Source organism: Notechis scutatus, chromosome 10 (genome assembly GCF_049901735.1).
Source record: "Notechis scutatus isolate UNSWTSFEM ecotype Mainland chromosome 10, rNotScu1.2, whole genome shotgun sequence".
In the NCBI taxonomy this organism is placed as follows: Eukaryota; Metazoa; Chordata; class Lepidosauria; order Squamata; family Elapidae; genus Notechis; species Notechis scutatus.
Window position 1 is genome coordinate 18,801,456 of NC_142018.1, and position 285,669 is coordinate 19,087,124.

General features: G+C 44.0%; 8 protein-coding genes across 15 annotated transcripts in view; 5 read left to right on the forward strand and 3 right to left on the reverse strand.

Annotated features, from left to right (window-relative positions):
- NRK (Nik related kinase) overlaps positions 1-8,683 on the forward strand; it is a 93,048-nt gene extending 84,365 nt beyond the window's left edge. For all 3 annotated transcript variants that reach the window (XM_087972202.1, XM_087972203.1, XM_087972204.1), the window contains 2 exons: positions 4,197-4,336; positions 5,183-8,683. In XM_087972202.1, the coding sequence (XP_087828328.1) occupies positions 4,197-4,336; positions 5,183-5,266 (224 nt within the window). In that variant the 3' untranslated portion in view covers positions 5,267-8,683. The remainder of the gene's footprint in view (positions 1-4,196; positions 4,337-5,182) is intronic.
- An 8,085-nt stretch (positions 8,684-16,768) lies between these two features.
- Positions 16,769-36,763, forward strand: RADX (RPA1 related single stranded DNA binding protein, X-linked). The gene is made up of 15 exons (XM_026674807.2): positions 16,769-17,687; positions 18,943-19,085; positions 20,384-20,570; positions 22,410-22,518; positions 23,410-23,501; positions 23,577-23,699; positions 25,135-25,242; positions 26,436-26,603; positions 27,292-27,452; positions 27,889-28,031; positions 29,343-29,411; positions 30,217-30,296; positions 32,743-33,039; positions 33,831-33,983; positions 34,969-36,763. Exons 1-15 carry the CDS (start codon positions 17,192-17,194, stop codon positions 35,106-35,108), a joined length of 2,469 nt encoding a protein of 822 aa, XP_026530592.2. The 5' UTR covers positions 16,769-17,191; the 3' UTR covers positions 35,109-36,763.
- A 221-nt stretch (positions 36,764-36,984) lies between these two features.
- On the forward strand, positions 36,985-83,829 carry RNF128 (ring finger protein 128). 2 transcript variants are annotated; one of them, XM_087972224.1, is made up of 7 exons: positions 36,985-37,959; positions 71,734-71,981; positions 73,872-73,943; positions 76,402-76,484; positions 77,626-77,722; positions 78,583-78,754; positions 82,350-83,829. In XM_087972224.1, exons 1-7 carry the CDS (start codon positions 37,557-37,559, stop codon positions 82,463-82,465), a joined length of 1,191 nt encoding a protein of 396 aa, XP_087828350.1. In that variant the 5' UTR covers positions 36,985-37,556; the 3' UTR covers positions 82,466-83,829. The 2 variants fall into 2 exon arrangements, with proteins under 2 accessions (XP_087828350.1, XP_026530594.1); XM_026674809.2 differs by lacking the exon at positions 36,985-37,959 and adding an exon at positions 49,291-50,060.
- A 1,546-nt stretch (positions 83,830-85,375) lies between these two features.
- TBC1D8B (TBC1 domain family member 8B) lies at positions 85,376-121,750 on the forward strand. Its single transcript, XM_087972205.1, is given in 22 exon segments — positions 85,376-85,543; positions 94,956-95,066; positions 96,563-96,681; positions 97,474-97,699; positions 98,858-99,098; positions 100,228-100,435; positions 101,338-101,505; positions 103,353-103,502; positions 104,287-104,437; positions 104,999-105,075; positions 105,078-105,215; positions 106,397-106,514; positions 107,085-107,370; positions 108,895-109,024; positions 110,958-111,056; positions 111,710-111,778; positions 112,838-113,078; positions 114,596-114,661; positions 116,097-116,180; positions 116,992-117,048; positions 118,057-118,154; positions 119,324-121,750. Coding segments are annotated over 22 exon segments (3,363 nt in total). The 5' UTR covers positions 85,376-85,407; the 3' UTR covers positions 119,714-121,750.
- A 3,988-nt stretch (positions 121,751-125,738) lies between these two features.
- PASD1 (PAS domain containing repressor 1) lies at positions 125,739-185,336 on the reverse strand. 4 transcript variants are annotated; one of them, XM_026674810.2, is made up of 22 exons: positions 184,784-185,336; positions 163,023-163,112; positions 160,209-160,265; positions 159,719-159,873; positions 158,705-158,796; positions 154,346-154,435; positions 154,121-154,241; positions 153,045-153,158; positions 152,081-152,199; positions 150,178-150,260; positions 145,055-145,161; positions 143,626-143,773; positions 142,604-142,685; positions 137,974-138,100; positions 136,946-137,055; positions 134,836-134,913; positions 134,554-134,712; positions 131,762-131,977; positions 130,152-130,357; positions 128,843-128,935; positions 127,313-127,520; positions 125,739-126,047 (listed from the first exon to the last, which is right to left on the reverse strand). In XM_026674810.2, the coding sequence occupies exons 3-22, from the start codon at positions 160,238-160,240 to the stop codon at positions 125,880-125,882; spliced, it is 2,508 nt and encodes an 835-aa protein (XP_026530595.1). In that variant the 5' UTR covers positions 160,241-160,265; positions 163,023-163,112; positions 184,784-185,336; the 3' UTR covers positions 125,739-125,879. The 4 variants fall into 4 exon arrangements, with proteins under 4 accessions (XP_026530595.1, XP_087828332.1, XP_087828333.1 ...); XM_087972206.1 differs by having other exon boundaries at positions 184,776-184,860; XM_087972207.1 differs by lacking the exons at positions 160,209-160,265; positions 184,784-185,336 and having other exon boundaries at positions 163,023-163,115.
- A 33,999-nt stretch (positions 185,337-219,335) lies between these two features.
- VMA21 (vacuolar ATPase assembly factor VMA21) lies at positions 219,336-222,427 on the reverse strand. The gene is made up of 3 exons (XM_026674813.2): positions 222,330-222,427; positions 221,864-221,973; positions 219,336-221,456 (listed from the first exon to the last, which is right to left on the reverse strand). The coding sequence occupies exons 1-3, from the start codon at positions 222,380-222,382 to the stop codon at positions 221,314-221,316; spliced, it is 306 nt and encodes a 101-aa protein (XP_026530598.1). The 5' UTR covers positions 222,383-222,427; the 3' UTR covers positions 219,336-221,313.
- Positions 222,428-238,946: 16,519 nt separating this feature from the next.
- Positions 238,947-251,404, reverse strand: HMGB3 (high mobility group box 3). Of its 2 annotated transcripts, none has more exons than XM_026674814.2 (5): positions 251,239-251,404; positions 247,523-247,686; positions 245,750-245,889; positions 244,776-244,950; positions 238,947-240,662 (listed from the first exon to the last, which is right to left on the reverse strand). In XM_026674814.2, the coding sequence occupies exons 2-5, from the start codon at positions 247,670-247,672 to the stop codon at positions 240,510-240,512; spliced, it is 618 nt and encodes a 205-aa protein (XP_026530599.1). In that variant the 5' UTR covers positions 247,673-247,686; positions 251,239-251,404; the 3' UTR covers positions 238,947-240,509. The 2 variants fall into 2 exon arrangements, with proteins under 2 accessions (XP_026530599.1, XP_087828327.1); XM_087972201.1 differs by lacking the exon at positions 251,239-251,404 and adding an exon at positions 249,202-250,795.
- A 19,337-nt stretch (positions 251,405-270,741) lies between these two features.
- Positions 270,742-285,669, forward strand: part of CD99L2 (CD99 molecule like 2) — a 31,294-nt gene continuing 16,366 nt past the window's right edge. The window contains exons 1-5 of the mRNA XM_087972225.1: positions 270,742-270,984; positions 281,983-282,048; positions 283,138-283,176; positions 283,874-283,966; positions 285,338-285,418. Coding sequence (XP_087828351.1) covers positions 270,915-270,984; positions 281,983-282,048; positions 283,138-283,176; positions 283,874-283,966; positions 285,338-285,418 — 349 coding nt within the window. The 5' untranslated portion in view covers positions 270,742-270,914. The remainder of the gene's footprint in view (positions 270,985-281,982; positions 282,049-283,137; positions 283,177-283,873; positions 283,967-285,337; positions 285,419-285,669) is intronic.

Below are 285,669 nucleotides of genomic sequence, written 5' to 3' on the forward strand. Positions count from 1 at the left end.
GATAAGCAGGGATTGACACCAGATAAACCATCAAGCAGAAAACAAATACCTTGGTCTAGATTTAGCTTACCCATGAAATTAGAAACACGGCTACACCCATTTTTCTAATGAAAGATAATCTCTGTAGCTCGGATTGTAAATTGTGGAGGCCTTGGTGGTCTCTGAGCTTGGTACTTTTCTTGAAGACATTTCATTGCCTGACTAGATAACCTCATCAGGGCTAATGAGGGTGGCGTTGTTTAAGACCAGAACACAGGCTATCCAGCAACCAACACCCGGATAAGCAGGGATTAACGCCAGAGAAATAATCAAGCAGAAAACAATACCCTGATCGAGGAACTACCAAGGAAGACATTTCATTACTTAGGTAACCTCATCAGTGCTAGTGAGCAGTGATGGGATTCAAAAAATTTTTACTACCGGTTCTGTGGGTGTGACTTGGTGGGCATAGCATGGGAAGGATACTGTAAAATCTCCAGTCAGAGGCAGTATTTGCCGGTTCTCCGGACTACTCAAAATTTCTGCTACCGGTTCTCCAGAACTGTTCAGAACCTGCTGAATGCCACTGTCTACTAGTGAGGGTGGGGTTTGCTCACTGTTTAAGACCAGAGAACATCCATTCCAGTAGCCAGCACCTAGATAAGCAGGGATTAACGCCAGAGAAACAATCAAGCAGAAAACAACACCCTGTTCAAGGAAGACATTTCATTACCTGATTAGATAACCTCATCAGTGCTAGAAGGAAGTGGGGTTTGCTCCTTGTTTAAACCAGAACACATCCACTCCAGCAGCCAAAACCCAGATAAGCAGGGATTGACAGCAGACAAAAAATCAAGCAGAAAACAACAACCCATGCTAGGATGTGATTTTTTTCAAGGGGGGACGCCTGTCAGTGTGGGAGCATATGATCTCAATATGGTTTCCAGAGCTGACACCCCGATCTAGGAACTACTAAAGGGGGAAAAAAACAGCTGGATTAGGGAAGCACATTCGTTTTCTTCCAGCTCTGCCAGCTACATCACGGAGATTAGAAGGTCCAAGCAGCAGATGCCATCATCTATTTATAGGAAGCTGCAGCTCTGGGATTGCAGCCTGGTGATCGAACGATAGATGTGGGGCAAGCTCGGGCTTGCCTCGGCGGGAACAAACAGTCCGTATTTTTTTGGAGGCCCGTCAACATCTGGAAATGTTATCTAACCAGTTATTTATGAAAGCATTTCTCTCCTTATGTCAGCTGGAAAGCCTTCCCTGTGCGGTTTGCTGATTCATATAAACCACACCATCCTTGGACCTGAGTTTCAGATTGAAAAGGTTCCGATAATAAGGAGAGGAGGGCTGTGGGGAAGGAGGGATGTGCAAAGAAGAAAAACAAACTCCTAAGGATCTTGGTGTCTTCTCCTGACTCAGGGTAGCTTCCTCTTAGGAAGGGAGGTGGGATTTCCAAGAAAGAAAATCGTGTTTAATGTTGGCATCAGCCAACGGACTTACAGTATCTCGCAGACGGAGGGAAATTCACTGGTTCTCTCAAATTTTAGGGAGAGATCGTGTGATACTGAGACAACTTTCAAAGGAAGGTTTAGCTTTCTTTTTCTCTCTCTCTAGGTTTTGGAGGGCAGGTCAAAGATAATGCAAATGTGGGCAATGCAGCAGGTGGCGGCAGGAAGAAAGCCCCAGTGTAAACAATGAACACAACTAGAATGTAATCAAAATATAAATTATTTTCCCCTCCCGGTCACAATTTAGCTACATGTTGCAGATGAGCTGGGGGGTGGGGGGAGATGCCTACAGTTTTAGAGGTCCTGACGTTGAGCCCCCCCTTGTTGATGGTGGTGACATTCTGTGGTCTGTAAAATGTTCCCTTAGTGTCCCAAAAGGTGTTTTCCAGGGGTGAGCTTCAAAATTTTTAGCAACGGGTTTTCTGCCCGGTTGCTGGGTTGGTGTGGCCATGGTGGGCGTGGCCTAGTCAGCCTCCTGCACATGGTGGGGGGGGTTGTTTTTGCCCTCCCCAGGCTCCTGAGGCTTTCCTCGAGATTCCCAGGCTCCGGAGGCTCTCTGGAAGCCAGAAACAGGCCCATTTCCGGCCTTCTTGAACTTCTGGGGGGGGGCAGTTTTTTGCCCTCCCCAAACCTCCGTGCAGGCCCCGCTGTCAGCTTTGGAATCCTTATTAAAAGCTGCCACACAGCTGTGGAGGGTGGAAGGGGTCTGCCGTTGTTTGAGTAGCTTTCAGTAGACAAAATAGATAGATAAACCCTTCAAGGTCATTCTCTATGGCGCAGCAAGAATTGGAGCTGAAGGGTGATTGGTTCACGTGATTTATGATGTGAAAGAAAAGGGGTGGGTGTAGGTTGAGTCTTGTGGGAAGTTTGGGAGGAACCTTTAGTTTCGGAATTCCACAGACGTGCCAAGTTTCTGTTTTAATCAAGCACTTTGAGATTATGGTTGTCTCAGAGTTACTGATTGGAATGGATAATTTCTGGAACCCTGACACTTGCACTTACCTGCACCCAAAACAGGCCACGTGGAGACTCCTGGGAGGGGAGGGGTGGGTGGGGCCAGCCAGGAGTGGGATTTGGGGCTTCTCTGAACTGCGCAGAATCTTAGCTTGGGGCTCTCCCGAACCCCTGCGAACCCTCAGCAGCCCACCCCTGATTGAGACCCTCTTGTTGATGGTATGACTTTGTGTTGTCTATTAAATGTTCCCTTAGTGTCCCAAAGGTGTGGGGTTTTTTTCCCAAAAGGCAACTGGATTTTCTTGGTGTTTCCTTTGTAAACCTTTCACTTCTCCTCCAAGAAACAGTTAGAACTGAAGAAGCCTCTTAGAGGAGAAGCGAAAGGTTTTCAAAGGAAACACTAAGGAAGTCCAGTTGCCTTTTGGAAAGAAAAATAAAGACACACCTTTGGGGACAACCATGACCTGAATGATTGAGATGCTCCACTGACATTCCCTTAATGTGTCTTACTTCTGTCTGTCTTAAAAGATGTAAAAAGGCCTCTTAGGTTCAGTTTTAAACATGGAAGAGGGGAGAGAAAGGTTGACTGGCTCAGAGGAAAAGCCTTGTAGGAAACACACCAGGAATATTTTTAAACAATTAAGGGCAGTGGAGGTTCATCTTTGTAGTTGATTCAACAAATCCTGGAAATGGTCCTTTGGTAAGAACTTATGGCTTCTCTGCCACTAGAGACAATGTTTGGTTGTTTGGTTATTTGGTTGGTTGGTTTGGTTGGTTGGTTGGTTGGGTTGGGTTTGTTGGTTGGTTGGTCAGTCGGTTTGGTTGGTCGGTTGGTTTGGTTTGGTTTGGTTGGTTGGTTGGTTTGGTTGACTGGTTGGTTGGTTAGTTTGGTTCATTGGTTGGTTGGTTGGTTGGTTGGTTGGTTGGTTGGGTTGGTTGGTTGGTTTGGTTGGTTGGTTTGGTTAGTTGGTTGGTCGGTCAGTCAGTTTGGTTGGTCGGTTGGTTTGGTTGGTTGGTTGGTTGGTTTGGTTTGGTTGGTTGGGTTGTTGGTTGGGTTGGTTGGTTGATTGGTTGGTTGGTTGAGTTGGTTGGTTGGGTTGGTTGGTTGGTTGGTTAGTTTGGTTGGTTGGTTGGTTTGGTTGGTTGGTTGGTTGGTTGGCTGGTTGGGTTGGTTGGTTGGGTTGGTTGGCTGGTTGGTTGGTTGTTCAATTTCAGTAGCCACTCGTCCCAGTAAAAGACTCTGGCTGGCTCACAACCCAGAATATCTACAATTAAGAACTCTACAATTTAAACTTTAAAAAAAAGTCTACCCCTTAAAAAAATAAAAATTTAGAAACATTTTAAAACAATAAACAATACTTAAAACAGTAGAAAGCGTTTAAAAAGTTGAATTCGAGGTACACACGAGAGCCAAGATGTTCGGCCCATTAACAATATAGCCAGGAAACTCACACACACACACACACACACCCTCCCTTCTGGCTCCAAGCATATATAAAACAGTCCTGTCCGGGCTAAAGCCAAAGTCGCACAAGATTGTAATGCTTCTTGTTATCAGATGGAGCCTTCACTGCAAATACCAGAAATAAGGGGGTGGGAATTACTATTGCCAACAGCTTCCCATGAAGAGAGCCATTTATTCAGCCCTTTCTCTGCCACTTGTCTTTGTTTTTGTGGGTTTTCTTTTTTTCCTTTTTAAGAAAAAGCTCCACTAACTCTTTCTTTCTTTCTTTCTTTTTCTAAAAGCTTATCTTCAGTCCAACCAAGTGATGGGCTGGGGTGAGAAAGCAATTGAACTGCGTGCTGTGGAAACGGGATGTCTGGAAGGCGTGTTTATGCACAAGAAAGCTCAGAAGCTGAAATTTCTCTGCGAAAGGAATGATAAGGTATACGGTACAGAAGTTGGGAGGTGGTGATGGGAGGGAATTCATCCATCCCTTCCTCTAGAAGAGGTGTCTGCTGTTTTTAGTTGTGTTCCTAGAAGAGAGACAAGACATCTGGTCGAAGAACCTTCTGAGAACTTGCCAAGAACCTTGATAGAAGACTAGATTGTCCCCACATTGTAGTTTATGCAGACGTTGGGAGGGGTAAGAGGGTATCCATCCACCCCTTGCTCCAAAAGAGGAGTCTGGTGTTTTGAGTTGTGTTCCTAGAAGAAAGGCAGAAGGCCTTCTGCTTGAAGAACCTTGTGAGAATCTTGATAGAAGAACAGATTTTCCCCACAATGCAGTTTATGCAGAAATTGGGAGGGTGGAAAGGAATTCATCCACTCCTTGCTCCAGAAAAGGTCTGGTGTTTTTAGTTGTGCTCCTAGAAGAGAGGCAGAAGGTCCTCCGGTTGAAGAACTTAGTGAGAATCTTGTTCAAAGACTGGGTTTCCCCCCATATTGTCTATGGAGCTTCTTGTGCAACCTTCTAACCAGGAAAGTCAACAGGGGAGCCAGACTCGCTTAATGACTGTGTTACTAACATAACAACCGCAGTGGTTCACTTAACAACTGGGGCCAGAATGGTCATAAGACTCACTTCACAAATGGCTCACTTAAACAATGTAAATTCTGGGCTCAGTTTTGGTTGTAAGCCAAGAACTGCCTGCATTTATGGATGAAAGCAGGCTGACGTATTTATGCAATTTGAAGTGTATGAAATATTATCCAGTGATGCTCCATATTTTTATTTTTATTTTTTTTAAAAAAGGTAGAATGACACTTTTCTTATCTCTCTCCCCTCAAGGTATTCTTTGCGTCGGTTCAGTCTGGGGGCAGCAGCCAAATTTACTTTATGACACTGGGCCAAAACATCCTGTTCAACTGGTGAATCGCTTTGGAATGAAGTTCCTATTTGACCTTTCCCAGTTTCTACGAGCCATCCAAAGCTGAAGTTGTCCATTTCAGAAGTTGTCCCTTTGTTCCTGCAACGAAAAGGAAAAGAAAACCCCCACGATCCTCGCAGAATGTCCTTCAATGGTGGACGGTATATAACTCTTGCAAGTGCATCGTTTAAAATTAGCCATCCCGGAGCAACCATTTTTATAAAAAAAGAAAAACAAAGCTTTTTTTTTTTTTTTTGCAAAGCACAATTGTGCCATAGAAGCCAAGCTCCCCTTCTTACAAAGTATGCACAAAGCTGTTGGAGAGTGTGTGTGTGTTATTTTTTTTAAAATTTTTGCACAAAGATTGTGATGCTGTTTTGTTCGATGTTCAGAGGGAGTGCGTGATGTGAAACCGAGCACCCAGCAAGGCATATTCTGTGTGAGGTGGGCGGGGAAAAAAACAACCCGGTTGGATGGCTAAATTAGTTTGGTTAAGGTTCCCCTGTTTTTCAAAAGCTTGCTTTCTCAGGTGGAGCTGCCTCCTTTCCTGAATGCCGAAGTCACATTCTTTGTTTGCCTAGAGATTTCATAGCCCTGGTGAAACATTCATTCATTGCAGAATGAATTTCTCTACGGGGAGGAATTCCCAGAGGAAGTCTATGTTCTCAGCAATTGGAGGCTTAGAAGTGTCCTCAGGGACACCAACACCCCTGGTTTCTAACAGATTTTGCCATTGTTTATTCCTAACAACAGTCTCTTCTTGGGTGTGCTACTCCATTGGATTTTTAAAGGTCTTCTTAAACCATGAGGGGGGAAAAGGTCCTCAAGAGAGTAAGACCACACCTAGAATCCTGCACCAGTTTTGGTCACCATCAGTGGTGGGATTCAAATAATTTAACAAGTGGTTCTCTGCCCTTCCAACAACCAGTTCACCCAAACTGCTCAGAAAAGTTAACAACCGTTTTTCCCAAACTGGTGTGAACTGGCTGAATCCCATCATTGGTCACCACACTATAAAACAGATGTTGAGGCTCTAGAAAGAGTGCAGAGAAAAGCAACAAAGAGGATTGGGGGACTGGAAGCTAAAATATACGAAGAATGGTTGCATGGCTAATCTAGTGAAGAGAAGGACCAGGGGAGACAGGAGAGCAGTCTTCCAATATCTGAGGGGCTGCCACAGAGGAGGAGGGGGGTCAAGCTATTTTCCAAAGCACCCAAAGGCCAGACAAGGAATAATGGATGGAAACTGAACAAGGAGAGATTCAACCTGGAAATAAGGAGAAATTTTCTGACAGTGAGAACCATCAACCGATGAAACTGAAGTTGTCTTCTGAAGTGGTGGGAGGCTTTCAAGAAGAGATTAAATTACCATCAGTCAGAAATGGTTTAGGGTCTCCTGCTTGGGAGAGGGAGGGGGGCTCGACTAGATGATCTTCAAGGTCCCTTCCAACTCTGTTAGTCTGACTAAGTCCTCACTCATCTTTACTTGCTTGAACGGTCCTTAATATTTGAAAGAGGATCCCCACCCATCTGGGATTCAGCCTTTTCCAATGTTTTATTCTTAGATCTCAATGGAGAACTTCCATTTAAGCATGATGCTTCTATTATAGTGACAGATACAATTGTCCCTCTCAAAATGAGTCTAAAGGCCACTGTGGGCTTCTAACTAGAATGACCACAATGGCTATTAACCTCCCTGGGACTTACCTGAAGTGAGATCCTTTCTTGAAGTTTTTTCTTAAAAAAAAAAAAAAGTATTTTATATCAGTAATGTCTCATGGATAGGAGCCATCTCCAAATGACACAATGTGTTTTTCCACCATAATCTTATATTCTCAGGGTTTACAATTCGGGTTGCACTATTTCTCAGGTTTGCAAGGCTTCGCTAAAGTTTGTACAGCCCATTGGGAAAATGCAAGGCACAATTTTTTTAAAGGAGATGAACACTTTTTACCAAATTATTTTTATCCAAGGGAGAAGCATATACTGGAGGACTGTGGGAGAAAGGTGAGGCCTGTGAAGGATTTAAACAGACCCTGGATTAAATTCCAGCATAAAATTGCCATCAGTATTATTATTATTTTTCCTGGGGAAAGCTTGTGTGTTGTACTTCCAAGAAGTTGTGAGGTTCAGTTCCCTAGATTTCCAATTAAATGCATATTCAAGAACTGGGCTGGAAATCTTGTCTCTCTTCAAGTCTCTGGAAAAACAATCATTGTTCAATGGAATAAAGGCTGTTAGAAGAGGAGCAAAATTGTTATAAAGACATAGTATTTTGGGGGGGAAATTGGGAATGCAACACTGCTACAACTGTGTTGTGTTCCCAGTGTTTAGCCAACTGGGGAGTTTATCCCAACACCAAAGACTGGGAGGAGTGGAAAGGGGAGACTTTTGTCATGCGAACAATTTCCTGAAAGACTTTTCTTAACTTTGCTTAGCTTTCATTAAGGCAGCCAAGAGCTCCCCACAATCTTTTAAGGGTGAAAATAACTTTTTTTTTAAATGGCGGGTTCATCTTAAAGTGATAAGCTTTGGTTCATTTCAACACCCACCATCCATTCTGCAGGCTGGTGTTGTGCAATTCATTTTTCTTTCTTCTGTGTGCTCACTCGTGTCCCGATTCGAGGATTTTTATTAGTTTATCAGAATATAAAGTACAGAAATGCAAAGGAACGATGAAAATAACAGGAAAAGAAGGAAGGAAAGGGGGGAAAGGAAAAAGCGTAGGGGAAAGGAGAGAAGAAAAAAGAAAGCATTTGACTTCTTTCGGCGCAGTAGAATAAGGTAATAACACGCAGTCTCGACTTTTCAGATTTTATAATCACATGTATTAGCCATTTCTATAACAACAAACCCATCTACCTCCTTGACTGTCAGGATTTGAAATTGGTGAAAGATGAGGACACTTGCATTGTGTCCTAATGAAGTAACTGGTGTGCTCCATGGAAGGAAGACTGAGTTCATATGATCTATAAATGCCTTTTGTGTCATACACTTGTGATAGTTAGGAAGTGGATGTGTTGTTAGCTGGGGTAAAATAGATTCTTCTGATTCTGGCCCTCGATATAGTCCAGCTGGGAGGGATACCATTGGTTTCTGGAGCTGATTGTTCTCACAACTATTGTTGCATTTCGGTTTAAAAATTGAAATCAGACCCGAATAATAATACTTTATTTTTTTTTAAAAAAGCAAAAACACTGGCGAAAAAGAGGGGAGAAAACAAGGAATTCTTTACTGTATTCCATCATGCTTTTCCCCCAAACTCGAAAGCACATTTCTATGTCAGAGATAATAAGATTGAAACAGAATAGGTGGAAACAGCTGCAATCTATCGCTTCAAAATTATTTGGCGTCTCTGTTTCCACGCTTAACATTCTCCTAACGTTTTTGTTTTTTTTTACTCGATTAAAAAAAAGAAACTATTTTAGAGTTGCTTGTTTTTCCAGTGCTCAAATATTGGGAGGGCATGGAATTGAAAAAGTTGCGGTATTTATTTCCTCTGGAGACTTTGTCAGAGTAATTGGGTGGAGAAAAAATTTTCAGTCACTGTTTTTTTTATATATATAACTTTGGAGGTAATATCAGAACTTAATGTTTCTCCAATGATCAAATGAAGAAAGACTCTAATAAAAACAAAAAACAAAAAAATAGTATAATATAGATTTAACTGAATGGTTGCAATAGCAGCTGGGCTGTTACCCCTATGTGGACAGCATAGAAATCAGTTTGCTCTGGCTGGGGAATTCTGGGAGTTTGAAGTCCAGATACCTTAAAGGGCTGCCTGGGGAATTCTGGGAGTTTGAAGTCCAGATATCTTAAAGGGCTGCCTGGGGAATTCTGGGAGTTTGAAGTCCAGATATCTTAAAGGGCTGCCTGGGGAATTCTGGGAGTTGAAGTCCAGATATCTTAAAGGGCTGCCTGGGGAATTCTGGGAGTTGAAGTCCAGATACCTTAAAGGGCTGCCTGGGGAATTCTGGGAGTTTGAAGTCCAGATATCTTAAAGGGCTGCCTGGGGAATTCTGGGAGTTTGAAGTCCAGATATCTTAAAGGGCTGCCTGGGGAATTCTGGGAGTTGAAGTCCAGATACCTTAAAGGGCTGCCTGGGAATTCTGGGAGTTTGAAGTCCAGATATCTTAAAGGGCTGCCTGGGGAATTCTGGGAGTTTGAAGTCCAGATATCTTAAAGGGCTGCCTGGGGAATTCTGGGAGTTTGAAGTCCAGATATCTTAAAGGGCTGCCTGGGGAATTCTGGGAGTTGAAGTCCACCCATCTCAAACTGCTCAAGGTTGACAAACCCTGTCATAGACCAATGACGAACATTTCAATGCTCAGCCCACCTAACCCACCTAACCTAGCCCACCTTTTATTTAAACAAAATAAATAAGTAAGTAAATAAATAACCAACCCTCAGGAATGCAATTTCTTATTTTCAAATTGGCTTATTTATTAAGCTGGCAGAATTCCTGCTCCATTTAGCACAACTTATGTATTTCCCATTGTGCTCATGCTCGGGTGCACACTTCTCCAATTCGATGCCATCCTGCTAGCTACCCAGGATGGACAGGCTGGGGGAGACTCAATCTGTTTGCCCCCCCTCAAAAAAAGGCAGAATAAATCCCAGGAAATGTCTATGCCCAGAAGCCCAGTGACGAGTCCTGCGTGCAAATCAACCATAAACCCATTTTGTATCTTTACAGTGACATGAGACTAAACTGCGAATTACAACTCTGAAACTGAACATGCTCCAAATGTGGTTTTTTTTTTTCCCCCTGACCTTTGGTACTTTGCTTATATCACTCCTTGAGGCTCGTTTTCAGGGAGCCATTTGCTCTAATGAAGTGAATTTGTATTTCTTACTCCTAGTAAATAATTAGAATGACAGTTCAGACGGGGCTTTTGATTTTCCCGACAAGTAGAAAAGAAGGGAAGAAAGGTGTCGATTTTTCTGGATCCATTGAATACAGAGCAGAGAAGGAATTTGGGTGCGCACCTGCCGAGGAGACAGGTGGTTTTCTTCGACAGATGCTGTCGGTGTTTCTGGCTGCATGCCTCAACCTCCTTAACTTGGAACAAGCAGGAGGACCGGTTTCTGAGCAAATACACCTAAGGGCTGCAATGTGCAACTTGTTATTTTCCCACCATTTGAAACGAAATCCAGCAGGTGGAATTTAAGCCAGTACGTTTTCCCCGAAAAGAGTGCCGCCAGATAATTTAATCTTTAAAACTCATTTTCTGATAGTACATGAATGAAGAGAGGTGAGGATTTTTTTTGAAATTGAATTTTATGTTTTGATGGGAAAAGAGGAAATAATTTTAAATGCAGGGTCATCCTCTCCCTCTCTCTTTCTCTTTTTTTCTTTCTCTTTCTCTCTCTTTTTCTGTGTTTCTCTCTCTCTTTTTTCTCTTTCTTTCTCTTTCACTCTCTTTCTTCCCTCTCTCTTTCTCTCCTCTCTCTCTCTTCTCTCTCTGTTTCTCTCTTTTCTCTCCTTGCTTCTCTCTTTCCCTTTCTCACCCCCCCTCTCTCTCATTCTTTTCTCTCTGTGTGTTTCTTTCCTTTTCTCCTCTGTCACTCTCTCTCTCTCTCTCTCTCTCTCTGTGTGTGTGTGTGTGTGTGATGAAAATGGTGTATTTTGCTTCTAAGCTTGTCGAATCCAAGTCTTACATTAACAAGAAGTTCTGGTTTTGGTTCAGTCTAATTACAAAATGCAGCACTGTGAAAAACAATCAAGATCAATAGTAGATAGTGCCAAAAAAAAAAAAAAAACCAACAACAACAAGTGTTCCAAGAAATAATCAAGGAGATGAAACTCCACTGAGAGTATATAAGAAGGTTAGTAGATAAAAGAAAGAGAACGTTAGCAGAAAGACAAATGAAGGAAAAGAGGAATATTGCAATTCTAAGATAGGCATTTAAAGGACATGGGGTTGAGAAGGCTGGTATTTAAGGGCTTGTAGCAATGTTTTAGATTATATTCATTATCATGTGGGGATTGCCTGAACAGAGAAAAGATTTCAAAGCGATTGGTAACACTTAAATAAACATTTAGCCTTTTGAGGCTTCAGTGTATTCATTCCTAGCATTTTGTTTTTTCTTTTTTAAGGGTATTGCACTAAGCAGTGATGCTATTTCGTAGAAGGCTCTCAAGAGAGCAAAAAAAATCAGTAATATGTTGTAACATTGATGGCCGAATTCCCAATGATTCCTGAAATTTCTTTAATGTGTCCAAAAGTACAGTCCTTGACTTACAACAGTTCATTTAGTGACCATTCCAAATCATAACGGCACTGAAAAAGAAGCGGATTATGACCATTTTTCACACTTACGACAATTGTAGAGATTCACTTAACAACGGGGCGAGAAAGGTCGTAAAACGGGGCAAAACTCACTTAATAACTGTCTTGCTTAGCAACCAAATAAATTGGGGCTCCATTGGGGTCGTAAGTCCGAGGGCTACCTGTAATAAGGCATTAAAACTATGGTTGCTTTTAGTTCGGGAGGGGCGTTTAGCCCAAACTTGTGAGTCTAAAGCATTAGAACGTTTTTATGCTCTATGCAGTATATATAAAAAATGAGAATTGTTCTTTTTTTTTTTTTTTTTTTGTACTATAACTTCATAATGTCAAAATTGTATATTTGAAAATAGAAAAAAAATAATAAAGCAATATTCAGGGGGGGAAATGGAAGCGTATTTTTTTCAAACATGGTTATAATGGGATATAGTGTGTGTGTGTGTGTGTGTATGTATGTGTTATATATATATATATATATATATATATATATATATATATATATATATATATATATATATATATATATATATATATATATATATATATATATATATACAAATACATACATATACATGTACATATCTATATCTATCTATCTATCTATCTATCTATCTATCTATCTATCTATCTATCTATCTATCTATATGGTATTCAGCTTTGTTCGGGTATTTTCCCACGTCATTATAGTTGTGCTTTATATATATATATATATATATATGGAATTTGGCACGTAGATTCCTCTTGGCTTCTAGGGGCTCACTAAGAAAGGGTTTTTCAAAATGACCATCAGAGCATGAGTATTTCCTATATTATTAACACGCTCTGATGCTAAGGAATTCTACTCCCCCTCCCCACCTGAAAAGAAATCTGTTCCAAATGCAAAACACAAGCAGAGGAGTTTCAGTTTCAGTGTTAGTTTCACAGCTCCAAGCAGCTTTAGTACAGAATAGTTGAGCTAAGCCACGCCCAGGCTCCCAGGATATACTGTTTCAGTTGCTAAACAGCCCTCAACTCTCTCACACACTGATAGGATGCTAGCCAGATGAATACCGATGGATGCTGGTAAGCAGAAGCAGAATTCCCCCCTCCCTTATTTTCCCCCCAAAAAACTAAGCCCTCCCCCCCTGGGTGTGTCATCAATCAGATTCTCCAATTGAGCACCTTCACGGGCTGGGTGTCATCAATCACGTTCTCCAAATAAATATATTCACAGGCAAAAACTCTGGTAGTTTAGTTACAGTCTTTTAAAGATGAGAGTTGGAATGTACTTTCGCTTTGCTGCACTGTTCTTCCAGATTTCCTCCCCCCCCTTTTTTTAATGGCAACTACTAAAACAGGCATGAGTTGACACAATGATTTGCTTAACAACTGGGAGAAGACAGGTTGTAAATTGAGGCTAAAAAATTCCTTAGCAAAATGTCTCACTTAACAGCAGAAATGTTGGGCTCAATTGTGGTCATAGTTCAAGGACTACCTGTGCTGACCCAGGGTGGGATACAAAATAAACACAGTCACAAAATCAGGTGAAGCCCTTTTTTATTCCTTCACTTTGCTTCAAAGCTCCAAATATCCTTGATTGGAGACAAAAAAACTCCCCCAAAAGCAGTTACGAAAAGGAGGAAATGCCGTTTAAACTAAAAATGCCTATAAATTATAAAGAGTAAAAGCAACACAAACCACACTGAAGCAATTAAGGGAACCAGGCAAGATAAAGGCTTGAAGACGTCCACAGATATCGGAACACACACTGGGAAGGACGCCAAACTCAGAGAGGAACGACAGACTAGAGATATTTCCACGCTTTGTTTCCAGCACTGGCCCATACGCATGTCCATCCTCTTATCCAGTTGTCACAGCTGCAGCCCATGAAGAGGATCAAGGCCCTTTCCTCCCCCGTAGACCACACCATTCACGTCTCTCCCTTATCCTCTCCTCCCTGTGTGCCCTAGGATGGAGAGGGGATGGGCCTGGGTCTTTCTCGGACTGCCCAGCCGGCCTCTGCCCTTCCCCAGCCTCCTCCACAACCTCCGGAGCCACATTTCCATCCCCTGTCAGCTGTTCCTCCTCTCCCTCGGAGTCAGTCTCCAACAGGGGCATGACACTACCTGTACACAGTTTGAAAACGAGGAACATATTAAAACCAGGTACGATTACAGCTTACATTTCTTTTAAAAACATTAAATTATCCTGTCGCCAGCCCCACTGTCTGCCATGTTAAATAAGAACAGCTTATGTGGTTTTCTGTAACCTGCGTGGTTTTAACAAAGACACCAAGTACAGTTGTTAGAAGTATTCCTTTATCTTGTGTGGCTCTAAGATGAAACTTGGCATTTTAATTTGATATCCCTGTTTGTTGGGATGACACCAGATCCGCTTTTTCAATGAGAAAAATTGCTGGGCACTGAAATTGCTTCTCCAAGAAATATCGCACAATTCAGTTTACAAAAGCTCACATGCTTTCTTGCAAAACTGTATTTAAGTTAAATGAAACATGAGCAAGCCTACCATCTATATAAAAAAGGCTGTGGAATATCTGAGCTCAGCCATAAATCAAAGCTCATCCTGACCCAGGTGATATATATATTCTTGGATGTCTTATCTTGTTAAAATGCTAACTGTATACAGTACTGCTTATCAAAACCACTAAGGTGTGCTTTCTAAGTGAATACCACAAAATGATATTTTAGCAGTTGTTTATAGAGTTTCTTGTTATTTTTGCAATCGTGTTTTTAAAAAGCCACAACAGGAAAAGACATTGGTATATGGCAAACTGTATTACGATTGAAAACAGAAGCCATTTTTCTTCGTTAGCTCAAAGTTATTCTGTCTTATATAGAATATAAAATGGCGTGCTTACATTGGATGCTCAGATATCAACAGAAAATTTATGAGGTGAGAATATCTTAGTTTATTCTACATTTGAATACTCAATATTGTGAAAATGAATAGGATTTTATTTGAGCACAGGAAGAGAACAGATAGCTTGTTTCACTGGGCTTGGAACTGCAGTGGGGGCTTTATATTATTAAACAGGACAGAAAGAAAAACAGTAGAAAAAGGAAAGAATAACAAAAAATAGTGAGAGATTCTTCTTAGTGCATTTTTAATGAATATGAGCATTTTTCATTATAGAGGCATTTTCTAGTGGTTAAAGCAACAGTCTAGAAACTGGGAGATGGTGAATTCTAGTTCTGCTTTAGACATGAAAGCTGGGTAGGTGACTTTGAACCAATCACCAGGAGATGGTGAATTCTAGTCCTGCCTTAGACACAAAAGCCAACTGGATGTCTTTGAGCCAATCACCAAAAGATACGGAGTTCTAGTGCCACCTTAGGCATGAAAGCCAGCTGGGTGACTTTGGACCAATCACCAGGAGACGGTGAGTTCTAGTCTCACCTTAGGCAGAAAAGCCAGCTGGGTGTCTTTGGGGCAGACCCCTTCTCTTTGTCATCCCAACCCACCTCGCAAGGTTGTTGTTGGGAAAATAAAGAGGAGGAAGGAGTGTTATATGTGTCCGCTGCCTTGAGTTATTTATAAAGCAGGATAAAAATAAATATCAATCCATAACTGTAAGCAAGTAAATTGCAATTGAAAATCTTCTGAGTAATGGGGCTCATTAGTTATCCACCCAATGGAAATAATTTTTCAGTAATAAGGGCGCAGTGGAGCCATTTCCATTGTCCATCCATCCATTTTTATGTAATAGGGATATAATTCAAAAGAATTTGACATCTGAAAAGATTAAACTTGATCTCAGAGTCAATATCTCTAATGATGCCTTCTTCCTGGAACAATTTTGGAATGGAGGCTTTAATAAATGCCTGAAATTATCCCCTCAAAATGAGAGACTTAAATTGTGAGATGAAACGGGGCTCAGAAATCTCTTCCACTGTTTAAAAGTTGGTCTGGGTTGTGAGACTGGACAGTCAATTTGTCTGCAATGGTATAGGGCAGGGGTGTCCAACCTTGGCAACTTTAAGACTTGTGGACTTCAACTCCCAGAATTCCTCAGCCAGCTTTGCTGGCTGAGGAATTCTGGGAGTTGAAGTCCATAAGTCTTAAAGTTGCCAAGGTTGGACACCCCTGGTATAGGGCCTCCTATTCAAGACCTCCAAGATTCCTTCCAGCTCTATTCTGAACTGAATTGAATATTTCAGAATAATTATGTTGTTAATTAATTAATCATTTGATTAGAAATAAGAAAAACACATTCTAGCCATGGGCAAGTTACTTTTTTCTTAAAACTTTTCCCATAGTTTCCCATCCAGGCGACTAAAGAAGTTTGCATACTCAATGAAGGAAGTAAATCCATGAATTTGGAAGGGTTTGGCATTCCTGGATTTAAAAAAGAACACTGTTGTATAGGGTACTTGCAATTTCTATACAGTATATATATTTCATCTTATACTGGCTTTTAAAGGAACTATAGGGATTGCATATACATCAGAAAATCAGAATCTGAAATCTTTTCCAATTCATTGCTTTTATGAACAGGCATTTTTGTGTGTGTGTGTGTGTGTGTGTGTGTGTGAGAGAGAGAGAGAGAGAGAGAGAGATGCAGAAAATGAGTGAGTTGGACAAGATCCCACTCGATTCCTGCCAACTTTTTTGGCCAATGCCAACCAACTCCTAAAACCCAGATAATGCATCGTAATAACAGCATTTTTTTAAAGCCCGTTCCAAAAGCTGGCTCTTGAACAAATGTTTCTCTCCCTTTTGAAGTAAAAATAGATAAGAGTTCAAATCTTGCCAATTCTTCAAAACACTTTTTTTTTCTCCTATACTTTTTTTGGGGGAGGGTGGGGGAATTTGGGTCCCCTTCAAAGTGATTTATCATTCAACCTAATCCAGAACTTAATGGCCCTTTTTAAGTCGATAATCTTGGAGTTTTTTTCCGTAAAAAAAAAAAAAACCCACTGGAAAGCTATGAGGCTTCCTCTAACACTAGGGCAAACTTGCAAAGAATTAGAAAACTTTTTCCTTCTTTTGTCCCCGCCCTCCTTCGCGCTCATTGGTCCCTAGCTCAGAGCGCCGCCCCCCGCCCCTTTCCCTCCCCGCCCTCCCGGCAACGTTCGACCCAACAATCCCGCCTCCCGCGCGTTGATTGGCCGCCCCGTCCCGCCGACACCCCCCTTTTTTTTTTGGAGAAGCCCTGCCCTTCTGCCCACCTTCTCGCGCCCCTATTGGCCCGTTCAAAGCGAGCGGTTGTTGCGCCCTGCCTTCGCCCCGCCCTTTTAGCAATGGCGGCGGCGCTCGGCGAAATCGAGCGCGGCCTTCTTTAAAGGAAGGCCGAGGCTTCTTTCCCGCCTCAGCGGGGCGGGCGGAGACTGAGGGGAAAGGCCGGGGAGGCAGGCTTTAAAGGCTCGCCGCGGTGACGGGGAGGAGAAGGGCCGCGTCTGGAAGGGAAATGGAGAAGGGCGCTGCCAGGCAGAAGGCAGGCCTGAAGGGGAAAGACTCCGAGGGGAGCTCCTCTAGGGAAGTCCCCAGGAGCCAATTGACCGAAAAGGGCCCCGGGTCAGGCGCCGTGGGCCCCATATCAGGGGCAATGGGCACAGTGTCAGGGGGCCTGGGCCCTGAGGTGGCCCCAGACCCGCCAAGTGGTGACCCCCAACCCCCAGTGCAGACCCTTGGCTCCAGAGGATGCTGGTCCTAGTCCTCAAAGCCTCTGGCATGAGGGTCTCTCTGCCAGAGGCAGCCCCTGTGACGGTGCTGCTCCTGCAGAGGTATATGGCCGAGGGGCCTCCAACCCAGCCCAATGCCTCCTGCCCGGCCTACTACTATGACGTGACCATCACGGATGGCACCTACCAGGAGAAGTGCTTCCTGGCCCCCCAGCTGAACGCCCTGGTCCAGCGAAACGGGCTGGGCGCTGGCCGGCGGTTGAAGATCACCCAGTGTTCCTACATGTACAACGAAAGGAGCCTCAGCCCGGGCTTTGTGTGCATTGAAGAGCTGGAAATCCTAGAGGGGGCTTCGGCCTTCCCCGGCCCTGCCTCCCAGCTTGGAATCTGCCACACGAAGACCATCCTGCCCCTGAAAGGGGGAAGGAAGCATTACCTCCCTCTCTGGAACAATGACGATCCCTTTGGGGAGATGTGGGTGGAGAGGAAGCCCTTGAGGGAGGACGGTCTGGAGGGTAAGTGGAGGAGGGGCAGGGCCCAGAGAAAGGCTATGAGGGAAAGGGCAGGGATGGCACTGGAAGCCTGGGGTGACCTTGACATGGGAGCTGGCATTGGAAGCGTGGAGTGTGCTTGAGATTATTCGGAAGCGTGGAGTGGCCTTGAGATGACTTCGGAAGTGTGGGGTGACATTAGAAGAGTGGGGATGACATTGGAAGAGGGGTGTCCTTGGATGCTTCTTAACTGTTCTTAGACTCAGAAAATGATTGGGTTATCTAGTTTAGAGGTTTGGGCAGGATGCCAAGCCATGGTTTTCCATCCAGGAAGAAGCCTTGGTTAAACCATGGTTTGAGATACGGAGTAGCACAACAGCTCCTGGCCAAAATCAGAGCAAGGAATCATGTATGGCCATATATGGCAACTTGCCTGGACATCTCCCTAAGACAGGGGCCTTCAAACTTGACAGCTTTAAGGCTTGTAGACTTCAATTCCCAGAATTCCTCCTCCAGTCGTGTTAGCTCAGGAATTCTGGGAGTTGAAGTCCACAAGTCTTAAACTTGCCAAGTTTGAAGACCCTTGTCCTAAGAGCTTCAAGGGGACCTTGAAGTCAAGATGAGCAAACATTCTTGGAAGGGTTTTGTCCTTGCTGCCTTCTTTTTAGAGCTGAGAGAGGGGCCAATCCAAAGACACCCAGCTGGTTTTGTGCCTAGTCAGGATTAGAATTCAGGGTCTTCCAACCTGGTGCTTTTTAACCATTACATCAACCAAGCTCTCACTTAAATAATCATAGTCTATTTATTAGAATTACATCCTGTCTGCCTTTAGCTTTCCCTCCAGTTCCCTCCCACAACAGAGATTCTGTTGGCTTGAGAGATACTCAAGTTTTCACGGCTTAGGCTGAAACGGTTTAGGCTTCTTGCTCTCTTGTGGGCTAAGTACATAAATCTGAAGTAGCTTTCTGCTTTTTCATGCAACACTAAGCTATGGTTTGGTGTTGGATTTGAACTGCTGCATTTTCAATATTTGTCGACTAGCTTTGTCTTTAATAATGCTCTAATGCTTTTCGATGTGGGACTTTGAATCTGAATCGAACAGCTGACTTTGCATGCTTTTGAGTCAGTATCAGAGGAGTTATGTTGTAGCAATAGCTAACTTAACCCACGTGGGGTTTTGAAGTTAACTGTTTCTAGTAGTATCATATAAAAGCAATGAATTCATTGCACCGTTACCAGTTCTGAGTTCATATTTACTCTGCTCTTTTTTCCTCCATAGCATTCAAACCAATATCCATCTCTATTCTGGCCATGACATGGCAAAGCAAATGCAGTTTTCCACCGTTGCGTGTCAGAATCATCCATAAGTCTCGATTACGTTATTTTGGAAAACCAAACACAAAGCTAGATGTTCCATATCAGGTAGGAATAGTTCCAATACAGAGGGTTGGTTTTTTTAAAAAAAAACAAACAAACCTAGTATCTAAAATGTATTCTTAATGTCAATAATATTCGAATCCCAGATGGATAAACCTCAGTTGTCCATCAAATCATTTTTATGCTGACTTAATGTTTTAGCAAACATAGGTGAGAGCTTGTAAAATACAACCAAGTGTGCTTGTGTATGTATTTAGATGCACAAACCCAAACACTTCACCACATCAGCAGTGGCTTTTGCAAAGTACAGTGACGCCAAAATGATGATACATTTGTCATCGTCCAAATGCCCCCTTTATGTACTACTTGTCTGACGCCAGTACTTAAATCGTGGCGTTTGTGCAGTGATATCATCCCCACATGCCTCTGTAGTACAATAACATGCAATTAAATAATTACCCATTTCATTTGTTTAGAAGTGTTTATTTTGCTTAGCCAATGTTGAAGGAGGGGAGGCAGGTATGATTCTGCATCCACTGTAACCGTTATATAGAAATAACATGCCTTCTGCAGGCATGAGTAGTTTAGGGTCCGGAAAATTTCCCTTAAGTACGTTGTTACTTTTGGTACTGTTTGTTTTCAGATGCTGTACTGTGTTCTGTTTTGACACTTTGTCTGCTAAACAAGCTTCATCTTGTATAGGCTCATTCCCATGGTATCCACCGTGATGATTCCTATCTTAAGAAGAAAAAGCTCATCCCTTTCGTTCACTTTCCATTTATTAATCTGACCACAATATGTACTAAAGCATAAACTAAAGCCTTTGAGGGGGTCCTTGGTGCTCTCTGAGCTTGCTTGTTTTCTTGCAAAGGTTTCATTGCCCAAACTAGGTAACATCATCAGTGCTAGTCAAGCAAGTTCAGAGAGCAACAAGGATCCCTCATTTCAACCCTGAGCTACAAATGCTCTCATTTGTTGGTACTAAGCCTTTTGTTCCTACCTTTTTCAGTCCCTCTTGTTCCTTCCCAGTTTCAGCTTCTGTGAAAAAATTTTCCTTTTAAGATTGGAATTTCACAGATGAATATTGTATACTCTTGATTAAAGTAAATCCTGCTGAACTTATATAGGGAAATGTAGAAAAGAATGTTGCCTTTAATGTAAAAGCTTTCTGAATAAGGGCAGTGGCGCTTCTGTTTTTGTGAAGCATGTTGCATATATTTTCGATGATAAATTTAGGAGCAAAGGGCATAGAATGAAAAGCATGCTTCAACCTCAGGCATTTAAAATAACATTTCAGTAATGTGGGCTTTAACTTTTAAGAGTAAATGTTCTTATATTTGCAGGCTTATTTTGATGTGGCTGATCAATCTGGCATGGTGTTAATGGTGCTATGGGGCTCTTTATGCCCTGAATGGTACAACAGTATGAAAATCGGAGCAGTCCTGCTGCTCGAAAAATATGCTGTTAAAAAAAGTTCTATAATACAGTCAAGTCCTGAAGATTTGCATATGAAGAGATTCAGTTCAATAGGTTAAGTATCCCACATATGAATTTTTTTTTTGGGGGGGGGTAGTAGCTTTTAGAGAAAATCCATTAGTTTTCAGTTGGTCAACAAAGGTCTAACTGACCATTCATTTTGCCTGTATACAATGATTATCTGAGACAAAGAATATATGTTTGTTTGCTACTTCAGGCAGTGAAGGAACCGACTGTCATAACCAATCACTCTCCTGCAGTAATCATTCTCAAATAGCAGGAAGCCATTTCCCTACTTGGCTACACAACGTGGGATCTGTATCTAATCCATCTCTTCTCAGGAGGGCTCCGCCTGCCACAATTAGTTTCTAATTATTTTGATTTGCTTGCATCTTATATTTTTCTAAAGTTCTAATTTTCTTTTGGACACAGAAATTGGCTGGGTGACTTTGATCTGGTCAGTTATTCTCAGTCCTATCTAAACCTGGAAGTCAAAAAGCCTCATTCTACCAAAATGCACCGAAACAGCGTGGTAGATTTCAGCCCATAACCTTCCCAGAAGAAGCCTGCATCCTGCAGTGGATTGGTTTAGGCAGATGATAATTACATACGCATATAAAAGAAAATCTAGTCAAGAAAGTGAAACGTTTTGTTGGTCAGAAGGAGCAATAAAGGAAAAACTGTTGATGAATTTAAGCAGTTTGACAGTGATTCTAATGGTCTTGGAGAAGTATTAGATTCAAGTTCATCAGTCTGAGACTTTTCAAATCTATTTCTCAATAGGTCAATGGAAGTAGACTTTTTTTGTTTTGTATCCTGGAAGTGCTGATAGGGTTCGGTTAGTAATACAGAGTTAAAAATAATGTTGGAGGAAGGGAGGTCCAAGTGAAGGATAGGTGCACATTAAACAGAATATTAAAATGAAAAGTAAGGCCTCCTGTGGCATAAATAGGATGCTCAAGTAGTCTCTAAATAGCTAATGATCTGTCATATATTTAGCAGGCTCTTTTTTGGTTGCTGTTAGAATATTGAATAAATAATTTGAAGTACACGGTAAAAGCATAGCATGGCCAATTCTAATAGATTGCTTAAATTGCACTAATTAGCTCATTACACTATGAACGATTTATTATTTTTAAATGTCTTGATGCATTAATTGAAGAATATGGAAGGGGGAGTTTATACAAATATAAATGCTGGCTTTCCTAGACACCCATCATCGTTCCTTTGAGATTAACCAAATTTTCCTGTTGCTTATGAATATTGATAACCATTGTTCAGTGTAGAACAGTTTGCTAAATCGTGCTTTCTTTCCCCAGCTGGTAGAAAAAAGAAAGAAAGGAAACTTGTGGGGAGCTGTGGTTTTCTTGAAAAGAATTCCCATCTAGCGGTTTTATGTGTTTCTTGTATATATCTAAGTGCTCAGGCTGATTTCTACTGCTCCAATATCAGCATTCTTTCCTGTAGCACATCTCTTGTAATTTATCCGTGATTTAAGTGACCTTGGAGAGGCCAGTTTTATAAAAGGCGAGATGAACAGCATACAAGTCTAATAAATAAAAAAAAAGGAAGTTACAGATGGAAGAAAAGAACAAGGGTAGGGAGGTAGTAGAGCTGTTTTCTTAGATTTAATTCCCAAGAAGTACAAATGCAATTTATGTCTGCAACAGTTTAAAATAGCTGCTACTTTGGGGGGATTTCTTTCCCTTTGAAGCCCTGTTTCAAGTTTCTCTAACATCATGTTTATGCAACTTGCCACACGCCCTCCCTAAGGTGTTTAAAATTGGATAAAACAAACTTTTATAAAAATATGTTTAAATGACTAGAACAAAACTAATGTAGCTGGTAATCCAGTCAAACATAATTGTCATCATCTGGTTAATTCTTTTTTAGAAATTGCTTTGAACGTTCGAGACCCTCCAGCTAAAATTAACATCATTCCAGAACATAAAATTAAACCAGAATGGAAGTTGCCTGAAGTTGAATATCATTTTGTAACAAGGTTATTACTATTATTATTATTATTATTATTATTATTATTATGTCTCTTTTTCACAAATTATTTTTCCACTGGAATATTAGTGTTAAAAAATTGACAAGGAGATGTGAAATTCTGACGTTTACAAATGCTATATGGTAATAGATATTAATTCTGCATGTACTATCAACAGTGTTAAGATGGTTCAGCAAAAACAGATTATTATTACTTGCCTTTGTGAATGTTACTGCCACAAGCCTGCTGCCCATGTGTGACATGATGGCTTTCTCAGTTTAGAAAAAGCGAGGGTAAAATTCTGAAAAGAAGCAATGGATTCTCTGCTCGTTTATTTCCAATGAATAGAGCTACTGCACGATGAATAAATTTTTACTTTAATTTTATTTGTATGCCATCTATTTCCCACAAGCACTGAGCAGTTAAATATAAGAAAAAAATCCAAAATGCCTCTCAAAAATAGTAAACCCGCCCATAAAATAAATCTAATGGAGTATCAAAATTAAACCCCTCCTTGCCTGGACCACTTCATTTTGCATCAACTGTAGCCTCTGAAAGCTTTCTAAGACAGAGTCATTACAGTAATCCAAATAGGGTTGGACTAAGGAAGAGTCCTCCCAATCCTAAAAAGGAGACAATTGGTGTGTGAGATGTAACTGTACCAAAACTCACCTGGCTACAGTTGCCATTTTTTTACCATAAAGTTTTCAAATATCTCACAAGCATTTGTGGTTAGATAGTTTGGGAGAACCGAATTCTCAGGTGAAGTCATAGCTCAGCTTGTTGTATTGTTTGAACACTTCCATTTTAGTGACTTTCTTGGACAAATCAATTTCTGGAATCTAGTGGATGGCTTTTATCTGTTTGATATCCTAAATTCTGTTGTGCTTTGAATCCCAGATCTGAATTGGATAAATTAGCACAAAATCAGTTTTGTGACATCATTGGACTTGTACAATATGTTGGACGGGTCGAGCGCAAGAAGAAAAAAGGTATTTTCAAAGATTATATGTTTGGCTGTAAAAATACACGTAGAATATCGATTAACATTTATTTTGTCTATATAGGTTGTATGGATGACTTTTGGACCTATCGCTGGGTACATGTGGTTGATGGAACTTCAGAGCAGCCGTTTATAATAGAATTGTTTTCCACATCTCAGCCGGATATATTTGAGCAAATTTACCCAAGTATGTATTCTATAAATCTCTATTTAATGTAATTGCTTTCTGTCAAATTTGTTTGGAATTTGAGGAGTCGGGAGTATTGGGTAATTACTCATATTTTTTTCGTCACAGTAGAAAGGATGAACTGTAAAGAATTCTTGGATTTCCATTGATTCTAAACTCCATATACTTAGCCAGGAGAAGAGAATATTTGTAGCCTGGGGTTGAACTGAGGGTCCCTGGTGCTCCCCAACCTTGATGGTTTTCTTGCAGACGTTTCATTACCAAACTAAGTAACATCAGTGGAACACTGTAAGAATTGGTGTGGCAACAGTTGACGGCATATTCCTCCTGTTTCCTTTTTCCTTCCATATTCCATCTGATTGAAAATAAGGTAGTGTGAAGTAGCTATCAATGCTTATCAACTTTCATTGTAGTCCATAGCTTTATCTCACAAGAGAAGGTAAAGATTGCATTGCAGTTTAGTGACAACTGTCAGGACTTCAGAGCATTGTTATTGATCATACATTAAAAGATGTGTAAATATGAACCTAAAAAGTAAGAACCATCATACTGGACACACCAAAGGTCTCATTAAATCCACCATCTAATAATCTGCTGCATGCTTTTGGTAATTTTACAGTTTGGGCATGAATGTGATGATCAACATGTGTCCCCCCCATCTCTTCCACATTGCTTCTCCAGGAAGTGTTCTCCATTTGGTGATAAGCAGTTTCTCATAAGGAGTTGATGCAATATTATAAGTTTCAGATTTCAGGTGATAATAGAAGCATTCTCCAAAAAATGCTTCGTCTAGTATCTAGGCAATCAGTTGTCTCTACATTTCATCTGGCAACGTTTTAGTTTCCTGTACACACAGGATGTTTTTCAGTGTCACGTGGCATCTCTGCAGATGAGATTGTGTCCTGTAGTTTACACTGATAGAGGCCAGATACTGCTCTTTTCTCTTAATCTGCACTGTATGAGCACCGGGCCAAAGGCAGAAAGCGTTCTGAAAAAAAATAATTCAAATGCTGCAGAAAAACAATAGAAAGTGAGTTAGGTTGACAAATCATAATTAGTTCACTTTTGATCGCTTCTGTTTCAAAACTTACCATTTAAAAACTTACATGTATCATCATCAACCAATTTCAGTGATGGATAGGCTCCAGTCATCTTTGTAAAAATTGATTTGGTCAATTTGATATAGTTATTGTATGTAATGTAATATTTAGTTTTGTTTTAATTGGGATTTACAGAAATGGTTTTAAGGTTTGATATTTAACTTTTTACGTTTTAACTTGGATGTAACTGTAAACTACCCAGAATTACCCTATGGTAAGATGGCCAATACATTTTATAAACAAATAACTAAAAATGGGGGATTGTATGCTATTTTGAATCTGCTTTGATTGGAGTAAATAAATGAAGAGGTAATTTGATGCTTCTCCTTCTCTAGTGAAGTACTTGGTGTGTACCCAGATGAGAGTGGAACAAAGTATTTCTGAGAATGGCTCCAGTGCAGCCTATTTAACAACATCTGTGAAAACTCAAATGTTTTTTACAGGTAAAAAAACCCACGCATTTTATAAATACATCTAACTTTATCTCTAATCTTAATCTATCAAATCACGTCAGTTGTCTTTCTCTGTTTCTCTTTTATGAGTTTCTGTTGCCCATGCTACACTTTTGCATATTGTAATTGTGAGGACTGAAAGTGCTGCCCCCTTTTATTCCTTACATGAGAATCTTGCCAGTTGAGACAGCCCCAAGTTGCTTATTACTTCCCCTAATTTGGCATCCCACTGATGTTTTCTCAGGAGTGACGGCCTCGTGCGTTCTTATTTCATTTCATTTTAATATATGCCAATTAGTGTGTATTTCAAGTGACAAAGTTTAGATTGGATTCTATATTCTGTTGAATTCTATATTGTATGTTCTAGTCTATTCTCTATTCCTATTCTGTTCTGTTCCACTCTGTTCTATATTCTCTATTCCAGCGGTCGCCAACTGGTGGGCCATGAGAAAATTTTGGTGGGCCACAGAAAAAAATCTCACCGCCAGAGCACTCCCCCAAAGCAATTAATCCAGGCTGCGCAGAAACACAAGGCTGCGCCGCCCACATGGCCCGCAGGAACCCTCCCCGCCCACTCACTCCTTACCCAGCAAACTTGCCTGCTAAGTTGCTATTTTTCCTTTTTCCGACCATCATCTGTTCTGCTGTGCTGGGAGATTTAGATTAGCTAGGAAGCAGGAAATGGTTGGATTTTTTGCTTTCTAGCTAAGCACAGCCGAACCTCCCTTAGGACTGAAGGTTTGCTTGCAAGCAAATTCAGTGCAGACTCACGGCAAGAAAATTTGAGAGATTGAGCTAGCCGATGGCAGATAGATAGATCACTGAATGATTCTGTGAGCAACTCAATCTGCCTGCTTTGCCTGATTTTGGGTAAAAGTTGCTCTTTTTTTACTAAAAAATTCAATATTTATATAAATATTTATAATATTTACATACAAGCCATGCCCAGCCATTCACATGACCACCAAGCCACACCCACAAATTAGACCACACCCACAGAACCAGTTAGTGGTCCCTGGAATCTAAAATTATGAGTTTGGTGGTCCCTGAGGTCCAAAAGATTGGCCTATTCTATTTGAGTCAATTTGATTTTATTCTATATTCGAGTCTAGTCTATCGTCTAGTCTATATTCTATTCTAACTGCCATGCCTTTTTTTTTTTTGCTTTGTTTTCTCTAACATAGGATGGCATAAGGGCCAGCCATATATAAAAGATCCAAAAGTGCAAAGTTTTATCCAGTGGATGAGAACCCAAGAGGAAGCTTCTTACGTGGACAAAGTTGTCATTGGGGGATACTATCGTTTCCCGCCACTCCCACGTACATTTGCAGAATATTGTAAAAATATGAATGGTATGCCAATTTCCTTCCGCAGGCCAGTTTTGAGTCGCCTTATTTATAGGTGCTGAGAGTTTGTCATTAGTTAAGGCTGTAGCAAAACGTAACAATTCTTCTTCATTCGTTATCCCCTTTTAAACTTTCTAAGACTAATAGTGTAACTGGAGTTGTATTTTAGCTCCACGTAAAAAAAAAAAAAAAACCCAGCTGGACGGTGGTTGAATTTTAAAGTGACCTATATGGTGTCATCTAAAAAAAGCTCATCATGCAAATAGAGAATGTCTCTGGTTTGTAGTTCATAATGTCATGATAGCTTGACAGTTGTCAAAAGGCTTGTTTCTTTCTCTCCTCATCCACACGGCAGGTCATTTGAGATGGTTGGGGGATTACTCCACGATACACAAAGTGTCCTAAATGGGATGAGAACGAGGGGAACACTGGACCCATCCCATAATAGTGGGCACATCCCATAACAACCTCATTTTATAAGGCGGTCTGTCGCTTTTGTGCCCTTAAAGGGAGGCTGACGGGTTGTACTCGAGACAGACCATCAGCGGGGTTTTCTCAGTTGTTTGCAAAATGGACTTATTCAGATGGGTGCTTGTGCCAGTTTAAAAACAATAAATATGTTACATTATTTGCCATCTGAATTTTACCTCCCCGAACTTATTTGTTGCTCTCTTCCTTAAAAATTGCATTTCAGAAAAATTAGTTTTGATATCCCTCAGTGAAATTGAGAAGGAGATTGACAGTTTGCACTACAGGGAACAGAAGCACATTGCTTTTCAAGGGATAATTAGTGCTGTAAGATGTGTCAGCTGTAGCAGTACCTCCCAGGATGCCTCAGGAGAATCCCCAATGCAGGTATGGTACTTCAGCATTAATAGCCTAGCACTTACGACAGTATGAGTATGATTGAAACAGATATTCTGTATTTGAATTTAAGGAGCCTGTAGTGATGACTTCTTATTTTTTCCCCTCTTATTTTGAACATGTGTAAAATTAGAAATTATGTTTTAAGCTATCATGATAACCGTGTCCTTTTTAAAAACTATCTTGATATATGTCATAGTTTTCTACATTGTTTGACTAAAGCAGTGGAAATAAATTGGAAGGGTGTTTGAGACAGAACATTATATCTTAGTTAAAATCCTGTGTGTGTATGTTGTTGTTTTTTTCCCTGCTGAATTGATCCTGCTGTTTGCGGTAACGAGACTGAATCTAGCCTTAAAAAAAAAAGAGAGAGGAAAGCACTAAGTGGTGGACAGTGTGTAAATCTGATTTAACATTATTTTTGCAGATCGAGAAAAGCTCATCAGTAGGTACTTCTTTGTCGGAACACCCGCAAGTGAGAGAATCAACTTCTAAGCAGAAGTCGCCATCTCTGGAGCAACAAACCGTAGTAACTAGGAGTTGTGCAAAGAGACGTATTTCAACTGTAGAGTAAGGAAGTGTTTGCTTTTGAAGTGGAACAGAACCTCTAGTTTCTCTGGCAGTTGTGTATTTTAGGTTACAGTCCAGTCATGGCAAACCTTTCGGCCTTGGGGTGTCAAAAATTTGGAAAACACCTTCCTTGACTCTTGAGATGTCACATACACATCTGACTCCCTGACAAAAGAGAATCTTCTACTTTCCTTTCCACCCCCATCTAGTAAGCCACCCTGAACAGCAGCACCAAGGCCAGGCCCGAAAAATATTCACCACATTGAAAAGAATAGGATGGAACTTAACAGGGGTGTATGTGAAGATTTGCATCCATGTAGGAAAAAGGAGAGGGACAGATAAAAGATGGGGAAGACTTGCCTTATCAGTAGTATAGATAAAAACCATCTGGATGTCCTTGCCCGCCGCAAATTAGACAAGGAGCTAGGAGTGTGATGCAGCTGCTAAAAAATGCGAATGCTTTTTTATTCTGCCTTGGTCAGATCCCACTTGAATTATTGTGTGTGTGTTTCTCAATATCGTTGTTCAAAAAAAATGACAACGATGGAGCCAGTTCAGTTCTCAAGATGACAAGGGCTCTGGGAACCAATCGGTTATTAAAAAAGAAAAAGAAACATGGGTATGTTTAGCCCACAGAAGAGAATGCTAAGGGGAGATGGGATTTGAGTCTCTGTTCCCCTAGAGGGCAGGACCAGAACCATAGATTCAAATTACAGGAGGAACTTGCTTGGCCCTCAGCACGAAGTGGTCAGTTCTCCTTTACTGCAGGTCTTGGATGAAAGCCAGATTGTCATCTTGTCAGAGATGCTCTAGTGCAGGGGTGTCGAACTCGTGGCATCACGTGAGTATCGGGTGGGCGTGGCCGGCCATGTGAAGCATCCAGCCCGTGGGCCGTGAGTTTGGCACCCCTACTCTGGTGGTTCCTTCACTCAGCAGGCAGCTGGACTGGACCCCCTCTAATTCAGTGCTGTTTTAATGGTTCCTGTTGAGGGGTCCTGGGATGGAGGGTGGGCCAAATTCCAAGCCATATCAGGTGTCCTCTTATGGAAAGTTAGCACTTCATCTTCACACCCTGTCACTTACTCGCCTCATCGTACAGTGCATTTAAACATTTGTGTTTTAATCTCACCCAGCCTCACAGACTAGTAAAAAAAAAACACAAAACGGAACTAATTGGTAATAGATGGAAGCGTTTTGATTCTCTTTGGAAACATAATTATGTGATCTGAGCTCATGGTAAAAGAAGCTGTTTTATTGTAAAATAATTGACGCCTCCAAAGAAGCTTGACGCTTGTTAACTATATTTTTAAGGACCACGGATCACCCTCCTGGTTCTTCTCAGCATTCATATGTGACAAGGTCAAAAAGCAAAAGAAAAACGTAAGTGGCCAATTCTTTGTAATTTCATTGCGGTTTTTTTTTAAAGTGGTGACATTTCATTCTGCTGTCTAGCAATTTTGATATATTTTTTTAGTTACAGGTTTTTTTTGCAAAACTGCTGTGTAGTTTTATACCGCTCATAATTTGGGAAAGGAACTGAACCCATGTCCCATTGTAACCTCATCTACACCGCCTAGATGGCTGGGAGAAAAGGAATATATTCTTTCCGTTGAGGCAAATAGCGCTGGAATGTGAAAGTCTTTTCTATCCATGCTGTTTTACTCTGTTGGCTTCCTTTAAGATGAGGATGTTTTTAAATTGTAAGGAGTAAGAGTGCTTTCAGTCTACATATTTTGCTCAGTCACTGAGCTTCTGTCTTCAAGGGGAGCATAAATGCTGTAAATTAACACTAACTTGGGTCAGACGTCAGGTTGCACATATGTAAAGGTTGGAGTTCTGTGATGTTGTCATGTTTCTTATCATTTTTGTCCTGTTCTAATTGGCAGTAGATGCCGGTGCTTCCCTCTGCTTTCCTCAATAGCTATTAGTGACTCACCTGAGATCTGGTTTTCCCCAGCTGGACTTCTAACAATAGCTTTGGAGCATGGGGACGAACAGGAAAATTATATGGGAAGGGTGGGGAATCCTCTTCCCTCGGTGCTTATCCCATACACACACATACCAGCTGTATCATACTTTCTTTTTGATCCATAACATGAGATTAGTCACCTGGAGGTTCTACAAATTAAAAATCGTAATTATGGATTTTGCTGCTCTCAGTGACCATCTGCTTGGATTTTTGAAGGTTGCCCGATTTTTCGCAAGATAATTCCGATGCTGATAAAGACAATGCAGAAGTGATGGAAACAGCACAGACGCACCAAAGTATGTACTTTGCCTCTGAAGGTTATACGAGTAACGGCTTTTTATCTTCCAGTAAGCTAGGGTGGGGAGCAAGTAGTAATAATAATATGCTGCCTCCGTCTCTGATGTTATTGTTCATAGTTAATATATGTGGTTTTTACGTGGTTGCCTAGGTAAAGTTTTATTCTTCCTGCATTGCTTAGCTCCTTGGTGCTTATTGGAGTAGAAGCAGTAAAGACATTGCCTAGAATAGGTCAGCCTTGCTTTTTTAAAAAATTTCAGATTGATTCCTTTTTATGAGGTGCAACGGTTGCACTTCCTTATGAATGTAGCAATGTGATTTAGGACAGGAGCCCCCAATCCCTGGTCCATGGAACAGCGCCATGGACCGCAGCATGACAGGAACCAGTCAGGAGCGAAGCCCCATCTGCGGGTAACCGGTCAAACAAGCGAAGCCCCCTCTGTGGGATGCGGGCAGCCCATGAAACCACGCCCCTTCCCTTTTCACGGAACTAGTCCCTGGTGCTTGAAAGGTTAGGGGGCCCTCATTTAGGATGTATTGTGTAGATCAGGGGTGTCAAATTTGCGGCGTCATCACTAAACCGGGCGTGGCCAGCGTGGGACACATCCAGCCGCGAGCCGGGAGTTTGACACCCCTGTTGTAGATCCTGACTGGTTATTTTGCCATATTTTATTCTGGTATGCAGATCTAGTATACAAAACAGCTAAATTAAGCTGTAGAGTTATTTTTTTAAAAAAGTCAATGGTTTCTGGGGAGCAGGAGGAGAACTCCAACGCCCTGACAGTTGGTACTACCCAACAATTGGAGTTTGCTGCACTGATGCTAATGTTCATCTTGGATGGATGCATTGCTTCCAAATTGCATTGAAAGAGATGCGTAATCCAGTTGTTTTAGACTTTCATTGAAATCATTAATGCAGCTTTTTGCATTATTCACTTTCGTTCATTTCATGAATGCAGCATTTTGGATCACATAATCTTATGGCCTTTGCCGTTTGGAATTAATTCTATTATAACAAAGATGAATGAGAGTCTGAATAAAAATAATCTAAAGTAGAATAGACAACATATTAATCATTCAATTAACCATCAAATGTGTTTTCCTAGTCATAAAAAACATCTATTAATACAATTGTAATATGTATTTTAGTCTTTAATTATGACCTGTCCTATTAGCAGCTAGATTTCTGTCAGGAGCTATTAAGCAACTTGTTTATGGAAGGATTATATCATAACATAAAAGTTAATTTGTGTTGCATTTATCTATTACATTAGTACTTCTTGTGGTTATAATTATCATTTGTGCTTATCTCTTTTTAGTCTTTGGACTAACACTATTCTATATGTCAGTGGCCATAGAGTATGAAAATATTGAATTTATTACAAAGCTAGAAAGGTTACTCACTCAAGCAGTATCGGAATTGGATTGGCAAATATTCTTAGATTGGGGTGAGCAACTTTTTCCAAGCGGAGGGCTCCAGTTAAATTTTAGAACACCTGTGACTGCATTTTAAAAAAAGGTGGTGCAAGAACAAAAACTAAATTTGAATTCATCTAGTGAAAAATTAAATATAGTTAATAACGGCTTCCAATGACTTCCCTGTGGTAAGAAGCAAAAAACAAACAATAATTAGGTAACAGATCTTAGAGGTTGTATTGCTATAATTTAAAATAGCTTATATATCATGCCCGTTATAGAAAAATGGTCGGTCATCAATCAAATCAAAGAATAAATAATCCTGCATGCCGTGGAAGAATTTAAGGGCTTTAAAAAAAGTCACAATTAGTTATAAAAAAAGTCGGTATAAAAATGCTATTTCTAGTGGTGCAACTGAGGGATGAGCTCAAGGTGATAATCCCAGGGAACATTGATTGGGTTTTTATTTTTGGTTTTTTGGCCTTCCGCTGCTTATGTGAAACTTGATCAAAGCTGACGATGCAAGATCCAGTCTGGGTCGGTCAACGGGACCATAGGTGCCTGGGAAAAGGGCCCCTTGTCAGTCAACAGGAGTGCTAATTTACCTCCAGCTTCATAAGTATCGAAACAACGGCCAGTCGCCGGCCATCAACCAACAGGAAGGTGCCATATAAATACGAAACATAGAACAGCCCAATTCTGGTAGAGATTCTGGTGGAGAGAAGTCCCCCAAGGGTGGGCTCCAGGACGAGTCCGAAAGTTCGGAAGACTAAACCTCTGGTCCCGGCGACTGACCCAAGATTGGATCACGCGACATTATCCCGAGACACATATAGAAGCTGACGGTTTTTAGTTCACAGCTCTGGAGAGACGATGGATGGTTAGCTTTTCTATCGGCCAGGAGCCTTGTCTCAGCTCTAGAATAGACTGTTTTGAATGCCCTTCCTGGTCAAGCAGCCCTTTGGAGCTGAGGTGCTCAAAGATGTTTGAAATCTTCTGCATTACAGATTACTTTCTTCATATTGGCAGGTAACGAAGAAATAGCCGACACGCCTGAAAAAGTCCACCCACAAAGGATGTGCCCCAATTCCTGGGAAAGTGTTCTCTGGACCTTCGCAAAAAACAACTTAGCACAGCACTTGGACTTCAGCAAGGTTTTCCCAGAAAGCTTCCCTTGTAAATTTAATTACGCTCACAGAGAAGTCCTGTTGAAACAATACAATCTTCAAGCAGCCAAATTCCAGCCAGAAAAATGCCTGGCGAGTGAAGAAACGAGTCACTTTGAAAATGCCTGTCCTCTAGAATACTATCAAGTGGCTATTCTTGGTAAGTAACTACTAACTTCAACACACTTAGAAAATTGAACATTTGTGGAGCTTTGCCTTTACAAAAAAAAAAAGTGCTACAAGGCGCACGATTCATGTTTGCGGCTCTGAAGGAATGGGACTTTTTTTTTTTTTTTTTTTAGAGCAACCGGAAAGAAAATTGGTAGATCCCAAAGAACCTTTTTCTATATGACCAAAGAAGTTGTAAAATACATTATTCTTGAAACTAGGGAATTTCAGGAGTAAGCCAGAACTTGCATGATGCTAAAAAAGAAATCAAACACATGCCTGGATTTGTGGCACTATACGGGATCTGCCCCGTGCTGTAGGTGGAGAACGGGGAATATTACTGGTTTAGCATTGGTATTGTTCGCTTTAGAAGTACGACAATGGAAGCAGCTCAAAATGTAGTAGTCTGAAAGGAAGGCAGATAATGGAGGGAAACCCCATCGGTGAATTGTCTGTGTTTAATAGAGTGATGCTCCTATTTTGAAACATAACTCAGACTGGCTATCTGTTTAAAGTAGGTCAGGTTGTCATTGATTTCCTTTTGAATTAAACATTGGAAAAATGAACCCCAAAACAAACCCATTGAGGAATGCAGGCGTTTTTCCTAAATTCTTTCAAGGAAAGATTGGACAGGCAGTTGTCTGCAGCTTTGAGAAATGAAGCATGAGACTTTGACCCTTGGACTTAAAGCTTTGTTTGATGACCAAGATTCTTGAAGATGGTTTTTATAGTTCATTAACCCAGCCTTTTGGCATTAATGAAAGTACCTTATGTCTCGAACAGGTGTAAATCATGATATAGCTATAGAGGTTGCCCTCCTGAAGGACTCTTACTTATTTCAAGTCAAAGAGGCGTCGCAAAAGGCAGCACCTTCTCACCTCAAGGATACTACACCTTGCCAGGAGACCCTTAAGCAAGGAGGACTTTCACTTCCAGGTAGGATCTTCCAGCTCACAAATGATTTGCATATGGCTGTTGTCCCTAGTCTAAAAGTAAGCCATTGCAAATGGCCTTAAGAATCCGATAGCTCAGTTTATAACAATCTCCATTGTAGGGCTGTCTTCCAACCAGTTTTATTTAGAGCCAGACTGAGGGTTTGGCTGACAAACCCTAGCCTTAAAATCATTTAAATCTAGATGGACCAATCTGTTTTCTTCTGAAGAGGGAGTAGCACCATTGAAACGCTCCCCTCCTCATTTTTTTTTAATCCTGTTTTTAAAAATACTTATCTTGGCAGCTGTAAAGAATTTAAAGAAGACAACCACATGTTTAAACAAATATATTTTCATTGCAGGTGGTTTGCCTTCAGTGGCTTTGAATATATAACTCAGGAGTGTGGGTTGCTTGCAAATTATCCTGTTCAAATTACCCATGCCAACTTTCTCTCTGCTAAATTAAGAATTTCTATCTTCCAGATAATGGAAGATCAAAAAAGAGATCTTTATGGGGACAGTCACTTTGTTTCTATAGATGTTTATATTGGGAAACGGGGCTATAAAAAAACCTGCCGAGAGTAACTCATCCAAATTCTGGAAAAGGGAAGACCTTGCCATGCTCTTTTAAAATAAAAACAGTGGATTTGACTATTGAGGTGGGTCCTTTCATGACTCACTATTTAACTTCAGGAATTGTAAATCATGGCATTACCCTCTTTTTAATTCTTGCCATCTATGGGTTTTGTTTAAAATCAAAATGGCTGCCGCTCTTGCTGTCAAAGGGTTTGAAAAGTACCCTGGAGCTACAATTGCTTTGGCTGGGTTTTTCCCTATGTTGTAATTGGCTTGCCACATTATTGGGGATGGAATTATTTTCCTTTCTTGTTCTTGTTCACAACCATTCTGGAATTAATATTAGGTAACTGATGAATGGGTAACTGCTTTTCCCGAATGTGTAACATGTCCATTATCTGTTTGCATACTAGATGATTTAAAGGCCGCTGCCCTGGAGAATCAACGGGTCATCTGTATTCTGGATGTTTGTCCTCTGGATAACAACAAAACTGAAGTCTTTCTTAGGAAAATATATAAGATAACAGAAGTTGATGTAGTCAACCAAACATAGTTCATGGTTTGACGTAAATGTATTGTAAACTGAGCATTAAACTTGCAAGAGAATGTTTTTCTCCTGCTATTCTATCCTTAATTTGGATATTTAGCAGTGGTTAAGGAAAGTTTCTGTTTCTTTCGTACTTGAATTTTATAGAAGTGTTTTGACAGGTACTTGCCTCTCAAATCAGGGTTTTTTTGGCAACAAGTACTGCACAGCATATTGCTGTCTTAACCTTTGTTTAAGTTTAAAGTAGCAAAAGATAAGCCACCAATGCACGTGATAGTCAGATCTTGTCCTGTGATACTGAAAAGGAAGACTGGCTCTTTTGCTGCTTATCTCTGCTTTCTAGGTGACTGAATTTGATCTGATTATGAAAAGTTTGTCACGGGCAGCAAACATCTTTAGTTAGGATAGGTCAGGAGCAGAACTGCCTCCCTCAAAAGTTGCCTCATTCAATCGACAGTCTGCAGAAGGCTTGGATGTAGGACGAAGGAAAGCAACCAGGACAGGTTTCGTATGTTGAGCTTGTTTGTGGAGCCTGCACAAATGCTGCACTGGGGAGGGTGTCATTGCCGTAATCGAGCCCCTTAGATTTGCTGTGTCAACTTTGGATCATGATTACCTTGCCAGCTGATCATTATATGGTTGCGGCCTCTTCCGTAGATGATGAGCCTGTGGGAGGGAGGCAAAACACTCCAATCAGAAGTTGTAATTTTGGGTTTTGTTACAGAATGGAAATGAAGTAGAACTGCATTGGGTGCACAAGTACCAGTCTAGTGCAGATGGGTAAAATCTGATCATGTGGTTTGAGAGCAGGCATAGTACAGCTGCAGCCCAGTCACCCAGAAAAAGGGAAGTCGAATATGTGTGTGTTTGTATTCAGTCTTGGAAAAAGTGAGTGTGCCTTTTAGTGTGACTTGGAAGAAACGAGTGGTCCTTTTTTTGTACATTGTGTTGCACTATTGCTTTGATGTTATATTTTATTGGCAGGGCTGCAGAGGAACTGCTGGGTTTGCCCTGAAAATCCGTCTCTCTTGCTGCTGTCTTTCCTTCCCCAGACCATGCCAGTAATTCCAGCCCCCCCTTTTCCATCAAGAAATGTGAGGTTTGACAAATACCCTACTTGGTCCTTTTGGTGCCAAAATCCTTTCCTTTTTTTCAGGATTTGAATGTTTTTTTATAACAATTACAATGTTCTGCAGTTTGCTTCTGTTTGAATATATTGATTTTAAGATGATGTCTGAAAAAAATTTATACTGGAAAAAAAGAATAAAAATGTATCAAGTGTGTAATTGTATATAGTACCAGAAGTGTTCATGCAGTGCTTCCAGTTGGAATAAATTCATTTATATAACCATCTTGGTTCAAATAGTTCTTCTGACTCCCACTACTATTTCACAATAATGATGAGTAGTGGGGGAAGAGGATTTGCCAAAGATGTTGATGGTTACGACCAGTATTGGAAAATTAAGTTGCAAAAAATTGATAGAGCCAGCATGTTATTTCAGTGTTCAAACCCGGGTTCAAAAAAAAATAATGTAGCAAACCTAGACCGCCTAAAATCAGTGAGGTATGTTCAAACTGTATGTATTTTTATAACATTCATTTGAAGTGAGGTTTCACTTAAAAAGTGCTTTAAAATAAAAGTGATGTTATACATTAACAAAGTTTTGAATTTTTTTTTTTTTAAAAAAAGGCTTATTTAACACAGATGAATCTGTTGGCTTCTTAAAATGTCTCCAAAGCATTTGCACAAGACTATAACATTGGAGGTGTAGTCACATCAGGCTAGGAACCGGAGACGGGGAATTGTACTCCTGCACACATGCTGGGTGAGCTTGGGCCAAGTCACACCTTCTCGGCTCTAGAAAGGAGGCAAGGACAAACCACTTCCAAAATCTTGCCAACAAGACTGCAAGGATCAGTCCAGGCAGTCACTAGAAGTCAACAATGACTCGAAGGTAAATAAACTTAGATGAATTCTACCGGAAGAATTATGATTGGCTATTTCCCCTCAAATTCCCTCGCGTTTATTTAGATGGGAACATGTCCCCTTGCAGAGAGTAAGCACCTTACTCTTTTTCCTAAAGGCAGCCAGTCTCACCTGTACCTGCCTGTGTAGGGAAAGGCGCTCAAAACGTCCGCGGAGCCCTTTCAGCCGGCATGTCTGTTTAAAAGCAGTTGTGTGGAAACAACAGAAGGGGGGTTGAAAATTAGCTGCCTGAGTTCCTGCCTTGGGGCTCCGGCATCAGGTCGTTTTATTCCTCTGAGATAAGCAAAGTGAGAACTGAGCTGACGCAACAACGTGCGAGATCTAATGACCAGGGAGGAGCAGTGTTGCTTACCTGCCGAAGGATTGTAATTTCAGATTAAACGCAGAAGGGAAGCAGGAGGCTCTTGGCGATCGAATGCTTTTCAACGCGTTTTGGGAATCTTAATTTTTGAAGTCCCCCCCGAGCGATGAAGGGCGGGCGGAAACCCAGCCCTGCACGCTTTCTGATTCTTGCCAGCCTCTTCAGCGCCGTCCAGGCTCTTCCCAACAAAGCCAACGTGACTTTGGTCTACTTTAACACCCTCAACCAGTCCTCGACAAACCACAGGTGCGAATGCGGCATGTTCGGCGTGCATTCTCCCGTGGCGGAGGCTCGAGGGCTGGTGGTGCTGTCCAATTCTTCCGAACTCCAAGCCTGCATGTGGGACACGCATTTCGCCCCCGCGGTGTCGCCCTGGATTGCCCTGATCGCGAGAGGCAACTGCACCTTCACGGAGAAGATTAAGCGAGCAGCTAAACTGGGCGCATCGGCCGTGGTCATCTATAACTACGCAAAGTACGGCAACAATTCAATCCACATGGCCCACCCCGGTAAGTGTTAACCGTTGGGCCTGGGTGCTTTTTAATAGTCGTCAGATATGAAAACCATGTGAGGGTATTTGTCTTTTGAGAGTGGATTTTGACCTTTGAATCTCCACTTTGAGGCAGAATTCTGCCAGAAGCTTCTGGGGGGTTCTCTCTCTCTCTCTCTCTCTCTCTGTGTGTGTGTGTGTGTGTCTAGGGAGAGGGGCAGGCTGTATAACCTTATCCTCTTCTGCTTTGGAGATAATTTTTAGTCTTATCAGACTAGAATAGAATTACAGGCATCCTGTGTTTATTCATCAGTTGGTTTTATTATGCCAGCCTGAACGCTAATTGGGGAAAGATTGTTTACACTCAGTGGGACTTGCCCCCCAAAAATAAACAGGCGATTAAAAAAACCACAGATGATGATACCTGAGAGAATCTTTTAGGTGAGACGGGCAGTTAGAAATTTAATTAAAAAAAAAAAAAAGATAGGGCTTGGGTTGAAAAAAATCAGTGATGAAACTCAATGGGCTTATTTATTAGTAGAGTTGCGGCATTCTGAAATAACGGCTTAGCGTGTGTCTGCCCGTTTTCCCTTGCTACCTTTCAAAAGTCTGGTTGAAGGTGATGCCCAAGGAGGAGCATGCAAAGATGAATTAAAAAAAAACCCTCAGATAAGGCGCATAAATGTGCATTCACAGAAGGAACTAACAAGGACTGAATAAGCAGTTTGCCATCTGGTTTCTCCTGCAATTCCTGTGTCACAAAAGAGATAGCATGCTTTTGAATTTTCTTTATCAACACCATTAGTGCAAAGTATGCGCTTTCTTTATCCAATGTGTAGAGAACTGCACCCAATGCTAACAGCAGCCATCTTTGTTTTCTGGTGACTTAACTCCTCTAAGTACATTGTAAGTTTCCCCTGCCCTCCCTCCCTCCCTCTCTTATTTCTTCATAAGCCAAGCCAAAGGAAAATCTGCACCACTGATGTATCTCTGGCTGATATGCATCGCGTCGATAGAGGGTTTTGACTGGGCGGCTGTTTAGCAGAAGCCTAATTTAATCATTTCCACTGCTGAAGCAGAGTAAAAGTTGGAAGGAGGAATGAAATGAGTAATGGGCTTTGAGATGAATAGACCAAGACCCTTGTTCTAATGATGAGCAGCCTTCTATTTTGAACGTACACTCGGAAGGATGCAGTGTTTTGTTGTTTTTAAATGTCTGGTCCACAGATCTGAGACACACAAAGAACTGGCTTAACTAAGGGCCCATTGCACGCACATAGACGTTCTGTAATAGGGAATCTACCCTGAAAACTTATCCCAAAATTAAAATGGCCAGTTCTCTCCCAAGAGAAGCAAGTATCCCTGGAGTTTTGGTATCCCAGTGAATTTCCTTGGTTGTCTTTCTGGAAGGAGGTGGGGGGTGTACAAATATTTCTGCTAAATTCTGCGATCAAATGCACAAGACCAAAATGGCAGACAGGAATGCTTTGGGGCCATTTTCCTTTTGGTGGTAGTGGCAGATAACTTGCCTGGCCTTCTATCTCAGTTTCTGCCTGATTTAGTGACCTGAAGTTAATTATTGACACGTGAACAGCTTTCAGTTCCCCTTGTGGTTTTGCTGAATGCAGAACTTTAAAGTAAGAATCCAGGGGTTCTGGTGTCAAGAGACGCTTTTATTTTGAATGAACCCAATAAGTCTTGGAAGACATTTGGAAGATAGAAGATAGAATCCTTTATTGGCCAAGTGTGATCGAACACACAAGGAATTTGTCTTGGAGCAGATACTCTCAATGTACATAAAAGAAAAGAGACATTCGTCAAGAGTCAAGAATCACAAGGTACAACACTTAATAATAGTCATAGGGCACAATAAGCAATCAAATCATCTAGGAAATATAATCCAATGCCTGAACTTTGGTCTGTGTTTTTGGTTCCTATGTGATATTTCCCCACCTTATATTATAGGGAGTGGCACGTGGCAGTCTGTGAGAGTCTAAAATCTTGAGTCTGGCAGCCCTTTTTAGTAATGTGTGGAAAAACCCATTGGGTTTGTCGAATCCTTCTGAGATGGCTTGTAATCTTTTACCTTCGGCAACCTCTTGCTCAGTTGGGCTAGTCAAATTTCACTATCCCAAACAGCTCAAACAGGTAGTCCTCGACCTACAACCACAGGGGTGCCCAGAATGGATGTTGCTATGTGAGACATTGGTTAAGTGAGTTTTGCCCTGTCTTACGACTTTTCTCGCCACATTTCTTAACTTAGTCACGCAGTCGTTAAGTCAATCTGATTTTGCTCGTCAGAAGTTTGCAAAAGGGCATCACGTGACACCCCCCCCCCCCAGGACACTATCATCGTCATAAAGATGCGCCCGTTGCCAAGCATCCGAATGTAAATCACCCGACTCTGGGGATGCTGCCAACAGTCATCGGTGTGGAAAACGGCCCTAAGTCATTTTTTTCAGTCCTGATGTCAACTTCAGATGGTCACTAAACGAAGTGTATTTTGTCATCTCTAGAAGGTCAAACACTGGTGTTCTTTTTTGTCCTTGTTTCGAGTCCTGATGTCAGACCTCGATCCATTGATTGCTTTGCACACATCAGTTCCACGTGGAATTCAGAGAGCCACGGCTGACAGATTGTGATATGAATCTCATTGGAGGCCGAAATATGAAAAAATAATAATAATCTAGTTTTCAGAGGTCTGTGGTGATGCTGTTGGTAAAAGTGAGAGTTAAACAGACCCGCTTGTTTAGGAAACCCAAGGTTGATTCCCATGTTAGCAGCATCGTTCTTCTGGGGTTGCTAAGGAGAACCTCATTTCAGGTTGAGTTCTGTAGGCAAATTCAGTCCTGCCACCCAGGGCCTAGGAAAGTGCAGCTTCCATACCTGGCATGGTTCGCAGCTTATTAATAACACCTTTGAGTGGCTCGAGCTGTAAGATGTAGATAGCAGCCAAGAGCGTCCCGTTGTTCTGTTGTTGTTTTTTTAATAGGTTCTCCCTAGGAATCAATTTGCTTCTATTGATCAGTCTATTGATCTTGTTGGGCGGGTGGTTCAGTCTCCTGACTGCCTGGATTAATTCCATCAGTTGAGCATCTCTTTGGCAAATAGGTCAGAGCAAATGCATAGAGTAAAACCTATGGAAAATTGATTTGGTGGGATGCATTCTGGGTAGAATCTGGAAGCACGTGCATATATAGTATCCATGGTGTTCTGTAGGTTTTCTGTCAAACATTGCTGTTTCTGTGTCGGTGATCGTTTTCACCGTGACGCCAAGGAGGTGGATTTTATCTGTAAATAGGGGCGTGCACACATGACTTCACGGGATGCCAGTATCTTCAGGGCTGGCCTAAACAATGCTTTCTCAATTCTTAAATCCTGAAGTATCCTTCCTTTAATCGAGATTCCTTGATGACCCTCTCATCAATGACATCCATGGGAAAAGAATCATCCGATCCCATCAAGACCTCAATCGCTTCCATCCAGCATCAACCTTAGCTTTCTTATCCCCTAGCACAAGTCAATTCCCTCAATGTCATGATAACACTGCACAATGGACACATAAACACCACATTATGGAATAAACGGACCTTTATTTTTAAGCTCAGTCTCAAAACAGTCAGGACAGAGAAATTTTGGCATGCTAATCTTCCCAAGGCACTCCTATCACGGATTTTAAAGAAGCTGTTTTGGAACGACAAAATAATCTGGTTTTTATAGATCACAATGTGAACCCTGTATCAATTCAGTCATTGCGAGCATCTGATGATGAAGCAAGCCTGCAACTCATAAAAACCAAATGCCTTTTACTAAAACTGGTTGGTTAGAAAAGGGGGCTACTAAACCTTCTCCTGATTTTCCTCTGCTTATGTGTCCAGGTTTGTGCTGGTCTCTGGTCGTAATAAAGATGCGATCTGATATATATCCAGGTTAGCAACAGGCAATCATCACACAGTACATTTATGAATATTGTATCAACTGCCTTACTGCTTGTGACCGGAATGCTGTGGAAAATCAGATATGTCAAGCATAAAGAAAGCTAGTTTTTGATCAGGAGGGATTCTGTAACCAATTCATTCCGAGAATCTGCCCTGTGTCTTCGGAAATGATAGAGACATGAAAGGAGAGAAGAGAAGCCTGTTCTAAATTCACTGGGTTTATAGTAGAAACCAACTTAATGGAAGGGTAGAAATCCAATGTTCTTTATCTATCCTGGAACAATAGTGCCCCCAGCTGGCCAACTTTTAATTGTGCACACCAAGCCAAATCCCCCCACATTCCAAAATTCTCCTGCCTGTAATCACACAAATTAGCTCCCTACTAGAAACTACATTGTTCTTTTTCAGTCTCATGTGTTATTCAGCAAAGGACAAGAGAACCGAGGAAGCAAGTCGCTTCCCTAGTTTTGCTTCCCTTCTTTGCACTTTCAGTTCTCCCCGTGTTTTTTTTTCTGGTTCTCTTTTTCAGTTCCCAGCTAGTCTATTAACGTTCTTAACCATCTGCTTGCAGTCTCTGGCTTGCTATTATGCCTGAATAGGAATATTTCTTAGGGTGCAAGCCGTTGTAAAATGTAATGGTCATACAAATCGCACACTGGAGCAACAGCGGAATAAAGAACCTTTATTTTAGCTGATTCAAGGAACTGGATGCTGGAGTAATCAAATAGCTGAGTGGTACCAAAACACCCACAACTGGTACAAAAGGACTTGAGAACCATCTTTTCATCCCAAGTTGCCAGGTGCAAAAAGTTTGAAGTGTCATCCCTGGAATACAACAAGAAAATTGTGAGTGTGGTGTTTAGCTGTTGTTTTTATGTTCCCCATTAGAGCAAATTCACAATATGGGTAGTCCTCAACTTACGATCACAATTGAGCCCCCAAACGGATGTTGCTAAGTGAGAAATTAGTGAAGCGAGTTTGGCCAAATTTTACAACTTTCCTCACCGTGTTCCGTTAAGCGAATCAGGGCAGCTGTTAAATTAGGAACATGGTTGTTAAGTGAATCTGGTTTCCTCATTGATTTTGCTTGTCAGGAGGTCACCCCAAAAAAGGGGAGGCTCACATAATCCTAGGAAACTGCGACCGTCATAAATGTGAGTCAGTTGCCAGGCGTCCAAATGTAAATCGTGTGTCCATCGGGATGCTAAAACCGTCCTAAGTCCCCTTTTCCCCCCAGTGCCGTTGTAACTTTGAACGGTCACTAAATGAACCATTGTAAGTCGAGGACTGTCTGTAGAACAACTATGGCAAGAAAGGTCGTAAAACGGAGCAAAACTTAACTTCACAACCATCTCGCTCAGCAGCAGAAATTTCCTCCTCAATTGTGCTCGTGAGCCAAGGATTTGCCTGTATTCGTTCTATTAATAGTGTTCTAGGTTTTCAAATAGAAATTAATGTTTAATATTTCCTGAATAATGCACTCTGGCCTGGTGCTTGTGGACCATCGTCATGGATCACCTGACATTGCACACTGCTAACTCCCCATGTTCTGGGTTCCAAAGTGCAGCTTGATTCCAGATAAACAAAACATTTTTAGCCATGTCAAGTCAGAATTCACCCTGGCTTCCTATCAGTCATGCAACACCATCAAATATGTCTGAAAATACACCATATAAAAACAGTTATCCAATACCTAACTGACCAAATCTTAAAACAGGTTGAGACCTGGTTAAGTATTTAGCTGAGAAACCATCAGAAACTTCCAGAACGGCGCACACCAAACGGGAAGTTACAGATACATATCAGAAGGTGGCAATGATGCACAGTTTTTGTATTGCCAAGAAAACTAGGTGGATAATCTTCGTGTGTGTGTGTGTGTGTGTGTGTGTGTGTAGTCAGTATCTCAGCTCAGCTCGCTCTTCACCTTCCAGCCTTCCAGTACAGCCTTAGCTCTAAGCAAGGTGACTCATTAGCCACTGGAATTAAGGCCATCAATATTAAGAATTTCATACTTTGATCTAATGAACAGCCTTGCTGTTTCCCATTTTCATTTAAAGAGCTCTTATTGGGTGGATCTCGTGTTGTGCCATGTCTATATTCATTGTTTGTACTATAACCCAACTTTGACCTGTCTAGACACATTTTCCCTGTTGGCGGTTTTATCAGTAGCTTGACGCTTCTGAACTATGTTTTTGGATCACATTGTTGGAAGAAAAATCCTCCTGGGTTCAGTGCCAAGGGGGGAAAAAGACACTGGAAACAAAGGAGGCTGTTTGGAAGGTTTAATGGTGGACAGGACCACATGGCCTGGAGCTCCAAAGAAGGATGATCACGTGCTCCAAGGTGAAGGAAAAGAGAAGGAAGAAGAAGACTGAGGTGCTGAGAGTGCCTGGGTTTTATAACCTTTGTTGGGATTTGAACTGGAGCTTGTTTCTAACTGGTTGTCGGACTCCCATGGGGCTATGCAGGGGGCAATTCTGTAGGCTGTCCTGAGTTCCAGGCTTGGTTGAGCCTTGCTGGATGACGATGCACTGAAAAGGGCTTTTGGCAATTGCTGTAGCTTTACCTGGAGATCTTTGGTATGTAAAGTATTCTGGCCCAGGCCTTAATGGCCCACCCATTAACAAAGGTGGGGGGTGAATTTCTGCTTCTGAGGTGAGTTTCTGCTCTTGAGTTTCTACTCTTTTGAGGGGAAATATTCTGCCTTTTTAATATTTCCTGGAATATTTCGATTTTCTAGGAGAGGTGTGGGTGCCAACTTCCTACAACATGGAAAAACCCCAGATCTCTAATCTTGTGTAATCAGCCCCTTTAAAGAAGGAAGGGAAATTCCTTTTTCTGATTCCTTCCCAGCAAATAGAAAGTCAGACAAACTCTAGGAAAGACCCTGCCGAATGATATAACAATATTTCTGCCTGAACATGCCTGGGCGCTTTCCTTTCCGTTGTTTTCTTCTGGTCTACAAAGAATCTGATGATAATCGTTGCCTATTTGCGTGCAGTGCTACTGCGGTTTAACTTGCACCCTGGGTAGAATTGATTCTTTGTTCCTTCCCTAAGAGATTGACAGTGCAAAGTTTGGGAAAGGAACAGAAGAAAGGGAGAAAAAAAAACCAGGATAAAACAAAGGTTGCAGGAAGGTAAGGATGCCAAGTTCATCTCATGAATAGCTTCCCATATTACACTAAAGCTGCAGTTTTGTTGAATCGGGTCTGGAGCATGTCAGAGACATACGGTTGACATAAGATCAAACCAAGCCATTTGTCCTTTTGACATGATACTTGAACTCCCATGTGTGATTTCCCAAGTCCTCAGCTCAATCCTAAATAGATTGAGGTGGTATATTTTGAAATTATCCAGTCTATTTGGCGCTGGGGAGAAAGAGGTTTAAATCTGGGACTTTCACCATGAAATGTTTAATGTATTGCTTCATACCGATCGCTCTCAGCTGATAATTAGTGAGTAAATGACAAGGTTTAAATCCAGCTTGGAAACCCCCCACGAACCCAACAACCCTGCCTGAAACAGATGAAAAATTTTGTCATCTGTTATCCTGTCTTCTCGTTCACTTTCTCTGTAGCTCACGAAATGCTGTCTTGTCTGCAGAGGGGAAAAGACTGGAACCATTAATATGCACCTAATACTAATTTTTCCTCCCAGCTAATTCATTATTTGAAAAGCACATTTTTATTACCTAGCTAATAGGGCCCGACATTGTTCGACTCTACCCTGCCCAAGGAAAATTACACAGATCAAAATCTTTATTTAACTTCTTGAAAAGTCAAACAACTCCAGAGCAAACTCTCCCAGGTGAGGGTTCTTGAGATGTGAAATCTCTGGGAGTTGTTTTTAGGACACTGAGACCTTGTGTTTATTGTGGGGGGGGGTTATGTTTTTAATGTATTTGATGTGGTTTTTCATTCCTTCTTGAGAGGAATTTACGCATTTTACAGAGGTGACATTTTGGTTTTCAGCATTTTAGGACCTGGAAAATTAAGTCTTCATTTTTTTTCCCCCTGTCCCATTATTGTTACTATTACATTGTTATGGTAGCTATGATTGCACCAAATTTACAGGTTACTGACTTGCATTGTAAAAGGCAAAGCCTTTGCTGTGTGATGCAGAATTTCTTGTATCGGATAAATTAATGAATGGAAACTAGAAATAAACTGCCAGGATCTTCCTTGTTACCATTTCTTAGAAAAGGAATGGATTTGTTAAAAGAATGAATCATACTTTCCAAAGCCCGGCATCTTCCAGATGTCCTAAATCTACAACTCCATCAGTTATAATCTTCTGAGTAGATAACCTGACCACATCTGGAGCAGGCCAGCTTGAGAGATGTTGATCTAGACCAGTGTCAGCTGTGGCAACTTTTAAGAGATGTGAACTTCAACTCCCAGAATCCATACTGGCCTGGATAGCTATGTACATATAGCACAATAGGTACTTTATTAGTAGCAACACAGTGTACGTTATGGAACGAGGCGATTGTTTATGTCTAAAATGGCAGCAGATGAGTTCCAGCAAGCTGCCTTCCATCCGGTTCTTGTCCAGGTTTGCTCATTTCAGCAAGGGGGAGCTTGTTTTCCCAAGTTCTTATCTTCTCCAACCCTAATTGAGAACCTTTGGTGACAGAATGTCGACATCCTGGCCCAATTATTCGTAATTTGGAGTGCCGAGCAAAGCCCCAATATTCTCGCTTAATCAAACAGCGCCATCTCTCTGACCTATTTAACTGAGGCTCCCGTGTTTTCTTTGAAAGCTTGAAGCACCAGGAGATAGGCCATGCCTCCATGACACATCTCAACATAGCCCGTGTCCTTACCTCCTTCTCAGAAGGAGAAGGAGAGGGAAAAGAAGAAGAAAGATGAAGGAGGAGGAGGAGGAGGAGGAGGAGGAGGAGGAGGAGGAAAAGAAGAAGAAAGGAGGAGGAGAAAGGAGAGGAGGAGGAGGAGGAGAAAAAGGGAGGAGAAGGAGAAGAAGAAGAATTCGATGAATTATTCTTTAATGGAAGCTTTAATGACCTGTATGTTAAGGAGGAGAGCCCACTCCAGACTGCAGGCCGGGGGCACTGCTAAATTAGCAAAGGCAGCTTTATGGACAGAGCTTAGAATGGCCTAGATTAGTTCTCTGCAAATACAATTCACAACTGAACTGAATGTTATCAAATGGAATTTCCCTGCCCCATTTTTTCCAACACCACGAATGATTTTTGTTTCCAAAGCGAAGGTCCCACCCTTGTCCTCTTACCTCCTTTGAAGATAGCTAAACTCTCTCTTTCAGATGTATTCGTAATGGCATGCGCATTACTCACAATTCCCATCTTCCACGTATTGGGAGCCTTTTCTTTATTTCATTTTTTTCCCCAGTAAGTTTCCAGAACCTCTCGGTTTTGTACTCCGATAAAAACACTGCACGTGTAGTCCTGGATTTATGACATTTGTTTAACAACCGTTTGAAGTTATGACCGGATTAGAAAAAGCAAGTTATGACTGGCTCTCTCACACTCACATCTATCACAACAGTTCCATGGTTACACAATCAAAATTTGGGAGCTTTGGCAACCTGCACGCATTTATGATGGTTGCAGCACCCTGGAGGGGAGGGGGGTTTCCACGTGATTTACAACAAAAAAAGAGTCATACAATTAGGTGCAACTCAATAACTGCATCACTTAATGACTGAAGTTTCAGTCCCAATGGCGGCTGTAAGTTGAGGATGATCGTCCTTTTGAGATCGACAAGATGGATTTTGTTTTTTAATTGTAAATTTCTATCATTCCTTTCCAGAGGCCTTGGCCATTGTCCAAATTTTATAGAAAGGCATTTCGATAGAGAATATCCATCAGTCAGGTTTGGACTGTGGAGTCCTCAGGTTTTTCCGTGCTCGGTTGTTTGCTGGCAGATTTTTCATTCCCTGATTAGGTAACACCATCAATGCAAATGAGTGGTTTGCTCCCTGTTTATATTATACAGCAGCTCGCCCTGCGAGAGTTGGTGTGGTTTTCTCCTTAGTACCGCAGTTCCTTAATTAGGGCATGGTTTTCTTGCTTCTTTATTTGTCTGGTGTCAATCCCAGCTTATCCGGCTGTTGGTTGCCGGAGATTGTGTATCACCAATAAAGGAGAATATTTTGTAGCTCAGAGTTGAAATGAGGGGTCACTTGAGCTCTCTGAGCTTGTTTCCTTGCATGACCCATCTAGGTAACACCATCCGTGTTGGAAGAAAGTGGGGTGCATGGAGAGGAGGAGGAGGAAGAGGAAGAAGACTGTGGGATCCTTGGTGTTCTCTGAGCTTGCTTGTTTCCTTTGTAGACCAGGGGTGGTATTCTACCGGTTCGGCCCAATTCTGCTGAGCTGCTAGCGGTGATGAACAACGGAGACCAGTTCTTTCTGCCGCTCTGCTGTTGGGCCTACCTGCCCGCCCGGGCTTCCATACTCACCTTGATCCTCTGCTTTTGAAGCACAGCTGCTTTGCACGGCATAGGAGAGTGCCACGCCACAGCTGCTGAAGCGACTGGCAGACTGCAGGCTTGCAGGAGACGAGTTGGAACACCTCTGCGCTTGTGCAAAGTGTGCCTTTGGCACATGCACACACGCAAAGTGCGCCCACCAAGCCACGCCCACCGAACCAGTGGTAAAACTTTTTGAATCCCACCACTGTTGTAGACGTTTCCTGACCCAAACTAGGCAACATCACCAGTGAGAGAGAGAGTCCGTGTCCCGGTCTTCAACAAAACCTTCACCAACCTTCACCAGCCCTGACAAGGTTTACCTAGGCAAGTAACGAAACCACTTCCAGCAAACCCAGATACTCGGAAAGCCACCAGCTAGAGGGAGTTCTCCACTTGCGGCCACAAGTCGAACCCCACATTTCTGTTGTCGAGTGAGACCATCTTATTGAGTTTTGCTCCATTTTACAAACCTTTCTTGCCTCAGTTGTTAAGTGAATCGCTGCAGTTGATAAGTAAGTGAATTTGGCTTGTGCAACCGTCACAAAGACGAGTCGATTGCCAAGAGGCTGAATTTTGATGACGTCACCACGGGGGATGCTACAACGGTCGTAACTGTAAAAAAACAGTCCTAAGTCATAGAGTATCATACAGTAGAATAACAAGAGTTGGAAGGGACCTTGGAGGTCATCTAGTCCCACCCCCAGTTCAAGCAGGAGAGTCGACTCCAAATATTAGCCTCTATCTAGGATCGAACTCACAGCCTCCTGATTGTGAGGCAAGAGCTCCACCTCTAGACTACCGGGCCGTTAAGACGTTGAAAACAGTCACTAAACAAACCCGTTAGCAAACCAGGGGACTACCTGTTCTTCTGGCCAAAGAAGGGGACTACGACTCCCAGCATCTTAGCACAAGCGCCCAGGTGAAGCGCACCTCAGCCACGGGAGGGAGGGAGGCAGTGGGCGTGTCCTCCAAGCACCGCCCATTCCACGCAGGAACCGCCCCCCCCTTCTGCTCGGCCGCCTGAAGAGACGGTCGGGGAGAGAAGGGTGGGCGTGTCCTCCGAGCGCCGCCCCTTTGCGCAGGCGCCGCCTCCCTTCTGCCCGCGCTCGGGGGTTGCCTGTGGCGACGGCCTGGGGAGGGAGAGGGGAGGGAGTGGGCGTGTCCTGCAAGCGCCGCCCCCTCCTTCCCGCCCGCGTGCGCGCCCGCTCCGCGGCGGCAGAGGCTGCCTGAGGCGACGGTCGGTGGGAAGCGGGCGATGCGGCGATCCGGGTCGGCTCGGGCGTCGTCGTCGTCGTCGTTGGGGGCCCCGCTGCTGGGCGCGCTGCTGGGGCTTCTGACGCTGGGGCCCGCCGGCCTCGGCCCGCGTCCGGCGGGCGCCCAGTCGGTGTGGACGGCTTGGCTGAACGTGTCGTGGCGGCTGCCGGGCAGCAACGCGTCGGCGTGGAACGCGGACGAGGGCGGCCTCTTCGGGCTGGACTCGCCGGTGCGTCCGGCCGCCGGGCTGGTGGTGGCCCCGGACGCCCGCGAGGGGCTGAACGCCTGCAGCCCGCGGAGCAACTTCTCCGGGGCGCCCGCGCACCAGCCCTGGGTGGCCCTGGTGCAGCGCGGCGGGGGCTGCATGTTCAGCGTCAAGATCAACGCCGCCGCCCGGCTCCGAGCCCAGGCCGTGGCCGTCTTCAACTACGACGGCGCCGCCGGGCCCGAGGTGCAGACCATGACCCACCCGGGTGAGTGGCGCTCCCCTGGGCCCCGCTGGGGAGGATGGGCCGGGGGGATTGGGGGAGTTGAAGAAGAGCCCAGATCCACCTTGTCTCTCCTTTCCTGCTGGGGAGGATGGGGCTTTGGGGAGGGGGAGACGGTGGGGGCTCTCCCCTGGGCCCCGCTGGGGAGGATGGGGCTTGGGACTCTAGGGATAATTGGGGGGTCAGGTAGGTCTCAGATCCACCTCTTACCTTCCTCGTCCTTATCTCTCCTTTCCTGCCGGGGAGGATGGGGCTTTGGGGAGGGGGAGCCGGTGGGGGCTCTCCCCTGGGCCCTGCTGGGGAGGATGGGGCTTGGGACTCCGGGGGTATTTGGGGGGGAGTTGAAGAAGAGCCATGATCCACCTTGTCTCTCCTTTCCTGCTGGGGAGGATGGGGCTTGGGACTCTGCCCCCTGGGGGATGGGGATTGGGACCTAGGGGTTGGGGGTCAGGTAGGTCTCAGATCCACCTTTTGCCTTCCTCGTCCTTATCTCTCCTTTCCTGCCGGGGAGGATGGGGCTTTGGGGAGGGGAGCCGGTGGGGGGCTCTCCCTGGGCCCCGCTGGGGAGGATGGGGCTTGGGACTCCGGGGGTATTTGTGGGGGGAGTTGAAGAAGAGCCATGATCCACCTTGTCTCTCCTTTCCTGCTGGGGAGGAGGGGGCTTTGGGGAGGGGAGACGGTGGGGGGCTCTCCCCTTGGCCCCGCTGGGGAGGATGGGGCGGGGGACTCCAAGGGGTAATGGGACGGGGGGGTCGGGAAGGTCTAAGATCCATCTTTGCCTTGCTCATCCCAGACTGAGGCTTTCCCTGCTGGGGATGATGGGGCTTTGGGGTGGGGTGGTCTTTCTCTTTCTCCCGAAGGCCCTTGGCATCGCCTTGGCCCCGCTGGGGAGGATGGGGCTTGGGACTCCACAGGTACCGAGAGGGTAATGGGAGGGAGCCAGGAAGGTCATGGCTCCACCGTTTTTCCTTGCTCGTCCTTATCTGTTTTTTTCCTGTTGGGGATGATGGGGCTTGAGGTTTTGGGGGGACAGTCGTTGGGGTCTCTCTGTCCCCAACCCTGAAGGGGCTTCTTCCCAGAGCTCCTCAGCTTCACCTTGGCCCCATTCATCCTTATCTGTCCTGCTGGGGATGATGGGTTTGCGGGAGCTGGGGGGGAATGTCTCTCTCCGAAGCCCCACCTTGGCCTCGCTGGGGATAATGGGTCTCCAGAGGCACCGACGGGAGGAGGGGTTAGGAGGGGAACCAGTAAAGTCTCAGCTCCACCTTTGACTTGCTCATCTGTGCTTTCCTGCTGGGGATGATGGGGCTTGGAGCACAGCTGATGGGTTGCCTTCTTCCCTGGCGCTGAGGGTTTTTCCTCTCTTTGAAGCCTCTCAGGTCCACCTTTGTCCTGCTCACCCCTGACTGGGAGGCCTTTTGCTGGGAATGATGGGGTTTGGGACTCCGGGACGACCATGGGGCTCTTGGGGGGCATCTAGGAGGCTTTAGAAAGCCAGGGCGGAAGACTTGGACACATCAGGAACGCAGCAGGCATGGTGTGACTTGAGTTCCTTGCGCTCTTTTTGTTTCAATGTACATTTATTAAAAGTTCCTTCCTCCTCCCATAAGATAAAAGACACAAACGAAAGAAATGGCAAGAAATAAAAAGAAACTAAAGGTTATATAAGTGACATCCAATTTTCTTCCCAAAGATCTCACTGTCTTTCCTTCCTCTTAGATTTTTATACAAGTAATACAATCCCCCTCTCATCCATTTCTGTTTTAATCTTCAGATCTATAAATCATCATATTCTTTCTTTGTTCTTTCAGCAAAAAAGTCCACAATGTTTCCAGTCTTTCGGGAAAAATATATATATATATATTTTGGGTGTTTGATTTCTGACTATACAGATCAGTTTTGTCATTTGCAAATTCTTTCAATTTTCACTATGGGTTCCCCCCACTGTGAGGACTTCTCTTTCCATATACCCTCCTTCTCCTTCCTTCCTTCCTCCTCTTCTTTCTTCTTCCCTTCTTTCCCTTCTTCTCCTTCCCTAGCTTCTACCTTCTTCCCTTCCTCTAATACCTTTATTTTTTTTCCCCTAACCAAACAACCAAAAAAGGAAACTGTTTTTTTTTTAAAAAAGGCTACAAACTCAGAAGGACAAGAATCAGTAGCCCCGATTTAACCACGAATTCGCTCCTATCCTCAGCAAGGTTGTTAAAAATATCCCAGAATCTCTGCTCCTTGTGGCTTTTTGTATATTTCCACCCAAGTTCTTCAGGGTGAGGTGTGGTAGGGCGCTTAGGGGCCTGTCTGTTCTGGATCTCCCCATTGGATGACATCATAATTCACATTCTAGGCTTTCTCTTCCATGGTGGGCAAAGGTGTGGTTAGATCACAGAGAGCCTTCTTTGCTGATCCATGGGCATTTGGACTTAAGAGGAATCCAGCACGTTTAAAAGACATCTTCAATTCCTACCAAAGCAGAAGCTACTACAAATAGCCTGGAGGCCTGCCTGATGATTGATTCTGATGACAAGTTTTCAAAACAATCACTGTCTCTCTTCACAATGCCAACCTGCACCTTCTGAGCAATACAGCCTCCTCTAATCTCTCTCATCTATCCCCGTGACTCTTGTCCTGAGCATTTAGCCCAGAGGGTCTTCAAACTTGGGCAAGTTTAAAACTTGTGGACTTCCAACTCCCAGAATCCCTCCTCCTCCTCCAGTCATGTTAGCTCAGGAATTCTGCGAGTTGGAAGTCCACAAGTCTTAAACTTGCCAAGTTGGAAGACTCTTGATTTAGACAAATGGCCCTGCCATAATGTGTAGGCTGAAAGACTGTGAAGTTACCTTCAACAGGTCACCTGGGATTGCCAAAATTGTCCTTCCAGGCAGTTTATGAGAGAAGCTAGTAGCATGGATTGTAAAAACGGGGATTGCTTTCTCTTCACTTCTTTGATTAGTTAACTTGACAGGTAGTCTAGTTTTTTGTTTTTAAAGGGTCTTGCTTTATGTTCTGTACAGATGAATGACCTTGGAAGCCAGTGAAGCAACGACTTGGGAAAGTTTTAATTTTTCTGCTTTCGTGAATCTTCGAGACTGTTAAGGTCTTCAGAATCTGGAGAATTTTAAAAGCCTCCTTGACTTGCAGTAACAACACAAAGGGCTATTGTGCTGTTTAAGCAGGTCTAGGCTTAACGAGTTTGGGGAGCAGTCAAAAATCTGCAAGACCCTTAATGCAGATAATTTTCTGGAATGCACTTCAATGGCAGGGGCTTTTTTATGAGGCTGATGGCGTCACCGAGAATTTTCTGGCTACCTAAAACATAGTTTGCGGGTCTCTTCGTTGAAGGACATGATTAAATAGGGGTATTTATGAGGTATTTATGGGGTATTTATGATAAAACACCATTGCATGATGTTTTATTGCATTGCATGATCTCAAGGGTTTTTTTTAATTGCCTGTTTTAAACTGCATTCGGGCACTGCTGCTTGCTTTGATACTGTGGGTGTGAATGAAAGCAATGCATGAATAATTTCCAAGCTGAGAATTTTAAGAACAGGAGGAGTAATTAAGTAATGCTTATCTTTGGGTAATAGGAGTTTCCCTTTGGGAGAAAGAATGCTTGCTCTTCCTTTTCCTCCGTGCACATCTCTTGGCTATGAACAAAAGTACTCTTCCTTTCGTAGATGCTTTCCTCCTTCGGGAATTCACAAACGCAAAACATTTGGTTTGGTTTGCAAGTTAAGGATTGAGGACCTTAAGGTGAAGATTAAATGCACAGAGCTGATGGATGCAGCATGTTGATCATATAATGCAGGACCCAGCTTGCAATAAAATCTTTCAAATAATATATCGTTGCATGGACCATAGTACAATGTATGATTTCAAATATTTCATACCACTCTTCCGTACAAAGGATGTTTTGCAGTAAGGGCAGCCCATTAAAAAACCCAAGTTTATGGGAGGCTAATAATTAACGTTTTCTCTCCATTGTACCACAGTAACTCCTTCAATAAGAAAGATGTTGCCAATGAGGACGCCAGGTTGCTCTGGGCAATGCAGCAAGCATACCCTATATAGTACAAGGAAAGTTAATTTTATGCTTTAGTAACCCCTGCATGGCTTTCAGCCACGACTGTATTGCTATGACAGGGAAATGCAACTGACAGGCAGTAAATTAGGTCTAAAAAGTCACCTTAACCCTGCACGGCTGTGTGCAGGTCTGAAGGACTGAACGCAGTTGGGGATATTTGGAGGAAACCTGTACAAAATGGACCCATAACTATTTACATAATTATCAGATTTTAATTGGAAGCAGGCCAATAATGACAGCAGGGTGGATAAAAATCGATTCCGTAAAAAAAATTAATTTTAAAACATGGTTTTTTTATTTAAATTGGGTTTTTTAATTTTTCTTTTAATCAAATTTATTTTAATAAAATGCTTTTGGAGTAAAAGTCTATCTAAAGATAGTTCTGTGTTTAAGATACATTAATGATTTAGTTTATTCAGCATGAAACGGAGCTTAGTTATACTGTAGCATGAGGCTGTATATTTTGCAATGTGTACAATTTTTGGTATTCAATGAATCCAAGCTCTGCACGCTGAGATAACATGCCCTGCGTTGAGACATTCACACAATTTCACAGCAGAGATGACAGTTGCTCTTTAAAGATTTAAGATTGAAACCGAGTTGATTTAAATCAAGCCTTTTTACTAGTGATTTAAATCATGATTGAAATCGATGTGATTTAAATCAAATCCACCCTGAATGACAGAGAAGCTGGAGAGGGCTTGGCGTTCTCTGAGCTTGGCTGTTTTCTTGCAGACATTTCATGAACCAAACTAGGTAGCATCATCAGTGTTAGTAAGGAATGGGGCTTTTCTCTTACTGCCCTCACTAACACGGACAGGGCAAACCCCTAGAATATAAACTGAGAGCAAACTCCACTCCTTATTAGCACTGATGACATTACCTAGTTGGGTCATGAAACGTCTGCAAGATAACAAGCCAAGCTCGGAGAGCCCCAAGCATCCCTCATTTCAACCCCGAGCTACAAATATTCTCCTTTATTGCCAAGAGAAGCTTCTTTTTCCACAAACCAACTTGCCAACTGCGACGCGCTGGGTGTTTTCTGTGTGCATCCCAGATTGACGCAGGGCAGCGATGAGCACAAACAGGCCTAGTTAGTCTGGCCTTGTCGGAGTCAGTGATGCAACCTTGCATTTCTGTTCTGTTCTCAGCCTGCTGAATTCCCTGGGATCCAGTTAGAGGGCCACTTCACTTGAAATGACAGGGGGGAAAAAATGGCTGGTGTGAACACAGAGGACTTGACTCATATTACATGTTCGGTCCGTGTTATATATACCAATCCCTGATTCTGACTAGTTCGCTCTTGTTTTGCAAGTTAGGGTTCTAACAATTTTGTTTCGTTTCCTGCATTTCTTGCTCTTTGTCCCAAGATCCGTGGCAGGCACACCCTTCAATTTCTTTCGTCAATGTCTGTGCTGTGTGTTGTCAATTTTTATGATGCTTACTTAGAACTTTCAGTGGTATGTGATAAAAAGAGTCTTAAAATAGTTTAATAAGTCCATGAGCGATATGTCAAGGAAGAGCTGATTGCTGTAAAAATGAAGGAGTTATTAGAAAAGGAATGCGAAATAAAACTGCCCATATTATAACCCTCTTATGCATATCACTGGTGTGCTTGCATTTATTATTTTGGGTGTGCTTCTGGCATCTGCAACACTGCCAAACTGTTTACTAAGACTGCATTACTATTCTTCTTCTCATCCTTCCTCTTACCGATCTCCTCCCACTTATGACTATAACCTTGTTGCTTGTATCTTTACGATTTATATTGTTTTATTTTCCTAGTATGATTTTGACTGCTTATTTAGTATCCTGTGACTATCACTAAGTGTTGTATGTTATGATTCTTGATGAATGTATTTTTATGCGCACTGAGAGCTTATGCACCAAAAACAAATTCCTTTTGTGTCCAAAGAATTCTATTCTATTCCATTCTGTTCCTATTCCTTATTCCATTCCATTCCTGTTTCTTTATTCTATTCTATTCTATTCTATTCTATTCTATTCTGTTCTGTTCTGTTCCTATTCCTATTCCTGTTCCTATTCCTATTCCTATTCCTTATTCAATTCTATTCCCTTCCTATTTCTTATTCTATTCTATTCCTTATTCTATTCTACTCTACTCTATTTGAAAAATATGGTAATATAGCTGAAAAAAATGAGAGTATTGATGAGTTCCCCATCTTTGTGCTAGAACTTTCGGGAACCTTCACCTTGCATCGATACAGGTGGTCCTCAACTTGGAACCACAATTGGGATCAGTCACTAAGAGAATTCTGTCCAATTCTATGATTTTTTTTTGAGGGGGGGAGGCTGCAGTTTTGAGCAAATCTAGGCTTTCTCCATCGCCTTTTCTTAAAAGCCCCAGGTCGTAAATCACAATACGTTGCATCTCTGGGACAGTGCCAAGTACCCAGATTTTGATCACATGACCTCAGCGGTCATAAGTACGAGGACTGGCATAAGTTGGGGTTTTTTTTTTCCAACAATCATGACATTGTGCACAGTTTTTAAGTAAAGGGCTGCCTGTATGAGAAAGAAATCCCTGAAAACAGACCTGAATTCAAACTATTTAAGACATGCCATTATAGCTGTGACTTTGAAACATGCTGAAACTCAGCCTTTATTAGCAAAGGAAGAGATAACCTTTTCACAGATCTTCTCTGTCGATAAACCCGGAGCTTTTGACATAGATTTATTACATTGAAAATAAGAAATGCTCCCCGCTTAAATTTTAGCAAGCTTGGGAATAATTTTTCAGTTCTTGGCATTTTTGTATTTTCAACGTTTTGCTTGCTTGCTAGGTCAAGTTTTAAAACAGAACTTCAAAAAGGGAAGAACACATCTCGTCTGAAACTCAATTGAAAAGCTTCGGATGAAATTAATAGTGCCTAGTCCTTCCCTTCTCCATGTGTTTGTAGGAATGGGGATAGAATGTGCCAAGGGATGCCAAGGACAGAAGAGCCAAAATTCGAATAATTCGAACAACAGAGTTAGAAAGGACCTCGGGGGTCTTCTAGTCTATTCTGAAATTAGTGGACTTCAGGCCAAAATTAGGTATATTTTATCAGGAAAGGTGACTAAAGATACTGGTCCAGGCAGCCAAATTGGTGAATTCAGAACTTTGCAGGTGAATTTTGCTGTGTGTTTCCTATTGAACATACTACATATTAAAAAAACTGGGCTTGGTTAAAATTAGTGGTACAATTTAGTCAAAACTTCCTCAACTTCACTGATTTCAGTAGGAAGCAATGAACTTAAATTTCGATTGCTTACCCAGCCTAAAATCATTGAGGTGTGTTTGCATTGATATTCCTTTGTTGTGTCAAGCAGAAAGAATAATTAAAGGGCATTTTAATGTGCATTTGGCAAAATTACTGCCAGAATAAATTAAATTGTGACGGTGTGGCACAGGGTGGGACATGTAAGAAGAATCAGCTGTTTAAATGGCAGCTCTGAAAAAAACCAGCCGGATTTATCCATAAATGTAGATTCAGCTGGGTTATTTAATTGGGGAAAAAAAATAGAAGGTTTTACCTGGCAACCCTATCACTTTCTTCTGTATTGTTTTAATTGCTTTATTATTTTATGTTTTTTGATGTACGCCGCCCAGTCACTGGTTGAAGGTAGGCAGCAACAGAAATTAATTAAAGGAAGTAAATACAATCCCCACCTTTAGATATTGAGAGTGGTTGTTGCAGGATCTTATCATAGCTTGCCTTCGCCTTCAGAAGTTGTGGGTGTTTCATCACTGGAGGCTTTCAAGAATAGGTAGTCTTTGACTTAAACGACGTATAGTTGAGTCCAGGATTTCTGCTGCAAAGTGAGACCACTTTGTTTGTTGAGTGCGTTTTGTCCCGTTTGGCGACTTTTCTTGCCACATTTAAATGAATCCCTGCAGTTGTTAAATTAGTACTTTTAAGAAGAGACTGGACAGCCATCTGTCTGGAAAGCTATAAGGTCGTGATGGTGAACCTATGGCACACATACCACAGGTGGCACGCAGAGCCATTTGTGCCGGCATGCAAGCCCCAGCCAAACTTACCTGCAGTGCGCATGTGAGCACCTCACAGCTGATTTTCGGCCCGTTTGAGGCCGTTTTTGCCCTCACGGAGGCTCGAGAGAAGCCTCTGCAGCCTCGGGAGGCTGAAAAACAGGCTTGTTTCATCACTTCCTGTATTTCCGGAAATACCGGAAGTGACAAAACGGCCCCATTTTTCGGCCTACAAAGGCTGCAGAGGCAGCCCTCACCTCCAGGAAGGCGAAAAGGGCCTCAAACGGGCCAAAAATCAGCTTGGGGGTGCGCACATGCGCAGCATAGATTAGGGGGCAGCATGGGAGGGATTGCGCACGCATGCGCAGGGGGCAAGGGGGGGACCCGCAAGCATTGCCTTTTGGGTGCTGGCACGCAAGCGTGCGCACACAAGCATGCGTGCAATTTTTGGCACAGGAGCCCAAAAAGGTTAGCCACCATTGCTATAGGACCTCCTTCTTGAGCAGGGGGTTGGACTAGATGATCTCCAAGGTCCCTTCCAACTCTCATTATTCTGTAATTAATAAGTTAAAGTGTAGGTTAAGAGACCTTGAATACTGCCCCCCTCTGCAATTTATCCTTGAGAGGAAGGAAAAATAAGAATAAATCAGGGTGGATTTGATTTAAATCAAGTCAATTGGCTGGATTGAGATCAACTTGATTTAAATCATAATTTTTAAAGAGCCACTGTCGTCTCTGCCCCGCAGCGGCTGCGCCTCTGACCGGCTGTTGACTCACCGACAGTCCCAGTGTTGCAAAACATACAGCCTCAATGCTACATAACTAATGCTCCATTTCATGCTCAATAAATGTACCTTCAGATAGATTGTTTTTTTTTTAACTCCAAAAGCATTTTGTTAAAATAAATTTGATTTAAAAAAAAATCCAATTTAAATATTTAAAAATCTGACTTTTTAAAAACTTTTTAAAATCATCCGTTTTTATCCCCCCTGGAATAAATGTAGCATAAAGCTTTCATATCAAAAATGTTAATCTGGGCCAGTTTTACTCCAGCCTGGGCTGATATAAATCAAATGCCTAATTAATTATGAGAAGTCTCAGTGCTCCCATAAGTAATCAGAATGAAGATGATCCTTGCTGGATTTCGCCTACCAAAAGCTTTCTTGCTGGTTGAGCTGGAGTTGCAAGGACAAGCCATCATAAAAACCAGCCTCAGGATGTTCTCATGAAGGTTGAAACTTGTTTCTCTGCTAAATGAAGTTATTTTGCTGGGTCAACAGAAACCTGACAGGTCGTGTTCAAATAAAGTGACAACTTTAATTATACAGCTTCACAGCTTTGCTTCTCTTTCAATTGTATTGCAAAATCAGACTTGATCAACCACGCAATAGGATCCTGTGGCCAAATAGGAACAAAGCTAATATTCTCATACATTGTGAATAACTGGGTACTTCCTTTTTTTTTTTTTTTTAGAAACTCCAAACCCAGAATAACCCCGCAGTGTTAGAAAATCGGTACTTAACTAAAGAGAAATACATTGAAGTATTTACAGCACCAAATTCTGATATAACCTGAGGTTTCTACTGATTTTTTACTCTGAAATGCATTGGAATATACTGTTTCCCTGAAAATACAACCTACCCCGAAAGTAAGACCTAGCTTGATTATTTACATGTGTGCCCAAAATAAGCCCTAATTAAATAATAATTAAATGAAATAAACCCCAAAATAAGCCCTAATTAAGATCCCACTCACTCCAGAGTGGACGGGTAAAAATTAAGCTAGGATGGGGTCGGGGTGGAGCTGCCCTACTACTTATTTTTGGACAGTTGTAGCCAGGCCTCGCACACCCCGACAGCTTCCTTGCGGGCCCATTTCTTCTACAGCCGGCAAGGTTGGCCAGACTTTCCTGAAGGCCTCTGGAGTTGAGAACAAAGCTCTGGATCGATCCTGAAGGTTGCAGAGGCCTTCAGGAAAGCCTTGCTGGCTGCAGAAGAAGAAGAAGTTCCTGAAGGCCTCTGACCATGAAAAGGAGGCCGGGGGTGATGCGGCCAAGTGAGGTTAGTAAGTGGATGACATCCCCCGAAAATAAGACCCGGTGCCTTTTTTTTTGTGGCAAATATATGTATATATAAGACAGGGTCTTATTTTTGGGGAAACACGTTAAGTTTCTACTGTCTTTATTTCTACTCTCTTCGGTTAGGGAGGTGATTGTCCACAATTGAGCCCAGAATGTATGTTGCTAAGCGGGACAGTTGTTAAGTGGCTCATGCCCCATTTTACGACCTTTCTTGCCACATACGTTAAGTGATTCATTGCAGTTATTAAGTTAATAACCCAGCTGTTAAGTGAATCTGGATTTCACTTGTCAGAAGGTCTCAAAAATAAGTGTGTGTGTGTGTGTGTGTGTGTGTGACACAACCCCGGTTGCCAAGCGGGCGAATTGAAGTGTGAAAAACAGCCATGAGTCCGTTTTTTTTTCCAGTGCCGTTGTAACTGTTCAGTGACTAAACCTACAGGTTATAATTCAAGGACTTACCTATATGGGGGACCCTTGTAATTCTGAACGGCCATTAAACTGATTGGGTTTCAGTAGCAATAAAGAAATAATGCCTGCTTGAAGCCAGATAACTCTATTCTTTTACGTAATAAGAGTCCTCATTTTAGGACAACCTTAGAGCTTTTTTTTTTCCCCCTGAACAATGACATTAAGGCATCCGGAAGTAGCATAGCTAAAATATTCCATTCAGTTTGGGACTTAAACCATTTAGGAGTCAAGTGTATATGAGATTAAAGGCACTATGATCATCACACCTTTAATGGGTAGAACGCCCAGGATATAACAACAACAGGTGCAGAATAAATATTTTATCTTGTGGAACATGCACGTTCAGGGATCTTATCAGCTTTGGTACTATGAGTCCGCGGTCCCTTTCCTCGGGCAGGTTGCAAGGTGCAGAGCGGTGGCATTGCCCAACCTCTATTGACCTTGAGAAACAGGTGTTTAAGTTTCTGAAGAAACCGAAGCAGCAGAGCAGAATGAAGTTCATACCCAGGCTTGGGTTTGTTTGAATAAACGGGGGCTGTAATTGTGGGGTTTTCCTATTAAATTGACTTCTATACAGGTCGTCTTCGACTTAACCACAGTTGGTTTAAAAGTCTGTAGAGATTCTTAGTCATCCAGGTTGCCCCAAAGGTGCTTTTTTTCAGGAGTCAACTGGACTTTCCTTTCTTTTTCTTTTTTCTTTGCCTTTTGAAGATGTTTCACTTCTCCTCCAAGAAGTTTCTTCGTCTCTGACAAGATAGTGGGGAATGGAAGGAGCGATCCTCCTTGCAGACAGCTGGTCATTTGCATCCTTTTTAGAGAGCCGTTGAGGCCACTTGGAGATCTGTGTCCTCAGGGTCACCAGCATGGTGTAAATGGGTTACCATAAGTCTGCAATTTTGTCCATCCCAAATTGTATAACTAAAAGTCTGTAGAGATTCTCCGTCCTCCAGGTGCGGGTTGTCCCAAAGTTGCTTCTTTTTTTTTTTTTTTTTTCAGGAGGCAACTGGACTTCCCTTGTTGTTCTCCTCCTCCAAGAAGCTTCTTCAGCTCTGACTGAATGGTGGGGAATGGAAGGGTTGCAGGCAGCTTGGTCATTTGCATCCTTTTAAGAGTCGTTAAGGCCACCCCAGACCCATTTGCACTACTTGGGTGACACAGATAAACATCCAAGTGGCCTCAACGGCCCTCTAAAAGGAGGCAAATGACCGGCTGTCTGCAAGGAGTATCGATCCTTCCATTGCCCGCCATCCAGTCAGAACTGAAGAAGCTCCTTGGATGGGAAGTGAAAAGCCTTCAAAGAAAAAAACAAGAAAAGTCCAGCTGCCTCCTGGAAAAAAAAAAAAAAAAGCACCTTTGGGACAACAGTTCGTCGTTAGTGACTGTTTGAAGTTACAACGGCACTGAAAAAAAATGACCTGTGAGCGGTTTTTCACGCTTACGGCCGTTGCAACCTCCCCCTGGTCACGCGATTTACATTCAGCCGCTTGGCAACTGACTCGTATTTATGACGGTTGCAGAGTCCTGGGGTCATGGGATCCCCTTTAGCGACCCTCTGAGAAGCAAAGCCAATACGGAAGGCAGATCCACTTAACAACCGGGCTACTAACAGAATAGCAGAGTTGGGAGGGACCCTGGAGGTCATCTAGTCCAGCCCCCTGCTCAAGCAGGAGACCCTATTCCATTCCAGACAGGTGGCTGTCCAGTCTCTTCTTGAAAGCCTCCAGTGATGGAGCACTTGTACTAATTTAACAACTGCAGTGATTCACTTAACAACTGTGGCAAGAAAGGTCGTAAAACCGGGCAAAACATACTTCTGTCTCACTTAGCAACAGAAATTCTGTAAGTCGTAAATTGAGGACTACTTGCACTTGTGAGGTCTCAAAATACTTTTTTTCCCCCTTCTGTATGGTAGTAGGCTCGGAGATAGAGGGAGGGAGGATGAGAGAGATGATGAGAGAGAGGGAGGGAGGGAAATGATAGAAAGATTAGATAGATAGATAGATAGATGATAGATAGATTAGATAGATTAGATAGATAGATAGATAGATAGATAGATAGATAGATAGATAGATAGATAGATAGATAGATAGATAGATAGATAGATGATAGATAGATAGGCAGAGCAGGCAGGAGAGAGGGAAATGATAGATGATGGAGAAAAGAGAGGGGGGGATGTGAGAGATGAGATAGAGGAAGGGAGGGAGAGGGAGGGAGGATGAGCGATAGATGAGAGAAAGGGAGGGATAGATAGATAGATAGATAGATAGATAGATAGATAGATAGATAGATAGATGATAGATAGATGATAGATAGATAGAAGAAAGAAAGAAGAAAGAAAGAAAAAGAAAGAAAGAAAGAAAGAGAAGGAAAGAAAGAAAAGAGGAAGGGAAATGATAGATGATGAGAGAGAGGGATATGATAGGTTAGATGGATGGATGGATGGATAGATAGACAGATAGAGGGGGGAGGGAGGAGAGAGAAGAGGAGGGAAATGATAGATGATGGAGAAAGAGAGGGAGGGATGAGGGAGAGGGAGAGAGATGATAGAAATATGATTTAGATAGAGAGCTAGAGAGAAATGTTACTGATAATGTTTAAGCTTATTGACCCATCTGTTGTATGAACTCACATGTTCCAACTTGCTTAACAGTGGAGAAATAGGCAGCAGTATCCATGTAATATATAAATGAAATGACTCTCTGAATGTGTTGTGTACGGCATATGATTTAAAGGCCATCCACTTGAGTAATCTGGACAGCGTTCTGACAATGCAGTTTTCGCCATCATGAGTTGTACGACCACACTGTTACTTCCAGCTTCCTCTTAGTCAACGGCCCTAGCCTAGATAGCTTTTTACATCTTTGACCTCGATTTTAAGTGTGTCAAGGAAGGGCTACGAAACTCCTGTTTTATATAAAACACACTCTGTATATCTAAGGTTTAAAATAAAACGTTTCTTGGCAATTGGGGAGTAGCTTCCAAAGTTATTTCGTCTTAAAGTTTGCTCTAGCGGTTAAGGCAGCAAGACTAGAAACCAGGACCCTGGGAGTTCTAGTCCTGCCTTCGGCATGAAAGCCAAGATGGGTGACTTTGAGTCAGTCCCTCTCTTCCAGCCCATAGAATTGGTGGTGTGGGGAAAATAGGAAAAGGGAGGAGTACTAGTTATGTTCCCTGTGCCTTAAGTTATTTCTAAAAAGAATGAAAGTGGAATTCTATCCAAAGCTTCAAATTTGTTGTGGTCTGCTAGCAGCCTGCGGAGACGGCGGCAGAGTCGGATAGTGGGGAGGAACATGGGCCAGTCCGGGGAGGACTCGGACGAGGGTCCAGCTCCCAACACAGAGATGGGGCCAGGAACATCTGGGAGTTACGTGCCAACTCCGGAGTCTTCAGAATCTGACAGCAGTGAGGCAGAGGAACAAGGGGAGCCTGTTCCCAGTGCACACATGCACAGAGCTGCCAGAAGGCAAGAACAATTAAGACAAAAGGAGTGACTCGGGAGTAAGGCTTGGGGGTGATTGGCCCTCCCATAAGACATAAAGGAGGAGCAAAGGGACAGGAGCCTTTGCAGGAAGCAACTTTGTTCATACTGTTCGGTTTAAAACCTGAAGCCCTGTGTTTAATTTGTGCTCCTGTTGGCCTCGTATAACTAACTGGACATTTAGTCGTTGGCAGCATTTCAAGGAAGATAAAGGTGGGTGCTTATCAGACTTATCCTGAAGGACTTTGGCAGACTTCCGTGGGACTATTTACAAATGGCTTGAGACGCATTACGGGCTGTGAATGACTAAAATTCACAGCCGTTGGGACTAACGTGTGTTAGGGTCTCCATCAGCCTTGGTCAGAACAAGAATTTCTGAAGGCAAGACAAGAAGCAATGGATGGAAACTAATTAAGGAGAGAACCTCCCCTAGAAATAAAAGAGCAATTTCCTGACAGTGAGAACAGTGAATCAGTGGAACAGCTTGTCTCCTGAAGCTCTGGGTGCTCCATCACTGGAGGCTTTTAAGAAGAGGTTGGACAGCCGCTTGTCTGAAACGGTATAGGCCAGGGTCTCTAGAGCAGGGGGGTTGGACTAGAAGACCTCCAAGGTCCCTCCCAACTCTGTTATTCTGTATTCTGTAAAAGTTCAGAAGAGACCAACTAGGAGTGACATGATAGCAGAGTCTTCCAATATCTCAGGGGCTGCCCCAAAGAAGAGGGAGTCAAGCTATTCTCCAAAGCAAATGAGAGCAGGACAAGAAACAATGGATGGAGGCTAATCAAGGAGAGAAGCAACCTAGAACTAAGGAGGAATTTCCTGACAGTGAGAACAATTAATCAGTGGAACAACTTGCCACCAGAAGTGGTGGATGCTCCTAACACTGGAGGTTTTCAAGACGAGACAGGACAACCATTTGTCTGAAATGATAAAGGGTCCTGATTGATCAGGAGGCTGGACTAGAAGACCTCTATGGGCCCTTCCAACTCCTATACCTGCGATGGCACCCGAGCTCCAGGCAGACTTACCTCACTGCACATGTGCACGCCTCACAGCTGATTTTCGGCAGGTTTGAGGCCTTTTTCAGCCTCCCAGAGGCTTGAGGAAGGCTTCTGCAGGCTTTGCAGGCCGAAAACTCGCCCCGTTTCGTCACTTCCTGTTTTTTCCAAAAATACCGGAAGTGACGAAACAGGGCTAGTTTTCGGCCAGCAGAGCCTGCAGAAGCCTTCCTCAAGCCTCTGGGAGGCCAAAAAAGGCCTCAAACCCACCGAAAATCAGCTGTGCAGGTAAGGGGGTGGGGTGGAGCCCAAAAAGGTAAGCCACCCCTGTCCTATACTAAACGTAGTAAAATATTAAACCAAATACACATATAACACACACCATATAATCATACTGAAGGGAAACTGGCTTCAGCATGGCTGTGAAGACTCTTACGAACCATGCAGGCCTCTTATCTTTTACGATCAAAGAAAGAAGTCTATAAGTACTACTAATTTTCTTAAAAAATTATTCTTCGCGCTTTTGCTTGAGCTCATAACAGAAACATGACCGGCTTCAACCCCCTATGAGCTTCGGCGTCACGGTCCAGTGCTTTTTGTGTGTGTACTTGTGTGTACTTGCACACTTCCTAGGGTGTGGTACCAGGTACTTAACTGGACTTCAGATCTATTGCACTGCAGTTGCACAAGCGATTAAGTCAGAAAGGGAGCAAAGGTGCAAAAAAAGATGAGTCTGGAATCGCGTGACTGTCATATCTCCTCTATCTGGGCCTTGAAGGATATAATCACGAGTCTCCAAACTTCTTAGCGAAGATGGTTCAATAAAGACTAAAGATTTGTTAAATAGGGAAGGTGCCACCATAGAGATGTGATTGGGCCGTTGTAGGTGAATTTGGCTGTTTCCTAAGCAGGCTGGAGAGGCCAAGTTTCTCCAAATTGGACAACTTTTAAGACTTGTGGACTTCAACTCCCAGAATTCCTCAGCCAGCAGGGGAATTGAAGTTCAAAAGTCTTTTTAAAGTTGGAGAATCCTGTTCTAGGCTACCTCTGACTGATCTCTCTTTCTCTGAAACTTTCCCAGCTTCCTGCCATAAATTTGGGAAGAAGTTGTCACTACTTTTGAAAGAAGTCTTCCTTTCAAATGTTGGCAAAATATAAACTCCATGGAGATGCATTGAAACTTAACACAGGAAAACCTGTGTGTTAAATCCAGTACATTTTGGGGGTCAGCAGGTTGAAACTATCTTTTTTTTTATGATGATGCTTATGTTTGAACTAGACTCTGTATTTATCTGTATTTATTTATTCTGTTATATTATGTAGGGTATATTGGACGCTCACCTTTGAGAGCTGTAGGCAGCGAAATTTCACTTTAATGTATGCCGATTAGTGTGCATTCAAAGCGACAATAAAGTAATCCTATTCTATTCTATTCTATTCTATTCTTCTATATTATATATTCTATTATATATTCTGTTCTATTCTACACTAGCTCAATACCCGTGCTTCGCTACAAAACTATGTGGTCAGGCTTATTTTGGGGGGGAGGAAAATAAGGGGGAGAAAATTGCCTCTGCCTAACAGCATCCATCTGTATTCATCTGGCTAGCATCCAGTCAGTGTGTGAGAGAGTTGAGGGCTGTTTGGAAAGTGAAACAGTATTTGCTGTGTGAGCCAGAAGGAGACAGCAAGGAGCCTGGGCTTGGCTTAGCTCAACTGTTCTGTACTAAAGCTGGTTGCTTCTGTGAAACTGAAACTCCTCTGCTTATGTTTTGCATTTGGAACAGATTTCTTTTCAGGTGGGGAGGGGGAGTAGAACTCTTTAGCATCAGAGCATGTTAATAATATAGGAAATACTAATGCTCTGATGGTCATTTCAAAAAATCCTTTCTTAGTGAGCATCTAGAAGCCAAGAGGAACCCATGTACCCAATTTCAAGTTTGTAGGCTTTACGGTTCTGGAGATTTTGTGATGATGTGTGAGTGGTTTTTCGCTTTTATATAGATAGATTCTATACTCTATTCGACTCTATTCTGTATTCTGTTCCATTCTATATTCTATTCTATATTCTGTTCTATTTATTCTATATTGGCAATATCCTGTCATTTTAATTAGTCATGAAGAAACGTGGTGTGTATAATGGGAACAATAATGAATGCACAATCCTTCTTTTGAACCAGGCAACCATCGAATTACCCCGGCAATACAATGCTTCGGTTTCAGTTTGGAACAGCCGCATCCTTTGCCAGGGTCACATGCTGTTGTGAGGAGGCTTCTGCTCCCGTTGTATAATTTTGGAAAAACAATCCAGTTCCTTTAATGAGACAGAGATAGCTGCTGTCTGTCCCGAAGACGAATAAGTTGGTATTAGTTGGGAACAGAGTTTTAGAATCCTGTCGAAAGAATCCGTTCCCACTGAAATACACCAGGGCTGCTTATTTATAATTTTGATGAGTAGCTGAAGGGAGACAACTGATAGCCCTGCTGATGTTACCTAGTTTGGTAATGAAACATCTGCAAGAAAATAGCCAAGCTCAGATAGCGCCAAGGACCCCACAGTCGTCTCCTCCTCTTCATCCCATTCTCCTCCTCTTCCATTCAACAAACTCCACTCCCTTTCTAGCACTGATGATGTTACCTAGCTTGGTAATGAAACGTCTGCAAGAAACTAGCCAAGCTCAGACGGCACCAAGGGTCCCACAGTCGTCGTCGTCCTCCTCCTCCTCCTCCTCCTCCTCGTCCTCCCATTCCCCTTCTCTTCCATTCAACAAACCCTACTCCCTTCTAGCACTGATGATGTTACCTAGTTTGGTGATGAAATGTCTGCAAGAAACTAGCCAAGCTCAGATAGCGCCAAGAATCCCACAGTCGTCTCCTCCTCTTCATCCTCTTCATCCCATTGTCCTCCTCTTCCATTCAACAAACTCCACTCCCTTTCTAGCACTGATGATGTTACCTAGCTTGGTGATGAAATGTCTGCAAGAAAATAGCCAAGCTCAGACAGCACCAAGGGTCCCACAGTCTCCTCCTCCTCCTCCTCCTCCTCCTCCCATTCTCCTCCTCTTTTATTCAACAAACCCCACTCCCTTCTAGCACTGATGACGTTACCTAGTTTGGGTAATGAAACGTCTGCCAGAAAGCAGCCACGTTCATATAAGAAATGGCGTGTTCATATTATTCTGAAAAAAGCAAAAAAGTTGTGATTTGACGTGAATGCCTTATTTTACTGTAACAGAGTCGGAAGTCAATGCATCTCTTCCTTTTCTTTTCTTTTTTTCTTTTCTTACCTTTCCTCACCTCTCTTTCCCCTTTTCCTCCCCACTGCTTTCCTATTTACTTTTGTATTTTGTATTTTACGTTACTTTATAACTCAATTTTTAAAAAAAACGTTGTTGGAGGGAGGGGGAAAAGAAAGCAGCCAAGGTCAGAGAGCACTAAGGAGCCCCTCATATTTCTAAAAACGTCGTTCTACGGAATCATTGGGGTTCCCCCAATCTGATATGGAATATAAAGGAGAAGCCAGAACCGGCTGGATAATCCCTGCCCATTCGTGGTAAAACACTTTCAGATAGCGCCAAATTAATTTGCCCGTCTCTTAGCTAGATAAGGCGAGTTGGAAACTTTCTTTTAAGCCTGGCACCAGCGGGTGTTAATCTGTGCCACAGCACAACTGGCACGCTTTTGTGATTAAATGTTGCCAGGAAGATATTGCATGAATTTAAGCGTAGCTGAGATTGCAACATCGGTAGCCGGTACACAAATTACATTCTAGGCAAAACCTCACCGATCAAATCGTTCATGCCTTCCCTGCTCCTATTATTCGGATCGTTCTGCCCCAGTTATAAAGTGAGGCCAAGTTCCTTAGAGGCGTAAAATTTAAAAAACCAGCACTTTCAGGTTATCCTCGACTTAATGACCGCAATCGAAGCCCAAAACTTCCGCCGCTAAGTGAGACATTCGTGGGTCTTGCCCCATTTTGCGATCTTTCTCGCCACGGTCCTTAAGTGAACCACTGCAGTTTGTGAGGTTAGTTAGCACGGTGGTTCAGTGAGTCTGGGTTTTCCCGTCGTCTTTGTCAGAAGGTCTCAAAAGGGGAATCACGTAACCCAAGGACACGGCAACCGTCGTAAATATGAGTCGTTGCCAAGCGTCTGAAGTTTGACCGAGGGAATCGTAAGTCGTAAGTGTGAAAAAGGTGTAACAAGCGACTTTTTTCAGTGCATGGTTGCAAGTCAAAGACTAACTGCACTCTTGTTGTTATTGTCTTAACCGACAAAGGTTACCTTGGAAAATCCAAGTCTACCTGGAATATGGAGATTTACAGTCCTTCATTTAAACCGCTGAATATTTTTTATACCGTGGGTCAGTAATCCAACCCACAAATCCTCCTGTTGTAATTAGAAATTCTAATTTCTGACCCCCCCCATCAAAAGCGAAACAATAAGGAAAATATTAGACTGTGCAGAGATGGACAGACTAACTCTAGAAATTAAGGATAAGGGTGAGACCAGGGTACTATGGAGTCTGGAGCAAAATGTATCAATGGTTGGAGTCGAGGAAAAGAAGGAAGTGTTGACGCTTTTATAGGGATGAAGGTTAAAGTTTTGTAAGTTAAAGAAAAAGAAATGTAATGGACAAATATGATATGAATATAAAAGACTATAAGGGAAAAAAGAGATGGAAAAGAAGCTAGGTTGTAAATATGTATATAAATGTAAATAGAAACAAATATGTAACCAGCACTAAATTAACTTAGTCAAGAAAAAATCAACTGTTATATCTATTTTTATGTTATAAATGATTGCCAAGAAAGTCGCACTGTGTTCAATTGTTTTTAATGTTAATAAAAACATTAATAACAAATTATTTTTTTAAAAAGAAAAGAAATTCTAATTCTGGCAAACGTGTAAAACGTTTTGTGGACTCCCAACCTTCCTGTCCACAGACTGGGAACAAGAAAACAGAGAGTGCAAGTTGTGTCTTGTGCTGAAATGCAGCACCGGCAAGATGGACTGACAGGGAAGGGTTGCACCTCACATGCACACACACACACACACCCTGTTGTTTCTCTTAAAATGTCCTTGTTGGCCAGCCAGATACAAAGGACACCTGGGTTGGACAGGAAGCAAGAAACATTGACCTTGGTTGGTGGTGGTGTTTCTTTTACCTCCAATTAGCTTACATTTTCCGCCTTTGAGTCTGTAGAGTTCTTGGCAAGCAAATTACACACAAGAGTAACAAACGCAACGAGAAAAAGAACCAAACCAGAATAACAAAACCAGAATAATTGCTAAACTTTTGAAGTGCCAATATAAGCAGCGTTCCCATGATGAAAGCACCACCTCCCAACTCTCCCACCCTGGGAGAGTTTTAATTGGCCAACATGAATGTTCACATCGGAGTGTTGTTGTGCCAGGGAGGCCACACCTAGAAGATGGACTTCCTCATCTTAGTGGTGGCAGTTAAGCAAGAATCCAAAACGTCACTTTTGGGACCACTCCTTGGGTCCCTCCTGCAAGCAGACTTCATAAATGGCTGTTGATTGGGTCTGTTGAGTGGGTAAAGTCAATGTTTGGGAGATAAAATAGTTATACATAAATCCAATAAATAAATGAATAAATAGCACGTGGTCTATAGAAAAGAATATTTGTAGCTGAGGGTTGAACTGTGGAGTCCTTGATGCTAGCTGAGCTAGGTGGTTCTCTTGCAGGCATTTTGTTACCCAACTAGGTAACATCATCAGTGCTAGAAGGGAGTGGGGGTTTGTGGAGTAGAGGAGAAGGGAGGAACAGGAGGAGAGGAGCTGGTGATCTCTGAGCTTAGTGGTTTTCTTGCAGACATTTCATTGCCCCACTAGCTAACATCATCGTGATAGAAGAGACGGGGGTTCTAGCACTGATGATGTTACCTAGTTGGGCTGTGAAATGCGTGCAAGAAAACCACCAAGCTCAGAGAGCACCGAGGAGGGAGGGAGGAGGAAGGAAGGAAGGAAGGATCACTGATCATGTTACCTAGTTGGGTTGTGAAACGTCTGCCAGAAAACCACCAAGCTCAGAGAGCACCGAGGGAGGGAGGGAGAAGGAAGGAAGGAAGGAAGGAAGGAAGGAAGGATCACTGATCATGTTACCTAGTTGGGTTGTGAAACGTCTGCCAGAAAACCACCAAGCTCAGAGAGCACCGAGGAAGGGAGGGAGGGAGGGAGGGAGGAAGGAAGGATGGATCACTGATCATGTTACCTAGTTGGGTTGTGAAACGTCTGCCAGAAAACCACCAAGCTCAGAGAGCACTGAGGAAGGGAGGGAGGGAGGGAGGGAGGGAGGAAGGATGGATCACTGATCATGTTACCTAGTTGGGTTGTGAAACGTCTGCCAGAAAACCACCAAGCTCAGAGAGCACCAGGGGGAGGGAGGGAAGGAAGGATCACTAATGATGTTAGCTAGTTGGGTCGTGAAACATCTGCCAGAAAAACCACCCAGCTTAGAGGAGCCCACCACAAAGACATGCCCCATTGGCAGGGACAGCCTGCCGCAACGCCTCCAACCTTTCTCTCGTGCAGGTACGGGAAACATCGTGGCCATCATGATTAGCTACGCCAAAGGCAGAGAAATCCTCCAGAAGATTGAAAGGGGCTACCAGGTGACCATGGCTATCGAAGTAGGGAAAAAACACGGCTCGTGGATGAATAATTACTCCATTTTCTTCGTCTCGGTCTCCTTCTTCATTGTCACCGCCGCCACGGTGGGGTACTTCATATTTTACTCCACTAGAAGGCTCCGGGTTGCCAGGGCCCAGAACAGGAGACAGGTGAGTTTTTCTCTCTCTCTCTCTCTCTCTCTCCACCCTTTCAGCCCCGTCAGGATCGAACTTCAGGCTGTGGGCAAAGTTTTGAACAGTGATGTTTTATAAAGACCTGTCCACAATGATCAGTCCTTAAGCCGCCCCTCTGATAAATCCATCCATGCGAAGTAGAGACCACCAAGGTATTCGCATACATCTGAGGACACAACTTCATAATATAATCATTTCTTGATTTGGGAGGAATTTGTGGGATTTTCTTGTTGCGTTTGAATTTTTTTTTTAATGGGCCAGCCTGGATTCTAGTTGGAAAGACTCTTTCCTCAGACAGTAAATTTCTAAAAAAAAAGATATACTTTTCTAGATAATTTCAGCTTTTAGTGAACAGCTGTTTTTCCAAGGTTGGTAAATAAATTCTTGGAATACTTGTATGGATTCTTTAAATAGCTCAAGCAGTATCTTTTTAAGAGCCTGCCAAGACTTATCACCTCCAGCCTCCTGAAGCAAAAGTGGTGTGTTCCCCTGATAGATTTTCCGTGCGTAGCTGGCTTAGGGTTTAGCACCTTAGAGCCTCCCTTTGTTACAGACACTTCAAGTTCTTCCAGTGTATAATTACAACCTTTCGCTTGCTTCTCCTATCCAAACTAAAATTAATTTGCCAGGGCTTAATGAGTTGCCTCGGCGTGAAATGAATGCGTGCTAGCTCATCTGTATTTACAGCCTCATAAAAGGATGTGAATCTTTCAAGATCATTAAATATCTATGACGGTTTAATCTCATGTATGCCACTGGGTGACTATTCGGTGAAAAGCTTCCGATACCACTGCAGTTGGCTGTTAAAAGCAATCAAAGAAAGAGGATATTTTTCAAACCGTATCCACAATAGTTGGCATTCATCAGTAAGATTAAAAACAGAGAATATAGCTTTCCTACCATCTCAGTCGTGCCTGTGAGAAAAAAATGAACTACTTCAAGTCAGATTAGGTTAAATATATATATATGCATTCTTTTCATTCTATTGGGGAAGGGGGGGAAATTGGCCGAGGCCAGTTCAAAGCGGTGTATGATTTGGCTGAAACGGAGCAGAAATTTGAAGAATAGCACCTGAATTGAGCTGCTTCCATTTTTCCATCCCTGTTCTGGGCAGCTCATATTCTCACCTAGTTTGTTGAAAAGAAGGACTAGGGGTGACAGGATGGGAGTGTTCCAATATCTCAGGGGCTGCCCCAAAGAAGAGGGAGTCAAGCTATTCTCCAAAGCACCTCAGGTCGGACAAGAAGCAACAGATGGAAACTAATCAAGGAGAGAAGCAACCTAGAACTAAGGAGGAATTTCCTGACAGTTAGAAGAATTAATCAGCGGAACAACTTGCATCCAGAAGTTGTAAATGCTCCAACACTGGAAGTTTTTAAGAAGAGATTGGACAACGATTTGTCTGAAGTGGTGTAGGGTTTCCTGCCTAAGCAGGGCGTTGCACTAGAAGACCTCCAAGGTCCCTTCCAACTCTGTTATTCTATATAAAGGAGCTTTAGAGAGCGTGAAGCAAGTTCAGGTGAACCATTTTTTTTTCCCACCGGAGAACCTTGTTTTAACCTTAATCAGTCACCTGAAAACAATTTGGTTGACATTTGGGAATGTCTCCTGGAATGTTTCCCGTTTGGCCTACAAAACCCCTTTGAATAAACTAAGTAATATTTCTGCACATGCCAAGTACAACTCTTCAAAAACCACATACCTGCAAGACTCTTGGCTTATAATTAGGTCCTGGGTAATACTCCTAGGCAGGTTTGCTCCATCTCTCCTTAAAGGAACACCCTCGCCCATTGTTAATTGTGTAGCCGATCTAAACATTGGACGGGAGAACCAGTTCTGCACTGACACATTCTGTCTTTTTTACAGAGACGGCTGAAAGAGGACGCCAGGAAAGCAATTGGGCAGCTACAACTGCGTACATTAAAACAGGGAGACAAGGTACCAGTACGACCCCCCCAAAAAAAAAAAAAGAACAAGGAGGCGGATTCATCCTCTTTACGTGCAGGTTGCACCATCCTTCAAAAAAGACACCTGCCCAGCCTGTTCTTGTTCCTGTTCCAGAAAATAACCATATCCCTAGTTTGCTCGTTTGTTTATTTTTTAAATGTCCTATAACCTTGTGAGGAAGCCTGTTATGCTGGGCCAGTTTGAATCTTCCACCTTAGTTCCTTGCAGCAAGTATAGAGGTGTTTGAACACAAGTTGTGATGACCCGGGGTGTGGCACAAAGGCAACACAGATAAGCAATAAGAGTCCCTTTATTATTTCCAACTTTGCCCCCAATGTCCAGGTTACCTTCGGGCTGGAGAAAAACTCCCAGGAACAGCCTTTAACTGTAGAAAATTCAGTCCAAAACAAGGTACACACAAACTGTAATTTAAAGTCCAAACAAGCCAAACTGAGGTAATTAGTTTGGCAGGGGAGGAGCGGGAATTTCAAACTTGAAAGCATGGCAAAGCTCACACAGTTGGGAAGACGCCAGGAGCACAGAAAAGGCACGATGATACAAGATAAATTCATGTTTGCTCCCAACAACTTACTGCACACAGCTTCCTTTATTATACACTGTGTTCCCAGCCACAGCTAATGAAGGGAATCAGGGCCCTTTCTTCCCCCCCGTAAGCCACGCAACTCACGTTGCTCCCTTCTCCATTCCTCCCTGCATGCCCTAGGATGAAGAGGGGGTGGGCCTGCGTCTTCCTCTGAACTCCCTCTCCCTTGTTCTACCTCTCCCCTGCTCTGCCCAGCCAGACTTTGCCCTTCCCCAGTCTCCTCCACAGACAACGGAGCCACACTCCCGCTCCCTGCTGCTTGGCTTCCCCCTCTGAGGCAGATTCCAACAGGGGCAAGACACAAGTCTTAAGTGTTTGAACACTAGTCAGTGTGAAAAGAGAGAGAGAGAGATCTTAATTCGGCGGGTTGATTTTAACAAGGATTTCGTCAAAGTTTGTTCAGGAGGTGTATGACTCGTTCAACAAATTGTGCCCGGTTAATTTCGGGGAGCCCTCCCCTCCCCCTCCCCCTGCAAAAAAAACTTATATTGTGGCTACAGGTTTATCTTCTTGATTTCAAAATGGAGGGAAATTCCAGAGGCATACCCAAATATAAACGATAAGGTTGGTTTATTGATTTGACTTGCATGCGACCCATCTCTCCCAGAGTAGAAGGTGTTGTAGAAGGTGTTCCTCTGTTCAGTTGTTGCCTGGATGTTTCTGTAGATCCTATTCAGGGGCGGGCTGCTCCCCAGTTTGGGCAAACCCGTAGCTAACCGGTAGCTAATGTTATGGCTGGTTCGGTGAACCGGCAAATCCCATCCCAGGCTGGCCCTGCCCCAACCTGCCCCTCCCCTCCCAGGAGTTTCCAAATGACCCATTTTGGATCCCAGGAAAGTGCAAGGAGGCTCAAGGTGGGCGAAAAACGGGCCCATTTCCAGCCTCCGGCGTCTGGGGAGGCCGTTTTCGCCCTCCCGGAGGCTCAAAGAAAGCCTCCGGAGCCCGGGAAGGGCGAAAAGCTCCCTCACCTCCCATTGTGGTGCAGGAGGCCGACTAGGCCACACCCACCATGGCCACGCCCACCCCACAACCAGAGAATGGTTGCTAAAATTTTTGAAGCCCACCCCGATTCTATTACTCTAAAAATTTGCCTCTAGATCATGGGTCCCCAACCCCACAAGGCGCGGACCGGGCCGTGGCATGCCAGAAACCGGGCCACGCAAACAAGCGAAATGTCAAACTCATAAAATATTTCTCTGATCTTTTAGAGTTGCCAAAAGAAAGAGAGGGTGTAGCAGCTTGCAAAAACGAAACTGTATTGCATAAATGTTTTCATAGGTAGTTTCCAGACAACCAAAGTTCCTGCCACACAAAATTCTAACTAGAGAGCATGATTGATGACTTTTGGCTATGGACGTGTCCCATTGGAGAATATGAATTGAGATACACCCAGGGGGGGAGGGAAAGCAGGGCCAAGAGTGACAATGAATGATGTGCCTCAGAGTCAGCTACACCCAGGCAGTGCCGGCATGTTTACTCCAAATAAATCTTCAAGTTCTGGAAGTTGACTAGAGACTCATGATTTAAATGGGGGGGTCACTACCGGAGCCCTGACATGAAGCCCCATCCATGCGCCATGCAAAACCACGCCCGCTCTGGTCCATGGAAAAACCTTTCTCCGTGGAACCGGTTCCTGGTGCCCAAAAGATTGGAGCCCATGGCTCTAAGACGATTCTCCAGAACTCCCATTTTTATTGTGTTGAAAAACATCATTTTTGGAGTCTACATTTTGGAGTCCTTTCGAGGGGCAGTTAGCCAAAATCCCAATGCCTCCGATCGTGGTTACGTCCGCCGGTTAGTGGAAGACGAGAAGAAAATGTTTTCTCTCTCTTCTTTTCTTCAAAGGAAACGGGCCCTGATGCAGACAGCTGTGCGGTGTGCATTGAAGCGTACAAACCAAATGATGTCGTCCGAATTTTAACCTGCAAGTAAGTTAATCCTTTTTTTTCCCCCCCATCTCCAGTAGTTATTCTTCTCATGCTCGTTCTCCTTCTCTCTTCCTCTGTACTCCTGGGGAGCTGGTTTCACTGAGTCGGCTTTTGTTTCTCATGATAATTGGCTCAAATGACACTTAAATCAGTTGAGTTCAGGTGTAATTGAACACCTGAACAGGGGTGTCCAACCTTGGCAGCTTTAAGACCAGTGGACTTTAACCCCCAGAATTCCCACTGACAGCATGGGGAATTCTGGGATTTGAGGTTCACCAGTCTTAAAAGTTGGCAAGGTTGGAAATCTCTAGTCTAGAATGTAATAAGTGCATTTAGCTTTGAATTACAATTTTCTTTTCAAAAATTTTTTATTGAATAAACATTACAAACAACTGAACACAGTGCGACTTTCATGGCCATCATTTTGGCCATACAAGCTATGGTATAGAAATACACATAACAGTTCATTCCCTTTTTCCCTTATGTTATTAGTATAGTGCTAGCTGCATATTATTTTATTTACATTTATCTACATTTATTTACAATTATATACATATTTACAACCGTCTTTGATACTCATGCATGGAGAATTCTGGGATTTGAAGTTCTCCAGTCTTAAAAGTTGCCAAAGTTGGAAATCTCTGGTCAAGAATGCAATAATTGTATTTAGCTTTGAATTACCATTTAAACATGACTTTTATTAAAAAAAGAAAAGTCTATATAACTATATTTTAAATAACTGCAGACTTAAATTTGAGGTCTTCACATTTTGTTAGGTTCCTAAAATAGCAAAAACAATTGCATAACGATATTCCTACAAGCAGACCTACATGACTATATTATATATGCATGCCAAGACTCTCCATTTAACTGTTGAATGATGATAAAGTTCTGTGCCCTTTTAAACAGTCATTGGATTTAAAAGACAACAAGACAAAATCAGAGTACACCAGTATTCTGTTTGGTATATTCCTGTATGAAACGTGAGCAAACCTAGTGGTGATTGATTAGCAGACCATGACTAAGCAAAGCATAACATAATGTGTGAACCAAATCGATTGTACATTTTTAAAAATTAGCAAAAAATGTTGCTCTTACCTGTTGACTCATAGTATAAATTCTTGTTATTTTTATTTTCCAGCCATCTGTTTCACAAGAGCTGTATTGATCCCTGGCTGCTGGAGCATAGGACCTGCCCCATGTGTAAATGTGACATACTGAAGGCTTTGGGAATTGAGGTAAATCTATGAGCTGTGGTTAAGTTACTCATTACCTGCTCTTTTGCTATTACCGGGTTTGCTCTAGAAAACAGTTGCAGTGCCCTTATCCTTTTGGAAAGACATTTTTGTCCATTTACAAGGAGGAAACTTAACAACAGTTTCCATGTAAGTCCTCCGTATGTGTTTCTAAGGTTGTTTTCCATGCAAAACAAGCTTTGTGCTTAAGTTCATTAACCTTCTTTGAAAGCTAATTAAAATACCTTCAGGGAAGAGTGTACTGAACGTACCATGTTTCCCTGAAAATAAGACCCTGCCTTTTTCCCCCCCATCAAAAAAAGGCACTAGGTCTTATTTTTGGGAGGGAGGGATGTTGTCCACTGACTCGCCACACTTGCATGCGTTGCCCCTGGCCTCCTTTTCGCTGTCAGAGGCCTTCAGGAATTTCTGCGGCCGGCAAGATTTTCCTGAAGGCCTACTGCAGCCAATGACAGAGCTCTGGGTCGATCTGGATCTCTGTTATTGGCTACAGAGGCCTTCGGGAAAGCCTTGCCGGCCGCAGAAGAAATGGGCCGGCAAGGCAGGTATCAAGGTGTGCGAGGCCTCGCTACAACTATCCAAAGGTAAGTAGTAGGGCAGCTCCACCCTCACCCATCCCCACCCTAGTTTAATTTTTACCCGTCTACTCTGGAGTGGGTGGGGGTCTTAATTAGGGCTCATTTTGGGGATATGGATTATATCAGGCACACATGTAAAAATCAAGCCAGGGCTTACTTTCAGGGTAGGTCGTATTTTCGTGGAAACACTAAAGGGTGAGAAGGGAGCTTTTAGCTGTGTGGAAATAACTTTAGTTTCTTCCTGTGAAATTCTGCTCGACGTAGGTGGACATAGAAGAGCGAGGGGAAGCGACGCAAGCCCCCACGGCATCCAGTGAAGCTTCTAACGTCCCTTCGGTTAACGAAGAAGATAACCACAGCGAGACCGCCTCATCCGGGTACGCTTCCGTGCAGGGAGCTGAGGAACCGGCTCCGGAGGAGCGTGTTACTCCAGAGAGTAAGTTTCCAGCGGCTCTCGCAAATTAACAATGACCCAATTCTTTCTCCGGAGCTAGCATCCCTTTGGTTTTCCTTTGGCACAAAAAAAATTGGACGGTATCGCCTGCCCCCTGCTGGGGATTCAGTGGCACACCACGAGGAGAGGGGATTTACACTCCTTCAAGGGCTCGGTTCCTTTTTGCAGAGAAGCAGGGATGGCACTGATGTGCTGATCCTGGGGTGTGAGAGTGATTTCCTCATAGTTGAGCTACGACAGATAGATTCGAGGAGAAACACTGTAGTAATAGGAAATGCCCCAAAGAAACACAGTATATAAGGAGCTTGGCATTTGTTTAATCTGCTTATTTACTTGCATCCCACTTTATTATTCTTGCAAATAACTCCATATGCAGCACAATTTCCTCCTCCTGTTTTCCCCAAACAACAACCCTGTGAGGTAGGTTGGGCTAAGAGAGAGGGACTGGCCCAGCTGGCTTTCATGCCAAAGGTGGGACTAGAACTCACCGTCTCCTGGTGATTGGACCAAAGTCACCCAGTTGGCTTCCATGCCTACGGTGGGACTAGAACTCACTGTCTCCTGGTGATTGGCCCAAAGTTATCCAGCTGACTTTCGTGCCTAAGGCGGGACTAGAACTCACTGTCTCCTGGTGATTGGCCCAAAGTTATCCAGCTGACTTTCGTGCCTAAGGCGGGACTAGAACTCACCATCTCCTGGTGATTGGCCCAAAGTCACCCAACCAGCTTTCATGCTTAAGACAGGACTAGAACTCACCATCTCCTGGTGATTGGCCCAAAGCCACCCATCTGTCATTCATGGCTAAGGCAGGACTAGAACTCACAATCTCCTTGTGATGGGCCCAAAGTTATCCAGCTGACTTTTGTACCTAAGGTGGGACTAGAATTCACCATCTCCCACTTTTCTAGCCTGGTGCCCCTAACCACTAGACTAAACTGTCTCTCTGCTCTTACGCTGTGATTTGAGGAGTTGAGATGAAAGCAAGACAGAGAATTGTTGGGGTTCTTTTTTTCTTTTTTCTTTTAAGTTCCTTTGCTGAATAATAGGATGGATTTCCTGACCTTTCAGCTTTGTAGTTCCAGAAAACTGTTTCTGCATCCAGGAACCCAAGAGAGTTTTCTTGAAGCACCTGGATGCTGTTTTTAAGGGCAGCCTTAAAATAAGACATATTAACATGCAAAGTTTATTAATCCAGCCATCCAATAAATGCAGGTGATTGGCTGATCCAAAAATCAGATTATTTCTGCTGTTGGAAATACAGCAACGATTTTTATGTGCCTGTAAACTTTTTTAAGATGCATATAGCATTTCTTTTTTTCAGACATATCAAGACACCGTCTCCAGGAATTCCATATTTCTGATTTATCCTTCCAAAGATGAAAAAGCCTTTGGTAGCTCCTGATTTAATTAATGAGCTCTTTAAAAAGACCAGCCTTTTTTAAGAAGAGCAACTCCTTATAATAGCAGTTGAACAAAATAATGAGAAGCTGAACGAAAACACCTTACTTTGCATGATCCATTCTAGGATTTGGCGGTTACGATCTGGCTCATAACCACCAAATCCTAGAATGGGTCGTTCAAAGGAGGCTTCTGAATGGAAATCCTCCTTAATAAAATTAGGAACTGTAGAAGGCTAATCAGGATTATTGGCCTCGTGGGCAAAAACATCCCCAGCAGATAATCCTTTCCGACTTAAAAAAATTCACTTTCTGTTTTTGAACCGGCGGAACTCTCCAAACCGATCTATGAACTTAATGGCATTTAAGCCTATTAACTTCTAATCCTTTATTTTAAAATTGCAATTAACATCCTGGTAAGCCTTCAAACCGCTTGGTGTTTAAGGTCAGTGGCTTTGCCCGAAGCCCACCAGTTGTGACTACCAGCCACTGTCTTCTCATTCGTAGAAGAGTTTTTTTCTCTTCTTCCCATGTCCTGCTAGCAGATAAAGCTCCGAATTGAAAATTCAGAAATCAAAATTGAAAACTACATATGTAGACTGGGTTGAATCCAGGCTCAATAGCAGGAACTGGGAGAGGGATCTTGTAGTCTTAGTGGACAGCCAGCTAAATACGAGCCAGCCGTGTGCAGCAGCCACCAAAAAAGCTAATGCAATCCTAAGTTGCCTTAACAGAGGGATACAATTGAGATCAAGGTAGGTACTAATACCACTCTATCAAGCCTTAGTAAGACCACACCTAGAGTACCGCATCCAGTTTTGGTCACTACACTATAAAAAGGATGTGGAGACTCTAGAACAGGAGTCTTCAAACTTGACAGCTTTTAGACTTGTGGACTTCAACTCCCAGAATTTCTCCCTCAGTCATGTTAGCTCAGGAATTCTGGGAGTTGAAGTCCACAAATCTTAAACTTGCCAAGTTTGAAGACTTCAACTCCCAGAATTCCTGAGCTAACATGATTGGAGGAGGAATTGTAGGAGTTGAAGTCCACAAGCCTTAAACGTGCCAAGTTTGAAGACCCTTGCTCTAGAAAGAGTGCAGAGAAGAGCAACCAGGATGATTAGGGGACTGGAGGCTAAAACATACAATGAACTGTTACAGGAATTGGGCATGGCTAGTCTAGTGAAGGGAAGGACCAGGGGAGACAGGAGAGCCATATTCCAATATTTGAGGGGCTGCCACAGAGAGGAGGAGGGGGTCAAGCTATTCTCCAAAGCTCCCGAAGGCCAGACAAGGAATAATGGGTGGAAACTGAACAAGGAGAGATTCAACCTGGAAATAAGGAGACATTTTCTGACAGTGAGAACCATCAACCCATGGAACAGAAGTTGCCTTCAGAAGTGGTGGGAGCTTCATCACTAGAAGCTTTCAAGAAACTAGACTGCCATCAGAAATGGTGTAGGGTCTCCTGCTTGGACAAGGGGTTGGACTAGATGACCTACATGGTCCCTTCCAACTCTGTTATTCTCTTAAAGTGCCGTTGCTATTGCTACCTATATTTCTATTTCAATCTGTAGAGACTTACCGCAAAAAAAGGCAATATCACGCTGACTTCAGTTTTGCATTTATGCACTAAATTTAGTGAAGAGAAGAGATTGGACTCCCACCTGTCAGAAAGGGTGTGGGGTCTCCATGGCATGCTCCATGACGTTCCTATCTCAAGGTCTCCCTGTAGCTCGGGGGTGACAAACGCGACTTCCTTGCGGCCGCATCAGGGTTGTGTTGGACCTTGGGGGGTGAGGGGGCGTGGCCAGGGTGGGCGTGGCCAGCATGACATCCCTTGTGTCAGGGGCGCCTGTGACAGCCCAAGTGCTCTGCCAGCTAAAACAGGCTCCCAAGCTCTGTTTCTTGCCAGGACCGCGTCCTGCAACCCTCCACCAGCAAAAACGGAGCTCGGGTGGGCCCCGTCGAGCTGTTTCCGCTGGCAGAGGCATCGCGGGCCGGTCCATTCCTATTTCCAGGGCGGCCCCGCCGGCCAGATCTAAGCACCCCGCGGGCCAAATCCAGGCCCCCAGGCCTTGAGTTTGACACCCCTGCTGTAGCTCATACAAGGAACGTGACGGGCCGTGAGCAGATAGCCAACCATCTCCTCCTCTTCCTCCTCCCTCCTTTCTCCCAAGGTGACCACCTCCATCTTGTCAACGCTTCGCAGATGCCCGAGGTGGACACGCTGCCCCATCTTGACAATCCCGGCTTCGAAGGGGACGAAACCCAAGAGCAGCCGGTGAAATCCTAGGTGCTGTTTGGCGCAAGACTGCAGATCTCTCGAGGCAAACCAGCATCCCAGACCGATGTAGCAGCAACGTTCCCCTTTGACCACCCTCCCGTGCCCCCCACCCCGAGATAAAATACACAATTTTAAGATTGCAAGTGTCTGGAGTGGCCTTGCTCATTCACTTTCTTTCTTTCCTGAATTAGTCTTCCTTTTTAGTATTACTGATTCTTTTGCTTCTGGCTCCATCCAGGAAAAAGCATCAAGCATCCTGCGAACAAGACACCCGAGCATTCTCACGTTTTCCTGCAGTAGAAACTTCGGCCGTTCATCCTACAGAAGCATTAACCCATCGGAAAAATACACACACAGACACACACCAATCTTCAAATTAAGTTTAAATTAATCGAGTTAGCTTTGTTAAAAATTCTTTTAAAGCTTTCGGGTGTCGAAACCACTGGGGGGTGGGCGTGCCTGTATGCTGCTTTTCAGCCCTGGTTTTGAGTCCACTTGGCTTTTAATGTAATTTATGGAGAGTTTTCCTTTTTCTTGGTCTGTTGCAAATTCCCTCTTGCCGGGGTCGTTAGAATTGCCAAGCAATTCAGCTTTCAATCTGGACTGGTAAAAAGACACTGGGGATATATTTCTTTCTCACCCTCTTCGCTGATTTATAGAGCAAATTTTAACACTCTGGGCATTGTAAAAATGTTCAAGGGAACAGAATGCAACTTATTTTGTACTGGGGTGGTGATGGTGGAAAGCTGCACAAAATTCGCCCTGTGATTTTTGTTTGTTGTTGTTGTTGCAATCTTAACAAGCTGTCACACGGGCCCAATGAATGGTCCAATTTTTAGTTAGTGCTGCTCTTAACTTTGTCAAGAGGCTTAACTAGGCCTTGCTCGAAGGGATTATTTTGTGGTTGTTGCTGCTGCTACTCCAAAGAAAACAGCTAAGTAAAGATACCCAAAGAGTACTGTAAATATTCAGAATAGGCAATGTATGGACATGGCTAAACTGGAAATCGATGAATGGGTGAACTTTTAAAATTATTTTTTCTAATATGTAAGAAGGGAATAAGGTGAACACAAGGGTGCCTTTGCCTAGAGCTCAAAAACCTCACCCACCAAAGTGAATTACTATATATTTAATAATGCACTTTATCTCACGTTCTGTGTTTCCGTTCTCTGATTGCAAGTCTAGACCAAGTGGACTTGAGGAGCAGCGATAATCGGTTCTGAAACTTTTTTCCACCCTTGATTCCAATAGGAAAAATCAGCATGCCTTTTTCTCCCCTTTTTGCATAGTGTTCAATGAAGTTGTAAATACTTGATTTCTACTGAATTACTTTGAATACAAAATGTAAATAAAGCTCTACTACTGCCTGTTTAGGATGTTCTTTTTTTTAATAATGATGATAACAACAATAATAATAATTTCACAAACTGACTACCTAGAACGCCATAACTGAGTTGCTAAAATCATTCACTGGAAACTGCCAAAAAGTTTGGATTTGAGTATAGTAACAACTACTGGGAACATCAGGTTGAGAAGGTTCTGGAGAATGAAAAAGTCAAGTTCTTGTGGGACTTCAGAATTCAGACTGACAGGCATTTGGCCCACAACACGCCTGACATAACAATAGTTGAAAAGAAAAAGGTTTGGTTCATTGACGTTGCAATACCTGGTGATGCACGAATTGAAGACGCGCAGCAAGAAATTGAAACACCCCCACCCCCCCAATCTCTTCTAAAGAGGCATGGTAGTTGACTTTTGGGAGCTGGTTGGGGAATTGTGGGAATTGAAGACCCCCTCCCACCTTTAAAGATGCATGCATGCTGGGACATTCTGGGAACTAAAGCCCCTCTCCCCTTTAAAACCCATGCATGCATGAAGACCCCTCCCACCTTTATTTTTTTTTTATAAAAATTTTATTGATTTTTAAAAACAAACAAACAAAACATAAAACATCTTTTTTGAAAGCAGCTTAATCCCGGGTTACCTCTCTTTGTACAGACACAAAATCAAATTCATATTGAAGACCCCCTCCCACCTTTAAAGCCCCATGCATGCGGGCTGATTTTTGGGAACCGAAGCCCACCTGTTTTAAAAGTGGAGCATGCATGCTGGGGAATTCTGGGATTTGGAGTGGGGGGGGGCCTCCTCTAAAGAGGTATGCTGGCTAAATTTTGAGAGTTGAAGCCCCCCCCCTTTCAAAGGGCATGCATGCTGGGGAATTTTGGGAGATGAAGTTCCCTCCTCCCCCTCCTTTAAAAACCCCATGCATGCTGGGAATTCTGGGAATTGAAACCCCCCTCCTCTTCTAAAGAGGCATGATGGCTGACTTTGGGGAGCTGAAACCCACCCTCTTTCAAAGGGCATGCTGGCTAGGGAATTCTGGGAATTGAAGCCCCCTCCCCCTTTAAAGGAGCATGCATGCTGGGGAATTCTGGGAGCTAAAGCCCCCTCCCTTTAAAGAGGCATATGCTGGCTAAACTTTGGGAGCCGAAGCCCCCTACCCCTTTCAAAGGGCATGAATGCTGGGGATTCTGGGAGATGAAGTCCCCCACCTTTAAAAGTGTATGCATGCTAGCTGACTTTTGGGAATTGAAGCCCACCCCCTCTCTCCTTTAAAACCCCATGCATGCTGGGGGATTCTGGGAGATGAAGCTTTTCTCCCCACCAACGCCCCCTCCCCAAAGCCCCCGAGCAGCTGAGACTCCCAGGCGCCTCCTCCTCCTCCCGCCTGTCCATCTTCTCCCTGGCCCCGCCCCTCCCGACCACCCGCGCGGGGCACGCCGGGACTCGTAGTGCGTCCCTCCGCTCGGGAGGCGCCGGAAGCAGCGGCGGCGGGACTCCCTTTCCCGGCGGGCGCCGCGGGCCCGCGGGAGGGGCGGTCCGAGGAAGCGCCGGGCCCGGGCCCCGCCCCGTCCAGCTGAGCCCGGGCCCGGGTGGCAGCGGCGGCGGCGATGTGGCTGAAGCCCGAGGAGGTGCTGCTGAAGAGCGCGCTGCGGCTCTGGGTGCAGGAGCGATGCAACCGCTTCTTCGTGCTGCAGCGGCGGCGCGGATACGGCCAGGAGGGCGGCGGAGGGGGCGGGCTGGCCGGTAAGCGCGCGCCCGCTGGCTCGGGGGGGAGGGAGTCCCTCCCCCACTGCCCTCCCCTCCTTCCCCCCCACCCCCAGAATCCTCCTGCCGGCCCTGCCAGGTGGGCAGGAGGACAAGGGTCCGGCTTTGCATTGTCCTTCCTCCTCCCTCCCCCCCCCCCTCCCCGCAGTGGCGTCCCGCTGGCCCTGCCAGGTGGGCCAAAAGAGGGCGAGGGGGGTCCTCAGCTCTGGGAGTCTAGCTTTGCATTGTCCTTCCCTCTCCCCCCCAATGGTATCTTCCTGCCAAGAGGACGAGGGTCCGGCTTTGCATTGTCCTTCCTCCCTCCTCTCCCTCCCATGTCATCCTTCTGCCTGCCCTGCCAGGTGGGCCGGGAGGGTGAGGGGGCGTCCTCAGTTCCTGGAGTCTAGCTTTGATTTGTCTTTCCCTCTCCCCCCATCAATGGTATCTTCCTGCCAAGAGGCCGAGGGTCCGGCTTTGCATTGTCCTTCCCTCCCTCCTCCCCCCACATCCTCCTGCTGGCTCTGCCAAGTAGGCCAGGCGGACGAGGGTCCTCAGGTCCGGGGGTCCAGCTTTGCATTGCGGCTGGAGGGCTGCCTCCCCTCCACCTCCCGACAGCCCTGCCAGGTAGACCAAGAGGGAGCAGCTGAGCTTAACAGGGAGTGGGATTGGCGGGGGGCTGGCATCTGTTCTCAAGCCCCCAATCCACCCTCCCCTCCTTGCAAGAGAGTCCCTTTCCTGGACCCCCTAAAAGAAATCAGTCTAAAAAGTGTGGCTGCCTACCAAGGCCAGGTAGGTAGGTTGGATGGGTGGGTGGGTAGATGGGCAGGTGGCTCAGCCAGAGGGAGGCAGCTTAAGGCTTGGAGACCCCTCCCCACCCGACCCCAGGAGGGCAAAAAAGTTGGGGAAAGTCCCCCCAACCCTCCATTCAAGGTGCTGGACAGAGGGTCAAACTGATGGTGAATCTGCTGGGATTTTAGGTCAAAATTGTCCAGAAAATTCTCTTCTCTCCTTGCCCCAAAAGAGTCCATAAAATAATTTGAATTTTTATTAAACTTTTTCACATTTAAAAAAACAACACATATAAAAACAACACGTATACGATCTTCGCAGTGATGGGACATCCACTTTTCCATTTAAATCAACGTATACGTATTGACATTATTTTATTCCCACAGTCTAACCCAGGGGCCGGCAACCTTAAACACTCAAAGAGCCACAAAGGTCCTAACCGGAAGCCCCCCCCCCCCCATTCATTTCTGGACCCGACCGGAAGTCCGGTTCCCCCACCATAGAGTCTCCTCCTAGCACAGCGTCCTTTTTCCTCTACCTGCCCTCTCACTTGTGGAGCCGACCTGCAACAGGGAGCCATAGAGGAGGGATAATAAAAGAGCCACATGCGGCTCCAGAGCTGTAGGTTGCTGACCCTTTGGTCTAAACCGATTGTCCCATTTTCCCCACACCATATAGTATTCCATGTCTTCTCTATCTTGCAATTCTAGTGTGAGTTGGACGCTTTCTGCACAGTCCCATTACTTTCTTTATTATCATACTATCTGCGGGGATGCTAGCTAGTTTCCAACTTGGTGTGTCGGTTATTCTTGCCGCTGTTTAGTACGTGTATTTTGATATATTTAATTTCTGGTTTTAAAAGCTTTTATTTCCAAGCTTGCAGCACCGATCGTTCTCCTTCTCCCCATCGCCCCATCGAGCATGCGTCCCTCTTGTTGACCACAGCCACCATGGGGGAGGGAACCTCGGACAGCCGCCTCGCCCCAACCTCCTGGCCTCTCTGGCTGCTGATAGACTTGCCCTGAATAGGGAGGCTTGGATTAGACCCATGGAACAGCAAGGGGGAACTTGGGACAGGTGGTCCAAACCTTTGGAAGATAATAATTCACTTGGGGAAGGGGCAGTCTACCTGGAAAGTGGCCACAGGGTTTTAAGCGGGGGGGGACGACTGAATTTTGGGAAGAAAACATCCCAGCTGGAGGCTCTGGAGATGCCTGCAAATTAGGGGTAAAAAGGGATGGATGAATAGATGGAGGGAAGGATGGAAGGAATGGAGGGAAGAAGGAGGGGAAGGAAGGAAAAGGAGGAGGAAGGAAGGAAGGAGGGGAAGGAAGGAAGGAAGGGAAGGAAGGAAGGAAGGAAGGAAGGAAGGAAGGAAGGAAGGAAGGAAGGAAGGAAGGAAGGAAGGAAGGAAGGAGGGGAGGAAATGGGCGGAGGAAATGGACAGGGAGGGAAGGAGGGAGGGAATGAGGAAGGAGGAGGAGAGGGATGGAGGAGGAAGGAAGGAAGGAAATGGAGGAAGGAGGATGGACGGAGGGAGGGGGAGGGAGGGGGAGGAAGGAAATGGTTGGAGGGAGGGAGGGAGGAGGAGGAGGGGATGGGGAGGAAGGAAGGAAATGGACGGAGGGAGGGGAGGGAGGGAGGGAGGAAGGAAATGGATGGAGGGAGGGAGGGAGAAGGGGAGGGAGGGAAGGAAATGGATGGAGAAAGGAAGGAGGGAAGGAAATGGACAGGGAGAGGGAAGGAGGGAGGAAGGAAATTGAGGGAGGGAGGAGAGGGATGGATGGAAGGAAGGAAAGGGGGAGGAAGGAAGGAAGGTGTTGTGCCCTGCTTGGCAGGTGATGTAGAACGATGAACCGGATTGCATACAAGCATAGTAGAACGCATCAAGAAGAGGTACACAGTTTTCCAAGCTTGCTCTTCCTTTAAAAATAATAATAATAAAGACTTCCACAAATTCAGTTCAGCTCCTGGTAATTTCATCGTTTGTAGTTTTCAAGGTGGCCGCACATAAATAGTTTCCTCTCAGCTTCTTCTGAGGGTTCTTCCATTTCCCAGTTGAACTTCTAGCCTACAGCCTGTAGATGTATTTCCCATTCACGGAATCCAATCCAAGTTCAGCCAAGGTTGCCAGATGTTGCCCAGTGGTTACAGGACTCCAAAATTGCTGCAGTTTTGAACAGGACAGAAATGGAAGTCTCTATCTACAGAGTCCTTCAGTGAAGAACAGGTTAAGTTTGCTGAAAGGTCAATGACATCCACATTTCCCCTCCGTTTCTCGTTCTGCGGTATTTTGGAAGCCACCCTTCCCAGATGTTCTATGAAAGGATGCTTCCTTGGTTGATGCCGCAGGTAACATGTCAACATCAGAAGAGGGGAAACTAAGGAATCTCCCATCCTCTTCCGACGGACAGGTCCTTCCCAACCACATGCCACCATCTGTCTGATCTCAAAAAGTTAAGCAGGCTTGGTTGAACTCAAGATCACCAGGGGAAAAAAATTCACAGGAGTCAGAGAAATGGACCAAGTCCTGGAGGAACAAGAAAACCAATGGAGAAGCTCTCGAGTTGGCTGGTGGGGAAAGCTACTTGGGTGGCTCACCACGAAGCAGGTGGAGATCCAACAATCTCCTTTCATCTTTGAAGTATTGACCATCTCTCTCTCTCTCTCTCTGCAAGATGCAGAATTTACCAATTGCTTCTCATAAGTCAGATAAAGTCCCAAAGGTGCTTTTCTTTCCAGGTGGCAACTGGACTTTCTGGTTTTTTTTCTTTTGAAGACGTTTCGCTTCTCCTCCAAGAAGCTTCTTTAGCTCTAACCAGATGGTTGGGGAATGGAAGGATTTATATTCCTTGCAGACAGACCTGGTCATTTGCATCCTTTTAGAGGGTCGTTGAGGCCACTTGGAGGTTTGTCTGTGTCCTCTGAGTGGTGCGAATGGTTCATCTAGTCTCCGACTTGTTCTCAAAATCCATCCCTACTCCCACACCGTTCCAAGGCTGTCCATCCCAAACTGCAAAGCTGAAAGTCTGTAGAGATTCCCCGTCATCCAGGTTGTCCCAAAGGTGCTTTTTTTTTTTTTTTTCAGGAGGCCACTGGATTTCCTTGTTTTTTTTTTCTTTTGAAGAGGTTTCGCTTCTCCTCCAAGAAAGTTTCTTCAGCTCTGACAGGATGGTGGAGAGAACAGTCAGAGCTGAAGAAGCTTCTTGGAAGAGAAGCGAAACCTCTTCAAAAGAAAAAACAACAACAAGGAAGTTCAGTTGCCTCCTGAAAAAAAAAAAAAAACATGACCTAAATGACTGAGAATCTCTACATAAAGTCAGATAAAGATGACAGATTTGGCTTGATGGAATAGAAGCTTTCTAATGCCTCATATACATTCTTGGTTTTTCTTTTTCCTGCCACTGTTTCGGAGGTTTTGCAAGCTAACACACCTTCCCCGACCTTTGAAATAGGAATGGCCTTGGCTCTTCCAAAGCCAGGTTCCTAACTGTTTGCTGTTCGTTCCAGAGGACAGTTCGCCAAAGGAGGAGGGAAGGGGGAAAAAAAAAAAACCAATTTAGCTAAGGTTGCTGCTTTTGAGTCACAGGTTTTTCTTTATGACTAATACTGCAGATTTAACAAACCTCTCTCCAGCCAGTGATAAGTCAGCGGCGATCATATTTCCCTGCAGGCTCTCTTCTTCCATAATTCATGTCCTGCAAGATGCAAAGGTATTCATATCGGCTTTTTTTTTTAATGACGTATATTTCATCTCGTCCTTCCTATGTTCCGTTTTCCTTTGAAAAGTATCTGGGAGAGGAGACAAGAAAACAATTCTGTTAATCTGGGACAAAATAAGAATCTTTAGACTCAGTTTTTATCCGTTTTACTTTTCGGTAACTTGGGTTTTCCAAGCTGAAGTATCATTTTTAATATTGCAGGAGGAGACAGTGATAAACCCCTATGACTAAATTGATATTTACAGTCGAAACGTGACGTTAGATATTTATTCTCCGAGGAATTTCATATCCTTTCCTCCCCCGGATCATAATTTATTTACCATTAGACATATAGCCGGATTTTATTTGTATAAACTCCAGGCTATGTATATATAATGCTTCCGTTTATTTCCCTACCCAACAGCCACCCTGTAAATTTAACAGATGACTGAGTTGGAAGGGACCTTGGAGGTCATCTAGGCCAGTGATCGCCAACCGGTGGGCCGTGAGAAAATTTTGGTGGGCCGCAGAGAAATCTCACGCCCAGAGCTTCCCCCCAAAGCAATTAATCCAGGCTGCGCAGAAACACAAGGCTGCGCCGCCCACATGGCCTGCAGGAACCCTCCCCGCCCACTCACTCCTTACCTGGCAAACATATCTGTTAAGTTGCTATTTTTCCTTTTTCTGACCATCATCTGTTCTGCTGTGCCGGGAGATTTAGATTAGCTAGGAAGCAGGACATGGTTGGATTTCTTGCTTTCTAGCTAGTCTTTAGATCTTCGGCTCTGCTTTTAAGCACAGCCGAACCTCCCTTAGGACTGAAGGTTCTATTATTCGGTGCAGACTCAAGGCAAGCAAATTTTATGTGACAGACTCAGGTAGCTGATGGCAGATAGATAGATCACTGAATGATTCTGTGAGCAACTCAATCTGCCTGCCTGCTTTGTCTGATCTTGGGTAAAAGTTGCTGTTTTTTTTTAAATAAAAAAATCAATATTTATATACGTGGTGTGTTGTGAGTTAATTTTGTGAGTTTGCTTGCAAGCAAATTTTATGTGACAGACTGAGGTAGCCAATGGCAGATAGATAGATCTCTGAATGAATCTGTGATCCTGTGAGCAACTCAATCTGCCTGCCTGCTTTGCCTGATTTTGGGTAACAGTTGATCTTTTTTAACAAAAAAAAGTCAATATTGATATAAATATTTATAATATTTACATACAAGCCACGCCCAGCCAGTCACATGACCACCAAGCCACACCCACCAATTAGGCCACGCCCACAGAACCAGTTAGTGGTTCCCGGGATTTAAAATTATGAGTTTGGTGGTTCCTGGGGTCCAAAAGGTTGGCAACCCCTGATCTAGTCCAAACCCCCCCCCCTCCCCGCCCAAGCAGGAGACCCTAGACCAGTGATGGCTAATCTTTTTCGTCTCCCGTGCTGAAAATTGTGCGCATGCTTGCATGCGCTCACTTGTGCGGCAGCACCCAGAAGGCAATGCGTGCGCCCTCCTCCACGCCCCCTGGGCATACATGCAAGACCCTCCCCGGTGCATGTGTGCCAGATACCCGACAATTAGCTGTTGGGCCGGTGGCTCTGCATGCCACTTTGGGGATGCGTGCCGTAGCTTCGCCATCAAGGCCCTAGACCAGGGGTGTCCAACCTTGGCAACTTTAAGACTTGTGGACTTCAACTCCCAGAATTCCTCAGCCAGCAAAGCAGGGGTCTCCAACCGTGGCCATTTTAAGACTTGTGGACTTCAACTCCCAGAATTCCTCAGCCAGCAAAGCAGGGGTCTCCAACCGTGGCCATTTTAAGACTTGTGGACTTCAACTCCCAGAATTCCTCAGCCAGCAAAGCAGGGGTCTCCAACCGTGGCCATTTTAAGACTTGTGGACTTCAACTCCCAGAATTCCTCAGCCAGCAAAGCAGGGGTCTCCAACCGTGGCCATTTTAAGACTTGTGGACTTCAACTCCCAGAATTCCTTTGCTTTGCTGGCTGAGGAATTCTGGGAGTTGAAGTCCACAAGTCTTAAAGTTGCCAAGGTTGGACAGCCCTGCCCTAGACCCTGAATCAAACCTGACATACTTATAGAAGGTGACAGCAATTCAACCCGCCTTATAGCGAATTAAATAGAGACAGTCCCTGACTTTGGCATTTCTGTTCCTAAACAAGACAGTGGTTAAGTTGCCTCGTTTTACGAACTGGCTGGCCTCAGTCGTTAAGTGAATCGCTGCAGGAGCCCAGATGTTAAGTGAATCTGGCTTTGCCCCTTGACTTGGCTTGTCAGAAGGTCACAAAAGGGGATCGGGTGTCGCTGCAACCGTCGGAAATGCGAGTCAGCTGCACAGCGTCTTGAGTTTCGATCACGTGATCGTGGGAATGGTGCAGCGGTCATAAGTGTGAAAAACAATTGTAGGTCACTTTTCCCCCATACTTGTGGTCCCCCGGCAGCCTGCAGAGACGGCAGCAGAGTCAGACAATAGGGAGGAACATGGGCCAGTCCGTGAGTCTGGGGAGGACTCAGACGAGGGTCCTGCGTCTGACACAGAGATGGGCCCAGGGCCATCTAGGGCCATGTGCTGACTCTGGAGCCTCCGGGATCTGACAGCAGCGAGGCAGAGGAACAAGGGGAGCCTGTTCCCAGTGTGCGCATGCACAGAGCTGCCCGAAGGCAAGAACAGTTAAGACAAAAGGGGCAACTCAGGAGTAAGGCTTGGAGGTGATTGGCCCTCCCATAAGACATGAAGAAGCAGCAAAGGGACAGGAGCCTTTGCAGGAAGCAACTTTGTTCACTCTGTTTGGATTAAACCTTGAAGCTCTGTGTGGACTTTGTACTTTGGTTGTTTTTTTCCAGTTAATTTAGCACTTTAGTTGTTGGCAGCAATTCAAAGGAGAGAAAGGTGGGTGCTTATCTCGAGGGACTGTTTGGGACTCATTAGGGGCTGGGAATGCACATAATTCCCAGCGTTGAAATAAAAAGAGTTGTTTGGACTAAGTGCATGCTTAATTACGGTCTCAGGAAGTATTGTAATTTCAATACTACTGTATTATATGGTCACTAAGCGAGTTGTTAAATTGAGGACCACCTGTATAGTTTAATTTGGTTTTGCCACAGATCTATTCTCCCTGCTAATTTTAGGCACGTGCCAGAGAAACGATATTCATTTCTTTATTAGGTTTTTAGCGTGATGTGCATCGGTTCTTTGAACTAAGCCAGTGTCTGCCAGGCTCCAAATTTTCCGAAGACTTTTCTTTTAAATTGCTCTTTGCTTTTCTTAACTGCTGATTCTCTCCCTCCTCCTGGGTGTGTTATTTGCAAAGCCTTTTTACAAGACCGGTTCTGTCATCTTCCATTTGACTTTGCAAACGCCCAATGAACCGTTAAGCTTAAGTCAACAAATCGATTTGTAATGCAGAAATAAATGAGGGAAGGGATGGGACGTGGATGTTAATAGTTAGAAACTCACCAAATCTTATCTGTTTCTTATCTTTTTTTAAAAAAAAACTTATTTTTTTTTTTCTTAGCAATCCCTTTCTGACCAGCCAAATCCCATGGGGAAAGCCACATTCTCTTAACAAGCCTTGACAAACAAGGTGGCAAGAAAAGTCGTAAAACAAGGCGAAACACACTGAACAGATAACAGATCATCAGAGTTGGAAGGGACCTTGTAGGTCATCTAGTCCAACCCCCCGCCCAAGCGGGAGACCCTACATCATTTTTGACAGATGGCAGTCCAGTCTCTTCTTGAAAGCCTCCATGATGAAGCTCCCACAACTTCCGAAGGCAACTTCTATTCCATGGGTTGATTGTTCTCACTGTCAGAAAGTTTCTCCTTATCTCCAGGTTGAATCTCCTCTTGTTCAGCTTCCATCCATTGTTCCTTATCTGGCCTTTGGATGCTTTAGAAAATAGCTTGACCCTCTCCTCCTCTCTGGGGCAGCCCCTCAAGTATTGGAAGCCTGCTATCCTGTCTCCCCTGGTCCTTCTCTTCCCTGGACTAGCCAGGCCCAGTTCCTGCAACTGTTCTTCGTATGTTTGAGCCTCCAGTCCACTCATCATCCTGGTTGCTCTTCTCTGCACTCTTTCTAGAGTCTCAGGATCTTTTTTATAGTGTGGTGACCAAAACTGGATGCAGTTCTCTAGGTGTGGTCTTACTAAGGCTTTATAGAGTGTATTACCACCTCCCTTGATCTTGATTGTATCCCTCTGTTGATGCAACTTAGGATTGCATTGGCTTTTTTGGTGGCTGCTGCACACAGCTGGCTCCTGTTTAGCTGGTGGTCCACTAAGACTCCAAGATCCCTCTCACAGTTCCTGCTAGTAAGCAATAAACTTCACCAATGTCTCGCTTAACCATGGACGTTTTGCGGCCTCCGTTGTCGTAAGTTTGAGGGACCAGCTGTAAGTTTCAAGATGGGACAAGATTGCAAGGGGAACAAAAATCCAAATTTTTCCAGCTTCCCCCTCCTTTTCAGTGGGGGGGGGGGGGGGGTCCCCTGTGTTCGTCTCCAGCACTTCAGTCACCTAGTTACTATCTTTGAAAAACTATTTATGGAATGCACTTTCGGTTTCCAAGCTGCCGCACTGCTCTTTCAAAACCCCTTCCTCCCTCCCACTTTCTGTTGGCAACTCTAAAAAGACCATGGAAATATTTTATGAGTTGACAGGCTATTTGTGAAGCCAGGCAGGCTGGGAATGAACGCAATTCACAGCCATGGGAATAAAAAGAAGTTTTGCCGGAACGAAGATTGCGTTTTATGCTTTCTAAGGAAGCCTAAGGAAGCCCAGAACCCCATCCCTGACTCCTTCTCCGCTTGTCCTTCTGGGTCATGGAGTCCCTCGTGTCTCTTCCCATGGGGGGGTGCGGGACACTGTCCTTGAGAAGGGGTCCCTGAACTTTGTCCTTAAATCTGGCAGGTCTCCTGGTTGGGACGTTGGACGCCGTCCTGGATTCCACATCGAAAGTGGCCCCTTTCCGTATCTTGCACCAGACTCCGGATTCCCAAATTTACTGGTCTATTGCGTGCGGTAAGTACAAGAAATTATTTCTTTTTCTTTTTTCTTTTTTTTAACAAAAATACTTTCATTAGGTGTATAATGCCAGAAAGTTACGATAAAGGGGACTCTATACTTAAATGTAACACGTATTGAGAGCAGCGGGAATTGCATTCGCGCAATATTGGAAAAAATGAGAACGCCCCATCGGATGAAAACATAATTTGGAAAATATTGGACTTGGGCAGAGATGGATAGATTGACACTGAAACTAAAAGATAAAGGAGATAGAATACTATTCAACGTGGACTAGGTTTTTATTGACGGTTAGAGATAAGAGGTAGAAATTAGGTGAAGAAAGAGCATTGTTATGTATAAGTAAAATATGAATGTTTACAATTATCAGTACGCTAGTATGATTAATATGATTATAAATAAACTAATATAAATATCGTTATAATTATTATGTGTAGTATTAGCTCGATACCTCTGCTTCGTTACAAAACTATGTGGTCGGGCTTAGTTTTTGGAGAGGAAAATAAAGGGGGAGGGGGAATCTGCCTCTGCCTACCAGCATCCAACGGCATTTGTCTGGCTAGCTTCCTGTCAGTGTGTGAGAGAGTTGAGGGCTGTTTGGAAACTGAAACAGTTATTTGCTGTGTGAGCAAGAAGGAGACAGCAAGGAGCCTGGGCGTGGCTTAGTTCAACTGTTCTGTACTAAAGCTGCTTCCTGCTCTGAAGGTAAAACTGAAACTCCTCTGCTTGTTTTGCATTTGGAACAGATTTCTTTTCAGGTGGGGAGGGGGAGTAGAACTCCTTAGCATCAGAGCGTTTTAATAATAATAATATAGGAAATATTAATGCTCTGATGGCCATTTCAAAAATCCTTTCTTAGTGAGCACCTAGAAGCCAAGAGGAACATAAGCGCCAAATGTCAAGTTTGTAGGCTTTGTGGTTCTGGAGATTTTTTGATGATGTGTGAGTGGTATTTCACACACACACACATACACACACACACACACACACACATTACTATCAGTATATCTCTCACTTTCTTCTTTGGTAAAATGAAATGCCTGGACAATACACTGTCTTCAAAGTATTCATATATAAATAAATGAAAAACTTGATTTAAAAAAAAAAGAAATTCTTATTTTTTGTTTTCTCATTTATTTACATGCAGTCCTCAACGTACAACATTTCGTTTAGTGACAACCCCCCTCCCAAAAAAGGGACTTGTGACCATTTCTCACACTTGTGATTTAACACTTGCAGTGGTTCACTTAACAGGCGTGGCAAGAAATGAGGCAAAACTGCCTTAGCAAAAGGTCTCACTTAGCAACATGAATTTGGGGCCCGATTGTGGTCGTATGTCAAGAGCTACCTGTGTTGACATCTCCATTTTATCGTTTTTTGCAAATAACTCAAAGGTGGCAAACTTATTCCGCCCTCCTTCCTGTTTCCCCACCACGACAACAGAAATGAGGGTCAAATATCTTTAATTGAAGTACAGTTTTTTCGTCACTCAGGAACCAGCCGAGAAGAGATAACAGAGCACTGGGAATGGTTGGAGCGTAATGTGATGGATACTCTCTCCGTCTTCGACTCCAATGAGGACATCGTAAGCTTTGTGCACGGGAAAATTCAAGTACGTACAAGCACATCATGGGGCACTTCAGGATGAGGTTTTAACAGATTAACAGAGCCGGAAGGGACCTTACAGGTCATCTAGTCCAACCCCCTGCCCAAGCAGGAGACCCTACACCTTTGATGGTGAACCAGGCACGCAGAGCCATTTGTGCCGGCATATATTGGGTGGGTGGGTTCGTACAATATGTGCTTAACAAACAGTGTACTAGCTGGGTCAATTCATTTACATCTCAATCTCCTAATTTCTACCTCTTTTGCCCAACCATTGATAAAACAAGTCTCAAGTTCGAAAATAATCTTATGTCTTTTTCTTTTATCTTCAGTGTTAATCTGTCTATTTCTGCACAGTCCCATATTTTCCTAATTATATCTTCTTCCATGGGTGTTTTCTCGCTTTTCCATTGTTGCACAAATACAATTCTTGCCGTCGTTAAAACTGGCCATATCAAATATATATTCTCTTTGTCATATTTTTTTTCTGTGGTATTATGCCTAACAAAAATAGTTCTGGCTTAAAATATATATGTTACCTTAATTTTTTTTTTTTTAACCACATATGCATTTTCACCCAAAACCTTTTTGCTTTTGGGCATGTCCACCACAGGTGGTAGTATGTGCCTGGTTATTTTTATCACATTTCCAACATTCCTACTTCCATGTAGCTTCATAATGGAGACCATGATGGCGATTGAATTTTGGCAAATGGACTTTAATTCCCACACCAGTTAGATTAGTTTTGGAAACTATGGGCTCATGTTTATTAGCCTCTTGTCTCCTTTTTGTTTTTCAGGGCTTAATTGCTGAGGAGAGTAAAGGGTCTTTAATAAGAGAAGAAGATCCAGAGAAGTTCCGGGAAGCCCATCTGAAGTTTGAGAAGTGTTTTGGGTTGGCCGAACAGGAGAAACTCGTGACTTACTACTCATGTAGCTATTGGAGGGGCCGGGTGCCCTGCCAAGGCTGGCTGTATCTGAGCACCAACTTCCTCAGCTTTTACTCGTTCCTGCTGGGAGCCGAGAGTAAGTAAGATCCTTCCCTGAGGCATGGTTTTATTTATTTATTTTATTCAAGCAATCTCTTCACAGGACGGTGAGCAGCAGTTAAAAATACAACCAAGCAAGAATAAAAATACATAATTGGAAGAAAATTAAACCATAGATCAGGGATGTCCAACTTTGCCATTTTAAGTCTTGGCTTAAAGTCTGTTAAAGTCTTAATGGCTGGTTGGGGAATTCTGGGAGTTGAAGTCCACAAGTCTTAAAAGTTGCCAAGAATTTCTCACCCTTCCTATAACTCTACATCAATGGTGTTTGAAGCCACTAGTATACAAGAGTCAAAGCAAACCCTGATGATGTTACCTAGTTTGGTAATGAAACGTCTGCAAGAAAACCGCAAAGCTCAGAATCCACCCAGAACCCCACAGCATCTCCTCCTGATTGCTTCAGGTAAAGTCTATATGGTCTCTGGGTAGTGAACCCTGAAAAGCGCAACCCAGATAAACAGTGGTGTGTAGGTCACAGTTAGAAATATTCATCAGTGGAATGAGTTGCTTGCAGAAGTTGTGTGTGCTCCATCACTGGAGGTGTTCAAGAAGAGGTTGGACTAACTTTTGCTGGAAGGTCCAGGGTCTCCCCAAGGTCAGAGGTGGTATATTCAGCAGGTTCTGACCAGTTCTGGAGAACTGGTAGCAGAAATTTTGAGTAGTTGGGAGAACTAGCAAATGCCACCTCTGACTGGAGATTTTATAGTATTCTTTCCCTGCCACGCCCACCAAGCCACGCCCACAGAACCAGTAGTAAAAAAAATTGAATCCCACCACTGCCCAAGGTGTTTTGTTTTTTTTCCCAAGAGGCAAGTGGACTTTCTGGTTTTTCTTTGAAAATGTTTTGCTTCTCACCCAAGAAGCTTCTTCAGCTCTGAGAGAAGCTGAAGCAGCTTCTGAGAGAACCTGAGGAAGCTTCTGGGATGAGAAGCGAAACCTCTTCAAAGAAAAACCAAAAAGTCCAGTGGCCTCTTGAAAAAAAAAAAAAAAAGCACCTTTGGGACAACCATGACCCGGATGAACTGAGGATCTCTACAGAGAGATACAAAGTCTCCTGCTTGAGCAAGGGTTGGGTTGGAAGACCTCTAAGGTCCCTCCCAACAACTCCGTTGTTCTCTTATTCTCCCTTCTGCAGTCAAACTCATAATAGCCTGGGATGAGATCTCCAAGCTTGAAAAGACGTCCACCGTGATCCTGACCGAAAGCATCCACGTTTGTGCCCACGGAGAGGACCATTACTTCTCCATGTTTTTGCACCTGGGTGAGACCTTCCTCCTCATGGAACAGCTGGCTCTCTACGCCGTCCGGAGACTCTTCGACAAGGAGGGGTTTGAAGCTGACCCGGTCCTCTGCGACCCCTTGCAAATCACTAAGAGGTCAGTTGTCAGGATTCCGGCAGTCGCCCTCATTAAATCATGAGCCTCTCGAGCCAAGCTTCAAAAACTTCAAAGGATTTATTAGGAGCGAACATGGATTTATTGGGAATGAACATGCCGGCAGTACCTGGGTGTAGCTGACTCTGAGGCACATCATTCATTGTCACCTTTGACCCTGGTTTCCCCCCACCCCCTGGGTGTATCATAATTCATATTCTCCAATGGGACACATCCATAGCTAAGAGTCATCAATCATGTTCTCCAGTTCGAATTTTGCAGTCACCTAGTTACTATCTTTGAAAAACCGAATGCACTTTCGGTTTCCAAGCTGCCGCACTGCGCTTTCAGACCCTCCCCCCTCTTTCTGTTAGCAACTCAAAAAAGACGATAGAAATATTTTATGAGTTGACAACGCGATCCCCTTTTGGGACCTTTTGACAAGCAAAGTCGATGGGGAAGCCAGTTTCGTTTAGCAACCATGTTCTTAACTCAGGTGTCAGCAACCCATGGTTCTGGAGCTGCATGTGGCTCTTTGGGCCCTCTGCTGTGGCTTCCTGGTGGGTGATCCCACCACTGGCTGGCCCCGCCCCCTTGCCCTCCCTTCCCAGTCATCCTCGCCTGGCCTGAGAAGATAAAACACAAAAACAGAAATGAGAGAGAGAGAGAGAGAGAGAGAGAGAGAAAGTGCAGTTTCCCACAGAAAACACCAGGAGCCACAAACATGGGTCGGCATAGCCGGTGGCCATTGAGTTGGCCACGCCCACCCAGGTTTTGTGGCTCCCGGTGTTTTCTTTTCTGTGGGAAACGGGTCCAAGTGGCACTTGGGGTATTTAAGGTTGCCAACTCCTGTCCTAACTTGTCAGCTGCAGTGATTCACTTAACAGCAGTGGCAAGAAAGGTCGTAAAGCGGGGCAGAACTCGCTGAACAACGGTCTCGCTTAGCAACAGAAACGTTGGGCTCAAAACGTGTACGTCGAGGGCCACCTGTGCTTAATTTTGCAAATGGGAATGCCAATTTTCCAAACTGGGGGTGAAAGAACTACGAAGGCGTTTCGGTCATCGGAAATGACGGTGACGCCGTCAAGGGGAGACGTTGTTCAGAGGCCTTCTTCTCTTTTGGGGCCCGTAGAGGACTGGAGAACCGGGCCCATAGCGAGCAGTTCAACGCCTTCTTCAGGCTGCCCAGCGAGGAGACATTGCGGGAGGTCCACGAGTGTTTCCTGTGGGTGCCCTTCAGCCACTACCACGCCCTGGGGAAGATGTGCCTCTCGGAGAACTACGTCTGTTTCGCCAGTCAAGATGGCTGCCTGTGCTGTGTCATCCTCCCCACGAGAGAGGTGAGCGGAGAAGAAGCTCCCTGCAAACCATCTGAGCCAAACTTTGGATGGCTTTTCTTGGCAAGAGATGGTGAAGGAGAAAGGAAAGGAAGGTGGAGGAGAGGGAAGGGGAGGGAGGGAGGGAGGAAAGGGGAAGAGGGAAAGAGGAAGGGAGGAAGGAAAAGGGAGAGAAGAAAGGGAGGAAGGAAAGAGGGAGGGAGGAAAAGGGAGGGAGGAAGAGGAAGGAAGGGAGGAAAAGGGAGAGAAGAAAGGAAGGAAGGAAAGAGGGAGGGAGGGAGGAAGAGGAAGGGAGGGAGGAAAAGGGAGAGAAGAAAGGAAGGAAGGAAAGAGGAAGGGAGGGAGGAAAAGGGAGAGAGGGAGGAAGAGGGAGGAAGGGAGGAAAGGGATAAAAGGAAGGAAGGAAAGAGGGAGGGAAGGAGGAAAGGGGAGGGAGGAAGAGGAAGGGAGGGAGGAAAAGGAAGAAAGGAAGGGAGGAAAGAGGGAGGGAGGGAGGAAAAGGGAGGGAGGAAAGAAGGAAGAGGGAAGCAGGGAGGAAGGAAAAGGGGAGGGAAGAGGAAAGGAAGAAAGGATGGAGGGGGAGGAACAGTGGGAGGAAAAGGGAGGGAGGAAGGAAGAGGGGGAGGCAGGGAGGTAGGAAAGGAAGGAAGTGGATGAAGGGAGGGAGGAAAAGGGGAGGGAGGGAAGAAATGGAAGGAAGGAAGGAAGGAAGGAAGGAAGGAAGGAAGGAAGGAAGGAAGGAAAGGCCAGTTTTCAAAGTTTAGACATGGCTACCTAGCCAGCAGAGCTTGAAAGGATGGGGGCATTCAAGATGCATCCATTTGTCCTCTTAAGAGTTTGTAGGTTCTCGGTCTAGTGGCCACCTGAGAGGGTGACTGTAGTCTCTTCCTTCCCAACGCCCGCAGATCACTTCAGTTGAGGTCGCTGACCGCGCCTGCAAAGCCATCACTGTCGCTACCAAAGGATCGCGGGCTTTCCGTTTCTCGGAAGTGAGGGATTTTGAAGCTCTGGTGGAAAAGCTCAGGACCAGGTGCAGTGCGGCACCAAGCCCCCAACACAGCGCGAGTGCGGAGGTAAGGGGGTTCGCAACCCTAAGTTCTATACCTGCAACAAATTTGGGTTTTTGTGTGTGTGTGTGTTGTATAGGTAACCTTCAAGAAGTGAGGGGAGCTGAATGTCAACTAAAAAATACTCCTTTGGTCTTTTTAGTTGCCAGCAGAAAGGGAGTAGGGAAAGCAGTGCATTCTTAAATGCCACAGATAATCACCTTGGCAGCCGAAGCTGTTGGCGCGCAAGATTATTACTGGAGAGCATGATTGATGACTCTTGGCTATGGATGTGTCCCATTGGAGAATATACATCCGGGGGTGGGGGGAAGACCAGGGTCAAGGGGGAAATGAATGATGTGTCAGAGTCGGCTGCAACCAGGAAATGCCAATATTGCCAACTCCTAATAAATCAATCTTTTTTTACTCTGAGAGATGCGGCTAGAGACTTGTGATTTGAATGGGGGTGCATGTTGCAGCCCTGACAGCTCCCCCTTGTTTGCAGTGCCTGGAAAAGGCGCCCAATGGAGCAGAGATCTCTTTTCTTTGCCTGGAGGCCTGTGGAACTCTCTGCCACCAGATGTGAGGGCAGCCACCCGCAAAGAGAGCTTCTCAAGAGCCCATTCGGGGGTGGGGGGTGGGATCTAAATAAGGACAGCAATACTGTGCTTACCAAAATTTGGGCTGTGTTTGCTCAGGGCAGTTAACCACGTTGGGGTTAGAGGAACCTCTGCGTCAATATTCACACAACAGATTCATCTTTGTTAGGTTACGTTTCTGATGGTTTCTTCCTTTGCTTTTCCTGGTCTCTTTCTTTGTTGGGTTCAGAGTGTTGTGTGAATCCATTAAATCAGGTCAGTTGGATAACCAAATAGCAATAGCAATAGCTCTTAAGACTTATATACCGCTTCACAGTGCTTTGCAGCCCTCTCTCAGTGGTTTACAGAGTCAGCCTCTTGTTCCCCAATAATCTGGCTCCTCGTTTTACTGACCTCGGAAGGACGGAAGGCTGAGTCAACCTGGAACGGGTCAGGATCAAACTCCTGGCAGTGGGCAGAGTTAGTGTGCAATACTGCATTCTAGCAACTGGGAAGGGAAGGAAAGGAAAGGAGAAAGGAAGGAAGGAAGGAAGGAAGGAAGGAAGGAAGGAAGGAAGGAAGGAAGGAAGGAAGGAAGGAATAGCATTTACATTTATATACTGCTTCACAATGCTTTTACAGACCTCTCTAAGCGGTTTATAGAGTCAGCCTCTTGTTCCCCAACAATCTGGGTTCTCATTTTACTCATTTTGGAAGAATGGAAGGCTGAGTCAACTTGAGCTGGTCAGGATCAAACTCCTTGCAGTGGGCAGAGTTAGTGTACAGTAATGCATTCTAACTGGGAAGGAAGGAAGGAAGGAAGGAAGGAAGGAAGGAAGGAAGGAAGGAAGGAAGGAAGGAATAGTATTTACATTTATATACTACTTCACAGTGCTTTACAACCCTCTCTCTAAGCGGTTTATAGAGTCAGCCTCTTGCCCCCAACAATCTGGCTCCTCACCCACCTTGGAAGGACGGACGGCTGAGTCAACCTTGAGCCTGGTGAGAATTGAACTGCCAAATTGCAGTCAGCCGGCAGACAGTGGAAGGACTGCCCTCTAACCACTGCACCCCCATGGCTCATATAATGACTTCTCTTAGAGGTTGACCACAGTTTTTTGAAGAAATGAGGGGAGGGGGAAGCACTGTAAAATGCAAAAAGGGAGCCCACCCTCCCTTGTGCGCCCAGGCCTGCCCTTCTGCAGGATTTTAATCCTTAGTTGTTTGGATTTACGCCCCGCATTTCTTCTCTCTAACAAAGTTCTACACCTTCGCTTCTTCCAATGCCTCTCACAGGCCAGGGTTAGCTCAGAGACCACCGCCGTCTGGGAGGACTTCGAGGGGCAGCCGATGGCCAGCCACAAAGGCAGCAGCACCACGGTTAGCACGGAAGCCCTGATGACCGTCTTTCACCCTCAGGATGCGGAGAACCTGGATTCAAAGATGGTAAGAAGGGATCCTGGTTACTCATCAACAGCAAGATCTCTTGTCCCGAATGTGCTTTTTCTTTTTCCAAGAGGCCACTGGACTTTCTGGTTTTTCTTTGAAGAGGTTTCGCTTCTCATCCGAGAAGCTTCTTCCGCTTTTCTCAGAAGCGTCGTCAGCTTCTCTCAGAGCAGAGGAAGCTTCTCAGATGAGAAGCGAAACCTCTTCAAAGAAAAACCAGAAAGTCCAGTGGCCTCTTGAAAAAAAAAGCACCTTTGGGGCAACCATGACCTGATGATGATGGAGAATCTCTCTAGACATCAAGACCTGTTGTGATATCTCACTTTCTTTGTGCTTTGCTGAGTTTTTCCTTTTGATACGGAGCGGCAAAACTCAAGATTCGGCAAAACTCACAGTAGAGTAGAGCAGAATAGAACAACAACAGAACAGAACAGAATAGAATAAATTTTTTTGTCACTTGAACATACATTAATCTGCATACATTAAAATGAAATTTTTTTCCATACACTTCTCACTTAACAAATGTCTTGCTTAGCATCGGGCTTAATTACGGTCGTAAGCCTGTGTTTAATCTTGCCAGTAACATTTTGTCTGCAGCCATCTTATTTTTTTTTAATTCCGGGATAGAGCCTCTTAATTTTGCATTCTTCTGCCTCTCTCTTTCTCTGTTTAAAATAAAAAAAAAATTCTCATTGAATTTTAACCTTAATATAACCCCGTTGATGGCATTCCCGGTGTTTTGTGATCGTTCTCAAGCGGCCTCTTGATCACCTTGTTCCATTAGTTAAAAGAAAAAATGAAAGAGCAATCCTGGAACATCCTTTTCATAGAGTGCGGACGGGGCGTGAGTATGTTTCAGACGAGGAAAACCCGGGACTTGGTTCTCCGAGGAATCCCTGAAGTCTTAAGAGGAGAACTTTGGCTTCTGTTCTCAGGTAGGGTCCATATTTGGAATAATGAGGCAGATCACTCCCTTTATATACTGCCTTCCTTGGTGGAGTGGGGCAGTGGCTTAGAGGTAGAGCTCTCGCCTCACAGTCAGGAGGCTGTGAGTTCAATTCTAGTTAGAGGCAGATATTTTCCTCTCTGAGCACAATATAACTGCTGGACAAAACTCTGTACTGGCGACAGGAAGGCATCCGGCCAGTAAACACACTGCTAGCTCCATTCAGTTACCCAAACTCCACCCCACAAGGGATTATGGAGGTCGTTAAAAGAAGATGATGATATACATAAATAGTCCCCAAGTAGACTTGAAGGAACATCTCCAGATGATCCTTCCCATCAGGTCGCATACAGTCAACATTGAGTGGGTGGGGGAGGGGAGCCCATTCTCCTTCGGGTCCAGCTCAATTCACAGCTGGCTGTGGAATTCTGGGAGTTGAAGTCCACAAGTCTTAAAGTTGCCAAGTTTGGAGACCTCCCTCTCCGTCCAATCTATGCAAAGCTGGGGCATTTGAGATGCAATGACCACAGCCACACACACCCCTGTCCAGGCGCCGTCAATGACATGGCAAGCCATTCTGGCTACTACTCGGAGCTGGTAGAAAAATCTTTTGGGACCTGCACCCTGGAGGGACGGACGAAATCGAGCGGGATCTGCGGCGCTCGCTGCCCGAGCATCCCGCCTTCCAGAGCGACACGGGCATCTCGGCCCTCCGGAGAGTCCTCACCGCCTACGCCTACCGGAACCCCAAGATCGGCTACTGCCAGGTAGGCTGCACCTCCGGTTTCCAACTCCCGTTGTCCAAGCCAGTGGTTGCCAATCAGTGGGCTGGGGACCACTGGTAGTCCACGAGAAAATGTTGGTGGTCCGCAGAGAAATGTCCTCCCCCCCAAAGCAATTAATCCAGGCTGCGCGGGAACACAAGGCTGTTCCACCCACATGACCTGCGGGAACACAAGGCTTGCGTCGTTTGCATTGCAAACAACATGAGGTAGTGAGCGGAGGGGGGAAAGGGTGGAGGGGGGAACTTGCCCCACGCATCCCACACGCCTGGCCTGGCCACCGGGCTGCTTCTTTCCGCTTCTTTCTTCTGCTGCTTTTGGTTGCACACAAGGAAAGCAGCAAAAGTCTTTCTTTCTCTCCCCCAAACTCCGCCAGAAAGGAGTCTTTGGGACCCTGCAAGGCCTCCTGCTCCAAGAGGCTGCACCAGCAAAGGCTCATTTCTGGTGGAGTTTAGGGGAGAGAAAGAAAGACTTCTGCTGCTTCTGCTGTTTTCCTTGCATGCAGCCAAAAGTCTCTCTCTCTCTCTCTCCCCTCTCTCTTTCTCTTCTCTTCTCTCTTTTTCTCCTCTCTTTCTTCTTTCTCTTTTCTCTTTCTCCTCTCTCTATTTCTCTTTTCTCTTTTTCTCCTCTCTTTCTTCTCTCTCTTTTCTCTTTCTCCTCTCTCTCTTTCTCCTCTATTTCTTCTCTCTCTCTGCTCTCTCCTTTCTCTCTTTCTCCTCTTTCACTTTCTCCTTTTTTTCTTCTCTCTCTTTCTCTTTCTGTCTCTTTTTCCTTTCTTCTCTCGCTTTTTCTCTGCTCTCTCTGCTCTCTTTCTTTTTCTCCTCTTTCTCTCTCTCTCTCTGTCTCTCCCCTCTCTCTCTCATAAACACCCACCCTTGGTTACATGATGGCATTTCAAGGGCTCAGCAACAAACTCACATTTATGGCTGTTTGCATAACCACAGTTTACATGTCTGCCCCCCAAAAAAAATAAAAATATTGCTCAGCGTAACAAATGGGGATTTGTTAAATATGCTCTTGCCCAGGTGTCTTCATAAACACTGCAGCCGCCCTGCGGTGGCCATAATCATTGATGCACGAATATCATGTCAGCGAGGGGACGCTGAAAAGGACAGAAGGCCAAACGAAGAATAATAATAATAATTAACATCCATGTTGGTTTAAAGGCCATGAATATACTGACGTCGGTGCTGCTCCTTTACGCCAAAGAAGAGGAAGCCTTTTGGCTGCTGGTGGCCGTCTGCGAGCGGATGCTGCCCGACTATTTCAACCGCCGAATCATCGGTACCGTTTCCTTTGGGTTTCACCGTGACGGTCGCTTTCATGAGGGGTGGTAGCAGAGACAGAATAGAACAGAGCAGGAAGGGATCTCAGTCGCCGAAGAAACGGTCGTTGAGTGAGGACCACCTGTGGAGTGTTATTTTGCCTACCACATATATTTCTGTATACAACTGTTGTATATAAACCACGGTTAAATTGTCTCTGTGCCTTGTGTTTTGGTCCTGGGTTGTCTGAATAGTAGACACGCTGCAAACTCTCTGACAGATTTGTTCCTTCAGTGGCTAGATAAAAGCGGTAGAAAATAGAGGAAAAAAGATTACTGAGATGTACAAGTAAATGATGAAAGATTATTATTATTATTATAAACAAAGGTTACTATTACAATGATTAATACTGTTAGAATTATGATTACTATGATAGCATTTTACTATGTTGTGTAAGCAAATTGACTCGGACAATACACTGTATATTAAGCACTTAATGTATATTCAAATAAAAATAAAACAAAATTTATATCTATGTATAAGTTCGCCTTTGCTCCTACTACTAGGTTAAGCCATCCGTCTCTTTCAGGCGCCTTGGTCGACCAGGCCGTGTTTGAGGACCTGATCCGCGAATATTTACCTCAGCTGACGGAGCACACGACCGACATGACTTTCTTCTCCTCCGTCTCCCTCTCCTGGTTCCTCACCCTCTTTGTCAGCGTGCTGCCCATCGAGAGCGCCGTCAACGCGGTCGATTGCTTTTTCTACGATGGGATCAAGGCCATCTTGCAGCTGGGCCTGGCCGTGCTGGACTACAACCTGGAGAAGTTGCTGGCTTGTAAGGATGACGCGGAGGCAGTCACCGTGCTCAGCAGGTGCTGGCGAGGGCTGGTTGTGGGTTGGTTGTGGTTGTGTTTTGGGTTGAGGGGCTGAGGGGTTGGGCTACCTGTTGTGCAGTGGCATGGGTGTGTTTGTTTGTCTGTTTTCCACTTTTATTATTTTTAGAAGGCAGTGAGACTATCTTAACACAGGGGTCTCCAACCTTGGCAACTTTAAGACTTGTGGACTTCAACTCCCAGAATTCCTCAGCCAGCAAAGCTGGCTGAGGAACTCTGGGAGTTGAAGTCCACAAGTCTTAAAGTTGCCAAGGTTGGAGACCCCTGATCTAACACATCTTCCTGCTCCTCTTTTCCTCACAACCACAACCCTGTGAGGTGGGAAAGAGAGGCCCAAAGCCACCTTGCCGGCTTTCATGCAGAAAGCGGGACTAGAAGTCACAGTCGCCTGGTGATTGGCCCAAAGTCACCCAGCCAGGTTTATGCCTGAGGAGGGACTAGAACTCCCAGTCTCCTGGTGATTGATCCAAAGTCATCCAACTGGCTTTCGTGTCTGAGGCGGGACTAGAACTCTTGTCTCCTGCTGATTGGTTCAAAGTAACTTAGTGGGTTTAGATGGCTAAAGCGGGACTAGAACTCCCAGTCTCCTGGTGATTGGCTCCAACTCATCCAGCTGGCTTTGATTCATGAGGCGGGACTAGAATTCCCAGACTCCTGATGATTGGCTCACAAGTCACCCAGCTGGCTTTCGTTCATGAGGCAGGACTAGAATTCCCAGGCTCCTGGTGATTGGCTCAAAGTCATTCAGTGGGTTTTCATGCCTGAGGCAGGACTAGAACTCTTGTCTCCTGGTGATTGGTTCAAAATCACTCAGTGGGTTTTCATGCCTAAGGTGGGACTAGAACTCCCAGTCTCTTGGTGATTGGTTCAAAGTCATCCAACTGGCTTTCATGCCTAAGGTGGGACTAGAACTCCCAGTCTCTTGGTGATTGGCTCAAAGTCACCCAGCTGGCTTTCATTCATGAGGCAGGACTAGAACTCTCAGTCTCCTGGTGATTGGTTCAAAGTCATCCAACTGGTTTTCATGCATGAGGCAGGACTAGAACTCCCAGCCTCCTGGTGATTGGCTCAAAGTCACCCAGCTGGCTTTCATTCATGAGGCAGGACTAGAACTCCCAGTCTCCTGGTGATTGGCTCAAAGTCATCCAACTGGCTTTCATTCATGAGGCAGGACTAGAACTCCCAGTCTCCTGGTGATTGGTTCATTCAACTGGCTTTCATTCATGAGGCAGGACTAGAACTCCCCATCTGGTGATTGGCTCAAAGTCACCCAGCTGGCTTTCATGCTTAAGGTAGAACTAGGACTTCCAGTCTCCTGGTGATCGGCCCAAAGTCATCCAACTAGCTTTCACGTCCAAGATAGAACTACAATTCACCCTCTCCCATTTTCTTAGCCTAGTGCCCTAACCCCTTGTCCAAACTGGCTCGTAAATATGTATGTGCCCAGAGGGAGTTAATGTGTGCAAGGGAACGCATTCACACCACCCTTTTCCTCGAATCAAGGTTTTTTGAGAGCGTGACCAACAAGGACAGTCCGTTGCCTCCAGCGGTTCAACAGGCCTCTGGGGTGAACGAAAACAGAAGCCCCCACCCCAAAGTGGACATCACAGACCTAATTCGAGAGTCCAACGAGGTTTGTTTAACCCTTTCATCTCCCGCCTTTGCCTTAGAAGAAGAGAATCGATGCTTGGCTGTAATCACAGCCTTGAGCATCCTCTTGAAGGCCTTCGTTCAAAAAAAAGGGGGGGAAAGGGAATACGAAGGAATATATTTCCCTGAGTTCATCAGGATGGTCATTGTGACCATCTGCATTTTGCTTCAAAGGGTTGTGGAAGTCAGGAGCTGCAGCCTTGAAGCCACTGGGTCAGTCTCAGATGTTTAGTTTAGTTTATTGTCATTGCACCTCGTACAAATAAAACACCGTCTTCAGTGCACATCATGACCATGAAAATAAACGCAAACACACATCCTTCACATTCTATACAATTAAATTGAAAACCCCTGATATTGCATTCATATTGCACTGTGCAGTAGAATTCAATAGAGTTACTGCCCTGGGATATAAGCTGTTTTTCAGCCTATTTGTTCTTGTTTTTATTACTGCCCTGTACCATCTGCTAGATCAGGGGTGTCCAACCTTGGCAACTTTAAGACTTGTGGACTTCAACTCCCAGAATTCCTCAGCCAGCAAAGCTGAGGAATTCTGGGAGTTGAAGTCCACAAGTCTTAAAGTTGCCAAGGTTGGACACCCCTGTGCTAGATGGTAATAGTTCAAAAAAAATGTCCAGGATGAGATGGGTCTTTGAGAATGTTTTGAACTTTCTTAAGGCAGCAGGAGCTTTAAAGCTCTTCCAAAGAGGGGAGAGGGCAACCCATGATCCTCTGGGCAATGACCTTAACCCTCTGGAGTGCTTTCCTATCTGCCCCTGTGCAATTGGCAAACCATACAGAGGTGCAGTAAGTTAAAATGCTCTCTGTGGTGCAGCGGTAGAAGGTCACCAGCAGTTTCTCATTCAGTTGTTGTTTTCTGAGAAGCCTCAGGTCGTATAATCTCTGCTGGGCCCTTTTGACCAGGGCTGCAATGTGAGCACCCCAAGTCAGGTCCTCTTTTAGGGTAACCCCCAGAAACTTAAAACTGGCCACTTGCTCCACTCAGTCTCCATTGATAAACAAGGGCTGGATATCTGATCTCTTCCTTCTGTAATCCACTATAAGCTCCTTGGTCTTATTGGTGTTGAGGACCAAGTTATTGTCTCCACACCAAGAAAGCAACCGGTCCACTTCATCTCGGTAGGCAGACTCATTCCCCCTGGTGATGAGTCCCACCACTGTTGTATCATCTGCAAATTTAGCAATAGTATTGCTAGCGTGAATGGGAATGCAGTCATGCACATAAAGAGTATACAGGAAGGGACTCAACACGCAACCCTGTGATGTACCAGTGTTAAGGGCTGTTGAATGGTTGTACATGGGTGTCTTTGAATTCTTCAAATGTGGACCTCGCATCTGGGTGTTGTGGTATGTCCCAAAGGTGCTTTTTCAACTGGACTTTCTTGGTTTCTCTTTGAAGACTTCTCATCCAAGAAGCCTCTTCAGCTCTCTTGAGACAGTTGGCCTCAACGACTTAAGTTTTGAAAAAGGATGCAAATGACCAGCTGTCTGCAAGGAGTACCAATCCTTCCATTCCCCACAATCCAGTCAGAGCTGAAGAAGCTTCTTGGGTGGGAAGTGAAAAGCCTTCAAAGAAAAACCAAGAAAGTCCAGTTGCCTCTTGGAAAAAAAAACACCTTTGGGACAACTGGGACCTGGATGGCTTGAGAATCTCTATAGTTGTGTTGTGGTATACAATCTTAGAAGGGGTGGCCTTCTGTTGTGAATGTCTGGAACTTCAAATAAGAAGGTTCATAAGATATGGAGTGGTGATGATGATGATGAAGATTATGGAGAAGAGGAGGAGGATAGGAATAATAGTTTTGAAAAAGATTCAACACTGAAGAAGTTGACCGCTTTGTGGTGTAGGCACAAAGTCCTGATAAGCAGTAAAATAGCATCTTCATCTTCTCTAGAAATATGGTGATATCCGATTTGAAGAAGTAGAAAGCATGCGACGTCGCAACAGACTGTATGTCATCCAAACCTTGGAAATCACAACTAAGCAGAATGTGGTGAGTAGATGCTATGTTTTGGGTATATAGGGTTCTGGTCATTGGTTTTCTCCTGGTGTTGAGCATAATTTAGCATTAAGCATTGATTGCTTCCTGTTGTTAATTGTCTGTCTATATCTATATGTTTATATCTATCTATCTGTCTGTCTGTCTGTCTGTCTGTCTATCTAAATACATGTATAATTTCATACCTAGCTAAAAGGCTTTAGTTAACTAGAAGACTTATTAATTATTTTGACTCCTCAGCTGAAATGTACAGTTAAGTCAATCCCTCAAACACCCAATGTTATCTATCTGTCTATATCTATCATCTCCCTATCATATCTATCTGTCTATATCTATCTTATCTATTTCTTATTATCTCTGTCTATCTCTATCATCTGTCTATAGCATTATCTAGTATCTATCATCTATCATCTATCTATCTCTATCTCTATCATCTATCTATTTCTATCTATCTATCTATCTATCTATCTATCTATCTATCTATCTATCTATCTATCTAAATACACGTATAGTTTCATACCTAGCTAAAAGGCTTTAGTTAACTAGAAGACATTAATTATTTTGACTCATCATCTGAAATATACAGGTAAGTCAATCCCTCAAACATCCAATATTAACTTGACTGCTTTCATGTTATCCGTTCTCAGCTCCGGGTTGTCTCCCAAGATGTGAATATCAGCCATAAAAACCTGGAAGAACTGTATGAATTATTCAAGGTAACATCTTCGTTGGCCTCCACAAAAGATTTTTTTCCATCTCTATTTGACAGTCATGATCAAGCCAGTTAATCGTGGAAGAAAGTTCTTCCATTGAATTGTTGAGCAGTTAGGGCATGAAAGCCGAGGGCCTTCACACTACGATGAGGAGGCCGTCTTCGAAATCCACCATCAGCTGTGGACATTCAGTGGATGAGTTGGGCAATCACTCTGTTTCATCCCCAAATCTATCATAAGAGCTGCTATGATGAAGACGAAAGAGATCTTTACATTAGTGTCCTTGAGCTCCTGGATAGATAACTTATTCAAGTACCGTTTCCCCGAAAATACAACCTACCCAAAAGTAAGTCCTAGCTTGATTTTTTTTTGCACGTATACCCAATATAAGGCCTACCCCAAAATAAGCCCTAATTAAGATCCCACCCACTCTAGAGTAGACAGGTAAAAATTAAGCTAGGGTGGGGATTGGGGGGTGTGTAGAGCTGCCCTACTACTTACCTTTGGACAGTTGTAGCCAGGCCTGGCACACCCCGACACCTGCCTTGCCGGCCCTTTCCTTCTGCAGCCGGCAAGGCTGGCAAGGCTTTCCTGAAGGCCTCTCTAACTGATAAGAAAGCTCAGGATCGATCCAGAGCTCTTATTATCAGCTGCAACAAAGGCTTGCTGGCCGCAGAAGAAGAAGTTCCTGAAGGCCTCTGACCGCGAAAAGGAGGCCGGGGGCGACGCGCATAAGTGAGGTTAGTCGGTGGATGACATCCCCCGAAAATAAGACCTGGTGCCTTTTTTGGTGGCAAAAAAATATAAGACAGAGACTTCTTTTCGGGGAAACACGGTAAACTTCTGGTGATCTTTGCCAAAGGTGCCACCTCTAGACTTTCACAGATGGCATAATGGTTGTAGATATAGAGGTTAAGGAGATGAGCTTTAATAGCCAATGGTGTTCAACTTTAGCACTGGATAATTCTATGGAAAAACTTAATATTTCCCCAAATGATTTCCATGTGATTTGATGACATTTTGGCTATCACTTATTTGGGCTATCACTTGTTTTTTGGGCAGAAAGAACATTTTCTCTCCTGTTACTGGAAACCGAACAGTCCAGCCCTCAAGCACCACGATGCCAGCCTGCCCTACCTGGACCAATATCGCATCGACTGCCAGCAATTCCGAACCTTGTACCATCTCTTGAGTCCCTGGGCGCACTGTGCCAACCGAGATTCCTTGGCCCTGTGGACCTTCCGGCTGCTGGATGAGAATGTAGATGGCCTGATCAGCTTCAAGGAATTTGCATCCATTTGGGGTAGGGTCATAAATACGTCCCAGGCTAAGCGATCCGAAGAGTTGGCATTGGATCAGGTTCCCTCCCTGGGTGATATCTGGCTGGTTTAGAACAACGCAGTGACTGTGAAGCCAATTTTCAATTATTCCTTGAGAATGGAATCGGCAGGATATAAGAAAGATGTTGAGATTCTGGAAAGAGGGCAGAGAAGAGCGAGGAAGATGATTAGGGGACTGGAGGCTAAAACGTAGGAAGAACGGGTTGCAGGAATTGGGTATGTCCAGTTTAATGAAAAGAAGGACTAGGGCAGGAGTCTTCAAACTTGAGAGCTTTAAGACTTGTGGACTTCAACTCCCAGAATTCCTCCTCCTCCAGTCATGTTAGCTCAGGAATTCTGGGAGTTGAAGGCCACAAGTCTTAAACTTGCCAAGTTTGAAGACCCTTGAGATAGATGGATGATAGATAGAAGATATAGATGAGATAGATAGATAGATAGATAGATAGATAGATAGATAGATAGATAGATAGATAGATGATAGATAGATAGATAGATAGATAGATAGATAGATAGATAGATAGATAGATAGAAGATATAGATGAGATAGATGAGAGGTCTTCCAACTTGACAGCTTTAAGACTTGTGGACTTCAACTCCCAGAATTCCTCCTCCTCCAGCCATGTTAGCTCAGGAATTCTGGGAGTTGAAGGCCACAAGTCTTAAACTTGCCAAGTTGGAAGACCCTTGGACTAGGGGATGGAATGATAGCAGTCTTCCAATATCTCAGGGGCTTCCACAAAGAAGAGGGAGTCAAGCTATTCTCCAAAGCACCTGGAGGCAGGACAAGAAGCCATGGATGGAAAGTGCCTATGGAGATTCTCAGCCATCCAGATCATGGTTGTCCCAAAGGTGCTTTTTTTTTTTCCCAAGAGGCAACTGGACTTGCTGTTTTTTTTCTTTGAAGACGTTTTGCTTCTCACCCAAGAAGCTTCTTCAGCTCTGACTGGAGGGTGGGGAATGATTTATACTCCTTGCAGACAGCTGGTCATTTGCATCCTTTTAGAAAGTCGTTGAGGCCACTTGGAGGTTTGAGGACACAGATGAATCTCCAAGTGGCCTCAATGACTCCTTTTAGAGAGTGACCAGCTGTCTCCAAGGAGTAGAAACCCTTCCATTCTCCACCATCCAGTCGGAGCTGAAGAAGCTTCGAAACGTCTTCCAAGAAAAAGCTCAGTTGAAAAATCACCTTTGGGACAATGGGTGGAAACTAACCAAGGTGAGAAGCAGCCTAGAACGAAGAAGACACTTCCTAACAGTGAGCACAATCAACCAGTGGAAGGACTTGCCTTAAGAAGTTGTTTTAAGAAGAGACTGGACAACTATTTGAAATGCTCCTGCTGGAGCAGGGGTTGGACTAACTTCCAAGGTTCCTTCCCAACTCGTTCTGTTCTGGACATTTGATCATCTCCATTGGGTATGATGAACTTTCTTGAATGACCTCTTGGTTTTTAATGGTCTTCCATTTTTCCCTTTTTATTAGATGTCCTGTATCATGGAAGCTTCACCCATAAGCTGACGCTGCTTTTCAAACTGCACATTCCTCCAGGTGAGTGATGTGGAGACGCCATGTTTAGGCCTTGCTTCCCTGTCTGTGGAGATCCTCAGTCCTCCAGGTCAATGGTTGTCCCCAAAGTGCTTGTTCAAGGGGCAACTAGACTTTCTGGATTTTCTTTGAAGACGAAACTTTGAAGACGAAACTTTGAATCCGAGAAGCTTCTTCAGCTCTGACTGGATGGTGGAGAATGGAAGGATTGATACTCCGTGCAGACAGCTGGTCATTTGCATCCTTTTAGAGGGTCATTGAGGCCACTTGGAGGTTTGTCTGTGTCCTCAGGGTCACCTGAGTGGTACAAATAGCTGTGGAACCTCCTTGGAACGTCTTTCCAAAATGATGCAAATGACCAGCTGTCTGCAAGGAGTATAAATCCTTCCATTCCCCACTATCCAATCAGAGCTTCCAGTCTTCTTGGGTGAGAAGTGAAAATGTCTTCAAAGAAAAACAAGAAAGTCCAGTTGCCTCCTGGAAAAAAAAAACATCCTTGGGAACCCTTTAGATTTTGGAATGTGAAGAAGTGGACAAATCCACCTTAGAGTTAAAAGATAAAGGAGACTCAGCGTATTATGCAGTATGGGAGAATTGGCATAAATGGATAGACAATAGGAATAAGAATTGTAGAGATAAGAAGGTGGTTTAGAAATGTATATAAATAATTACAAATGTATGGAAATGTGTATTTGTAATAGAGATGCCTCAGTACTTTTAAAGATGATTGAGATGTGTAACGAGAAAAAGTGTAATTATATATATATATATATATATATATATATATATATATATATATATATATATATATATATATATATATATATATATATATCGTAGATTTTCACGGGTACAGGTATGTAGGTCTAGGTGTGTTTGGGTCTTTTCCCATGTAAGATTAAGAGTATCTTGTCGATGTTTTGGCAGAGACGTTGCCAAGATACTGTTAATCTTACACGGAAAAATAGACCTATATATATATATATATATATATATATATATATATATATATATATATATATATATATATATATAGAGAGAGAGAGAGAGAGAGAGAGAGAGAGAGAGAGAGAGAGAGAGAGAGGTAGAGGTAGAGGTAGAGGTAGAGGTAGAGGTAGAGGTAGAGGTAGAGGTAGAGGTAGAGGGGGGGGTAGAGAGAGAGAGAGAGAGAGAAAGGAAAGAAAGAAGAAAAAGAAAGAAAGAAAGAAAGAAGAAAGAAAGAAAGAAAGAAAGAAAGAAAGAAAGAAAGAAAGAAAGAAAGAAAGAAAGAAAGAAAGAAAGAAAGAAAGAAAGAAAGAAAGAAAGAAAGAAAGAAAAAGAAAGAAAGAAAGAAAGAAAGAAAGTCATACAGTGATTATATCTTCCATGCTGTGTGATGTATTGTTGTATCATGTGTTGTGATTTTTAACTTGTTCCTGGTTCTTTTTTCTTTTGGCAGCTTTTACCGAGGTGGAATCTCTCATGCCTTTGAAAGGGGCCCAACTCTCTAAAGAAGAATTGATCCATTTCAGTCAACTAAGCGGTAAGCGTCCATGAATCTAAATTCTTCCAGTGAAAGCCAAAGAAAGTGTTCTGGGAATTGAGAGAGAGGTGACCCCTTTGCAAGAAGCTCAGAATTAGTTCTCTCAAGTAAAAGAATGCTAACTGCAAGCACTTGATGAAGCCTTGGTGAACGCATTGGCAGTGTTGGCGTCAACTTGTAGATCAGGTTGACCAACTCAAGGCTGGAGAGTCTCGAGTTCAATTCCTGGGAGTTCAATGCTGAGATCCTCTAATGGAAGGATCCCAAATGGGGAAAGATCAACTTCCTTGCCATAGAACAGGGTCTCTCAGCCTTGTCAACTTTAAGAAAGTGGACTTCAACTCCCAGAATTCTTGATCTTCACCCAACTTAAAGTGGGCAAGGCTGAGAAATGCTCCTATAGACCATCAAAGTACAGTTAGTCCTTGACTTACAACAATTCATTTAGCGGCCCCCAAAAAGGTGACTTAGGACTGTTCCAGCATCCCGACAGTCACGTGATCAAAATTCAGATGCTTGGAAAGTGGTTCGTATTTATGACGGTTGCAGGGGTCATGCCTTTTGTGACCTTCTGACAAGCAAAGTCAACGGGGAAGCCAGATTTAATGACGGTTGTGACTAACTTAACAACTGCCGTCATTCACAGGGTCAAGAAAAGTCATAAAGTGGTGCAAAACTCACCTAACAAATGTTTCTCTAAGCCACCGAATTTTGGGGCTCAGTTGTGGTCGTAAGTCAAGGACCACTTGAAAACAGCCCTCATTTAATAAACGGATAATGTATTTAGTATCAATACTCTTCTTTATCTTAGTCTCTTCTCCTGAAGACAAAGACAATGCGGATGTCTTGAAGGCAAGTCCTGAAAAAGGTAGGTGACCTGGATTTAGCCAGAGATTTAAGATGGTACCGTTGAAGTCTGTCCATTATGAAAGTATGAGGTGGTGTGAATGTTGTGACCTGCTGGACACAGGCCCTTCCAGCAGCCAAATCAGAAGAGGAGGAGGAGGATTGGGAGTCAGGGTCAGCATCAGAGCAACCTGGGGGCTCCAAGGGGGAAGAGGGAATGGAACTGTCAGAGAGAGAGAGAGAGAGAGAGACAGAGGCGGAGCCTGGGCTGTCCATCAGTCCTCAGATGAAGAGTCAACAGCCCCCAGGTCTGGAGGTGGCTGATAAGGAAGAGGCGGAACAGCTGGGTCCAGTGCCTGACGCGCGGATGCACAGAAGGCAAAGGAGAGGAGAGCAGTGGAAATCTATGGGCCGGCCCTTCAAATGGAAGATCTGACACTGATAGCCAAGCCCCACCCTAGGTCTGGGGATAAAAGGGAGGGGATGGAGATGTGGCAGACGACTATTAATCTCCCTGCCGGACAGACTTGTTAGCCTGCGAGAGAAAGTTTTTTTGCCAAGGCTGCTGGTTCTCTTAATAAAGGATGAGGATTTCCCAGCAGGCCAAGTTTTTAATAGACTTCACCTTTTGGGGGGATCAGGGTTGAGGTTGATCGTGGCTTAGCTTGCATCTGTCAAGTTTCCCCTTCTTATGTGCTACCATCGGCAGTCTTTTGGAAACCGTACTGGAGGAAGGGAAGAGAGAGGGTGAGGCCAAGCTTGTAGGGGTTAACAATGAATCATGCCTTGAGGTCACAGCTTAGTACTAAGAGCGTAAAGTATGAGAGTTGCAGGGCAAGATGGCAGAAACATTAAAGCATTATTTAGTGATTTTTTTGCCACTATCTAGAAGCCCGGCCTGGCTGAAAGTTTTTGATGGAGAGGCGATGAAGCTTCAGCTAGAAACTGCACAGGCTCCAAAGTGACCTAAGCAGAAGCTGTTGAGAAAACGGGACAATTCTTCTGAATTTGACTTCTTCTTCCAACGCAGGGAAAGGAAAAGTGGACATCCAGGCTTACTTGAAGCAGTGGCAAGACGAGATCCTTAAAAAGGAAGAAAGCATTAAGGATTTGCCCCGGATGAACCAGGTGGGAACTTTTCTGGAAGCAAGTATTTTGTTCTAGTGAAGTATTCCCCCCCCCCTTTAATGCAAGTCGGGTAGAGGTATAGCAAATATTGATAGAAGAGAATATGTGTAGCTCAGGATTGAACCGTGAGGTCCTTGGTGCTCTCTGGGCTTTGTGGTTTTCTTGCAGATGTCCCCCTTACCCTACTAGGTAACATCATCAGTGTTAGAAGGGGGGAGGAGGAGGTGGAGGCGAGCTGTGGGGTCCTTGGTGCTCTTTGGGCTTGGTGGTCTTCTTCCAGATGTCTCATTACCCTACTAGATAATATCATCAGTGCTAGAAGGGAGGAAGAGGCGAAGGATGATGGTGGGATCCTTAGTGTTCTCTGAGCTTGGTGGCTTTCTTGCAGACGTTTCATAATCCAACTAGGTGACATCATCAAGGTTATGATGATGAATAATGATGATGGTGCAACCTAGTTGGGTCATGGAACATCTGCAACAACCAAAGTCAAGAACCAAGAATCCCATTTAGCAAATGCTGCTAAAGTTCAGGACATCAAAATATAGTCTTCTTTGACCTGGAGATCTTCAGGCATGGTGGCCTACAACTCATAACCCCTGCCAGATGAGCCATGAAGTTGGGAGGGGATGGAGGTCGTTATTCAATGCATCTTTAGGCCCCTTGATGGAGAAATTTAGCCAAGACACCATTTTAATAAAAGCTGCGTGGTGTCAGGATTCCAGCAATCACTCTAATTAAATCATGATTCTCGAGCCAAACTTCAATAAACTTCCAAGGATTCATTAGAGGCGACATACTGGCACTGCCCTGTATGCAGCCAATTCTGGCATAGGTCATTTACCAGTGCCCTGTGACCCTGTTTTCCCACACACACACACACCTGGGTGTCTCATAAATCAGATTCTCCAATTGAGCACATTTCACAGGCTGGGTGTCATCAATCACATTCTCCAATTAAATATATTCCCGAACAAAATCTCTGGTATTTTAAGTTACAATCTTTTAAAGATAAGAGTTGGAATGTACTTTCGCTTCCCCCCCCCCTTTTTTATGGCAACTGCTAAAACAGGCATAAGAGTGTTTGATGAGTTGACACCTGGCTTGTTCTGTTGATCCACATACCCCCCCGCTTGATCTGAGAACAACCCTTCTTTCTCCCTTCCCAGTCCCAGTTCATCCAGTTCTCCAAGACCTTGTATAACTTATTCCACGGTGATCCGGAAGAAGAGCTCCTGTTCCGTGCCATCGCTACCGTGACCGGCCTCTTGCTGAGGATGGAGGAGGTGGGACGGAAGCTCCAGAGTCCCACCTCCCCAACCCATAGAGGAACATCTCCCACGGTTGGTCCTACCACCTCAGAAGCCTCCCAGACTGGGGACCCAGCAGCCCCCACCTCCAGTTCCTCCAGTGAAGGCTGGTCGTTCGCTTTTGAGCAGATCCTGGCCTCCTTGCTCAACGAACCTGCCTTGGTGAGGTTTTTCGAGAAGTCCGTCGATGTCAGAGCCAAATTGGAAAAAGCGAAAGCCACTCAGCTGAAAGCACGAGCCGGCGTATAATAACCCCTCTTTCCTCTGTGTAAAACAATCCCCAAAAAAGGAGGTAAACCATTCGAGTTTGACATTCACACTGAAGATTTAGCCCAGTTCCCTTAATGGCAGGGCGCTGTACGTGGCTTTAATTGTAATTTTTGTGGGGGGCGGGGGTTCAAGTTGTTTGAAGCACAACTGCACCCAATCTTTGCATTTTAATACACCAGATTTTTATAAAGCCAACACAGAGCAGCTTGTGGGAGGGGAAATAAAACCCTAAATTGTCTCCTTAAGAGTACAAGATTTCCAAGCACTCCCTTTTCAGGCCCCCGTTTTGCTGGGTCGTCTTAACGTCGGCAATTTTTTTTTTTTTTTGCAAAGACTTTCTTAAAACTTGGAATGTAGGTCTGTTTCATGCACCATGGGCAGGATCTCTGACCAGTTTAGGATACCGATTTAGGAAAGCCGTTCATATCAATTGAAGGGAGAAGGCAAGAATTTTTTAAAAATATACATTACTTTAAAGGCAGCGCTTGCCTCCCACTGAAGCGGATAGCGTTCAGTTTTTGCAACTGTGCAAAACCTCTGGACAACTCGCCACGGCCAAGAGTTACACTAATACCCAAGAAAGGGTGGAACAGAATCATTGAAGGATGCAAAAAGGAGGGGACAGAACAGAACAAAAATTTAAATATATTTTTAAATTTTATTTTGAATTCATTAAATTGATTCCTTAAATTGTCCTGCGGCGAGTTAGCCTCAGTGAGTTAGTTGGCTGTGGCAAATCGTCCCATTCTTCTTCTGGACATTTCTTCTACTCAACATCCAGAAACAAGGGTAATTTATCCCAATTTTACAAGCAGGGAAGTTGCGTCATACTGCAATCTTCCTCAAAGTTAAGTAAAATTCTGAGGTTTCCCCTTTGAAAAACCATCTAGTCAAGTCAAATGAAAAGCTAGGAACAGAAATTCCAAATATTTCAGCTGCTTTAATTCTACATACACAACGCTGAAAATGACTTGAGGGGGAAAACAGCTATTTAACTCTGCGGTAATTCCTTTATTTATGTATTTTTCCTCTTTTTTGGGTGGAAACCATTGTTTTCACGGGGTCCAAGATCACCAAGATGTTTAGTTAAAAAAAAAAAAAGGGTACTAGTAAGAAAGTTGGATGCTATTGCACACACACAAAAAACTCATCTTCATGTTGCCCAGATGGGTTTTCTGCTTAATGCTGAGCCAGGATCTAGTACTTAAATCCTAGAGATCGAGTTACGTGTCAGGAGGAAGGGACTTGAAGTTGTAGGCATGAGAATCAAGGATGAAATCCTGCCAGCCTCAGGTTTAAAAAAACAACCCATGGATTATGAGCCAAAGCTAACTCATCGCTATTGGAAAATAGAACAGTGAAGCTTTATTCGTTACGAGCAAAAAATAATTAGAATTCATTCTTCAAAGACTTTCCAAGAGTCTTATTCCTCACAGACTTTTCAAGTCTTTCAAGGATGAGAATTTATTCTTAAAAAAAAAAAAACCCAACCTCTATTGCCTTTAAAACACTTTTCAATTTACCTTAATCCAAACAGTGCTTTAGTAAAAAAAACAAAAACAAAAAAACCACTGATATTTGCAAACTTCAAATTTAAAAGTGCTGCTATTTTTTTAATTCCACCACAGTTGAGGATGGTGGCAACCTTAGACAGGTATATATTTTTTCAAAATCCAGTTGTTTTCTGATATGCCAAAAAATAAAATAAAACCCACCCCAGTTTTCTCCAATTTAATGTGCTCCTAATTCTAATGTAATGGAGAAATAGGAGTACCAGGGATATAAAATCCCAGTTTTAAAGAAAGCTTCTAGATTTGGGCTGTGTAACGCAAGAATCCTTCAGTTTGAAAGTATTTTTTATAAAATCTGGAGTTAGCACCACCGACAGAAATTCAAAGATTGATTTAGGCCAACTTTCTTTTTCTTCTTTCTTTCTTTGCTACTCATGGCTGCTAAATGACCAATAAAACTAAAAGATAAAAAGCATTTATAAAGGGAAATATATATATATATATCTCGATAGAAATCGTGTCTTTTTCAACAAAAGTATATAAAATGCAATTGTGGATGGCCATATGAATGGCATTTTTTATAGTATGTTTTCCAAGAGACCACTACAAATACTTGCGATAAACAAGTATAAGTATATATATGAATATGTATGTATGTGTGTGTGTGTGTGTATATATATATGTACATATATATATGTGTGTGTGTGTGTGTATATATATATATATATATATATATATATATATATATATATATATATATATATATATATATGGTATTACATGTATGGTGTGGCTTGGTTCGGGTATTTTCCCACGTCATTATAGTTGTGCTTTTAAAGTTGTAGCAACGTTTCAGAAGAATCTCTTCTGCCATCATCAGGCTTCTGTATTGTGTTCGTCTGTGAGTCAGACTTTCACAGCCGTTTCAGTTTTAAATTTGGGGCTAGCCTACTGCTGTGCCACACAGCAAACTCCAAGACCAATAAACAGACCAAGACTCCCAACCGATCAGGATGAAGAAAAAACCATTCTGGCACAGCAGTAGGCTAGCACCAAATTTAAAACAGAAACGGCTGTGAAAGCCTGACTCACAGATGAACACAATACACAAACCTGATGATGGCAGATGAGATTCTGCCGAAACGTTGCTACAACTTTAAAAGCACAACTATAATGACTTGGGAAAATACCCGAACAAAGCTGAATACCATACACACACACACACACACACATATTAAAGCTTAGGATTGAATTGTCTTATAAAACATATTACACATGTATATATTATTATCCTTGAGGGGGAAAAATCATAATATTATGGTACAGAACTAGTTTACTTTCTTGTCTCCTGTATGATGAATGTTTATGAAGGAGCAAAAAAATGTATTCAGTTGAGTCACTTTTAAGCTACTTTTAAGAATCAGAACTTTTAATTTCTGCTTCAGAGTAAAATAAGACCCACAAAATACCTCCTTCCTTTCCTATGCTGAACATAATCCAGGAACCATCAGGCACCACACAACGTGTCTTAAAAGTAGAGCTTTATTTTTCTTCCAAAATAATACGTACAAATGTGCTGGAGGATCTAAGGACACGGTTTAACAAGGATTTGAGAGGGTTCCAGTCGATCCTGGTTTATTCCCCCCTGGCCCCTGCACCAAACCTCAATAAGACACTTTCCTCACGCTTTATTTTTTTTTTCCCCATTTTACAAAATACTTTATGAATAGGAACATTTCTTTTTTTAAAAAAAGTTATCTATATTTGACACCGTACAAAATAAATTCAATATTCAATTTTAAACCTTCGCTTTTTTCTTTTTCCCCTTTTGTTCTTTTCTTTCTTTCTTTCTCTCTGTTCTTTCCTCCCTCCTCCCTTCCTTCCTTCCTTCCTCTTTCTTTTCTTTCTTTCCTTCCTTCCTTCCTTCCTTCCTTCCTTCCTTCCTTCCTTCCTTCCTTCCTTCCTTCCTTCCTTCCAGCTAATATATAAAGTTTAGATTCTGCCTCTTGTCAACCCACCAGCCTTTCCATTTGTAAATATGTACAGAAAGTGCTAGGCTGGGGGAGGGAAAAATAATTTTTGTGCTTCCACGACGAACTAAAGATTCGTCTCACTTTGGATCCTGCTAGGACTTCTAACTTCTACAACATATCTAGAGGTAGTCCTTGACTTACGACAGTTCATTTAAGTGTCCGTTCAAAGTTACAACAGCAGAGTTATGACCGTTTCCCACACTTATGGCCATGGCCGCATCCCTAGGGTCATGTGATTTACCTTGGGACGCTTGGCCACTGGTTCATATGATCCACTTAACAAGAAAAGTCGTAAAATGGGGCAAAACCCACTTAACAAATTTCTCACTTAGCAACATACATTCTGGGAACAATTGGGGTCATACTTCGAGGACTAGTTGTATTAGGCATTAAGGTTAAAAAAGACAAACTCATGGGCTCAGCAAACATTCTTGGCCTGCTCTCTACCCTTCCAAATTCTAAAGATGTGGGAGATGATTTATCATTTCAAGCGGTCTTCCTCAACCCACCGAGCAGAATTAAAACAAGACTATTCTGTTTAATGACTTCATCGCTGTTGTATTAGATCAGGGTTTCCCAAAGGTTTCCCCTTCCAAAAGTGCTTTTCAGAAACTCTTTTATCAACTTGGAGAGCTGGTTATGAGTTCCCTTCCTCCAGCCACCGTCGTAACTTCAAACAGTCGCTGAACAAACAAACGGAATTTGAGGTCTACCAGGATTTTAAAAGCGAGATTCCCAGACTGATCTTAAATATCATTTCAACAAAATTACCCTTGGGGATTGGATCAAATTTTCATCTTAATAGAAATACTTTAGATGTTCAAACATAGTTTAGAACACAAGGCAGACTTTTAATTCCATTTAAATGTCCCTTTTGAGATGGGTAGTGGGTTCGTGGATCGTTCACCCAATGTTAAACCACGTTTAACCCAGGTTTGTAAAGCATTGCATTAGATGTCAGACTTGCTGGTTGGGGAATTCTGGGAATTGAAGTTCACACATCTTCAAGTGGCCAAGGTTGAGGAATACTGCTCTATAAATACTGGATTTCGGAAAAAATCCATTGTTACCCCTTTGTTTAAATATCCAGGGAAACTGACAGGTACATGCCTGTTCATGCAAAGCATGTTTAGCTGTTAAGAAACTACAATCCTAGGAAAATGCAGATTTTGATAAAACAGTGATTCATCTGCCTGAGAGTTTTATATATACACACACATACAACTATACCTGAATAAACGTAGTTTGCTTTTTTTTTTCAAATGTATGACCCTGAACTATTATTAAACAAACTGCCTCCTAACACTGCACTTGTGAAAACAACATTGCACTAACAGCAGCAGGTGAAAGTTTCACATCCCAAAAAGAGGAACAAGCTGGAAAGACTAAAGAATAAAATGTGTAAGCCAAAGTAAGTTGCAAGTCTTTTTTTTTTAAAATGCCCCTTGCAAATTACAATTCATTTCTTTTGCAAAAAAGAGTCAATAAAGGATGCTTTGGTGTTTTCTCACCACGGAGGAATTTAAAAAAACGTTCTTTTTTTAAAAAAAAGTTCATAAATATATAAACACAGGTGTTTTTTTTAAAAAAAATCTACCATTTACAAAAATACGTTTTATTGTTAACCCTACTGACTCTTCGATCAAGATTCCACTTTGCCAAACTCTTTAACAGCAAAACCATAAAGTTTGCCTTTTTTCTCTCTCTCTGGGTGACAAGATATTTCTCCAAAACAAAATGCAAGTCAACCAGACGAAGAAAAAATAAAGATTTTGCACCCTATTTGGTTCATCGGGGAGTTGAGCTAGATAAAGATTTTTTTTCTTTTAAAAAAAAAATCTCCATTTTGTAATAAAATAAAAACCCAATGGACTCTTTTTACAGGCAACTCAAAAGATCAAAAGGAGCTGGTGTACAAGGAAAGAATTCAGGCCAAAAGTGGTTGGTTTTCATAAAACAGTAGCAGCATCGCTCGATTATCCAAAAGATAAGTCCAGATGGGGGGAGGGGGAAATTGAGCCGCAAGGAAATTGCAAACCTAAAATATATCAATTGCACACTTGAACAAGCAATCAGGCCAGGACTGGCTGTGATCTCTCTGGCAGCAAAACGCTTTTCAAAAACCACCTCTTGGGGTCCAAATTTATCAGCATCAAAAATTTGATCCTAGTAGCAACTCAAAGGACTTGCAAGCTAAAATCCACCTAGTTGCAATTATTAGGATTGTGATTTCTTGCAAGTCCTTGAGTTCCACCATTCTGGTCATGCTGGTGTCTTGTCCATGCCAGCTCCTAATTCTAGTCTGCTTGTCAAACTTAACATTGACGGACAGTTCCTGAAGCAAACTTTAACTCCCTTAACCTTTCCTCCCTGCGCTTGTGGAGCTGTGGAGGTTGAACAGCCAAGGCTATCTGCCTTTTGTGCTGCGGAGTCGGTTTCCTAAGCAGAAAGGATGCCAGCTTGTAGCTCTCCGCTCCTTCTCCATCCTTCTCATGGTCGGCCTTGCCGCCTTCTGAGGAGGAACCAAGCTCTCTTACTCGGTGCTCGGGATTCGCCACCCTCCATGAGGGAAACGTGATGACCACCTCTCCTTGGAGAACCTCAAGGCAGCTGCATTTCAGGCAAGTCTTGTAGGCTGCACGGCTGCCCTTGCAGGTGATGACTGGGGGGCTGCGGGTGGTGGAAGTAACCCAGGGTGGCAGTCTGTTGAGGTAAGGGAGGTTGCTGGAATAAGTGCTGGTTCTGCCCCGGTTCAGCTGCGCTTGGCATCTGTAAGGAAGAGAAGATTGTACATGAAGCAGCTTCAAAGGACACGTCTATGGAGCTTCTCAGTCCTTCAGGTCGTGGTTGTCCCAAAGGTGCTTTTGGTTTTTTTCAAGGGACAACTGGACTTTCTGTTTTTTCTCTGAAGAGGTTTCACTTCTCATCCCAAAAGCTTCCTCAGCTTCTCTCAAAAGCTCCTTCAGCTTCTCTCAGAGCTGAAGAAGCTTCTCGGGTGAGAAGCGAAACCTCTTCAAAGAAAAACCAGAACGTCCAGCTGCCTCTTGAAATTAAAAAAAAAAGCACCTTTGGGTTTCTCTGCCAGGTTAGTGTTCAACTCTTGAATGGAAGGTTTTGTTGTATGTTGGCAAGGGGTAGTTGTGGGTCTTGTGATCTTTGAGACGACCAAGCCGAAGATTGTTGACCTGTCCTTTCTCTATCAAAACGTCACATGGAGGGCATCTCCTTGAAATGGTATAGCCCTATGCCATGCCCCTGTTGGATTCTGACTCCGAGGGAGAGGACAAACAGCTAACAGGGAGTGGAAGTGTGGCTCTGGAGGTTGTGGAGGAAACTGAGAAAGGGCACAGGCCGGCTGGGCAGTCAGAGGAAGACCCAGGCCCATCCCCTCTCCATCCTAGGGCACACAGGGAGGAGAGATAAGGGAGAAATGTGAATGGCATGGTCTACAGGGGAGGAAGGGGCCCTGATCCCCTTCATGGGCTGCAGCTGGGAGGACTGTTTAAAAGGACATGGCCCAGTGCTGGAAGCAAAGCATGCATTATTCTTGTCGGAACTTATCTGTGTTTTGGCTTCCTCCCAACGATGTGGCTGCATAATCTGGAAGAAGTCTGCAATTAATCATCCTTGTCTACTATAGTAATTCCTTCAGTGTGGTTTGTGTCAAGATTTTTTTATTTTGAATTAACTTTACTTTGGGTGTGGACTGCATTTACTCCCTCTGTAAACTGTTTTCTTTTAAGAGTTTGATTTCCAGCCCAGGATAATTGGACATTGGGGCCAAGTTGGAGGCATTAAAGGAACTTTATTCTATTTTTGGTATTTGGTTATTTTTGTGTCATGCCCCAGGTCATCACACCCTATCACCACCTTCCAGAAAGCCGTTCCAAAAAAATAAACAAAAATAGCACTAGATTAGAAAAACCAAGAAGTGGAAAAAGTTATGGCAACTTGAAAACAGGCCCAGGAATGTTTTACGAGTTGACACGATGATGATTTCTTTTATCGACTGTCGCCTCTTGCAAAACAGTTACCTGGAGGTAAAGATGATGTTGTTGAACAGGCTGCGGCGTCCACTGGTGGAGGGTGCCAGCTGGATGGCTCTGTGGGACAGTCACGCTGGGTTGGGGCATCATCAGAGAAGGGGTGAAGCCAGGAGACGGGATAGGGGCTCGGATGTCCGTGCACGTGACGGGTTGCATCTGGATGGCGGAAGGCAGACTCTGTGGCTCTTGAGTAAACCTTCCGAGGGGAAAAAAAATGAAAAGCTTGATGAAGAAACAGAAACGAAAAGCTTCACATCCCACATCAAAACGAGTTAGCTGGATTTCATGGAGAGGCTCAGAGACATGCCTTTAAATAGAGCACGTGTCCCCAAACTTGGTGGTTTTAAGACTCGTGGACTCCAACTCCCAGAATGCCCCAGCCAACTTCTGGGAGTTGGAAGGCCAGGTTTGGAGACATCATAAATAGAAGAAGATCCGAGATTGGTGCGGTGGCCTAGAGGTGGAGCTCTCGCCTCGTAATCAGAAGGCTGTGAATTTGATCCTAGGCAGAGGCAAATATTTCTCTCTCTGGGCACACTGAGAATATATCTGCTGAACAAAACCCTGCTCTGGCGACAGGAAGGGCATCCGGCCAGTCAACACTCATCTCCATTCAGTTGCCCAAGACACCACTCCGCAAGGGATTACGGCAACTTTAAAAGATAACAATAAATAAAAGAAGATCCAACAGGTAATAAAACAGGACAACTCCTTAGATCTATGACAGTCTTTCTTACATGGTACGCAAGAAAGCAAGTTGGGATGAACCCATATAGGGATTTTTCAATCAATCCCGAAAGATTTTTGCTCATTTAAGGGATTTTTTAGAAGAGCTTTCAATTTATGGACCTTCAAAGTAACGAGGAAGGTGAAGGAAGAACAGTTTAAGAATGGTTGCATTGTTACATCAGACTTTTTTTTTTTCCTGGATCTCCAAGGAGTTGGTGAATCCATAAATAATCACCTTCTTTGGTGCAGTTGTGGGTTCCTGAAGTAAGCAGAAAGTTTGATGAAGTAAAGGTCTAAAGCAGTGGTGGGATTCAGCCAGTTTGCACCAGTTTGGGAGAACCGGTTGTTAACTTTCTGAGCAGTTTGGTGAACTGGTTGTTGGAAGAAATCATTAGGGCAGAAAACCGGTTGTTAAATTATTTTAATCCCGTCACTAAAGTGCCTTTTGACTCTGACTTTCTAGGATTAAGTTAGGCCTCATCAAAACATTAGCAGGGCAGAAGTATGTTCCCACAAAGCAGCAAGTCAAAATTTACAACCTTTGCATCTGGAGAACCGTCCAATGTTCAAGTCTGGCTTCACAATACACCAGTCTTTTGTTACGTTCTAGAAAATTCTACAGAATGTACATTTATTCAGTAGAGCAAGATTTCTCAATCTTGGCCGTTTTCAGGTACGTGGACTTCGACTCCCAGAATTCTTAAGCCATTGCTTAGAAATTCTGGGAGTTGAAGTCCGCTCATCTTCACTTGGTCAAGGTAGAGTCATCGTGATACGACAGTGGCTTACTTGGTCTGCTGTCTACTAGTGTTGCTTTGGGAGGTCTGACTGTTCCCACTCGTGCTGGACATCAATGACTGCACAGGTTGATCTAACAACATCCTGGGGAAGGAAAACAAGCACACACAACACACAACTGGGAGGAAAAATAGAACGATCTTCATGCAAGTTGTACCCATTTTGGACCGTAGGACTCAACGGAAGTCCAACAGATCAGACAGAGCATCCCTTGGGACATTAGTCTGTGGAGATTCTCCATCATCTAGGTCATGGTTGTCCCAAAGGTGCTTTTTTCAAGAGGCGACTGGACTTTCTTGTTTTTTTTCTTGGAAGACATTTCGCTCCTCCTCCAGGAAGCTTCTTCAGCTCTGACTGGATGGTGGGGAATGGAAGGATTTATATTCCTTGTAGACAGCTGGTCATTTGCATCCTTTTGGAGAGTTGTTGAGGACGCTTGGAGGTTTCTCGGTGGCCTTAAGGTCACCTGAGTGGTGCAAATGGGTATGGAGACTTCTTGGAACTGGTGAAAGGAGCTGTGTTGTCGACTGGAGATGGACGATGTCCTATTTCCCTCCCCCCCTGTTGAGTGAGGGCCGTTCAATTTGGACCTAAATGTCCTATTCATCCCCTCTTTCAAACCAGCCTGTCCAAAATGTGGACCTTGCTGTCTTCAAAAAGAGCGGCCTGTGCCTTTTCAATGCAGAATCTAGTCCCGATGGGTTGGTCCTCCTATATCGTGCTGTGCATTTATTCCATTCCCCACCATCCAGTCAGAGCTGAAGAAGCTTCTTGGATGAGAAGTGAAATGCCTTCAAAGAAAAACCCAGAAAGTCCAGAGATTGGACAAACTTTTGCTGGAATGGTATAGGCTCTCCCCAAGGTGCCTTTTTTTTTTTTTTCAGGAGAGGACTTTCTGGTTTTGTTTTTGAAGGTGTTTTATTTCTCACCCAAGAAGCTTCTTCAGTTCTGAGAGAAGCTGAAGAACAAGGGTCTTCAAACTTGGCAAGTTTAAGACTGGTGGACTTCAAACTCCCAGAATTCCTGAGCTAACATGACTGGAGGAGGAGGAATTCTGGGAGCTGAAGTCCACAAGTCTTAAAGCTGTCAAGTTTGAAGACTCCCTGCTGAAGAAGCTGAGGAAGCTTCTGGGATGAGAAGCGAAACCTCTTCAAAGAAAAACCCGGAAAGTCCAGTTGCCTCTTGCAAAAAATCACCTTTGGGACATGGAACACTAGGTTCTTCATTTCCAGACGGTTGAACCGAGGGATGTTTTGCCACCAAAAACTCCTCCTTTCTCAAGGCCTCTCTTCATCCATACCTTAAGTTTCCTTCTTGGTTGTAATCAGGTGGTTGTGGCCTCTCACCCAGTTCGGGTGGCATTGGAGAAGGCACGGGGAGAGGGTGGGTTTGAGTAAAGACCACAGGGTTGTTGTAGACGGGTAGGGAAATGCTCATCTGAATGGGCATGCACACCGGTTTGATCTGGCTTCCTCTCACAACGTGTTTCCGTTGTTGTGGTTGCCCCTGAAATCGAAACACAAAGGCCTTGGACAAGATATCATGCAGGATGCGGGGGGGGGGGGGGGGGCGGAATTGATTCAGACGCCACAGAGATTCCTCTGACTTACGGCCAGCATCTCTGTCGCTAAGAAGGGTAGTTGTTCAAGTGAACCACCAACTAATTTTTCCTTCCCTTTTCTAATTCGTATGCTAGGGGTTCTCCTCTGAGCAAGTTCTCTCTCATCGGTGGAAAGTGATTGGAAGGCTATCTTGTCTGGGCTTTGAGAAATTTCTGGCCTTTGATTGGAATCACGATTTGATTGGACTGTCCCCGTGGGTTGATCTAGGGCAGGGGTGTCCAACCTTGGCAACTTTAAGACTTGTGGACTTCAACTCCCAGAATTCCTCAGCCAGCTTTGCCAAGGTTGGACACCCCTGATCTAGGAGAAATCAAACCCCTGATTGGCTTGACTGGGGTTGGGTAGGGAAACCACAGAGGACTAAATGGATCGATCGAAGAGAACGTAGCTCAGGGTTAAACTGTGGGGTCCTTGGTGCTCTCTGAGCTTGAATGTTTTCTTGGAGACATTTCATTATCCAACTAGGTAAAATAATCAGTGCTAGAAGGGAGGAGGAGGAGGAGGAGGAGGAGGAGGAGGAGGAGGAGGAGGAGGAGGAGGAGGAGGAGGAGGAGGAGGAGGAAGAGGAGGAGGAGGAGGAGGAAGAGGAAGAGGAGCATGATGACAACTGTGGGGTCCTTGGGACTCTCTGAGCTTGGTGCTTTTTTTTTTTAGACGTTTCATTATCCAACTAGGTAAAATAATCAGTGCTAGAAGGGAGGAGGAGGAGGAGGAGGAGGAGGAGGAGGAGGAGGAGGAAGAGGAAGAGGAGGATGAAGAGGAGGAGGAGCATGATGACAACTGTGGGGTCCTTGAGGCTCTCTGAGCTTGGTGCTTTTTTTTTTTAGACGTTTCATTACCCAACTGGGTAACCTCATCAGTGCTAGAAAGGGAGTACAATTTGCTCTCTGCTTATACTCCCACCAACACTCCCACCAACGCTAACAGGGCAAGCCAACTAGTATATAAAACCAGAGCAAACTCCACTCCCTTCTAGCCACTGATGACGTTATCTAGTTGGGTAGTGAAATGTCTGCCAAGAGACCACTAAGCTCCACAATCATGGGCGGGGGGGGGGCGGGGCGGCGGTTGGACTAGATGACCTACAAGGTCCCTCCTAACTCTGTAAATTTGTAAATCCTCCTCCTCCTCCTCCCCTCCACAAACCCCCCTCCCCCCGTGCACGGATGATGTTACCTAGTTGGGTCATGAAATGTCTGCCAGAAAACCACCAAGCTCAGAGGGCCCCGAGGCCCCCCTCCCACACCAATCATGATAATGTAAAACAAAAACGAAAACGGGGAATTACCTGGCTTGATGTGACACAAGGTTCCCTGAGGAAGGATGGCTGGGAGGCCAAGGGAGCACCGCCAAACTGCTTTGATCCCATGATGCTCTGCTGCTGTTGGGACTTCTTGGGTGCAGCTGGCTTGATCCCTAAGGTTGCTCCCGTTGGTTGCCGCCTTGGGCTCAGTTGGGACTGCACGGTGCTGAAGACCACAGGCATGGACTGTTGCATGAACATCTGTTGGACAAGAGAGGACCGTCAAAGGGGAGATGTGGACACCAGGAAGCCTCAAAAGTAGAGGGGGACATTTTTATGAGAACCTCACAATGCCAACTGGAGCTCAGTTAACCTATCAACTGTCATTGTCATGCCCCCATTGGAGTCTGAATCTGAGGAGGAAGATGAACAGCCAACAGGGAGTGGGAGTGTGGCTCCATTGGCTGTGGAGGAAACTGGGGAAGGGCAAAGTCCGCTGGGCAGAGCAGGGAAGAGGTAGAACAAGGGAGAGGGAGTTCAGAGGAAGACCCAGGCCCACCCCCTCTTCATCCTAGGGAGGGATGGAACAGAGAAGAGAGCAACATGTGTGGTTTGTCTTATGGGTGAGGAAAGGGCCCTGATTCCCTTCATTAGGCACATCTGGGAAGAGAGTTTAATGGAGAGGCAAGTGAGAGCAGCATTCGTTGGGAAAAAACATTGAGTTTATCTCACGTTGGCTGCTGTTATCTGAGTTCCTGGCATCCTCCCAATTGGTTTGATGTATTGCCTTGTTACTTCCTTTCTGGACCTCCGTATCTTGCCCTGCTGGATTTAATAACCTTATTTTGCCTCCTTGATTTTATAGTTTAAAGTTTTCAGTTTACAACATTTGGACTGGAATATCTGCAGCCAAAGGCTGTTGCAGGTTCATGGGAGAGTTTTTTTTTCCAGACCGGAAGGTAACCGGATCATTGGGGACAAAGTTGGAGCTAATAAAGGGTCCTCTACTTATTCTCTGGCTGTGGTTGCCACACCCCGGATCATCACAGTCATGCTTTCCAGCCTTCTACAAAAGGTGAACGGTGAGGAAAAGTGAAGGCAAACACACCTTGTGCTACACAAAACCAACTTGCAGAGAGTGTCCCTAGGAAGAAAGGAATGGAAGAAGACACAGATTGGGAGAGACGGGCACAAGAAATATCGGTTTTGGTGTTGCTAGATTTTTGGGTAGATTTATGTGTGTGAGAGAGAGATCAAGTTCCAGTTGGAACATCAAGACAAAGGACATTTTTGTTCATCAACTTTCTGGTCTTGGAGACGCCTTAAAACGTTGCCTTTAAGAGAAAGGAGGTTGCTTGAGAATTGAAAGGAGGACATAAACACAAAAGGTTTCGGTACGTTTGAGGCAAGGAAATAATTGAAAAGTCAGGCAATTCAGAATTTCCATCACTGCATGGAACTATGGCAAGAATATCCACTAGAGGTCAGCCAGCCCTTTGCCAATTATAAATTATAAACACTCCAAAATTAAAACCGAATCTTTACAGAACAGGTGTTAGATTATTTGCTGGAAAACCTGTGCACTGTTTTTTTTTTTTTTAAATGGCCAGAAATTTTATGTAGAAAACAGCCTCGTCATTTTATAAGAATTGTTTTTGCTAAGCGAGGTACAGGAATAATCTGACATTATGACATTATGACATGGGGGAAGTTGGCCAAGATTTTTGTCAGAAACTGTCACAATGGGCGATGCATTTCTGGGGTTTCCTATGGAGAGTTTACTCAGGCCTCTCTGAAGATGCTGAACTTTCTGGGTGGGAAGATAATTACCACTCTGTTGAAATAAAACTGCCCAAGAAATGCTCTCTCTTCAACAGTAAAATGATAAGTTGGGCACCTGGAGAAGCTGGTATCTTTCAGGGTACTGCTAACTGCTTGGAGAAGGAGAAGGAGGAGTACTACTAGCTGCTTAGAGGGAGGAACAGGAGGAGAAGGAGATAGTGATAGAGAAGGAGAAGTAGCTTGGGCTTCTGGGGTCAATCAAAATCTACCAGGGAGGAGAAGGAGAAAGGAGGAGGAGAAAAAAAGGAGAAGTTGTGAAGAAGTAGGAATGGAGGAGAAAAAAGAGGAGGAGAAGGAGGAGAGGAGAAGGTGTGAATGAGAAGGAAAGGAGGAAGAGGAGAAAGGAAGAGAACAAGAAGGAGGAGAGAAGTGTGGTGGTGAAGGAGAAGGAGAGGAGGAGGAGTGGTGGACAAGAAGAAAGAAGGAAAGGAAGGAGAAGAAGTTGACCTTCAGAGGTCCATCTAGAAGATCCACTGGGACGGACAGTCAGTCTCCTGCCTGAGCTTCTGGGGTCAATCAAAATCCACCAGGGCGAAGGAGGGGAAGGAGAAAGGGGGAGAAGAAAGAGAAGGAGGAGACGAGAAGGTGTGAAGGAGAAGGAATGGAGAAGGAAAAAGAGGAGAAGGAGGAGAGGAGAAGGTGTGAAGGAGAAGGAAAGGAGGAGGAGGAAAAAGAAGGAGAAGGAAAGAAGGAGAAGGAAAGGAGGAAGAGGAGGAAGAGGACGAGGAGGAATGGTGGAAAAGGAGGAGTGGTGGACAAGAAGAAAGAGGAGGAGAGGAAGGAGAAGAAGTTGACCTTCGGAGGTCCATCTAGATCAGGGGTGTCCAACCTTGGCAACTTTAAGACTTGTGGACTTCAACTCCCAGAATTCCTCAGCCAGCTTTGCTGAGGAGTTGAAGTCCACAAGTCTTAAAGTTGCCAAGGTTGGACACCCCTGATCTAGAAGATTCACCAAGGACAATCAGCCTCCTGCTAAAGCAACCTGACCAAGATACCTGCAAATTGGAGTCTTGCACAAGCTGCAGCTGCTCCTTGATTACGTGCAGTTCCTCTTCCTGCATCTTGATGTCAGCTTGCAGGATGCGCGTCCGCTCCTCCAGCTGTTCCTTGAGCTGGTGCATCATTCCCATTTGCGTTGAGAAATGGTAGCCTGGCTGTAAAAAGACGAGACCAAGTTGAGCCCCGTTTTGAGGGGGGGAAAAACCTACCGCCATCATCTCTGCATTCCTTGGCTACAAAGCATATCTGACGTTGGTTTTGCACCGTGGACAACATACCATCAATGTTTGTGATGCAGGGACCGCCGGCTGCGTCACGTGGTGCGGTACAAGATGGTCCGAGGGAGTTATGATGCCCTACGAAGATGAAAACAGGGAGGGGGGAAAAAAGACATCACAATCCATCCCACTGCAGGAACGAATTGGCCCGCTGCCTTCCGCAGCCTCAGTTTAATTCATGTTTCATACATATCTTCATCGTTCAAGACCATCTCCAAGTACGGACAATACTTGGGTCTTTGCTACTCAAGGCAATTAAAAAATAAATAAATAAAGTGGTGAAGTTGTTGTCAACTCAACAACTTACTCTGGTCTTTTAGAGTTGCCAGCAGAAAGGGAGTGGGGGAAGTTGTACATTCCTTAAATGCTTCACAGATAATTGCTTCCAGAGCGCAAGATTATTACTGGAGAGCATGATTGATGACTCTTGGCTATGGATGTGTCCCATTGGAGAATACACATCCAGGGGGTGAGGGAAGACCAGGGTCAAGGGGGAAATGAACGATGTGTCTTAGAATCGGCTGCACCCAGGTAGCGCCAGCATGTTCACTCCTAATAAATCTTTTTTTTAAAAAAACATTCTGAGAGATACGGCTAGAGACTTGTGATTTGAATGGGGTGGACGCCAGAGCCCTGACAGTTGTGCTGTTTCAGAATGTAAGCAGACCATGCCTTTATATAGCTATAAATCCATCTCTTTATTAAATCTGAGACCTAGGAAGAGGCATGCTAGAAGAGAAAGCTTAACCCCAACCAGCAATCTCTCCGGGATATTAAATTTTGCATAGGTCGACAATTTTCAGCTTGGTCATCTCAAAGATCACAAGACCCACAACTATCCCTTGCCAACATACAACAAAACCCTCCATTCAAGAGTTGAACACTAACCTGGCAGAGAAACCCAAAGGTGCTTTTTTTTCAAGAGGCAGCTGGACTGTCTGGGTTTTCTTTGAAGACATTTCGCTTCTCATCCAAGAAGCTTCTTCAGCTCTGAGAGAAGCAGAAGAAGCTTCTGAGAGAAGCTGAGGAAGCTTCTTGGATGAGGTGAAATGTCTTCAAAGAAAAAAACCAGAAAGACCAGTTGCCTCTAGAAAAAGCATGGGACAACCATGAACTGGATGATTGACCATCTCCATAGATGTGTTCTTCGTGTAGAATCTTCTCTTCCTTACAGATGCCGAGCGCAGAAAAACATTTTCCTGGCCTGCCAGTAGCTATTAACAGATTAACAGAGTTGGAGGGGGCCTTGTAGGTCATCTAGTCCAACCCCCCGCCCAAGCGGGAGACCCTACACCATTTCTGACAAACGGCAATGCAATCTCTTCTTGAAAGTTTCCAGTGAAGAAGCTCCCGCAGCATCTGAAGGTAACTTCTGTGCTACTGGTTGATGGTTTCTCTTTGTCATGACATTCCTTCTGATTTTCAGGTTCAATCTCTCCTTGTTCAGTTTCCATTCATTATTTCTTGTCTGGTCTTGGAAAATAGTTTGACTCCCTCCTCTTTGTGGCAGCCTCTCAAATATTGGAAGACTGCTCTCCTGTCTCCCCTGGTCCTTCTCGTCCCTAGACTAGCCAGGCCCGGTTCCTGCAACCGTTCATTGTATGTTTAAGCCTCCAGTCCCCTAATTATCCTGGTTGCTCTTCTCTGTAGTTTTTCTAGAGTCTCAACATCTTTTTTATAGTGTGGAGACCAAAACTGGATGCAGTATTATTCTAGCTATGGTCTTACTAAGGCTTTATAGAGTGGGATTAGTACCTCCCTTGATCTTGATTAATGCAGTTTAGGATCACATTGGCTTTTTTGGCTGCCGCTGCATACTACTGACTCATATTTAATTGGTTGTCCACCAAGATACTAAGATCCCTCTCACAGTTCCTGCTATATACCATAGATATTTGCTCTTTCCAAAGAGAAGACAGGTCACTTTCACCGGTCATCCGACAATGAGTTATCATTTGTTCTGCAGATAATGACCTTCTGGGAAGATAACCCAGTAATTGTTTCACTAAGAGTTCAAAGCATTCTGACCTTCTGGCTCATCTGAAGATGTTCTATCCCCTGCTGGGATGAATCACCAGAGCAATTTCTCAGGAAGGATGCCGAGCCTTACCTGGGTGTTGCCACCTGTCGCAAGCCGTAAGGAGACCTTGTCTGATGGCCCCAATGATAAGGATTGCCATGTCGGAGTGCTGGCATCGGTGTGTCGTATGGATGATGTAGCTGTAGAAAACAAATTTGGGAAGAGGTGAAGGAAGAGAAAAGGAAAATTTTGCTGGGGATTGACCAAGTAAATATTATGGATTGATGCAGTAAAGTTACAGAATAACAGAGTTGGAAGGGACCTTGGAGGTCTTCTAGTCCAACCCCCTGCCTAGGCAGGAAACCCTACACCACTTCAGACAAATGGTTGTCCAATCTCTTCTTAGAAGCTTCCAGTGTTGGAGCACCCACAACTTCTGGAGGCCAGCTGTTCCACTGACTAATTGTTCTTACTTTCAGGAAATTTCTCCTTAGTTCTAAGTTGCTTCTCTCCTTGGTTAGTTTCCATCCGTTGCTTCTTGTCCTGCCCTCAGGTGCTTTGGAGAATAGCTTGACTCCCTCTTCTTTGGGGCAGCCCCTGAGATACTGGGAGACTGCTGTCATGTCTCCCCTAGTCCTTCTTTTCATCAGACTAGACAAACCCAATTCCTGCAAACATTCTTCATGAGTTTTTTTTTTAGCCTCCAGCCCCCTAATCATCCTTGTTGCTCTTCTTTGCACTTTTTCCAGAATCTCAACATCTTTTTTATATTGTGACAATCAAAACTAGATGCAGGATTCCATGTGTGGCCTTACCAAGGCATTATAAAATGGGATTAACCCAGTTCCAGCAACCGTTCTTCATATGTTTTAGCCTCCAGTCCCCTAATCATCTTGGTTGCTCTTCTCTGCACTCTTTCCAGAATCTCAACGTCCTTTTTACATTGTGGCAACCAAAGTTTTGGTCACCACACTATAAAAAAAGATGTTGAGACTCTAGAAAGAGTACAGAGAAGAGCAACCAAGGTGATTAGGGGACTGGAAGCTAAATCATACGAAGAACAGAGCATTAAATTAAATTAAACAGGGGTTGTGGTGTGTCCGATGTGACCTCCTTACATGCAGAGTCGGAGAGCGCTGTGTGCGAAGACCGGCGGGAGCTGTGAGAAGACATGGATACCCCTTCATGACTGACTTCTTGGTTAGCGGGCACGCAGTGTCGGGTGTTGATATAATCCCTTTGACTCTGGAAAGGAAGAAAGTGGACGGTCATATCCTTAGGAAAAGAAAACCAACCGGAAGATTAAAAAGAAAAATAAACACATCCACTGTAGAAAAGTATTTTACTTCCAGATGTCAACCCTGAAGTTGGCCTGGCCAAAGCCATCTTGGAGCTTCAATGTTGCCTCACTGGAGCTGAGGGATCGGGAGGGAGGAGTAGAGATACCTGGGTGGGGGGGGGGTGTAGTCAAAATAAAATACTTTCTCACACCTGGTCGGAGGAAGGTGGAGAGATGTCAATAGACCAGAGGTGGGATTCAAACATCCCAGCAACCGATTCGCTGCCCAGTTGCTAGGTGGGCGTGGCCTACCGGAACTTCTGGGATGGCCGTTTTTCACCTTCCCAAGAGTCCGGAGGCTTTCCTCAGGCCTCTGGGGGGGCGAAAACTGCCTCCCCCGGCCTCCGGAGGGCCTCTAGAGGCCTGAAACAGGCCCATTTCTGGACTTCCAGAACTTACCCTCCCAGAGCCTCCACACGGACCCTGCACTTACCTGCATCCAAAACGGGTCGTGTGGAGACTCCTGGGATGGAAGGGGAAGGGTGGGCGGTTCAACTACCAGTTTGGCAAACCAGGTGTAAATTTAACATCGGGTTTGCCCAAACCGGTCCAAACCGGTAGAATCCCACCCCTGCACCACACCATTAGACAGTGGCTAGATTGGACCATGTGACTGATGGGTTGGAGGTTGAGAGCAAAACTTTTAATTAGGTGAAAACCGCAGGAATCTTCAGAGTCGGTTTTTACCAGATCTGTGCCAATAAAGATGTTCTTTGAGGAATCTACTGGCCTTGGAGTTTTGCTTGATATGGATCTATTACTAGGACACCCTGACACCAGAAAGTGACTTCCAAGATTCTGAGAATCCTATAGGAAGGTTTTTTTCCATTTTAAGTCGTCTTGTGGACTTTCTGTTAATCAAATTTGACACTTTTTAAAAAAATAAATATTCTTTTACACTTTAAAAAAAACAAAATTGATCATGACATTAACAGCACTGTAACATTAATATACATATCCATCTCTTGTAAATATTAACCTTAATATACAATACTATGCTACATTTATCTATAGTTTTCTTATCTTAACTTTATTTCCTATTTTCCAGCCAATTATACACATATATCCCAAATTTAATGATATTCCGACTCTTCTTTATCTTTTAATTTTAGAGTCAATCTATCCATTTCAGTACAGTCCAAGATTTTTTGAATTACCAATCCCTCAGAGTGAATATGTTATTGCATATGTTATTCTTGCCACAGTTAATAAGTGTAATAAAATATATTTCATCTTTTTCTTATATTTCTTTTTAAATATTCCTAACATGAATAGGTCAGGTTCAAATTCTATTTGTTCTTTTACCATTTCTTGTAACCAATGCCTAATTTTAGTCCAGTAATTTGGGCTGTGGGGCAGGACCACCACATGTGGTAGAAAGTGTCTTGAGCCTTTTTACACTTCTTAATGAGTTATTTTCAGAAGAGAACATCCTGTTCAGTACATATGGAGAAGACTTTAGATGGAGAAGGATGCAAAAGGTGACTGGACTTTCTTTGTTTTTATTTGAAGACGTTTCATTTCTCATCCAAGAAGCTTCTTCAGAATTTGAGAAGCTTCTTGGATGAGAAGCAAAATGTTTTCAAGGAAAAACCAAGAAACTCCAGTTGACTTTTGAAAAAGCACCTTTGGAACAACCATGACCTGGATGACTGACAGTCTCCATAGACAACTAGAAGAGGACCATTCATTCTTCTAGAGCCCTTCTGTGTGATTCTTTATGATGATGGCCAACTGGAGTGAAGCTTGCAGTAGCATTCAGACAGTGTCTCTTTATTGAACTGTTGACCAAGTCAACATGCCATGGGCATTACTGAAAACCTTCTCACAATTCCAGTCTACGTTTGTTCAGTTCTGGCACTGAAAAAACTTCACTCACCAAAGCTCTGTTGGCAGCGATCTAAAACTGACACCAGTATCCAGAATCGTAACCAACTTGGGTTGAGTGCCCTTCAAGCCTCACAAATATTTAAATAACCTAAACAAACAAACTTTCTGGAACTCAAAGGCCAGGAATAATTCAACTGGCAAATCGAATTGCCAATAGATAGATGATAGATAGATAGGCTTATCTGGGCATCTCCTTTCATTTTCTCCGCATAACAACAACTACTCCAGTGAGATAGTCCAACAATTTAACCACTTCAGCACATTGGCTCTTAGAGGCAGGAAACAGCCCTTCGGGGGCCCTTAGCTTTCCTCCATCACATGATTTTTTTTAAAAAGAGCTTTGTGGATAGGTAGCTAACAGTCAGTCAGACAGACAGACAGAAGATAGAAAATAGATACAGAAGATAGAAAATAGACAAGATAGAAGCTAGAAAATAGGCAAGAAAAAGATGGAAAGATAGAAGATAGAAAATAGACAAGATAGAAGATGGAAAAATGGAAAATTGAAGATAGACAAGATAGACAGAAGTTAGAAAATGGACAAGATAGAAGATAGAGATGGAGGGAGGGAGGGAGGGAGAGAGAGAGAGAGAGAGAGAGAGAGAGGGAGAGAGAGAGAGGGAGAGAGACGCCTGTGCTCCAGAAAGATCTTCACTCATGTGATGGCTTCCTTTAAATTTTCTTCACCCGGGCAGGGAAAATAGGCCACTTGGATTTCATGCCCAAGGTTTAGAGATCAATTAAAGAAAACTCCTTCGGAGTGACGTTGGCCTCTTGTTATTGAAACCCTGGCATTGACTAAGTTGACCCAATTAAATTCAGCCAGCACAATGAGGCCAAATTGATTATTTTAAAAGGCAATGAAAAATGCGATTAGGGAGATGATCTGCCAAAGCTCAGGAGCCTAACCCTGTTTTCAGAGAGGGAGGGGGGAAAAAAACCAGCCAACAGATCCATCATGTGGTCCTTCATTTTCCATCTTTGCATTGTGGGCAGTTGGTGAATCAGCACAAAGGCTGTGCACACAGGCTATGCTAGGCGTGACTCAGCAATAGGAAAATTGCTTAATAGATATAAGAGTTCAACAGCTCAGCACATCTGGAAAGATGACAAGCTGTAGGAATCTGAAGGTCTTGGCTTGACTCCTAGAAGTCCAATAAAGGAGAATTGTTTGTAGCTCAGGGGTCCTTGGTTGTTTTCTTGCTGGCATTTCACTACCCAACTAGGTTGCATGATCAGTGCTAGAAGAGAGTGGGATTTGTGGAGGGGAGGAGGAAGAAGAGGAGGAGGAGGAGAAGGAGGAGGAGGAGGAGGACAATGACTATGGGGTCCTTGGTGCTCTCCGAGCTTGGTTGGTTTTTTTGCAGATGTTTCACTACCCAACTAGGTTACATGATCAGTGCTAGAAGAGAATGGGATTTGTGGAGAGGAGGAGGAGGAGGAGGAGAACTATGGGATTAACCCTTGATGCTCTCTGAGCTTGGTTGTTTTCTTGCAGACATTTCATTAAACAAGGTAACTGATGCTGTACCATTGATGATGTTACCTAGTTTCGGTAATGAAGCGTCTTCAACACAACAACCAAGGGAGCACCAAGGATCCCTCCTAGAACTTCACATCCAAAAGATGCTAAAAATCATATTAAATAATAATGATGATGATGATGATGATAACAATAATAATAACAAAAATAACAATAAAAATAACAATAACTAACAATAACAATGACTAACAAAAACAACAAACAACAACAACAACAACAACAACAACAACAACAACAACAACAATAATAATAATAATAATAATAATAATAATAATAATAATAATAATAATAATAATAATAATAATAATCCTAAATGCTTGGGAAGTATTCGACAAGCGATTTGTGATACAAAACCCAGCATAGTTTTCTTGTTTGCTGTGTACACTGTCATTTTTTGTGTGGAATAATAATAATAATAATAATAATAATAATAATAATAATAATAATAATAATAATAATAATAATAATGGTCACCATACATCTGGAACAGCATTTGTCAATGATGGCACCTTTAAGATAGCTGGACTTCAACTCCCAGAATCCCTCGCTGTGTTGGCTGAAGAATTCTACCTATCTTAAAAACGCCAATCCAGAGGCCTATTATAAATGTGGGGCAGACCTTTACTCATCCAGTATAAAGCCAGTTTTTTTTTCCAGCCGGTCGCTTGCAATTCCCATTGATCATGTTTTTGACTGGGGATGATCGGTATTGTAATATCCGAAAGGTGAGGCAACTAGATCTGGCAGGATCAGTCCAGAACATCTACCCATTTGGCGTCCTCAGAAAAGAAGTTGGCAGGACCAAAAAAATGTGCATTTCCGCAACGTTGATATATTTGAAGGTTGAAACCAACGCAAAGAAACCCGAAAGAAAATGTCACATTCCCTTCTTCTTCCGAAACATCCATTTCCTATTCCCGCAAATCCTTTGAACAGCCAAAAGTCTCTTACTGGATTTTCTTGGAATATACAATACCTTTAAGGATGAAGAGGCCAGTTCAATGGAAGATTCCTCAAGGCCAACGTCCCTTCTCCTTTCCGCTCGAACCTCAGCATAGCTTTTTTAAAAAGGGGGTAAGGATGAAAGAGTTACCCAAGCAGAATAAATGCATCAAGCGACCAATAAGTCAAATATTTATTATGGTCCTAGACCAGCATAAGGAGGATTGGGGACAGTCATTAAAAGCATGAAGGATACATCAGAGTAGAAATGAAAAATTATGAAAAGCTATAGAAGATATAAGATATAGATCCTCTCTTTCTTTCTTTCTTTCTTTCTTTCTTTCTTTCTTTCTTTCTTTCTTTCTTTTCTTTCTTTCTTTCTTTCTTTCTTTCTTTCTTTCTTTCTTTCTTTCTTTCTTTCTTTCTTTTTCTTTCTTTCTTTCTTTCTCTCTCTCCTCTTTTTTATTTATTTCTCTTTTCTCTCTCCTGTTCTTTCATTCTTTTTCTTTCTTTCTCTTTTCTCTCCCTTTCTTTTTCTTTTTCTCTCCCTATCTTTCTCTCTCTCTTTCTCTCTTTCTTTCTCTCTTTTTCTCTCTCCCTTTATCTTTCACTTTCTTATTTTCTTTATTTTTCTTTCTTTCTTTCTTCTTCCTTTCTTTTCCTTCTCTTTCTTTCTCCCTCTTTCTTTTCTCCTCTGGTTAGTAGAAATAAACTTTATAACATCTGGTCTCTGTCTGACTTGACTGTATGCACCATATTTTAGATCAGTGTTTCTCAATCTTGGCTACTAAGGCATGTGGCCTCCAGCTTCCATTATTCCCCAGCCAGCATGTTTCACTCAACAACCAGATGTCTTAATGTGGATTTCTCCAATCTCTATTGTCATCGGTAAACCGAGGACTATCTGAATACTGCTTTCAGATGTCTGTTATCTCCAACAGAAAAAAATATAAAGCTGTTTTCCCTCCTGCATAGCCCAATTTACACTCCAGCAAACTATGACACACGTTGGAAGCATGGGCTTGGTAGGGGCAGACACACAGTTTGGGTGCTTACCTAACAACCATGTGAGTGCACACAATGAACTCGGGTTTGGAGTTCCACTGGTGGTAGGTGATGTAATAATGGGTCTGTAACCATATCCACTGCTGGCCTTTGGTCAAGAATCTGTAGTAGCAGGACTTGCCTTTGCCAAATTGCATCACTGTGTATTAACAACAACAACAACAAAAAGCCTCTATTAAACCCTGCTTGGCACACACTGGTTTGCATTCTTCTTCCTGGCATTGTCGTGTTCTCTGGATGTCCATCCAAGGGTTATTAGAGACATGCCACTGGGAACTCCAAGAAGAGATAATTAAGGGAGCAGTCAAATCATTGTGTAATTGGAGAGGAAGATGGGATAAAGAGAATTAAAAGAGAATTTATACATACATACATACATACATACATACATACATACATACATACATACATACAAATAAATAAATAAATAAATAAATACTGGCAGAGAGTTAGATACCTGTTAATCTGGTTAATGGGACTATCTGGCACGCTTTGTGCTAACAGAATAACACACTAACAGAATTGGAAGGGACCTTGGAGGTCATCTAGTCCAACCCCCCTGTTCAAGCAGGAGAACCTATAGCATTTCAGACAAATAGCAATAGTACTTAGACTTATATACCGCTTCACAGTGCTTTTACAGCCCTCTCTAAGCAGTTTACAGAGTCAGCCTCTTGCCCCCAACAATTTGGATCCTCATTTTTACCCACCTCGGAAGGATAGAAGGCTGAGTCAACCTTGAGCCTGGTGGGATTTGAACTGCTAAATTGTAGGCAGCTGGCTACAGAAGTAGCTTTCAGTAGGCCCCTGTTGTCCAATCTCTTCTGAATGAAGCACCCACAACTTCCGAAGGCAAGGCCTTCCACTGGTTAATTCTTCTCACTATCAAGGAATTTCTCCTCCGTTCTAGATTGCTTCTCTCCTGGACTAGTTTCCATCCATTGCTTCTAGTCCTGCCTTCAGGTGCTTTGATATATAGCCTGACCCCCTTTCTTCTTGGGGATAGCCCCTCAAATATTGGAGCACTGCTATCATGTCAATCATGTAGATTATACAAACCAGATACTGTCCAGAGTGAGGTTTAGTTCACAGCAAAGAGCTGCAATTTCTGTTTCATCTACCTTAGAGGAGAAGTTTTCTCCATTAGCATGTAGATTGATGGTTACATCTAGGCTGTGACTTCATGAGCAAGGAAGTCCAAGTCAATCCTGGCTTATTCTAGGCTTCTTTCATCCTTCCCACTTGTTCAGGGTGGACAATGGCAATTAAAAAAAAACAAATCAGCTATTGGCTAGGCAAATTATTATCTACTCACCTGTGAGAAGACTCTAGTTTGTGCCACAAAATCATGGTTAAGGTAAACCCTCCCTTGCTGTTATGGCCCAGGTGAGTCTTGGGAACAAGGAACGAAGAGACTTACAGTGTTCATGGCACCTAGCAATAAGTTCCAAATCATCCGCGTGATAGTAGTCATAACCAGATGTCCCAAGAACCTCAAAGGGCAAGTAGCCAATTATTGGTGGAGCTCTGGGAGAATAGAAAAGGGAGAGAAAAAGCTATGATTATTAAAGGTTAGGGCTTTGGGGTCTAGAGAATGCATTCTTTAACAGGTAAGCAAAACTATCCCCCAATGAATGTGTTATCATCCATTTTCACAAAGAACGTTGGAGGAAGTTGAGATGCTTGGTCTGAAGAAATCAATAATGGGAGGACCTATCAGTCTTCAGGTATATAAAAAAAGGTGCCCTGGAGATCCCAAAGGTGTTTTTCTAGAAGTCAATTGGACTTCCTAGGTTTTTTTCCTTTCACTTCTCATCCAATAAGAAGTTGTTCTTCTTCTTCTTCCTCTTCTTCTTTTCTCCTCCTCTTCCTCCTCTTCTTCTTCTTCTTTTCTCCTCTTCTTTCCTCTTCTTCTTCTTCTTCTTCTTCTTCTTCTTCTTCTTCTTCTTCTTCTTCTTCTTCTTCTTCTTCTTCTTCTTCTTCTTCTTCTTCTTCTTCTTCTTCTTTTCTCCTCTTCTTTCCTCTAATTCTTCTTCTCCTCTTCCTCTTCTCCTTCCTCTCCTCCTCCTTCTTTCTCCTCTTCTTCCTCTTGTTCTTCTTTTCTCCATCTTCTTTTCTCCTCCTCCTCCTCCTCCACCTCCACCTCCACCTCCACCTCCAACTCCACCTCCACCTCCTTCTGCTCTTGAATGAGAAGAGAAACATTTTCAAGGGGGAAAAAAACCCAAGAAACTCCAGTTGCCATTTGGAAAAGCATCTTTTGAGACAGCCATGACTTGACTGGTTGAGAATGGCCATCAAGAGAATGGCCTGGAGAAGATAACCAAAGGGAACCGAAGAGCCATTCCCCGATACAACTTCAAGGTTCTTCAAAGCTGCCCTCAGAAGGCCAATTCTTCAATGATTATTGCTGAAATTAGACCATTTGCTTTTGAGGTGATCATGTACACAGCCTATGTAGAAAGCTAAGGAGGATGACTGCATAAGAGAACGATTATTGTTGTTGTTGTTATTAAATAATTCTGCCTGAAGGCACGAGATCCAATCAGAATATGCAACACAGCTGCAACATAACACTGACTTCATCTAAGGAAGTGTGCTTAAACAGTTTATTCGGTCATTGCATTGAGCTAATAATAATGGGGGAAGTGAGTCATTTGGCACCCGAGCCTGAGGGTTTTAGAGCTGGACAGGCATGTTGGATGCCCACCTCTGACATTAAGTGAAGAAGCGTGTGCAATTCTAGATAGTTTTCAACTTATGGCCACGTTTGAGCTCAGGGGTGGGATTCAAATTTCTTAACAACCAGTTCTGTGGGTGTGGCCTAATTTGTGGGTGTGGCTTGGTCATGTGACTGGCTGGGCATGGCTGGGTGTGGCTTGCATGTAAATATTGTAAATATTTATGTAAATATTGATTATTTTTTTAATTTAAAAAAAGAGCAACTTTTACCCAAAATCAGGCAAAGCAGGCAGGCAGATTGAGCTGCTCACGGAATCACAGATTCATTCAGAGATCTATTCTTCTGCAATCGGCTACCTGAGTCTGTCACATAAAATTTGCTAGCAAGCAAACTCACAAAATTAACTCACAACACACTATGTATGTAAATATTGGATTTTTTATTTAAAAAAGAGCAACTTTTACCCAAAATCAGGCAAAGCAGGCAGGCAGATTGAGTTGCTCCCAGAATCACAGATGTCTGTCTTTCTGCAATCTGCTACCTGAGTCTGCCCTGAAACATAGAAGTCCTAAGGAATAGTTGTCTGCTTTTAGATTAGCTAGAAAGCAAGAAATCCAAGATTCCCTGCTTTCTAGCTAATCTAAATCTCCCAGCACAGCCGATAGTCGGAACAGCTGATGGTTGGGGGGGGAAAAAGGAAAAATAGCAACTTACCAAAAATTAGGCAAAGGCACAACGCAGGCAAGTTGGATGCCGCGCATGCCAGGGAAGGAGTGAGTGGGCGGGGCGGGGCGAGGCCAGCCAGTCGCGCTATTTGCCGGTTCTCCAAACTGTGCGGAATTGTAACAATCGGTTCTATAGAACCGGTCCAACCAGGCAGAATCCCACCCCTGATTGAGCTCCGCAGCTCGGTCATTAAGCAAGGCAGCTGTTAGCAAGCGAGCCATGTTGTATTTTACATACTTTTGCCTCGGCAGTGAAGCCAACCATAGACATAGAATTAACAGGGTTGGAAGGGACCCTGGAGGCCATCTAGTCCAACCCCCCTGCTTGAACAGGAGAGTCTACTCCAAACTATTAGCCTCTACCTAGGATGGAACTCACCGCCTCCCGATTTGTGAGGCGCAGAGTTCCACCTCTAGAAACTACCGCAGTTCTTAAGCGAATCGTACCATCATGAAGCGAATCCGGGCTCATCAGAAGCCAGCTGGGAAAGTAGCCAAGGGGGGAAAATCACATGACAAACCTCCCCTTCCCTTGGGGCTTTGCAACTCTTGCAAGTAATGCCAGTTGCCAAGCGCCTGAATTTTGATTCATGGGACCGGTGGAGATGCCGCAGCCACCGTAAGTGTGAGAACCAGGCCCGAGTCACTTTTTTCCATCACCGCTGTAACTTTGAAGGAGTCATTAAATGAATCATTGCAAGTTGAGGGCTAACTGTTAATGCAATACAGTGGCAAACACTGGGGACAAACAACCACAATAAACATTGCATTATTGCCCTCATTACACCTAAGAAAAGGCCAGAATACATACATACATACATACATACATACATACATACATACATACATTCAAGAAATTAACGCAGGCCCCAGAGGCAGAACTAAATAAGAGAGAGAGAGGGGGGGGGAGGGAGAGGGAGGGAGTGAGTGAGATTGGCAACGGTTTGTTCTCAAAGTTTGTTTCAGTTTAGTTTCTGAACGTTTTGTTACCAGACTAGGTAATATCATCAGCAGAAGATTAGATAGATAGATAGATAGATAGATAGATAGATAGATAGATAGATAGATAGATAGATAGATAGATAGATAGAAAAGAAAGAAAGATGGATAGAAAGATGGATAGATGGATAGATAGGTAGATAGATAAATAGATAGATAGATAGATAGATAGATAGATAGATAGATAGATAGATATAGACATTTTGTAGATATAGATAGATAGATAGATAAATAGATAGATAGATAGATAGATAGATAGATAGATAGATAGATGATAGATGATAGATAGATAGATAGATAGATAGATAGATAGATAGATAGATAGATAGATAGATGATAGATAGATAGATAGATGATTAGATAGATATAGACATAGATATAGACAGATGATAGATAGATCATCTGTCTCTATAACAGGAAAAAGCCAAGAGGTTTTCTCCTGTTAAGGGGGCAAAGTGGGGGGAGCCATCCTGAGCATGCAGGATTCAAGCAGGATTAAATGCCTTAAGAAGTTTTCTTCTAAATACAGGCAGTCCTTGACTTACAACCATTCATTGAGTGACCATTTGAAGTTGCAGCAGCACTAAAAGCAAATGTGACTTCCAGCCTTTTTTCACAGTTCCGGCCCTTTTTCAACGGCCGTTGCAGCCATCCCCTTTGGTCTCATGATCCAAATTCAGATGCTTGGCAACCGGTTCATATTTATGACGGTCACCGCATCCCCAGGGGTCACGTGATTCCCCTTCTGGCGACCTTCCGTGGGGTGGGGGGAGCCAGCTTCACTTAACAACCGTGTTGCTAACTGAGTAACTGCAGCGATTCCCTTTAACAACGGGGGCAAGGGAGGACATAATATAGGGGAAACCTTTGGGCAAATGTTTGCAAAATATGAGACGGAAGTTGACACAGGAACGGTTTCAGAACTGGCTGCACTGTTTAAAAGAGGAGTTTAAAAAGCTTTAAGTAGCAAGAAGAAAGAAAGAAAGAAAAACACCAAAGAATTATTCTGTTTGAATAATGAGAAGGCAGGCAAGCTGGCTGTATAACCTGAAAAGTAGTTATCCCTCCACCCCTTTCATCTTATTCATCACTCAGGATGTTTGTAACTTCCTGTCCTGCTTGGAATTTAAAATATATATATATATATATAATTCTTGGTAGGGTTTTCAAATAGGAAAGCAATGACTCAGCTCTGCCTGAACTACATCCACTAAAGTGAAGGAATAATTAGGCTGTATTCTTCTGTATTCCTGGAAATGGGGAAGGGGGGGCACAGAGAGAGAAAGGACAAAGGGGAAATAAAAATACACGCAGGGGATCGTGCTATCTGATCCGGCTGCAAAGGACCAGGATTCGTGGCTAGAATCATGGCAAGGGGGAGGAATCCTGGCTTGGCAAAGAAGCCACGGAGCCAGGATCGCATTCCTGTGGAAACAAAATGGGTGAATTGGGCTGAATTTGAGTTATGCTCCAGGGGGCTCAGAAGGACCACGGCTCTGTTGAGGTGGCATCGAGAAGGCAATTGCAGACATCCAATTGAAGCAGGGAGAGAGACAGAGAGAAGAGAAAGAGAGAGAGAAGAGAGAAGAGAGAAGAAAGAGAGAGAAAGAGAGAGAGAGAGAGAGAGAGAGAGAGAAGAGAGAGAGAGAGAGAGAGAAAGGAGAGAGAGAGAGAGAGAGAGAGAGAGAGGAGAGAGAGAGAAAGACAGAAGAGAGAGAGAGAAGAGAGAGAGAGAAGACGAGAGAAGAAGAGAGAGAGAGAGAGAGAGAAAAGAGAAAGAGACACAGAGAGAAAGACACACACAGAGAGAGAGAAAGAGACAGAGAGAGGGAGTGAGTGAGAGGGAGAGGGAGACGGAGAGAGAGCAGATGGATGGACCAATGGAGAGGCAGCTGGACAGACAGAAGTGCAGGCAGACAAATGGACAGATGGCCAGATGGATACACAGTTGACCAGTAGACGGGATGGGTGGGTAGACAGGCGCGCAGGCAGATGGAGAGATGAACAGACGGACAGACAGAGGGAGGGAGAGGATGGAACAGACTCTTGACGTCTCTTTGACACTCCGTATTTCTCTTATCCCCCCCACAAGCAATTTTCTACCCTTTTCGGAAATCCTAAACAGAACCAACTTACCTGTGATCCAAAAACAAGAACTTCCATTCCAGGCTGTGCCGTGAGATAAATTCTTCACAGGATTCTTCCACATTACAAAGTTCCTGCCCAAAGGGATGGCAGAAGACACGGTTAGGCGGATGGTCTTCATTCTCTCTTCCCCTCCTTCCCTCCCTGTCTCTCTCTCTCCCTCTCTCTCCCTCTCTCTCTCTCTCCTCTCTCTCTCTCTCCCTCCTTCCCTCCCTTCCTCTCTCTCTCTCCTCTCCCCTCTCTCTCCCTCTCTCTCTCCTCTCTCCCTCTCTCCCCCTCTCTCTCCCCCTCTCTCTCAGTCTCCTCCTCTCTCTCTCTCTCTCTCCCCTCTCTTCTTCGATGAAACTCCCCAGAAACAAATGATCCATCTGACAAACACAAAACTGTGTAATTTATTTTTTTCCTAACCACATTCCTATACCATAAACCTTATTCTCCATTCGGGTGCTGTTCTAATTTTCAATTTTAGTTTGCTTTATTTCCTATGGGCAAAGAACGCTTCGCCATGAAGATAGCGGAATTTATCCGTTCCCCATCTGAACGATTCCACCATTTCACCCTTCTTCCATAAAACTTTAAACCTGCAGGACAATCCTTTCTCTGTCAAAAAGTCACATGGGGCCATCTCCTTGAGATGGTATAGTCCTATCACCACGTTTCGGAAAGCCATGCCATAAAAGAAGCAAAATTAGAAAAAAATTATTTAAAAAAATAATAAACACTAGATTAGAAAAACCAAGAGGTGAAAAAAAAAATCCAGGCACTTGCTTAGAACATACTCGTATTTCCCCTTGAAGGAAACTTATTACCATTTTGACATTTTATAAATGTCTTTACTCCCAAAAAAATGCCATCTCTAATGAGCATCCCAAAGGTGCTTTTACAAGAGGCAACTGGACTTTCTGGTTTTTCTTTGAAGACATTTTGCTTCTCATCCAAGAAGCTTCTTCGGCTCTGGCTGGACGGTGGGGAATGGAAGGATTGATACTCCTTGCAGACAGCTGGTCATTTGCATCCTTTTAAAGAGTCATTGAGGCCACTTGGAGGTTTATTTGTGTCCTCGGGGTCACCTGGGTGTGCAAATAGCTGTGATGCTGTCTTGGAACTGCTGAAAGGACTGTGTTGTAAATTAGAGATAGATGGTGTCCTATTCCCCCCCCCACCTTTGTTGAGATAGGGCTGTTCCATTTGGACATAGATGGCTCAACGACCCTCTAAAAGGATGCAAATGACCAGCTGTCTGCAAAGAGTATAAATCCTTCCATTCCCCATTATCCTGTCAGAGCGGAAGAAGCTTCTTGGACGAGTAGCAAAATGTCTTCAAAAGAAAAAACAAGAAAGTCCAGTTGCCTCTTGAAAAAGCACTTTTGGAACAACCATGACCTGGATGACTGAGAATCTCTACAGACTTTTAGCTATACAAGTTGGGATGAAGACGGTTGGGATGGTCTGGGAGGAGGAATGGATTTCCAGAGGGGAAAATTGCAGACTACAGGAATCCTTTGCACCACTCAGGTGACCCTGAAGACACAGAGAAGCCTCCAAGAGGCCTCAATGACTCTTTAACAGGATGCAAATGACCAGCTGTCTGCAAGGAATATCATTCCTTCCATTCCCTCCTATCCTGTCAGAGCGGAAGAAGCTTCTCAGATGAGAAGTGAAATGTCTTCAAAGAAAAACCAGTAAGTCCTGTTTCCCCTTGAAAAAGGGCCTTTGGGACAACCAGGACGTGGAGGACTGAGAACCTCCCTAGATGTGTCCCTCATGAAGTTGGCTCTGAATGCAGAACTCGTGCAGAGCTTTTCTCGCAGCTCGTTCCGCGGGCTCCTCTCCAAGGCCCCTGGATTGTTATCTGGTTATGGGTACCCTCTGCTTAGAGAAGAGACAAGCGCACCTTCAAGAACTGTGGAGTAATGAGATGGACCGTTGCGACTAGACAGACCTGGGTGTCACTGACTGATCGGAACGCACGTGCCACGGGGGACTCGAAGCCGTTGAAGGACGACACAGGCACTAAAGCAAAGACAGAAACCCCCCCCCCAAAAAAAAACCATTGGCAATTAATCGGAATGGAGGCTGGAAGGGACCTCGGAGGTTTTCTAGTCTAGCACTCGCCGACCAGTGGGCCAGGGACCACTGGTAGTCCGTGAAAAACTTTTGGTGGTCCACAGAGAAATGTGCAATTAATCCAGGCTGCGTGGGAACACAAGGCTGCGCTTGCGTCGCTTGCATTGCGCACAACATGAGTTATTGAGGGGAGGGAGGAAAGAGCAGAGGGGGGGACTTGCCTCACTTGCCTCACACGCCTGGCCTGGTTCCTTCCACTTCTTTCTTCTTCTGTTTTTGGCTGCATGCAAGGAAAGCAGCAAAAGTCTTTCTTTCTCTCCCCCAAACTCCGCCAGAAATGGGTCTTTGGGACCCTGCAAGGCCTCCTGCCCCAAGAGGCTGCAGCATGACAGCAAAGACTCATTTCTGGCGGAGTTTGGGGAGAGAAAGAAAGACTCTGCTGCTTGTGCTGCTTTCCTTGCATGAAGCCAAAGAGTCTCTCTCTCTCTCTCTCTCTCTCTCTCTCTCTCTCTCTCTCTCTCTCTCTCTCTCTCTCTCTCCTTGAGAATGGAGCTGGAGATGGCATCCTGTGATCCCAAATAAAGAATGATTGATCGGTAGGAAAACCAGGTGGGGAATTTTCCTGTAGACTTTTGGGGGGATTTTCCCAGGGTCTCTGGTCCGCAAGGTTTAAAATTATGAGTTTGGTGGTCCCTGAGGTCCAAAAGGCAGGAGACCCTACACCATTTGAGACAAGTGGCGGTTCCCGTATCTTCTTTTAAAAACCTCCAGGGAGGGAGGCATCTGCTTACCATGGGAAAACTTTTTGAAATCCACCACAAATTTGACATATTCGTAGGTAACGGGCTCGTTCGGATCCAAGTTTCCTCGGGCTAAGTGGCAGCAAAACTCGATCTGTTTTTCAGCTGAAAGAAACCGATGAAAGATGAGTTTTTTTTGCAGAATAAGACAAATCAAGGAATCGTCAAGTCAGAGGATACACCCACAAGGTCATCTAGTCCAACCCTATGTTTGGAACTCATTCCGTATCTCAATCAGGAATTGAGACTAGACAGAACACAGAATGGTTGCTGGCAAAGATGGCTTGAAAAAAAGATTCAGAATTAGGGTTAGGTTAAAATCTAGGGGCTCACAACACAAAGTTTTTCTTATTTCTTTTTTAAAAATTTTATTTATACATTTTTCTTTGGTATACAAGGGCTTAATACACAGTGTATTCTCTGGGTCAATTTACTTATAAATAATAATAATTATTATTATTATCTGACACAAAAAATGACAGTGTACACAGCAAACGAGATAACTATGCTGGGTTTCATATCACAAATTACTAGTCAAATTATTATTATTATTATTATTATTATTATTATTATTATTATTATTATTATCATTATTATCATTATTATCATTATTATCATTATTATCATTATTATTATTACATAGTGATAATCTATCATCCTTTACTTGTAACTAGTAGTGATCTTTCATCTTCTAATTTCTACTTCTATTGTCTAACCATTGACAAAACAAATCCCATGTTATACAGTATTCTGTATCTTCCTTATCTTTTATCTTCAGTGTCAACCTATCCGTTTCTGCGCATTGTCATACTTTTTAAATTATATTTTCATCTGTAGGAGTTTCCTCATTTTTTCCAATACTGTGCAAATACAATTCTCGCTGCTGTCAAGACATGCAATATTAAATATATATTCCCTTTATTGTATGCCTAGCAAGAATATTTCTGGCTTTAAATCTATATTTAAATCTTATTTCTTAAGGCCTTCGGTGCTATTAAACTGTTTCTAGAGCATGCTTTAGGAAAATTAAAATTTCTTTGTTGGAAATAGCGAAATGCCTCACTTACCGTTTAGAAAATCAGAGGTCACTGAGTTGGTCACAAGCATTTGGGCCGAAAGTTCCTTGTACACATTGTTCTGTTCACACTCAGGTAGGAAATTTAATATATTTTGGTCCACCAAATCTGACTGAGACAAAAGAATTTTGTTGTGTTCAACAAGAGAGTTAAAGTGACGGTGCAAAAGCGTAGTAAAACCAAGAAATGCTTAGATATTGCGCGGTTAGAACTCACCGGTAAATGACCAAGGAGCGAAGAGACGCTATCCGATACATAAATAATAATCCCATCAGTGGTTAGTGCAATGAGAAACCCATCTAATGCCTAGAGGTAGGACGGGAAAAAAAAGGCATAATATAAGAACAAACAGCATGTATCCCAGCCTCTCAGCTATTTACTTCAAACTTAAATTTTTCAATGGAATTGATGAAACTTTGTTCAAGTTAAAAGGGTGACAGGAGAGCTCGGCATTAAGTATTAAAATCAGCCTCTGACTAGTAAACGCGAGAAGAAGAAGCAGATTTGAGGGATCTAGAAAAGGCAGCAAAAATTATTTGTTGGTGTTATATTTTTAGCCACAGAGCACGAGAGAAGGGAGTGTGTTATTTGTGTTGTTTTTCTGGGCCACGAGACAAAAGAACTGGCTGACTTGATTTGAGGAAGGTACAGTAAGTTAACCCCATTTGTCTCAAGCAGAGAGAGAGAGAGGGAGGGAGGGAGAGGGGGGTAGATGATAAATGATAGGGAGATAGGGATGGATAGGATAGATATAGATGATAGATAGATAGATAGATAGATAGATAGATAGATAGATAGATAGATAGATAGATAGATAGATAGATAGATAGATAGATGAATGGATGGATGAATAGATAGAGAGATTATAGACAGATGATAGACAGAAAGATAGATAAATGTAGATAGATAGATAGGTAGGTAGGTAGATAGATTGATAGATAGATGGATAGATAGATAGATAGATAGATAGATAGATAGATAGATAGATAGATAGATAGATAGATAGATAGATAGACAGACAGATAGACAGATAGCGATGGATGGATGGATGGATAGAAATAGATAGATGAGAGAGAGAGAGACAGTCAGTCAGTCAGACAGACAGACAGACAGATGATGGATGGGTGGGAGAGAGAGAGAGAGAGAGAGATGATAGATACATAGATGACACCAGTTTTTCTTGAGAGTATTTGTACCCAACATATATTGTTGATCACTTTGACAAATATTTTGGAAACATATGGATAACAACATGTTATAATTTATGCCCCGTCATGTTTCCTTGTTCTGTTGGTTGAAGGACTCTTAATTTAATTGTAAGTAAAGCTCCCCTTTTGCCTTGCAGTGCCAATCTCATCCCTACGAATCCCTTCCAAGCTGAGCACAGCTCAGTAGATTTAGGGCAACATGCAGCCTCTGAGAATTCTCCTGTGTCAAACGCTTCTCTGAAACCCAAGCCAGAAGTTGTACAGTTGGGGGTGGGGGGAAATCGGTCCTTCTCAATGACCTCAATTATTTGGATAAATGGATGACTTCTTGAACTAAGAACAAATTACCAAACATCTCCTTTGAAAATTTCTGGCTCTTTATGGAAAAAAAAATAAGTCTTTGCTTAACCACTTGGAATTTCAAAGAGGATTTTGGGAAATTGATTTACAAAATTTACAAAATAACAGAGTTATCCTGTAATCTGCAACTCTTGCACTGCAAAAACATATGGACTACACAACTCGATCAGGGCAAAGCAATAGACACAATCTACATAGACTTCTGTAAAGCCTTTGATTCAGTGGTACATGACAAACTACTCCTAAAACTAAAATCTTATGGTATCTCTGGACAACTGCATAACTGGATAGAAGCATTCCTGTCAAACAGGCAACAAATGGTCAAAATTGGGAGCGTCCTATCAAATTCTGTACCTGTCAACAGTGGTGTCCCCCAAGGCAGTGTTTTAGGACCAACTCTCTTCATACTCTACATAAATGACCTCTGTGATCATATGAAGAGCAACTGCGCTCTCTTCACTGATGATGTAAAGCTATTCAACACCACAGACAATACTGCTACCCTCCAAAAAGACCTTGACTATGTATCAGAATGGTCAATCAAATGGCAACTTCAAATCTCAACAAATAAATGCTCTGTCTTACATATTGGCAGAAAAAATCAGAAAATAAAATACAAGCTAAATAGTCAAGACCTTGTTGAGGATCCAAACTTTGTCAAGGACCTTGGAGTACTCATCTCAAATGATCTAAGTGCTAGAGCCCACTGTAACTACATAGCCAAAAAGGCATTAAGAGTTGTTAATCTAATTCTACATAGCCTCTTCTCTGGTAATATCACACTACTAACTAGAGCATACAAAACATTTGCTAGACCTATACTTGTATACAGCTCATCAATCTGGAACCCACATTACGTATCTGATACTAACACAGTTGAGAAAGTCCAGAAATGTTTCACAAGAAGAGTTCTCCACTCCTCTACTCATTGCAGAATACCTTATGCCACCAGACTTCAAATTCTAGACCTAGAAAACCTTGAATTACGCTGTCATCAGTGTGATCTAAGTATAGTATATAAAATCATACATTGCAATGTCCTACCTGTCAATGAATACTTCAGCTTCAATCATAACAATACAAGTGCACACAATAGATACAAACTCATGGTTAACCACACCAAACTTGATTGCAGGAAATACGACTTCAGCAACAGAGTGGTCAATGTCTGGAATACACTACCTGACTCTGTGGTTTCTTCCCCAAACCCCCAAAACTTTAACCTTAGACTTTCTGCTATTGACCTCACCCCTTTCCTAAGATATTTGTAGGGGGCGTGCATAAGCGCACCAATCGTGCCTACCGTCCCTGTCCTATTGTTTTTTATTTTTCTTATAAGTATCTATCTCATGTATTCAAAATTACGTTTATTCTTATACCTGCATCTTGTAAGTGATTGACAAATCAAATAAATACTAAATACTAAATAATTGGAAGGGACCTTGTAGGTCATCTAGTTTAACCCCAAGCTCAAGATGTTGTTATCCAAGGTTTTGGTTTCCTTATTCTGAGTTAATGCTTTTTGTTTTTCTTTTCTTAATCCATATCTGTATCACACAGCCTACTGCAATGAGATTTGAGAATAAAATTTACATCTCCCAGGCAGCAGGAAGCCAAGAAGCTTCATTTCCCTTTTCTAATTTCCTTTTCTTTCTGCTTCCTGGTATATTTCTCGCCCCTAAATCAGAGAGGGCAACTGTTGATTCTTGAAAGGACAAGAAAAATAAATTGCCAGCAGGATTGCAAAGCCATCTGCAAGGGAAATCTATAAAGATTTTTTTTTTTTTGCAGCTTGTTTGAATTAAATTGCAAGTCCATGACGAGACATTTGCAGATGCTGAGCTTGTCAATCATCTTTCTTCCATAGTTTGAAGCCGCTTAAATAGAGACCTCCCTTTATCTTTTATCCCTACAATAAGAAGAACCCTCTTGGGAGGGTTAGGCTGACGGAGACCAACTGGTCCAGAGTAATCCATGGAGCTTCTCTGGCTGAAAATAAATCTCACCTGTCATCGTTCAACATTTTAACTAGGCATCGCTCTGGTTCTCAAGAAGCATTTGGAGGTGCCCCAGTTTTTTTTCTTTTTCTTTTTAACCAACGGCAAGAAATCTTTCTGAGCAAAGTCTAGCCAATGTCTCCTGTTACCAGGGGTGGGCTGCTACCGATTCGCCCCAGTTCAGGTGAACCGATCCCGAACTGGTAGCTAATTTTATGGCTGGTTCGGTGAATCAGCAAATCCCAGCCCTGACTGCAGGAAAAGCAGAAGCAGCAGAGACCCTGGGAAAATCCCCCAAAAAGTCTGCAGGAAAATCCCCCACCCCGTTTTCCTACCGATCGATCGTTCTTTATTTGGGATCACAGGATACCGTCTCCAGCTCCGTTCTCAGGGGGAGAGAGAGACTTTTGGCTTCATGCAAGGAAAGCAGCAGAAGCAGCAGAAGTCTTTCTTTCTCTCCCCCCAAACTCTGACAGAAAGGAGTCTTTGCCGGTGCAGCCTCTTGGAGCAGGAGGCCTTGCAGGGTCCCAAAGACTCCTTTCTGGCGGAGTTTGGGGGAGAGAAAGAAAGACTTTTGCTGCTTTCCTTGTGTGCAACCAAAAACAGAAGCAGAAAGAAGTGGAAAGAAGGAGCCTGGTGGCCAGGCCAGGCGTGTGGGGGCACATGGGGCAAGTTCCCCCCCCTCCGCCCTTTCCCCCCTCCTCTCACTACCTCATGTTGTTTGCAATGCAAGTGACACAAGCCTTGTGTTCCCGCGGGCCATGTGGGCGGCGCAGCCTTGTGTTCCCGCGCAGCCTGGATTAATTGCTTTGGGGGGGAGGACATTTCTCTGCGGACCACCAAAATTTTCTCATGGACCACTGGTTGGTAACCACTGGGCTAGGCCACGCCCACTATGGCCACGCCCACCCAGCAACCGGGCAGAGAACCGGCTGCTAAAATTTTTGAAACCCACCCCTGCCTGTTACCAACCACTTCCCTGTCTTTGCATTTGTGTAACGGCGTCTTACCTCCAACATCAACTGAGTGAACTCTTCGTTGCTAAGGAATGAGGGTTTCCAGTCCTGTCTAATCTCATAGGCTTCGGTCTGGGCTGAGATTTCTAAAAGAGAAAAGCAGCTGGATGAAGAAAAAAAATGCGGAATTCCGATGCGGAATTAAGGATGGAATATGGGGGGGGGGGGTGATTTTTTTTTCTCCCCTCAGGAAATGATCTTCCTCTAAGAAACCACCCTGATTTTATCTTACTACTGTAACTGAGAAAACAGAAAACAAAAACTCGAATGCGACTAAGTTTAGTCAGAAGAGGCATCAACAGAGTTATAAAGTTATGTGTAGTATAAAAGAAGAAATAAACTTAGAGTTTTCCCTCTTCACTCATAGAAAAAGCTACAAAAATACCTAGAACTAAGGAGAAATTTCCGGACAGTGAGAACAATTATTCAGTGGAACAACTTTCCTCCAGAAGTTGTAAATGTTCCAACACTGGAAATTTTAAAAAAGATGTTGGACAACCATTTGTCTGAAGTGGTATAGGGTTTCCTGACTAAGCAGGGGGTTAGACTAGAAGACCTCCAAGGTCCCTTCCAACTCTCTTAACTCTATTCTAAGGAGAGAAGCAACCCAGAACTAAGGAGAAATTCCTTGACAGAACAATTAACCAGTGGGACGACTTGCCACCAAAAGTTGTGAATGCTCCAACACTGGAGGTTTTAAAGAAGAGATTGGGACAACCATTTGTCAGAAGCAGTAGAGTGTTTCCAGCCTGAGCAGAGGGTTAGACTAGAAGACCTCCAAGGTCCCCTCCAACTCTGTTATTCTTCTTGGAAAACATGCACAATGTCAACCCCCAGAGTTAGAAGGTGCTTGCTTTTGTTTACTTGGGAAAAGCAAAGAGAGAAGGGACATCCCTCACCTTTCCAAGCTCAGGATCCGCTCTTTAAAAAAATATTTTTTAAAAAAAAATGAAACAGACTGTGCCACAGTAATAAGAGGAGCGGAGGTCAACCTTGTGGTCCACGTACCTTTTTGCTTCTGTAAAAAATCGATAGTCCTCTGTAAGATGGTGGACTTGTCCATCTTGAGAGGGTGTCCATGTCCTTGGAGCATAGTGCACAATTCCTTAATGAGGACATTGAACTGATCTCTTCTTTTCTTCTCTGATTTGTTGCGTGACGCCCTGGTCAAAGGAAGCACAAAGTTGCCTTTGAAAACTTAATTCCTCTTGCGTGGGCAAATCTACAAGAGCAAGGATGTCCTTCACGAGGTACGTTTAAAAATGCTGGGATGGGGCAGGACAAACAGGGGGTGGGTTTCAAAAAAATTTCCCACAGGCTCGGAGAACGTGCTTCGCCAGAAGTGGTATTTGCCAGTTCTCAGAACCAGTCAAAATGTCTGCTACCAGCACGCCAGAACCAGTCCAAACTGGCTGAATACCATCTCTGATGACAAATGCAACCAAGGTTCCACCTGGTTTTATGTACACCACAGATCGAAAGAAGTAAAATATTGTACCTCTTTGCCCTGTCCTTCTCATCTTCATCCATCAGCTCGTTTACACGATACAGAGTTCTGCAATGAAAGTACACAACAGTCAACTTTTCTGTTGGCATAACAAACACTACTTGGTGCTACAACATGGAGGAGGAGAAGGAGAAGGAGAAGGAGGAGGAGAAGGAGAAGGAGAAGGAGAAGGAGAAGGAGGAGGAGGAGGAGGAGGAGGAGGAGGAGGAGGAGGAGAGGAGAAGGAGAAGGAGAAGGAGAAGGAGGAGGAGAAGGAGGAGGAGAAGGAGGAGGAGGAGGAGGAGGAGGAGGAGGAGGAGGAGGAGGAGGAGGAGAAGGAGGAGGAGGAGGAGAAGAGAAGGAGGAAGGGGGAGGAGAAGGAGGAGGAGGAAGGAGGAGGAGGAGGAGGAGGAGAAGGAGAAGGAGGAGGAGAAGGAGAAGGAGAAGGAGAAGAAGGAGAAGGAGAAGGAGAAGGAGAAGGAAACTGACTGTGGGGTCCCTGATGCTTTCTGAGCTTGGTTGTTTTCTTGCAGACATTTCATTACCCAAACTAGGTAACATCATCAGAGCTAGTAAGAAGGTGCTTGAAGAACAGAAACAAGAAAGACAACCAAGCTCAAAGAGCACCAAGGATCCTTCATTGGAACAGCATTTCCAATCTTGGGCATCTCCAGGTGGTTGGACTTCAACTTCCAGCCCTACGATTCTATGTTGTATTATAGCCACTCAATAAAAAAATGCTTCCTCTAGAATGGTTTCCTTGGCCTAGCCTACTTGGAGATGACCATGATGAAGCATACAGCCTCAGTTTCGAAAGGGATGGAATTAACTAGAATGTAAACTCATAAAACATTCCTATGCCTGTTTTACTAGTTGCCATAAAAAAGGTGGAAGGGGGAGGAAGGAAATCTGGAAGAGCAGTGCAGCAGCTGAAAGCAAAAGTACATTTCAACTCTTCTCTTTAAAAGATTGTAACTAAAATACCAGAGCTTTTGCCTGCAAATATATTTAATTGGAGAACATGAATGATGACACGCAGCCTGTGAATATGCTCAATTGGAGAATCTGATTTATGACACACCCAGGGTGGGAGGGTTTTTGAAGTTTGGCTCGAGAATCGTGATTTAATTAGAGTGATTGCTAGAATCCTGAACATAGAGATCTAAAGAAGTAATCCAAAGATCTGAAGAAGATCTTTAGCCCTAAAGATCTAAAGAAGAAATTATTTCACAAGTGTTTGATTGGCATGAGACTTACCAATCCAGGTGAAAGACATGGCAACACACCGCAGATCTAACCAACAAACCACCACAGATGATCCAAGCAAAATCTAGGTCTACATTCTTGGAAAGAAAGTAGACTAGGATTCCTACGTCAACTACAAAGAAGGCTGCCTTTGGGGAATAAGGAGAAAACTCCACCAGACCAAGGCACAAAATGTGTCTTGGAACTTCATCCTCCAGCAATCACTGGATAGCATTTTTGCCAATGAATCCAGGACCACACCCGGTGCCCTAAGGGCATTTTTACATGGGTACATGGGTGCAGCCAAATATTTTTAGATGTGCAGCAACCACCACCTCCAATACGTAAGAGAAATCTCCTGCGTGGTGTGTTACACCCACGTTGCCTTCTTTAATCACCTTCGTGTACAACCTGCAAGCCAGATGTCTTCCCAGAAGGGAACTTTCAAATAAGAAAAACCAGCCAAATGGCAGCCCAACGTTGCTTGCAGATAAACCTGGTTAGACTCCCAGCCAGCCAATGATTTCAACAGGGCTTCCATGTTTTTCCTCCTAAATTTGCTCGTTTTCATCCAACGAGCAACCAATATTTTTGAACCCACCGAACAGGCTCCGTCCTTACTGCATACATCCACAACATCTATTAAAGCAGATCGGTCCATACAGATCCAAAATTAGAGGTGATATTCAGCCGGTTCTGACCAGTTCTGGAGAACCGGTAGCAGAAATTTTGAGTAGTTCGGAGAACCAGCAAATCCCACTTCTGACTGGCCCTGACAACTCCATCTATTCTCCGCCTCCCACTGAGTCCCAGCTGATCGGCTGGGTCTCCTTTGGTTGCCCTGCACAGGAGAACAGAGCTGGAAAGCAGGTTAGTGGGGTGGGGAGGGAATGGGATTTTGCAGTATCCTTCCCCTGCCACGCCCACCAAGCCACACCCACTGAACCGGTAGTAAAAAAAGTTGAATCCCACCATTGGGCTGAAATCCTTGACTTACAACCACAAGGGAGCCCGAAATTTATGTTGCTAAACGGGGCAGTTTTTTAAAGGGAGCTTTGCCCTGTTTTACGACCTTTCTTTGCCATTGTTGGTTAAGTGAATCGCCACAGCTGATCCATTAATAATGCTGTTGGGAAGTGCTTCTGGTTTTCCCATTGACTTTGCTTAACAAAAGGATCCTGGGACAATCGTCATAACTACGGATCGTTTGCCAAACATTCAAATTTTGATTGTGTGACTGCCGGGACGCAGCAACAGTTGTTAAGTATGAAAAATGGGCATAATTCACTTTTTTTTCCCAGTAATGTCCTAACTTCAAACAGTCACTAAATGAACTGCTGTAAGGGGAGAACTACCTTTAATTTTAAATGGCTTAAAGTATTGTGCGAATTTAGGGTCCACATGCTTGTAGTACATTGCTACAGATTGACTGACTGACTCATTCGTTCATTATATACTATAAAATCAGGATCAACTCTTCGCATCCAGATCGATAGATTTTCACCAAGATCGTCTGTACCTAACTGAGTTATTCAGAATCACCAAAAGAGAGCAAAAAAAATATCAGATGATGGAAATTACCTGTTTTATCCTGCAGATTCATTAGTCCAGGTTGGCAGGGGGCGGTAAGGATATTTTATTGCCACCATGAAAATAAAGCAAGAAATGATCCTGAAAAACAAGAAGTTTGAGAAAAGGTTTCAAACTTTTTAGTCTTTGTGTGTGTGTGTGTGTGTGTGTGTGTGTGTGTGTGTGTGTGTGTACATATTCAGCTCAATCACCAAATACCCATCGACTGCCATGTTTATACACTTTGGCAATTTTAAAATGGGTGGACTTCAACTCCCATAATTCCCCAGCCAAGGGAATTCTGGGAATCGAAGTCCGCTGATCTTGAAGTTGCCGACGTTGAGAAATACACCAATTTATAGGAATAAAAGAAACATATTAAATACAAACGTCTAAATATATTTCACAAACGGATTATCGACCTGCTTATCATCCTTATAATTGCAAGTTATATTGACGGTCGTTACAAAGGCATTATTAGTGGTTGCTGGGAAATTCTGGGAGTTGGAGCGCATGCACACACTTTTAAGGCGCCGAGGTTGAGCAAAAATGATGCATCTTTTATTTGTTTACTTTGGTTTGTTTATTTAATCCCAGCTTTATTGTTTTTGTAAATAACTCCGGGTGGTGAACAAATCCAACACACTTTCCTCCTGCTATTTTCCACAGAACAACCACCCTGTGAGGTGGGTTGGGCTGAGAGAGAGAGAGAGAGAGATCTAAAATCACCCAGCTGGCTTTCAGGGCTAAGGCAGGACTAGAACTCCCAGTCTCCTGGTGATTGGCTCAAAGTCACCCGGTTGGCTTTCATGCCTAAAGCAGAACTAGAACTCACCGTCTCCTGGTGATAGACCCAAAATCCCCCCAGCTGGCTTTCATACCTAGGGTGGGACTAGAACTCACCATCTCCTAGTGATTGGCCGAAAGTCACCCAGTTGGCTTTCATGCGTAGGGTGGGACTAGAACTCATCATCTCCTGGTGGTTGGCCTAAAGTCCCCAGCTGGTTTTCATGCCTAGGGTGGAACTAGAACTCACTGGTTCCAGGTCATTGGCCCAAAGTCAGCCAGCCAGCTTTCATGCCTAAGGCAGAACTAGAATTCACAGTCTCCCACTTCCTAGACTGGTACCTTAATCATCAGACCAAGCTGGCTCTTATAGAATGTTAGGAAGAAAAAAAAATGAGGTTTAATGTTATTAACATGATGTGGGCTTTTATACAAAACTTGGAATTTCTCCTTGGAGTACAGCCTGAAAATCATTCCATGGTAGCGTGTAAAATCCCGGACTGAAAATATGCCTTGCCTGTCTGCCTTTGAAATGGTTCATTAGCAACGTAATGACAGGACTAAAAACTATTATTCCACAACAATTATTGTGTAGAACTATTATTCTACCCAAATGAAGGCAAATTGCATTATTCTAAGTGGTTACGATTTAATTTGTTGTTGAAAAACCAAGAGGCAATTATGCACTCGTGTTAAAACACAACAATAATGGGAGTGTAATTCGTCTCCGTGCAAAGTCATTGGCCAAGTATGGGAGGAACAAGGCCATCTATACTGTCACACCCTCCAGGCATGCCACTCCAGCCACTTGTGGGTTCGAGACAGGAAGGAGGAGAAAATAGGCCCTTTGTGTTAAGAAGAACTTGCTGGGCAGCCACACCTCAGCTCTGGCTAGCGTCTTTTTTTTCTTCTTATTTTTCTAACATTTTAGATTAATAGGGAGAAGTTAACAATTGCCCTGGTGATTGGCCCAAAGCTACCCATCCAGGTGGGACTAGAACTCACCGTCTCCTGGTGATAGGCCCAGAGTCATCCAGCCAGCTTACCTGTCTAAGGTAGGACTAGAACTCTCATCCATCCATCCATCTATTCTCTACAAACCGCCTTCCATTCTGGTAATGCCCTGGCAATCCATTAAAGAAAAAAAAATAATGCCAGGCTAATTGAGGAAGGCAGGTATCAAAATATGAGCTGCCCTGCCTCTGGGTGTGGCCCAAGATTTATTTTTCCAACCTCAAGTTGTTGCTGACACAAAACCAGGCAGAGTTCAGAAAGGGAGAAATAGGGAGTTTTTTCTCGCCAGCCGAGTGATCTATGGCTGGGAGTGACAGTAATAATAACTTCCAGAACTAGCCTGATAGATGGGAATTGGGCAAAACTCAGAACCCAACTTAATCCTGGAGGTTTAAGTTTGAAATAGAGGGAGGTGATTGTCCCAGCATGTCCTCTGTGCTAATTGAACATACTTAGCGGTATTCCAACAAAAAGTATTATTATTATTATTTATAAAAGTATGTGATTTATACTTTTTGTATGTATAGTCTTGCTAGAAACCAGGAGACGGTGAGTTCTAGTCCCACCTTAGGCATGAATGCCAGTTGGGTGACTTTGGGTCAATCACCAGGCAACTGTGAGTTCTAGTCCCACCTTAGGCATGAATGCCAGTTGGGTGACTTTAGGTCAATCACCAGGCAACTGTGAGTTCTAGTCCCACCTTAGGCATGAATGCCAGTTGGGTGACTTTGGGCCAATCACCAGGCAACTGTGAGTTCTAGTCCCACTTTAGGCATGAATGCCAGTTGGGTGACTTTGGGTCAATCACCAGGCAACTGTGAGTTCTAGTCCCACTTTAGGCATGAATGCCAGTTGGGTGACTTTGGGCCAATCACCAGGCAACTGTGAGTTCTAGTCCCACCTTAGGCATGAATGCCAATTGGGTGACTTTGGGTCAATCACCAGGAGGCAGAGAATTCTAGTCCTACCTGAGGCACGAAAGTCATTTGAGTATGCACATGATTACCCGTTCCCTACGGCACAAATGCCAAATTCTTCTACTATACTTGCATTTCGCGCGTCAGAGATTCCAAATTCCCGGATGGCAGGTAAAGTAATCTGATCAACATCACACTTGCGTGAAAGCCAGTTGCAAGTCAAAACAGGTAACCAAACCAGGTGGCTAATGATCCTTCTGAAGTTGTAGGGTAGCTGATCGGTGCCCAAGTGCCCACCGCAGAGCTGGAGAAACCTTGGTAAGACACCTGTATCAATCAGGATTTCAGCTTCCAATGTTAGGAATCAAAATATAAATTATACCTGCCACCACACCTGTATGGAAGCTCTCTGGCATTCGCTTGGCTTCCAAGACTGCAAGCCAGCAAGCTGCTTCCCAGATCAGAGTCACGTGACCTGGGCTGGCCTGGGTTGACCTGTTGAAGCTCTCAGCAAGGTTGGACGAGGCCGTAAATTGGCTAGTAAGGCAGAAGCAAAGCTCGGGGCTCTAAGTTAAAAGGCTGGAAAGTCAAGAAAGGAGAGGAGAGGAGAGGAGAGGAGAGGAGAGGAGAGGTTGGTCACAGCAAACGCCGGGTTGAGTTCTTGCCCCGGGGAATGCAAGAGTCTGTTAGGAACTGAGGTCAACCTTTACTCACTGTCAACCTCGCCACTGCAACGGTTGGGAGGAAAATTGGACAGGGAGGCGAGAGGGACTTTCTTTCTTCTCTCTCTGTCTCCTCTCTCTCTCTCTCTCTCTCTTTCTCTCTCTCCTTCTCTCTCTCCTCTCTCTCTCTCTCTCTTCTCTCTCTTCTCTCTCTCTCCCTCCCTCTCTCTCACTTTCTCTCCCGTTCTCTTTCTCTCTCTCTTTCTCTCTCTCTTTCTTTCTTTCTCTCTCTCTTTCGCTCCCTCCCCCCCTTTCTCTTTCTTTCTCTCTCTCTTCTCTCTCTCTCCCTCCCTCTCTCTTTCTCTCCCTCTCTTTTCTTCTCTTTCTCTTTCTTTCTCTCTCTCTCTTTCGCTCCCTCCCCCCCTTTCTCTTTCCCTCCCTCTCTCTCCCTCCCTCCCTCTTTCTCTCTCTCTCTTAAAACCAAGTTCCCAAACTGATTTGGCTCCATCTTTTCTTTTAACCTTAAAGTCATCATAACAACAACCCATTGTTATGTTGTTGTTCTACTCACAGGAGAAGCTTTTTCGTTCTGAACGTGTGGTTAGCTTGGAGGATACATCTTGGGAAATATGTATATATCATCTCAGTACCCTTTAGAATCATGCCTGAACATTAATCCCAATTAGATTCAGCCTGGAAATAAGTAGGGATTTTCTGACAGGGAGAACCATCCACCAATGGAACAGAAGTTGCCTTCAGAAGTTGTGGGAGCTTCATCACTGGAAGCTTTCAAGAAGAGACATGGACTGTCATTTTAATAGAATATATTAATATTGTCAGACAGTTAGTGGGACTATCTGGCACGTTTTGTGGTAACAGAATAATAGAGTAACAGAATTGGAAGGAGGAGGAGGACTGTGAGGTCCTTGGTGCTCTCTGAGATTGGTGATTTCTTGGAGATGTTTCATGACCCAACTAGGTAACATCATCAATGCTAGGGGGGCATATGGAAGGAGGAGGAGGAGGAGGTAGAGGTGGTAGGAGAGGAGGAGGAGGAGGAGGAGGAGGAGGAGGAGGAGGAGGAGGAGGAGGAGGAGGAGGAGGAGGAGGAGGAGGAGGAAGAAGAGGAGGAAGGCTTCTGGGGTCCTTGGTGCTCTCTGAGCTTGGTGGTTTTCTTGCAGACGTTTCATCACCCAACTAGGTAACATCATCAGTGCTAGAAAAGAGTGGGGTTTATACACTAACGGCCAGGGCAAGCATCACCATCCAAAATCCGAACTCAGGATCTGTCCTTTCCTCCAATTGGGAACACAACAAGCACATTTCGTTCATTCTGCTTAGTGCTATTTTTATTCCACCCTGACTAATCTGATCAAGTGCGTACCTAGCTTATGATTAAAATCTCATTGTGCTCCCCCCCTCCAACCCAGATATTTCAGGCTGCTTGTTTTGAGGTGTAATTGACAAGCGCCAGTGGCTTGTATTATTATGATAGAGCTTATCAGCTGGAATTGTTTCGTTCAAAATCTATATCTCTTCAAGTGGTCTGTCAATATTCCATCCGGAAAACGAAAACAAGGAAAGGGGGGAAAAAAAAGGATGATGTTCCAACTAGTTAAATGTAGCACACAAGAAATGACCACATCAAGGATGAGGGTAGCAAATATATTATATAGGCATGCTTTGTAACAAAATGTCTGCAGCCTCAACTGATTTTCTTGAATGTGACAGAGAAAATAAAATAAAAGTATTTAGTCAATCTGGAAGGGATGAATGTTGTTGAATTCCTTGCTAATTGTAATTTCCTCTACAGAAAGGGGCCAGACTAAAACCTTAGACATATTGCCAGTTCTTACTGGGAAAAACATCCTTTCGCAGAAATTAACATTTCTTAGAGAAAAAGTTTGCAATATGATATGTTAGATATAGCTATAGGGCTAAAGAACTGGTGTATCCTAATATAAATACATCATCAATGCACAGAAGACAGTATATTTTATACGTGGGGAAATCTAGCTAAAAACTACAAAGGGAAAAATAAGAAAATCTCTATGTTAAAGTGCTTCAGGGGGAAAAGGGACAAGGGGCTTTAAAAGAAGGAAGGGACAAAGGGAGGGAGGGTGGGGGGGAAGGAAGGAAGGAAAAGGAAGGAATGGAGGAACAATGAAGGGAGGGAGGAACGAAGGAGGGAGAGAGGGAAGGGAGGGAGGAAGTTAAAGGGAGGGAGGGAAGCACCTAAACTAGGAATATATTATCTCCAGTGCTTAATTTAAAAGAAAATAAGGAGAGAGAAAAAAACAGGTATGGAAATTATATAAATTCCTTCCATGCCATCCTGATGGATCAAATTTTTTTTTTCCAACAGCGAATACATGAGAGATGCTTGCTGGCGTATCATCTCATCCAGGACAGATTATTCTGCCTGGATGCCTTTCCAAAATAAACCCAGATTAGAAGAAACGGTGTCAAAAAAAAAAAACCCCACCCAGAAGAGGAAACTATGATCCGCACTCTTTCTGATTCAGACGTTGTCTGCGGGATGCTCTTTTTCTCATTGACCAAAAACGAGGGCATGTGGGAAACACAGCAAGCAAAAAGAACAGGGACGAATCGTTTTCATCTCTGCTTATGGGGCTTACATAACACGGTTGTCTTCAAAAATATAAAAATAAAAAAGCTAGCAGAAGCACACTTAGCCTAGGGCTAAACCTCCTGCTGCATCTCCCTTCAGTGGGAGTTGAAACAAGGGTAGGAAGACACAATCGGGGATGATATCTAAAGCAAGAACCAGCCAGTCTTTAACTAGCGACCTTTCTCCATTGTTTTCTTCTTTTCTTCCTTTTTTTAGGGGGCTGGTCGAAAATTTTTAGCCATGTTTGAGAAGTAAAATAATCGAAGTAAAATGAAGTGTGCATGAATCAAGATCACGTCAAGTGTTAATCCCGCTTTATAATGCTTTGGTAAGGCCACACTTGGAATTCTGCATTCAGTTTTGATCGTCACAGTATTAAAAAAGATATTGAGGATTTGGAAAAAGTGCAAAGAAGAACAACAAAGATGATTAGGGGCCTGGAGGCTAAGAAAAACCCATGAAGAATGTTTGCAGGGATTGAGTTTGTCTAGTTTAATGAATAGAAGGTGACATGATAGCAGCCTTCCAATATCTCAGGGGCTGCCCCAAAGAAGAGGGAGTCAAGCTATTCTCCAAAGCACTAGAAGGCAGGACAAGAAGCAATGGGTGGAAACTCATCAAGGAGAGAACCAACCTAGAACTAAGGAGAAATTTCCTAACAGTGAGGACAATTAACCAGTGGAACAACTTGCCACCAGAAGTTGTAGGTGCTTCATCACTGGAGGTTTTTAAAAAGGGACTGGATAACCCCTTTGTCTCAAATAGTGTAGGGTTACCTGCTTGAGCAGGGGGGTGGACTAGAAGACCTCCAACCTCCAAGTTCCCTTTCAACTTTGTGACTCTTGTCCTAATTTTGGTCTTAAATCAAGGATTATTGTACCTGTACATAGTACTCCAAATAAGGTACCATATTCTATTCTATGCATTTAGGTCTAAATTGCTACCGTCTGTTTGGCAATAGACTTTTTTTTTTTTCAAAATAGCAAAATCTCCAAATAATAAAAGCTCACAAGTATCAAATCAAAGGAAGATCTTTATTTTAAAATACAGAGCAACCCCTTAAAACCTCTGCTAAATTGACCTGAATGAACCTTTTAGAACTTAAGGATGTTCCTGACCACACATTCTACAGCTTATGATTGTAGTAAATGCCACATAACAAATACCTTAGGCTTCCATATGTTTAATTTAAAGTATATACACCCTAATTGCTACAGTTCCTTTGTTTGGCTGGGCAATAAGACAAGTCGGCTAGGAAAAGAATATGACTCAGCACAGAGAGAACTCAACAGGATCTGTCATTCTCTGTTTGTTTCTTTAATTCCCTTCTGCCACTTTTCATCACAGTGTACAAGTTGCCAGACTACAAAACTACAACAAGAGGAAAGAACTTGTTTTCCAAAGAGAGCTAGAAAAAGTGCAGCTGTCCAGTAAAACTTAAGCAGATCTCCAGATTATCAGTCTGGAAATAGGTTCAACCGCACCAGGTATTTTAAATTAGTTCTTTCCTCAAATCCAGAGATGCAGGAATTCATCTGGAGCAATCAATTGTCCAAAAATACATCCTGTGATGACCCAAAGGGGCGTGGCACAAAGGCAACACAGTCAGATAATCAGTAGGAGTCCCTTTTATTAGCGCCAACTTTGCCCCCAATGTCCTGGTTACCTTCTGGGCTGGAGAAAAACTCTCCCAGGAACAGTCTTTGGCTGCAGAGAATGAAGTCCAAAACATGGTCAACAAAAACTGTAACTATAAGTCCAATCAAGGCAAAATGAGGTTATTAGTCCAGCAGGGCAAGAGAAGAAATTCCAGATGTGAAGGCACGGCAATAACTCAACACAGTTGGGAGGATGCCAGGAACTCAGATAACCAAAGTCAAAACAAAATAAACTCACATTTGCTCCCAGCAGACACCACACTCAACATGCATCTCTTTTAAACTCTTTTCCCAGGTGTGGCTAATAAAGGGAAACAGGGCCCTTTCCTCCCCACACAGCCCACGATGCTCTCTTCTCTGTTCCTCCCTGCATAGCCTGGGTCTTCCTCTGAACTCCCTCTCCCTTATTCTACCTCTCCCCTGCTCTGCCCAGCCGGACGTTGCCCTTCCCCAGTTTCCTCCACAGCTAACGGAGCCACACTCCCATTCCCTGTCGGCTGTTCATCTTCCTCCTCAGATTCAGACTCTGACAGGGGCATGACACATCCCATCCACCCTAAGTTATTCTGCCTTGACTACAGTAAATTCCTCCATTCACATGCACTCAGAAAGAGTTAATTTATTCAGCCGTATCGCACTGTCAAAACCAATGAGTTAGTGGTCAACGAAGGCACACCGCACAATCCCAGAAGCAGAAGTTAAAAATGCATGTGACCTTTCACTAAAGGATGGCATGGTTAGAGAAGAAGACCTAACGTAGCATCTACTCAATATGTCAGTGAAGACGGGGTTAACCTATTTTTCAAAGCACCCGAAGGCCAGACAAGGAACAATGGATGGAAACTGATCAAGGAGAGATTCAACATAGAAATAAGGAGAAATTTCCTGATGGTGTGAACCATCAACCCATGGAGCAGAAGTTGCCTTCAGAAGTGGTGGGAGCTTCATGGTTGGAAGCTTTCAAGAAGAGAGGGGAGTGCCATCAGTCAGAAATGGTGTAGGATCTCCTGCTTGGACTAGATGACCTACAAGGTCCCTTCCAACCCAAAGAATAGAATAGAATAGAATAGAATAGAATAGAATAGAATAGAATAGAATAGAATAGAATAGAATAGAATAGAATAGAAAATAGAATAGAATAGAATAGAATAGAATAGAATAGAATAGAATAGAATAGAATAGAATAGAATAGAGAATAGAGTAGAGAGATAGAATAGAGTAGAATAGAATAGAGTAGAATAGAAATAGAACAGAACAGAATAGAATAGAACAGAGTAGATACAGAATACAGAATAAGAATAGAATAGAATAGAATAGAATAGAATAGAATAGAATAGAATAGAATAGAATAGAATAGAATAGAATAGAATAGAATGGAGCAGAAAGGAATAGAAGAGAAGGGAGAATAGAATAGAATAGAAGGAGAGAATAGAATAGAATAGAATGAATAGAATAGAATAGAATAGAATAGAATAGAATAGAATAGAATAGAATAGAATAGAATATTGACCAAGTGTGATTGGACACACAAGGAATTTGTCTTGGTGTAAATACTCTCATCCAAAGGATCCCATCCATGTTGGATCTGGAAGAACGGAAGGATTCAACTGGAGGTAAGGGGTCCCAGAAGGTACAAAAATAAGACCTAATCACCTCCAGTTAAGGATGAAACCTTGTGTTGTCCAACATCTAATGATGCTTTCAAGTCAAGAAAAGCAGCCTAGACTTACCTTAGCACAATATGTAAACACAATTATGGTCTTGATGGAAGTTGATAACAACTTCCTGAATGTAGAAGGGCCATTAACAACAGTGGCCAAGCTGCTCTCCTCCCACCTGTTCCACAGATGGGCGTTGTGTAGAACGTTCTACTGTTTTTTTAAAAATTATAATCACAGGTTGTCATGTTACCCAATCTGATAAACTCTGATTAATGTGGTTGGTTTATAACATTGATGTGGCTTCCTTAAACTGCTCAGTTGACATTAGGCACAGTAGAAAAAGATGGGAAGTTATTATTTTTTTTACTAAACTTATAATAAAATCTTTTAAGAGGAGGAAAGCAGGGTACACCACCTACATAGGCACACAAAGTTGGGTGCTTGGATAGACAACGTAGCTGACTTCAAAGCGTGAAGATATGTCACCTTGGACATCAAAGGGGAGAGCAATTCTCTATCTTCACCTTGTTTCTTCCTTGTAGAGTCATAAATTAAATTCAACCAATTCTCTTTTGTGGTGGAATATCACTCCCGGTGTTTTAACAGGCAAGCTATTTACATATTAACTTCTTCCCTGTGTGATAATATCAGCATCTGGCATTAACATTTAAATAATGTAACAGGATAGCTACTTCATCTGAATGTCATCTGTGTGTTCTAAAGACAGGTTGTGCAAATACACTAAACAGCTTCAGCACCGAAGATGGACGCTAACTACATCGGAGGGAGACAGCCAGGGGCACTCCAGGTGCTTTGGAACTACAACTCCCACAATCCCTTGTTCTTTGCTTACACTGACTGGGATCTAAAACCCCAGGTATTATTTTTGAAAAACCACTACGTTGTCTTCACCTGAGTTAAATTAGAGTCAACTTCTCATTTACTTCTGCTTCTCAAAACACCCGGGGTCCCAGAAGAAACATTTTCAGCAGCTGCTTCAAAAACTCTTCTCACACCAATCTAGTTATTCAACTGTCTCGATTGGGGAGACAATTGGGGAGGGGGCCATCCTCAAGATGGATGGGTGGATGCCATTCCCTTTACTTTCTCAGCAGTCCTGGAGTCTGTATAATTGCATCCAGCGCTCAGCTGCTACCGGTTTGCACCGGTTGGCGCGAACCAGATGTTAAATTTGACATCTGGTTCACCGAACTGGTAGTTGCAATGACTGGCTGGCCCCGCCTACCCCTCCCCACCCCTCCCAGGACTCTTCACGTGGCTTATTTTGGATCCCGGGTAAGGGCAGGGCCTGTGTGGAGGCTTGGGGAGGGAGAAAAACGGGCCTCCTGGAGGCTCCGGAAGACCAGAAACAGGCCCGTTTATGGTCTCCAGAGAGCCTTCGGAGTCCAGGGGGGCCATTTTTGAACTCCTGGAGGCTCCAGAAAAGCCTCCGGAGTCTGGGGAGGGTGAAAATGCCCCCCCCCACACCATGGTGCAGGAGGCTGACTAGGCCACGCCCACCTTGGCCACGCCCACCCAGCAACTGGGCAGAAAACCCGTTGCTTTTTTCAATTTTTTGAAGCCCACCCCTGATTGGATCGTGTCCAGCCTGAGGAACGATGGACCCATGTCATCTACCAGAGCATGCTTCAGGCACGTTGAGGTCACCGCAGTAGTTGTTCAGCTCCAGTTCGCTCCTGACAGACAGTTCGATATCTTCACTTTCAATATTATTGCCCTGGCATGCAATACTTCCCCACACAAACACGTTCCAAATGGCACACCAAAATTTAAAAAACAACAACAGCCACCCAATGATGGGAACAAGAATGCCAATCCTTGTATATCGTTGCAATAAACAGTTCCTTCTTCCCTTCCAAGTTGGCAGCGGTAGAACAGGTAACACCTGCGCTACCTGTTGAGTTTGAATCATTTGGAGTTTGGTGACGCATGGAACAATTCAAAAAGTAGCGCTGTTGTAATGACGAGGCAGTCGAGGTGTTTGATCATGATCAACTGAATCATGATGAACTTTATTGGAGTCTAGTCTTGCATTTATACACATTTTTAGTACTCCTCCAACATTGGTTAACTTTGGTTATTGCTTAACTTTCGTTACTGTTTAGCATAATAGTAATTAACACAATTAATTATCTCTAGTTAAAGTCTAACATATGTTGACTTCCTCTCTCTAATCCTCCTTTAGATTAGTGACTTTGTTTGCCTGAGTTGTATTTGCTTGGAAACATTCTTTATCTGAGGTTTGCCATCCGAGAGAGGAACATTCCTGCAATTACAACTCTACATAGCGCTTAAAAGGAACTTCATAAAGCTTCAAGCATGAGCTTCAGGAAGCTCAAGTTTCTAATCTAGGAGTGGACCTCTTTTTCCTGATGGATCTCAGCTACTGAAACCCCCATTTCAACAGATGGAGAACTAATGTTGTGCCAGTGTCAATAGAAATGGGAGAGAGCTGGAAGGGACTTTGGAGATCTTCTAGTCCAGTCCCCTGCTCAAGCAGGCCTATGAAATTTGAGACAAGTGGCTGTCCAGTCTCTTCTTAAAAACCTCCAGTGATGAAGCAACCCACAAGGCAACTTCTGTTCCACTCGTTGATTGTTCGCATTGTTCGTCGGGAAATTCCTCCTTAGTTCCAAGTTGCTTCTCTCCTTGATGAGTTTCCATCCGTTGTTTCTTGTCCTACCTTCGGGGGGCTTTGGAGATATCAGTTGGAAACTCATCAAGGAGAGAAGCAATCTAGAACGAAGGAGAAATTTCCTAACAGTGAGAACAATCAACCAGTGGAACAGAAGTTGCCTTCAGAAGTTGTAGGTGCTCCGAGGACTTCCAGTTTGAAGGGCTTCGGCGACAGACAGAAATCCGCCATCATGTGCGGTTTCTGTCTGGGCTCGCCGCTGGAGTGCCCCGAGCCGGCTGGTTTCGGGGCTAAGCCACCCCGTAGAGGTGGTGAGGAGGGAGGAGACCACCAGCAGGGTTGAGGAGAGCCGCATCTCTCCTCCTCAGCTGGCCATTACTCCCTTTCCCGAAGGTGGTTGCAGCGGTGGTCAGAAATGGGCACCACAAAGAAGATCTCGGCCGGAAAAGAATGTGCAGGAGGAAGATAAGAAGTGAAAGTTTTGGCTGACCGGGTTAAATTGTAAAAGCAACAACCAAGGTACCCTGGAATTTAAACTTACAAAAAATAACATTGCTCCAAAGAAGAGTCGAAAGCAGTGAAGGAAAGTGAAAAGGGAAAGGTTTGGCTTTTTTTTTCCTTCTCTCTCCTTCCCTATACTGGCAACTAAGAGATTTAAATAAGAAATCGGAAAAATCCGCTTTGACATCAATAGGCAATTAAGCTGAAAATAAAACAAAATGCCAAAGGGATAATAAAGATTTCTGGACATTAAAAACTTTCTTTTTCATAAGCAGGAAGGGAGAGAAAAAGAATAAGGGCAGGATCTGTCTGATTCCGCTGCCATCTGCACAGGCTGCTGGCAAACCACAACAACAACTTCCTTGTTCGGCAATGGTGATTCTGATCTCAATTTTGATCCTAAGCCAAAGATTACCTGTAGCTGTTTATCGGTTGCTAAAGAAACATCTGCAGGAGTTTATCTAGTAACTTACATCCAGCCACGGATTCTCAAGTTCCGATGTGCTGGCTCCAACTAGGTGGGAGAACAATGTCCTAGTTCTCACTGAGGCAGGAAACGGTGCATGCCTTTTCTGCCACACGGAAAAGCAAGTCTGGGCACACTTCATTCCTTCAAGCCTAATAGGATTAAAGAGAGTGGAGTCATCCCTGCACAGAACTACATGCAAAAGAGATTCCACACATCACCCATCCCGTGAAAAAATAAATGCAATTGACTAGGTGCACCCTATACAAAAGAGAACCAGCGGGATTCAATGCTATGGTTTGTATTTCCCACGCCGGCTGGGAAATTCTTGAAGTCTATACATCTTCAAATGGTTACAGTTGAGAAAACGCTGATCTGGCCTGAGATGCTGCCATTTCAGAAGAATTTGAGACTCACTTCTGAGTCTACAAAGCAGGGAGAAAATTCTCCTTTCATACAGAAAATGGTTAGCTTTCAGGGTCTCCGATGACTGGAAGGGAATGTTGCTATCTCCTACAAACACGGGATCTTCTATTTCAGATTGAATCCAATCTTAAAATGTAGAATAACAGAGTTGGAAGGTCTTCTAAACCTATGATGGCGAACCTATGGCACGTGTGTGCCATAGGTGGCACGCAGAGCCATTTGTGCCGGCACACGAGCCGCAGGCAAACTGACCTTACTGTGCATGTGTGCACCTCACAGCTGATTTTCAGCCTGTTTGAGGCCTTTTTTGGCCTCCCAGGGGCTTGAGGAAAGCCTTTGCAGGCCAAAAAAAATAGGCCCGTTTCGTCATTTCCTGTACTGGAAGTGACAAAACGGGCCCATTTTTCGGCCTGCAAAGGCTACAGAAATGTTCCTCAAGCCTCCGGGAGGCCGAAAAAGGCCTCAAATAGGCCAAAAATCAGCTAGGAGGCACAATGCAGGTAAGGGGATGGTGGGGGGGCGGCGGGAGGGATTGCCTTCTGGGTGCTAGCATGCAAGCGCATGCACAATTTTTGGCACAGGAACCCAAAAAGGTTAGCCACCACGGTTCTAGACCTTTCTTGCTTGAAAGCCTTCAATGATGGAGCACCCTCAACTTCTGAAGGCAAGTCATTTCCCTTGGTTGATTGCTTTCATTGTTCGTAAGTCTCTCCTTAATTCTAGGTTGCTTCTCTCCTTAAGTGGTTTCCATCCATTGTTTCTTGTCTTTAAGTTGACCAACTTTTTTACATTGAGAAGGAGGACACAAATCAATTGAAGGAAAAAAACAAAGCCACCTGCGCGCGGCGCACTCTCTCAAAACCATTCTCCTGTGTGGAGCGCAGGCGTCTCATAATCGCGTCTTGCCGCACTGCACCGAGCCTTGACGAATCGTCATGTCAAATACAAATACGTCACATCACACACAACGGATCAGATCGACATCAATCAAATACGGAGATTTACAGATTAGTCTTCAAATATCAAAAAGGAGGACGTGTAGGAGGACACTTTTCGAGGGAGGACAGAACTTACAAAAGGAGGACCGTCCTCCCTAAAGGAGGACGGTTGGTCGCCTTATTGTCTTGCCTTCTGGTGCTTTGGAGAATAGTTTGACCCTCTCATCTTTGTAGAAGCCCCTCAAATATTGGAAGACTGCTCTCATGTTTCCCTTGGTCCTTCTTTTCACTAGAGTAGATATACCCAGTTCCTGTCACCGTTATTCATAAGTTTTAGCCTCATCATCCTTGTTGATCTTCTGTGCCACTTTTTCCAGAGTCTCAACATCTTTTTTATATTGGGGTGACTGGAGAATCTTGTTTTATTGGGCTGAAAATAGACTTCCAAATTTTCAACGTGCACACAAAAAAAGGACACCGATCACTGTTCTGTAACACTGTCCTATAAAACCTTTGCTTGTTGACAATCATGCCTCTCTAATGAGAAGCTGACTTTTACAACTGCTATTCTTCATTGCTTCATCACACATCCTGTAAAGCACATTAAATAATTATGAGCTTAAAAGAGGAAAAGATCTAATCCTAAAGTAAGCCAACTTCAGTACAGAATTGGAGGTGCCTCCAAAGAAAATCTTGAAAATGGGTTAGGAAAAGGTAACAGATCCTCACGTAGTGCTAAAACTCCCTCACTTGTCCTAAATAGTGAAATTCAAAAACGTCAATTCATTTTACTTTGGATGCAAATAATATGTTATAATAGATTGATATCAATAAAGGAGAATATTTGTGGCTCAGGGTTGACACAACGGGGTCCTTGGTGCTCTCTGAGCTTGGTTGTTTTCTTGCAGATGTTTCATGGCCCAACTAGGTAACATCATCAGTGCTAGGAGTGAGGTTTGCAAGGGGGGGGAGGAGGAGGAGGAGGAGGAGGAGGAGGGAGGAGGAGGAGGAGGAGGAGGACTATGGAGAGGACTGAGTTGGCTCTTGTTAATATTTTTATGAAGTCAAACTGAGAATCATTAAACTGCTGGCCGGACTAGGAATGCATGAAAAAAGATTTCAAAATTCAAGCATGTTGACTCTTACCAAGAAAGCTGTTGAAACACTTCTGTTAAAGTTCTTCATTGAGTATCTTCTTTATCCAAATGAAAAGAGGACTTTTTAAATGCCCTAACCAAACTTTCATTAGGTTTGCTTTCATCACATTTATCAGCTTTTACTGAAATTTTCCAACCTGGTTAGAATTCAGCTCTGCCTATCATCTCATCTCTTGGTCAAATATTCTACCTGGCACAGTGCCATATACTGTACACAGAGGATGCAAATAGTGACTTATCGATGAGGAATAAGTATTAATGATAACGCTACAGATGAGCTTGAAACAAAACAAGAATTGAATGAACGAGGGTTAGAGATACAATGGTACTCGTATGCACATATACAATCAAGGCATGAAAAAGATATTATAGATGAAAGTATTAATAAAGAGTTGACAGAATTGGAGAAAACATTAACAGGAACAGAAGATAAGCAGATTAAAAGATTATACTGTTATTTATTAGGTGTTACGTTGGAAGAGGAACAAGTTAAAGAAACTATGATAGCAATATTGACAGCATATAAAGAAAACTTGTACAAAATGTTTTATAGGTGGCACTTAGCACCAGTAAAACTAGCAAAAATGGAATGGATTCAGTGTGTGTGTGTGTGTGTGTGTGTGTGTGTGTGTATTTATAACACTACACATTTTCAAAATCCAATCCGTCTACAGAGATCATCAAAACGGTTTCACAACCTTTCAGTGGGGGAAACAAGGAGAGACTGGTTCCTTGTATAATGTACTTTTTTTAAAAAAAAAAATCAATGCGGAAACTGGTTTACACTGATTTTATTATTGGAGTTTAGATTGCAAAAGCTGGAATCTGAATCAGTTTTTCTACCACAGGCAGGTCTACCTGCTTAGAGTAAGTCCAACTGAGTTTGGTGCAATTCACTCTGAATAGTCTGGATGTCGGCAACCCATGGCTCCAGAGCTGCATGCGGCTCGCCCTCCCCTCCCTTGCCTGGCCTGAGAAGGTAAAGGCGACAGCAGGAGATGGAGAAGCGGCCAGGCTGATTATTCGGCGCTTCACTCTTGCCGGAGCTTCTTCCGGCCCTTGTTGGTGGAAGTGAGTGACATCGAGTTGGCCACGCCCACCCAGGTTTTGTGGCTCCTGGTGGGTTTTTTGTTTTTTTTCTGTGGGAAATGGATCCAAACGGCTCTTTGAATGTTTTTACAGTTGCAGATCCCTGGAATAGACTCTACCATGCTTCTTACCTCCAAGTAAACATGTATAAGATTATACTAAGTTGATTCAGTGGCAGGTTAAACAGCTTTTTAATAATAATAAAAATACCAGCTAGGCTAACAGAGAGAAGAGAATCGTGACTTTAAACTAAAATGCTAGGGGGGAAATGTATGTAAAAAAACATCCTAGTTTTTTATATTACGATTTGATATTTCTCCCAGTTTGAAGAGGCCCTGGCATTTTATTTTCTGTTGCAAACAACTTGTGTGTGTGTGTGTGTTTTGCAGGAAGGAAGTTGTGTTTGGCAACAGAACTGATTTTTCCATATGCAAATTCATCCAGATATAGCTGGTTTTTAAATTCACCAAAGCAATTAACGCTCCGACAATCAGGGTAAACCCTATCATAAAACCCAAGACTCGGTTAAGACCAGCTACTCCAGGTATACAAGGACAATCTCTTTTTAGGTTTCACACCACACACACACACACACACACACACACGTGTGAATTTCTGATATTTCAACGTCTGAACAAATGGACCACCTTGTCTCATTCATTAGATCAAAGCTGTTCTCCCTTCGCAGGCCAAAATAAATCCCTTGTAATTAATATTATGCTCCCTTCTTAGCAGAGGCACCATTCCCAGGGCAGTCTAAAGCAGTGGTCGCCAGCCAGTGAGCCGGGGACCACTGGTGGTCCATGAGAAAATTTTGGTGGTCTGCAAAGAAATGTCACCCCCAAAGCAATTAATCCAGGCTGTGCGGAAACACAAGGCTGTGCCGCCCACATGGCCCGCAGCAACACAAGGCTTGTGTCGCTTGCATTGCGCACAACATGAGGTAGTGAGGGGAGGGGGGAACGGGTGGAGAGGGGGAACTTGCCCCACTCATCCCATGCACCTGGCCTGGCCACCAGGCTGCTTCTTTCCACTTCTTTCTTCTTCTGCTTTTGGCTACACGCAAGGAAAGTGATGGCGAACCTTTTTGTTGTGGTGTGCCTAAAGTGTATGCGTGCCGGCACCCACAATGCAATGCACGCCCCCTGTGCATGCTCACAGAACAGCCCTGCCCCACCTCCTTACCTGCACTGCACATGTGCGTGCCTCCTAGCTGATTTGAGGCCCATTTGAGGCCATTTTCGCCCTCCTGGAGGCTCGAGGGAAGCTTCTGCAGCCTCAGGAAGCCGAAAAATGGGCCCGCTTCGTCACTTACGGTATTTCCAGAACACCCATTTTTTGGCCTCCCGAGGCTGCAGAGGCTTCCCTCGAGCCTCCGGGAGAGCGAAAGCAGCCTCAAACAGGCCAAAACTCAGCCGCGAGGCGCGCGCATGCGCAACGCAGGTAAGTTTGGCTAGGGCTTGTATGCCTGCACAAATGGCACTGCGTGCCACCTGTGGATGTTCGCCATCACAAATATAGATGAGAAGCCAGAAATATTATTGTTAGGCAGAATACCGGAAAAGTATGATAAAGGGAGTCTATATTTAATATTATATATTTTGACAGAAGCACAAAGTGTATATATGCACAGTATTGGGGGGGGGGAAATGAGGAAAACACCTACAGAAGAAGATGCAATTAAAAAAAAATTCAGATTGCGATGAAATGGATAAACTGACACTAAAATTAAAAGAAAAATAAGACACAGAGTTTTTTCGAATACATGGGACTTGTTGTACAAGTTTTGGATAGTAGAGGTAGAAACCAGGAGAGGGGGAAAGTATTGCTATAGAATAGATAAATAAAATGACCCAGACCCTACGCTGTTCACAAAGCACCAATGTATGTAATGTGAACCATATATAAATAAACTGTAGAGGAGATTATGAAAATATTGGACTGTGCAGAAATGAGTCGATTAACATTCACAATTAAAGAACAAGAAGAAGCGGAATATTATACGATATGGGATTTATTTTATAAATGGTTGGAAAATAAAGGAAGAAGTTCAGTGAATAGTGTTACAATGATGAGATTATATAAGGTCGAGTAGTTTTTAATCTGAATGTAATCAGAGGAAGAAATGTACACAAAATATAAATATAAATGTTTATATAAATATATATACAAAATATAAATATTTGCACAAGTCATATGTACCCAGTCGACATGCTGTATAACTGAAAGATGGATTTGTTGTTAAATAAAATAAAAAACATTTATATATATATATATATATATATATATATATATATATATATATATATATATATATATATATAAATAAATAAATACAGAAGCCTGATGATGGCAGATGAGATTCTGCTGAAACGTTGCTACAACTTTAAAAGAACAACTACAATGACGTGGGAAAATACCAACCAAGCAACACCATACATGTAAGTACCCGAAAACTTAAGAAAATATATATATATATATATATATATATATATATATATATATATATATATATATATATATATGTATATATATATATGTATATGTATATGTATGTATATATATATATATAAAACCATATAAAAACCAATTTTTTTTTGCAACTCTGACATTCTGAGTGCCATATAAATTAGGGTGGGTGCCCTGGGCAAGAGGTTGGTTAGGATGACACTCCGTGAGTCACCTGGGCACAGCCGCATCACACGCTCTGAACAACACCCAGGTAAAAAAGACAAATCGATCGCCAATTTTGGTCAGCTGGTAATCAGCGGGAGGATCAATCAATGCGTCCAACCAGTTCCTAAGCCAGCTAGAAGGAGTACACCTATTTACAACTTCCAGAGGTTTGGTGTTTACAAACAGGGTATATAAAATGAGGTCAGGAACATCAGCTTTACTTCTTTTTTTTAAAATCCTAGTGTCTGTCTTTAGAGGGACAGGTCTCTCCAACTGTCATGTCAGAACATTAACAGATTAACAGAGTTGGAAGGGACCTTGTAGGTCATCTAGTCCAACCCCGCTCAAGCAGGAGACCCTACACTCTGCTAAACAAATAATTCCCTCCACACTGTCCAACTACTTACTAAGTCTGCACTGCTATTACTATTAATCTCATCACTCCTTATCACCCATCCCCTCCCACTTGTGACTGTATGACTGTAACTTTGTTGTTGTATCCTTACGGTTTATATTGACTGTTTCCCAGTATGATTTGATTGCTTATTGTACCTTATGACTATCATTAAATGTTGTACCTTATGATTCTTAACTCTTGATGAATGTATCATTTCTTTTATGTACACTGAGAGCATTTGTACCTAATCACACTTGGCCAATAAAGAATTCTATTCTATTCTATTCTATTCTATTCTATTCTATTCTATTCTATTCTATTCTATTCTACACCATTTCTAACCCATGGCAGTCCAATCTCTTCTTGAAAGCTTCCAGTGATGAAGCTCCCACAACTTCTGAAGGAAACTTCTGTTCCATAGGTTGATGGTTCTTACGGTTGGAAAATTCTTCCTTATTTCCAGATTGAATCTCTCCTTGTTCAATTTCCATCCATTACTCCTTGTCTGGCCTTTGGGTGCCTTGGAAAATAGCTTGACCCCTTCCTCTTCTCTGTGGCAGCCCCTCAGATATTGGAAGGCTGCTATCCTGTCTACCCTGGTCCTTCTCTCCACTAGACTGGCCATCCGAATGAATTTCTATCCGTACATCTCAGCCTAAAAGCCAAACACTTTTGCAGCAACGGAGGCAGAGTAGAAAGTCCAAAGCCATTTTTAAAGATCTTTTATGGTCTCCAACATTTTCTAAAATTCAGAATTACTTTCTTCACTCAGGCAAAACTCTACAGAAGCTCAGCACAGGGCATTGTTTCTAGGTTCAGATCAGACCCAGAATAGGAATCTACCTGGGAAAACACCTCCAACCCTTTCCCTCCCTCCCTCCTCTGTTATCCCTCCCAGCTGACCTAAAAATATCTCTACGCTGTTCTTGACTTCTGATTTGGCCGGTCGGATGGATTCAGGGATGATTTATTTGTGGATTCCTTATAGAAATCCTGGAGGGGTTTTTTTTTGTTTTTTGTTTGGGTGGGAAATACCTGAAGGCTTTAATGTAGAGTCACTCAATTACTCACGTAATGTTTGCATCTTGGACAATAAGTTATTCTGGAGGAGTTCTCAAAGAGGGAAAAAAGCCACTACGGAGCATTGAGGGTGCCGAGAGTCACAATCAGAATCAACCAGAATAGAGCCGGGAGGGACCTTGAGGTCTTCTAGTCCAGCCCCCTGCTCTAAGACCTTAACCCTAACCATAATCCAGCACCACCTGCTCAAGCCTGCTTATGTTGGTCATTGTCTATGAGTAGTCTATGGAGATTCTCAATTATCCAGGTAAAGGTTGTCCCAAAGGTGTCTCCCCCCCACAAATCATAGAATGACAGAGTTGGAAGGGACCTCGGAGGTCATCCAGTCCGACCCCCTGCTGAAGCAGGAGACCCTTACAGAATGACAGAGTTGGACAGGACCTTGATCCTTCAAAAGGCAACTGGACTTTCTTGGGGTTTTATTTATTTTTTCTTCTTTGAAAATGTTTAGCTTCTCATCCAATGAGTGGAATAGAACAGAATAGAATAGAATAGAATAGAATAGAATAGAATAGAATAGAATAGAATAGAATAGAGAAGAGAAGAGAAGAAGAGAAGAGAGAAGAGAGCAGAACGGAATATGGAATAGAAGAGGAGAGAAGAGGAGAAGAAAAAAGAAGACAGAAGTGAAAAGAAGAAAAGAGGAGAGGAGAGAAGAGAAGAGAAGACAGAATGGAATAGAATAAAATAAGAATAAGAATAAGAATAGAATAGAATAGAATAGAATAGAATAGAATAGAATAGAATAGAATAGAATAGAATAGAATAGAATAGTTGGACGGGACCTTGGAGATCTTATAGTCCAACCCCTTGCTTAGGCAGGAAACCCTATATACCGTTTCAGACAAATGGCTGTCCAATCTCTTCTTAAAAGTTCTGAAGTTAGAACTGAAGAAGCTTCTTGGATGAGAAGCGAAAGGTTTTCAAAGGACAAAAAAAGAAACCAAAGGAAGTCCAAGGTTGTTGTTTTTTTATTTCTTTTGGGACACCTTTCGGCGTGGGGCTGGGTTTCCTTTCCCAAAGCCACCTGCTCGCAGCCAAGGACCCACCTGCCTACCTGGCATCTCCAAGATTCGCTCCCCGCGCCGGCAGCAGAGCGGTTGCACGAAGCTCCGGGCCACGATTTCGCGCTTGACTTTCGGAGCCGAGGAGGAGGAGGAGAAGCGGCTGAAATCTCGCTTCGGCCAAAAGGAAAAAGCGGCCCTTTTAAAACCCCCAGCCGGACGGAACCTTTCTGATTTCTTTCTTTCTTTCCTCTCCTCCTAGGGAGACGACGGGTCGTCCAGGACGGCAGCTTCCAACGCCGAACCCAACTCCGGGAAACCCCAACGGGCTATCATCGCGTTTCCCTCCGGCTTCCCCAGTGTAAACCCAAGGCAAAAAAAAAACCAGGCAACTCCGAAGGACCCTCCAAAAAAAAACGCGAGCAGAAGCCGACAAGGACGATTCCAAAGGGAGCCCCAAGAAAAACTTTCGGAAAGGAAAACGGGAAAGAGTCCGGGAAGGTGCCGATGCCCCAAGATCAGCGCAGCCCTTGGTAAAAAGCGCAGAGAGCCCGACTTCAGGAAAACTCGCAGCGGCCGCGCGCGCCCTGCCTCGGCGGGTTGTGTAACTCCGGCGAACCGCGGCTGGAGTTTAGCCCTCCCTCCTTCTTTTCCTCCCCCCTCCCTCTTTCCTTCCCTCCCTCCCTCCCTCCCTCCCGAGGCAGGCGGAGGTGCGCGGGCACGCGGGCGGAGAGCGCGCCCAGGCGGGGGAGCGCGCCATCCTGAGCGGTGGCTGCGCGGAGAGAAAGAGGAGGTCGGAGAGACCTTGGTGCGCGATCCGGGCCGGGTCTGGAGAGCCCGGCGTGGGGGTGGGGGGGGGTGGGGGGACAGGGGAGGCTGGGAGGGATGGAGGGGGGCGCGCGCGCGTTCCCGTCGGCGCTGGGGAGCCTGGCACGGAAAGTAGGTCAGCTCCTCGCGAGCGGAGCCGGTCGAGCTAGAGGGAGCCAGGAGGCGCGCAGCGGATGGTTGGTGCATCTTGCCGGAGGAGGATGGCGGGGTGGGGTGGGTGGGGGGCTTCCATTCGGGGGACCCCCGCGCTGCAAGGAAAGGGGAAAGGTGCAGGTGGGCTCGAATTGCAGGGGTTCCCCGGGCTAAATCAACCGCCCTTTGTCAGAAATGGTGTAAGGCTCTCCTGCTTGGGCGGGAGGGTGGGGGTTGGACTAGATGACCTACAAGGTCCCTTCCAACTCTGTCATTCGGTTTATTCAGTGGCGTGGCTTGACCTTCGGAAGTTGTGGGAGCTTCATCCCTGGAGACTTTCAAGAAGAGACTGGACTGCCATCGGTCAGAAATGGTGCAAAGTCTCCTGCTTGGGCAGGGGGGTTGGACTAGATGACCTACAAGATCCCTTCCAGCTCTGTTAAATCTGTCAAATGTGCCCTGCGAGTCGCTCCTGGATCCCAGAGGGATGCCAGTGGGAGCACGCTTCTCCTCTGGGCTGCTTCCAGCCCTCCAAAACATCCCCACTTCTTCTTCTTCTTTTGGCTAGAGTTTTGAAAAGTGGTTTGCCATTGCATGCTTTTGGGGATTAAGCCAGAGTGGCTGGCCTAAAAGCGACCTGGCTGAGACTAGAAGCCGCATTTCTTGCCTTGCTCCAAACCGAGGGGCACAAAAGAGCGAGATCGGGGCGAAGGGGAGGGAAAGGGGGCCTTCCAGGTCGCCTGGGACTCGGTACTGGGTTTTCCTATCAGCTGCTTCGGCTGGACGTTTCTAAGAGTTGTTGGGTCTGTTTGGATAGTTTACAGATTAACAGAGTTGGAAGGGACCTTTTAGGTCATCTAGTCCAACCCCGCCTCCCAAGCAGGAGACTCTACACCATTTCTGTTTCTTTAGACCTCTTCCCTTTTTTAAACAAACAAACGAAGGAAGGAAGGAAGGATGGAAGGAAGGAAGGAAGGAAGGAAGAAGGAAGGAAGGAAGGAAGGAAGGAAGGAAGGAAGGAAGGATGGAAAGGATGGATGGAAGGAAGGAAGGAAGGAAGGAAGGAAGGAAGGAAGGAAGGAAGGAAGGAAGGAAGGAAGGAGAAGGAAGAAAGTTTGGATGGAAGGAAGGTTGGAAGTAAGGAAGGAAGGAAAGAATGAAAGAAAAGGGGAGGGAGGGAAGGAAGGAAGAAGGGAGAGGGGGAAGGAAGGAAGGAGGAAGGAAGGTTGGAAGAAAAGAAGGAAGGAAGGAGGGAAGGTAGGTTGGATGGAAGGAAGGAAGGAAGGAAGGAAGGAAGGAAGGAAGGAAGGAAGGAAGGAAGGAAGGAAGGAAAGGTTCTTAAAAACCTCCGGTGGTGAAGCACCCACAACTTCTGGTGGCAAGCTGTTCCACAGGTTGATTGTCCTCACAGTTAGGAAGTTTCTCCTTAATTCCAGGTTGCTTCTCTTTCCAACCATTGTTTCTTCTCCTGCCTTCTGGTGCTTTGGAGAATAAGCTGACCCCCCTCTTTTTGGGGGCAGCCCCTCAAATGTTGGAAGGTTGCTATCATGTCTCCCCTGGTCCTTCTCTTCACTAGACTAGCCAAACCCAAATCCTGCAACCGTTCTTCATATATTTTTGTCTCCAGGCCTTTAATCATCTTAGTTGCTCTTCTCTGAACTTTTCCCCAAGTCTCGATATCTTTTTGGTAACGTCTTTTTTGTAGCACAGTGCAGGCTTTTGATGGTGCCTATCTCCCAGGTTTAGTTGTGGGAGGGAAAACTTTCAAAGCAAACCCAAACTGCTTCTAGCTCCTTCAAAAACAACACATTTTTGTTTGTTTTTTTATTTTTTTTATTTTTTAACAACAAACATAAACAAACACAAAACAACAAATAAAACCATCTTCCCATTGTACAGTGTGTCAGTTGGTGCATATCTTTTGTGCACAATATCAGCAGTCTTTTCCCTTCTAGATTTAAATTATAATTCACATTATATATATCGACTATGCCTATTATATTATTATTAACACCTTATCAGACTTTAATTATAAATTCACATCATTCTTTTTGAGCAAATCTCAACTATTACATGACCTAATACGTAATATCATTTATTTCATCATGATCAACATTTTTGCTTTTGATTTGATTTTCCTATCCATATGAATGTACCCCCTTTATATCCTCTTCAACTGGAATCTCTGTTTACAAGGAATCAAATTTTGGACATCTTAACATGTTTTAAACTGGGAGTCCTCCAAAGCAGTCTAAATCCATATATATATATTTTTTTAGACTTGGGAAGGTGAAGGTGTGTGGAATTCAACTTCCAGAATTCTGGGAGTTGAATTACACACGTCTTCAAAGTTCCCAAGTTTGAAAAAACCCTGGACTATTGCAGAGTCTAAAAACTACGTACATTTCCTATAGGGTTTTTTTTTCTTCATCAAGGAGACCCAAAGAAAAAGAACCATGGTCTATTTGCAATTGTTTGGAACAGTAAAAAGCCAATTTCGTACGCTGCGATCCATAAAAGCACTTTCAAGCGAGATCAATCTCTTCTTCCTTTTGAAAAAAAAGAATCATGTTTGCTGAATGTGCCTTTAATGGCTGTGCGGAAGAGACAATTTTACACGTCTACCTGGCTTCCAGAAACCCTTATCCTCATTGGCACCTGGCCTCGCTCTTTAAAATAGACTCACTGAAGAAAAATATTCTGAGCAAGGCTCCATCAGCCTGTTTGGTAAACTCCAATTTTTAAAAAACTTTTTTTTAAAAAAAAAAAAGATTAAAATATCAACATGGCACATTGAAAAATAAAAAGTCCAGGCAGAAGAGGCAAAGTTATTAAGCAGGCCGAGAAACATTCAGCTAAAAGCCGGCATTATTTTGGAGCTCGCTTGGAAAGTGATATTTGCATTGAACGTGTAAAATGAGGACAGCTTGTTTCCAGAATGAAGGCCTGACAGGGAGGTGAGGTAAGGCCAGGATAAAAGCTACGTTTTCTTTCCTTGAATATAGACTGGGTGAAACCAGGCTCAATAGCAGGAACTGGGAGAGGGATCTTGGACTCTTAGTGGACAACCAACTAAATAGGAGCCAGCAAGTGTGCAGCAGCCGCCAAAAAAGCTAATGCAATCCTAGGTTGTATTAACAGAGGGATACAATCAAGATCAAGGGAAGTACTAATACCACTCTATAAAGCCTTAGTAAGGCCACACCTAGAGTCCTGCATCCAGTTTTGGTCACCACACTATAAAAAAGATGCTGAGACTCTAGAAAGAGTGCAGAGAAGAGCAACCAGGATGATGAGGGGACTGGAGGCTCAAACATACGATGAACGGTTGCAGGAACCGGCCCTGGCTAGTCTAGGGAAGAGAAGAACCAGGGGAGACAGGAGAGCAGCCTTCCATATTTGAGTGGCTGCCACAGAGCAGCGGGGGTCTCAAGCTATTCTCCAAAGCCCCCGAAGGCCAGACAAGGAAGAATGGATGGAAACTGACCAAGGAGAGATTCAATCTGGAAATAAGGAGGAATTTTCTGACAGTGAGAAACTATCAACCCATGGAACTTTGGAAGTTGTGGGAGCTTCATCACTGGAGGCTTTCAAGTAGAGACTGGACTGCCATTGGTCAGAAATGGTATAGGGTCTCCTGCTTGGGGGGGTTGGACTAGATGACCTAGAAGATCCCTTCCAAGGTCCCATTATCTGTTATCTGTTGTCTGAATTTTGCATTAAGAAAAATATACAGGCAGTCTTCAACTTAACAACCACAATCGAGCCTCAAATTTCTGGGGATAAGTGAGACATTTGGTTAAGTGAGCCTTTGTCCACATTCTTGCCTCCATTGTTAAATGGATCGCGGCAGTTCTTAAGCCGGTAAGACAGTCTGTTATCTTATGTTTGTTATGTTGTGTTGCGTTATTTTATGTTATGTCATATTGTTGTTATTGTTGTGTTGTGTTATGTTGTTATATTCTTATGTTGTGTTGTTATGTTATATTGTTATGTTAGTTGTGTTATGTTATGTTTTTTTTATATATAAAAAATTTTATTAAGTAAACATTAAAAACAATTGAACACATGCAACTTTCTTGGCCATCATTTTGGCCATACATACCATAGCATAAAAGTAGGTATAACCGTTGATTTTTCCTTTTTTCCTACATTGTTAATTTAATGCTGGTTACATATTTGTTTCTGTTTGCATTTATATACATATTTACAACCTAGCTTCTTTTCCATCTCCTTTTTCCCCTTAAAGTCTTTATATTCAAATCATATTTGTCCATTACATTTCATTTTCTTTAACATACAAAACTTTAACCTTCATCCCTATAAAAGCGTCTGTGCAGAAATGGACAGACTAACTCTAGAAATTAAGGATAAGGGTGAGACCAGAGTACTGTGGAGTCTGGAGCAAAATGTATCAATGGTTTGGAGTCAAGGAAAAGAAGAACGTGTTGTTGTGTTATGTTGTTACAATGTTGTTATGTTCTTAGTTGTGTGTTGCTGTGTTGTGTTGTGTTTTGTTGTTGTATTTTGTTATGTTGTTATATTGTTGTTATATTGTATTGTGGTATGTTAATGTTATGTTATGTTGTTATATTCCACTTCCTTGGTACAGGGAACAAACTCATAGACTTTCCAAAATTTCTTTGTCAATGCAGTTATTCTACAATAAAAAGGACGAGGGGATGACATCCATCAATCAAGGGCTTGTCCCCAGAAGATGTGGGTGCTCCATCACTGGAGGTTTTTAAGAAGAGACTGGGCGGCCACTTGTCTGGAGTGGTACAGGGTCTCCTTCTTGAGCAAAAGGTTGGACTAGAAGACCTCCAAGGTTCCTTCCAGCTCTGTTATTCTCTGGGAAATGCATATTTTTTCCCGTTTATGAGACTACTCTCTGCTTGTCTTCCCTCCACTTAACTTACAAGAGGCCTGTGGAGCAAATTGCTAGTTTCTTCCCGTGAGTCAGCTTCAGTTCACAGTGCCACTTCAACTCGTGGCATGCTTTGCAAACCAAGTTTCATACCTAATGATGGATCCATCTGGTGATATGGCGGGCAATTCCTTCTCCCCCGTGGCCTCCTTTTAAGAGAGCCCTGTTCCCAGGCGATGCTGTCAAACCACTGATGGGGATAATGTCACTTTTGGTGAGAGAGACAAATATAAACTGTGGGTCAAAAACCACATTTACGGAAGGTCCAAAATGACAGACTGGGGAAATGTAATGGATTGCGTTTTGGCTAATGGATTGCGGGTTTTTTTTTTATTGTGTGGACGACATGTTGTGATGCTTTTTTTCTCTTGAACTCCAGGCCTGGTAGAAATTTGCAAACGGGGCTTTATGGCTGCAGGGAATTGAGATTGGGATTTCATAGATATGATCCATCCAAGAGAATACATTAGAAAATAGAAGAGATTTTTTTTTTAAAAGAAATTCTGCTTCCAATCAAAAACAGACCAAGAGATATGAGGGAGGCCTTGTCTCTTAGTAATTTTGGCAGGTCACAGAGATTGAAGAATGCCAGGGATAGCAAAGAAAACAAACTGATGAAATACTGAACATATAGGTTAACATGTGTGCAGATATATAGGTCTGTTTTTGTAATCCAATAGGTTTTGATTCTCAATACCTTATTATCAATAGTTGTTTTTTTCATATATAAAATGAAAAAGAACATTGTACGGACAATTTATGAGACTCTAGAAAGAGTGCGGAGAAGAGCAACCAAGATGATTAGGGGACTGGAGGCTAAAACATATGAAGAACGGTTGCTCGAATTGGCTATGTCTAGTTTGAGAAAAAGGACTAGGGGTGACATGATAGCAGCCTTCCAATATCTCAGGGGCTGCCACAAAAAAAGGGAGTCAAGCTATTCTCCAAAGCACCTGAAGGTAGAAGAAGAAGCAATGAATGGAGAGAAGCAACCTATCACTAAGGAGAAATTTCCTGAAAGTCAGAACAATTAATCAGTGGAACAACTTGCCTCCAGAAATTGTGGCTGCTCCATCACTGGAGGTCTTCAAGAAGGGAATAGGACAATTATTTGTCTGAAATGGTATAGAACTTCCTGCCTGAGCAAGGGGTTGGACTAGAAGACCTCTGTGGACCCTTCCAACTCTGCTATTATGTTATATTCTACTTCCTCAGTTCAGTGAAGAATAAGCTCGTGGCGTTTCAAAAACTATTCTGCCAACACATTTATCCTACAGTAAAAGGAATAACTAGACAAAATATTCTTTATTTACCCTGATAAAATTGACCTTGAACTTAAAACAATCTCCTCTTAGAGGAGATGAGCAGGAAAAAAAAACATTGCAGATATTCTTTCTTGTACTCTCGAGGAAGTAATGTAAAAGTAAATAATGGTCATAAAGGACCTTCAAACTCCACCACAAATGGATGGATTTAAAAGTAAATTATCTAGAGGCGAAGAGAGTTGGGAGGAGGGGAGAAGCTCCTTTTCATAATAAGCTCATTAAGTATTTTCCAAGAAAAACCTCATCCTGGCTTTGTTTTTCAGTGGAGAAATTATCTGGCACTGGTTTTTTTTTAAAGATTATCTCCCTCTGCTAACGTCACAACCGTATCTTCCCAAGTGCAAAAAAACCCACAAAAAAACGGAATAAGCATCCAGTAAGCCTGACTGCATTTAGAGAAACTATTAGTGCAAAGGTTGTGAGTTGCAAAAGATGTTGAGACTCTAGTGTTGTTCCCAATTCGGGTCTGAGCCTGGTGCCAAAGCCAACGATAGATGCCAGACACGAGGTGCAGGCTTTCTGATTGCTTTTTATTGGACTACTCCAAGGAAAAGGGGCGCCTGGTCAAAATGCCAACAGCCAAGAACAAAGGATTGAGTAAGTTTTATACATTTTCACTGAAGGAGAAGGTGGGACAAAGGGAGATAATAAGAATAAGAATAATCTAATAAACATTTTAGTAATAATTCTACGATTTGTTCTATTGATCTCTAGCTGTCCCTATTCCCAAGTCTTGGCTAATGAATCCCCTAGGAATTATCTAATTACACATTTGATTAGCTGCAGACCTAACTGCTAGCTGAGTTGGCTAACCAAGTTGGCTAACTCATGCTACTTTTATCAGCTTTCCAGTTAGCCAGGATTATTACAAGATTTACACACTGTGGATATTTGTTGTTCTTGCCTGATTTACTTTGAAGTGTGTGCCATGACCTGGCTTTATTTTAGCAGATGGCCCATCCATAGAAAGAGAGCAGAGAAGAGCAACCAAGATGATAAGGGGACTGGAGGCTAAAAACATATAAAGAATGGTTGCTGGAACTGGATATGTCTAAAGAAAAGAAGAACTAGCGGGGACATGATAGCAGTCTTCCAATTTTTGAGGAGCTGACACAAAAGAGAGGGAAGTCAACTTATTTTTCAAAGCAATGGGTGGTAACTCACCAAGGAGAGAATCAACGTAGAACTAAGGAGGAATTTCGTGACAGTGAGGACAATTAACCAGTGGAACTCCTTGCCTCCAGAAGTTGTGAATGCTCCAACACTGGAAAATTTTAAGAAGAGATTGGACAACCTTTTGCCTGAAATGTTTAGAATAGAATAGGAGCTGGAAGGGACCTTGGAGGTCTTCTAGTCCAGCTCACGCAGGAGAACCTATACAATCCCAGACAAGGGACTGTCCAATCTTTTCTTAAAAACCTCCCCTAATTCTTCTTTTCTTTAGACTAGCCAAAGCCAGAACCTGCAGCCCTTCTTCATATGTTTTAGTCTCCAGATCTTCGATCATCTTAGTTGCTCTTCTCTGAACTTTCTCCAAAATCTCAACATCTTTTTTGTAGTGTGGTGACCAATACTGGATGCAGTTTTCCAGGTGGGGTCTTACTAGGGTTTTATAAAGCCGCACTGATGCTTCACGCGATCTTGATTCTGTGCCTCTGTTTATACAACCCAGGATTGTATTCTCTTTTTTGGCAGCTGCTGCTGCTGCTGCTGCTGTTGCACACTTTAATGTAATGCATTGCAAAACTCAAAGAGTATAGGGTTTCTTGCCTGGGAAGGGGGTTGGACTAGACGACTTTTGAGGTCCCTTTCACCTCTCATTATTCTGCATTTATTTATTTTTGTTTAGGAAAAGAATAAGCAGGTTGTAATTGGAATCCATTAGCTATTCTACTGAAAGCTGCCTCTTTTATTTAAATATTGAATTGGGGGGGGGGCTTGGAGGGGGGGGAACATTAAGAGGCTGTTTTAAAGAGTACGTCGTTCCCAAGTGATGGGATTTGAAGGTCACCGATGAATTAAGCCAAATTCTCTTCCGTCACCGAGCTGCCGAGCTGCGTTTCCCTACAAACCACAACAAAGCCCCTGTTTTCATAGCTCATTCACGTCAATTCCTTCCCCTCCCCTTCCTACACACACTCCATTTGCACCCTTTTCTGCGGTGCCAAAGTCCCAGTATGTTTTTATACACACACACACACACACACACACACACACACACACACACACACATGTATATATATATATAAATCTTCTTTTGTTCTCCGAGAAAGTTTTACAGGCATCTCTCCGCCTAAACAGGAATTTCAAGATCGACTTTATTGGCCTGAAGCTCATTTAAAGCAGAGAGGGCCTGGCTTGGAATGGGATCAAATTTAATTTTCACAGTTATAATTATGAGTGGCTCTGACCTCTGGTTACTCATAAAACCCACCCTGTTTTTATAAAGAGGGCTTCGCTTTCTCCACTTGGGAGGAAAAAATGGGTACATTGGGCAGGTAGTTTTCAAATGACAACCGTTTGTTTAATGACCAGAGAAGTACAATGGCACTGAAAAAAAGGTGATTTATGACCATTTCTCACACTTACGACCGTTGTACCATCCCCATGTGACAATTGATTCATGCTTATGATGGCCGCAGTGTCCAGGGATCATGTGATTCCTCTGTTTGCGACCTTCTAACGAGCTGAACCAATGGGGAAACCAGGTTCACTGAACCGCCATGTTACGAACTGAACAATGGCAATGTTTCACTTACCAACAGGGGCAGGAAAGGTCGTAAAATGGGGGGAAAGCTCACTTAACAAATGTCTCGCTTAGCAACATAAATGTCAGGCTCCATTGAGGTGGTTTCGCGTTTCGTTTTATTTTATGCAATGGGTTGCTATTTGTCAACTTAAAAAAAAAAAAATACTCTGTTGGTCTTTTTAGTTACCAGAAGAAAGGGAGTGGGGGAAAGCAGTGCATTCCTTAAATGCCTCAGATAATCACTTTGGCAGCCCGAAGCTGTTGGCGCGCAAGATTATTACTGGAGAGCACGATTGATGACTCTTGGCTATGGATGTGTCCCATTGGAGAATATACATCCCGGGGGTGGAGGCAGGGGTGGGATTCAACCGGTGTTACTACTGGTTCGGTGACTATGTTTTGCTGCGCGCGCATGTTAAAAAAAACACCTCAGCCGTGCCGCCTGGACAGCTGAAAAGCACTGTGCACTGGTGCGCAGCATTTGAAAAGCTTCTTTTCCCCTGCTTTTTCAACCTCACCTGTGCTGCGCAAAGCAGCTGAGGTTGAAAAAGCAGGAAATAAAGGACAGGTAAGAGCCCGGGCGGGCGGGTGGGCCAAACAGCAGCAAACACAGAACCGGTTTGGTGGCTGCTGCTCTTCAGAGCTACCGGTTCTATAGAACCGGGCAGAACTGGTAGCACCCCACCCCTGGGTGGGGGGAAGACCAGGGTCAAGGAGGAAATGAATGATGTATTTTAGTGTCAGCTGCACCCAGCTGACGCCAACATGAGCACTTCTAATAAATCATTTATTTATTTTTTACTCTGAGATATGTGGCTAGAGACTTATGATTTGAATGGGGGTGGATTTGTTAGAGTCCTGACACTATTGGAAAAATCCTTTCCACTCTGCGTTTGGCCTCAAAAAGCTCCAAAAACAAAGCAGGATTTTTTTTTTGGATGGGGGGTGGAATCCTCAACTTACAACCGTTGGTTTACCATTTACCGACCGTTTGAACTGATGCTTGAGTGAGTTATCCCCACTCTTGCATTTCCCACAATCACCCCATTTCTATGTGGGTTTCATTTTTTATTTTATTTTTTGCTTTGGATTTCTTTCCTGTAAGCTTGTAACTTTTTTTTTTTTTAATTCCAACTTTTTCGTTCCTCAGCAAGAAACTGCAGGTGCATTCCTGCTTTTTCCTAACTCCAGATCCAGGCGGGTTCTAGATGTCTTTTTTTCCCAAATTGCTGCTTTACCTACGGATTGCATTTTCAACACCGTGGTGAGCTATCCCCATTAGCTGCTCTGAGTTCTTTTTAAGGAGAGATTATTGTGAATTAATAAATTAGCATCTTCTTTATTGAATACAGGCAAACTGGAAAAAAAAATATGTCAAGGGGAGGTAGATTGTTTTTTTTAAAAAAAAGATTTTGCCCCCTCTTTATACTGTAGAATGGACACCTATTATAAGGGAGTAACCTTAGATAAAAACAAGAAGGAATTCGTGTTCGTTTATTAAAAAACATTTAGTTATCTGCTTATTAAAAAAAACACACACACAATGATCTGTCCATTTGCTTTTCAAAAGCTAGGCAAATGGAAGAAGAAAAAAGATATTTAAAAGCATTCTTTAAAACAAATGTCAGAAAGACAACGGAGAACCTGCAACTGAAAAAAAGGAACGGCCAGGATTAGAAAAATAATTCATCCAATCAGCCAGCCCCAAATCCTGGTAGAACAAGGCCTTCTGTAACAAACTGTCATCAGGGAGGAGTGCCAAATCCATCTCCCTTGGCAGGGAGTCCCACCGACCAGGTGTGGCTTCAGGGAAGAAGAATTAATGCCAAAGGTCTGTATTCTTGGATGGGTAGCCAGCCCGCCTGTATAATGGGGCAAATAAATAAAGCCCATGTTTGATGCTCTCTGGTGAACCTTAAGTGGTCATCATCAAAAGTCCTCAATCCCGTAGTCAAAAGACCTTTGATCTTCTCCAATCAAAGAGGCTTGGTTGGGTGTTGAAATCCTCGGCAGAAGGAGGAGGAGAAGAAGAAGAAATAGAAACTAGCCAAACTTGTCTGATCAGAAACTCCAACAAGCCCGAAGAAGAAAAGAGAAATGACAGCTAGACTGGTGGTGCCCTGGAGATGGGCTAAGTCGCAGATCAATCATCGCGGTACGTTTGGGTAAATTTGGCAAGCACCTTAACCTACATTTGGAGCATGAGGGAGGCGGTGGGTGGGTGGAACACTTTTTTGCCCGTTCTTCATTGAGATGATACTTAAATCACGGCACGCATTGGAGCTCGTCCAACATCTTTAGGTAGACATTAAAAGGCGGTGCCACCAAGAGAAACGGCCAATAAATGCTCTGATATGAAGTTATGGGCTTTCCTTGTAGTTCTGTATGGGGAAGTGAGAAGTCAAGAGAGAGAGAAAAGAAATATGGTGTTGTCAGAACGGTGATTAAAAAAAGATGTTATGATTCTAGAAAGAACGCAGAGAAGAGCAACAAGAATGATGAGAGGGCTGGAAGCTAAAACATATATAGCAATAGCACTTAGACTTATATACCGCTTTATAGTGCTTTACAGACAGATAGAATTCTTTATTGGCCAAGTGTGATTGGACACACAAGGCATTACAGCCCTCTCTAAGCAGTTTACAGAGTCAGCATATTGCCATGTGAAGAATGGATGCAGGAATTACCAGTAGGTATGTCTTGTTTAATGAAAAGAAGAACTAGGGTTGACGTGATAGAAGCACTGCAATATTTAAGAGGTTAAATTTAAGAATTTAAGGTCCCTTCCAACTCTGGTATTCTGGTACACATAGGTTGGATTTTAATAAGGAGAGCTGGCTTCCAGCAGGAAGCTTTTATCTCTTATCCATCTGCCAATGATCTTCTACAAATTTATATTTTCAAGCATTGTCGTTAAATTATAATCAGCCAACAGAGGGGTAGATAACTAGCCATACTTCCGTCATGAATCTCTTCCATTCTCATGAAACTCTTCAATTGTATTTTTGTCACTTTTTTTGCAGATGTTTTTGATGCTTCAAAGTTTCCTCAGCTGCCATGGCCATTGACTGTGATGAAATGTGAAGGCATCTTTTTTTAAAAAAACCCATGATCTGGGAATTAGATAAGTGCCTGAATAACATTTGATTTTGACCCCTAAATCAAAAGACATCCATTTTCTTGGTCCTTTTCCAAATGAAAGACAGATGTTTGGGGGCAGCCCTTCTCAACTGTGATCTCAGTACAAGTCCATTTTAATCTGTTATCTTGGACCAGGTGTTGATATGGACAAAAAGCTCATCTCTCATCTCAACACCATTCCAGAGTTACCTGGTCCTTGAGCTCATCATGAAAAGGGGAGCCCTTTTGGTTTTGACTCTTCATGTGAAAAATGTACCAATCAATGTTCAAGTTCTATGCAACACCTCACCGTGAAAACTATACCGTTTATTCAGATTAAAATAATTGGAGTTGATGAACTTCTTATGATCACAAAACAGGTCCTTCTCCACGTGGTAAATCACATGGCATTCTTGGTTATGCCTAGCCTAGAGGTGAACCACACAACCTCTAAACTAATTGTGTTTCTTTTGGCCTCAAATCTGCGTTCCTCATTTAGCAAGTAATAACTCTGCACAATGTGCACGTTTGCGTCCTCAGGAACTACATGCAAATCCTCCAGGCACCAATTACACAGCTCCTTCTACTTGTGTTCTGCCTTGCAGTCACATTAGCACAGCCACCAGATTTCCAGAGACCAGCACCTCTGGAATTTCAAGACCGAAAGTGAAATGATGGGCATCGCCTGCCTCGTCCTTCACTGCGGCACAGCTAATTGGCCGTGGGCGGATCCTCCTACATGTCGGCACACATCTCCGAGGGTTGGGCTAACCCTAAAGGCAAGGAAGGGGGGTGTTTGTCTGCCTAACCCAGCCAAGAAGAGTCATCTAAGAAGCCAAGGTTGCCATAGATCACACAGTTTCCTTGCGCAGAGAATGGTTGTCCCCAAAGGTGCCTTTTTCCCCCCCCCCCCAAGAGGCAACTTGGACTTTCCGTTTTTTCTTTGAAGAGGTTTTGCTTCCCATCTGAGAAGCTTCCTTGGCTTCTCTCAGAAGCTGTGATGACCCAGGGTGGGATACAAAAGCAACAAAGTCACAAAAACAGGTGAAGTCCCTTTAATTCCTTCAACTTGGCTTCAAAAGTTCAATTATCATTGACTGGAGATAAAACTCCCCCACAAACAGTTGCGAAAAGGAAGAACTTCCATTCAAACTCAGAATACCTATAAATTATAAATCGAAAAAAAAAAGCAACACAAACCACACTGAAGCAATTAAGGAGACCAGGCAGGAGAAGGGCTTGAAAATGTCCACAGATACCGTATCGAAATACACACACTGGGAAGGACGCCAGAATTCAGATAAGAACTGAAAGACTAGAATTATTTCACACTTTGTTTCCAGCACTGGACCATACGCAGTTTGTCCTTTTAAACAGTCCTCACAGTTGCAGCCCATGAAGGGGATCAGGGCCCTATCCTCCCCCATAGACCATGCCATTCACGTTTCTCCATTATCCGCTCCTCCCTCCATGCCCTAGGATGAAGAGGGGATGGGCCTGGGTCTTCCTCTGAATACCCAGCCGGCCTATGCCCTTCCCCAGTTTCCTCCACAACCTCCGGAGCCACACTCCCACTCCCTGTCGGCTGTTCCACCTCTCCCTCAGAGTCAGATTCTAACGGGGGCATGACAGAAGCTTCTGCTCTCAGAGCTGAAGAAGCTTCTGGGATGAGAAGCGAAACGTCTTCAAAGAAAAAAACCCAAAAAGGCCTGTTGCCTCTTGGGAACAAAAAAGTACCTTTGGGGACAACCATGATTTGGGATGACGGAGAATCTCCCCAGACGTTCTGTGGAGGAGGACGATGAAGAGTCTTTGAACTTTTGGAGAAGATTCCTCAGAATGCAGGTAGCCCCTGACTTACGACATCAGCCGAGCCCAGAGTTTATGTTGGCTGAGCGAGACATTTGCTGAGGGACCCTTGCCCCATTTTACGACTTTTCTTGCCACCGTTGTTAAGCGGATCCCTCCGGTGGTTAAGTTAGGAAACAACCCTAAGTGAACCATCAACTTTGCTTGTCAGAAGGTCGTAAAAGGGGATCGCCTAACCCCGGGGGTCACCGTGCCCGTCATAAATAGGAGTCAGTTGCTGAGCAGTCTGAAGTTTGATCACGTGGCCACAGGGATGCTGCGATGGTCGTAAGTGTGAAAAACGGTCATGTCATTTTTTTCAGTCCCGCTGTAACTTTGGACAGTCACTAAATGAATTGTTGTATATTGAAGACTAGCTGGATACCCGTGCTTCGCTTTGAAACTATGTGGTCGGGCTTAGTTTTTGGGGAGGAAAATAAGGGCAGGGGGGAATTGTGCCTCTGCCTACCAGCATCCATCGGTATTCATCTGGCTAGCATCCTGTCAATGTGTGAGAGAGTTGAGGGCTGTTTGGAAACTGAAAGAATATTTGCTGTGTGAGCAAGAAGGAGACAGCAAGGAACCTGGGCGTGGCTTAGCTCAACTGTTCTGGACGAAAGCTGCTTGGTGCTGTGAAACTGAAACTGAAAATCCTCTGCTTGTGTTTTGCATTTGGAATAGATTTCTTTTCAGGTGGGGAGGGGGAGTAGAACTCCTTAGCATCAGAGCGTGTTAATAATAATAATACAGGATATACTCATGCTCTGATGGTCAATTCGAAAAATTGAAGACTTTGTTTTGTTTTCTTAATTTAGTTATGAAATATATTGTTAGGGTTGGCCTAATGGTTAAGGCATCAGGCTAGAAACCAGGTGACGGTGAGTTCTAGTCCCATCTTAGGCATGAAAGCCAGCTGGGTGACTTTGGGCCAATCACCAGGAGACGGTGAATTCTAGTCCTTTCCTAGACACAAAAATTGGGTGGTTGATTCTGGGCCAGTCCACCTCTTTCAACCCAACCCACTGGGTTGCTGGCAGGGAAACAGGAGGAAGAAGCAGCAGGCGTGTTCTTGAGTTACTTATAAAGAAGTCAAGGCAGGATAAAAATCTAATAAATAAATTTATACCCTGCTTTAATTGCTACAGCTCAAGGTGATCTCCATTTCCCCCTACATCCCTCTGAGATTCTTACCCCTTCCCCGAAATGGCTTCCAATTTGAATTAAGCCCTGCATCCGACGTACTCCTCAAATACAAATGTGTTCCAGATGTCAAGGCTTCTTCCAAGCCGGGTATTTTGCCATTTGCTAGAAATGAAGCGAGGCTTCCAGTGCAAACCGATTGTCTTGGGAGACGAGTCAAACGAATTTCTCAAATTCTTCTTAAAAAAACTCAACTTCCAAACAGCTGGATGCATTTCCTGGATCTGGAGTCATATCATGCCTCAACGTCATCTGGACCTCTTCCCCTAGCTGCGGCTTGACCCGAGAAGAACCCACAGCGATTTCCTATTTCCCATCCTTTCCAGGCTTTTTAAAGGGAGCATTGTGGAGAATCCCATTTTTATGGGCGTGGCCTCAACTTCGTGCGTGCCGACATTACTGAATAAATCCATGGCTTCATTTCCCAAATATTTTTATTTTCTTCACGCCTCCAGCTGTCAGAAAGCAGCCGATGTCATTTGCCCGGATTATTTTCTTTCCCCACCGGGGAGACGTCTTCGTAAGGTCTTATTTTTGAACGCAAGACCTCCCAATGGTATTATGTTACGTGGATTGTGGCAAAGGAAAGGGACGTGATGTTTAAACGCTGTGTCCAGTTGCTAACAAGGAACGATTCAAAGGGCAGAAACCTTGCCTGGTTACAGGTAGTATACATACATACATACATACATACATACATACATACATACATACATACATACATACATTTGTTTTCTTAAGTTTTCTTGGGTACTTACATGTATGGTATTCAGCTTTGTTCGGGTATTTTCCCACGTCATTATAGTTGTGCTTTTAAAGTTGTAGCAATGTTTCGGCAGAATCTCATCTGCCATCATCAGGCTTCTGTATTGTGTTCGTCTGTGAGTCAGACTTTCACAGCCGTTTCAGTTTTAAATTTGGGGCTAGCCTACTGCTGTGCCACACAGCAAACTCCAAGACCAATAAACACAGACCAAGACTCCCAACCAATCAGGATGAAGAAAAAACCATTCTGGCACAGCAGTAGGCTAGCACCAAATTTAAAACAGAAACGGCTGTGAAAGCCTGACTCACAGATGAACACAATACACAAACCTGATGATGGCAGATGAGATTCTGCCGAAACGTTGCTACAACTTTAAAAGCACAACTATAATGACGTGGGAAAATACCCGAACAAAGCTGAATACCATACATACATACATACATACATACATACATACATACAATCATGCATCATCGCAAAATCTCCAGAATCGTAAAGCCTACAAACTTAAAATTTGGCACGTATGTTTCTCTTGGCTTCTAGCGGCTCATTAAGAAATTTAATAACTCAATTAATAAAACAAAGCAAAGCAGAAGCAAGTAAAAAAAAAAATCCTAGCCCTGTTTCCTTCCTTTTCATTGCTGCTCTCCAGATTGGAACACCCCTTTGTCTGAAATGGGTCAGGGTTTCCTGCCTGAGCAACGGATTGGACTAGAAGAGCTTTCGAGGTCCCTTTCAACTCGGCTAGTCTGTTAAGACCATCAACTCCCAAACTACCCCAAGCCACAATCCCTCCCTCCACCCGAGCTAAATTACAACAGGGTGGAAGCAGATGAGAAAAAACAACAGGGAAAGTTTTCACCTCCACCTGCCAGCTAGAAAAACTTGAACCGGTTTAAGCAAACCCGCTGAAAATAAGGTTTGTTTGGATGGTTCTCAGCTTTAGTGGCTTTTAAACCATTTCCTCCTTTAAAATAATAATAATAATAATAATAATAATAATAATAATAATAATAATAATAATAATAATAATAATAATAATAATAATAATAATAATAATAATAATAATAATAATAATAATAATAATAATAATAATAATAGTACTCTGTTTTCCCAAAAATAAGACCTAACCAGAAAATAAATCCTAGCATGATTTTTCAGGAGGCTCGTCATAGAAGCCCTACCCCCCAAAATAAGCCCCAGTTAAGATTGTCAGCCAGATGGACCCATTTAGTACCGTATTTCCCTGAAAATATGACCTAACAGGAAAATAAGCCATAATGCGTCTTTTGGAGCAAAAATTAATCTAAGACCCGGTCTTATTTTGGGGGAAACACGGTAATAACCAGCACGAAATAGGAAATGCCTTTTTCACTTCTCCAGCACTGATTGAGAGCAAACTCTGGTTTCCATCGGATGGCACTTCTTTTGGCACAACGGTGGTGCCTTCTTCTTCTGTCTTTTTCCACAAAGAGAGGGTGGGTGGGAAGGAGGCCTATTTCAACACTCCCCCCCCCCTCCATACCCCACCCTAACCCGTACAAACACGATCAGGGGTGGAAGGCGTTTGCTAAACCACCAGAAGAACTTGTTCCTGACCCAGTGACCTACTTATATTTTTTTTTGCAGCTCCGCCTAACTGCACAACCTCTTCCAACTTCACCCCGAGTAACTTCTGCACACGGGGGCGGGCGGCTGTGACCACAGACAGACAGGTTGGCAGGCAGACAGCACGAAACAGGAACCCAGGGAGGATTTTTGGGCCCTGAAGTCACCGCTCAGCCATCTGGCTTGCAGGAGAGCAAGCGAAGGCTGGTTTTGTTTTGGGGTTTTTTTGTTTTGCAAAGGGTAGGAAATCCCCCTTTCCCCCCCTCCTTGTTCCCAGAGGTTGTCTGTATCTTTTTTTTTTAGAAAGACGTCAACATTCCTACTGCCAAGGGGCTAAAATGGTTGGGGAGAATGGAGGTTTTGGGGGGGGAAGGGGGTTTAAACCCAAAAGGGGGTCCCCTGAGTTGTCTTGCAGAAAGAAGGAAGAGACGGTTTGGACGGGGATGGAAACAATGGTACGAAAAAGAAAAGAGTTGTGGTTTTTCAAAAAAAAAATGTTGCTTGCTCAAAATAAGTGCAAGTGAACTCGAGTCTGCTTCTGAATGGATAAGGTTTTAAATGACTCATTCAAGAAAATGTGGTTCTTTTTCTTTCTCCTTTCCTCCTTCCGAGGTCGGTAAAAATGAGGGCCAAGGTTGTTGGGGGGCAAGAAGCTGACTCTGTAAACCGCCTAGAAAGAGCTGTGAAGTACTGCGAAGCGGTATATAAGTCTTAAGGGCTATTGTCATTGCTAACTCTGCCCACTGCCAGCAGTTCAATCATGATTGGCTCAAGGTTGATGCAGCCTTCCCTCCTTCCGAGGTAGGTACAATGAGGAGCCAGATTGTTGGGGGGCAAGAGGCTGACTCTAAAGTAAACTGCTTAGAGAGGGCTGGAAAGCACTGTGAAATGGCGTCTAAGTGCTATTGCAGGCTAGCTTTGCCCACTGCTAGGAGTTCGATCCTGACCAGCTTAAGGTTAACTTAGCTTTCCATCCTTCCAGATTGTCAGCGGCAGTAGGCTGACTCTGTAAACCACTTAAGGCTGTAAAGCACTGTAAAGCGGCATATAAGTCTAAGGGCTATTGCTTGCTTGCTTGCTTGCTTGCTTCCTTCCTTCCTTCCTTCCTTCCTTCCTTCCTTCCTTCCCAGTTGTTAGAATGAAGTATTGCACACTAATTCTGCCCACTGCCAGGAGTTCGATGCTGACTGGCTCAAGGTTGACTCAGCCTTCCATCCTTCCGAGGTGGGTAAAACGAGGAGCCAGATTGTTGGGGGGCAAGAAGCTAACTCGGTAAAACTGCTCAGAGAGGCCTGTGAAGTGCTGTGAAGCGGTATATAAGTCTTAAGTGCTGTCGCTAATTCTGCCCACTGTCAGGAGTTTGATCCTGACCGGCTCAAGGTTGACTCAGCCTTCCGTCTTTCTGAGGTGGGTAAAATGAGGATCCAGATTGTTGGAGGCAAGAGGCTGACTCTGTAAAACCACTTAGAGAGGGCTGTAAGGCACTATAAAGTGGTACATAAGTCTAAATGCCATGGCTATAGTCAATACATCTATATTACCGACCCAGCTAGCCGACTCTCATTCGACCGAGCCAAGTCTTTATTGCTCCCTAGACGGACGACACATGTCGTATAACGAAACCACCATCAAGGAGCGAAGAGTCAACCAGAGAACCCCATCTGGGTCTCCGCTGACTCAGCCCTGCTTTCCGGTTTAAAGGAAGACGCTGCGCTGAACCATAAGAGTGGGAGGAAGACAGCCCCCCCCGCCTCTCAACTGCCAATGGCTGGTCCCTGTCTTGCTCACCCCAAAGTTTCCCAGGGATGCTTCAAAAGGTTTTGCAAATAGATTTAGTGGTTTTTTTTAAAAAATAATAATGGGAGGGCTTTTCTTCGCAAGGGGTGGGAAGGAAGGGTTGCAGTGATGAATATTCACCAGTATTCGACGAGAGGGGATAATACATGGATAACGTCCTCTTTTTTTGTGCACTCTTTTAATGCTTTGATTGTTTTGGGGTGGTTTTTTTTCCTCTTTTGGATTATTTTTTTTCTTCGAGTTCTCTTATTTTGTGTTTTGTTTTGAATAAAATAAAAATGGGTAACCCCTCCCCAAAAATGTTGTGTGTCGTCTTCACTCACAATCCTTCTTATTCTGTTCTTTCATCACAGCCAACATCCTTCTCTGTTTTTCTTCTCTCCCCCTCTCCCTCCTTCCCTCTTCTTTCTCTCCCTCCCTTTCTCCTTCCCACCCTCCATTTCTCCCTCTCTCCTTCCTTCCCTCTCTTCTTTCTCTCCCTCCCTTTCGCCCTCCCACCATCCCTTTCTCCCTCTCCTTCCCTCTTTATCTTCTCTCTCCCTTTCTTCCTCCCTCCCTTTCTTCCTCCCTCCCCTCTTCCTCCCTCTTTCTATCCCTCCCTCTCTCTCCTATCCCTCCCTTTCTCCCTCTCCTTCCCTCCTTCCTTCCCTCTCTTCTTTCTCTCCCTCCCTTTCTCCCTCCCACCATCCCTTTCTCCCTCTCCTTCCCTCTTTATCTTCTCTCTCCCTTTCTTCCTCCCTCCCTTTCTTCCTCCCTCCCCTCTTCCTCCCTCTTTCTATCCTTCTTTCTCTCCTATCCCTCCCTTTCTCCCTCTCCTTCCCTCCTTCCTTCCCTCTCTTCTTTCTCTCCCTCCCTTTCTCCCTCCCACCATCCCTTTCTCCCTCTCCTTCCCTCTTTATCTTCTCTCTCCCTTTCTTCCTCCCTCCCTTTCTTCCTCCCTCCCCCTCTTCCTCCCTCTTTCTATCCTTCTCTCTCTCCATCCCTCCCTTTCTCCCTCTCCTTCCCTCCTTCCTTCCCTCTCTTCTTTCTCTCCCTCCCTTTGCCCTCCCACCATCCCTTTCTCCTTCTCCTTCCCTCTTTATCTTCTCTCTCCCTTTCTTCCTCCCTCCCTTTCTTCCTCCCTCCCCTCTTCCTCCCTCTTTCTATCCTTCTCTCTCCTATCCCTCCCTTTCTCCCTCTCTCTCCCTCCTTCCTTCCCTCTCTTCTTTCTCTCCCTCCCTTTCTCCCTCCCACCATCCCTTTCTCCCTCTCCTTCCCTCTTTATCTTCTCTCTCCCTTTCTTCCTCCCTCCCTTTCTTCCTCCCTCCCCCTCTTCCTCCCTCTTTCTATCCCTCTCTCTCTCTCTTCTATCCCTCCCTTTCTTCCTCTCCTTCCCTCCTTCCTTCCCTCTCTTCTTTCTCTCCCTCCCTTTCTCCCTCCCACCATCCCTTTCTCCCTCTCCTTCCCTCTTTATCTTCTCTCTCCCTTTCTTCCTCCCTCCCTTTCTTCCTCCCTCCCCCTCTTCCTCCCTCTTTCTATCCCCTCTCTCTCTCTTCTATCCCTCCCTTTCTTCCTCTCCTTCCTCCTTCCTTCCCTCTCTTCTTTCTCTCCCTCCCTTTCTCCCTCCCACCATCCCTTTCTCCCTCTCCTTCCCTCTTTATCTTCTCTCTCCTTTCTTCCTCCCTCCCCTCTTCCTCCCTCTTTCTATCCTCTCTCTCTCCTATCCCTCCCTTTCTCCCTCTCCTTCCCTCCTTCCTTCCCTCTCTTCTTTCTCTCCCTCCCTTTCTCCCTCCCACCATCCCTTTCTCCCTCTCCTTCCCTCTTTATCTTCTCCTTCTTCCTCCCTCCCTTTCTTCCTCCCTCCCCCTCTTCCTCCCTCTTTCTATCCTTTCTCTCTCCCATCCCTCCCTTTCTTCCTCTCCTTCCCTCCTTCCTTCCCTCTCTTCTTTCTCTCCCTCCCTTTCTCCCTCCCACCATCCCTTTCTCCTTCTCCTTCCCTCTTTATCTTCTCTCTCCCTTTCTTCCTCCCTCCCTTTCTTCCTCCCTCCCCCTCTTCCTCCCTCTTTCTATCCTTCTCTCTCCTATCCCTCCCTTTCTTCCTCTCCTTCCCTCCTTCCTTCCCTCTCTTCTTTCTCTCCCTCCCTTTCTCCCTCCCATCCCTTTCTCCTTCTCCTTCCCTCTTTATCTTCTCTCTCCCTTTCTTCCTCCCTCCCCCTCTTCCTCCCTCTTTCTATCCTTCTTTCTCTCCTATCCCTCCCTTTCTCCCTCTCCTTCCTTCCCTCTTCTTCTTTCTCTCCTTCCTTCCCTCTTCCTCTCTCTCTCTCCCTCCCCCCCCTCTCTTTCAACTCCTAGCATTCCCCAGACCTGTGGACTTCAACTCTCAGTATTCCCCAGGCAGCATGGAATTCAGTTGCCAAGGTTGGACACCCCTGATTTAAAACTTTTGGCCCTAACATTTCCACCAAATTTGCCATCCGAATCTGGTCCAGATTGATCGGGGGGGGCAAAGTTTACAACAGGAACAATTTGCTCTGGGACACAATCTCTTGCAACGGCTTCAGCCAGCTGCTTCTGTTTGGCTGGCCTCATGGGAGCTCGACCTCATGAATTGGGACAGTTTCGAAGGTAGGAGCCCTGCCAAGAACACTCCTCAAAAGGGCAGCGACCGTTGTAAAAGGTGGGAAAGCACATTGTACATTCAGGAAAACTTAGCGGCAATAATAGAAATTAGTTTGCAAGGAGAGATGCGGGAAACGAGAGTTTATTTCAACTGAAATGCAAAGCGAAAAAGAACAAAAAGCTGGTCTTTTTTCTTCTTCTCCCTCTCTCTTACATGTGGTTCTCGTTTAAGCCGTTTCCCTGTGTTGCTTTAACGAACATTAGTTTCTTCCTTATAAGTGATTTCACTGCAAGCCAGCTCAATTACTGTCAACCGTAAAATTACAAGGGTTTTTTCTCGTTTTAGGAGTTTTCTTTTAAAACAGGGCCATAAATCACAGCTTTCTCCATCTATCTTTAGGTGGCCTTGTATTTCATGCTCCTTGGGACGTCAGAAGTGTGATTTTGGGGGAAAAAATTAAAAGTAAAAGATGCTTATGTACCTGGAAGGAAGTTCCCCATAGATCTCTACTGACATTAGATGAACACTGGGTTTTTCTGTAGCTGATTACCTATTCTTTTAAACTGAGATGCAAAATGAAAATAAAGATAATGCTGTCAGTAAGATGACAACTCCTTGTGTATGTATCTAAGTGTTATCTATTTATCCATGTGTGCACTCTATCTATCTATCTATCTATCTATCTATCTATCTATCTATCTATCTATCTATCTATCTATCTATCTATCTATCTATCTATCTATCTATCTTTCTTTCTTTCTTTCTTTCTTTTTCTTCTTTCTTTCTTTCTTTTTTCTTTCTATTTCCATCCATCACCCATCACCCATCCTCTATTATCTCTATCTTCTCCGTTATCTATTTTCCATCTTCTATCTTGTCTATTTTCTTTCTACTACCTATTTTTCCACCTTCTATTTTGTCTATTTTCCATCTTCTATTTTCTATCTTCTACCTATCTATCTATTTTCCATCTTCTGTCTTGTCTATTTTCTATCTTCTATGTATCTATTTTCCATCTTCTATCTTGTCTATCTTCTATTGTCTGTCTGTCTGGTACCTATCCACAAAAGTTTTTTTTATTAAAGTCAGGTGGTGTAAAGAAGTTAAGGGGTCCTAAGGGCTATTTCCTGTCTTCTAAGAGCCAGGGTGCTGAAGGGGTTAAGTTTTTGGACTACCTCGCAGGGGTAGTTGTTATGGGGAGAAAATGAAAGGAGCATTTCCCAAAGGCCAAACAAACAAAAATAAATCTCACCAGCCCAAATTTAGAAGCCGGAGAAGATGGCAAGTTGACAGCTCGCAGCCAGAGGCCAAAACACAAAGAGTTCTTCCCAAAATGTAGGGCCTTTACCCAAATGTAGGGTTGAGTGAAGGGCTCTCCACCCGTCTCTGAGTCACTTGGGAGCAAAATTGGCTGCGCTCCACAGAGGATGCCTTTTGTCTTGGGTATTCCATCCTTGTGAGACATACTTTTTCTTTCTATTCTTTTTTTTTGCCAGCTAGGCACAACGAAACCTAGCAAATTTCTGGATTTTGGGGTGTGTTTTTTTGGGAAGCTCACCTTGCTGGAATGAAGGAATATTAAAGAGCAATAGCACATAAACTTATATACCGCTTCGCAGTGCTTTTACAGCCCCTCTCTAAGCGGTTTACAGGGTCAGCCTCTTGCCCCCAACAATTTGGGTCCTCATTTTACCCATGTCGGAAGGATGGAAGGCTGAGTCAACCTTGAGCTGGTTAGGATCAAACTCCTGGCAGTGGCTAGAGTTAGCCTGCAATACTGCATTGTAACCACTGGGAAGGAAGGAAGGAAGGAAGGAAGGAAGGAAGGAAGGAAGGAAGGAAGGAAGGAAGGAAGGAAGGAAGGAAGGAAGGAAGGAAGGAAGGAAGGAAGGAAGGAAGGAAGGAAGATACACACCAAATTTCAAGTTTGTAGGCTTTACAGTTCTGGAGATTTTGTGATGATGCTTGAAGGGTATTTCACTTTTATACACTGTATATATAGATAAAATAAAAATCTTGTTAATAATAAAAGAAGCGGACAATGTCGCAGTTTTGAAACCAGATCTAGGATTGTTCTGACAAGAGTTAACACAAACCTTGCCCCTCCTGCCTTTGCGGATCCTCCTGGACCGAACGGTGGTAGTATTATGTATGTTCAAACAATGTGAAAAAAATATAAGATTATAATTTGATATAAATGTGTATTACTACTAGAAATATATAAGCTGGATGAATGTGGGAACCATGATTAATATTATTTTATCTCTACTGAAATGTATGGCACCCAGGTGTCACACTATTCATGCATTGATATGCATATGTAAGACTAGCTCGATCCCCATGTGCTTCGCTACGAAACTAAGTGGTTGGGCTTAGTTTTTGGGGAGGAAAATAAGGGGGGGAAATTCTGCCTCTACCTACCAGGATCCATCGGTATTCATCTGGCTAGCGTCCTGTCAGTGAGAGAGAGAGAGAGTTGAGGGCTGTTTGGAAACTGAAGCAGTATTTGCTGTGTCAGCAAGGAGACAGCAAGGAGCCTGGGCGTGGCTTAGCTCAACTGTTCCATACTAAAACTGCTTGATGCTGTGAAACTGAAACTGAAACTCCTCCTCCTCTGATTGTGTTTTGCATTTGGAAGAGATTTCTTCTCAGGTGGGGAGCGGGAGTAAAACTCCTTAGCATCAGAGCGTGTTAATAATGATCATATAGGAAATACTAATAGCTCTGATGGCCATTTTGAACAATCCTTTCTTAGTGAGCCCCTAGAAGCCAAGAGGAACATAGGTGCCAAATGTCAAGTTTGTAGGCTTTACGGTTCTGGAGATTTTCTGATGATGCGTGAGGGGCATTTTGCTTTTATATATATAGATGAAGTAAAAAATCTTGACAATAATAAAAGAACGGGGCAAATGTCGTGGTTTTGAAACCAGATCTAAGATTGTTCCCGACAGAGTTAACGCAAACCTTGCCCCTCCTGCCTTTGTGGTTCCTCCTGGAGTTTTACTACTGCCCGTTTCTCTGGCCAGCAAGCCCCAAAAACTTTGTGGGGTTCCCCACCCACTTTGCATCCAGGGTGAAACTGCAAGGCCCGGGGAGGGGCAGGCAGCCTGTCTGAACACAACAGGACATAATGGGAAGAAGGGAGGCTGCAAGGCGACATAATAGCGATTCTTTTCAGGAAAGCGTGCTGAGCCATCCAAGGAGGCGCCTTCCACTAGTTTCGTTGCCTGTTGCTGGCGACGCTTTATATTCTTTCCTTCCACAAAAAGAAACTTGGCCTAGATTTTCGCTGCTCGGGAGCGAAAGTGGTTTGCTTTTAATTGCTGAAATTGCCCCTTTATGTGTGACCTTTATTTTCCTCTCTCTTTCGAGGAGGAGGGGGAGGAGGAAGAGGAGGAGGAAGCTAAGGCTGGTCAAAATAGGGTTAACTGCAATGGGAAAGCAGCCCAGAGGTGGCAGGCTTACCCAAGTGTCTTCTGCGAGCATCCTTATAGAAGACACCAGCTAGCCTCAAAGGCCAAGCCAGCAAGGGGCTCTTTTCACACACACTAAAGCCAAAACTGTTATGACATACATGATTGGCACGTTATCGGCAAATAAATCAAGATTACGACTTGAAGGGAAGTCTCGATTAGTCTCACATGCTAAACCACCAATTATCTAGGCCAATGTATCTCAAGCGTCAAGACTTCCAACTCCTAGAGTTCCCCAGCTGGCATGCTTTTTAAGATGGGGTGGACTTCCAACTCCCAGAATCCCCTACGTGACATGCTTTTAAGATGGGGGTAGATTTTCAACTCCCAGAGTTCCTCACTCAGCAGGTTTTTAAATGGTTGGATTTCAACTCCCAGAATTCTCCAGCCGGCATGTTTTAAGATGCTGTGGATCTCGACTCCCAGAATTCCCTAGCTGGCATGCTTTAAGGTGGCTGGACTTCAACTCCCAGAATTCCTCATTCAGCATGTCTTATAATGGATAGATTTCAACTACCAGAAATCCCCAGCTGGCATACTTTAAGATAGAATTAGGGGGAGCTGATTTATTCTTTCAATATTGATTGATTGATTGATTCTATTTGTTTTAAATTTCTTCTTAAGCCACCCTGGGAAGGTTTTATTGTTAAAAAAAAGAGAGGAAAAACTAGTAGACGTTAAATATTATTCAGTATAATTGGAGGTACACGCCCAGTCCCTTAACGATGCCTCTTCATTTGAGAAGTTCTTGAAGGACATTAGTGCGGACAAATAAATTGTTACTCCAGAGGGCTGTGATGTGTTGTGACCCTTTGCCGACTTCAAAGGAGGGAAAACAACAGGTGGAGGAAGGATTTCATTTGGGCAATGCTGTTTTCTGCTTATGTGCATGGAAGTTTTGTTTTTTTTCTCTTCTTCTCTGATCTGAGTTCTTTCCCGTAACAAATGGCAAAACTCTTGTTGATTTCAGGGGGAAACAAGGCAACACCTCCCGTTTACACAGGGATGTGTGTGGCATGGGGGGAAAGCCAAGATCATTGCAGTAAATATGGTGTCAGATTTGCTGATCAGAGTTAAATTGCTGCTTACCAAGACATGCTTCACAGGCAGGCAGACATATACATCCCAAAGGCCTGGCACGGAAATAAACCGTTAAATCAAACCTGTCTCATCAGCCCTGTGATTCAGAGGTTTTAAGGACCACACACTCTTTGGGGAAAATTCCATTTTTGTGTTAAATCGTATGCTCATGTTGCCTCTCTAAAATGCACCCTGACAAAGCTATTGTGGGATTCAGTTCGACGTTTTCACCTACTGGGCTTCCATTCCTTGTACAGCTGGAGAAAACAAATCTTATTGAATGTACAGCATGGGATCACAGTGGAATAGAATAACAGAGTTGGAAGGGACCTTGTAGGTCATCTAGTCCAACCCCTCGCCCAAGTGGGAGACCCTACACCATTTCTGACAGATGGCAGTCCAATCTCTTCTTGAAAGTCTCAAGTGATGGTGCTCCCATAACTTCCGAGGGCAACTTCTGTTCCATGGGTTGATTGTTCTGTCAAAAAGTTTCTCCTTATTTCCAGGTTGAATCTCTCCTTGTTCAGTTTCCATCTATTATTCCTTGTCTGGCCTTTGGGTGCTTTGGAGAATAGCTTGACCCTTTCCTCCTCCCTGTGGCAGCCACTCAGATACTGGAAGACTGCTCTCCTGTCTCCCCTGGTCCTTCTCTTCCCTAGACCAGCCAGGCCCAGTTCTTGCAACCGTTCATCGTATGTTTGAGCCTCCATCATCCTGGTTGCTCTTCTCTTCACCCTTTCTAAGAGTCTCAACATCTTTTTTTATAGTGTGGTGAACAAAACCGGATGCAATACTCTAAGTGTGGTCTTACTAAGGTTTTATAGAGTGGTATTAGTACCTCACTTGATCTTGATTGTATCCCTCTGTTAATGCAACTTAGGATTGCATTGGCCTTTTTGGTTGCTGCTGCATTACTGCTGGCTCATATTTAACTGGTTGTCCACCAAGATCCCTCTCACAGTTACTGCTATTAAGCCTATCTGTTATGTATACTTTTGGTTTTTCTTGCCTAACAGCCTCACATTCACAATTGTGCCCATAGCTTTAGGAAACACAAGATTATTTGCAGAAGGGCAATTTTATTTCCTCTGTCGGTTTATCAAAGAAACTATCACTGCAGAGCTCTCCAAAGCTCTCCAAACTGGCATTGTCAAAATTTAAGATTAAACGGGCTTCCTTATTCTGAGAGGTGACTGCCAGCCATTCCCTGGTGACAGCTAAATAAAAGCAGAGGGACACGAACCGGTCAACCAGCAGATAGTCTACAAATGAGAAACCACAAAACTTTTAGCAAGCATTTCAGGTTACTAAAGCATGCGATGGTAACAATGAGTTACTATGGGTGAGCACAAATCTGATTGAGATGGAAGAAACCAGGAAATTGGTATCTTCCAGAGAATGAGAAATGGGGCCCCATCCCAAAAAAGCCCATGCAATCCTAAATTGCATCAACAGAGGAACACAATCAAGGTACACGGGAAGAAATTGAAAGGAAATTACTATAAAACTGAGATACATTTTTCTGCTCAGGTTAAAGATGTGCTGCAAATTGGTTTTTTTGCCAGAGAGAAATCTGGATTTTGGGTGCCAAAAAATCCAATAGGATGGGACAGACTCCACACCGTGATTCTGTATAATGTAAAAACCAAATCCAAATGTCAAATTTGAAGGACGTTATGTAACTTTAAAAGCTTTGCTGTATAAGGTTTGCAAAATAGGCTTTCAACATATATTATCTTTTGTACAACAGCAATGTAAAATTCTGCAGTATTGCCTTTTTATTATTATCAATATAGTGATGCAGCTAAAGCACAAATAAATTGTTCTGGGCTCGTTTTTCTCAATTAAATTATTTCATTTCCAAACAAAACTCAGCTAATCTCAGTAAGAGCTTTCCTTTCTTTTTTTCCCATTTTTCCAAAATTTCTGGTGGTTTTTCTTCTCCTCCTCCTCCTCCTCCTCCTCATTCAAGAAACTAAACCTTGAGATTGCCTTTGGCTTTTTATTCTGTGTTACCATTCAGAACCTGAATTGCTTTTGATTCAAGCCAACTGCCTGGGCTGCATTTACAGGGAGAGAAAAAAGACCAATTTAGACCTTTTAAGCATAGTAGAAAAACAGGACAAATTTCCTTTTTCTGATCACCACTATGCCCGAGTCGCCAACAAGACATTCTCGGAACATTCTGTCCTTGAAAATAATCAAAAAAATGGATTTATTTTGGGCAAGGAGAGTAGTTATTGTTATTGGGTTTTTTTTGGTATGGTATACGGTGACCTTACTTTCTTTAAAATAGCCCTGCAACTCTTCAAGCAACAGAAGCTAACAAAGACCCCCAATTTATCATCCTGTTTATTCTGTATGAATTCTGTATGAAGTTCCAGGCAGAAGAACAACATCATGGCTTCCGAGGAGGAGGAGGAGGAGGAGGAGGAGGAGGAGGAGGAGGAGGAGGAGGAGGAGGAGGGGAGGAGGAGGAGGAGGAGGAGGAGGAGGAGGAGGAGGAGGAGGAGGAGGAGGAGGAGGAGGAGGAGGAGGAGGAGGAGAAGGAGAAGGAGGAGGAGAGGAGAAGGAGAAGAAGAAGAAGAAGAAGAAGAAGAAGAAGAAGAAGAAGAAGAAGAAGAAGAAGAAGAAGAAGAAGAAGAAGAAGAAGAAGAAGAAGAAGAAGAAGAAGAAGAAGAAGAAGAAGAAGAAGAAAAGAAGAAGAAGGTGTCCCAAACTCTAACTATGCCTTTCCCTTTGCTTTTGTTTTATCCCCTGAATCCAATATTTGAGGGGCTGCCACAGAGAGGAGGAGTGGGGTCAAGCTATTTTCCAAAGCATCTTAAGGCAGGACAAGGAATAGTGGATGGAAACTGATCAAGGAGAGATTCAACCTGGAAATAAGGAGAAATTTTCTGACAGTGAAAACAATCCACTGATGGAACAGAAGTCGTCTTCAGCAGTTGTGGGAGCTTCATCCCTGGAGGCTTTCAAGAAGAGACTGGATTGCCATCTGTCAGAAATGGTGTAGGGTCTCCTGCTTGGGCGGCGGGGGGGTTGGACTAGATGACCTACAAGGTCCCTTCCAACTCTGCTAATCTATAAAGCCAAGCCATCACCTGCTAAAAACCCATAAGAGTTCAGTCAGCACTTAATGGCTGCTTTCTGCAAAGAGGAGCTAACAGACCTTGGTTTTAAACAAGGTTGGTTTTGCAACCCGATTCGAATCTTAACTGCGTTTTATTTTTAATTTTTTTTTAGCCTATTTGCATTCTGCTTCTTCATTTGTTTTTACAACCAGAGCCTCTTGAATGACCGGCTTGAATTAAGGAGAAGAAAAAAAAAAGCAGCCTGGACAGTATATTCCTCTGCAGGAGATTAGAGTGGCTTTCTTCACTTGTAGCCAGAAGCTAAGAACAATTCAAGTCTCTTTTCCTGAATGCTCTAAAATAGAAAAAAAAATAGATAAATGCTGGCAGAGACAAGATGAAGGCCTGCTGAGGCCACAAAGCCTTTCTAAATCTTTTTATCGAGGTTATGTTCCCTTAAATAACGTTGAGTCACGTCAATTTCTTCCAAAGTGGAGGTTTTTTTTTTCCTCTCTCTTCCCCGTGGCCCATTGTAACCAAAATTAGGCAGCTTTTTAATCCTTCATCCTCTCACTAGCTCTTGAGGAAAACAAAAGCACTTTCCCTCTATGGTTTAGTTAGCTTGTTTGTCTTTTCATCTGCAAGCAAACAGGCACAAACCCGGAGATGGCGATACACACGCGATAATTATTCTATTGCAGCGACTCCGTTCCCAGCATCTTCCAACCTGTTTACGGAAATTATTGTTTTATACAATATTTTGTGCTGGGAAATGACTGCTCTTTTTCTGTCGCTTCTGTCCCCCCTCTCCCCACCCCCATTCTCCCCAGCATCTTCGAGCCAACAAACATACAATTACTGGATTTCCCCCCCAAAGCACTGCTGAGAGACCAGCAATGTGGCATCACTGGGCAGAAGGAAATCCCAACTGTTTCCCAGTTTGACTACCACTAGTAAAGTTAGATTCTCTTTTCTATGTAAAGGAAAAGTAAGTAGCATTTTAAGATGAGGGAGGGAGGGGCAGGATTGCACTATGATCCTAAAACAAAATAAAAAGTTCTTTGAATTAAGCTCCACTCTTTAAAAGCTTTTTATGGACACATCCAGGTGAAACTGGGGCTTGTTGGCTTTGGCACGGATTCAGAACACAACATGGGCAATTTTTTTTTGAATTTATTATTTATGAGAAAATTTATATTGCCGCCCACTCGCACATGGCAACTCAAGGCGGCTTACAGGGGTATAGGATCCTCGACTTACGACTGTAACCGAGCCCAGAATAATGGTCGTTCAGTTGTGGTGGTGAAGTAGGTCACCATGTCAGTAGTCGCCAAGCAGTGGGCTGGGAACCACTGGTGGTCCGCGAGAAAATTTTGGTGGCCCACAGAGAAATGTCACCCCCAAAGCAATTAATCCAGGCTGTGCGGGAACACAAGGGTGCGCTGCCCACATGGCCCGTGGGAACACAAAGTTTGTGTCGCTTGCATTGGAACAACACGAGGTAGTGAGGGGAGGGGGGGAAATGCGGAGGTGGGGGACTTGCCCCACTTGCCCCACGTGCCTGGCCTGGCCACCGGGCTGCTTCTTTCCACTTCTTTCTTCTTCTGTTTTTGGCTGCACACAAGGAAAGCAGCAAAAGTCTTTCTTTCTCTCCCCAAACTCCGCCAGAAATGAGTCTTTGGGACTCTGCAAGGCCTCCTGCCCCAAGAGGCTGCACCAGCAAAGACTCATTTCTGGCAGTTTGGAGGAGAGAAAGAAAGACTTCTGCTCCTTCTGCTGCTTTCTTTGCATGAAGCCAAAAGTCTCTCTCTCTCTCTCTCTCCCCCTGAGAATGGAGCTGGAGATGGTATCCTGTGATCCCAAATAAAGAACGATCGATCGGTAGGAAAACGGGGTGGGGGATTTTCCTGCAGACTTTTTGGGGGGATTTTCCCAGGGTCTCTGGTCCGCGGGATTTAAAATTCTGAGTTTGATGGTCCCTGAGGTCCAAAAAGTTGGCCACCCCTGCACCATGTGACTGTGCCCAATTTTACCAATGTTTTTGAGGTGGACATTAAGTGAAGGCTACAGTTGTTAAATGAATGTTGCAGTCATGAAGCAAACCCATTATAGCCAATTGGGGTGTGTGTTGGGGGGGGGGTATTCCCTGATTTATGGCAAAACAGGTAATAAATCAGTCATGTGGCCATAGGACACTGCAAATAGGGTATAACCATACTGCCCCAGAATTCCCTGTATTTTTCCCTTTCAAAAATTAACTTAGTTAAGACACTGTTTGGCTTTTGAGCACATAGAGGGACAAGAATGAGAATGAGACTGAAAAATTAAGCTGCGTAGGCCCATGGCAACGAGGTAAAGCTAAAGGTGTTGACTTTTGGTTTTTAAATTGCAAGGACAGACGTCTTATTCTTAAGGAAGAGCTGACCAAAACAGCACTTTTATTCACCTTAATTATCCCACCATGCCGAAGCTCAAGAGTGACCCCTAGGGGCTAGAAGCATTTTTATCGAGGGGTCCTTGGTGCTCTCTGACTCTGGTTTGTTTTCTTACAGGCGTTTCGTGACTCAAACTAGGTGACACCATCACTCATCACTAGACTGAGTCATGAAACGTTTGCAAGAAAGCAACCAACCTCAAAGAGCACCAAGAAACCCCAGTTGTTCTCCTTCTCTCTACACACCCCTCTCTCCTGATGATGTTGCCTTGTTGGGTCATGAAACGTCTGCAAAAGAGCAACTAAGCTCAGAGAGCACCGAGGACCCCACAGTCCTCCTCCTCTTTCTCCCCCGCTCTGCACAACCCTCTCCCCTCTAGCACTGATGACCTTGCCTAGTATATAAAAAGAGGGCCAACCTCTCTCTCTTCTAGCACTGATGACGTTACCTAGTTGGGTCATGAAACATCTGCAAGAAAACAACCAAGCTCAGAGGGCATCAAGGACATCTCACTGGTAACAGGCTCCGACTGTTTTTCTGCCCCACTGATCTCCAACTCTGAAGGCAGCTGATGACTGTCAGGCAGCCCTGGCCCCATCTCTGCCTCTGAGGCAGAGCCCTCATCCGAGCCCTCCTCAGCCTCCAGGACTGGCCCAGGTTCCTCCCCAACCTCACTACTGTCCGACTCTGCTGCCAACTCTGCACACAACCCTTTCCTTCCAACCCACCCAATGACAAATGCTTGTTGTACATCACTCTGTCCTTCCAAGCACATTATCCTTAATAGAGCTGGAAAGGATCATAATCTATTAAATTGTGATCGGAAGGTGATGTTGATTTATTCTTGATTGCTTCTGAACAGCCAGCGGTGGGGCTCCATCACTGGAAGTTTTGAACCAAAGGTTGATCAATGAATTCTTTGGGGCGGTTTGAGAATTCATACCCTGAGCAGAGGAGGTGAACCAAAAGACTTCAGGACTCATGATTCTATGAATCAGATACCCATTGTCTGCAGGAAATAACTCACATGCCACCAAGAAGCAGGAAGTACCAATAAAGGAAAATATTTGTAGCTCAAGATTGAAATGAGGGGTCGTTGGTGGTCTCTGAGTTTGCCTGTTTTCTTGCAGACGTTTCATGACCCAACTAGGTAACATCATCAGTGCTAGTAAGGAGTGCTGTTTACTGTCACTCCTTACTAGCATTGATGATGTTACCTAGTTATGGTAATGAAACGTCTGCAAGAAAAGAAGCAAGCTCAGAGAGCACCAAGAAAACAGGAACTAAACAAGAGTCAAAATGAAAGCGTATCTATGCTGGAAATCTTTCAAGAATTGATTCCAGATGTTGTCAGGGTTGCAATTTCCTCCAGTTCCCAGCTACCACGCCCATAGTTCCAAACACTAACATCTAGAGCGGGGGGAGGAGATCCAAATCTGGCAACTTTAAGAACTGTGGAATTCTCAGAATTCCCCAGCCGGCCATGCTAAGCTGGGGAATTCTGGAAGTTGAAATCTACAAAAGTCTTAAAAGTGCAAAATTTTGGAGATCTACAGGGTAACAGGTTGAAGACAGTTGTATATTCCATGGCTCTGTTGAGAATTAGTTCTCCCATCTGAAGAAAATGCAGGCTTGGATCACATCACACATGATTTACTCAATTTATTGTATAAATTATAGACAACTGGGTTTGCACAAAACCTGAAATCAGAAATCACAGTTTCTATACCTTAATGATTGGGTCTCACACAACGTGCTAGGTCAAAAACCAATCGTTTAGTGCAACATGTAAAGCCCAATCATAGCCTTGGTTAGAGTTCAGTGCAAGCATATACCACAGATACATCCCGTAATATACACCCAGACCAGCCAATTGATAAGGAAGCGATCAACATCGGAGAAGTGCTGATGGTACAATATTTACAACTCGTTGGCTATCAAGGGATCATTCAGAAACTACTACATAGCCATTTCAATTCTTTGGGCTCAGCAGTGAATCTGTAGGCCTGCATTTTGACTGTAAATGCAGCATTTGCAATAGGTAACATAAATTTAATCTATCAGAGAGGAGAAAATAAGATCAGCAGTGTAGTAGAAAAAGGTGGAATTTAAAAGGGCCATGAGATCATTGTAGTGCAACACAAGCACCAGCTACACAACTTGGAAGCTTTTGCTGACAAAATGCAAACCTTTTTTGCAGCATCCTTAACTTGAAAATCATCACTGCATTCAGACCTGAAATATTCCCAGTGTTTGATCTGAATGGAAAAGAGGATTTTCTCTCTCTCTTTCTCTCTCTCTCTCTCTGGGAAACTCTCACTGAGCCATTTTAAGTCCCAAAAATCATTGGTAATCTTTGTAACAGGAAGAAAACTAGAAATCCAAAAGAATCAAGATTTAAGGGGAACAATTCAATTTTGAAGCAAGCACGGCTCCTGATCAACATTTGTGAAAAGTTCATTCCGCCAATTTGTGGGAACCACACATTACTTGTGAAGAAAATCCTGTACCTAAAAAAAATCCCATTCCTGCCAGAGGCAGCTTTGCAGCAGCACTGGTTGGATATCCAACCATCTCACCAATGAAAAGGGGTAAGGAAGAAAATTTTCATTATTTCAGCAACAAATAATGTACAACATATTACAAGAGAATTCCCTCCCCCACCACCAAATTTGGCAAACTGGAAGTTCAGGCCAAACTCCAATTTCAAAGTCATTCCAACGCACGACGTCCATGATTTTCAGCAGCAATAAAAGAGGAATAATGTTACTGCAGTGGGGTCTTTTCTTTGCAAGACATTAAGGCAGCAAATTAACAGGCTGCCAAGAGAAAGATGATGAAAGTAGCAATTGATCAACCCAAAGAACACGTGGCAAAACAAATTTTAAATTTCAACACGGAGACCATTTGGATGGCCAAATAACATTTGTAGGACTCTGAAATTGGGTCATAAATTGATTTATATCTTGGTCTATTAAACAAAGTCTCCCACTTAAGGGAATTCACTCCTTGGTAGTGAATAACAGAAAAACTGCATTCAAAATCATGGCATTTGACAAAACTTGGTATCTAATTTTCGGGGTGGGAGCGGGAATCTTACATGTAAAGCTACCACATATAGTCTGGCTCAACTTGGCATTATTGTTCTGCCATCAAACAAAATAAACACCAGTCCCAAAAACTCCTGTGTTTCTCAGCTGTTCAGACAAACCATTCCAATGTCAGATTGAATCCAAAAATTGATCTCCCCCCAGGGGACATAAGAATCGAATCTGTTTCACTGATACTGGAAGCTCCAAAATTACCTTGACATTGCCAAGTCTACTGAAAGCATTATCTAGAGGTGGGATTCCAAAGTCATTATTACTTACAGTGCAGAAATGCCACGTTTTTGTCTAGAAAATTTATCAACATTTTCTAAACGGTTCTCAGTTGCTCCTCTTGCTGGTTTTTCCCAGCTCTGCTAAATTTTGGGACTCCTGAAATCATGGATTCATACAAACAAAACAAAACGTTTCCGTCCCACCAATCTCATCCAATTCAAACAGGGACTTCTGAAAGTCTTTGAGGCTTGCACCACATCCTACAAATCTTCCTTTGTCTGTCAGGCAGCCATTCATCCCTCTTAGTCCTGCTTGCCCTCCCGCCACTGCCGGGAGCCTTCATTCCATGCTACATACACAAAAAGAGCAAGGACAATGTGTACAGCAACGACGGCAACAATTGCAGCATAAAAGTAGCTGTCTCTGTTGGACATTCCAAAGGTACCTGGAAAACAACAACAAAAAGACAAAAACAATGAAAACTTACATAATGTGTACAAACAGATATATTCTTCCATGTTTTGTTAATCGGAGATTGTGACATAACCAGCAGTGAAACATATCTAATGTTCCCTGAAATTATTTCAAACCTTTATCATTCAAAAATAAAAAAGCAGCTGCTTAATACCATGTAATAAGGTATACATTATTTACGTTTTAATAAGAGACCACAATGCAATGTTTCTCAGCTTTGCCAACTTTAAAGGTATGTGGATTTCAACTCCCAGAATTCCCCAGCCAGCATGAAGTTCACACTTCTTCAAGTTGCCAAGGTTGACAAGCACTGCTGGAATATACTGACCTAGAGAGACGTAGTTTTAAAAAAAAAAAGTATAAAAGAAAGACAATTACCTTCAAATATATACGCCTTTGTTGAGAAATACAATCCAATTGGTAACATAATCATTAAAGCTGTGAAGAACAGCATTGTCCTTAGAGTTGAGGCTAATGAAACTTCGCTTCTACAAAAAAGTCACAACAAAGAAAAATAATTATGTACCAAACAGAGCAGAGCAATTGCTTTAGAAAGGAATATTTTATTTTTTTAAAAGCATTACCAAGAAATTGGGTTGAATTATTGCCCTAGTTATCATCTACCATAGATTAAAAAGTTTTAAGGCAACTTTTCCATCCAAGCAACCGAACCCTCCTTCCTCTATGAGGAGGAAGAAGCCCCAGATATGGCGGGGGGGCGTTTGGGGGAGACCCTCCATTTTGAAACAGGGACTCAAATTAATTCCTTCTTCCTCCCCCCTCCGGGATGGAGGCTCTCCCAGCCCCGAGAGCGGCTCCCCCCCGGCCGGCTTCCCGTCCTCACCGGGCCTCGGGGGGCGAAAGCGCGTTGAGCGCCGCCTTCTCGTAGCGCTCCATGGCCGAACGGCGGCTCCTCCTCCTTCTTCTCCTTTTCCAGCCCTCGAGAAGGACGCGAAGGAAACCCTTTCCGGTCAGCTGACCGCGCCTCTGCCGGCCTCTCCTCTCGTCGCTCGTCACGTGACCAGCAGGTGGCGCATGAAGAAAAGAAAAAGGAAAGCGTCTATCCCAGCATGGAAATTCCTAGAGAGGCTCCTATGTGTACATACATACATACATACATACATACATACATACATACATACATACATACATACAGAGAGAGAGAGTCTCCAAGGCGAAGGGTCTCCATGGTGAAGGGTGGGATTCCAGCTTCCAGAGATCCCAGCCAGGCTGGGAATGATGGGGCTTGGAGTCTGAAGGTGTGATTGGAAGCCACAGGCTCCTGGATATTCATGTTCATATGCTGAATAGGAACACAATAATCATTTCAGTGTTGTAATAAATGAAGTTTATATGCCACCCAATTTCCCAGGGACTGACATATAAATGCCATATATAAATTTGTCATCCCAGCAGATGAATGCAGAATTGCATCTTAAGTCTTGCATGGAGTTCCTTAGGATGGGCTCCGCCGTGCAGTTGGGATGACCTTTTAGGTGCCCCGGATAGGATTTAAGTTGCTACGATTTCTGTTGCTAAGCGAGGAAATGGTGAAAGAGAGTGCTGCCAATTTTAGGACCTTTTTTGTTTGTTTGTTGCCCCAGCAAAGTAAATCACTGTGCTTGTTAAATGAATCATGTGGTCATTAAGTGAATCCGGCCCCCTCACATGTCCCTTTGGTTGTCAGAATCAACTCGGAAGGTCACAAATGGTGATCCCGTGATCCCAGGGTGTTGCATTGTAAATACTGGCCCAAACATGGTCTTGTGATCATGGAGATTCTGGGGTAGTTGTGTGAGGACAGATTTAAATTGCAACTTTGAACAGTCATAGAGTAGAGTAGAGTAGAGTAGAGTAGAGTAGAGTAGAGTAGAGTAGAGTAGAATAGAATAGAATAGAATAGAATAGAATAGAATAGAATAGAATAGAATAGAATAGAATAGAATAGAATAGAATAGAATAGCTATTGGAATGTAGAGTAGAGTAGAGTAGAGTAGGAGTAGAAGTAGAATAAGGAACAGGAAAGTAGAATAGAATAGAAATAGAAATAGAAATAGAAATAGAAATAGAAATAGAATGAAATAGAATAGAATAGAATAGAATAGAATAATAGAATAAAGAATGGAATGGAATGGAATAGAATAGAATAGAATTCTTTTTTGCTCAAGTGTGATTGGACACACAAGGATTTTGTCTTTAGTGCATGTGTTCTCAGTGCAAAGAAAAAAGAAAAAAATACATTGATCAAGAATCTTAAGATACAACACTTAGTGATAGTCATAGGTTACTAAATAAGCAATCAAATCATACTAGAAAATAAAATAATATAAACCGTAAAGATGCAAGCAACAGGGTTATAGTCATAAGTGGGAGGAGATAATTGTAAGTCAACCATTACTGTATTTATTTTGAAGGAGAGGGTAGAGAAAGGGTATCAGCAAAAGCACAGACTGACCATGATGTCCCCAAGTTACATTTTAATAAATGTGGATCTCTAACAACAGTAGAAAGAATTGTCAACCAGATCGTGCTTCCTCTTTAGATCTCCATGGCAAGAGTCCATCCATCAATATGTCCCCCTTTAGTCCTGTCCATGGTGCTGATCTCTGTTTACCAACAAACATGGCATGGTAGCCAGAAAGCTCGTTGGAATTAGAAGTATGTACTCAAAAGCCAATATGTGACTTGGGGTTCCTCTTGGACTCATGGTTCCTGCTTAAGGAATAGGTAGCAGCCTAAATCTATGTTGTGTAGTAGTTGAGTTCATTTTCCTGCGCGTGACTATTCACATCTTAGTCACCTCCCTTAGTTGGACTCCTCTAATGCACTCTGCTGGGTCCTTCCCTTGAAGACCAACTGGAAGCTGCAATGGGTCCAGAATGCAACAACATGGGAAGTAAAAGGCACATCTTGATAACTGTATAGAATACCACCATGCCATGGAATACACTAGCTGATACGTTTCTGGGTGCAATTCCTAGTGCTGGTTATCATTACTTAGCACAAAGCTAACTTATTCGTGGTCTATCTCACTAATTTTCACAGGTTGGGTATGCTCCAGATCCCCTCTTTAAAACCACATCAAGTCCAGCTTTGAAATTGACGCTTTTTTAAAGTCTATGTCATCTAATGGAGCATTTCCAACCTTGGTAAAGATGTCTGGACTTCAATTCCCAGAATTCCCCAGCCACGTTATAGATGGTTAGCCTGTTAAATAGGGGTTAATTTCTACCATCCACCTGTTTTGCTTTTTAATTGAGGACGTTTAAGCCATAGTGGCCCCATTTCTGGCTGAGAATGAGAATAGAAATTATTCTGGTAATTGTTTTAGGGAAAATTAATGTATGCAAAAACCCAGGTGTCAGTTGCAAAGTTGGACACAGTCCCAGCACCAATTTTCCTTGAAAGATTATGAATAGCCTATAAAATGTACATTATGAAGCTCTCGCATTGCCTTGGCTCCTTAAAAGACTTGGTGTGGTTTTTTTTTTTAATATGGCAAAGGAGGAAAATCATTAAATATATCCAAAGTACTTACTGTTAACTTCATTTAAGTAATTTAACTTTAATTCATCTTTTTAACATATAAAGTTTATGATATCTAATTCACTTTTATCTCCAGATGGCCCACTGAGACAAAAAATAAAATAAATCCAGATATTTCTTACACAGAGGAATGCGCAATGCAATGTCCTATAAGTGTATAAGAATATGATTTTATGTTTCAGAAACTATGTGAGAATTTGGAGCACCGAAGCAAAACCACAACTCCAGTCTGATTTATAACACATATCTCTTCCCACAAAAATAAGATGCATTAAATCATGAACAATCTTACAGCATGGGGTTCAATCTTTAATTTATTGCTCTTCAGCCATATGCCTTAATGAGATCTTTTTTAAAACAAAATCAAATGCAAGACCATTTAGCACAGAGCACAGCCCGTCTTCCAATCTTCAATGCCACTAATTAAACATATTTGCTATTGAGACAAAATGCGTTGGGAGAACATTGAATAACCATGTTTTATAGCAGGGGATTTTAATAAAACACCATGTTTTCACCTGCTGCTCCATTTTTTTTAAAAATTTCCCACAGGACAAAGAAATGCACAAAGTAACGCATCAGATGGGTAATAAATCAGTCAGGAAGTGGGGAATAATATTATTCACAAGCCAACCCAAGATTTCACTGCAACTGGCAAATTAGAGATGATCCAATGGCATTTATAATGGGGGGAAAATAGATTTGACTATTAGGTGGAAATCCTTTTGTTTTGTAGAAAGAAAAACATATGTCTTTTCATGCATCTGATTATTATTCATTATTCTGATTTTCAGTTCTGGAATACCACCTCAGGTACCAAAGGGGTTTGATTATTTACTAGATCTATAAAACCATCCAATTCATATAGTGATCCTGGATGGTGTACAACAGAAAAAGCAACAATAAAAGAGAGAGAAAAACACCCCAAGTAATGTAAAATGAAAACATTATATAGACAGAAAATAGAAAATTATGGCTGCTATAAAAAGAAAATTAAAAGGGAATTCGAAGTGACAAGTTGTAAGTTGAGAATTGCCTCTGCCAGGGTGTAAATTTGCAGCTCTTGAAGGCTAATATGTTTACGGTGTCATGCCACTCTTTCAGTAGTGGGTTGACAACGTTTATTTAAACCCCTACCATTCACCAAGCTGCTGGATATCTAGGCCAACCAAACCCTTGGAACAATCCCCTTTTCACATGTCTTGAAAATAAGTCTAGCAGCTGCTATCCAAAACCATTTCTTCCAATTGTTTCCTTCCCAGGCCACTCAAAATAGTTTCTCCAAAACAACTTTTAATCAGAATTCTTTTTTTTTTTTTCCCGTTCCTTTTCTCCCTCAGTCGGTGGCCTACATTCAGAGGATTTACTGGGCAACAAAGACATATTTCGGGGAAGGAAAAGAAAAGCAGAGAATTCTTTGGGAGGGCATGCGTGTGATCACCGTGTGTGGATTTAAAAGCCACCCCAAAAAGCACACACCAACTCTGCCTTCCCATCATACTAAGACAGACATGTATATCATTTTACATATAATAACTGCAGCCAGGATTGTGTATGCACAGTACTGGAAACAGGAAAATACACCATCTGAGGGGACAGTGATGAGAAAGATTCTGGACTGTGTGGAGATGGACAGGCTGACCTTAGAGTTAAAAGATAGAAATGAAATGGAGTATTATCTACTCTGGGACGCCTGGTAAATCTAGTCTGAACAATAGACATAAAAATAACATAGTAATTAGGACATGAATATGAATGTTGATGATGCTCTAACTGTAATGTTGATGTTAATGTTGATGATGCTGGAAATGTAAATATGTTTTTAAATTGTTGGGTGTTTAATGTTTATTAATGTTTAATAAAATTTATTTATAAAAAAAACCTCTGCCTTCCCCGCTCCTATCTTCCTGTTTTTTTATCACGGGTTGCCTTTTGATCAGGGAAATTGAAGTGTCTGTGTGTGTGTCTGTGTGTGTGTGTAAGAGAGGTAAGGTGCCCTTTGCTGTCACTTCTCCGCACAGCCAGAGGAAAGCTTGAATCAGCAGATTGGAGGCAGGCAATGCATTTTCTCAGTGGCAGAACAATACAGTGGACTGGAAAAAAATTAAACCGAGGGGCTCTTGCCTCTCTTCTCTGGTGGGCAGCCTCTCTTACCCTCTTTGTCCCAAGAAACTCCATTACACAAAAGTCAGACTACATTCCCCATCGTGCCCGCCTGGGTCTCGAGAGCGTTTCAGCTTTGCATCTCCCATCATCCCCAGCTTGCATAGTCTACCCTTCTGAGACACTGCCGGAGTGATTTTCCTTTAATTAATTGCTGGGTGCAACAGGCTAACTCTGTAAACCACTCAGAGAGGGCTATAAAAACATTGTAAAGCGGTATATAAGTCTAAGGGCGAATTGCTATTCAATTAAAAGGCATCTCTTGCAGGATAAAGGTTTTTTTTTTTAACCCAATTGCAGCCAGGATGCAAACAAAGGTTTCGCACTTATGCAGCTTTCTGCTGTTGCAATTTCTGCCCCTGCTCTACTCCCCGATGCTCATTTGCAGGCATGAACGGTCACCTAAAAACACCAGCTGTGACTGTCTTCTTTCTTCAGAACGTGGGTCACACATTGCCCAAGACGTGGTGCTGTTACCTCTCCGCTAAAAGAGACGGCACTCAAAACAGGTGCCACTTCCTGTAATCTGCAAAGTGCATTTGGAAAGAAAAAGGGGGGGGGTTTCCTTCCCTGCTTCTGCAGCTTGGCCAGAAGACTGTTCTGTGAAGAAGGAGAAGTTTGTGAATGGGAGGAAGAGAAAATATGAATGGGGCGAGACGATCTATCGAATCCGTGGGAGTCACATCTAGCCAGCAGACTCTTCAGAGTCCTTAACCAGGGATGGAGAAAGCTGTTTGAGGGTGCCACCCTGTGGACTGAAGCAAGTAAAGCTCAAGGAAATTTGAGGTTGGCATCAGGCTTCATGGCATTTTTTTTAAGTGAGTGGGGGTGAGCTTTCAGGTTTACAAAGAGAATATATTCTGGAGGAAATTGGGGGTAAGCAGGAGTAGCAAGGTGGATGGATAGATGGATGGATGGGATGAGATGGGTGGATGGCTGGTTGGTTGGTTGGTTGGTTGGTTGGTTGGTTGGTTGGTTGGTTGGATGGATGGATGGATGGATGGGATGAGATGACATGAGTGGATGGATGGTTGGGTGGTTGGATGGAGGGATGGGTAGATGGATGGGATGAGATGGGTGGATGGCTGGTTGGTTGGTGGTTGGTTGGTTGGATGAATGGATGGTTGGTTGGTTGGATGGATGGAGGGATGGGATGAGATGAGTGGATGGCTGGATGGTTGGATGGATGGATGGGATGAGATGAGATGAGTGGATGGCTGGGTGGTTGGATGGATGATGGGATGGGTAGATGGATGGGATGAGATAGGTGGATGGTTGGTTGGTTGGTGCTTGGTTGGTTGGATGGATGGGAAGAGATGAATGGATGGATGGATGGTTGGATGGATGGATGGTTGGTTGGTTGGATGAAATGGTGAGTGGAAGGATGGATGGATGGGTAGGTAGGTAGAGAGATGATAGATAGATAGATAGATAGATAGATAGATAGATAGATAGATAGATAGATGGTTGAAGGGATGGGTGGAGGGATGGATGGATAGATGGATGGGTGGTTAGGCAGGCAGATGGATGGGATGGATGGACTATCACATCATTTTTGACTCCTAGAAACTACACAGATAGATTTTCTCCATGATCATCTATCTCTAGCCTCATCCTTGAGAACCCAAATTCATTGCCACTGGAACCGAATTCATCCACCTGGTTGCTGGTTGCCCTCTTCTGCTCTTCCTTCCACCTTTCCCAGCATGAAGAGCCCTTTTCATAGAGTCGGGTCTTCACACAATGTCTCCACACTTAGGTAAGTTCACTCAGGGTCAAGACCTCCAAAATCAACTACTAGGCTGTGACTGAGAAAGGAAGGGCTAGTTAGCACTTCCCCTCCCTGCAGCCAGCAAACCATTCAGCAAACCAAAACCCGTCTTCCACCAGCTGAAAGTTCTCTTTCCAGAGCCTCCTGCCACAGCTGGCACCCTTGCTCGCCCATACATGGCATCAGTTGAAAATACAACAGTGTGTGTGGGGTGTGTGTGTGTGTGTGTGTGTGTGTGTGTGTGTGAAAATGTGGCCTAGTCAGCTGTCAAACAACGGGGAGTTTTGCTGCAGGACCAAATTTGGGCCGCTGTGAATGCGAACCTTAAGACGAAGAGTTGGCTAGCGAAAGCTACGGGCCGGTCACATGGGGCTCACCACCTCTTCCTCCTCCTCAGTGAGAAAGGACAGTGAGGCCATTTGTCTTCTTCTAAAGAGAGAAGAGAGGGTTCTTCCTCCCCCTCGTCCTCTCCCCCCCCCCCCAGCGCTAGCTTCCTGTTTGTTTGGCTTTTTTATGACGCATCAGTGGAGAATGTATTTCGGAGTGGAATGTCAAGAAACCAGAGATGGAAACAAGAAAGCGATTGTACTGGGGCTTAGCTTAAACAAGGCTTATCCAGACTGTTCTTTTCTTTCCTCGTCTCCTCTCTCTCTCTCTTTCTTGCATCAAAGGTTTAACAGAATAACAGAGTTCGGAGGGACTTTGGAGGTCTTCTAGTACAACCCCCTCCTTAAGCAGGAAACCCTCTACCATTTCAGATGAATGGCTGTCCAATCTCTTCTTGAAAGCCTCCGGTGTTGAAGCCCCCATATCTTCTGGAGACAAGTTGTTCTGCTGATTATTTTAATTTTCAGAACACTCCTCCTAAGTTCTACGTTGCTTCTCTCCTGGATTAGTTTTCACCTGTCACTTCTTGTGCTTTGGAGAATAGGGTGACCTCCTCATCTCTGTGGCAGCCCCTCAAATATTGGGAGACTGTTATGTCGCCCTTGGTCCTTCAGAAAAGGAGCGGGGGTGATATAAAGTTTGAACATCAGATGGGGTCTCCTTGCCCTAGAGGAAGGATGTGCACCCTCACCCACAAGAATAAATCTGGTAGCTTCTCAAGGATCCTGACTCACAAGAATAAATCTGGTAGCTTCTCAAGGATCCTCACCCACAAGAATCAATCTGGTAGATTCTCAAGGAGACCCTAGTCAAACACTTGGCTCTCTAGCAATGGACCACACAAATTATCTTAGTTGCCAAGAAGGCCCAACTGGTATCCACCTTCACCAGAAAACTCCCTTTGAATTAGACTTTCTAATGTTTTATTTTCCCTGCTCTAATGCTTTTTATTGTTTTAATTTTTTAAAATTGTTTTGAATTGCGAGCCACCCAGAGTCATTTGCTGAGACGGCTGGCTATAGAAATCAAGTCCCATGGATCGATCAATATAACCAACATGCTGGGAAAAAAAACTTTGGAGTGAGGTTTAGCTTAGTACACAAAATTGTCTGCTACAATGTCCTACCTGTCAATGACTACTTCAGCTTCAATCACAATAACACACGGGCAAACAATAGATACAAACTCAAAGTAAACCGCTTCAGATTAGGTTGCAGAAAATACAACCAGCAACAGAATGGTCAATGCCTGGAACTCACTATCTGACTCTGTTGTGACATCCTCAAACCCCCAAAACTTTAACCTTAAACTGTCCACCATGGACCTCACTCCATTCCTAAGAGGTCTGTAAGGGGGCGTGCATAAGCGCACCAGTGTGCCTACCACCCCTGTCCTACTCTTCCCACTTATTCGCACTCATTTATTATGTATCTACTTATACCCGTTTATACTTATATGTTTATATGTTATGTTCATACATATACTTGTTTTTCATACATGCTTGACAAACTAAAATAAATAAATAAAATAAAAATGTATTTTAAGTGAGGGGTCTTTCTTAAGAAAAGAAAACCCACCGATACAGGCTGGTGGCTCTTAATGGGGGAAGGTCCCTCTTGCAAGAATTTACAGCTGTTCCTTCATCCGATCCTTACCCCATCAATTATAGAAAACAGTCTTTCCAGCCCCAAACCAATTGCTCTCCGAGAGCATAATGGATGTACTTTAGCAGTGATTTTCTCTCTCCGCAGAAGACTGGATAAAAAGCATTCCAGAGCAGAGATAAATGGAAACAGGAGGAGGAGGAAGGTATGATAACAAAGGAGCCTGTAAATTGACAGATAGGGGAGACAATTTCTCATTGAATGTGTTCTACCACGGGGACAGGGAGTCTACTAGTTCATCCATAGACCATCTACCTTTTGTTTTATTTTTTATTTATTTATTTGATTTGCCAATTGTTTACAAGATAATAAGTATAAGTGTATACATAGTTGTGAATACATGAAATGGGTACATATAAGAAAAATAAAAGAAGAATAAGAGAAACAATAGGACAGGGACGGTAGGCACGTTGGTGCGCTTATGCACGCCCCCTACAAAAGTTGTGCAAAAGGAGCATGGATTGCTGGTCCCTGAAATTACCCACCGCCACAAATGACCAGCTGCCTGCAAGGAAAATAAGATCCTTCCATTCCCCCGCTATCTAGTCAGAGCTGAAGAAGCTTCCTGGATGAGAAGTGAAACCTCTTCAAAAGAAAAAAACAAGAAAGTCCCTTTTTTCAGGGCTGTTGTAACTTAGAACAGTCATTAAATGAACTGTTGTAAGTCAAGGAGTATCTTTAATTGATTTAAGCTTATAGTTTAAACAGTTCTTTACGGTTCTGGAGATTTTGTGATGATGTGTGGATGGTGTTTCACATATACATACATACATACATACATACATACATACATACATACATACATGTTTTCTTATGTTTTCGCAGGTATTTATATGTATGGTACCTGAGGATGGTGGATGAGATTCTGCTGAAACGTCGCTATAATAAAAGCACAAATATTAAGATGTGGGAAAATACCTGAAGAAACCTAAGTTTTATGTATATAATAATATAATATAATATAATATAATATAATATAATATAATATAATATAATATAATATAATATAATATAATATAATATAATATAATATAATATAATATAATATAATATAATATAATAATAATAATAATATAATATAATATAATATAATATAATATAATATAATATAATATAATATAATATAATATAATATATGTATGTATATAAAGAGTATTCATTCATATATACTGTATATTTGTTTGCCCTGGAAAAATCCACCCAGAAGCCACAGCTGGTCTAGACTGCTGAACTGAATTTCTTTTATTCTTGCAGAACATCAAGTAAATTAAACTACACACCGTTTTAATGCCGAGGTTGGCTCCCAGACCCTTCGTTCTTCTTGGATTGTGGTCTTTGGCAACTACCCTAAAAGAGGGTCTCTCCTTGTGTATATTGTACACGTACACACTCGACCAAAGTTTACGTCCCACAAGAATTGCAGAATCATAGCTTGCAAAAAACAAAAAAAACCACCCCAGCTTTTGGGGTGTTTTTGCACAGACGATTGGACTTTGGCGCAGGGCGTGAGGGATCTGCTTTTGCCCTTCGGCCAAGCTGAGTGGGACCTTCAGCTCAAGAGTGAATTCAAAGCCTTCTTTTTAAATGCTTTCTTCCAGCATATTGGAGGAGGAGAAGGGAAACAAAATGACAACCAAAAGCTTCTGTGTATTGATTCTGGTGCAAGCCGTAGCCATCTGCCATCTGTTACCCAAACAAGACAGAAAATCAATTTTTGCCCGACTCCAAGCTCACCCAGAAAAAAAAAATAATAAAGTAAAAAATAAAATAAAAAGGGATCAGTGGGATTATTTGCCTTGGAACTGGGGGTGGGGTGAGGGTGACAGATGATGGGTCAATTGTTTCCTTCGGCAGGGCCTTCCTTTCTTCTCGGAAACAGAAGGAGAGGTTGCAAAAGGAGGCATCTTGCTTTACGCCCAGACAAGGGAGGTTCTGCTGATCCTTTGAGGCAAACATACCCAGCCATGGGGAAGATAATAAGTCTCTGTGCACAGAGGCCTGAACTTCATTAAGGACAATCAAGACCAGAATGCTGCGCGTGTCTGGTTGTTGAACCTCCTGCAAGAGAGACACGATTTCTGGAAGGTATTAACCATCATCCCAGTGAGAAAAATCTTGAGGAGACCCTTGTTTAGCCACAAGGACTATTGGGAATAAACATCACCTTTCCTTTCCTCTTATCTAATCTAATATCTACATCTATATATCTATATCTATCTATATCTATATCTATCAACTCTATCTCTATTTATCATCTATCTATATCTATCTCTCTGTTTATCTATCTATCTCTATATCTATCAACTCTATCTATATCTACTATCTATCTATCTATCTACCTCTATCATAGATAGAAAGATAGATAGATGATAGAGATAGATAGATAGATAGATAGATAGATAGATAGATAGATAGATAGATAGATAGATAGATATAGATATAGAGATATAGAGATATAGATACAGATACAGATATAGATAAATAGATAGATAAAGAGATATAGAAAGATAGATACAGATATAGATACATAGATATTGATATAAATATAAATATAGATAGATAGAGATATAGATAAATAGAGATATAGAAAGATAGATAGATACAGATATAGATATATAGATATTTATAGATAGATAGATAGATAGATAGATAGATAGATAGATAGATAGATAGATAGATAGATACAGATACATATACACATACAGATAGATAGATAGATAGATAGATAGATAGATAGATAGATAGATAGATAGATAGATAGATATAGATATAGATACATATACATATACACACAGATAGATAGATAGATAGATAGATAGATAGATAGATAGATAGATAGATAGAGATATATATAGAGATACAGATATAGATAGATAAATAGATAGATAAATAGATAGAGATAGATAGATACAGATATAGATATATAGATTTTGATAGAAATATAGATAGATAGATAGATAGATAGATAGATAGATAGATAGATAGATAGATATAGAAAGATATATAGATATTGATAGAAATATAGATAGATATAGATACAGACATAGAAAGAAAGAAAGAAAGAAAGAAAGAAAGAAAGATAGATAGATAGATAGATAGATAGACAGACAGACAGACAGATAGATAGAGTTGGCTAGGTTAGGACAAGATCTGAGCTGCAAACCCCCCTAAAACCACCAGGGGGCAACTAAGAGACACAGGACATTCTCCCTTCTCTCGGTCGCCCTCAAGCAGCCCTTGCTGATTTTGCAGCTCAGATCGGGTTGCCTTGTTCTCAGAGCCTCAGATTTATTCCACCTTATTTATTTTCCCAAAACTTATCGATGGCTCCGTCAAAGCCCGACTGGCTTCCTGGAAAAGTCAGCTGCAGCATTTCATGGCAACTTTGGACTCTGTCCGCAAAGATAAATGGCCACGAGATGACACACACACACACACACACACACACACCCTTCCGGCATCTCCTGCCTCGTTCCAGCCTAGAAAATTGCTTTCGTTTCGCTTCTCACCCAACAAGCTTCTCCAACTTCTCTCCGAGCTGAAGAAGCTTCCTGGATGAGAACCTCCATAGATTTCCCACCGCCTTCCCCATTGACTTTGCTTATGGAAAGGGACAGTCACAAAACATGATTGTGTGACCACCAGGCAACCGTGATGGCCATCAGGCATGTTCAAACTGACCGAGTGTAAGTTCTGATCGACCGGATGGATGGCCATTCAATGAGGGAAAACCCCTCCTATCACCAGGGTAAGGAAGATGCTCCAACATTCTCTCCTTGCTCAGGCTGGCCAGAGTTCCATTTCTCAAACCGGGGTCTCCCCCTCAACCATCTTGCTTTCTCAAGAACTTCTGAAGGCCACCTGCAATTTGCAGCTGCTGCCTGAAGATGGCAAAACAATCCCATATTCTTAATTTCATGTAAATCACAGTGTGTGCGCTTGTGGTGAAGAGGGGAAGATCCGTTTCAGCAAATGGAGAAGACTTGCAATTAAGAGTATTCATTCATTATTATTATTATTATTTTTTGCAAACCTTAGGATGCCTACAGATGCCCTAAGGCAGGATCCCCAACCTTTTCGACGCAGCGGCCCGGTTCCGGCGTCAGCTGAGGCGCCAGCGGACCCGGTTCGGCGTCAGCTGGGCGCCGCCATCTTTTTGACGAAAAATCACTTCCGGTGATGTCACGGAAGTGATTTTAAATCAAAAAAGCGGCGCCAGCGCTTGGTGAGCTTTTCGGGTAGAAATGGCTTTCTACCGGAAAAGCTCACCAAGCTAACGCCGCCATCTTTTGACAAAAAATTGCTTTTTTACCAAAAAGATGGCGGCGCCCAGCAACCAGCGGCCGGTAAGGCTTGTTCCGCGCCCGGTACCGGTCCGCGGACCGGGCGGTTGGGGACCCTGCCCTAAGGATCGTGGTTTTTACCAGGCTGTTTTTCTAGAAAGAGAAGTCAAGAAACTGAGAGCAAAAAGACAGAAGGGGCACCTTGTCCGGGCGCTGCAGTGGCTTTTTGAACCCGGGTGCAAAATGCAGACACCAAATTGCCTTCCATTGCAGTTCCCACTTTGGCTGTAATATCCTGACCCTGTTTGTTGCCTTTTTTTTTTAATCTTTTTTGGCTTTTTACTGTCTTGCCCTGATGACTCCATTTTTAGGTTTGTCAGCGAGGCACGTGAGAGGCGTAATTAGTATTCCGCGGATTAAACCGGTGGTGTAAATTATTAAAGACTTAATTCATAAAGGCATTACATATACCATATGCAGGGTTTTTTTTTTCTCCCTCTCTCTTTCTTGCTCCTGGTGGCATCCACTCAGTTTTGTAGAAGTCACTTCTTGCTGGACCTTGTAGCAAGGAAAGGAAAGGATCTGGGCTGTTAAGACGATTTCGAGGGTTTCTTAAGAATTAAAATTTCTCCCTTTTATCTCACGGAGGAAATCCTGGGAAAGGGGCATTCTTCTCCCCTTGGCAGGCATGAAGCCATGTGAAGGATTGCTTTCTTATCTCTGGTTGAAGCAGGATGCAAATCTTCTTGATGAAAACAAGCCAGCTTTCTTGCGTGTAGAAAACTAGCAAACCTAACCTCCTCATTTTCCTTTGAAATGCTGTTGTTAGTTGCAAAGTCATGTCTGACCCATCGTGACCCCATGGACAATGTTGACCCCAGGCCTTCCTGTCCTCTACCATCTTCTGGAGTCCATTTAAGCTCACGCCAACTGCTTCAGGGACTCCATCCAGCCACCTCGGTTACAGGAAGTGGGTCTGGCTAGTCTAGTGAAGAGAAGGGCCAAGGGAGACAGGAGAGCAGTCTTCCAATATTTGAGGAGCTGCCACAAAGAGGAGGATGGGGTCCAAGGCACCTGAAGGCCAGACAAGGAATAATGGATGGAAACTGAACAAGGAGAGATTCAACCAGGAAATAAGGAGAAACATTCTGACAGTGAGAACAATCAACCCATGGAACAGAAGTTGCATTCAGAAGTTGTGGGAGCGCCATCAGTTGAGACTTTCAAGAAGAGATTGGACTGCCATTTGTCAGAAATGGTGTAGGGTCTCCCGCTTGGGAGGGGTTGGACTAGATGACCTACAAGGTCCCTTCCAACTCTGATTATCTGTTATCTGTTAAATCTCCATCTTCCACTTCTTCCTTTGCCCTCAATCCCAGCATTTGGCTCTTCTCCAGTGTGTCCTTCCTTCTCATGAGGTAGCCAAAGTCTTTTGAGTTTCATCTTCAGGATCTGGCCTTCTGAAGAGCGGTCAGGGTTGATCTCCTCTAGGACTGACCGATTGGATCGCCTTGCAGTCCAAGGAACTCGCATGAGTCTTCTCCAGCACCAGAGTTTAAAGGCCTCCATTCTTTGGCGCTCAGCCTTCCTTGTGGTCCAACTTTCATAGCCATACATTGCAACTGGGAGAACCGTAGCCTTGAGTATACTTTGAAATGCTAGCAAACATAAATAAGAGGAATACGCAAACATTACATTGCATGATTTTTGAAGACTGGCCTATCGTTGGCTTGGAGATCTTCTACTCTACTCACTGGCCAGGATAGGAATTCCCCAGATCCTCTGGGATCAATGTCTGTTCAATCTTGGCTTCAAAACCTCCAATGATGGAGTTTCCATGACTCCAGGAGGCAGGCAGTTCCCCTGCTTAACAGCTCACACAATCAGTTAACTACCCGGTATTTGGAAAAAAGCCAAACCCAGATCAGGCAGGACTAGAATTCCCAGTCTCCCAGTTTTTAGCTTGATGCCTTAACCATTACACCCAACTGGCTCTATAAACTCTGGTTTATAGATGCAAGAGACTGGGTTAACCTCTCTTGGTATGTCAAACCCCCCCAAAAACGTGACAGCCATCCATTCTATCCATCCAAGATAGATGTCTCTAAAACCTAGATTCCAAATCACATTAGAGATGACTTTTGACAAGTTCACTTACTGATCATATGAAGTTGCAAGGGCCCTGAAAAGTCACTTACGCCCATTTTTCACACTTATGACCATTGCAGCATCCCAGGGGTCATGCAATTTGTTCAGTTGCTTGACCATTGACTCATTTATGATGGTTGCTATGTCACTTTGGTGACCTTCTAAGAAGCTAAGTCAATGGAGAAAACAGTCACTAATAACCGTGTTATTAATCTTAACAGTGATTCACTTAACAAATATGCCCCCCCCAAAAAAGTCATAAAATCGGGCAAAACTCAACTAATTTCTCACTTAGCAACATCAATTCTGGGCTGAATTGTGGCCGTAAATTGAGGCCTACCTGTATCTGATTCTGGAAACTGAAGGTCACAATGGAACGTATTCCCTGACTTGTTAGTCAAATGAAGACAAAAGTAGGTTGTTCCTTTCTCAAAAACACCACATACCCTCCCAAGACCGTTGAGTTAGAAACCCTGGCCAGCACAACAGTAGATCCACTCTGAGTAGGTCTATGGAGATTCTCCGTCATTCAGGTCAAGGTTGTCCCAAAGGTGCTTTATCAAGAGGCAACTGTTGAGCCTGTCAGCTCCAAATATGCCTCACAGCAAGTCAGCTGGCCAGGTCACCTTATCTTAGCTGCTGCTGGATCTGTATTTCTGCTTGTGTGCTGGCAGATGGCTTTGGAATGTCTCAGCAGAGCTGAGGATGGATTCTGCAACAACTGCGGGGCAGCAGGATGGATTCTGCAACAACTGCGAGTCTGCTGGAACTGGCTCTTTTCATGTATTGATGTGGTGCATATTGTTAAAGGGGGTTGGGGCACATACAGATGGTAATTAAGACTTAGGTTAAACATGGTGAAGGTGGCACCAGGTGGGGATCAGTTAGTGAGGGTTGGAATAGGGTAGGGATGTAGACATGTTATAGGGTTAGTACCATTTAGGGGTAATGGGTTAGGCAGGGCCAGAATTAGAACTGTGTATAGGCCTGGGTGTGTCTCACAATAATAGTGATAAAAGGAAAGGGAGCAAACTCAAACCCAACTCTAACCTTTCCTGGCTTTTAGCCATTCTTGCCTGATTAGAGTATTTGTTGTTTGATGCTATATTGAATAAACCATCATTGTCCTAAAGAGGAGCTGGAGTTTGGATTCATTTAAAGATAAATCTTCAATACTCAAGGACTGGCTGAGAGCAACTGGACTTCTTTTTTTTCTTTGAAGAGGTTTCGCTTCTCATCCCAGAAGCTTCTCCAGCTCTGAGAGCAGAAGCAGCTTCCGAGAGAAGCTGAAGAAGCCTCTCGGAACAAGAAGCAGAACCTCTTCAGAGAAAAACCAGAAAAGCCCAAGTTGCCTCTTGGGGGGGGGAAAAAAACACTTTTGGGACAAGCCTCGGAGTAAGTCGGGCCTTCTCCCTCACTTCGCTTCTGTGTCCCATGACCAACTATCAGAAGGAGTCAATTGGGGGAAAGAGAAGAAAAAAACGCCACGAGAATTGAAACACGAGACAAAAAGGCACATTTTAATATTTACAAAGCATAGCATTTGGGCCAGGAATGCACCCCACACATCTAAATAATGAATTTCTCTGCTCCCTTTCTTGGGTCATCCTAGGCCTAGACCTTTGCAAATGGCGGCTCGCACCCCCACCCTACCCCGTTTTTAAGTATTCCTCTCAACTTTTGATATATTTTGTTTTTCAAGTATAGTAAAGATTCAAATTTGCATAGTGTCTGATCAGCAAACCCGCTCTCCCGTGGCCGTCTCTCTCAGATCCACGGCCCCGTTCCCGATCCATTCTCGCTTGAGCCGCTCTCGTCCTTTTTATCTTTTAGCTGCGGCTCAAGAATAATAAAACCTCCCGTTTTAAAAGCAGGAACTCTTAGAATATTGTCAAGAAGTTTTAAAAATGTAATACTGTTTATTTTTGCTTCAAAAACATTTTTCAGCATTCTAAACATACAAAAAAAAAAAAAAACCAACGTAAATGTCGCAAATTTTTCTTTTCCTTTTTCCCCATTTCTTTCTTTCTTTTTAAGTACAAAGGCGTTTTCGAACTTCCCTTTGAAAAGCTGACTGTGGAAGGAGACATTTTGACAGCTCTGGTTGAAAAAACGACCCCACTTTCAACAAAAAGAAAAAAAGAAAAAGAAAAAAAGAAAAAAAAAGACAGGAATCCATAACAATTTCTTTTTTATCTCATGCCAGCTGAATTCCCCCCCCCCTTCTTTCACAACTAATGGCCGCAGAAATGCTATTTCACTATATACAGAAAGACAACTTTTAAGCTAAATGTACGCTCACTGTAGTGTAAATTAGATCTACTTTCGTGGTGCACGCTTTGACACATGGCCTTTCCCGGGGAGGAGGGGGGGGAAACACACAACAAAGAGGCTTTTTCCCCCCAACACCCCCCTTAAAAGCCTTCCCCCCCCCTTCTCAGGGAGGAGGGTCAATCAAAGCATGAACTACAAGAATTTGTCTAGTTTTTACAAACTATAGATATGTACAGTTTATAACCCAGGATTTTTTCTAGCCAATAACCATATAGTTAAACACCACCTTAAACAAATTAAAAAATAAGATGCTTGAAACATTTTTTAAATGCTTTTGTTACACCGACAGGAAAAAAGTGCACAGAGTTAGGAGAACACGAGAGTTTCCATTTTGTTTCCATTTTTGTTTTTAAAAATGTTTGGAAATATGTACAACTTTGTTACACAGGTGGGAGCCCGGGAAAGGGTCCCTAGCTACTGGATGTAAACCAGGTTAAACAATGGTTGTTGTTTGTTGTTTTTCCCTGTTTTTGTTTCTGCAATTTTATTCCCCCCAGAGCGCTTTTATTGATGGGACTTCCCCAAAAAAAAAAAGAAAGAAAAAAAGGCTACAGTATATTGTGATCAAGAAAACCAAATTTTGGGTGGTAAATCTTAATAAAGGACAAATAAGGCACCATCTCAAGTGAGAGGTGCTGGATTTTGTATGTGTGTGTGTTTCTCTTTTCCAAATGGTGTTTCCCCTACTCTATGGTATTCACATGGAAACAAGGATTATACACAGTTTCTCATTCATCGTCTTCCTCCTCCTCCTCCTCTTCGTCTTCCTCATCATCTTCATCTTCTTCCTCCTCTACTTTTTTCCGGGCGGCCGCGGCGGTTTTGGCTGCTGCGCTTTTCGCGCCGTCAAACTTGCCTTTCGATTTATAATCTGCAACATCCTGTAAATATTCAAAACAGAGAAAGTTTAGTTTGCCTTCTTCTTTGCAGCAACGACACGACAGCTGGAATTCTGGCTGCTTTAGGTCCCAAAATTAAACCTGGGTTTAAATGGCCAAGACCGAAGCGCGGCTGGTTTATTCGATGCTTTAAAACTGGCTGAATTTGGAAAAAGGAGGACACGGTGATTCCCACCAATGGATGAATGGTTGCAGAAATGGAGTTGACAGAGAATGGCTAAATTGACTGCTTTGATTTAAAGAAAACAAAAACACAATATTTTTGTTTCTACCCTGTTTCTCCAACAATACGGCCTCCCCCAATAGGAAGTCCCAGCATGTTTTATAGGCATGAAATGAAATTAAGCCCCTCCCCCCAAATTAAGGCCTATATTAAAACATGCAAAATGGGGGAATGGTGGGGGGCTTGCTGTTAGGAAGTACTTTTGTTGCACACCGGATATGGTGCTGCCTGCGTTGACCCGATATGAAGTGCCCCACCAACGCCAAGGTCAACATCCAAGCCGTCGCCCGCCCACCGAAGATGCAAGTTGGGGGAATTAAGTCACCCCGAAAAGACGGCCTAGCCATTTTTTCGGGGCTCAAAAAAAAATAAGACCCGGCCTTATTATATGAGAAACACGGTACTTGGAAACTGCTTCTGGATTTTGTGCTTGAGGTTTATTAGAATTCAGAATAGAATAGGAGCAGGAAGGGACCTTGGAGGTCTTCTAGTCCAGCCCCCTGCTCAAGCAGGAGAATCTATACAATTTCAGATAAGTGACTGTTTAGACTCTTCTTAAAAACCTCCAGCGATGAAGTGCCCACAATTTCTGGTGGCAAGCTGTTCCACTGGTTAATTGTCCTCCCTGTTAAGAAGTTTCTCCTTCATTTCAGGTTGCTTCTCTCCTTGATTAGTTTCCAACTCTTTCTTGTCCTGCCTTCAGGTGCTTTGGAAAATAATTTGACCCCCTCTTCTTTGGGGAAGACCCTCAAAACTGCAATCATGTCACTCCTAATTCTTTTCTTTAGACTAGCCAGACCCCAAACCTGCATTTTACCGATTAGATAGGTTTGTTGTTATATAAATGGCTGCTTTACATTACTATGTAAGAGTAAAAAGTTGAGGTTTGAAGCTATTATCTTATTCTACTGCACCAAATCAAGTTGGAAGTCCATGCCTTTTCTTTTTTTTCCCCTTCCCTTCTCCCTCCCCTATTTTTCTATTTTCTATTATAAACTAATAAAAAAAAAACCCGCCTGAATTTGCACCAGATGCCAGAAACCAATGCTTGCCAGCCACTCACTAATCAAAGTTTTTGCTAACTATCTAACCCAAAATGAAGCAAGATACAAAGATACTTGGAAAGTTTTACTTCCCAAGGAGAACTTTAGAGTTTCCGCTTGCTCTGTCAACATAACTATCCTTAAATCATGCCACAGATTCCTTGTTTTTGTTGTTTTTACAACAGATGACTTGTCTTTTAGGTGCATTTACTGGGATTAATTCTTTTAGCAAAACTCGGAAGAGGCAAAAACGGTCATCATATAGCAAAAACACATTCCTATCTTCACTGACTTTAGGGAGTTTTAAAAAAAAGTCAGTTAAAGGTCAGAAACACATTGCGTGAAGCTTCCTACATGGGATGAGTTAAAACATTTCTGATTTAGGGGAAAAATATTCTAAAACCCACGGATGTATCTGTTGGGACACTTGGCTAACGATTAGGAAGGAACAAGGAGCCTTTAACTTAGAGCCACTTGTTTTCATGACAGAGGGCAGAGACAGTCCTTAAAACCACTCATTTAGTGACAGTTGGAATGTAAGGTCATCGGAAGAAACAACGTACAACCCATCCTCAAAGTTACGACTGTCATACCACCACCGTGGTCACATGACCACAATCCGGGCACTTGGAAACCGACACTCGCGCTTATGACCGCCAGTGTCTCCAACTGGCCTGGATTTACCACGATGGCAGCATCTCAGCCCTCCCCGATTATGGCTTGTTTTGTGCTGGCTTCCAACAAGCCGGCAAATTTGTGGACTTTGCAACTTTTAACGTTTTGCTGGCTTCCAACAAGCAAAGTCAACGAGGTGGGAAAAGAGCTGAATTCACTTAACAACCGTGGCGATCACGGTCGGAAAATCGATTCTAGTCTCAGGGTGGTTCTTTCAACCACCACATCACTTCGCAGCCAAATTTAAGACTCCTGGCGATTTTATCAAGTTCAGCTTTTGGTACTTTAGCAAAAAATACTTTGGGCATTTTTCTCCTTTCGGGTTGGTTTTGGGAATTTCCAAGCCCGACATCCTATTTTCCAATCCAATAAAAAAAAATCACGATCCAGTTAAGTAAATATCTGTAGATCGAAGTTGAACGGTTGGGTTCTCGATGTTCCTCTGGACTTGGGTGCTTTTCCTGAAGATTGTCAAGTCTTCCACTACCAGTCTAAGTTACACCATCAGTGCGGGAAGGAGTGGCGTTCGCTAGTTGTTTACATGCAATTAGCTTGGCTTGCCCATCTTAGCCGGGGTGTGGTTTTTTTCCCCGATTGTTTGTCTGCTGCTGCTTCTTGCTTGTCTAAGTGTTGCCAATTGGATTTGCTCTAGGCTACGCCAAAGTTGCACCAGAGAGACAAATCAAGGGAGAAACAATATCCCAATCAAGGAAGAAGCCACAACTGAACCCAGGCCACTCCCCCATGGCACTGATGAGGTTACCTAAGCAGGTAGCGAAATGTTTGCAGGGAACACCACACCAACGGCCCAATCCTCTTATCTGCTGCTGGAGGAAAAGCAGAACACCAATAAATGCCAGTTCAGAACCCTTTTTAAAAAAAATTACTCAGCACTTTCCGAGGAGATAGATAGATATAGATAGATAGATAGGTAAGATAGATCTAGATAGATCTAGATAGAGATATATAGATATGATAGATAAGATATGATAGATTAGATAGATAGATAGATAGATAGAGATAGATAGATAGGTAAGATAGATCTAGATAGATCTAGATAGAGATATATAGATATGATAGATAAGATATGATAGATAGATAGATAGATAGATAGATAGATAGATAGATAGATAGATATAGATATATTCTCCTTTTTTCTCGGGAAAGGTGGGGGGCTGGAATTGTGCAAAATGGCAGAAAAAGAGGGAGGAGAGAAAAAAAATGCCGGTATAAATACTATTGGCAAATTTGAATTATTTAAAATAAATATCTTGCTTGAAAGTAATTATTATTTTGCTGAAATTTAGATTAGCTTTTTATCTCCTCTTTCCCTCTCTGGATTTACACGAATGGAATTCTAGTGTCTACTACTTTGAAACTAATCTTAATTGTGCTGAGAAGTTGCACCATGGAGATCTTAAATTCTTTTTTAAAATAAAACCACTGAAATCCCAGTTTAACATATCTTTAGAAGGATGTTCTATTCGGATATAAACCCTGAAGGCTTGGTGTGGATGTTCTGTTGGTGTGGATGCTCTGTTAACCACCAGGATATGCAACAGGGCACATTCGTGTCTGACCCAAAGCATCTCCTCTCTGCTTCCCTTCTCGATATTGTTCACGACTATTTGCCGTACAAAATATAATGTTGCGATTCCAACAGAAGGGAATATTTGACGCTCAGGACTGAATGGTGGGCTCCTCAAAAGGCTCTCTGAGCTTGATTGTTTTCTTGCAGACATTTAATTACCCAACTAGGTAACATCCTCAGTGCTAGAAGGGAGTGGAGTTTGCTTATATTTTTATATACCACTGGCTTGGTTGTAATAATATGGATGGTTACTCAATTAGGCTGTTTACTTGATGGAGCAAGCCACTAGTATATAAACAGACAGCAAACCATGCACCCTTCTAGCACTGACCATGTTACCTAGTTGGGTAATGGAACGCCTGCAAGGAAATCAAGTGCAGAGAGCACCCAGGACCCCCAAAATATAGCGATTAAACCAGCATTGTATTCTTAGATTCGCTCCGCAAAGCAAGAACGTCCGATGGATGGGCTTGTCCCAGACTGGCTGCCGTCACCTTCTCTCCCTGGACCAAAGTTAACCCAGAATCCTACAGACTTCTCCAGCAGCAGCAACCCAACCTTACCTTCTCATACTTCTCCTTCAGCTTGGCGGCTTTGTTGTTGTAGGGCTGCTTCTCGCTGTCACTGAGGTTGTTCCACATTTCGCCCAGCTTCTTGGCTACGTCCCCGATGGAAATGCCTGGATTGGTGGACTTGATTTTGGGACGGAATTCCGAGCAGAAGAGGAAAAATCCAGACCTGGAGGAGGATGCGGGAGAGCTGAAATTGGCAGGCGGTCAAGAGCTTTGAAGCCAACGAGGGTGAGGTGGCTTCTAATGAGGAAGCAGTGGTAAGGATGATACTGCACAAGGTTGCATGCCTCTTGTTCTAGTTTCTGACACTGGTGCCAGAAGGAGCTACTAAGTCCCAGCTGGGACTCAGCAAAAGATCCAGCTCCCATCCTCATCAACCCCACCAAAAACTCCCCAAACGCACCAGCATTATTCTCAAGCAAGGTCACAGTCCCTTTAGCAAAGTTAAATCCAAGCAGTGTATACAGATATAGGTTTAACAGAGTCAGAAGGGTCCTTGTTAAGTCATCTAATCAGGCAGGAGGAGAACGAGGAGAATTCAACGGGGCAGGATAGTTAAGAAACCCGAGTTAGGAATTATCCATTTTAAATCTATTTTATTTTTTTTAAAAAAAGAAGACAGCCAGGCCCGATTTTGAGAAGCGATTCCCTCCATAGGGCTAAATCCAGCTGCAGGGAATTTCGAGGATCACAAAGGCCCTCTTATCTTCCAAAACTGTATTCTTCCAAAACATCTGGATAGAGGCCCAAAGTCTTGTGTGAAATCAGAAGAGGAACACTCGTCAAAATTGGCTGCAAGTTGATTGCCACTCATGCAAACGGCAGTTGAAAAGTTGCAGCTGCTTTGAAAGCAGCTTCTTAAAGCTGCTGCTGCTGTAGTTCCGTAACGCTATGCTATCCATCGCCTGTCTTATTCAACTAAAAACGAACCAGAATTGAGAGGGTTTGGGTTGAAGGCTACTTACGGCGGCCTCTTGGGTGCATTTGGATCCTTCTTTTTCTTGCCACCCTTCGCTGGACCGTAATCCTTCATTTCTCTATCATATCGTACTTTGTCAGCTTTCGCCATCTCATCAAACTTTCCTTTCTCTTTGCTTGACATGGTCTGAAAGACAAAGAAAATAAATCACCTTTGTGTAACGGCCCCATAATCCCTGGCGGGGTGGAGTCTGGGCAACTGAATGAAGCAAGGAGAGTGTTTACTGGCCGGATGCCCTTCCTATTGCCGGAGTGGAGTTTTGTTCAGTTTTGTTCATTCTCAGTGTTCCCAGAGAGAGAAATATCTGCCTATACCTAGGATTGAACTCACAGCCTCCTGATTGTGAGGTGAGAGCTCTGCCCCTAGGCCATCGCACCACTCTTACAAAGAGAATAAAGGACTTCTACCAAAAAAAAAAAAGAGAGAAAACCCCAGCCAACAAACTCCAAATGAAGTTGTTAAAGGAGGTAGAACCACAGTTTCAGAATTGGGGAGAAAAATCCTTTGATGGGATTTTTTTCAGCTACTTGTTCAGGTTATCGCTCAAAGCATCAGGAGAGAGACAGGAATCAGGGTCAATTCAGATTCAATCTTCAAAAGACAATGTAGTGTACGGGAATGTGAACCCAAAGGCCTAACCACCATGCTTTAAAGCAACCATACAATGCTTTTTTCTAGGATTTTGTAGCTGCTAAAAAGGACCTTTTCTTCTGAACAAGTCCTTCAGAGAAAACATACAGCTGTTTTGAAGTATGGAAGGTGGCTACTGCAGTTGTGTTCCACCTGCTCAAAAGAACTTTGGGAAGATCAAATATGAAACTCTGCATATGACCAACAGAGCCTTCTCAAAGCCTGCCGAGATATCTTTAACCACCAGCAGTTGGGCTGATCTTCAAACCATGATCAATAAAATTCACTTTCTGTGAGTCCTAATAACCAAACCAACTCAAGAACATTTTCAGTATCTCTGTGATATGGGTGATGTCAGCTTAACAGAGAGGATTCCAAATCGACCAGCAAAAAAAACTTTCTCTTCCCCCAGAAACAAGCCAACATACAACTGAGTTGTGTTCCTCCCCTCTGCCACAAAGCTGAGTTTGGTTTGCATTCAGGGCCTGATTTCAGAAATCATGGGTTGTGGCTTAGTGTAGACAAACTCGGCCATCTGGGGATTGCCAAACCAACCGTAGTTTAATGTGCGGTGTGAAGTGGATTAATATTGCTGCACGATTTCTCGCCTTCAAAACAAACAGCGAGAAGAAGGTTGTCTCATCACAAACCCTAATGAATTCAGTCAAAATAAAGGAAGCCAAAATAGTCATGGGGTGCAGTCTAAAGCAATCTTCCAGAATCCTTGGAGAAGGCCAGCTTTTGGTCAAGGGCCCATCTGGAATTTTGATACCAGGTGGAAGCCGCCCTCCCAAAATGGTTGCCGCCCTCCCAAAATGGTTACCAGAGTGGACACGACCAACCACAAAAACACCCCCAACTTCCTTCTGGATACGGTGTTCCTATATTCATCTGTCTGAAAATAGGATACAAGGAAGCACTTTTGTTAACTGAGAAGCTAAAATAACGCATAGAATGTCATCTGTATGGATGCAGGAGTCGAAATTCAAAATTTTATTTCACTGGAACGTTGGACGGCATATCAATTGAATGAATTATGGATTATTCTGGCCAGCTACCACACAGAATAGCAGGAATGGGGAGTGGGGGGAGGAAGCACAAGAATTTATTCCTGGAGACAAGGCCATACCTTCCACCTCTCTGAACACTTCTTGGAGAAGTCTGCGAAATTCACAGGAACTTCCGGGTTTTTCTTCTTGTGTTCTTCGCGGCAAGTCTGCACAAAGAACGCATAAGCGGACATCTTTCCTTTCGGCTTCTTGGGGTCGCCTTTCGCCATTTTGAAAGAAAACGCTTAAAAAGCAAAACAAAAACAAAAAAACAATGTAGTTGAAGAACCCACCTTTACAATGCCCCACGCAGCCAAGACAATAGTGCAGCCCCTTCCACTGACTGAGAAATGGGGAAATATTTTTTTTTAAGTATGATATATATAAATAAAAATGCTCAGGAAAATTCCCAACACATGCAACGCTTTAATTGATCATCTCTATCCCTTTAGACAATCTTATCTTCGTCTCTTTTGATGTTATGTCACGCACCATCCTGGATTATCCATGTTCAAGTCCTCTACTCACAACTCACAAAAAAAAAAAAAAGTGCAAAACTAGCTCGCAGGGCCAGAATATTTTGACATTTTAAACAGGTGGGTGCAACACTTGTAGATTTGCAGTCTGGGGCTGGCCCACCCACTCCGTGTTAAACTTTTGGAGAACTTCAATCTTCCCTGTGTCAAGGATAGCTGCAGGCGACATCTTCCCTGATGGGGAGGGGGAGAGAAACAGTCCCTCTGAAGACAAGTTCAATTCCATCTAAAGATTATTCCATTTAATTACTGCACACATCACAGGACTGCAGTGCCCAGTTTTACCCGGAGATTGTGGCCATTAATAGGGTTGGTTGACCCCAGAGCCAGCTACTGGTTTAAGTTTGTGGGGAAAAAAATACATTTGTTATCTCTTTACAAGTTTCCTGCTGAAGGGAAGGATTTGTATTTGCGAGATTAAGAAAAGATGGGGGGTTTTCCTGGGGAGGGGGCAGCTTTCCTTTTGAAACCTTTGCAATCCCGCATTTGCAAAAAAAAAAAAATATAAAATTGAAAAGTATATTATTATATACTTGATTAAACATGAAAGTCAAGTGAACATTTAAAAATGTATCACTATTATTATTACTATTAAAAACTATCTGTGATTGGCATGCTTCCCCGGAAAGAAAAACCCCAAATCCAACCTTCCTCTCCTTTTGCAAAAGTTGCATTAAAAAAAAACAAAAAAACACGCCCCCCAGTTCTTTTGCAAAAGTTGCAAATTTTTTATATATATATAAAAAAGAAAACCAAACGCTTCTTTTTCCAAAAGTTGCATTCAAAAACAAAACAAAAAACAACAACTGCACCCCCCTCCCCGTTCTATAAATAACATCTTGTGTTTTGCACCCTGTATCTGTAGTAAAAAAAAAAAAAAAGGTAAGAAAGTTTGAAAAGCAGAAGAAATGTGGGGGAAAAATGTGTCCCGGACGTCTTTTTCGCCTCATTCGCCTCCCCCCACCCCAAGGTCATTGGGAAAAACAAATATATTTTTCCCTTTTGTGGGGGGGTAAGGAAGGAGGGAGGGAGGAAGGGGGGCTGAAAGGAGCACGTGCCCCTCCTCACCAGGGACACCCCCCCTCTGGCTTTAAGCCTATTTCCACCCCGTATTGGGGGGGAGGGGGATATGCCCTTGGGGGGCTGAAAAAGCGGGGGGGGGGGAAGAAAATTTTAAAAAATCCCACCCCAAACACCCGTTTTCCCCGGTCCCAATAATTCACCTTCCATTTTGTGAAATGTCTCTTGATGAAAGAAACTGCCGTTCAAATCTCCCCTGGGGCAGTTCTGGGGGTCCAGCGGGGCTCGGGGGGCTCTTGGGGGTCCGGAGCCGAGACCCACCGACGGGGTGCAGGCAATCCGCCTCGGCTGAGGGCTGCGAGAGTCAAGAGCGGAGAGCGCTTCCCTCTCGCCCCCATTCGCTAAAATGGCTTCTCCATCAAGAGCAATGCCCGAGCTTCGCCTTTAACAAAGCCACCGGCGCTCGCCTTCCCCGTTCCCAGCCTCGGGTCGGGCCGCCCTCGGGAGGAGAAAGTCGGGACCGGGCTCCTTTTGTAGACCAAGCGACGCTCTTTCCAACGAGCCCGGTCTCGAGGCGGAGGGACCCGGGAAAGGGGGGAAAAACCGGTCGGAAGGAGGCCTCCCCCCTCCCCGCGCGCGCCGCCTTCCTCCCTTGCTTAGCGCAATCGCCAGTCTTTTAACAAAGGCAGCGCGCAGCCATTACAAGCCTGGTCGCCCCAAGGAGGGAAAAGAGGAAAAGGAACCCCAAAAGAGCCAGCTTCGGGGTTTCCGCGCCCCGCGAAGGACAAGGGAGGAGAGAGATAAAGAAAAGGGGACGGATGAGAAAGGTTTCGGGGTCCGGGGGCCCCCCCGGGCGGATTTTGCCCCCGCGTCGCTCTCCCTGCCGTCTTTCTCCCTTTAGCTCTGCTAGTGGAACGCCAGCCATATTAAGGCAAACAGACAAACACACACCAGCAAGCCCCAACAGCCCCGCGTCCGCGCGAGGAAGGGCCGGCTCGGGGTCTCGCCGAGGACGGAACGGGACGAGGGGGGGCTTTTCGGAGAGGGGAGAAGAAAAGCCAGTGGAAACGAAAGGGTTGGGGTCGATCCGAAGCGAGGCGGCGGAGAAAAAAACCGCAAAATTAAAAAAAACATCCCCCCCATTAAATTGCTTTTTTTTGGGGTGGGGGGTGTATTTCACTCTGCATGAGACGCGCAAGACTTGATATTTATTTCTCTCCCCCCCCCCTTATAAAAATGACGGACAGCCATTATGAATGCAGGATCAAACGGCAGGCACTGCGTACGGCCGGGCAACTTGAGCCGGCCCGATCCTGCCCCCCTAAGCCCAAGGATTCAGCGCAAATCCGGATTCCCCTTTTCCTCTCCCCCCCATGCGCTGTGCTGCACCAACCCCATGTTGCCGGATCCGCGGAAAACCCATGCTCCACGGCTCTTGGGGGGGGGGGGGCGTGGGTGCGTGCACGGAGGGAAGATAAGAGGTATCTAAAGGCACCCAGGCACGTTTCACACACACACACACACACTGCAGATTGGGCAACCCCATTGCCCCCCTCCGGAAGGATCCCCTTCTCGCCCCCTGCAAAAAAAACCCGCACACGCGTGAAGAGCCCCCCACCCACGAGGCAGAGAGAAGAGAAGAAGGAGAAGAAGTGGGGGAAAAACTCCCCTTTCCACCACCCCCAAGCCCGATCTGGGACCAATCGGATTATTTTTAAAAAATTGAAAAAAAAATCGGGGAAAGAGGGAAAGAGGAAGGAGGAAAAAGAGAGAGAGAGAGAGAGAAAGAAAAAGAGAGGGCGGAGAAAAAAAGAGAGAAGGAAGAGAAGAAGAAGAAGAAAAAGAGTCAGAAAGTTGGTGGGAAAAGAAGGAAGGGAGGAATTAAAACAAGAAAAAAAAAAGCCGGAACGTTAAGGAGGAAAGAAAAAACGGAAAGAAAAAAACAAACAAACCCGATACTGTATCGACGGGCTGGAAGAAAGGGATACATTGCATTTCAACGGGTGCAGAGATGTAATTTTTGCTTGCTTTCTGTGTTTTTTTTCTTTCTTTCTTTTTTTTTGCGGGGAAAAACAAACAAACAAAAAAAAGAAAAAAAAAGAGGGCTGGGAAGGGAAAATAAAGAGAGGGGGGGAGGAGAAAAGGCGGGGGGGCCCCCCGGGAAGAGTCGGGGAGCTCCCCCCGCACCCCCCGTTGCCCGGAAAAAGTTGTCCCGGCCGCGCGGGGCTGCGGGCACCTACCTGTATTGTTCGCGTGAAACCTCAGCCAGACTAAGGCAAGGAAGAAAGCGAGGCGCACGCCCGACGCGCTAAGGCTCGGCGCTGCTGGCGGCGGCTGGTCAGCCTCGCGTTGGCTGCTGCCTCCGAGAGCGGCCTGATTGGCTGCGGGGCTCTGCCGTTTAAAAGAGCCTCCTCGCCTCCCCATTGGCCCCCGCCCTGCTGAATATTAAGCAGCCGCCCGCGCGCCCATTGGCTGGCCGGGCCGGGTCATTCATTCAAAAAAAAAAGAAAAGAAAAAGAAAGGAAGGGAGAAGGAGGAGGAGGAGGAGAAGAAGAAGGAAGAAGAGGAAAGGAAGACAAGAGAAAGAAAAAGAAAAAGAAAGAATGAAAGAAAGAAAGAAAGAAAGAAAGAAAGAAAGAAAGAAAGAAAGAAAGAAAGAAAGAAAGAAAGAAAGAAAGGAAAGGAAAGGAAGGAAGAGGGGAAGGAAGGAAGGTAGGAAGGAAGAAAGAGGAAAGGAAAGGAAGGAAGAGGGGAAGGAAGGAAAGAGAAAGAAAGAAGGAAGGAAGGAAGGAAGGAAGGAAGGAAGGAAGGAAGGAAGAAAGAAAGAAAGAAAGAAAGAAAGAAGGAAAAGGAAAGGAAAGGAAAGAAAGAAAGAAAGAAAGAAAGAAAGAAAGAAAGAAAGAAAGAAAGAAAGAAAGAAAGAAAGAAAGAAAAGAAAGAAAGAAAGAAAGAGGAAAGGAAAGGAAAGGAAGGAAGGAAGGAAGAGGGGAAGGAAGGAAAGAAAGGAAAGAGGAAGGAAGAAAGAAAGAAAGAAAGAAAGAAGGAGGAAGGAAAGAAAGAAAGGAAAGAAAGAAAGAAAAAGAAAAAAAAAGAAAGAAGGAAGGAAGGAAGGAAGGAAGAAGATAAAGGAAAAAAGAAGGAAGAAGAGAAAGGAAGAAGAAAGAAAGAAGAAGCCGCTTGTGCACCCCCAGGTAGCACATACTGCACGGACAGAGGGAGAGGGAGGGAGGGAGAAGGAGTAGGGAGAAAGAGGGAGAGGGAAAAGAGAAGGAGAGAGAGAGGAAGGGAGAGAGACAGAGAGAGAGGGTAGAGAGAGAGAAAGGGAGACTGCGAAGAAGGAGAGGGAGGGAAGGAGAAGGAGGGGGAGAAAGGGAGAGGGAGAAAGTGGGAGGGGAAAGAAGGAGGGAGGGAGGGTGAAGGAGGTGGAGAGAAAGTGGGAGAGGAGAGAGAGGAAGAAATAGGGGGAGCGAGAAATAGAAAGTGAGAGGGGAGAGGGAGAGAGAAGGAGAGAGGGAGGAAGTGAGAGGGAGTGGGAGAGGGGAGGAAGAGCGAGAGGGAGAGAGAAATTGGGAGAGGGGAAAGAGGAAGAGGGAGAGGGAAGGAAGGAGAAAGGGAGAGAGAGAGAAGCTGAGAAAGAAAGAGAGAGAAAGTGGGATGTGGGAAGAGGAAGAGAGAAGGAGAGGGAGGAAGTGAGAGGGGCAGAGAGAGAAGCTGAGAAAGGGAGAGAGAAAGTGGGAGACGGGGAAGAGGAAGAGAGAGAAAGAAGAGAAGGAGAAAGGGAGAGAGGGAGAGTGAAGCTGAGAAAGAGAGAGAGAAAATGGGAGGGGGAAAAGAGAAGGAGAGGGAGGAAGTGGGGGGAGAGAAAAAACAAAGAATGAGAGAGTGGGAAGAGAGAAAGGGGGAGGGTGAGAGAAAAGGGGGAGAAGGGGAGATGGAGGAAGAAAGCAAAAGGGAGAGATAGTGCAGGGAAGAGAGTGACAGAGAAAGGGAGGGGGAGAAGGAGGGAAAGAGAGAGGAAGAGAAGGGAGGGGGATTTGGGGGAGAAATGGGGCAAAATTGGCCATTCATGAAAATCACATGGCTGCTAAGACTCTGAATCTAAACCTCGATATGGCACACCGATGATTGAGGGAGAGAATATATCCTGGTTAGTCAGGATTCACTCCGATTCAAAAGCTCGGTCTGCTGGAACTGTTTGGGGCGAGTCACCCAAAAAGGTTTTTTTAAAAAAAAACACAAGAGCATTTATAGCTCAAATCTTTTAAACTGGGGTCTCAGAGGTGGTATTCAGCCGGTTCTGACCAGTTCTGGAGAACCAGTAGCAAAACTTTTGAGTAGTTCGGAGAACCGGCAAATGCCACCTTTGACTGGCCCCGCCCCCATCTATTCTCCGCCTCCCGAGTCCCAGCTGATTGGCTGCGTCTTCTTTGGTTGCCCTGCACAAGAGAATGGAGCTGGAAAGCAGGTTAGTGGGATGGGGAGGGAATACGGATTTTACAGCATCCTTCCCCCTGGAGTGGGGAGGGAATGGGGATTTTGCAGTATATCCCTCCCCTGCCACACCCAACAAGCCACGCCCACCAAGCCCCGCCCGCAGAACCTGTAGTCAAATATTTTGAATCCCACCACTGGTAGGGACTTCAACTCCCAGAGTTCCTGCTGGCTGGGAAATTCGGGGAGGCGTTGCCAAAGTAGAGGAACACTAATTTAAACCAATAAAGCAGTGATCCCCAACCTTTCTTATGCCGCGCCCGGTATCCCCAACCTTTTATGGCGCGCGCCCAGTACCGGCATAGCTGGCGCCGCCATCTTTTTGATGAAATAGTGCTTCCGGTGACCACCGGAAGCACTTTTTCATCAAAAAGATGGCGGGCGCTCATGCTGGAGCTTTTCCGGCTTTCTACCCGGAAAAGCTCATCGAGCGCAGATGCCGCCATCTTTTTGATGAAAAGTGCTTCCAGTGAGCTTTCTACCCGGAAAAGCTCACCGGAAGCACTTTTTCATCAAAAAGATGGCGGCGCCCAGCAAACCAGCGGCCGGTAGGACTTGTTCCACGGACGGTACCGGTCCGCGGACCGTGGTTGGGGACCCTGCAATAAAGGAAGAAGGCCTTCCTAAGGCAAGGCTGCCCAACCTTGGCAACTTTAAGGCTTTAAACACCAATTGTGATATTTCTTGACCTACTGAGCAAGACGCACTAAGCTCCTGTTTGATCTCCAGGGCATGTGGCCTTGATAGTCAAGTCTCGCTGAATTCAGCAGAGATTACTTCTAAATAAAGATTCGGAATATTTCCACCTTGCGATGTATTTGCATGATCTGAAAGGTCTTAACGTGACATTCGCGGTCTTTCTCTTCGCAGAATCTTCTGAGGTCAGCTGAGATGGAGACTGGAGTAACTGGACTAAATTTTGAAAGCATCCCCTCCAGTAAAAACAGATCTCTGCGCTGAGCTTTTGAATGGATCTTATGGGAGTGGATTTTATTTTGGTACCCGAAACTGGACAGAAATTAGATTTGACTTCAAGGGGAAGATGCTCTGGCAACCCTGATTTTTCTGCTTAAACCTTGACTTAAGATCTTGACGGACGTGAACGATGGGCCCTCTCCAACAACATGAATTTCAATCTGGAGAAAAGCAAAAAATTTACATTTAGGAGGGGGTGGAATCAAAGGTGTAAGTACAGATTAGGCGAGACCTGGCTCAAAAACAGTAACTGTGAGAAGGATCTTGGAGTCCTAGTGGAGGATTCCTTGAATACGAGCCCTTAGTAGCCAAAAAGGCTAATACGATCCTGGGTTGAATAAACAGAGGCATAGAATCATGGTCACGTGAAGTACTAGTGCAGCAGGAAGGAAAGAAGGATAAAGGAAAGAAGGGAGGGTAAGAAGGAAGGAAGAGGGAGGGAAGGGAGTGTCTTCCAAGTAAATTTAAATGTATTAAAATGTATCCTCATAAAACAAGGAATAAAAATATGAAAATGTGAAGAAACTATCAAGAAACAACTCCAAGGGGCATGGAGACATCACAAGATTCAGGACAAGGCAGGGAGAGAAGGAAGGAAGAAAAAGAGAAGGAGGAAAGAAGAAAAAGGAGGGAGGGAGGGAGGGAGGGAGGGAAGGAGCTTCCAGGTAAACTTAAATGTATTAAAATGTATCCTCATAAAACAAGGAATAAAGATATGAAAATGTGAAGAAACTATCAAGAAACAACTCCAAGGGGCATGGAGTCATCACAAGACTGGGGACGGAGGGAAGGAAAGAAGAAAGGGAAGGAAAGAAGGAAGAAAAAATGGAAAAGGAGGGGAAGGAAGGAAGGAAAAGAGAGGGAAGGAAGGAAGGAAAGCAAGGAAGGAAATAAAATAAAATAAAAATTTAAATGTATTAAGAGGTACACTCAGACTAAAGAATATTGGAAGTAGGAACGGGGTAGCTAAATCAGGAGGACACTGCTACCTAAACACAAGGCCTCTTCCAACGCCTTCCTGAAGTTTTGACTTTCCACGTCAAACTAACGGCAGCGTATTGTGTGGATCAAATGTATTGACAAGTGAACGTAAGGCACGTGGGGTGACACTGCAGAATTATTTCTTTTCCTTTTTAAGGAGCCCCCCCTGTTTTAACGTACCTCTGATTGTTACCTCTGTTTTTAATCTGGGGGGCGGGGAGACAGGGGAATTACACAACCCGAAAGGAGAGAAGTGTAGCGGTATTTGCTTTGCGGCTAATGATTGTCTACCAGGGAGGGTTTCCCCAGGAAGACAGGGCGGAATGACGGCTTGTCGAAATTTCTGCCTTGTGAAATTGTTTCAAAGCTTGAGAAGATGCCCTGGGAAAGAAGACAGGGGGGGGGCAATGTGTTTTGCCCCCCTCTTCTTTTCGTGAGCCATTTGGTTCTTTAGGTAAGGCTGAATGTTGGGTTTTGATTAACGACTGCTTTGGTTTCAAGATGCAAGTGAGCTATTGGTTAGGTGTAAATCGTTGAATTAATTCAGCGTTTCTCACCCTTGATAACGTTAAGATGATGGCCCCTAATCATCCTGGCTGCTCTTCTCTGCACTCTTTCTAGAGCCTCAACATCTTTTTTTATAGTGTGGTGACCAAAACTGGATGCAGTACTCTAGGTGTCGCCTTACTAAGGCTTTGTAGAGTGGTATTAGTACCTCCCGTGATCTTGATTGTATCCCTCTGTTAATGCAGCTTAGGATTGCATTGGCTTTTTTGGCTGCCCTCAAATATTGGAAGACTACTATCCTGTCTCCCCTGGTCCTTCTCTTCCCTAAATTATCCATGCCCAGTTCCTGCAACCGTTCATTTTATGTTTCAGCCTCCATTCCCCTAACCATCCTGGTTGCTCTTCTCTGCACTATTTCTAGCGTCTCAACATCTTTTTTACAGTGTGGTGACCAAAACTGGATGCAGTACTCTAGGTGTGGCCTTACTAAGGCTTTATAGAGTGGTATTAGTACCTCACTTGATCTTGATTGTATCCCTCTGTTAATGCAGCTTAGGATTGCATTACCTTTTTTGGCTGCTGTTGCACAGTTCACTCATATTTAGCTGGTTATCCACTAAGACTCCAAGATCCCTCTCACAGTTACTGCAATTGAGCCTGGTTTCACCCAGTCTACATGTATACTTTTGGTTTTTCTTTCCTAAGTGTAAGACTTTACTTTTCTCTATATTGAAGTTCATTTTATTAGATATGGCCCAGTGTTCTAGTCTGTCAAGATTCATCTGGATCTTGAGCCTATCTTCTAGGGTGAAGGCTATTCCTGCCAGTTTAGTATCATCTGCAAATTTGGTAAGTTCTCCTTCTATTCCCTCATCTAAGTCATTAATGAAGATATTGAAAAGTACTGGGCCTAAGACGGAACCTTGTGGCACTCCACTGCTTACTTCCCTCCATGTAGACTTAGGTCCATTAAGGACTACTCGTTGAGTATGGTTTGTCAGTCAGTTGCAAGTCCATCTAGTGGTGGTGCTATCTACCCCCACTTTTTTTCCCACTTCAACTCCCAGAACTCGGTACAGGCAGTCCTTGACTTAGAACAGTTCATTTAATGACCATTTGGGGATCGTAAGAAAATCCAAGAAGAACCACAGAAAAGAAAGGGTGAAATCATGGCTTGGGTTGGACTGCGTTCACCTGAAAGCTAGTAAGCTTCTGTAGATTGACCCTCCTCGCCCGAAGGGTTAAATATAACACAGTGTCATACTTTTCTATTGGGAACCTCCCTGTTTTAAGTTCTCCTTTGGTGAACAGCTCCAGGTGCTGAAAAAGCCAACAATTTCAACCTCTTTCCAGGGCCTGCTGGTGGAACATTTTAGAATAGGATAGAATATGGAATAGAATAAGAATAGGAATAAGAATAGAATAGAATAGAATTCAATAGAATAGGAATAGAATAGAATTCAGAATAGAATAGGAGAGGAGAGGAGAGGAGAATAGGAGAATGGAATGGAATAGAATAGAACAGGAAAAGAATAGAATACAGGATAGAATAGAATATGGAATGGAATGGAATAGGAATAGGAATAGGAATAGAATAGAATAGAATAGAATAGAATGGAATGGAATGGAATGGAATGGAATAGAATAGAATAGAATAGAATAGAATAGAATAGAATAGAATAGAATAAGAACAGAATAGAATAAGAACAGAATAGAACAGAGTAACGGAATGAAGAATAGAATAGAATAGAATTCTTTTATTGGCCAAGTGTGATTGGACACACAAGGAATTTGTCTTTGTGCAAATGCTCTCAGTGTGCATAAAAGAAAAGCTACATTTGTCAAGAGTCAAGATTCATAAGGTACAACACTTAATGATAGTCATCGAGTACAATAAGCAATCAAATCATACTGGGAAACAGTCAATATAAATCGTAAGGATACAAGCGACAAAGTTACAGTCATACAGTCACAAGTGGGAGGGGATGGGTGAAAAGAAGGATGGGAGGATTAATAGTAATAGTAATGCAGACTTTGTAAATAGTTGGACATCTAATCACATGGTCATTAAGTGAATATGGCTCCCCCCCCCAATTCTCTTGGCTGGCTAGGAAAGTGCCAAATGTCAATCACGGGACCCCAGAACAAAGCAACCGGCATAAATACATGCCAAGTGCCAAGCACCTGTATTTGGATCATGTGACTGTGGGGGATCCGGCAAGGATCATCAATGCAAGCGCCAGACAGAAATTATTTTGTTCGCTGTTGTCGTAACACTGAGTGGTCACTAAAGATTGTAAATTGAGGACTTCCTATAGGCTTCAAAAAGCTGTGGAGACTTAGGGAGGGAGGGAGGAAGGAAGCAAAGAAGGAGGGAGGAAAGGCGGAAGGAATAGAGGAGAGGAAAGGAGGAAAGAAGGGAGGAATAGAGGAGGGAGGAGGAAGAAGGAAGGAAGAAAGGAAGGAAGGAAGAAATAGAGGAGGGAAGGAGGGAGGAAAGAGGGAGGGAGGAAAAAAGGAATAGAAGAGGGAAAGGGAGGGAAGGAGGAAAGGCGGAAGGAATAGAGGAGAGGAAAGGAGGAAAGAAGGGAGGAATAGAGGAGGGAGGGAGAAAAAGGAAGGAAGAAAGGAAGGAATAGAGGAGGGAAGGAGAGAGGAAAGAGGGAGGGAGGAAAAAAGGAATAGAAGGAGGAAAGGGAGGAAGGGAGGAAAGGCGGAAGGAATAGAGGAGAGGAAAGGAGGAAAGAAGGGAGGAATAGAGGAGGGAGGGAGAAAAAGGAAGGAAAGAAGGAAGGGAGGAAGGAATAGAGGGAAGGAGGAAAGAGGGAGGGAGGAAAAAAGGAATAGAAGAGGGAAAGGGAGGGAGGGAGAAGAAGGAAGGAATAGAGGGGGAAAGGGAGTGGGGGAAAGAAGGAAGGACTAGAAGAAGGAGGGAGGGTAGAAAAAGGGAAGAAAGGAGGAGTAGAGGAATGAGGGAGGGAAGAAATAAGGAAGGAAGGAATAGGAGGGAGGGAGGAAAGAATAAAGGAGGGAAAGAGGAAAGAAGGAAGGGAGAGAGGAGGAAAGAAGATAGGAAAAGGAGGAAAGAAGGAGTAGAGGAGGAAGGAAGGAAGGAAGGAAGGAAGGAAGGAAGGAAGGAAGGAAGGAAGGAAGGAAAGAGGCAGTTGCCCAAGTCTTTGGCTTATAGTACAGCCGAAAAAGTATGAAAGAGAGTGAATCTGTTTTCCCCCCATCCAATAATGTCTCTTCCTTTGCAGGGCAAACTCAAAATGGGGAGACTAGCAGCGGCTGGGAAGGAGGTGGGGGGAAGAGGAGGAGAAACATCTAAAAAGCCCTTTCTGATTAGGGCATGGGGGAGTCCAGCTGTTGCAAGTCAAAATAAATCACCAGTCCCCCCAGGATCCTGGAAAACATTTTACATCGTGTGCCAAAGTGGCTTTTTTGGATGCCAGCCAGAGGTGGAAATGAATGGCCGCCGTGACCCAACCCGTCTCCTGCTAATTAAGCTGCTGGGGGAAAAAAATACAAATTTCCTAATCCATCCCCTCTGCATTCAGTAAACGCTGGGGTGGGAGCCATGATCTTTCAAATCTTGGCTTTTGCACTGCTGGAACCATCGTCATTGGGTTGGGTTGCATTGGGATGAGATGGGATAGGATGGGTTAGATTGGGTTGGGTTGGGTAGGGTTGGTTGGGTTGGAATGGGATTGGTTGGGATGGATGTGTTAGGTTGGGTTGGGTTGGGTTGGGTTGGGTTGGGAGGAGGCATGTTGTGGGCCCCACCAGTCAAGGAATTCTCGCTGGCAGAGTCTAGCAGAAGAACCTTCTCTACTGTGGCTCCTACCCATGGAAACATCTTAACCCCTGAGGTGAGATCATCTCCCGACCTTCTGGCCTTCTGCAAGAGCCTGAAGACTTGGCTCTGCCAAATGGCCTGACAACATAAATTTTGTGACCTTCTGACAAGCAAAGCCCAGGGGGAAGCCCAATCCACTTAACAACCGGGTTACTAACTTAACTGCAGTGATTCACTTAACGACTGTGACTAGAAAGTTTGCAAAATGGGACAAAACTCAGATTTGGGGCTCAATTGTAGCCATGTCAAGGACAATTTGTGTATCTTTATATTTTTATATTTAGATAGATGATGATAGATAGATAGATGATAGATAGATAGATAGATAGATAGATAGATAGATAGATAGATAGATAGATAGATAGATAGATAGAGATAGATAGATAGAGATAGATAGATAGATAGATAGATAGATAGATAGATAGAGATAGATAGAGATAGATAGATAGATAGATAGATAGATAGATAGATAGAGATAGATAGAGATAGATAGAGATAGATAGATAGAGATAGATAGAGATAGAGATAGAGATAGATAGATAGATAGATAGATAGAGATAGATAGATAGATAGATAGATAGATAGAGAGATAGATAGATAGATAGATAGATAGATAGATAGATAGATAGATAGATAGATAGATAGATAGATAGAGATAGATAGATAGATAGAGATAGATGATAGATGATAGATAGATAGATAGATAGATAGATAGATAGATAGATAGATAGATAGATAGATAGATGATAGATAGATAGATAGATAGATAGAGATAGATAGATAGATAGAGATAGAGATAGATAGAGATAGATAGAGATAGATAGATAGATAGATAGATAGATAGATAGATAGATAGATAGATAGATAGATAGATAGATAGATAGATAGATAGATAGATAGATAGATAGATAGATAGATAGAGATAGATTAGAGATAGAGAGATAGAGATAGATAGAGATAGAGATAGATAGAGATAGAGATAGATAGAGAGATAGATAGATAGATAGATAGATGATAGATAGATAGATAGATAGATAGATAGATAGATAAATGATAGAGATAGATAGATAGATAGATAGATAGATAGATAGATAGATAGATAGATGATAGATAGATAGATAGATAGATAGATAGATAGATAGATAGATAGATAGATAGATTGTCTATAGCACATCTCAACATGTTCCTGGAGAACCTGAATACTCAGGGCTGTCATTTCCCATGGAGTGAAAAGGGAAAGAATGATTCTTCTCAGAAAAAATCAGAAAATTTTCCTTAGCTTTTAAGAATCTGCTCTGGTTCTTCCTGGTTGTGCATTGGCCCTTCAAACATGAAGGAAGAGAAACACAGGCACACAACAGGACTAAAATCTAGAATTACGTTTTTTTTCTCCTGCCTTCCCCTTTGGAATCCTCAAGTCCAATTCCAATAAAGGGTCCCCTGTATTGTTTCAAAACTGATTTTACTTTGAGTTTTTTTCTCTCTCTCTCACTCTGCCATAGCCCTGTTTTTTGTTGATCAAAAGCATTCCTTCGGTGCCCACAAATATTTGCCACGGGACGCTTGTGAGAAGAGAAAAGGTCACACACTTCAATGGGCTGCTTATACAACAATCCACGGTCATGGAAAAGGTGAATTGTGCCCCACACCATTTTGTGAGATCGGAACACACCGAAAGCTCCAAAATCACAGAAAGAATTTTTAAGAGGAAAAAGACATCGGCTCAGGCTCGATTCGGGACGATACGTTTCCTTTCTGGTGAAAAAAGAAAATTAGCTTTCCGTTCTGTGCAATTTCACTTCCAGGCATCTCTGTGTAATCCAGGGAAATTGTGGTGGTTTTTTTTTTTTTTTTTTTTTGGGAAATGTCTGTGGAGATTCTCAGTCATCCTGGTCATAATGGTCTCAAAGTTTTGCTTTTTTATTCTCCTCCCTCCCCCCCCCAAAAGGAAACTGGGATGGTGGGTTTTTTTGAGGAAGAGGTCAGAGGTGACCAGGTTAAGCCTGAGGGAGGGGTCAAATATGTCATCTCCTACGCAAGGTGGATAAATTCAGAATAAATTCAGAGGTGGGCTGCAGCTGGTTCGCATCGGTTTGAGTGAACCGGTAGTTAAGATTCTGCGCAGTTTGGCGAACCGGCAGATCCCACCACTGGCTGGCCCCGGCTCATTTTTCAGGCTGTTTTTTGGGGCCATTTTCAGGCCATTTTTTTGGGCCTTCAGGCCATTTTGGGGATGTTTTTGGGACCAAAAATAGGCCGAAAAACAGCCTGAAACAGTCCAAAGCCTGAAAATGGCCCCAAAACAGCCAAAAAATGGCCTGAAAACTGCCTGAAAAACGGCAAGAAAATACCTGCCCAAAAACAGGCTGAAAAGCAGGCGGGGGCAGGAACAGCCAGTGGTGGGAATGCTTCAAAGGTGGTAATTGGGGAAAATGGTCAGAAGTGACTTTTCGTCAGTGCCGTAGTGTCTTCATCACTAAATGAACCGTTGAAAGTCGAGGACTACCAGTGATGGAAGAAGTTGCCCCTCGTGTGCTTCAACTGTTAATCGGTGGGCCTGTTTTTAAGGTAACCCGGTGCAACCACTGAGTTGTATTACAATTCAATTTGGTGCCTCTCAGTTCCACCTTTTGACCAGCAGGGGTCACCTTACTTATTCCCCAGAGCGAGATTCTGCCCCCAGTGGTTCCTTTCGTTCTTTCTTTTCCCCCTTCCACAGCTTCTGCTTCGTGCCATCCTTTTTGTGAATCACAGGATCCTTGCCCTTGTTGTTGTACCAACGGCCGCAACCCTCCGCCAACTCAGCAATCTTCCTCCTCGGGTGTAACTCTGGAGGAACACAATGGACCATTTGTAGGAAGCCGCTGCGCCTGTGTGTTATCTCCCCGGTTGTTTTTGTTAAGTTTCGTTCCTTTTTTTCTTTTCTTTCCAGATTAGGAACACGGTTTTCGCTATAATTTGTGGCCGAGTGTCTTTTTTCTTTCCCCCTAAAAAAAATAAAATAAAATAAAAATAAAATTAAATGCACTTTAAGAAAAAAAGCACGGGGTGGAACGTCATGTGTGTGTTTTCAGCGGCCAAAGGAAAACAAGGGATTTTGGGTATCGTTTTAAAAAGTCATTTGAGGGATTTGTAAGGATTCGTTGGGGTGGCTGCGAAGACGGTGCAGTTGGTAAAACGAGTTAAAAAAAAGTAATAATTGGCCTTGTCTGATTAGGGAAAGATCCAGAGCTCCTTTGAGTGCACCTGCTTTCCCCATGGGAAAGCCAGCTTGGGTGGGGGGCTGCAGGTCAGCCTCCCTTCTTTCCAGCCATTTCAACTCTTAAGGTGGCTGCTGCACGGAAAATAGGATATGTATAGGAACGTTTTATATACGGCGTTACCTAGAGTTGCATCAAATAAAAAGTGAGATAGGACAGTAGTAATAAACAAACAGGTGTTTTGCATCTTTCCCACAAGAGCTTTTTACCTTAATCCTAATCTTGTTTTTTTTTTAAAATGTGCATCCAGGAGACTGAGGCAATTTTGGAAAACTTCCTTCCTTCGTCCTTCCTCTCCTTCCTTCCTCCCTCCCTCCCTTTCCCTCCCTTTCCCTCCTTCCTTTTTCCATGTCTTTCCTTCCTTCCTTCCCTCCATCCCTTTCCTCCCTCCTCCCTCTCCTTCCTCCCTTTCCCTCCTCCCTCTCTCCTTCCTTCCTCCCTTTCCCTCCTTTCTCCCTCCTTCCTTTCTACATGTCTTTGCTTCCTTACCTCCTTTCCTCTTTCCTCCCTCTCCTCTTCTTCCTCCTCCTCCCTCCCTTTTCCTCCTCCCTTCCTCCTTCCTTTCCCCATTCTTTCCTTCTTCCTTACTTCCTTCTCTCCTTCCCTTTCCTTCCTCACCTTCCTCCCTCTCTTCCCTCCTCCCTCCCTCTCCTCCCTCCCTCCCTCTCCTTCCTTTCTCCCTCCGTCCCTTTCCCTTCTACCTTCCTCCTTCCTTTTTCCATGTCTTTCCTTACTTCCTTCCCTCCATTCCTTTCCTCCCTCCTCCCTCTCCTCCCTCCCTTTCCCTCCTCCCTCTCTCCTCCCTCCCTCCCTCCCTCCCTTTCCCTCCTTCCTCCCTCCTTCCTTTCTTCCCTCACCCTCTCCTCTCTTCCTTTCCCATGTCTTTCTTCTTTCCTTCCTTTTCCTTCCCATCCCTCTCCTTCCTCCTTTCCCTCCTCCCTCTTCTTCCTTCCTCCCTCTTCCTTCCTTCCCCTTCCTTTCTTCCCTCACCTTCCTCCCTCCTCCCTCTCCTTCCTCCTTCCCTCCATCCCTTCCTCCTCCTCTCTCCTTCCTTCCTCCCTCCTTCTTCCTTTCCCTCCTTCCTCCCTCCTTCCTTTCTTCCCTCACCTTCCTCTCTCTCCTTCTTTCCTTCCTTTCTCCATGTCTACCTTCCTGTTAGCCAAGGGCTACCTGCGTTGCCCTAAGAGCTCACCCTTCACCTTATGACCCCCAAATGGGCCACAGGTGCGGCACTTCTCCTTTTTTTTTTTTTGCAAATCCTGCCGCGCTGCAGCCACCCGCAGCCCTGGCACCCCAAAAGGGTCAGCAAGGGTGGCTCGTCTCGGCTGAGGTTGGCCGGCCAGCCGGGCTCTTGGGGCAGCGCCACAGGTTGGGCTGGCATTTCCCAGGGTCTCTTTGGCATGCAAGTCACTCCTGCCAGGGCGAGGGAAGGGGAAGCGCCAACCCTCCCCCCCCTGCGAACCTCCTCGCCCCTCGTCTCCCTGCCCACCTCCCCTTCCTCTTTCGTGCCCAGGGAAATGGGGAGGGGGATAAAAGGTGGGCAGGGGAGGCCACAGCGCCCCAGACGCCCCCCCCGCGAGCATCCTCGCCACACAAACTGCCTTTGAAGGGGCTGCTCTGTATTCTGAGAGACGCTCTCGTTGGCCGCTCACATCAGCAACTCTGGGGCGGCCGAATGCTGAGCAGCCACAAACGAAGGCAGCGCTTTGAAGCTCTCTCTCCTTCCCTTTCTCCCTTTCTCTTTATCTCTTCCTCTCTTTCTCCCTCCCTCCCTCTTTCTCTCCCCACCTCTTTCTCTCCATCTCTCTCTCCTTCCCTTTCTCTTTCTCCTCTCTCCTTCCCTTTCTCCCTGTGTCTCCCCTCTCCCTCCCTCCCTCTCTTTCTCTCTCCATCACTCTCACACTCCCTTCTCTCTCTCTCCTCTCCTCTCTCCTTCCCTTTCTCCCTCTCTCTCTCCTCTCTCTTCCTTTCTCCCTCCCTCCCCTCTTTCTCTCTCCATCCTCTCTCACTCACATTCCCTTTCTCTTTCTCCATCTCTCCTTCCCTTTCTCCCTCCGTCTCCCTCTCTTTCTCCCTCCCTCCCTCTTTCTCTCTCCATCTCTCTCTCCTTCCCTTTCTCTTTCTCCATCTCTCTCTTTCCCTTTCTCCCTCCGTCTCCCTCTTTCTCCCTCTTTCTCTCCCCATCACTCTCACATTCCCTTTCTCTCTCTCCATCTCTCCTTCCCTCTCTTTCTCCATCTCTCTCCTTCCCTTTCTCCCTCCATCTCCCCCTCTCTTTCTCCCTCCCTTTCTCCATCTCTCTCACTCTCCCTTTCTCTCTCTCCCTCCCTCTCTCCTTTCTCTTTCTCCATCTCTCTCCTTCCCTTTCTCCCTCTGTTTCCCCCTCTCTTTCTCCCTCCCTCCCTCTTTCTCTCTCCATCTCTCTCACACCCCCTTTCTCTCTCCTCCCTCCTCTCCTTCCCTTTATTTCTCCCTCCTTTGTCTCTTTCCCCTCCCTCCCTCCCTCTTTCTCTCTTCGTCTCCCTCCCCCCTCTCTCACACACACAAACACACACACCTCTTGTCTTTCCTACAACTCTTCGCTCCAGAGTAGGGGTGGAGAAGGGGGTACCCCAAATTTTGAAAGGAGCAGGGCTGACCACACAGGACCAGGGATCCACTCCAAAGTAATTCCTGGGGGACTGCAGCTTGTCTGTTCTTACCTTGTACAGGTAGTCCTCAACGTCCGACCACAATTGAACCTGAAATCTATGTTGTTAAGTGAGACATCTATTAAGTGGAACTTTGCCCCATTTTACGACCTTTCCTGCCACTGTTGTTCAGCGAATCACTGCAGCTGATAAGTTAGCAACCTGGTTGTGAAGCGAATCTCTGCTTCCCCCTTTATGACCATTGTAAATACGAGTCAGCTGCCAAGCCTCTGGATTTTGACCACGTGGGGAATGCTGCAACGGTCGCAAGTGTGAAAAAAAAACAGTCATAAGTCCCATTTTTCAATGCCACTGTAACTTTGAACACGGACTTCCTGTCCTGAGGGAGAAGGGTTGGACTACATGACCCTCCGGGGGCCCAACTCCCAACTCTGAATGCAAGGCAGGCCAGCCGAGCAAGGAAACGTTTCGCCAGGCAGATGGGACCCGGGTGCTTTTTTTTTTTAGAAGATGTAGAGCTGCGCCTAGAATTCCCCTCTGCCTGGCGAAACGTTTCCTTTCCCGACCGGCCTGCGTTGCATTCAGAGCTGGGAATTTTATGGCTGTGGGGTTGCTGGAATAGGAACTGGGAGAGGTGGCATCCTAGCACCCGAAAGCCAGCTTGGGTGGGAGGGTGGGGAGGGGGCTGCAGGCCAGTCTCCCGTCTTTCCAGCCATTTCAACTCATTGGGGGGCTGCCGCACGGAAAATGGGACAGAGGAACGTTTCATATACGGCGTTACCTGGGCTTGCATAAAATAAAAAGTGGGATAGGAAAGTAGTCATAAACAAACAGGTGTTTTGCATCTTTCCCACCAGAGGTTTTTACCTTAATCTTGGTTTTTTTCTTTTTATATTGCATCCAGGAGACCGAGGCAATTTTGGAAAACTTCCTTCTTTCCTTCCTTCGTCCTTCCTCTCCTTCCTTCCTTCCTGTTTTCCTCCCTCCATCTGCTTCCTTCCTTCTTCCCTCCCTCCCTCTCCTTTCTCCTTCTCTCCTCTCTCCCTCTTCCTCCCTCCCTCCCCTTCTTTCCTCCTTCCTTCTTTTCTTCCTTCCTTCCTCTCCTTCCTTCCCCCGCTTCTGCTTCCTTCCTCCCTCTCTCCCTCTCCTTCCTCCCTTCTTCCCTCCCTCCCTCTTCCTTCTTCCCTCCCTCCCCTTCTTTCCTCCTCCTTCCTTCTTTTCTTCCTTCCTTCCTCTCCTTCCTTTTTTCCTCCCTCCGCTTCCTTTTTTCCTCCCTGCTTCTCCTTCCTCCTCCTTCCCTCCCCCTCTCCTCCCTCCCTTCTTCCCTTCCTCCCTCCCTCCCCTTCTTTTCTCCTCCTTCCTTCCTCTCCTTCCTTTTTCCTCCCTTCGCTTCCTTCCTCCCTCCCTCCCTCCCTCTCCTCTCCTCCTTCCCCCTTCCCATCCTTCCTTCCCTCCTTCTATGTGCCCAAAGGGTAAATAATTAAACACAGAGGGCTTCATTGCAGTAACCATTACATTAACCACGATTGTTAATGTGCCAATATTAAACCAAATCTATTATTTTATCCTGGTTCTCCCCGCCTCTTACGAGTTAACCTGCACCCATTTTAATCACCTGCACACACACCGGTTTAAGCACAAGTATACCTGGAAGAAAAAATTGGCCGTCACCTTTATTTTTGTTTAAAGTAACTAATGAAATGCAGGGGGGGGGCTTTTTCCCCCCCTTTGGTGTTTTTCATTTAACCAGGTTCTCAGAGATTACCTGTGAAATCCCAGTGCCTCTTGCTTCCTGATCAGGGCCAGGGAATTGAAGTGAACATGGCACATGCCTCCGTTTAGCGCAAATCCACGCTTAAAACCCCAAATTTGTTTTGCCTCGAACAGGGCGATTCATCTTAGCACAGCATTTTAATTTTATTATTTTTATTTTCCGCCGGGTAGCTTTAATGGATTCCACTTCTGGCCAGCACTGGTGTTAATTGCGGGATACTGGTGAGGACATCTCTGGATAGCATTTAAAAGATATAAAACGGCCCTCTTTGCAGAGTTTTGCTAGCTTATTGATCTACCTAGAGTTAATAGCGAAGCTGCCACAATTAGCTGGCTACCCCAGCTGTAAATCAACTTTTCCTGCCTTTTAAAAATGAGATTTGGCTGTCAGGGTTCCTTTCTGCCGTTTTGTTTATGGCAATGTGGAAGCAGGATAAGCTGGCTGAAATATGACCCCACGGTGCTACAGAACATCATTTCAAAAGAGCTTAAAAATTACTGTAATAAATTCACGGCAGCCGCTCATACCCATGGAAAATGTTGGCTTGGAAGATGGCAAGGTTTTGCTAGACTCTGCCCACCTGATCCACTTGATATTTATATTAAAGGCTGTCCTAGTTTATAGAGACCTGCCTTTAATAGTGGACATGCTTAAAGAGACAAGGTGTAAAAGAACGGACATTCTTCGGTTTGAATCCCGGGTATGGGTAGCTGGTGAGAGCTTAAATAGCTTGAAATAGATCTATACCAGTCTCCCTTTATTTCTTTGTTGGTAAATATGTATTTAACAGCATAATAGCAGTTTGCAACCAAGCACAAAGATTGGGATTAGCAAAAGCTTGCTTAATAACCTTGTGGTTTGTAAAGCTGGTAGGTCATCGTTTAGGAGGCGGCCTCTCGGGTAACTGTTAAGCAAACCGTGGTTTAGCCATTTTGGCTAAGCTGGCTTTGTAAAGTGTGGTTTTGACCAGTGGTGGGATTCAAATGTTTTTACTACTGGTTCTGTGGGTGTGGCTTGGTGGGCGTGGCAGGGGAAGGATACTGCAAAATCCCCCTTCCCTCCCAACCCCACTAACCTGCTTCCCAGCTCCGTTCTCTTGTGCAGGGCAACCAAAGGAGACCTAGCCGATCAGCTGGGACTCAATGGGAGGCGGAGCATAGATGGGGGCGGGGCCAGTCAGAGGTGGCATTTGCCGGTTCTCTGAACTACTCAAAGTTTCCGTTACCGGTTCTCCAGAACTGGTCAGAACTGGCTGAATATACCAGCTCTGGTTTTGGCTCTAAACTTAGAAATTGGTTGTGTAATTTATTTATTTTTATTTTTTTCTAGCTTATCATGGTCAAGTAAGCAACGTTGCTGCAGATGCTTTCATGATGCCAGACTGGCCAGGCTGGGGGATTCTGGCCCTCCTGTCTTAAAGTCGCCAAGGTTGAGATGCCTTTTGTGTTGGTGTATCTTTCCCAAGAAGAACCAACCCTCAGCGCAAATCGCTTTTGGGCAGCTGTTGGTTCTCCGTCCTGCAGTCAGCAGCTTCATTGAGGGCTCCCTAGGGCAGCTCCGGTGGCCTACAGGTGGCGCTCTCGCCTCACAATCAGGAGGCTTGTGAGTTTGATCCTAGGTAGAGGCCAATAAGATTTGGAATAGACTCTCCTGCTCGAGCAGGGGGTTGGACTAGATGACCTTCCAAGGTCCCTTCCAACTCTGTTATTCTATGATCTAAGGGATTAAGGCAGCAGAAAGCAGACCCAGGAAAAAGGCCCACAAATCTCAGCCAATTTAGCCCCATAGGGGTATCACCCCCCCCCCTCACCAAACTGCCAGGGTAAGGCTGCCTTCTCCCTCAACAGCCCCACCCAACTGACCTCTAGAGTCCCCTTAACTCTTTCATTCCACCTTCCAAGGGTGCTGAAAAACTCCAGCCTTTCTTCCTTTTCTTCCTACCTCCCTCCATTTCCTTCTTCCCTCCCACCTACCCTTCCTTCCTTCCTTCCTTCCTTTTCTTTCTTTCTTTCCTTCTTCCTTCCTTCTTCTCTCCCTCCATCCTCCCACCATTTCCTCCCTCCCTTTCTCTCTCCCTCTATCCTCCCACCATTTCCTTCCTTCCTTCCTTTCTCTTTCTTTCCTTCTTCCTTCCTTCCTCTCTCCCTCCATCCTCCCACCATTTCCTTCCTTCTTTTCTCCTTCCATCCTCCCACCATTTCCTTCCTTCCTTCCTTCCTTCCTTCCTTCTTTCTTCCTTCCTTCCTTCCTCTCTCCCTCCATCCTCCCACCATTTCCTTCCTTCTTTTCTCCTTCCATCCTCCCACCATTTCCTTCCTTCCTTCCTTCCTTCCTTCCTTCCTTCCTTCCTTCCTTCCTTCCTTCCTTCCTTCCTTCCTCTCTCCCTCCATCCTCCCACCATTTCCTTTCTTCTTTTCTCCTTCCATCCTCCCACCATTTCCTTCCTCCCTTCCTCTCTCCCTCCATCTTCCCACCATTTCCTCCCTCCCTTTCTCTCTCCCTCCATCCTCCCACCATTTCCTTCCTTCCTTCCTTCCTTCCTTCCTTCCTTCCTTCCTTCCTTCCTTCCTTCCTTCCTCCCTCCCATCTCGGCCAGGATACCAAGTCTGGGGGATACTGATTCCCCCCGCTTTCGTGGATCAAGAGCGTGGCCATGCCTGCTGGGGTGCCAGGATCGCAGCATTCCAGTGTTTAAGGGGCTGCCCCCAAAGAAGAGGGAGTCAAGCGCCTGACAACGAGAAAAAGGAACCAGCGGAGCACCAGAAGTTGTCAACGCTCCACCAGTGGAAGAAGTTTGAAAGAAGAGACTGGACAAGCCATTGGTCTGAAATGGTAAGTCGGTTTCCTGCCTGAGCAAGGCGGGATGCGCGGGGGTTGGGTTGGACTAGAAGACCTCTAAGGCCCCTTTCCAACTCTGTCATTCCGTTAAGCCCCCCTCCCAGGCGGGGTTCATGGCGGCGCGGGTAGCCCGTGGGCACCTCTTGCAGAAGCGGGCCAGGAAGGGGGCGAAAGGCGAGACGGGGGCACGAATAAGAGTGGGTGGGTGGGTGAGTGTGTGTGTGTGGGGGGGTGAGTAGGGGCGTGGCCATTGCAAGAGGCGCTCCCCCCTCCTCCCTCCCTTCCTTTCCCCTCCCTCCCAGCTAGCCCGGCCCGGAGCGCTCCAGCAGCGGAGGGTCCCGCGCGCGCGGTGCGGTTCCTTCCCCCTCTCCTCCTCCTCTTCCTCCGCCCGTTCGGTGCCCACTCCCGCGTCCCGCCCCCTCTCCACGCGTGCCCGGCCGGCGCGCTCCTCCCTCCGCCGCCGCCGCCGCCGTCCCTCTCCAGCCGAGGCAAAAAAAGGCTCGCCCGCTTTTTGCCTGGAAGGCGCCCGCTGCCCCGGCGATCCAACCCAGCGCGCGCGCGAGAGAGAAAAGAGAGCCAAGCGATGGCCGGGACGCCCCCTCGCCTGCTCGCCCTCCTCCTCTGCCTCCTCGCCCTCGCCCTCAGCGGCCGAGGTAAGCCTGGCCCGGGCTGGGGGCTTGGGGGTGGGTGGGTGGGTGGTGGGTGGAACGCCCCTGCCTTCTGCAACCGGGCGCCCGCGCTCGCCTTTGGGGGCCCCGCGCCCCTACGGACGCTCCTCTTCTTCCCCGGGGTGGCGGGGGGGTGGTGGGCTTGCTGGAATTGGGGTTTTGGGTTTTTTTGAGGGGTGGGGGTCGCAGATCAATGGCATCCCCGGCTGGGCTGGGCTGGTGCGTCATTGCGCATGATCCCCCTCCCCCAGAGAGAGAGATAGAAAGAGGGGGCTGCTATTAGGCCTGGCGGGGATGGGGAAGGGGGGGGGGAAGAAAAGGAGATGGGGAGAGTATCTTCTTCTACCCTCCCACCCCACCCCTTTAAAGAAAGCAAGGGTAAGGTGCAACCAGGATTCCTAGGTGGGTGGGTGGGCTTCCCCCGCTGGCCAAGGCCCTGTGTCCCCCCTCCCGCCTTTTAACTCCATTGTGGCCGATGGTGCTGAACTGGGGGGCGGCGAGGCATGGCGCATTGGCGTAGCTTCTACTGCAAAGGGGGGACTTGGATTCGCCGCCTTCTCGAAGGCTCTTGGAAGCGGGGGGAAAGAGGGGGGCTAGAAGGAGAGACGACCTGTTAAGACCTGGGTGGGGGAGGGAGAAGAGGGGAGGAAGGGCGTGACGCCCCCCATCCACACCAACCTCTTCCTCCGCCACCAGGTTGCTTTGCTCAGCCGCCTTTTCTTCCCCTTCGCCCCCCCAAATCCCGGAGGATCGGCGGTAGCCAAGGCGACTTCGGCATCCTAGATTTCTGGGTGTATAAGCGCAGTTTCCCCCCACCCCACGCCCCGCCCCGGTGGGATTTCCTCCTCCCTTCATTTGGGGGAAAATGGAAAAGGGCTCCCCGTGCACACAGGCACAAACACACGCTCACAAACACGCAACACAACGCACAGGTTCGAGCTTTTGCAACAATCAAAACGGCGGGTTATTATACCATGCTCATTTTCTGCAAAGAAAGAAAGAAAGAAGGAAGGAAGGAAGGAGAGAGAGAGAGAAAGAAAAAGAAAGAAAGGCGACTGCAGTATCTTTCTCTCTCCCCCCTCCCCAAATGAAACCTTCCAGGAGAACAATAGAGAACCCCTTCCTCAGCTTGTTGGGAGGTGTGGGGCTTGGAGAGGGGAGGAAGGAAGGAAGGAAGGTCCCTCCAGAGAGAAGGCACTGATTTTTTTTAGGGTGTGTGTGTGTGTGTTTGTGTGTGGGGATCCTTCTCTGTGGCCAAGAAAATAGAACCTTCTGTGTTTGCTCTAATGCCTGGGGAAAATAATCTCTTTGGACCTGTGTTTTCTGGCTGTGGGAAGGGAGATTTCCCTTCCTGTTGAATAGGATGGGGTTTTGTTTTTTGTTTTGTTTTCTTGCAAGAGAGATGGAAGGCAGAGAGAGGTTAGCCATTGTTGGAAGAATATATTTTTTTTTGGGGGGGGGGGAAGCTATAGCTTATCCTGCAGTCTTTTTCGGGGAGCCATGTGCAGCCTGGAAGGTGGAAGGAAAAAAAAAATCGCAGCCTGCAAGGGGCAATCTGCAGCATATCTTTAGCTGGTCACACCCCCCACACCTCTCTATCTGTTGCCCGCTCCTTCTTGATGTAGGGGTAGAAAACAAGGCATTTATTATCCAGGTTCAGGTTGCAGTAGGTATCTAGCCTTTCCCTTAAGGTTCGTGCCTCCAGGGTGGCAGCAGGAACACAAGAAGGCGGTTTTATTTATTTATTTATTTGGGTTTGGAGAAGTGGAAGATGGAGAGAACATCGGGAGGGGGAAAAAAAGATTTAAGGGAGGGGGGGAAAAAGGGAAATAACTTCTCTGGGGAATAATCAAATCATTCGTTGGTTTTGGGAAATATTCAGGGGGCGGGAGAGGTGGAGGAATGGCGATAGGAAAAAAAGACCTGCATAGGTAATATTTAAAAAATAAATAATAATAAGTGGTCTAAAGGAAGAGCTTGTGAGACCAAAAAGGTGCCCTTTGAAATGTGTTTGTTGTACAGCCTGGATTGAAAAAAAAAAGATTGATCAGTGGAAAAGGATTGATTAACCTGACTTCTCAGTTAGCTTCTAGTGGTCCCATCTCCAACATGTTGGACAATGGCAATACTCACAGGAATGCATGGTGATGAAGAAGGAAGAAGGGAAGGAAGGAAGAAAAGAAGGAAGAAGAGAAAGAAAGAAAGAAGAAAAGAAGGGAAGGAAGGAAGAAGCGAAGGAAGGAAGAAGCGAAGGAAGGAAGTGAAGGAAGAAAGGAAGAAGGGAAGGGAAGAAGGAAGAAAAGAAAGAAAGAAAGAAGGAAGAAGAGAAGGAAAGGAAGAAGGGAAGGAAGGAAGAAGAGAAGGAAAGAAGGAAGGAAGAAGGGAAGGAAGGAGGTAGCGAAGGAAAGATGGAAGAAGCGAAGGAAGGAAGAAGAGAAGGAAAGAAGGAAGAATAGAAGGAAGGAAGAAGGGAAGGAGAGAAGGAAGAAGAGAAGGAGACCAAGACCAAGAAGAATTCCAAAAAGAAAAGGGGAAATAATTCATCATTCATTGATTTACTGCCTGTCATTTATGTCTGGGGTATTTATTGTACTGTATACAGAATAGTCCAGAAAATTGAAATAGACAAAAAAAAAAAATTCAGCTGGCTATGGAATTGCCTAATCTTGACCCCCTGACCATCAGGATGGTTTTCCAGGGTCCTTCTTGGACTAGAAGACCTCCAAGGTCCCTTCCAACTCTTGTTATTCTATTCTATTCGATCCCATAATTCATCAAACGTTATTCTCTTACGTCTTATCCCAACAATTCTTCTTTAATTTTCATTTTATTTTTAATATAATAATTCCATCTTCAATGGAACATCTTCAATTCTTCTGTTGTTTCCTTTTAACGTGTTGCTTTTCTTTTTTTTTTAATAGCCGTTTTTCCTCCCCCCAGTAGCTTTCCAGGAGGTGTGGAAACAGACCAAAAAGAAAAGAAATACAATGTGTTTGAAACTCTCCTTTCAATGGAAGCAAACTTATACAATTCTTTTAGAAGCCTTGGGCCACCTAATTTGCTATGAAGACAGTTTGGGAGATTAAGTTATAAGGTCTTAAACAATAACCAGCCGCCACGTTCCGTTAGGACGTGTCTGTTCAGTGGTATTGTAAATCCTCTTTGGTCTGCTATCATCATCCAGCCCCATAGTTCTGTGGTTTGTTTGTTTTTTTGGACTGGACAGAGGATGTTGAAGGGCTTTTATGAAGAGTTTGGCACACTGTTCTGATCCAAACCTGGTTCCAAGAAAGCAAATACAAGACAAAGGTAACAGCACAATCTTTCAATGTTTCTTTACGAATCCTGTTCCTTCCCGGTTAAAAGGCTGTTTCAAACTCATTGTCTCTGATAAGAACAAGCCTGCTAAGGTGGTGCAAGGCTGCCAAGAACACTAGATCAAGTTGCCAAGAAATATTTCAAACCCAAAGAGTCTCCAAACACCAACCAAGATATTCCGAACGTCCACAAAGGCTTGAGTGCAAAAACTTCTTTGCTTCCTGCAAAGAACTCCGGTTTCTCAGCTGGCTTTTATCTCTTAAGGGAGGGGCCATCACCTTGCAGCCTTACTCCCGAGTCACCCGTGCTGCTGCAGCTGCTCTTTCCTTCCAGCAGCCCTGCGTGCACACACGCTTGGCACAGGCTCCTCAGGACAGACAAGGAATAATGGTTGGAAACTGAACAAGGAGAGATTCAACCTGGAAATAAGGAGAAAATTTCTGACAGTGAAAACAATCAACCCACGGAACAGAAGTTGCCTCCAGAAGTTGTGGGAGCTTCATTCCTGGAGAGTTTCAAGAAGAGACTGGATTGCCATCGGTCAGAAATGGTGTAGGGTCTCCTGCTTGGGCAGTGGGGTTGGACTAGATGACCTACAAGGTCCCTTCCAACTCTGTAAATCTGTAAAATCTTGTGCCTATGGCTCCCAAGAAAGCCAGAAGAATAAATCTAAAACGAATGGGTGATTCAAGCGTCCTTAGTAAAACTCTACTAAACCCAAACACTCCACGGTCAATTTTTAAATTGACGTTTTAAAAAAAAAGATCTGTTGATCCCCACACAGGAGACATAATCCAGATTTAGGGTTTGACCTAAATCTTCTCCATTTGTGTTGTTTTTCCTCTTTGTGGGTTGTTGCCGTTGTTTTTGCTCCACCCTAATTCTTTCGCCCCGTAAAACCATTTTCAGAAATTAACCAGATCTACGTTGCCGCTTTCAACGTGTGCAGAGACACCCAGAGAAGAATATTTCTTTATTTTTGCTGGAGAGAGAAGTTCAGACACAGAAAAAAAGGAGTTGGTGGGTGAGTGAGTGATAGGATGAGAGTGTTGGGAGTGGTGGACTCCCCTTCTCTTCTGCACCTGCAAAATTGTAGTGCCCCATTTCATTGTTAATGCCCCGATCACAGTTCATCCAGAGGACAGAGGGATAAGTTGTTGTTTTTCATTAATTAAGGCTTAAAGCTTCTAAGTCCTCCCATTCACAGTAGGGGCCAGCCTTTTCTAGCCACGAAGCCAGAAGCCAAATTGATTCCAATCTCCATTTGTATTTATAGCCATATTGGAGGGTATTTTCCACCCCACTTCAGGTCCTGTCTCACCCATCGCTCCTAAGAAGGATGAGCAAAGAACATTGGGATTGGGTGAGAAGAGGTTCTCGGTAGATGTTCTTGGTATTATCTGACATTAAAAGAGCATAAAGCCAAGAGAAGATGTTCTCAGCAGGGTCATCTGAGGTCATACCAACTACCCAGGTCAACTAAGCAGGCCTCTGCCCGGGGCAGCGGAGATCTAGAGAGATGCTGTGGACGGAAGATCTATTCTAGTGGCAAAGGCATCGTCAGGCGCAAAGGATCAGGACCGTACGTTAAGTTGCAATTCAGAAGATAGGTTGCTCAGGCTTAAACACAAGAGTCTACTCAACCAGAGGTAAAGTTTCCCTCGCAGATACGTGCTAGTTGTTTCTGGCTCTAGGGGGTGGTGCTCATCTCCGTTACAAAGACGAAGAGCCAGCGCTGTCCCAAGACGTCTCCGTGGTCATGTGGCCGGCATGACTAAACGCCTTCGAAGGCGCACGGAACGCTGCTCCCTTCCCACCAAAGTGCTACCTATTTTTCTACTTGCATTTTGTTTACATGCTTTCAAACTGCTAGATTGGCAGAAGCTGGGACAAGGGACAGGAGCTCACTCCGTTACGTAGTGCTAGGGATTCGAACCGCCGAACTGCCGACCTTTCTGATCGACAAGCTCAGCATCTTAGCTGCTGAGCCACTGCTGGCCCCGGCTAGGAGTCAGTAACTTCTGAAGGAATACCATTAGAAGAAGTTGAAAGGATCACATCCCTCGGTTCTAATTTACACGAAAGCTGGGACATGACCCTTGAAGGAAGGATAGAGAAAGCTCCAACGGCGTTCTTCAAAATAAAAAAAGATCTTCTGCACTCACGACATAAACCCGAGATTGAAAAACCAGGCTTGTCAGATTCTGCATATTTTCTATCCTGCTCTACGGAGTGGAGAGTTGGTGTCCGGAAAGAAAATCCCTTGAAGAGACCGGAAGAAGCATTTGAAATGTGGATTTACGGGCGGCCATTATATATAAGTTGGGTTGACAAAATCAGAAAGGAGGAGGGGATAAGCCACCTGGGAAAGCCAAGAGGAATCATTAAAACCATAAAAAAGCCAAAGTTAGAATATTTCGGACGTGGGATGCGACACCCGGAAAAATGCGGCATCCTTCACTTAATCCTCTCCAAGGAAAGCTTGAAGGGAAATGAAGGTCCAGGCAGAAAAAGAACATTGTGGCTTTCAAATCTAAGGGGCTGGTTTGGACAAAACTCAGCAGCCCTTTTTCGAGCGGTTGTTGATAAAAATAGGATCGCCAACATGATTGCCAACGTCCAATGACAGCTATGGCACAAAAAGAAGATTCAATGGAATTCAAGGGGACTTGGACCATTTGTGGTGACATAACGATTCCAGGCTGATGACTTGTTTAACTCCGCCTCCCAGCTCTGCCTGCTCTTCTCCTATGGCATCAAGTCATACTAAGTGGGAGAAGACAAACAATGAACCTTTAAAAAAATCCCAAGAAAACTACACAGAAGATATAAAATGATTGATGAGAACATACTTGGAGATGGCCACCTCTGGTCTGATGGCACTCAATTTGCTATAGGTAGTCCTCGGTGGATCTCTTGGTGCAGAGTGATCCATAAAACAAGGCAACTATTTGGATGAAAATACCTGTGGATGAAGGCTATTTGTGGATTGTTTTGAAGTCCTCCTGTCATGCCCCTGTCAGAGTCTGAATCTGAGGAGGAAGACAAACAGCTGACAGGGAGCGGGAGTGTGGCTCCATTGGCTGTGGAGGAAACCGGGGAAGGGCAAAGTCCGGCTGGGCAGAGCAGGCAAGAGGTAGAACAAGGGAGAGGGAGTTCAGCGGAAGACCCAGGTCCACCCCCTCTTCATCCTAGAGCACACAGGGAGGAAGGGAGAAGAGAGCAATGTGGATTGGCTGGCTTACGGGGGGAGGAAAGGGCCCTGATTCCCTTCATTAGCCACAGCTGGGAAGAGAGTTTAAAAGAGATGCGTGCTGAGTGCAGCGTCTGCTGGATACAAACATGAGCTTATCTTGTGTTGACTTTGCTTATCTGTGTTCCTGGCATCCTCCTAACCGGGTTGAATTACTGCCCTTCCTTCACATCTGGAATTCCTTCTCTTGCCCTGCCAAACTAATTACCCCATTTTGCCTTGATTGGGCTTAAAGTTTTTGTTGACCACGTTTTGGACTTGATTCTCTGCAGCCAAAGGCTGTTCCTGGGACAGTTTTTTCTCCAGCCCAGAAGGTAACCAGGACATTGGGGGCAAAGTTGGAGCTCAAAAAGGGACTCCTACTGATTATCTGACTGGGTTGCCTTTGTGCCACGCCCCTTTGGGTCATCACACCTCCTTTGCTTCTTCCAGAGATGCAAGCTGACTTCTAGAGAAGAGCTCAGTATCCCCACATTCTCAAACCTAGTATGATTGAGGGGGGGGGGAGGCTAAGCATCCCTAATGAAAAAAAAAACCCCTTTCTTCAAAATGATACTTTACTTGACTACATTGTCAGCGAGTAATTTGCAAGTAAATTCCTCCTCTCTAAACATTACATGGGAAAATACTCTTTGTCTCTCTCTTTGGTTACAGCGTTAAAACAAAGTTAGGGATGTGTAAGTGGTGGTGGTTTTTTTTTTGTGGCGGCTGTCACTTTCACGCTTTTGATGGCATGACTTGAGGCCAGGCGCTACAAAGGAACGGAGGGAAAAATAGGGCAAGAGACTTAAATTAGACTCCAATTTACCTTTAATTAAAACGGAGGGCATTTGGGTAAGGCCGTGAAGCATTTTTGGGGAGTAATTTTTGCCCCAGCTGCTTTGATCTTGGGAGGAAAACTCGTGGATCAAACATTTGGGGGGATTGGGTAAGGTTTGGGAGGGCTGCGATGGATGGTTTTCTGGCCTCCCCTGCCATGCTGGCGTTTCTTGTGGAAAGGAGTGTGGCTGTTGGAACAGTTGATTTCTACTAGGGGAGGGTTTTAAAATGCTATGTGAAGGTCACCATTTTATCCAAGGTTTGTGACTCCCTGGGTTGTTGGGAGAATTAATTGGGAAAAACAAAACCACAGCTAAGTGTGACAATGGGAGCATGTCGTAAACCTAAATAAACAGTGACTTTGTTCTATTTAGACTCTGTTCCTTTAAATTTAATCAAACTTATCACACATTTTTTGACCTATGCTTGGTCATAAGTCTGTGGGTGCACTTCTCCTTCTCCCTCTCCTTCTCCTTCTCCTCCTCCCCATTCCCTCTCCTCCTTTTCCTTTTCTTCCTTCCTCCTCTTCTTCCTTTTCTTTTTCTTTTTCCCCCCTCCTGTTCCTTTAAACTTAGCCTAGCTAAATTTTTAAAGCACTTTTTTAACCATACCCCTATCTCAAGAAGATGCTGGGTTTATTTTACTGTTTTTATGCTGTCTCGATTGCACGGATTTAAATTTGTAAATACAAAATCAATAGTGACATGGTATTATCTGCTGTCAAAGAACACGAAGCCAATAATCGTGCAGGGTGATTATAGATCCGAGATCCTTAAAAGAAAATTAAGAATAAGAAAGTTGAGGAACAGTAGCATGGCGAAGGAATTATAATTGGTCTTTGTTATCTTGAAAACAAAAATTGCAGTCCTTTTTCAAGAACTGCTTGGCAACGTGTGTGGAAAGGGGCTGGTGAAAATGGACAGGTCTGGTGGACTTAAATTTGAAGATGGGTCATTTGAGCTACGTTAGACTTGATGCCTATGGAGATTCTCCATCATCCAGGTCATGGTTGAACCAAAGGTGCTTTTTTTTTTCTTTTTCAAGAGGCAATTGGACTTTATGGTTTTTCTTTGAAGACGTTTCACTTCTCACCCAAAAAGCTTATTCAGCTCTGACTGAGTGGTGAGGAATGGAAGGATTTATATTCCTTGCAGACAGCTGGTCATTTGCGTCGTTTTAGAAGGTCATTGAGGCCACTTGGAGGTTCATCTGTCAAATAGGCCATTTAGGTCCAAATCAACAGAGAGGGAGGAATATGACATCATCTATCTCCAGTGTACAACACAGTCCTTTCAACAGTTCCAGGAAGGCTCTACAAACATTTGCACAACTCAGGTGATTCTGAGGACACAAATAAACCTCCAAGTGGCCTCAATAATTCTCTAAAAGAACGCAAATGACCAGCTATCCTCAAGGAGTATCAATCTTTCCATTCCCCACCTTCCAGTCAGATCTGAAGAAGCTTCCTGGATGAGAAGTGAAACGTCTTCAAAGAAAAACCAGAAAGTCCAGTTGCTTCTTGAAAAAGCACCTTTGGGATTACACTTGATGGAACCCTATAAGTTCAGTCTACACCGGGTGGACAGAGAACAAAAACAGCTGAAACAGGACTTACGGTTGTGTCTTCAAAACCCTTGGGAGTTTCACTTAAGTGTTTCAAGAGGTTTGTGTTTTGTAGCCTCTGAGGTTGAGGCAGAGACGCTGTCTCCAATTAATGGCCAATATATTGTTAACCATGGTTTCCAGGAAACCCCTGTTTAATTCTCTCCCCCACCCCAGAAACACGAGCAAAACTCTGTGGCTTCCATTCTGCACCGAGGTGACCAGAATTGTGGTTTTTGCAAACAAATGAAGAGAAGGTTTGAGGGAGAAGGTGACCACTAGCGATGGGACCCCAACAGAAGATGGCAACGTCAATTCTTGGCTTGAAAAGCCTCGTAGAGAGATGTGTCTTCTGAATTTCATCTCCTTTAGGAAGGCAGGGAAGCTTGGAAGCTGCAGCCCAACCTTGAAGCTGGTAGCCCAAGCGATAAAATAATCCAGAGCATCTTTTTTTTAAGGGTCATTTGTGTTCCCTTTACAGCGGCACTTTGTAAGCTTCTCATTGCCTTGTCCCAAAGGTGCTTTTTTTCCCCCCAAGAGGCAATTGGACTTTGAAGAGGTTTCGCTTCTCACCCAAGAAGCTTCTTCAGCTCTGAGAGCAGAAGAAGCTTCTGAGAGAAGCTGAGGAAGCTTCTCGGATGAGAAGCGAAACCTCTTTGAAGAAAAACAAGAAAGTCTAGTTGCATCTTGAAAAAAAAAGAAAGAAGAAACACCTTTGGGACAACCATGACCTGGAGGACGGAGAATCTCCCTAGACCAGTGGTAGCTAATCTTTTTGGGCTCCTGTGCCAAAAATTGGGTGCGCATTAGCGCGTGTACACTTGTGTGCCAGCACCCAGAATGCAATGCGCGCCCCCTTCACGCCCTCTGCGCATGTGCACGCAAGCCCCCCCCCCATGCCACCCTCTTACCTGCACTGTGCCTCCCAGCTGATTTTTCAGCTGGTTTGAGGCCTTTTTCGGCCTCCCAGAGGCTTGGAAAAAGCCTCTGCAAGGCTTTTCAGGATGAATAATAGTCCCGTTTCGTCACTTCCGGTATTACAGGAAGTGAGGAAATGGGCCTATTCATTCTGAAAAGCCTTGCAGAGGCTTTTTCCAAGCCTCTGGGAGGCCGAAAAAGGCCTCAAATGGGCCGCAAACCAACTGGAAGGCGCGTGCATGTGCAGTGAGGTAAGTTTGCCTGCAGCTCACATGCCGGCACAAAGGGTTCGTTGTGGCACACGTGCAATAGGTGTGTAGCCATCACAGCCCTAGACATCTCATTGCCTTGAGTGAAAAGCAGCCTTTGAACTGCATCACTTTGAGCTGAAATAGTTTTGGCGGCCCTTATTCAAAGCACAAAGGCAAGAGGAGAGGGGCAGATGGGGAAAAAGCAGGAGATCAAATCATCAGACGTGACTATAAATGCAACCTTCCATTCTGTTTGACTAGGCTTTTAAGTTTTATTTATTTTTTAATTGCTACTATTGCAAAGAATCGTACAGGGAGTCCTCAAACATACAACGAGTCCTTTAGTGACCATCTGAAGCTACGGCGGCACTTCACACAAGTGTTCTTCACACTCACGATCGTTGCGGCAGCCTCACAAAATTTGGACGCATGGCAACTGACTCACATTTATGACGGTTGCAGTGTCCCCGGGGGGGGGGAGGGCCTTCACGTGATCCTCTTTTGTGACCGTATAGCCAGCAAAGTCCACAGGGAAGCCCGGTTCGCTTAACGATGGTGTTTCTAACTGAACAACTGCAGCGATTCACTTTGCAACGATGGCGAGAAAGGTTGTAGAAAGAGGCCAAAGCTCACTTTACAACTGTCTCACTTAGCAGCAGGAGTTGTTGCGTTCCAACTGTGGTTGTAAGTTGAGGCGGCTTCTGTTTTCATTCTTGTCCTAGCCACCAAATGGTAACGTTTTGGAAAATGTCCCGTTGGGTTTTGAACAGCTGTTTAGGAGAACTTTACTAATATGTTGGTTTTATCTGTTTTGGTCCTCAGGATACGCTGATGACTCGGACTTTGAATTATCAGATGCACTGGATGACTTTGTCCCGACGAAGAGACGTAAGTATGTGCCTGGTGGATGTTGTGGGCAGAGCAGAGCGGATATCGGCTGTGGATTAGGAATCGGAGGGGCTGATGTGATGCTCAGCAGGGAAGAAGTGAGCTTGCTGGTGGAAAGCTGACCGACCCGGGTTTGAAACCCTCATTCTCTTACTAAAAGCCCAACTATGATGACCCAAAGGGGCGTGGCACAAAAATAACAAAGTCACCAAAGTAGATAAATTCCCTTTAATGCCTCCAACTTGGCCCCCAATGTCCAGTTATCCTTGGTTGAAGATCAAACTCTTCCCAAAAACAGTCTAAGAAAGGCATTCCGAACCCAAAGTAAAGATAAATTAGAAATTAAAAAACCAACGCAAACCATGCTGAAGTAATTAACAAGACAGGCCGGGATGATAAATTGGAGACTTCCGAAAGATAACGAAGCACACACAGTTGGGAGGATGCCAAAACCCAGTTAAGCCTCGACAAAGATAATGCACGCTTTGCTTCCAGCAAGGTGCTGTGTGCAAACGCCCTTCTGATATCCTGTTCTCCCAGCTGCAGCTAATGAAAGGGATCAAGGCCCTTTTCTCCCCCGTAAGCCACGTTGCTCCCTTCTCCGTTCCTCCCTGCGTGCCCTAGGATGAAGAGGGGGTGGCCCTGGGTCTTCCTCTGAAGGCCCAGCCGGACTGTGCCCTTCCCCCGTTTCTTCCACAGCCACCGGAGCCCCACTCCCACTCCCGGTCAGCTCCTCAATCTCCCCCTCAGAATCAGACTCCAACAAGGTCATGACACCAATGGATGAAAACTTAAGTTAGAGCTCGGCATAGAAATTCCACGTTCTCCTTCTGCAAGCATCCAAAGTTCAAAACTCGAATGTCAACTTTAATTTAAAGTTTTAACGGCTACAACTTTTGTTTCCTCAAACTTTTAACTTCAGTTCAAGGTGGCCCTGCTCTTTAGATGTAGTCTCGCCGAACTCCAAGGATGTGTATGTCTTACTTGGGAGTAAACCCAGCTAAGAGTACAGGGTCAGCTCAGGCTGGTTTAGCATCGCGGTGGAACAAAAATGCCATTTACTCTGTCTTTTTTTTTTATCTCTCCCAGCTACTCACAAGCCGCCCAGGAAGACCTCAGGTGGCACAGGTGAGCTGTTAGCTTTCTTAAGCTTTTAAAACAGCAGCGGGTGTTCTCCCACTACAAATCCCATCCCCTCTAGCCATTGTGACTCCCGGCTTTATGGTAAGCTAGAGTCATTTTCTGGGCTCCCCCCGACATTTCTTGTCAAACCGCAATCCAGGAAGTTGCAAGTACAAGCTGACCCATTTCATTTGGGGTATCCCCGGTATTTGTCCTTTAACGGGACGTTGCCTTTTGTAACCCTGACAGTGGCTCTACCTGGGGGTGGTGCGGTGGCCTAGAGGTGGAGCTGTCGCCTCACAGTCAGGAGGCTGGGAGTTTGATTCTAGGTAGAGGCAGATATTTCTCTCTCTCTGGGCACTATGAGAATATATCTGCTGAACAAAACCCCGCTCTGGCAACAAGAAGGGCATCCGGCCAGTAAATACTCAGCTCCATTGAGTTGCCCAGACTCCACATCGCAAGGGATTATGGGGGTCATGAAAAGAAGATGACAGTGGCCTACCTGGGAAGGGCTATCGGGAGGATAAAAGGGCACAAGGGCGTTGCGCCTTTTGGGGTGTGTGTGTGAATGATGTCATGATGCACAATGAAATAAAAGACAGGTGGGTGGGTTACGTTGCAGAAAGGAAAGTGGGGGAGGGTGTCCGGTGTTTCCCGCAGTAAGTAGCTCTTCCATCGGTCTCCTTGATTTCTCGAGCAGGCGAACTCGATCTGTTGGATTACTTTGATTCCCCGCCGGAGAGAACCACCAGGCCCGCAAAGGCCACCACTGGCCCTTATCCAAGGAAACCAGGTAAGGACATCCTGGCTCCTGGTTTTGGCAAGGTTGGACCCTGGGCTGCCTTCTCCTGAGGCCCTGGGAGGAGTGGGACCCAAAGCCTACTGAATGGGGTGGAAATATGACTTTGGGGGGCACAGAATTCCTTCCTTCCTCTCCCCTTTCTTTCCTTCTTCCTCCCTCTCTCCCTCTCTTGCCCTTTTCTTCCTTCCTTCCTTTTTTCCCCTCCCTCCTTTGCCCCTTTCTTCCTCCCTCCCTCCCTTGCTCTTTTCCTTCCTTCCTTTCCTCCTCCTTTCCTTCCCTCCTTTGCCTTTTTTTCTTCCTTCCTTCCTCCCTTGCTCTTTTTTTCCTTCCTTCCTTCCTTCCTTCCTTCCTTCCTTCCTTCCTTCCTTCCTTCCTTCCTTCCTTCCTTCCTTCCTTCCTCCCTCCCTCCCTCCCTCCCTCCCTCCCTCCCTTCCTCCCTCCCTGTCTGAATACAACTAAGCTATTTCTTGGAGGATACAGCTGCTCATTGCAACACAACAAGGGTGACCACAGCCCACAAACCAGCTTCCAAACAAGCTCAATAAGCCAGAATCCCTAACACCCAAGGAGGATTGGATCTGGTTTGAATGTGGTTGGGATAACACCAGGTGATAGGAAGGAAGTTAGGAAGGGAAATTAAACAATATCCTGGGATAAAGAGCCTGTTGTTTTCCCTCACACGAGCCCCACAGGTTGAGAAGGTTGAACCACACAGCTCATCCAGCATGTATTTGGTCCCAATTTTCCAAAACTGCAGCTAGATATATTTGGAAAGGCAACTGACTGGGGAGGGCTTGTTGTTGTTGGTTGCGAAGTCATGTCCAACCCATCGCGACCCCATGGACAATGTTCCTCCAGGCCTTCCTGTCCTCTGCCATCTTCTGGAGTCCATTTAAGCTCACGCCGACTGCTTCAGTGACTCCATCCAGCCCCCTCCTCCTCTGCCCTCCCCTTCTTCTTCTATTGCCCTCCATCGTTCCTAGCATTCGGCTCTTCCTCTCCAGGGAGTCCTTCCTTCTCATGAGGTGGCCAAAGTCTTTGAGTTCCATCTTCAGGATCTGGCCTTCTAAAGAGCAGTCAGGGTGGATCTCCTCTAGGACCAACTGGTTGGATGGCCTTGCAGTCCAATGGACTCACAGGAGTCTTCTCCTCCAGCACCAGAGTTCAAAGGCCTCCATTCTTTGGTGCTCAGCCTTCCTTATGGTCCAACTTTCACAGCCATGCATTGCAATTGGGAAAACCACAGCCTCGACTCTACGCACTTTGGTTGGCAGGGGGTTGTTTCTGCTTTTTAGGGGAGGGCTGGGCTAAGTTAATTGCTGGGCATCCTGAGCTGAAGGGTCTGTGTTCTCCAATCTGCAGATGATGGCCGCTGGAACATCCCTCACACCACCACCACCAAGCAGCCTAAAACTACCAAGCCGCCCCCCAAAAAGGCTCCAGGTAATTTTTAACCACTATGAAACCTCAAAGGCACCATTAGAAATCAGGAAAACAATGCCCCCTGCCTTGGAAATCCAGAGAACTGATGGTGGAGATGAAGAAATGCAGCTTGACCTGGTATTGAAAGAGAACAGAGCAGGGCCTGGGTGGGTTTTTCCAGAAGAGTCCTCACTTAAAAAGGTTTTCTCCTTTACTATAGCTATTGTCTCTGCTTTCTCCCATTTGGCAGGACAATGTAGAAGATCTCTGAA

Coding starts and splice junctions, on each gene's coding strand:
- VMA21 (XM_026674813.2), bottom strand. CDS start 222,382: ATGGAGCGCTACGAGAAGGCGGCGCTCAACGCGCTTTCGCCCCCCGAG. Junction 221,974..222,329: donor CTTTCGCCCCCCGAGGCCCG/GTGAGGACGGGA, acceptor ACTTTTTTGTAG/AAGCGAAGTTTCATTAGCCT. Junction 221,457..221,863: donor AAAGGCGTATATATTTGAAG/GTAATTGTCTTT, acceptor GTTGTTTTCCAG/GTACCTTTGGAATGTCCAAC.
- RNF128 (XM_026674809.2), top strand. CDS start 49,589: ATGCGGCGATCCGGGTCGGCTCGGGCGTCGTCGTCGTCGTCGTTGGGG. Junction 73,944..76,401: donor CATTAAAACAGGGAGACAAG/GTACCAGTACGA, acceptor TTTTCTTCAAAG/GAAACGGGCCCTGATGCAGA. Junction 78,755..82,349: donor GGAGCGTGTTACTCCAGAGA/GTAAGTTTCCAG, acceptor CTTTCTCCCAAG/GTGACCACCTCCATCTTGTC.
- RADX (XM_026674807.2), top strand. CDS start 17,192: ATGCTGGTCCTAGTCCTCAAAGCCTCTGGCATGAGGGTCTCTCTGCCA. Junction 22,519..23,409: donor GAATATCATTTTGTAACAAG/GTTATTACTATT, acceptor TTTGAATCCCAG/ATCTGAATTGGATAAATTAG. Junction 33,984..34,968: donor AGGAGGACTTTCACTTCCAG/GTAGGATCTTCC, acceptor TTTGCATACTAG/ATGATTTAAAGGCCGCTGCC.
- HMGB3 (XM_087972201.1), bottom strand. Junction 245,890..247,522: donor AGTGTTCAGAGAGGTGGAAG/GTATGGCCTTGT, acceptor TTTGTCTTTCAG/ACCATGTCAAGCAAAGAGAA. Junction 240,663..244,775: donor TGAAGGAGAAGTATGAGAAG/GTAAGGTTGGGT, acceptor GAATATTTACAG/GATGTTGCAGATTATAAATC.
- PASD1 (XM_026674810.2), bottom strand. CDS start 160,240: ATGGATGAAGATGAGAAGGACAGGGCAAAGAG. Junction 145,162..150,177: donor TTCTTGTTTTTGGATCACAG/GTAAGTTGGTTC, acceptor CTATTCTCCCAG/AGCTCCACCAATAATTGGCT. Junction 127,521..128,842: donor ACTAGTAGACAGCAGACCAA/GTAAGCCACTGT, acceptor TCCCCTCGGAAG/GTTTACTCAAGAGCCACAGA.